Source organism: Oryctolagus cuniculus, chromosome 3 (genome assembly GCF_051225735.1).
Source record: "Oryctolagus cuniculus isolate XC-2025 breed Fujian yellow rabbit chromosome 3, ASM5122573v1, whole genome shotgun sequence".
NCBI lineage: Eukaryota > Metazoa > Chordata > Mammalia > Lagomorpha > Leporidae > Oryctolagus > Oryctolagus cuniculus.
This window is the reverse complement of record NC_142869.1, coordinates 165,783,334-165,996,749: the sequence shown is the minus strand read 5'-3', so window position 1 is coordinate 165,996,749 and position 213,416 is coordinate 165,783,334. Positions and strand designations below refer to the sequence as shown.

Below are 213,416 nucleotides of genomic sequence, written 5' to 3'. Positions count from 1 at the left end.
ACAAGGAAGATGACCCTTGTAATCCTTAGGTAGCTGTGTGAAAACTCGTTTGTGCTATATATGAAAATTTAACCATGACCATAACATGAAAATTTGAGAAAATGAAAAGGTAATATGTTAAAATGGGATATATCATTTTCTTTGGGTTTCTTTATACTGTCACACTGCTGTTTGGGCAATCAATTTTTAAAAGTGTCTCCTTAATCTTTATAATCCTAAAAACAGCAGTTTATGGCCTAGCAAAGATTTGTGATAACTTTATGCTCCCATCTTCCCCAGTGTCTAAGTGTGTATGTTTTCTTATTTCTCATTTTTTTTATTCCTTGAATACAAGGTATATGAGAAACGAGAAAAAAAGTAATAGCAATATATAATGATGTTAAGATGGAATCATAAGATTTTAGCTTGCAAGTTGCCAATAATCTGTTGCCTAGTTTTTTGTTTGTTTGTTTAAAGATTTGTTATTTATTTGAAAGGCAGAGTTAGAGGCAGAGAGAGAAAGATCTTCCATCTGCTGGTTCACTCCCTAAATGGTGGCCAGGGCTGGCCCAGGCCAAAGCCAAGAACCCTGGAACTCCATCCAGGTCTCCCACATGGGTGCAAGGGCCCAAGCCCTTGGGTCACCTTCCGCTGCTTTCCCAGGCACATGAGTAGGGAGCTGATTCAGAAGTGGAGCAGCCAGGATTTGAACCTGCGCTCACTCATGTTGAATGCCGGCCACAGACAGCTCTTATCCTGCTACACACACCACCAGCCCCACTGCCTACTCTTGGGAAACGCTCTATCTATGCACAGTTGAGCAGTATTCTTTGTTGCTAGCTAGCTCACGCTGGATGGCAGGTGTTTCCCACAGTTCACAGACCACGTGGGGAAGTTCCGGTTCCTCAACCGATACGAGAATCAGGGCTCTGCGCCCCTTCCTTCCAAGTCACCGTCGTCCACCTGTGCTCCAGAGTGGGACCCAGCCAGCCATTCTCTTCTTTTGTAAATTTTTTAAAATTTTCACACACTTGAAAGGCAGAAAGAGCAATCTTCGTCTGCTTTTTCTCTCCCCACATGGCTGCTAAAGCCAGGGTTTGCCAAGTGCCCCAAATCCCAGCCTGATCCCTCCCCTGTGGGTGGCAGGGGCCTGAGGAGTTGGGCCGCCATCTGCAGCCTCCCAGGACGCACTAGCAGGAAGCCTGCTGGGAAGTGGAGTAACCTTGGACCAGCACTCTGGTACGGGATGGGGGATCTCACGTGGTGCCCTGGCCCGCTGTGCCACAGTGCCCACCCCCAGTTAACCCGTTCTGCATTGAGTCTTCGCAGATGTCAAAAAAGAAACGGCAGCACGCCCATGTTCCTTGCGGCACACAGCGAAGATGTGGAGGCAGCCTGGGTGTCCAGGGCCGGATGGAGGAGCGTGTGGTTTGCACATAACAGTGGCAGAGTATTCGATCTTTAAATGAAGGGGTCCTGCCCCCACCCTGCAGTGGGGGGTGCACCTGGAGGATGTCAGCCAGTCCTGGAAGGTCTCTGATTCTTCCGTGAAGTGTCTAGTGGTCAGACTCCTAGAAACAGCAGGATGTGGTTCCCAGGGGCTGGGGCAGGGGGAGGGGGAGGGGCGATGAAAACGATCTGGACGCTGATGTGCAGTGAACGTGCGCGCAGCTAACGCAGCCGGCTGTGCACTTCCGAACAGCCACGCGACAGACTGGCATGTGGGTTTAAAAAAAAAAATTCGTTTATTTGAAAGAGTGACAGTGATTTTCCACCCACTGGTTCACTCCCCAAATGACCACAATGGCTGAGCCAGGCTGACGCCAGGAGCCAGGAACTTCACCCGGGTCTCCCACATGGGTGCAGGGGCCCTACTTGGGGGTCCTCTTCCGCTGCTTTGCCCGGCGCACGATCAGGGCGCTGGACCCAGAGCAGAGCAGCCCCAGGACATGAAGCGGCGCTCCAGCATGGAACCAGTCCCGCAAGTGGCGGCTTGAGCTGATGCACCCCCGCGTCGGCCCCTTGTTCACAGTTAAAGGAGACAAAGCCGCTTGTGCCACCAGTCTGTCGCAGAGGGGACAAAGCCCACCCTGGAGTTGCTCGAGGCTCGGCAGTGTCCTACATCCTTCATCTCCCTTCTGGGGCACTTAATGCCACTCGGAAAGCCTCCAGCCCAGTTACGGGCTTCCTGGTGTTGCTGGAGCTAAGTCGCTCCTTCTCTAACAGGCAGGGGAAATGAATGTGAAAGCAGAAGTGAGACTTTCTTCTGTATACCTAGATGTCAGGGGAGATGGGACTTCTCGGACAGTAAGGGACTAGAAAATCTGCACTCTTTAAGGATCGTGAGTCTGTCTCCCAGGTCTCCAAGAGCTGGGATAGCCTGCTTGACATGCAAGGGACAGTGTGGTCTCTCGGTGCCGAGCTGCAATGCCTGCAGTACCCAGCAGAGCCACAAGATGTCCCCAGCGTTCCATGAATCCCCTTAATAGCAGACTGGGCGGATCCACGCGGTGGGCTTTGGAGCGCTTTTTTTTTTTCTTTTCCTTTCAAATGGCCTGTTCTCACCAGTATCATTCTTTGTCCTTATTTGTTACATTTCTTCTCTCCTAACCCAACCTACAGCCGCCTGCTTCCCCTCAATCTAAGGCAGGGACAGAAATAGAGATGAGAAGCACTGACATGACCCTTAGGGAGCCCATGGATATGCCTTGAGGGGCTGGAGGCAAGAATTAATAAATGTCCCTGAATTTAAGGTCAGGGTTGGGAACAGAGACACAAGTAGCAAGGGGTATTTTCTGCAATGCCCACCCCAGCCATTGGCAGCAGCTGTCCTGGTGCACACGGAAAGCCCCGAGTGGCAGCCGGCTCACCCCACGGCCGGCCCACTAAGCTAAGCAAGCAGTGAAGCATCTTGGGGATTGGGGATGTGTTCACGGGGCCACGAGCCAGAGCCGTGCGTCATCCCAGCCGCGGCAGAGCCGGCAGATGGCCCTTTGCTGGTGAGGATTCCAGAGCCTGTGACTCATGCTAATTAACCCTGACTCGTGGTAGCACCGAGCATAAAGAGGTCACTGTCGCCACTGCATCGAGTGGGGAAACCAAGGCGTGGAGTGGGGAAGCAGCTTGGCTCCATTAGTCAGCGGCAGCCGGTCACGAGTTGGTCACTGCCCTCCTCCACGTGTGGCGGGCTGCCCTGGACCAAGACGGGGCCACACAACAGGGTGGCCCAGAGGAAGAGGGACAGTGGTGATGGCGGGGACAGCCAAAGGCCACATGGCATAAGTCCACCGCCCCCTGCAGTGCTACCGGGGGAGGTGACAGCCACAATCATGGTGGATGGAGGCTGAGCTATGCCTGGAACCCTGGAGCCCCACTAGGTCTCCTTCCTGCATTGTCATCCCATGGTGGAGCACAAGAGAGACAGTCCCCTCTGCAGGCTGAGAACACCGGCTCCGGGGTCAGCAGCTGGCAGGTGGAGGCAGCAAGGTGGGCCACATCCAGGGTCTGGGTTCACATCTCAACTCGCTGGTCCCTGGCTGTGTGCTTCTGAGCCAGCTCCTCCGAGCCTGCATCTGTCTGGTGAGGACAATACTAGTCGTGGGGCTGTTTTGAGAATTAAATGGGATGTGTGAGACGCTTAGAACAGTGCCCGTGGGACTGGCGGTGTGATGCTGGCATCCCAGACGGGCGCCGGTTTGATTCCCAACTGCTTCACTTCCAATCCAGCTTCCTGCTAATGCGCCTGGGAAAGCAGTGGAAGATGGCCCAAGTGCTTGGTCCCTTGCACCCATGTGGGAGACCCAGATGAAGTTCCTGGCTCCTGGCTTCTGCCTGGCCCAAACCAGGCCATTGTGGCTGCTTGAGGAGTGAACCAGCGGATGAAAGATTTCCTCTCTCTGCCTTTACCTCTCCCCCCTCAGTAGCTTTGCCTTTCAAATAAATACATATATATATATATATATATTTAATCTTAAACCAGTGCCTACACATTGTGAATGCTCAGTGTTAGCTAGTCATTTTTGTTTTATTTTAATTATTTATTTTCATTATATTTTAAAGCCAGAGAGAGAGAGAGCGCGCACACACTTTTATTCTCTAGTTCACTCCCCGGATGCCCACAACAGTTGGGGATGGGCCAGGCTGAAGTCAGAAGCAAGGAACTCCATCCAGGTCTCCCATAGGGGTGAGCCAAGCATTTGAGCCATCATCTGCCTCCTCCCAGGGTGCACAGTAGCAGGGAAGCTGATACAGAAGCAGAGTAGCAGCGACTCAAACCATACACTCAGCCATGGCATGAGAGTGGCCTACGTGGTGACTTAACCACTGTGCAGGACACCCGCCCCATCCTATGTGGGATAGCAGAGAGCTGGATCAGAAGTGGAGCAGCCGGGACTTGAACCGGCGCCCACATGGGGATGCTGGCACTGCAGGCAGTGGCTTTACCCGCTAGGCCGCAGCGCCGGCCCCTGGGGAGGGGGTCAGGAAAAAGAGGCAGCCGTGAATTTCCTCATCGGACTGTCTTTGCTCCAGGTAGAGCTCGTTCAACCCGGCGTCCTCACACCATCCTTAGACAGCGCGGGTGCTGGTGGTGCAGCCCCAAGGCCAGTGCAGCAGCATCAGGAAACCCCGGGGAGGCGGCGGTGCAGTGAGAGCTCACGGCAGGCCTCGCCCGCTGGGCTGAGAATCCGGGCTTGTTTGTCCAGCACAGCCTACCTGAGTCACCCTCCTGGAGCTGGTCCAGCAGGCTGCCGGGAGCCTGGAACGTCTGCCCGCCGAGCCAGGCCCGTGCCAGCACCTCCTGCCTGGCCTGCCCTCAGAAAGCGAGGTGGACACACTTTAGGTCTACAGTCAGGCCCTGAAATGGAGCAAGAGCCTGGCCAGGGCCTGACAAACAGCCCGGAGCCCAAATTCCATCCTGGGGTAAGAGCCCCAGAGCCCGGATAATGACCTCTGTGCATCCCATACGAAAGCAAGAGGCGGCCAGCAGCCAGGGCAGCAGCTGCCTCCTCCCCTGCCCCCCACCAGCCCCTCCCTGCACCCCCAGGTCTGCTGGGGCGGGGCTCAGCCCCGGGGGAGAGGGGTTCCAGAGTAAAAGGAGGAAGCAGACAGGTGCTGTATTTCACAATAAAGTGCCCTGAAGTCACGAGAGGGGCGGAGAACAGTTTTTCCGAAAGTGAGAAGCCCCTGTTGCTTCAGAGCGGAGATGTGGGGGCCTTGGGGGGCCTGCGGGGGGGGGAGAGCTTGTTCCCCTAGGAGACTGGGAGCTGGGACCACCTCCCAGGCCCACTGGCTGGCCAGTGTACTTGCGCTCGCATGGGGCCCGCTGTGAAGCCACCGGCGCAATGTTGGCCAGCAGTGAGCCTATGGCGTGGGGATGAGGCTCGCGCTGCTCCAAGAGAGAGAGCTGTAGGCCCCCAGGGAGCAGCTGAGGCCAGGGTGCCGACAGTGGGCTGCCTGGGGCCTCCCACTCCTCAGAGGCCTGCGCTGGCACCCGCAGGCCCTCAAGCGTCTTTGCAAGGGTCACAGGTGAGCCTGGGACAGACAGCGCCCTGAGGGCGGGAGGGGCGGGGCGGGTGGAGGACAGCCGTGTTAGGCCCTGCTGACTAAGACATGACCTCACATCCTCTGTGGTGAACCTGCCAACTCACTGGGCCGCCTGGGTCGGCCTGGAAAGGGCCCCAAACAGGGCCCCGGGGCCCCGCGCAGCCAGGGGCAGCCATGGTCGGTCAGGGGCTGTCCCCAGCCCTCCTCCTCCCGGAAGCCAGCAAGGCCCCCCGGACCTGAGTGCGCCTGGGGTGGACAGAACCTGGAGCCTGGGGCTGGAGGAAGCTTTGTCACTGCATATTCTTTTTCTTTTAAGATTTACTTAATGCATTTGAAAGACAGAGTTACAGAGAGAGAGGTAGTTACAGAGAGAGGTAGAGACAGAGAGAGAGGTCTTCCATCCACTGGTTCATTCCCTAATTGGCCGCAATGGCCAGAGGTGCGCCAATCCGAAGCCAGGAGCCAGGAGCTTCTTCTGGATCTCCCACGTGGGTGCAGGGGCCCCAGGACTTGGGCCATCTTCTACTGCTTTCCCAGGCCATAGCAGAGAGCTGGATTGGAAGTGGAGCAGCCGGGACTAGAACCGGCACCCATATGGAATGCCGACGCTTCAGGCCAGGGCTTTAACCTGCTGCACCACAGCGCCAGCCCCCTGTCACCGCATATTCTGAGAAGAGACTTGGGACACGGACTCTGACAACTAGGACTGGGTTCATGGAGACAATGTGGCAACTGAAACATGAGATGTCCTAGAAAACCTGCAAAACGCAATCCACCGGTCCCCAGGGCTCAGCACACAGCGGGTATCTGCAGGCGATGCCTTGTGACCTCGGACAAGTCCTTCTCCATGTGGCCTCTTTATCTGTCCAGAGTTGGGGAGTGGTTGGTACGAGTGAGTTAGTGACATTGACAGCAAGTCAGCAGATTGGGGGAAGCCCTGCCCTCCCCTCGCCCCCCCCCCCCCATACACCCAACCTGAGCTACGAGAAGTTACAGAGGACTTGATCTGGGGCAGTGCTACTGCAGGTGGGATTAGCGACTGGCACCTGAGTTCAAGAGTACAGCAAGAACAGCCCAGCGAGGGGCCGGCGCTGTGGCGGACGGGGTAAAGCCCCTGCCAGCATTCTGTATGGGTGCAGCTTGGAGTCCCGGATGCATCCTGACTTTGGCCTGGCCCAGCCCTGGCTGTTGCAACTATTTGGGAAGTGAACCAGCAGATGGAGAACACTCCCTCTTCTCTGTCACTCTGCTTTTTTTTTTTTTTTTTTTTTTTTTTTTTGACAGGCAGAGTGGACAGGGAGAGAGAGAGAGAGAGAGAGAGAGAGAGAGACAGAGAGAGAAAGGTCCTCCTTTGCCATTGGTTCACCCTCCAATGGCCGCTGCGGCCGGCGCACCATGCTGATCTGATGGCAGGAGCCAGGTACTTCTCCTGGTCTCCCATGGGGTGCAGGGCCCAAGCACTTGGGCCATCCTCCACTGCACTCCCGGGCCACAGCAGAGAGCTGGCCTGGAAGAGGGGCAACCGGGACAGAATCCGGCGCCCCGACCGGGACTAGAACCCGGTGTGCCGGTGCCGCAAGGTGGAGGATCAGCCTAGTGAGCCATGGCGCCGGCTATAACTAAATCTTTAATAACAATAAAAAGGGGATGGCTTGGTGGTCTTCCTTTGGTGACACTGCTGCAGGGCAGGGCTGCCAAGCGAGCTATGGGGCTGTGCCCACCTCTGAGCCACCGCCCACCGAGCCAGCAGCAGAGGCCCACAGACGGTCGGGGTGGAGGGCGCCTTAGCTCCTCGGAGCCAGCAGTCGCATCACTCATTTCTGAAAAAGAAGTCCCTTCGGGTTTGCTTATCTGCAAGATCAATTGCAATGCTTTTTCCTGAAACAAAGGAACTGCGCGTCCTGAAGGTGTGCGGAAGCTTTGTTCAGGGACAGGATTCCGCCAAGAAGCTGTTTTTGATTGTTCTCTTGGAGTCATTGAAAGTCTTCGGGCTGAGCTTCTGTGGAGCACAACATTACGTAAGGGTGCGAGGAATAAATAAGACAAACTGGGCACTGAAAGATGTGAATCACGCAAGGGAGGACCTTTGTGCTCTCAAGTTCACGGCCGCCTCACCTGGCCTCTGCTCCAAGTCACTTTCCTGTGGCTGTGTCCCCAGCGCCCAGCACAATGCCTGGCACACAGAAAGCGCTCAGGAAATGCTGGTCGCATAAATGAGCAGATGCCAAGAATGGGTTCATATGAGTGCAGAGTTTGGAGGCAGAGCTAACTTGGTCTTACCGCCCCGGCATGGGGACAAGGGTTCCATTCTTGCAAAGAACCTACTTTGCAAGGGGTTTGGAAGGCATGGTGGGGCAGCCTGTGGGTGAGCAGAGGGCAGAGCACAGTAGGAAGTGCAGGGGACATTCATGGGGGACCAGGAAGGGAAAATGAGGGGCCACATTCTGGCTGAGAAAGGGAGACTGCACCCCACAAGTATGTAGCCTGACCTTGATACCATCTGGGAAAACAGAATTGTAAAAGAATAATCCAGGGGGTGTTTTACTGGCTTGTAATTACTCATGTTCATCCTTTTGGAAAATTTTTATTTATTTATTTTGTATTTGAAAGACAGAGAGACAGACAGATCTTCCATCTGTTGGTTCCCTCCTTAAATGCCCACAACAGCCAGGGGCTGGGCCAGGCTGAAGCCAGGAGCCAGGAACTCAGTCCAGGTTTCCTGTGTGGGTGGCAGCGGCCCAAGTGCTTGAGCCACCATCAGCTGCCTCCCAGGGTGCATCAGCAGGAAGCGGGAGGAGTGGGTGGGGCCAGGACTTGGCCACACACTCACACACACACACTCTCCAAATAAGGGCTGTGGGCGTCCCAAGGGGCATGTTAATAGCTATGCTCACCCCGAAATGAGGAAATTCTTGTCACAATGTACCCTTATATTGCTCCTCTGCCTCTCATTTCATATTGTCAACCTGGTACAGGTAGAAAAAGATAATTCATGCAAATCTTTGGGTAAAAAAATTTTTTTATTATTAAAATAAGGGTGGGAATCTGGTGCCGTGGCTAAGACATCTTTTGGGACTCCCACATCCCACCTCGGAGAGCCTGGGTTCAAATGCCGGCTCTACAGTAAATCCCAGCTTCCTGGGGGGCTGCAGATGATGGCTCAAGTAATTAGGTCTCTGCCACCCGCATAGGACTGAGTTCCTGGCTCCTGGCTTCAGCCTGGCCCAGCCCCTGGCTGTTGTGGGCATTTAAGAAGTGAACCAACAGATGGAAGATCTGTCTGTCTCTCTCCGTCTGTCCCTGTGTGTCTGCCTTCAAATAAAATGCAAATAAATATAAAAAAAATCAGAAAAATATAAAATATAGGCAGCTAACCTTCTATGGAGTTTTGTGGTTTGGTTTTGTCTTTGTTTTTACACAATGGAGGGTCAGGGACCCCAATTCTCTAATTCCTTTTTGTTGTTGTTGTTTGTTTGTTTAATATTTATTTGTGAGAGAGAGAAAGCACACCCAATTGTTAGTTCACTCCCCAGGGGCCCACAGTGGCCAGGGAGGCCAAAGCTAGCGTTCAACCCAGGTCTCCCCCATGGGCAGCAGGAACCCAACTACTTGAGCCATCACCACTGCCCCCTCGGGCCTGCCTGCGTTGGCAGGAAGCTGACGTCAGGGGCTGGAGTCTGAAGCGCCCCAAAGCGAGACCTGGGCATCTGCACCGTGACTTAACCACCAGGCCAAGTGCCCACGTATTGTGTGGGACCGTATCGTAGCGTGTCAGGACTTTACTTAAAGAAAAGCTGTAAGAATGGAAAGAGAACATCCACACCCTTTACCCAGAGTAACCAACTTAGAACATTTTGCCACGCTTTATCACTCTTTTCACACACACACTCACACACACATCTTTTCTGTACATTTGCAGGTAGACTCTCAATCTTATACCCGTTAATTCTTCCTGCATTTCACCATGTGTTTTCCCTAAGTATAGGGGTATTCTTTTACATAGCCACAGTCGAATTATCAAATCCAGGAGACTTAATATTAATAAAACACTTTTATTTAACTTATAAACCATAGTCTATTTAACCCTCTCCTTCCCACCACCAAAAAAAGAAAAGAAAAGAAAAGAAAAGAAAGGAAAGGAAAGGAAAGGAAAGGAAAGGAAAGGAAAGAAAAGAAAAAAGAAAGTGCGTAGAACAGCACCCAGCACGCATATGGTGCTGTTGCCGGCTGTCTCTGATCATCTCTCACATCTCGGTCTCTGTGAAGCCTCGGTTTACAGTCTGGACTGTGCAGCCCGTGCAGCTGCAGCTGACCAGCCGCAGGGGAGCGGCCTCTTACACATCGAACGGCCCAGACACTCACCAGCCCCGCTTGCAAATGCACATTCCCGGAAAGCCTCATCGAGAAGCAGTGTGTAGGGGCTGGTGTGGTGGCAGAGCGGGTAAAGCCCCTGCCTGCGGTGCTGGCATCCCATATGGGCGCCAGTTCTTCTCCCGGCTGCTCCACTCCTGATCCAGCTCCCTGCTAATGCGCCTGGGAAGGCAGTGGAAATGACCCAAGTGCTTGGGTTCCTGCAACCCACATGGAAGCAGCTTTGGGCTCCTGGCTTCGGCCCTGCCCAGCCCTCGGCCATTGAGGCCATCTGGAGAGTGAGCCAGTGGGTGGAAAATCTCTCTTCCTCTCTCCCTTTCTTTCTCTCTCTCCTTCTCTCTCTGTTTTCTCCATCTCTCTCTGTAACTGTTTTTCAAATTAATAAATAAATCTTTAAAAAAAGGTAACAGCTGTCTAAAGTTTCTTAGTATCGGGGTCATATGTCAGGGAGCTTTTATTTAAAAAAAAAAGATTTATTTTATTTATTTGAAAGGCAGAGTGACAAAGACAGAGGGAAATCTTCCATCTGCTGGTTCACTCCCCACATGGCTGCAATGGCCAGGGCTGGGCCAGGCCGAAGCCAAGAGGCAGGAGCTAGGAACTCCATCTGAGTCTTCCACGTGGGTGGCATGGAGCCAAGCATTTGGGCCACCATCTGCTGCTTTCCCAGAAGCGTTGTCAGGGAGCTGGATCAGAAGCGGAACAGCCAGGACTAGTGCTGGCGCTGTGGTGTGGAACGCTGGCCTTGCAGATCGGGGCTCAACTCCCTGTGCCCCAAGGCCGGCCCCCGGCGGCAGGCAGAGTTGACGCTGGCGGCATCGGTGCCCGGGAGCTTCGGTTTCTCTACACTCTGCAGGTATGGCTCTCGCGCCTGGAGTTCCCAGGGTGCTCAGGGCACCCTCTCTTGGGATCTGCCCCTGCAAGTAGGACTGACTGGGTTTTGCTTCGGGTTCTTTTTTCAGAATTGAGGCTGGACTCCCCCATGCCCACAGTCTGGTAGGAAATGCCTCCTCCCGTCAAACGGTAAAACGATTAACTCACCCACAAGCCTTCTTGGTTCTACATCTGACTGCTCACTTTTGAGTGGCCTCCAGGGTGTCCCATGTCTTCGTCAGCAACACACTGACAATCCTGTGTCAAAGGGGAGTCCCCGGAGCCGGCACTATGGTGTAGCGGGTAAGTCCACCGCCTGCAGTGCCAGCATCCCATATGGGTGCCGGTTCAAATCCTGTCTGCTCGACTTTCAATCCAGCTCTCTGCCATGGCCTGGGAAAGCAGTGGAAGATGGCCCAAGTGCTTGCACCCATGTGGGAGACCCAGAAGAAGCTCCTGGCTCCTGGCTTTGGATCGGCTCAGCCAGGGAGTGAATTAGCAGAAGGAAGACCTTTCTCTCTATCTCTCCCTCTCACTGTCTATAACTCTACCTCTCAAATAAATAAATGAAATCTTTTAAAAAAAGATTAATTTATTTGAGGGCCGGCGCCGTGGCTCACTAGGCTAATCCTCCGCCTAGCGGCGCCGGCACACCGGGTTCTAGTCCTGGTCGGGGCGCCGGATTCTGTCCCGGTTGCCCCTCTTCCAGGCCAGCTCTCTGCTGTGGCCAGGGAGTGCAGTGGAGGATGGCCCAAGTGCTTGGGCCCTGCACCCCATGGGAGACCAGGAGAAGCACCTGGCTCCTGGCTCCTGCCATCGAATCAGCGCGGTGCGCCGGCCGCAGCGCGCCGGCCACGGCGGCCATTGGAGGGTGAACCAACGGCAAAGGAAGACCTTTCTCTCTGTCTCTCTCTCTGTCCACTCTGCCTGTCAAAAAAAAAAAAAAAAAAAAAAAGTAAAAAAAGATTAATTTATTTGAGAGGTAGAGTGACAGAGAGGGAAAGAGAGATTGGTCTTCCATTCGGTGGTTCAATCCTGCAACAGCCGGGGCTGGGCCAGGGCAAAGCCAGACGCTAGGAACTCCATTCAGATCTCCCGCATGCGTGGCTGGAATTCAAGCACTCGGGCCCTCTTCTGCTGCCTCCTAGGCTCATTAGCAAGGAGCTGGATCTAAATTGCTCAAACTAGGGATGTGGCTTAACCAAGTGATGGCTTAACCCACAGTGCCACAATGCCTACCCCTCACCAAGTGTTTCTTTCTTTCTTTTAAGATTTATTTATTTATTTGAAAGGCAGAATTACAGAGAGGCAGAGTCAGAGATGGAGAGAGAGAGAGAGGTGTCTTCCATCCACTAGTTCACTCCCCAAATGGCCACAATGGCTGGAGCTGGACCGAACCAAATCCGAGAGCCAGGAGCTTCTTCTGGGTCTCCCACATGGGTGCAGGAGCCCAAGCACTTGGGCCATCTTCTGCTGCTTTCCCAGGCCATAGCAGGGAGCTGGATCAGAAGTGGAGCATCCGGGACTCGAACCATTACCCATATGGGATCTGTCCCTGTGGTGGTAGCTTTACCTGCCATGCCACAGTGCTGGCCCCCCAAGCATTTCTTGAAGCCTATTGTGGGTTAGGCAGGTGGTGGGGATACAAAAGTGGCAAAGTGACATCTGCCCCAGAGTGAACAACCTAGTGTACGAGGTGACCGCAGGCAGCAAGGTTAATTTTTCTACCAAACCTGCAAAACTGAGATATCCAAAGAACTCTCTCCCTGAGTCCTGACAGGATGAGAGCCTCACCTCCCCCTTCTCACAAGGCTACCACAGCTCGGGCTTTATTTGTTTTGTAGTTTTTCTCATACGATGATTTCCAGAGCTTCTGGAACATTCTTTTGAATAACCTCCGTGGGGGCAAAGCCACGCGTGGTTAACGGCAGGTCTGACTTGAAGAAATAGCTAGCAGACATCCAGAGTTAAGTCTGGCAAATAACTCGTGTGATAAAGCCGGGTAATATAACTGAGACGAATTTCTGTCTGGCACAGAACCTGACCCCGGAAGTGACTCCAGCACTGGAGAGCGCTGAATGCTGGGAGGCACAAGAGCCCCACCCCCACCCCCACCCCCACCCCGGCTCAGCCTCGGAGAGGAAGGGGGCGGCGCTGCGGTGCTGACATGGCCTCGGAGCTGCAGAGCTTGGCAGGGTCCCTGCACGCCACAGCCTCTGACCTCCTGTAGTCTCAGCCTGAGGGTCCATTTCCACCTAAAACCCAGGCTCGCTCCTGTGTAGTTATGGCTGCCAGGCGGAGGGAGGGGCCTCAGGCAGCATCTCTCCAAGCCCCAGTCCGTGCCACCCACAGCAGAGGACGGTGGGGTCCCAGGTGATTGGCCCAGCCTGTCATTGTCCCGCTTAAGCCATGGCCTAAGGTGAATTTCTTAGCCTCACTATGCCTCAGTGCCCTCAGAATAGAAATAAGACTGTCACTGGGCTAGGACTAAGGCTGTTACTATGGGGCCAGTGTTGTGGCATAGTGGGTAAAGCCACTGCCTCCTGCAGCACTGGCATCCCATAGGGGTTCTGGTTCGAGTCCTGGGTGCTCCACTTCCAATCCAGCTCCCTGCTAATGCTCCTGGGAAAGCAGCGGAGAATGGCCCAAGTACTTGGGCCCCTGCACCCACTTGTGGGAGACCTGGAAGAGGCTCCTGGCACCTGTCTTTGACCTGGCCTAGCCCTATTCATTGTGACTATCTGGGGAGGGAACCAGTGGATGGAAGGAAGATCTGTCTCTACCCCTCTCTCTATAACTGTGGCTTTATTTGTATTTTTACTTTTTAAAAGATCTATTTATTTATTTATTTGAAAGGCAGAGTTACAGAGAAGAAAAGGCACAGAGAAAGAGAGAGAGGTCTTCCATCTGTGGTTCACTCCCTAAATGGCCGCCACGGCAGGAGCTGTGCCGATCCGAAGCCAGGAGCCAGGAGCTTCTTCTGGGGCTCCCACGCAGGTGCAGGGACCCAAGGACTTGGGCCATCTTCCACTGCTTTCCCAGGCCATAGCAGAGAGCTGGATCGGAAGTGGAGCAGCTGAGGCATGAACTGGAGCCCCTATGGGATACCAGCACTGCAGATGGTGGCTTTGCCGTCTACGCCACAACGCCAGTGCCTGTAATTCTGACTTTAAAAATAAATAAATAAATCTATTACCCAAAAATGAGACATATTTGTGACTAACTTTGAAACACTTCGTGAGCTAGTTGTGAAAGTTCTTTAAGGCACCAAGATCAGCGCCCAGCACACAGTGAGGCCCAGCGAGTGAAGGAGTAATTTTCCAACTATAGTTTTGGTTCTAAAAAAGCAGGGACCCTTGGGCCGGCGCTGCGGCTCACTAGGCTAATCCTCCGCCTTGTGGCGCCGGCACACCGGGTTCTAGCCCCAGTCGGGGCGCCGGATTCTGTCCTGGTTGCCCCTCTTCCAGGCCAGCTCTCTGCTGTGGCCAGGGAGTACAGTGGAGGATGGCCCAAGTGCTTGGGCCCTGCACCCCATGGGAGACCAGGATAAGTACCTGGCTCCTGCCATCGGATCAGCGTGGTGCGCCGGCCGCAGCGTGCCAGCCGCAGTGGCCACTGGAGGGTGAACCAACGGCAAAGGAAGACCTTTCTCTCTGTCTCTCTCTCTCTCTCACTGTCCACTCTGCCTGTCAAAAAAAAAAAAAAAAAAAAAAAAAAAAAAAAGCAGGGACCCTAGATGCACTTTTGTTTGTCACTGTACCTGGCATGGTGCTGTCAGCACGATACCTGCTCAGTAAAGATGTATTCCAGGGGCCGGCGCTGTCATGTCCTAGGTTAAGCTGCCGCCTGCGATGCCAGCATCCCATGTCCAAGTGCCAGCTCGCGTCCCAGCTGCTCCACTTCCAACCCAGCTCCCTGCTACTGCACCTGGGAAAGCAGCAGAGGATGGCCCAAGTGCTTAGCCACTGCCACCCACATGGGAGACCGGGATGGAGTTCTAGGCTCCTGGCTTTGGCCTGGCCATTGTAGCCATTTGTGGAGTGAATCAGCAGATAGAAGATCTCTTTCTCTGTATTCCCTCTCTCTCTGTCTCCCTCTCTCTGTCACTATTTTTCAAATAAATAAATCTTTTTTTTTAAAGATATATTCAAGGGGCTGGCTCTGTGGTGCAGTGGGTTAACGCTGTGGCCTGAAGCACCGGCATTCCATATGGGCGCCGGTTCAAGTCCCGGCTGCTCCACTTCCTATCCAGTTCTCTGCTATGTCCTGGGAAAGCAGTAGAAGATGGCCCAAGTGCTTGGGCCCCTGCACCCATGTGGGAGACCTGGAAGAAGCTGCTGGCTTTGGATGGGCACAGTTCCGGCTGTTTGGCCAATTGGGGAGTGAACCATCAGGTGGAAGACCTCTCTCTCTCTCTCTCTGTGTCTACCTCTCCTCTCTCCGTGTAACTCTGACTTTCAAATAAATAAATCTTTTAGTAAAGAAATATTCCAGAATAAAGCACAAACACCCACCCCTGCAAGGGCTCTCTGTCCCAACATGCACATCAGCATAAACAGACAGCAGCCCCTCGCTGCTGAGGTCTCTCCCTGGGACATCGTCCCTCCCACCGCGGTTCCCCTAGTCTGAGGTCTCCGGCGCCGTTCTGTGCTCCCAAGCAGGCAGACAGCAAGGGGGTGTGGGAAGCAGGGAGAGTAAGCGGTGGGGTGGACGCAGGCAACAGAGGGGCTTCTATTTTAAGCTCTTGCTTCAGCTGTTCCCTGGGGACCGTACTCTCGGGTTTTAAAATAGAGAGAGCCCTCCCGATGGCTGGAGCAAGGCCCACTGGCATTGGGGCAATGAGGCAGCGGGACTGAGCCATGCACCTGCCCGCCTACCTGTTCTGGGGCCCAGTGGCTGCTACCTGACACTACAGGAACTGTGAGGGCCGGGGGCTGGGGAGAGGGCTGTGGTTCCTGAGGGCAGGAGCCCTCTCCGTGGGAGGCCTCTGTGCCCCTAGGCAGCTGGTCGCTTCTATTTTCAGGCCCTGTGGTGGGTTGGGTTATCGCCAGTCCTGAGCACACGCCCAAGCCCCTGGCAGAGTTCTCAGCACCTCAGGCCACCTCTGTCTTCTCCCCAGAACTGATGGAAAAGCAAAACACAGGGGGGTCCCAGATGAGGGTGGAAGGTCGCCCCCAGCTGTCGGCAGTGGCTATGGGCTTCTTCGTGCCTGATCTGGTCCCAAGAGGTCCACGGCCCAGCAGCCTCCGCAGAGGGACAGTGGCAGTCCGGCCAAGGCTTCACCCCGGAGGACCCCTCTAGCCTGGGACACAGAGGATCCATCCCTCCCCCTGCCTTCCGCAGTGCCCACCCCTCCCCCAGCAGGCCTTAGTCATGTTCCCGAATGGCTTCAGGATCCCCTGGGCGGCTTGTTAACAACGCACGTGGCCCAGCCGCACTTGAAACCCGTTGACAGGGTAGAGCCAGGTATTGAATTTCAAAAATCAGGCTCCTAGTGATTCACCCCCAAGCTGCGAGTCATCCCCCACCGTGTTCTTTGTGATCCTCGGTTCTTTCTTTTTGTTGCTTAAGACTTGTTTATTTGAAAGGCAGAGTGACAGAGAGAGAAAGGGAGAGACAGAGATTTCTTCCATCTACTGGCTCACTCCCCAAATGCCCACAACAGCCAGAGCTGAGCCAGGCCAAAGCCAGGAGCCCAGAACTCCATGGATGACGGGAGTCATCACACTATCCCAAGCATTTGGGCCACTATCTGGTGCCTTCCGGGGTGCACATTAGCAGGGAGCTGGATCAGAAGCGGAGGTGCTGGGACTCAAACAGCCTCCTGATAAGGGATACAAGTGGCAACTTAACCTGTGGCACCACAGCGCCGGCCCCTTCTCCTATTGAAGCTGGAAAGCCCAGAGAGTCAAAGGGGAGCCTATGTAATTCCTGCCTCTAGAAAGTAGAGTCTCGGGACCCGGCGCTGCGGCTTACTTGGTTAATCCTTTGCCTGCAGCGCCGGCATCCCATATGGGCTCCAGTTCTAGTCCTGGCTGCTCCTCTTCTGGTCCAGCTCTCTGCTATGGCCTGGAAAGCAGTGGAAGATGGCCCAAGTGCTTGGGCTCCTACACCCACCTGGGAGACCTGGAGGAGGCTCCTGGCTCCTGGCTTCAGATCGGCACAACTCCAGCCATTGCGGCCATTTGGGGACTGAACCAGCGGACGGAAGACTTTTCTCTCTGTCTCTCCGTCTCTCTATCTGTAACTCTACATGTCCTATAAGTACCGCGCGCTACCGATTGCGCCACTGGAACGCCCTCTACACGTCAAACAAACAAATAAAAAGTCTTTTTTTTTTTTAAAGTAAAGTTTCTATGGAAATTCTGCAAACATGAGGTCTCCAAAATGAAAGACTAGCTTCCTACTTGCCCAGACACTGACATTTCTTGCATGTTGGATTCTGCTTTTTTGATCTAAAATCAAGAGGCATGGTGTGAACACCACCCGGGAGGCCCACATCCCATACCAGAGTGCTGTGTTCAAGTCCCGCCTCTGCTCTGATCCAACTTTCTGCTAACGTGCACTCTAGGAGGCAGCAGACGGCTCATGTAGCTGGGTCCCTGCTACCAGCACTGGAGACCCTGAGCTGAGTTCGGGGCTCCTGGCTTCAGCCTGGCCTTCTCCCAGCTATTCCAGGCATTTGGGGGAGTGAACTAGTGGATGGAAAACCTCTATGTGTCTCCGTCTGTCTGCCTTTCAAATAAATACAGATTAAAAACATAAAATGTGAGCAGTAATGGCAAGAGTAACAGGGTCGGAAGAGGTGGCTTGGCATATATCACTTATGCTCAAAGTGGCTTTCTCTTTTTTTTTTTAAGATTATTATTATTTTTTTTTTGAAAGGCAGAGTGCCAGGGCTGATGTTGTGGTGTAGCCAGTAAAGCCTCTGCCTCAATGCCAGCAACCCTTATGGGCTCCGGTTCAAGTCCCGGCTGCTCCACTTCCGATCCAGCTCCCTGCTAATGGCCTGGGCAAAGCAGCAGAAGTTGGCCCAAGTGCTTGGTCCCCTGCACCCACGTGGGATACCTGGATGTAGCTTCTGGCTTTGGCCCAGCCCAGTGCTGGCCATTTCAGCCATTTGGGAGTGAATCAGTTTCTCCTTCTCTCTAATAAATAAATAAATAGTGAGAAAAAAAAAAAAAAAGAAGAAGAAGAAGAAGAAGACAAAGAAAGAAAGGGTGACAGAGAGTCAAGGAGAGACAGAGAGAGGTCTTCCATCCTCAGGTTCACTTTCCAGAGGTCATCAATGGGTCATCAGTCATCATGTTCTCTTTGATCCTAAGTTCTTTCTTTTCCTGAAATGGCCAGGGCTTGTGTAGACTGAAGCCAAAAGATACAAAGTCACCATCCAGGTATCTCATGTAGATGGCAGAGGCCCAAGGACCTGGGCCGTCTTCCACTGCCTTCTCAGGTGCATTAGTAGGGAACTGGATCAGAAGCGGAGCAGCCAGGACTCAAACCGGTGCTCCTGGTTGAGCAGGCTGTGGCTCAACCCGCTGTGCCACAAACCTGGCTCCTCGAAGTGTCTTCTGAGCCTGTGTGCTAAACCACCAACGAACAAGCCAGGCTGGCCCTCTATCCTCCTGGAGCTAAGATGTTGCTGAAGCAGCCGTCAATAGATAAACAAATCAGTAAATAAGATGATTGCAGACGGTAGTTAAACCAGCATGTCTCAACAACAAGTAACAATATCCCAGCTGAACTGGCCTAAATTAGAAGGATGGCTTCTTCCCCACTGGGAGCCTGAATGGTATTCCCCGACACTTCCTGTGTTCACATCCTAACCCTGACTATATTTGGAAACAGAGCCTTTGAAGAGGTAATTAAGTTAAAATGAGGTCATAGGGGTGGGCCCTAATCCAGTCTGACGGGTGTCCTTCCAGGAGGAGGTGGCTAGGGCCGAGGCAGGTGCACAGGGACAGGGCACGAGGACACAGAGGGAAGGCAGCCTCTACAAGCCAGGGGAGGGGCCACACAGAAGTTAACAGGTGGAGCTCAGACCCCAACTGTGAGAAGGTGTTGTGGATTCAGCATCCGGTCTGCGTGCTCTGTGTCAGCAGCAACACGCTACCCCCACCCAGCGAGCTCTCCGGAGCCCACTGCCCTGGGCTTGACGAGTCCCGGAGGACCCCCGCTCCCTTGCACCTGTCTGCCTGGTCCTTAGCACCTTCCATGTCTGTCAGCTGTTGCTTGTCCTCATGACAACAACGGCTTGAAGGCGAAGCAACAGGAAACGCTGCCCTGTGTCTCCCCAGAAGGTCCCGCCCCCCCCAGTCCCCACCCGTTTCATTGGCCATCGTGTGGTCACATGACCAATCCCAAGCACACACCCATGGAGGGGAGGTAGCTGGCTTAGTCCAACTGTGAGGACTTCCGGGGTGAGTGCTCCCAGGAATAATTGCGGAACCCAGAGGTGGGAGCAAGCCGCTCTGATTCCAGCATCACAAAGTAGGGCAGGGCCTGCTCTGTGGCGCAGCGAGTTAAGCCGCCATCTGCGACACCGGCATCCCATATGGGCACTGGTTCGAGACCCAGCTGCTCCACTCCCAATCCAGCTCCCTACTAATAGGCCTGAGAAAGCAGCAGAAGACAGCCCAAGTGCTTGGGCCCACACGTGAGACCCAGAAGAAGTTCCTGGCTCAGCTCTGGCTCTTGTGTCCATTTGGGGAGTGAACCAGCGGATAGAAGATCTGTCTCTCCTTCCCTCTCCATAACTCTGACTTTCAAATAAAATAAATAAATATTTTCTTTAAAAGAAAGGGAAGTAGAGCTGCACTGACTCTAACAGGACCTCCCCTCCCCTGCCCTGCCTTCGCAGCCTCTCCCTGCTCTGCCCCCACCTTCCTAGCTGAGAAGTGGGGCTTTATGAAGATTGCCTGTCACCTCCATGTGCCTGAGTCAGCAGCAGGGGTGGACCCCAGTCTGGCTGCTGCCAGGAGATGTCCACAAGGAGGAAACCCTGGAACCATCAGGTGGGCAGTGCCTTCGCCAAAAGGGGGCACTCCAATGACTGCCTGTCCACGGGTCCTGGTGATCAAGGACCACGGAGCCCCGGGCATTTTGATTGGCAAAGAGTGTCCAGGAGCAGACACTGTGGCACAGCAGGCTAAGCCACCACCTGGGATGCCTGCATCCCCATATCGGAGCACTGGCTGAAATCCTAGCTGCTTTGCTTCTGATCCAGCTCCCCGTTAATGGCCTGGGAAAGCAGCGGATGATGGTTCAAGTGCTTGGATCCCTGCCACCCACATGGGAGATCCGGATGAAGCTCCTGGCTCTTGGCTTCGGCCTGGCCTCATCCTGGCCATTGTGGCTGTTTGGGGAGTAAACCAGCAGATGAAAAATTGATCTCTCTATTTCTGTCTCTGCCTTTTGAATAAATAAGTACATAAATATTTTAAAAAGCTAGCCAGAAAATATAATATGATCTCAATTGCATGAAGTTCAAAATTAGTAGAATATTGCTTAGGGATACACGCATATGTGAGAAACTAGGTAGAATGGAAGGGAGAGATTCCCACTGAGTAAAGGAGGAACAACGGCTGGACCTGAGGAGGGGTGCCTGGGGTACACGGATGTTCCAGTCTATTTAATTTTTTTTTTTTATTTTTTTAATCTGAGAAGTAGAGAGATGGACGAGACACACACATACACAGAAAGAAAGAGAAAAATCCTGTCTACTCGTTCCCTCCCCACATTCCCACAACAGCTGGGACTGAGCCGGGACAGAGTTCAGAGCCAGGAACTCAATTTGGGTCTCCCTCATGGGTGGCAGGGACCCAACTACTTGGGTCATCACTGCCATTCCCAGAGTGAACATTAGCAGGAAATTGGAGGCAGAAACAGAGGAGGGACTCACACCCAGGCTCTCAGATATGGCATCCCAAAGAATGTCTTTTTTTTTTTTTTTTTTGAAGATTTATTTATTTGAAAGAGTTACAGAGAGGGCAAGGCAGAGAGAACGAGAGAGAGAATCTTCCATTTGCTGGTTCACTCCCCAAATGGCCACAATGGCCAAAGCTGGGCCAGGCTGAAACCAGGAGCCAGGAACTTCTTCCAGGTCTCCCACGTGGGTTCAGGGGCCCAAGCACTTGAGCTGTCTTCTGCCGCTTTCCCAGGCCCGTTAGCAGGGAGCTGGATCAGAAGTGGAGCAGCCAGGACTCAAACCGGCACCCATATGAGATACCAGTGCTGCAGGCAGTGACTTTACTTGCAATGCCATAGTGCCAGTCCAACAATGTCTTAAGTTCCTTTTTTTTTTTTTTTTTTTTTTGGACAGGCAGAGTTAGACAGTGAGAGAGAGAGAGACAGAGAGAAAGGTCTTCCTCCTATTGGTTCACCCCCCAAGTGGCTGCTACGGCCGGCGCGCTGCGCCAATCTGAAGCCAGGAGCCAGGTGCTTCCTCCTGGTCTCCCATGTGGGTGCAGGGCCCAAGCACCTGGGCCATCCTCCACTGCCTTCCTGGGCCACAGCAGAGAGCTGGACTGAAAGAGAAGCAACCGGGACAGAATCCAGCGCCCCAACCGGGACTAGAACCTGGTGTGCCGGTGCCACAGGTGGAGGATTAGCCTAGTGAGCCACAGCGCCGGCCTGTCTTAAGTTCTAAGCCAAATACCGGTCCCATAGTTTATTCTATATTGCTTCATATAACAGACTACCACAGATTGGGTAATTTATAAAGAATATAAATTTATTCTTGCAGTTGCGGAGGTAAGGATTTGGGGACGTCCATGATCAAGACGCCAGCAGTCAGTGTCTAATATGAGGGCCTTCTTGCCATAGCTCGCATGTGGCAGATGCAGAAGGGCACAGGAGAACAAGCCTTCCTGCAAACCCTTTTCAGACGAGATCGGGCGCGTTCAGGGTGGTAAGGCCGTAGATCTGCAAACCCTTTTCAAAGTGGCACAGCCTCATGACCTAAGCACCCTCCATTAGAGGTCACCTCCTGGTGATGTTGCTTTGGGAGTGCAAACTCAACATGAGGACTTTTTTTTTTTTTTTTTTTTTTTAAGATTTGTTTACTTGAAAGGCAGAGAAACAGCGGGGTGGGGGAGAGAGAGAACTTCCATCTGCTGATTCACTCCCCACATGGCCGCAATAGTCAGGGCTGGGTCAGCCCGAAACCACAACTCCAGTTCCATCTCGTCCCTTCTTCAAGTGGATTATCCACTTGTAAACTGCTGATTTCATAAAGCATCGATGACGGCACCATTTTTTCACCCAAGCTTCGCAGTACATTTGATGTTCGTTTCTGATTCAATTTGATCAGAATTCATGTTATTCGTACAAGGCTTCTTTTCAGACTGCTGTCTTACCCCTTAGTGCCTCCCATGTGGGTGCAAGGCCCAAGCACTTGGGCCATCCTCCACTGCCCTCCCGGGCCACAGCAGAGAGCTGGCCTGGAAGAGGAGCCAGGATTGAGACAGGTTACAACACGGAGTATGGGGGCTGGCGTTGTGGCGTGGCAGGTAAAGCCGCCACCTGAGACACTGTCATCCCTTATGGGTGCTGGTTCGAGTCCCAGCTACTCCACTTCTGATCCAGCTCCCTGCTAATGCACCTGGGAAAGCAGCAGAGGATGGGCCAAGTGCTTGGGGCCCTGCACCCATGTGGGAGACCAGGCCCAGCCCTGACTGATGCAGCCATTTGGGGAGGGAACCAGCAGATGCAAGACCTCTCTATCATTCTTTCTCCCCCTCTCTCTCTCTGTAACTCTGACTTTCAAATAAATAAAATAATTTCTTTTTTTTAAAAAAAGTGAATATGAGCTTACTTTGACGCAAAAGTTTTTGAAATCCATGCATAGTTTTTCCATAATATGTAATTTCCATGAACTTTTTGAAGACCCCTTGTATTAGCAGGAGGCACAGGGGAAAGTATGTCTACTCTTTAAACAATAGTTTGCACAGTGGCAGGCATTTGGCACAGTGGCTAAGCTGCCTCATGGAACACCCACAGCCCATATCGGAGTACCTGGTGAGCACTCACGAGCTTGTGTCCTTGCGCATCCATATGGGAGACCCAGATGGGGCTCTGGCTCCTGACTTTGTCCTCGTCTAGCGCCAGATGTTGCGTCTCTGTCCAAGGAACCAGCATCCCATATGGGCGCCGGTTCTAGTCCCGGCTGCTCCACTTCCAATCCAGCTCCCTGCTGCTGGCCTGGGAAAGCAGTAGAAAATGGTTCAAGTCCTTGGGCCCCTGCATCTACATGGGAGACCCAGAAGGAGCTCCTGGCTCCTGGCTTTGGATAGGCCCAGCTCCGGCTATTGTGGCCATTTGGGGAGTAAACCAGCGGGTAGAAGATCTCTCTCTGCCTCTCTCTCTCTCTCTGCAACTCTGCCTCTCAAATATATAATTTTTTTTTTATTTGACAGGTAGAGTTATAGACAGTGAGAGAGAGACAGAGAGAAAGGTCTTCCTTCCGTTGGTTCACCCCCCAAAATGTCTGCTACGGCCGGCACGCTGTGCTGATCCAAAGCCAGGAGCCAGGTGCTTCCTCCTGGTCTCCCATGCGGGTACAGGGGCCCAAGCACTTGGGCCATCCTCCACTGCCTTCCTGGACCACAGCAGAGAGCTGGACTGGAAGAGGAGCAACCGGGTCTAGAACCAGTGCCCATATGGGATGCCAGCACCGCAAGGCAGAGGATTAACCAAGTGAGCCATGGCACCGGCCCCTCAAATAAATAATTTTTTTAAAAAATATTTTAAAAAAAGTAAAATAAGGCCGGCGCCGTGGCTCACTAGGCTAATCCTCCGACTAGCGGCGCCGGCACACCGGGTTCTAGTCCCGGTTGGGGCGCCGGATTCTGTCCTGGTTGCCCCTCTTCCAGGCCAGCTCTCTGCTGTGGCCAGGGAGTGCAGTGGAGGATGGCCCAGGTGCTTGGGCCCTGCACCCCATGGGAGACCAGGAAAAGCACCTGACTCCTGGCTCCTGCCATCAGATCAGCGCGGTGCGCCGGCCGTGGCGGCCATTGGAGGGTGAACCAACAGCAAAAGGAAGACCTTTCTCTCTGTCTCTCTCTCTCACTGTCCACTCTGCCTGTCAAAAAAAAAAAAAAGTAAAATAATTCTTTTTTAAAAAAAATTTTTTTTTGCGAAGAGATAAATCTTGTTCATGCCCTAATTGAGGGGCTGCCTGGCTTGCACCAAAAACAGCAGCAACGCCCCAGACAGCTCCGTGGGTTCAGTTTACGCAATTCTGGATGAAAACTTACAGTGGAGCAAACTTTCCGCTCAGTGGGCCCCAAAGCTCCTGCACCCAGATCCACTGCAGACAAGAGCAGAGCTGTCAATGGAAATGTTCAACAAATGGGATCATGATCCAAGGCGTTTCTTAGAAGAACTGGAATAGGAGATGAAAGGTAGCTTTCCCTGAATAGCTCTGAAGACTAAGCACAGTTGAAGCAACGGATACCAAAAGGTGGGAGTGGCCCAGTCAAAGCCAAGGTCAAGAGCAGAAAGGTCATAGGACTGGTGTGGGGCCCAGCGGGTTAAGCCGCCTCCTGCAATGCTGGCATCCCATGTGGGTGTGGGTTCGAGTCCCAAGTCTCCACTTCCGATCTAGCTCCCTGGGAAAGCAGCTAAAGATGATCCAAGCACTTGGGCCCCTGCCACCCACGTGAGAGACCTGGATGGAGTTCCGGGCTCCTGGCCTCAGTCTTGCCCAGCCCTGGTTCCTGCAGCCATCTGGGGAGTGAACCAGCAGATGAAAGGTCTCTCTATGTGTCTCTCCCTCTCTCCCTGGGACTGCCTTTCCAATAAAAAGGGGGCGGGGCAACAATCACGCAACAGTTTTGGCATGCTCAAGGCGTTTTGCTTGCTGACTTTCTGGAGGGTCAAAGAACACTAACGTCTGCTTGTTAGGACAGCATTTTGAAAACGTTAGCCAAAGCTTAGGCAGAACCACGTCCAGGACTCCTCCACCAGAGTGTTCACCACCATCACAACAATGCACCTGCTCATTCTGCTCTTCAGACAAGGGTTATCTGGGGGCACAGAGGATTAAGCCATCACTCAGGGCGCCCTAATCCCATATGGAAGTGGACCTCTGCTTCTGATCCAGGTTCCTGCATTTCCTGGAAGGCAGCAGATGATGGCTCAAGTACTCGGGCCCCTGCCACCCGCCTGTGTGGGAAAGGCTGAGATTGGGTTCCTGGCTCCTGCCTTCAGCCTGGCCCAGCGCTCAGTACTGTGGGCATTTGAGGAATGAACCAACACATGGTCTCCCCATTACTCTTTCACTTAAAATAATAAACAAAATCTTAAAAATAGAACTTTTTAAAAACAAACAAAGGGACGACTATATGAGAACTTTGACGGGATATCATTAGGCATCCACCATATAGTCTTGATTTGGCTCTTTCTGACTTTTTCCCCTAATCTTAAAAATATCTTGGAGCCGGCGCCGTGGCTCACTAGGCTAATCCTCCACCCGCGGCACCAGCACACCGGGTTCTAGCCCTGGTCGGGGCGCCAGATTCTGTCCCGGTTGCCCCTCTTCCAGGCCAGCTCTCTGCTGTGGCCAGGGAGTGCAGTGGAGGATGGCTCAAGTGCTTGGGCCCTGCACCTGCATGGGAGACCAGGAGAAGCACCTGGCTCCTGGCTCCTGCCATCGGATCAGCGCGGTGCGCCGGCCGCGGCGGCCATTGGAGGGTGGACTGACGGCAAAAGGAAGACCTTTTTCTCTGTCTCTCTCTCACTGTCCACTCTGCCTGTTTAAAAAAAAAAAATCTTGGGATCTGCACTGTGGCTTAGTAGGTAAAGCCAACACTTGCAATGCCAACATCCCATATGGGCGCCGGTTTGAGTCCTGGCTGCTCCACTTCTGATCCAGCTCTCTGCTATGGCCTGGGAAAGCAGTGGAAGATGGGCAAAGTCCTTGGGGTCCTGCACCTGCATGGGAGACTTGGAGGAAGCTCCTGGTTCCTGGCTCCTGGCTTCGGATCAGCACAGCTCTGACCATTGCAGCCATCTGGGGAGTAAGCCAGTGGATAGAATACCTCGCTCCCTCTCACTCTCTATCCCTCTATAACTGCCTTTCAAATAATTAAATAAATATTTTTTAAAAAATCTTTAATGGTCATCAAATTTTCTTCAGTTCATAATGTAAAAACAGCTGCAGTGATACGTTTATACTCCCAGGAACTTCAGTTTTCTAGGGATAGACTAAATGACTAGCAGCCTCTCTTACAAGTGTCTTGAATCGGATGGAGCTTATGTTGAGAAATGTGAGGCTTTATTTTTTAGTTCCATCTTCCATGAAGTTCTTTCTAAGATTTATTTTTATTTATTTGAAAGGCAGAGAACCATCTGCTGATTCACTTCCCAAACGGCCACAGTGCCTAGGGCTGTGCCAGGCCCATGTCAGGAGCCAGGAACTCTATCCGGGTCTCCCACATGGGTGGCAGGGGCCCACGTGCTTGGACCATCTTCTGCTGCTTTCCCAGGTGCATTAGCAGGGAGCTGGATCAGAAGCAGAGCGACTGGGACTCCGACTGGTGTTCATATGAGATGCCAGCGTCACAGGCAGTGGCTAAACCTGCTGTGCCACAACACTGGCCCCTTCCATGAACTTTTTGAAGTCCCCGTGTACAATTAGATGCCCTGGATACCCACTGGTTCACTCCCCAGATGGCCACAACGGCTGGAGCTGAGCCAATCGAAACCAGGAGCCAGGAGCTTTCTCTGGGTCTCCCATGCAGATATAGGGGCCCAAAGACTTGGGCCATCTTCCACTGTTTTCCCAGGCCATAGCAGAGAGCTGGATTGGAAGAGGAACAGCTGAGACTCAAACTGGGCCCATATGGGATTCCAGCACCTCAGGCAGAGGCATAGCCCACTGCACCACAGCGCCGGCCCCTAAATAAATAAATATTAAAAAAAAAAAAAAAAGGCAGCAGCAGTCCTGGACATCATATCAGACAAATACAGACTTTGAAAGGTGGAGAGAAGAGAAGCCAGCTAGAGCTGCCAGGCCCCAGAGAAGGGCACAGCGGTGAGCTCCCTGGGTTTTCTTTCTTTCTTTCTTTCTTTCTTTCTTTCTTTCTTTCTTTCTTTCTTTCTTTCTTTCTTTCTTTCTTTCTTTCTTTCTTTCTTTCTTTCTTGACAGGCAGAGTGGACAGTGAGAGAGAGAGACAGAGAGAAAGGTCTTCCTTTCCGTTGGTTCACCCTCCAATGGCCGCCGCGGCCGGTGCACCGCGCTGATCCGATGGCAAGAGCCAGGTGCTTCTCCTGGTCTCCCATGGGGTGCAGGGCCCAAGCACTTGGGCCATCCTCCACTGCACTCCCTGGCCACAGCAGAGAGCTGGCCTGGAAGAGGGGCAACCGGGACAGAATCCGGCGCCCCGACCGGGACTAGAACCCGGTGTGCCAGCGCCACAAGGTGGAGGATTAGCCTAGTGAGCCGCGGCACCGGCCGCTCCCTGGGTTTTCTTTCTCCCCATCTCTCCATCCACTCCAGAGTGGGAGCAGTGGAAGCCATCAACCCAGACACACGAAGGGGCACAGACAACGTCGGACAAACGTCTGCTCTCTCGCTCTCGCTCTCTGCCAAAAGCCCAGGCAAGGGATGGCCTGGCGAGACAGATGCTACTTGCTGTTTCACAGTGAATCCGCAGACAGCCAGACTGCTTGTGGTCTGGGGAAGGCAGGTGTCTCAGGCAGAGATTCCGTCAAGGAAGGGGAGTGGGGCGCGACCCTGAAACAGGAGCCCAGGGAAATCAGCACAGGAGCTTCCAGAAGACCAGGAGCGAAGGGCTCCGTCTTCCTTTTGCCATCTCGTGTGCTCCGTCCTCCCCGCTGCTCCCAGCCCTGTGCCCAAAGGCACCTCCTCACCTCTGCATGGTCCCATCTTGCCCTTGACCTCAGGGGTCCACTTTACAACTGTTCTCCATAATAGAATTTTTTTTTTTATGTTTATCTATTTGAAAGTCAGAGTTACAGAGAGAGAGAGAAAGAGGTAGAGACTGAGAGAGAGAGATCTTCCATCCAGTGGTTCACCCTCCAAATGACTACAATGGCTAGTGCAGAGCCAGGCCAATGCCAGGAGTTTCTTCCAGGTTTCCCACATGGGTACAAGGGTTCAAGCACTTGGGCCATTCTCCACTGCTTTCCCAGGCACATTAGCAGGGAGCTGGATTGGAAGTGGAGCAGTCAGGACTCGAACCAGTGCCTATACGGGATGCCGGTGTCACAGGTACTGGCTTAACCCAGTGCACCACAATGTCAGCCCCAGCAATTCTTTTTTTAATTTTCAGACAGAGCTGCCAGCCACTGATTCACTCCCCAAATGCTGGCAACATCTAGGTTGAGCCAGGCCAAAGGCAGGAGCCAGGAGCCCAATCCAGGTCTCCCAGGTGTGTGTTGGGGACCCAACTATTCAAGCCATCACCACCGCCTCCTGGGATCTGCATGGCAGGAACTGGACTCAGCAAACAGAAGCAGAAATGGAAGCCAAGCACTCCAGTGGGGACCGAGTTAACCGGCATCTAAACCCCGAGACCAGAGTCTGTGCCAGCTTGTTTTTGAAGCAGCTCCCCGTCCCAGCTGTGTGGTCGTACTTGGTTCGGTATCCAACTCTGGCCCAGTTACCTGTGGGCAGGAGTCACGGGGTCCTATCTGGCTAATGGCCCCTTCAGCGCCTGTGAGGGCAGGCGTTGTCCCAGGAGGCTAAGTCAGCTGAAGGAGGGGCAGGTATCCACCAGCTAAAGGGGGCATGGCAGGAACAGTAGGGACAAACGCAAGCTCTCGGAGCAGGTCATGGCCAGCTCAGAGCAGCAGGGAGCCGTTCCGGGAGCCCCGAGCGAGAGCATATGGGGGGCCAGGAGGGAAAGCAGGTTTGGAGGATGAGACGACTGCACACTGAACTGGGGAGCTGGGATTTCAGCCCTCAGGCAGCAGGGAGCCCGCTTACGTTTGCTAAGCAGGGAGGCAACAAGATCTGAAGCTGCTCACAGACCACCGAGTCCTGGGTACAGCCCTTAAGAGACGGCTGCATCCCATATGGGAGTGTCTGGGGTTGAGGCCCAGTTCTGCTCCCAAGTCCAGCTTCCTTGCACCCTGGAAGGTGGCAAATGATGCTTCAAATAGTTGGGTCCCTACCATCCGTGTGGGAGACCCAGACTGACTTTCCAGCTCCTGGCTGTGGCTTGATTCAGCCCTGGCTGTTTGGGGACATTTAGGGAATGAACCTATTGATGAGAGATTTCTCTCTTCTCTCAACAAAAAAGAAGAGAAAGAAAAAGAAAGCCATGGTTGGACTCTGAGGCTGTATCAGGGCTGCAAGGGCCTTCTGTTCCCCCAGCCCATCAGAAAGACCTATGTGTGTCCCCCTGTCGTACATGGGATGCACGTAGATGCCAAGGGGAAGTGCGTCGCAGGCTCTTGGATTGGGGGAGCTTGGAAGAGGGCTCACCTTGGCGGCTGCTGTCTGGGAACCAGAGAGCAATAGGGTCATGGACCCGGCTAGCAGGAGAGAGGGCTGAGAGCCATTGTCAGGTGCAATCCATGATCTTGAGAACTGAGTGGACTGAGGTGAGGCAGAGGGGTGGGTGGGGGCACAGGCTGCTGGTAACCAACAGGCACTCAGCGGAGGAGCAGGCTCGGGAGGCGATGCAGCATGGGGTTCTAAGCCAACTGTTTCTAAGCGGTGGTTGGAAATGGAGACCTGGAGCTCCGGCAGGAGCAGTCTCCTTCACCGGTCTCCCTCCACTCTTTTCCACGCCCTCGGGGAGGCTGCCCTGGTGCACCTGGTCCTCGATGCCTTCTTGGGTCTGACTGCACGGCCAGATGCTCTATGAAGGCTGCTGTGTGGACCTGGAACGGTGACCTCCGCCTGGGGTGTGATAAAGCTCCCAAATCCATCCTGTCATGCACTCGGGTCATCCCAAACGGCCAGAGGACCTCTCCGTTCTATGACCTTCTCTTCCAGGGAGGTTCAGGCGGCCCGGGTGAGGAACGTGCGGTTTGATCAAGGAAAGAGCGCTCCGGAGAAAGGAGAGGAAGGAGAAGGTGGGGAGGGGAGGGGAGGGGCTGGGCTCTGATGTGCTCTTCCATCAGCTGGCCTCCAAGTCCATGGTGGAGATGTCTCTGGCACTGGGACTGAATCCCCACCCTAACACACTGTCTTCCACCACCTGCCCTGCCCCCTAGGAGCTCTTGCTCACACACACCAGGCACCCGGAAGAAGGTTCTAGCAGCTCCTAAATCAGGTTCTCTGGGCAAGTCTGGGAGATGGAAACGAGCAGGTTCACTCACCCACCTCCACGCATCTGCTGCTCACACCTTCGGTGCCTCCTGTTCCTCACACCTTCTGGAAGCTTCTTCCAGCCCCCGGAGCTCCGCCCTACACCACTGATTCTGAAACTCAGGCTCTTAGGGTGAGCAGAGGGGGAGAACAAGGTTGTGGAAGCTTGCAGCGAATGTTTGAACCCTGTCAAATCCTATTTCAGAGTTGGGTGTTACCTCTGCGTATGTTCCTAAAACAGTGTGTTGACCTGCTTTGGTTTATCCATGAAAACCCCTTGAGCATAGGTAATGTATTTAAATTAAACGCCTTTCAAGAGCCTGGTGCACACTCACCCCTCTGTGGGGATCTCAGTCTATGTGGAGAAGAGTGAGGTTCACTCACAGGCTCAGCCACACTGCATGCTGGGCACTCCTCTTGCTGTCCACATTTTAAAGCATTAGGACCAATAACACCTGTACTGCCCGTTTCCACAGGGTTCCTGTGAAATTGAATCCAGGAGCTTTTTTTTATATAAATATTTATTTTATTTATTTGAAATACAGAGTTACAGAGAAAGGTAGAGACCGCTGGTTCACTCCCCAGATGGCCACAATGGCTGGAGCTGTGCCGATCCGAAGCCAGGAGCCAGGAGCTTCTTTCAGGTCTTCCACGTGGATGCAGGGGCCCAAGGACTTGGGCCATCTTCCACTGCTTTCCCAGGCCATAGCAGAGAGCTGGATCAAAAGAGGAGCAGCCAGGACTAGAATCGGTGCCCATTTGGGATGCTGGCACTTCAGGCCAGGGCTTTAACCCGCTGCACCACAGTGCTGGCCCCAAATCTGGGAGCATTTGTAAAAAGCCCTCTGTAAAGTATGTAAAGTCCTGTGCAAATGGGAGATACGACAATTGTCATGGGGGCATCCGTATTGGGAGGTAAGGGTTCTTCTTTAAAGTTGTATTTATTCATTTGAAAGTCAGAGTTACCTAGAGAGAGGGAGAGACAGAAAGTCAGATTTTCCATCTAGTGGTTCACTCCCCAGATGGCTGCAACAGCCAGCACTGGGTCAGACCAAAGCCAGAGCCTCTTCCCAGTCTCCCACCTGGCTGCAAGGGTCCAAGGACTTGAGCCATCCTTTGCTGCTTTCCCAGGCACATTAGCAGACAGCTGGATTGGAAGTGGAGCAGCCAGGATTCGAACTGGCACCCATATGGGATGCCAGCACTGCAGGTGGCGGCTTAACCCGCTGCACCACAACACAACCTCAGCCCCAGTTGTCTTCCTTTTTAAGATAACAGATGTAATCACATGTCTTCATGCTAAGGGAAGTGATACAGTGGGCATGGAAAAACTGAGGATGGGGAGTGATGATGTAATGGAGGGCTTTGCTGTAAGAGCAACATGTTTGGTGGAGAAGAGCAAATGGTGTCAAGGACAGAGGTGCAGGGCTTGGCCTTAGGAACAAAGGCCTTTTCCCCGTGATTCAGGAGAGAGAACAAATACAGGGCTCAGTTGCCGGCGGCAGAATGCACTGTGGCATTTTCGGCGGAATGTGATTTAATACAAGTATAGAGAATTGAAGATTTGTAAACTCCGTGGCAAATTTCCAAATGGAGGGGCGAGTGTTTGATGCAGTGTTGAGATGCCCCTTGGGGCACTCGTTTTCTGTATTGGAGTGCCTGGGGCCTGGGTTCAAGTCCCGCTTCTGCTTCCAAGTCTGGGTCTCTGCGAATGTTCACCCTAAGAAGCAGCAAGTGACGGCTCAAGTAATTGGGTTCCTGCCACCTCCTGATTTAAAAGCTACTGAAGTCTCCTTCCAGGTGCCTGGTGTGTGTGTGTGTGTGTGTGTGTGTGTCAGAGAGAGAGAGAGAGAGAGAGAGAGAGAATCTCTTGGGGACAAGGGAGGTGGTGAAATAAAGCTTGTTGGACTGAGTTCTCAACTCCTGGCTCTGGCCTGGCCAACCCCTGGCTACACTGCAGACATTTGGGAATGGATTGGCAGATGGAAGATCTCTCCTTCTCTCTCTGTCACTCTACCTTCCAAATGAATTTTTTTTTTAAACTAAATTTTTAAATGGCTACCAGGTGGATATCAAAGAACTGACCTGCCAGGATGGCTACTGCCTCTGCTTTGGTCACAATAACAGGAAATATTTGAGTTCAAGACTATACCATGGGGCCCGGCGCTGTGATGTAGGGGGAAAAGCCACCGCCTGCAGTGCCAGCATCCCATATGGGCAGATGGTTCAAGTCCCGGCTACTCCACTTCCAATCCAGCTCTCTGCTATGGCCTGGGAAAGCAGTGGAAGATGGCCCAAGTCCTTGGGCTCCTGCACCCACATGGGAGACCTGGAAGAAGCTCCTGGCTCATGGCTTTGGATTGGTGCAGCTCTGGACATTGAGGCCATCTGGGGAGTGAACAAGCAGATGGAAGACTTCTGTGCCTCTGCCTCTCTGTAACTCTGCCTTTAAAATAAATATATAAATCCTTTTTTTTAAAAAAAAAAAAGACTATTCCATGTAGTTAGAAAAAGATGCCTTAAATATAACACCAAAAATCACACACACAAACACACACACACACACACGCAAAATTAGGGGTGGGCGATTTGCCTATCCATCAAGACAACTGCATCTCACGTTGGAGCGTCTGGGTTCAGTCCTCCACTCTGGCTCCCGACTCCAGCGTCTGCTGGTGCAGACCAGGGAAGGCAGCAGCGATGGCTCAAGTGGTTGGGTCCCTGCCGCCCATGTGGGAGGCCTGGATGGAATTCCCATGTCTCAGCCACAGGCCAGCCCTAGACTGCAAGCATTTGGGCTCCCCAAATCAGCAATCAAGAAATCAGCAAATAAGAGCAGATTCTCTCTCTCTCTCTCTCTGTGTGTGTGTGTGTGTGTGTGTTTCTCTCTGTACATCTCAAATAAATAATTTTTAAAATAATGAGGAAGCCACGCGGGGGCCCTTGGATGGGCAGTCCTACCTCTGAGTCATCCTAGGTGAGGCCCAGCCGTGCAAGAGGTGGTGGTTCCAGCCCCTCGCTGGTAACTCACCCTTGCCTCTGAGTCTGTCCAGCCAGACCCCCTGGCGTTGTGGAGCAGAGACAAGTCATCCCCACCCGGCTCTGTCTGCACTTCGACCTGTAGAATGTCCGCACACAATAAAATGTTGGAAGGAAGGAGAGTCGTTCAGTACACAAGTCTGAAGCCCCGGGAACAGGTGAGGTTAGGGATATAACTGGAAAGTTGTTTGGTGGTTTTCAACCACTGAGTACTGGGTTAATTCGTCATGCAGTACTGTGACCATGGTAGAGAGCCTGGCGAAGCTGTCGGGAGAGTGCGAGTAGATACACCACCTGGGCTGCTGTTCCACGGAAGTCTACAATCAGAAAAACGTACAGTGGATCTGACCGGCACGATCGTGTCTCACCTAGACAACATTTGAGCAGGTGCAGAGTCGCTTGGATTCCCAAGGGCCTCTCTACTAAATTACCACCAACGTGAGTGGCTTACAGCAAGACATTTATTCTCTCACAGTTCTAGAAGCTAGAAGTCTGAAGTCGAGGTGTTGGCAGGGCCATGCCTCTCTGAAGTCTCCACCCTTGCCAGGGGTTATTTCAACTTAAAGATGTTCATTCTAGCCTCTGCTTCTGTCACCAGGTGTTCTCCCCTGTGTGTGTGTGTGTGCAGATCTCCCCGCTGTAGGGGCTGCCATTGTGGTGCAGTGGGTTAAGCTGTTGCCTGTGAAGCCAACATCCCATATGGCTTCGAGCCCAAGCTGCATGACTTCTTATCCAGCTCCCTGTTAAAGCTAAGGTGAACCCTCCATGGGATGGAAGATATCCCTGTCTCTCTGTTTCTCCCCCTCTCTCTGTCTCGAAGAAAACCAACAAGTGGATGAAAGCTCTCTCTGTCACTCTTTTAAATAAATATATAAATAAATATTTAACAAATCACCTCTTTTTTATAAAAAAAAAATTGAAAGGCAATTATAGAGACAAAGAGGGAGATCTTCTGTCTGCTGGTTCATTCCTCAGACAGCTGCAATGATTTAATCAGGACAAGCCCAGGAGCTAGGAACTCACACTTGTAGTATGTGTAAAGGATTCAGTGATAACAAGGGGGCAAATTACATTACTTTTCTTCTTTTTTTTTTTTTTTAAGGTTCATTTTTTATTTGAAGGGCAGAGTTACAGAGAGGCAGAGGCAGAGAGAGAGAAAGGTCTTCTATCCACTGGTTCATTACTCAGATGCCCCCAACAGTCAGAGCTGTGCCAATCTGAAGTCAGGAGCCAGGAGCTTCTTCTGGGTCTCCCACGTGGGTGCAGGGGCCCAAGGATTTGGGCCATCTTCTACTGCTTTCCCAGGCCATAGCAGAGAGCTGGATCAGAAGAGGAGCAGCCAGGACTAGAACCAGCACCCATATGGGATGCCAGCACTGCAGACGGAGCCCTTAACCCTCTGCACCACAGCCCCAGCCCCCATTACTTTTCAAACAATGTTCCTGGCTACTGTGAGAACCACTTCAGGTCTGGCCACCTGCCATGGAGAGAAATCTAGTATCAGTGGCTGTAGGGAGAGGTTGCACCTGCTTGGATCTCCACTCAACCACGGGCTCCGAGGAGGAGTGCTCCAGACCCCCAGTCTGCCAGCAGGAAGAGGCTGTTGGACTGTGCTGCTTGGGCCCTGTCAGCCAGAGGCACTGCGGGGCGCACCGCTGTCCACCAAGCCTGCAGCCCTCCTGTCGCGGGCTGAGCCAGCTTCCTGCTCAGAGCCTGAGGAGCTCCTCCATGGAGGCTGGTGCCTTGGCCTCTGCATCCCTCCCCAGGGCCCAAGGCCTCCAAGAGCAGAGATCTTCCCAGTCCCGAGCCCCTCCAGGATCTGGCTGCTCGCCCCTTCGCAAGCCCCTGAACACCCCCCCACCCGTCTTACACACACACACACACACACACACACACAAAGTCCAGTCTCAATGACAGATTCCACAAGTGACCCTCGCCGCCTCCTCCTCCTCCTCTTCCTCCACCTCCTGGAGGTGAAGTTTCCCCAACCATCAGAAGAGAGACAGGCTCTCCAGGCTGGGAGGGGGAAATGCCTTTCATTCCTTCTGTGGCCTCAACAGCAGAAAAAACCAACACAGCGACTGTCCGCAGATAACACCGCGGAACGTACTGACACTCACATCTCACCCTGACCACAGACACAACAGACAACACAAACGGAGAAAGGCCTACTTGGGTTGTCATTATGGATGCCTCAGTCTCTCATGGCTCGGAAATATCTTAAGGACACGTATCCTCTGCTTATTATCTCCACATTCTCAATGTGGTTGCTTAATACTTGTTGGACTAATGAATGAATTGCCTGTGGAAATCACAGTTCTCAATACAATAATATAATTACTGGCCTTGCCACCAGGTTTAAATCCCAAGGCTTCTGGCATTCTCTTTTGCCAGCGAAAAGCTACTGATTTGCAGAGCGTGAGAGCCGAGTCATTTGCGGTCAAATCTGTGTCATTTGGGGCAGGCAGTTTGGTCTAGCCGTGAAGATGCTCACACCCCACATTGCAGGGCCTGGGTTCAATAGGCAGCTCCCGCTCCCGATTCTGGTTTCTGCTCCTGCAGGTCCTGGGAGGCAGCAGGCAATGGCTCAAGTCTCTGCCACCATGTGGGAGACCTGGATGGTGAGCCTGGCCCTCACTGGTTTTGGCCCAGACCTGGCCATTGTAGGCATTTGGGGAGTGAAGCAGAGGATGGGACTCTCCTTCAATCTCTCTCCCCCTCTCTCTCTTAAACAGCTGCTTCTTGCAAAAGGTTAAAAGAATCTTTGCCCTTTGTGAGACCAGTTCTACGACTGTCAGTGAACAGCCTTGGCCTGAGTGTTAATGACTTGGTAAATACAGACTTCATTGAAACATGCTTTTACCCAAGAAAAGCATGAGGTTGGACAGGGTTTTGTCTGCTTGCTTATTTGCTTGTTTTTGGTTTTGCTTTATTCTGTTTTGTGCTTGTTCCATCAAAACCCTGGTTTCAGAGTGCTGGTAAAACTGACCAAATAACAAGCAGTGGATCAGCGCCTGAAACCCAGGTACCCTGGAACGAAGGGTTCCCACTTCTCAAAGTGAGCCTCGCTGGTTGGAGCCCACGAGGGTCGTTTCCTTCCAGAAAAGCACACAGCCAAGGCAGGGCTCCTTGATACAACTGTGCAGCTCTTGTACTCAAGATCTCCCACTTGGGGCTGGTGCTGTGGCGTAATGGGTTAAAACCCCAGCCTGCAGTGCCAGCATCCCACATGGGTGCTGGTTCAAGTCCCGGCTGCTCAACTTCCAAATCCAGCTCCCTGCCATGGCCTGGGAAAGCAGTGGAAGATGGCCCAAGTTCTTGGGCCCCTGCACCCACGTGGGAGATCGGAGGAAGCTCCTGACTCCTTGATTCGGCTTGGCCTAGCCCTAGCTGTAGTGGCCATTTGGGGAGTGAACCAGTGGGTGGAAAATCTGCCTCTACTTCTCTCTGTCTGTAACTCTGCCTTTCAAATAAATAAATAAATCTTAAGAAAAAAAAATCTTCTTGTGTCCTGGAAACAGAGGAGGGCTTGGAACGCACTGAGTTACCTCGGGGGCAGGCAGAAGTGAGAGAAACTGAATTCCAGTGATCTGTGTGTGAGAGCGCAAGGATGCTAATGAGAACCCAGCAGGGCCAGAGAGAAAGGAACCTCATGCCCAGCACACACTCATTTCCACAAAACAAGTCACATCAGACACATTCATAGACCTTCCCCCCTCCTTGACTTAATTGCCAACCTGGTAGGTAGTCGGGCTGCAGTGAGAAGCATCCCCCCCGCCCCCGGCTGTCACTGGAACTCCTCCCTGCTCCGTGCTGAAGCAGTCTCACCGAGACACGGCTGCCCCATGGACTTGGGGCATCCCACCAGGATGACTGGCGGAGGACCAGAACCCAGCCCCACGATGTGACACAAGGGGACGCCGTCCATGGAGGGGACACAGAAAGAATACTCCAGTGAAAGAACTGAGCGGACGGCGACCAATACCCATGGGCTGGGTACCTCCTTGGGCGAGGGATGCTGGGGGGAAAGTCCTCCGCACGCGCCTGGCAAAGCCACAAGAGATGGAGCTCCAGGGAGAGGTGAGGGGAGCCCGGCCAGCGCTCATTAGCAAGTCTGCAACAGCGTCACTCAGTCCACCAGGGACCCTGCAGCTACTGTCACAGAGACCTGGCTCACCCTCGTGGAGCTCCTGTTACTGCGACGGAGGTGGGCAGGAATCACACGAGAAAAACACCAGCTTCAAGGTTACACACTTTAAAAAAGTTCTTTTTTAAAATTTATTTACTTTATCTGAAAGGCAGAGACACACACACACAGAGAAGAGAGAAAGAGAGAGAGAGAGAGAGAGAGAGAGAGAGAGAGGTCTACCATCTGTTGGTTCACTCCCCAAATGTCTGTGATGGTTGGGCCTGGGTCAGGCCAAAGGCAGGAGCCAGAAACTCCATCTGAGTCTCCCGTGTGGGTGGCAGGGGCCCAAGGACTTGAGCCATCATTTGCTGCCTTCCCATTACAGGAAGTTGGATCAGAAACCCAGTCACCTGGACTGGAACTCGGGCACTCCAATCCAGAATGTGGGCATCGCCACCGCTGTGCCCAGTGCCCGCCCCTTCCCACAGGTGCCTGCATCTCCCGTTAGCGCCAGGGCCCTGCCTGGGCCACCCCCACAGTGCTCTCCAGCAGCAAGACGGACAGAATCAGCTCTGCACAACATTCTGGGAGCCCCAGAGACGTAGCCTTTGCTCCCTTCACAGCCCAGAAAGGAATCTGGTATTGATGAATCAAATTAAGCTCTTGGGGAGGTGTATCTATAAAACATGCGTATTTGTTTTCAAGAGGCAGCAAGGGAAAGAGCAAACTCCTTTTTGCAGGAACCCAACCCTTGAGCCATTACCACTGCCTCCCAGGGCGTACATTAGCAGGAAACTGGAATGAGGAGCCTGAGCCAGGCGTTGAACCCAGACACCCCGATGTGGGCGGGACACAGACCTTTTTTTTTTTTTTTTTTTTTTTTTTGACAGGCAGAGTGGACAGAGAGAGAGACAGAGAGAAAGGTCTTCCTTTTGCTGTTGGTTCACCCTCCAATGGCCGCCGCGGCCGGCGCGCTGCGCTGATCCGATGGCAGGAGCCAGGTACTTATCCTGGTCTCCCATGGGGTGCAGAGCCCAAGTACTTGGGCCATCCTCCACTGCACTCCCTGGCCACAGCAGAGAGCTGGCCTGGAAAAGGGGCAACTGGGACAGAATCCGGCGCCCCGACCGGGACTAGAACCCGGTGTGCCGGCGCCGCAAGGCGGAGGATTAGCCTAGTGAGCCGCGGCACCGGCCGGGACACAGACTTTTTAAAAAATATTTATTTAATAATTTAAAAGGCAGGGTTACAGAGAGGGGACATCTTAACCAGTGTCTTAACTGCTAGCCAAATGCCTGCTCCTGGGTAATCAATTAAACATGTCCACAGGGATGGGCTTTTGGTGCAACATTTAGGTCCTTGTTTGGTCTTTATCCCGTATCCGAGAACTTGGCTAGAGTCTCAGGTACTCCACTTCCGCTCCAGCCTCCTGCTAATGCACAGCCTGGGGGGCAGCAGACGATGGCTCCATTTCACCTGGGTCCCTGCCACTCACGGGGGAGACCAGGATGGAGTTCCTGGCTGCTGGCTTTGGACGGACTCAGCCCTGCCTGTTGCAGGCATTTGGGGAGTAAACCATCTGTCTCTCTGTCTCTGTCTCTGCCTTGCAAATTGGGAAAAAAAAAAAAAGAAGAAGAAGGAAGAAAAAAGTAAAATGTTTTAAAATTAAAAAATGTCCTTAAGCTGGCGTTGTAAGGTATTGCTGGTGGCTGTAAACCTTTCTGGAAATCGACTGTCCTCTGACTTCCATCCACTTCGACCCAGGAGTTCCACTTTATTTGCAGTATAGCCCAGGACAATGCTTAAAAAAAAATGAGTGGTATGCACAAGCATGTGTTGTTAATTGTAACAACCAAAAAGTGAGGCAACAGGTCTACCAGTTGCTCCACAGTTACCCCCCCTCCCCCAGTAGCACATGCATAGGAAGGAATAGTTTGCAGGAACACAAAGCAATGATGGGGCAGGTGCTGATGGTACAGTCAGTGAACAAAGGTGACACAAATTCACACAGACAACCTACTTCAATTATGCAAAAATATGTGGCCATGAAAATGAAAATAAACAAAAAATATTATGGAACTTTTTTCTGGGAGGTGGGATTATGGATAGATGACTGTTATTTTCCTTACTTGTTCTAGACTTCCCACACTAGGAAGATATCACTTTTTTAAAAAAGATTAATTTATTTGAAAGTCAGAGTTACACACACACAGAGAGAGAGAGAGAGAGAGAGAGAGAGAGGGCTCTTCCATCTGATGGTTCACACCCCAATTAGCTGCAAGGGCCAGAGCTGCGCCGATTGCAAGCCAGGAGCCAGGAGCTTCTTCCGGATCCCCCACGTGGGTGCAGGGACCCAAGGACTTGAGTCATCTACTACTGCTTTCCCAGGCCATAGCAGAGCGCTGGATCGGAAGTGGAGCAGCCAGGACTAGAACCAGTGCCCATATGGGATGCCGGCACTGCAGGCAGCGGTTTTTACCCACTACGCCACAGCACTGGCCCCAAGACATCACTTTTAAAATCAGAAACATTATTTTAAAAATCCAAAAGAGTAACTTCAGCCCCATGTGCAGCTAGAGGTTTGCTTTGAATTCTAATTTTTTTCTCCGGGTTCCTGCCAGGCTGCCTCTTCTCTTTATTTCCGTATGTAAGAAGCTGGGTGAGCAGTGGGCTTTGTGGGCTTGGAGGAGCATCCTGGTGCCCCCTTCGCCCTCTCCCCACCCTGAAGCTGCTTCCTCTGAAACCACGTCACCACCCCTGGCCTTGGCTGCTCTCCCAGGAAGGGAGTGGCAAGCACAGGTGAACTTCACACACCGCAGGGCCCCAGGAAGAAGCAAACAGCTCTGAGATTGGGGAGAGGTGGGGGAGGGGGGCTGGGGAGCTAAGTGCCTGGGGTGGGGGGGGTAGCCAGCAGGGGCCTCTGGGGACTAGTGGCAACACCCACCCTGCACCAAAGTTAGGCGTTACCTGCATCCCTGAACCCTCCTTGCTCCCCTTCAAGGTGGGGGAGAAACAACTGACAATTTAGAATAACCTAGAAGCCCAGAGTTCAACACAGGAAGTATCGGGGGTGACAGGTCTGACTTGGCTGGGCGTGGGCTGGACAGGGAGCTCGGGGCCTAACTGGTCATCACTGCCAGTCTCGCTGCTAGGAACAGGCCCCCAGAATCCAGTGGCTCTCAGTCCCTGAGTGTGTTTCGGGGGCTCCCGGGGAAAGGATGGTGGCAGTGTCTCCTTTTGTGCGCCCGTCTGAAATCCGAGACTGGGAGGTGGCTCCGCTGCTGCAGCCTGCGCTGGGCTCTTGCGCTGCGGCACTGCCCCCTGTCTTTGCTTGCTTCTCTGGAGTTCCAAATTCAAGCAGCAGAAGAGGTGAGCAGGACTTGGAACAAAGGCCCGTGCTTTTGTGTGGCCCAAAGCCAACATCTGGAGAGTAGCCCAAGTGGGGCCTGCTTTGGGAAAACAAGGCCTACTCTTCAGGTGGCAGGGAGAAGCGGATGGCCTCAGGGGACCAGAAAGCCAACCTCTGTCTCCAGGAGAGCCAGGGCCTCTGTGTTACTCCCGAGGCCAGAGGTTCAAACAAAGGAGAGGAAGATCTTTTTTTTTTTTTAAGGCTTGTTTGTTTGTTTATTAAGAGGCAGATTACACATGACTCTCATCCACTGGTTTATTACCCAAATGTCCTTAACAACCCAGGCACTGTGGCATGGTGGGTCAAGCCTCCTCCACCTGCAGGGCTGGCATCCCATATGGCCGTGGGTCTGTGTCCCAACTGCTCCTCTTCTGATTCAGCTCTTTGCTTATGGCCTGGGGAAGCAGTAGAAGATGGCCCAAGTGCCTGGGCTCCTGGCTCCTGGCTTCGGATTGGCTCAGCTCTGGCCTCTGCGGCCATTTGGGTAGTGAACCAGTGGATGAAAGATTCTCTTTCTCTTTCTCTCTCTCTCTGTAACTGTGCCTCTCAAATAAATAAATAAATAATTTTTTTTGATAGGCAGAGCTAGACAGTGAGAGAGAGAGAGAGAAAGGTCTTCCTTCCGTTGGTTCATCCTCCAATGGCCACTGCAGCCGGCGCACCGCGCTGATCTGAAGCCAGGAGCCAGGTGCCTCTTCCTGGTCTCCCATTGGGTGCAGGGCCCAAGCACTTGGGTCATCCTCCACTGCACTCCCGGGCCACAGCAGAGAGCTGGCCTGGAAGAGGGGCAACCGGGACAGAATCCGGCGCTCCGACTGGGACTAGAACCCAGGGTGTCGGCGCCGCAGGCAGAGGATTAGCCTATAGAACTGCGGCGCCGGCCAGTAAATAAGTAAATCTTAAAAAACAAAAACAAAAAACCAGGCTGGGCTGGGGCCCAAGCCAGGAATCAGGAACTCTGTCGTGGTCTCCCGTGGGTGGAGCCATCTCTGCTGTCCCCAGGATCTGTTCTGGCAGGAAGCTGGAGCCAGGAGCTGGGGCCCAAGCCAGACACAAATGAAATGGGACAAAGGCATCTGAGCCCCCTGGAGTGCAAGGACCCTCGGGGAAGACCCCTGGGATGTTCTCTTGTCTTTCTCTTTCTCCCTTAGGGTCCTGCTCCCAGCCAGCTCTCTACTCAGATCCATCAGGTTTGTTTCCCACCTGCTCCCCCATAAGGTGCTAGAGGGAGACACAGCTTATCTTCACTGATTCATTCAACAGATATTCCTGGGACCCTCCTCTTTCCATCAAGAATCCTAAAATGCTGACAGTTAGCGGGCTGCTTCACAGAGGACAAAAGACTTCTTGTTAAAAGTATGATCTGGCCAGCGCCGCGGCTCACTAGGCTAATCCTCCGTCTGCGGCGCTGGCACACCGGGTTCTAGTCCCGGTCGGGGCGCCGGATTCTGTCCCGGTTGCCCCTCTTCCAGGCCAGCTCTCTGCTGTGGCCCGGGAGTGCAGCGGAGGATGGCCCAAGTGCTTGAGCCCTGCATCCGCATGGGAGACCAGGAGAAGCACCTGGCTCCTGGCTTCGGATCAGCACCGTGCGCTGGCTGGAGCAACCATTGGGAGGTGAACCAACGGCAAAGGAAGACCTTTCTTTCTGTCTCTCTCTCTCACTGTCCACTCTGCCTGTCAAAAAAATTAAAAATAAAATAAAAAATGTATGATCTGGAGCTGGCACCGTGATGTGGTGAATTAACCTACTGCCAGAGACACCTGCACCCCATATTGTAGTGCTAGCATCAAGTGCCAACTCCGCTTCCAACCCAGCTTCCTACTAAGTGTGCCAGGGAGGCAGCAGGTGATGGGCCTAGGACTTGAGTTCCTGCCACCCTCACAGGAGACCTGGATGGAGTTCCTGTTCCTGGCTTAGGCCTGGTCCAGCCCCAGCTGTTGTGAATATCAGAGAGTTAAACAGCTGATGGGGGCCGGCACTGTGGCGCAGCGGGTTAACGGCCTGGCCTGAAGCGCTGGCATCCCATATGGGCGCCAGTTCTAGTCCTGGCTGCTCCTCTTCCAATCCAGCTCTCTGCTCTGGCCTGGGAAAGCAGTAGAAGATGGCCCAAGTCCTTGGGCCCCTGCACCCACGTGGGAGACCTGGAAGAAGCTCCTGGCTCCTGGTTTTGGATCGGCGCAGCTCCGGCCGTTGCAGCCATCTGGAGAGTGAACCGTCGGACAGAAGACCTCTTTCTCTCTCTGCCTATCCTCTCTCTGTGTAACTCTGGCTTTCAAATAAATAAATAAATAAATAAATCTTAAAAAAACAGCCGAGGGAGGATTCTCTCTCTTGCTTCCCCACTCCCGCTTTGTCACTCTGCCTTTCTAATGAATAAATCTTTAAAAAGCAATTGAGATCTCTATCACTGCCTTCCAGACTTTCTAATATCGTGGCGCACGGCCAGTGGTGAGATTTGTGTGTCACCTGGGATGATCAGCTGGAAGCGGTTGCCAGGCATCAGGTGCGCTCATCTGCTCCTCCATCACTGCCACACGCACCTGCAACCTGCACCGTGACACAGCACTGGGGATCCCTGACCTCACGCTGGACAGAGGAGAAAATGAAAACACCAGCCGCCCATAGGAGTTGCAAATGCATGGTAAGCCTGTCGGTGACACAGTGAGATAAATTTTATGCCTTAAGGCCGGCGCCACGGCTCACTAGGCTAATCCTCCGCCTTGCGGCGCCAGGACACCGGGTTCTAGTCCCAGTCGGGGCTCCTGGATTCTGTCCCGGTTGCCCCTCTTCCAGGCCAGCTCTCTGCTGTGGCCCGGGAGTGCAGTGGAGGATGGCCCAAGTACTTGGGCCCTGCACCCCATGGGAGACCAGGAGAAGCACCTGGCTCCTGCCATCGGATCAGCACAGTGCGCCGGCCGCAGTGGCCATTGGAGGGTGAACCAACGGCAAAGGGAAGACCTTTCTCTCTGTCTCTCTCTCTCACTGTCCACTCTGCCTGTCAAAAAAAAAAAAATTATGCCTTAAGTATCGTGAACTCGTTTCAATGTATACCCAAAGCAAGACAGAGTCATTCTACTACGACACTCGCATCTCTTACTGGTTTTGTTTCTGTCTGCCAGGCAAGGATGACACCTGGAGAGCCAGCAACAGGAGGCAGCCTGCTCAGGGGCCATGGGAGGCCTGGTGGTCCCTTGAAGACTTCTGCAGCCTAGCGGGTATGCAGGCTCACCGTTGTTGTAACAGCAACAACGCATTCTGCACCACCACAGGGCTGAACCAAGGTCTAGGAATTGGGAAATTTTATATGAACATATAGCTTTGCTATTGACAAAGCTGAGATAGAGAAAATGTCGCTGGTACCTACCTCCTCCAGGTGGGCTTCCTGTCTTTGGCTCTAGAATTAAACTTAGCCCCATAGTTGTAGGCAAAGCCACTGGACACCTGCTGAGGATTGGCGGCTCAGGCTGTGGAGTACCGGAGGTTGGGAGATGGACTGCAGTAATTTTCCCAGTTCTGATCCCTCCCTGAGCATGGAAATTTGTATTTCAAGCACAAGGGTGCAGGGTGGTGAGGTCGTGAAAATCACACCCCTGGTCCCTGGGGGCTTATAAACCCCCTACCCTCAAATGAATGCAGTTTGCCTGTCCCAGCCTGGCTTCCTCCAAAGCAGAGCTTGAGGCAAGGCCACAAGCCCAGTGCAGGAGAGAGAGGGAGGAAAGGAAGTGAGGCAGGGAGGCAGGCAAGCAACCCAAGGGTTCGCGCTATCATGATCCGGTGTGCCGTGTGGTTGCTCACTCCCTTGGGAAGCTGCCTAAGGCTGGGACAATCAAGGAGAACACAGCAAGGCGGACAATGGCCAGCTCCTCCTAGTCCAGTCCGCCACTCGGGGTCAACGCCCCCTCTTGTTCCAGCTGTGTTCCTGGGCCCCTCTGAGTAACCGCTGGGAACCCGGAAGATCCTTGAGTCTGATCAGGTTGAGCTTGGGTGCTTGGAGCTGCTGCACCTGCCCTGTGGGAGGTGAGGAGATGAAGCAATGCTATGACCACAGCCATGACCACAGAGCCACTGAAGGCCACGAGCCAGGGCTACCACCTCTGGCTGGGATGCAGGGCAAGACCAAGGCAGGGCCGAGGCTTGGGAAGGAGTAGGGCTTAGACATCCAGGCAGGCGTCTAAGGTGGCAGGGGTCCGAGCACTTGGGCCATCTTCCGGTGCGGTCCCAGGCACATTAACAGGGAGCTGGATCCGAAGTGGAGCAGACACTGATTTTTGGGAAAAAATGGCCATCTAGATTCTAAGTTTGTTCAGGCCCCTGCATTGATCTGAAGCCAGGAACCAGGAGCTTCCTCCAGGTCTCCCACGCGGGTGCAGGGGCCCAAGGACTTGGGCCATCTTCTACTGCTTTCCCAGGCCATAGCAGAGAGCTGGATCAGAAGTGGGGCAGCCAGGACTCGAACCGTCACCCATATGGGATGCTGGCACTACAGGTGGCGGCTTTACCCACTACGCCACAGCACCGGCCCCAACCATTGTTGTTTTTTTGTTTTTTTTTTTTTTAAGATTTATTTATTTATTTGCAAGTCAGAGTTACACAGAGAGAGGAGAGGCAGAGAGAGAGAGGTATTCCATCCTCTGGTTCACTCCCCAGTTGGCTGCAACGGCCAGAGCTGTGCCGATCTGAAGCCAGGAGCCAGGAGCATCTTCCAGGTCTCCCAGGCATGTGCAGAGGCCCAAGGACTAGGGCCATCTTCTACTGCTTTCCTAGGCCATAGCAGAGAGCGGGATCCGAAGTGGAGCAGCTGGGTCTTGAACCAGCGCCCATATGGGATGCTGGCGCTTCAGGCCACGGCGTTAACCAACACTGTGCCACAGCGCCGGCCCCCCAACCATTGTTTTTTTTAAAAAAGATTAAGAACCTAGTTGGTTTCTTGTGCTCTCTCCTCGTGATGTAATGATGCAACTGCCTGCAAGGCCCCGAGGCTTTGCAAGTTGGAGCTGGACCTGCAAGTATGAGAGGGCCAGGGTCACCGGGCTCCCCGTGACCAGGCAGCCAAAAGCATGGCACTGGGCAGTAGGATTTTTAAAAGATTGTTAGTATTTATTTACTTAGTTTCATTTTATTTGAAAGGCAGGGACACAGAGACAGAGACAGAAATCTTCCATCTTCTGGCTCATCCCCCCCCCCCAGTATGCCCGCAACAGCCAGAGCTGAGCTAGGCTGAAGACAGGAGCCTGGGACTGAATCTGAGTCTCCCATGTGGGTGGCAGGGATACAAGTACTGGAGCCGTCATCTCTTGGCTCCCAGGTATGCCAGAAGCTGGAATGTGGAGCAGAGCTGGGACTTGAATCTAGGCGCTCTGATGTGGGATCCAGGCCCCCCAAGCAGCAGCTTAACAAAGCGCCAAATGCCCTTGCCAAGCAGCATGGCTTTTTCTTCTTTAAGACTCATTTGCTTGGGGCCAGCACTGTGGCCTAGTGGGTAAAACCTATGCCTGGCCGGCGCCACGGCTCACTAGGCTAATCTTCCGCCTGTGGCGCTGGCACACCAGGTTCTAGTCCCGGTCGGGGCGCCAGATTCTGTCCCGGTTGCCCCCCTTCCAGGTCAGCTCTCTGCTGTGGCCAGGGAGTGCAGTGGAGGATGGCCCAAGTGCTTGGGCCCTGCACCCCATGGGAGACCAGGAGAAGCACCTGGCTCCTGGCTTCGGATCAGCGCGGTGCGCCGGCCACAGCGCGCCGGCCGTGGCAGCCATTGGAGGGTGAACCAACGGCAAAGGAAGACCTTTCTCTCTGTCTCTCTCTCTCTTACTGTCCACTCTGCCTGTCAAAACAAACAAACAAACAAAAACAAAAAACAAAACAAAACAAAAAAACCTCTGCCTGCGGTGCCAGCATCCCATATGGGCGCTGGTTCTAGTCCCGGCTGCTCCTCTTCTGATCCAGCTCTCTGCTATGGCCTGGAACAGCAGTAGAAGATGGCCCAAGTCCTTGGGTCCCTGCACCAACGTAGGAGACCTAAACGTATCTGCTGGTTCCTGGCTTTGGATTAGAGTAGCTCCAACCATTGCGGCCTTTTGGGGAGTGAACCAGCGGATGGAAGACCTCTCTCTTCTCTCTCTGGCTCTCTCTCTGCCTCAGTTTTTCTGTAACTCTGCCTTTAAATAAATAAATAAATATTAAAAAAAGAAATACATAAAACTTGCATAACTTTAATTAAAAAAAAAACAAAGAAAATTGTGGGGAGCAAACCGGACTAGACTGAGTTACTGGAATTAAGACTTATTCTATGCATCTGCTCTCCCACAATATGGCGCTGGGAGAGAAGTAAACAGCTTCTACACAGCTGCCTCCAGTTCAACCAATAAACTGTAGGACTTGCTCCTGATTGGAGAGCAGCGTACTCGGCGTGTGGGCAGCCGAGTTGGGATTGGCGGAGGAGGACTATAAAGGAAGAGAGAGACGGCATGCACCAGGAACATCTAAGGGGAACATCTAAGGGAACACCTGTGCAGCCCCCCAGAGAGCCGGCCGGCGGTGTGCCGCTCCCCTGCGGAAGTGGGGAATGTGGCCAGGGGGAACTGCCCTTCCACGGAGGTGGAAGGGATAGTAGCCAACCCGGGAAGAACCAGCAGCAAACCCGGGGAGGGCCGAGCAGACAAAAGAACAGCGCAGGGTCCTGTGTTGCTCCTCCACGAAGAGGGGGAGCAACAGAAAATTGCAATGTATTTCTCTCACCAGCTTCTAATCATAATCTAATTTTATAAATAAAATATTGTTTTTAAAACATCAAATGAGCCCTGGAGGCAGAGAAAACCAGGATGAAAGAAATGCAGGAGGGAAAGGAGGCAACACTTCTGATCTCTTGCTTCCACCTGCTGTTTCTGCGGTCAGCTAAGCCAGCTCATCCTACCAGCACCTCCACTTTTCCTCCCGAAAAATCCACTGCTGAGTCCTGGCTGGCACTGAGAGGAATAAGCAAAACTGGATTGAGGCTTCTCAGACTTAACTTCATATTTGTATATATGATTTATTCTATTTATTTGAAAGGCAGAGTTACAGAGAAGGAGAGAGAGACGGAGAAAGAGAGAGAAAGAGATCTTCCATTCACTGATTCACTCCCCAGATAGTGGCAAAGGCTGGGTCTGGGCCGGGCTGATGCCAGGAGCCAGGAACCAGGAGCCAGGAGCTTCTTCTGGGTCTCCCACATGGGTGCAGGAACCCAAGGACTTGAGCCATCCTCCAGGTATGTTAGCAGGAAGCTGGATTGGAAGTGGAGCAGCCGGTCTGGAACTGGTACCTATATGGGATGCCGGCACCATAGGTGGCAGTTTAATCTGCTGTGCCACAGCAGGGGCCCCAAGCCACCCCCTGTGATGTCAGCATCCCATATGAGCGCTAGTTCATGTTCCGGTTGCCATGCTTCCCATCCAACTCCCTGCTAATGTGCTTGGGAAGGCAGTGAAAGATGGCTCAAGTGCTAGGGCCCCTGCACCCGGGTGAGAGACCTGGAGGAAGCTCCTGGCTCCTGACTTCCACCTGGCCAAGGCCTGGCTGGGGAGTGAACCAGCGGATGGAAGATCTGTCTGCTTCTCCCTCTCTGTCACTTTGCCTTTCAAACAATAAATTAATTTTAAAAATTACAAATGAATAATTAGTTAATAGCAGACTGTAAGACATTCCTCAAGACAACTGGCTTTTATGGGGCCATCACTGTGGTGTAGTGGGTAAAGCCGCCATCTGCAGTGCCGGCATCCCATAGGGGCGCCAGTTCGCGTCTTGGCTGCCCCACTTCCGATCCAGCTCTCTGCTATGGCCTGGGAAAGCAGTAGAAGATAGCCCAAGTCCTTGGGCCCCTGCACCAGCATGGGAGACCTGGAGGAAGCTCCTGGCTCCTGGCTTCAGATCTGCACAGCTCCAGCCATTGCGGCCAACTGGGAAGTGAACCAGCGGATGAAAGATGGCTCTCTGCCTCTCCTTCTCTCTCTGTGTAACTCTTTCAAGTAAATAAATACATCTTGGGAAAAAAAAAAAAAAAAGACAACTGGCGTTGCTACTTCAAAACATCAATGCCATAAGAAAGTAAAAAAAAAGGGGGGGGGGGCTGCTCTAGATTACCCTAGACTACTGAGCCATAAAATCAAAATATATTATGTGGGGGCAGGCATTGATTAAAGCACCCTACCCAATACTGGGGTATCTGGGCTTGGCCCGGCTCCAGGCCCTCTTTCCAGCTTCCTGTGAATACACACCCCTGGAGGCAGAAGTGCTGTCTCAGGTGGTTGGGTTCTTGCTGCCCACGTGGGAGACGCGGATTGAGTTCTGGCCTCCCAACTTCATCCTGGCCTGGGGCTGGTCGAGGCCATTTGGAGAGTGAGCAAGTGGATGGAAACTCTGTCTGTCTGTCTCCCAGATAACAGTAATTTTACAAAAAGTTCATAGAGTGACCAGCGTTGTGGCATAGCAGTTTAAGCTGCTGCCTGTGACACCGGCATTCCGTATGGGCACTGGTTCGAGTCCCAGCTGCTCTATCTCCAATCCAGCTCCCTGCTAACACACCTGGGAAAGCAGCAGAGAATGACCCAAGTACCTGGGTCTTGCTTGCACTCCAATGAGAGACGTGGATGGGACTCCTGGCTTCAGCCTGGCCTAGCCCAGGCCATTGCAGCCATTTGGGGAGTGAATCAGCAGATGGAAGATTTCTCTTTCTGTGTCGCTCCCTCTCTTTCTGTAACTCTGCCTTTCAAATAAATAAATAAATAAACATTTAAAGAAAAAGTTCATGGAAAGATGAAATTACATAAACTTATTGTGCTGCAAAAATTTTTTTTTGAAATCCATGCATACAAGAGATCACCAAAAAAGATAAAGGAAAATACACAATATGAAAAAGCTACGCCGGCCGGCGCCGCGGCTCACTAGGCTAATCCTCCGCCTAGCGGCGCCGGCACACCGGGTTCTAGTCCCGGTTGGGGCGCCGGATTCTGTCCCGGTTGCCCCTCTTCCAGGCCAGCTCTCTGCTGTGGCCCGGGAGTGCAGTGGAGGATGGCCCAGGTGCTTGGGCCCTGCACCCCATGGGAGACCAGGAAAAGCACCTGGCTCCTGGCTCCTGCCATCGGATCAGCGCGGTGCGCCGGCCACAGTGCGCTGGCCGCGGCGGCCATTGGAGGGTGAACCAACGGCAAAAAGGAAGACCTTTCTCTCTGTCTCTCTCTCTCACTGTCCACTCTGCCTGTCAAAAAAAAAAAAAAAAAAAAAAAAGAAAAAGCTACGCACAGATTCCAAAAAATGTTTTGTGCTAAAACTTATCTTAATGGAGAATGGGTTTGGGAATGGGAGAGGGAGGAGGAAATGGAGTAGGAGTGGGGATGGGAGGGCAGGTATGGTGGGAAGAATCACTATGTTCCTAAAGTTGTACTTAAGAAATTTGTACTCATTAAATAAAAGGTTTCTTTTGGGGGAAAATCTTATCTTTTAATTCCATTTTCCACAGTGTGAAGTACCTTTGTAGGTGAAGTGATAGATACGTTAATTAGCCTGACAACCATTTCACAATGTACACACATACCAAAGCATCATGTTGTACAACCTAAGTATATACAACCTGCTTGTCAACTATACCTTAATAAAAATAAATAGCTAACAGCAGAACCGTGTGTATAACTACTGTGAGTATATTGTGTATCTGCACAGTAACACATAAATATAGACATATAGATAATATGGTTCATTTGCATACTAAACAGAGCTACATTTCTACCTGGAAAAAGCTCTCAAAAACAATGCTTTGCTCTGGCTGCTGGGCGGAGAATGGACTTGTGGGGTCTCGGTGGGCAAGGGCGGGAGCAGAGGGTGGGGTCGAATTAGGTGACAGGCACAGGAGGAGGACTGAGGTCTGGCAAACAGGTTGAAGGGAGGTCTCTTGGGAGTTGCTGATGGCTGGGGTATAGGGATGGGGGAAAGAACAGTCAAGGAAGACAGGGAGGATTTAGTCTGAACAACTGCCCAGTTTAGAATGGACCAGAATGCACATCCCCTTTAGGGGCCCTCATGGTCATGAGGAGGTAGTATTCAGCCACAAATTAAGCTTTTCATTGGAGTTAACAAAACAGGGTGGCACAGTGGAACACAAGCGGCAAGGACTTTGAAGTTGAGGACCTGAGTTTGAATCCTGATGTTTCTTCCATTTGCTGTCTGTGTGACTTCTTTGAATCTCATTGTTTTTTTTTTTAAAGATTTGTTTTATTTATTTGAAAGACAAAGTTACAGAGAGAGGTAGCAAGAGAGAGAGAGAGAGAGAGAGAGAGAGAGAGGAAGAGGTTTTCCATATGCTGGTTCACTCCCCAAATGGTTGCAGTGGCCAGAGCTGGGCCCATCTAAAGCCAAGAGCCAGGAGCTTCCTCTGGGTCTCCCATGTGGGTGTGGGAGCCCAAGCACTTGGGCCATCCTCCGATGCTTTCTCAGGCGCACTAACAGGGAGCTGGATCAGAAGCAAAGCAGCTGAGACTCAAACCGGCACCCATATGGGATGCAGGCACTGTAGCTGGGGCTTTAACATGCTGCTCCACAGTGCTGGTCCCTTCCCTCTCCCTCCCCTCCCTCTCCCTACCCCCTTCTTTCTTCTTCTCTTTTTTAAAGATATATTTATTTATCTGAAAGGCAGAATTACATAGAGAGAGAGAGAGAGAGAGATCATCTATCCACTGGTTCATCCCCCGAATGACCTCAAGGACCAGGACTGGGCCAGGTGGAAGCCAGGAGTTCTTCTAGGTCTCCTATCTGGGTTCAGGAGCCAAAGCACTTGGGCCATCACCTGCTGCTTTCCAAGGAGCTCAGAAGAGTTGAAGACAGGAGGGCTGCCGGGGAAGAGGCTGCAATAATCCAGGTCAGAGGCGATGGCTTGGTGGAGGCGGTGGGGAAGAGCCTGGATGTATTTAGATGGTGCAGCCAGCAAGATTTCCTGATGCCCCCATCTCAGGGCTAGAAAAAGAAGGGTCAAAGAGCAGAGCCGAGGCTTTGGCCTAGCAGCCAATATTTCATGGTTCTGAACTCTGGAAGGCAATTTCCTGTATTTTGGCTTAACAGCTGCCACTTACTGAGATGGGGGAAAGCTATGTGAGGGGGTGGTTCCAGAGTTTATTTCTGGACGTGAGGGGATATCCCACAGGCAGCTGTGTGTATGTGTGTGTGTGTCTGAGCCTGCAGGGCAGGGGCGAGGGCCCCTATCAGGAATGTGCAGGAAGGCGTCCGTGTAGCTGGCGCTGGAAGCTGGGAGGCTGGGTGAAGTCACCCAGGGGTTACCTGGACACACAGAATAGCAGAGGCTCCCCCGGGACTGGGCATCACGGAGAGGAGAAGCAGGTGGCCTCCAATGACCGAGGAGATGCAGATGTGAGGGACCGATTCCTGTGCTCCCTCTTTGATGTCTGGCACTCTGTGTGTGTGTGTGTGTGTGGTGGGGCAGGGGAAGGGCAGGATAATACCACTTCAGAGGTTGCCATGCCTCCTGTCCGATCCAGGCAGGAGTGGTGCACGCACTATCATCCCATTTTCCAGATGAAGAAACAGAGGCACAAAGGTTCCGTGTCCAAGGCTACATCCACCAACAGGACTGGGCTAGCAAACGATGCGCACATTCCTGAGCTCCCTGGCTGCTTCACTGGGGACCTGCTGTGACTAGGTTACATGGCGATGGCTTGAAATGCGTTTTAAGCTGTATTTCCAAGGGAGCCAAGGAACTGCTGACCTGATTCTCGAGGGTCTGGGGCTGTGGGCCCACACACCGAGAGCACCAGAGCTTGGAAAGAAATGCCCTCCCCACGAGAAACCCCGGGCCACGGGATCAGGAGGCCGCGTGCAGCGGGGAGCGGGGGATTTTCACACCGGGGAGAAACAGCGATACATTCATTGCGGCTTCAGAGCCACCAAGGTTAGCGGGGGAACTGCAGAGGCACAGCAGTTTCTGGGATGGGCTCTTCCACCCCACCGACTCCCTCTTGGTAGTTTGCTCAAAGCGTTGCATTCTCTGCAAGCTTATTTCCTTGCCTGGGAGAAGCTGCTTCTGCCATCGGAGGCCCCATGGGTCAAGCGTGGCCCTGCCCTGGGCAGAGATAAACAGGCTCCTGTACACATTTCCCAGATTGCAACACTGGTGAGTCAGGCTGGCTCGCACAGCTGCGGGCTCACAGGCACCCCTGGGTTGCACCTGATAAGGAAGAACACGACTCATTCCAGCGCAGCGTCTTGTGAGTGCACACATATAAACAGACACTCCCTGGCCCCGTGTTGTCTTGGAGTGAATTAGTGACATTCCGAATGATTGAAACATCGGAAAAAGAGCTGACAGCAAACTTCTACTACAGCGGTGCTCCCGGTTGTTGGAATCCCAATTAAGTGGGACTAAGGCTGTCAGCTGGCTCTATGTTTTGTTTTGCTTTTAAGTTTTATTTGTTTGAGAGGCAGTGGTGGGGGAGGGGGAGAAAGAGAGACAGAGAGACAGAAGAGTGCGTCCATCTGATGGGTCATTCCCCTAATGGTTGCAACAGTGAGACTGGAACCAGGACAAGCACTTGAGGCATCTTCCACTGCCGCCCCTGGCACGTTAGCAGGGAGCTGGATCAGAAGCAGGCAGAGCAGCCGCCACTTTAACTGGAGCTCCAGTACAGGGTCCCAAGCGGCAGCTTAACCCACTGCGGCACAGTGCCAGCTCCCGGTAGCTCTAGCTCGGGGCTACCTCTTGAGCCTTCCTGGTCAAGGGCAAGTTCAGGCATCCTCTGCAGCTGTGGAAGGGAGAGGGGAGGAAGGCAGTGGAGGAGGCAGCACAGGGGAGGTGGATTTATGAAGGAACAAATGGTGAGAGCCCCAGAGAGAAAAGGAGCAAGCTGAGGCCACTACATCTTTGAAAGACCAAAAAGCACCGGGAAAAAAGCGGATGCCGCACAGTGTCCAGCGAGTGGGACAAACGGGAGGCTGACTTCAATAATCGCGCGATAATCCCACCACCAATAACATGTCGCACCTTGTAATCAACACTTGGCCTTCATTTCTAGTTTATAGTTCTCCCCATTCGCCCCACAAACCACTCAAGGGAGTAGTGCCGTAGAAGCCATGTTTTACATAGGAGAAGACTGAGTTACCCGAGGCATAATTAAGAGAGAGGTGGGGCAGGTTTGTCCCAAGGAACCCGGAGCTGAGATACCAAAGACACAGTCACTCTTGGCGTTGACTGCTGTTCAGTGACTGCCTGGAGGGCTCCATCTCCCATAGCATTTCTGGGTGCTTCAGCCCCACCTCCTCCAGTGCCCAGCACATTTCTAACACTAAATACTCCTCTACGTTTGACCCAGTATTTGGATCCCAGCAGCTACAGTGTTGGAGATTAGAGCACCGGGGAGGTTTCCCGGTCTCCTGCTCCGTGCCCTTGTTCCTCAAGCGTCCCTGCCGTAACCTGCTCTTTCAAGTCTGTTCTGTACTCCGCTCTGTGACTCCTCTAAGGTTCCCACTGTCCCTGACAGGCTGGGGAAAACCGGAGGGCACGCAGACCCTCCCTTACTTGAAGGACATCACAGGTGCACTTAACCCACCTGGAGCAGTCGGGCAGGTGTTGCCTCCTGGCATCCTCAACCTTTGGCCTGTATCAGAATCATATGGGGGGGAGGGGCTGGTTAAAGACCCGGATGTCCAGGTCCCATGCAGCCTTTCTCAATCAGAATTATCTCCCGGGGCTGGGGCCTGAACTCTCATGAGCTGTGCCAGCTGTGCAGGTGATTTTTGAAATACACCAAGCTTGAAAGCCACCAGGGGCATTGCAGGGAGCCCGGGTTAATTAGGTGACGGCGGCAGGGGTGTTTCGGGAGAGGAGACAGCTGCAGTAGGAGCTCAGAGAACCAAGCTGACACCGAATCAGGAGGACAAAACTCTGCTCTGGCTTTTCTCTCTCCTTAAGAGCGAGGTCAGATAGAGGGGGTCGGGACTCTCCATTCAGACATGTCCTCCTCCTAATAGATGTGCTGTGTGCCATAGGAGAGAGCCATGAACTCCCGTTGGAAGCAGTTAAAATAGCCCATGGTTCTCAGAACATAGAAGAGAGGTCACCCCCTGCAGAGCCGAGGGAATGGAGACTTATTATTTAATGGGTACACAGTTTCTGTTGGGGGTGATGAAAAAGTCCTGGAACTGGAGAGTAGCAATGGCTTCCAGCACGGTGAATCTATTTAATGCTTCCGAGTTACATACTGCAATGCTAAATTTTACGTTATATACATTTAGCAGTGAAAAAAAAAATAGCCAGGCCTTTTGAGGGATGGAACTGTAGGAGCAGACAATATTCAACTTCACCGATGGCTGCTGGCCCAGGTGCACGCGTTGTGTGTAGGCAGTTACGGAAGCGGACACAGCTCCCAGCACAGGGGCTGACAAAGTACAAGTGGATTCACAGGAGCAAGGGGACAGCTGGAAACTTCAGGAAAGCTGACATGGATATGGGCGATGCCTGGAACCCTGTCTCCTGCCCTCTTTGTCTCTCCAGCTTCACTGTGCACAGGGATCACCTGGGGAGCTTGTTAAGCTGCACCTCCTAATTTCATAGGTTTGAGGGGAAGCTCACGTCTGCATTTCTAACAAGTTCCCAGGTGACGTTCATGCCGTAGCTCACACAGACTGGGAGGGCTGTGCGCGTTTAGCCTTGTTTAGTTCCTCACAATAGCCTCGTGACCCCCAAAGTGAGAGCCCCCAGGAGGGGCTTAATTATTATTATTTATTGATACCGAGGCAGTGTATGAGGTGCGTGCAGGCGTTTGAAGGATGGGAGAATCTTTGCCGTGAACTCTAGCATATTCGAGCCGTCCCAGCTTCTAGGGGTCGCTCACCTTGTGATCTCAAATTCTGTAGAATAAGGGTGTTAGTTCTAAGTTGTTTCTGGCCTTACCACCTTGCTGCCTCCACTCTGATCCTTGAAATCGTGGCCTTGAACACATGAAAGGTAATGGCCCTGATTTGCAAACTGCGGGGAAGCCTCGCTCTCCTCTGCAATCCTGCAAATTCTCTTCACCTGAGGAGGGCAGGGGCTTTCCAGATCTGGGCGTCTGTCTGAATAATTGCCACTTTGGCCTCCCCCAAATCAAATAAACAGCCTTTGAAGCCGACTGTGTGCGAAGGCAGTTCATTCCCTAAAACACACGCGGGTGTCATAACGTTGCCATTATTTACTATGAACGTCTAGGACGACGGTAACACATTGGCGGTTGAGCGACAAAGTGTGTGGGGAAGGTTGGGGGGAGGGGACAGAGGGCGGAGAGGGCAGGAGAAAGAGGAACTACATCTCCCAGAAGTCCCCGGGAAAGCCCACGGCGCGGCGGCGCCCCACCCCTCTCGCCGCCCGGGCCCGCCCCTCGGATGACGTCACAGAGGTGACGTCACGGCGTCCAGAGCGAGGCTGGGGTAGAGAGGCCGACCGAGCAGGAGTCGTCCGCCTGTCGTGGAGGCTGCCAGGAGTCGGCGAGGGGTGCGCGGGCGAGCGGCGATCGGGCGAGCGAGCTAGAGCGGGCCGGAGGGAGCGTGGCGCGGCGGGGCGCCGGGGCGGCCCCACAGCCGGAGAGAGCGGCGGAGCCGGGCGCCGCGGGGTCCCCACCCCCACTCGGCCGAACCGGGCCGGTGTTCCCCCGTGCGGGGGGCGGCGGCGGCGGCTGACGGGACCCGACGGGACCCGACGGGATCGGGGGTGTTGCCACCTCCGCCGAGGAGCCGGCGCGGCCGCGGGCTCCTCAGAGCCGGGGCCGGGCCCTTGACAGACGGGGCCGAGGACCGGAGAGAGGCAGCGGCGGCGCAGGCGACGGGGAGGCGGCGGCGACACCATGTCATCCCCCAGTCCCGGCAAGAGGCGGATGGACACGGACGTGGTCAAGCTGTATCCTTCGAGGCGGGGGATCGTGGCTGTGGTGGGGGGGCCGGCGTGGGGACCCCTGAGGCTCGGCCGAGGGCCCCGGGGCACCCCAGGCCACTGCCCCCTCCTCCCGCGGCGCCCACGGCGGCTCCCGGCACCTCCCAGGAAGCGAGGGCCTGTTCAGCTCCCCTTTATCTGCAGCACCCCACAATATGCGTAGCTCCTGCTCTTCCTGCAACCCCCCCCCCCCAGCGCCCCTCCAGCGCCCGTGACTTTTCTTTGGGGCTCCCAATACGGCCTCTTTTTTTTTTTTTTTTTTCTTCCCCCAGGACCAGCCGCCTCACTCTGTCTACCGCTGGGCCCACCGTCAGGGTCTCTCTTTCCTGTTTGTTCGCTCTGTATTTCGGGACTCCAGGCAGACATTTCCCGAGAGGGAGGCCTTTCTCCCTGTAGATGCCCCCATTCCCTGCTCTCACAATGCCTCTTGAACTGGGGTAACTCCAGCGACCTTCTTTATCCCTAATTCCTTTCTATATTAGGAAGAGAGTAGTCGGCGCAGGGCCCCCTTTGCTAATAAAGAGCTCGGTGTGTTTTTTAAGTGAGGGACTCCTGGTGCGGTGGCTGGTCCTGGCAGGACCCTCCTGACAAAGCCTATCCCACCCGTGCTCGCGTGCGGTGAGGACCCCCGGGCCCTGCGGCCAGCCTCCCTCCATGTTGTGGCTGTGACAGCTGGGGGCAGGGAGAGCAGGCCTCCCTAGGAGACAGCCCCCCGAGAACCACCCACCCAAGCAGAACTCCCCGCGTGAGGCTAAGGTTCCTGGGGAGTACTCGCCCTGCCCCCGCCCCAACTTTATTCTCCCTGGAGGTTGCAGTGGGGGGGAGCCCCCCACCCCCCCAGCAGGCAAGGGTTCTGGTTGGAGTCCAGGCTGATTATTTCATGACCAGCTAGAGAAATTCGCGAAAGTTCCTGTGACAAATCAAGGAATCGCTTTGGAGGGGATGAGTTAGAGATTGAGGGGGGCCCTCGTGTGGGGAACAACTAAGCCCTGGGGAGGGGGGTTTAGGGGGTAGGGTGTAAAAGGCCGTTTAAGAAAAAAAAGTGTCTCCTGTTTGTCTTTGGCCCTCACCCCATCCCCCCCATTGCCCCCTGTTGCAGGGTTTTGTTTATATAACTCAGGTTGCCGGGCCAGATTCTTCAGGTGAATTCTTCCTGGCTTTTATTTGTTGCCATTTCCGATCGACTGTTTTACTTCTTTGTAGGGATAGATGATGGTCAAACACTCAGTGATGGGATCTGCAGAAGTTTTTAAAAGTAGTTTTTGCATATGGTTTGGAGGTGGGGGATGGGAGGGAAGTTGCCTGGGCAAGAGATTATTACTGTTTTTTTTTTTTTTTTTAATAATCTTTTTGTTAAGATGTTTTTCTCCTCACCCAGGGAAGACTTGGCTAGGAATTAGGAACAGTAGGTGAACTTCTGAGTTTAGGGTTTGGAGTTTTAAGATTTTGGGGGGTGGGCATAGGGATTAGACACAAGCAAGTGATAGAGTATAATGTGCAAATAACACATGGCTAGGCACAAGTGAAATCAACTGTGAGGTGTTTATGGCTGGGATTGTTTTGTCAATATGTGAATGATACCAGTAATATTGGAGTTTTATAAGGTTGTAACTATGACTGTGGGTGTATTTTAGACAAAGCAGTTTTGGGTTTTATTTTTGTTTAGAAACTAGGAAATGACATGGTGGTAGAAATGAGTTATTTTTACCTTGAATTGAGAGTTACTGTCACACCTAATGCAAATTTCTACTTAATGTGTGATTGGGATGGGGGGCAGAGAATTCCAGCTGTTTGTGATCGATGTCAGATTATGTACGTACATAAATTTTTAACAGATTGAGGAAAAGAGTGAGGCCTAACTTGACCTGATGCCTTTTCCATACGGTGCCTTTTGTTCATTGAGTAGTTGTGGCATCTAGAATGATTACGGCATTTAGGAGTGGGGCGGGGAGGGGGGACAGAGGGAGAAGAAAACAGACAAAGAACAGCAGGGTGTCTTTTTTTTTTCTTTTCCCCTAAGTGGCTTATTTCATAGCTTATTTTTAGTAGAAGATGAAGAAAGGCAAAGATGCTCTGGCTTTCTGTTCTTTCCCCACCTTCCTCCTTTCTGACAAAAGAAAGCAGGGGCGGCTTTAAAATCGCGGGTCTCGTAGATGGCAGATAGCGGGGAGGCCGGAGGTCAGCTTTGTGTGTGTGATTTTCTGATCTCGCATAGTTTGGAAGTTAAAATTTTCGGGTGTGTGTGTGTGTGTGTGGTAGGGGTGAGGGATTTTGTGGCCTCCTTTTCCCTGTTGAATTTGCCTCAGTAGGCCCAAAGGGAGCCAATAATTCTTTTTTTTTTTTTTTTTTTTTTTTGAGTACAAGGTATATTTAGCAAAAACGGTTCGGTTCAGGAGAATTCCCCAACCCACTACTAAAACGTGTGCAATTGTGTGAAAGGGCCGGGGGTTGAAAATGAAAGATGGTTGAGAGGAAGTAGAAAGAAAAGGTTTGCAGGAATGTGTAATGCCTGCTGCCCCTCATTGCTCCTGGATGGTTTCCTTGGTGTGGAGGCTGATAGCTGGCTTCATTGCAGTCTCCTCTTTCAGCCCATTTTTGGGTGTCTCCTGAGCGCAATTACACCACCAGGATTTACAGCCTGGCAAGGGAGCCTACAGAGTAGGGAAGAAGCCGTGTGGGGGTAGCGAGCGAAGAGGCTGTGTAACTAATTGGCCACTGCCTCCCACCACCTTGCCAGGTTCATGGGAGAGACTGGCTCTGGTTGTTTGGAGTCGACGATACTTCTTTTGTGATGGGTTGGTCGGAGGAGAGCTGACTCCCAAGTTATGCAGGGAGTGAGTGTTTTGCACCAATGCATTTAATCTGCTGGGCGATTATGTTCTGAAACTCTGACTCATTCATTGTTTCTCTCCTGATCCTCTGCTAAGGGTTGTGCAAACCTCCCCAGGAGCCTAGAAACTGATTTTCATGACTTTTGGGTGCTGTAAGAATCCCCCCCCCAAAAAAAAAAAAAAAAAAAAAAACACCAAAAGCAACAACTAAAAAACTTGCAGTTAGCCTGAATCTTGTGGAATGGTCTGGAATAGCGCTGCCATTTGTTTGCGAAGTCAGGTAGTGGGTGATCCCGTGCTGCTCTCAGCTTGGCAGCCTCTGAGGTTTCCATCTGCAACTGGCTGATTATTTAGATTGTCTGAGAACTGGGGCTCTAGTGACCTTAAAGCGTGATTTGCCCTAAAGGAATATCGGTTTAAGTTCTCCCTGGTGGAGGAACAAACAGCTCAGATTACACGGGTTTCCTTGTTGGTGGGGGTGACGCGTCTCACCCTGTTGCACCGAGCTGGTGATCCTTTTATCTGTGAACCAGTGGCCCCTGCTGAAGGCTAGAGCTGCTTGTTTTGGAAAAGCTATGCAGGCAAAAGGCCGCAGGCAGAGCTCCTCACTGCTCATTGGCCGCTCTGTTACTACCCGGAAAAGGAGGAGGGGTGGAGCTACGGAACAGCTGATGGAGTGTGTGACAAGAGAGTGTGTTTACATACAAAAGAGCTGGGGGCTGGGGAGACCTGGGCCGCGGCCTTAGGGGACCTAGTGTATTTTCAGGGGGTGAAAGGAGAGGAAACCCTGACCTGTTCAAGTAGAAGAAATGTGCAGAAAAATTAAATCAGCTCAGCAGAGTGGATCTCATAATAGTGGTGACTTGGCATACACCATGTTTGTTACTGAAGTTAAGAGTTGGGAACTCAGAATACAGAGAATTTTCACACAGCAGGGTCAGTCTCCTTCACTGGTTCTCATGCAGGAATTCAAAATTAGGGTAGAAATGTTAAGATTCCTTAAAAAGCTTCAAGAGTGATAGAGCTTTGAAGGTCGTTGTCTTACAACTACATTCATTACCATCAGGAGTGAGTGTTTAGGGTTTTGGAGAGCTTTCTATAGCAGGTTCAGACTGTCAGGTGTTTGAGTCACCCATTTTGTGTGCCAGGCGTGCTGGTGGCAGTTTAGGAGTGAGAAGTCCAGTGTGAGTGGTCATGGGGCTTTGGTAGTTAGAAAGAAGAAATGGTTTTTCAGGCTGAGAAGTGAGGCTGTGTTTCTGTCGGGTCAGCACTACGCCAGAATGTGTCACCTTGCTTTTTGAGTAACATGTATTTTCAGTTGAGTTCTTAAAGAATAGAAAGGTTAAAAAGTGAATTTCTGTGATGAGGTGTATAGAGGGATCTGTACTCTTGTATTTAAATGATATTTTTAAAACATTAAAATGTGTGGCCATTAGTCTTTGACTTCAGCTTTGGTATTTTGCTGTTAATCAGTAGTTGTTCTGTCCCTCATCTAGTAGTCTTTGTTACTCTTTAATTTGTGTGCACAGCGTAAATGATTCTAGGATCTTTTAACTTGCTCCAGTGTCAGTTGGGAACCTAGGATTTGCCTTTTATTTTCTGTGGCCTCTGTTTTAATGAGTTGATGAGAGGGAGGTTGGGACAGTTTCGTGGTCTTCAAGCTAAAAGTTAAAGATTTGGCAACTCCCAGTGTTCTGAATTTGCCTTCCCTGCCTAGATTTTGGTGACAAATATAGCATGCTGATACTTTGGTTAAGCAAGAACCTGTATGAGTTCACAGCTTTAGAACATCTGATTTCTTCAGTGCACTTCTAGTAAATTATACACAAGCCTAAAAATTCATCTTTTAGGGGGAAAAATTTTTGCAGATGTAACCCATAAAAGTTTCCTTCCCCTGTTGGTGTGCGTGTGTTGGAACAGCCTAGATTGTTTTGTTTTTGTAGTGTTGCTATCTTCCCAGCACTGTGTGTGTGTGTATGTGTGTGTGTGTGTTTTAAATTTGGAATCTTGTTCAGTCTTAGCAGATTGGATGGTCTTAAGAGTCACTGGAATTCTAGGCATGCAATTCAGACCTTAGATTACAGTGCTTACAAAAGCTTTATGCCTGTGGACTCCACAGAGTGTACATTTAATAAAATAATGAAAAAAAATTTTGTTGCATTCTAAAAGTAATAATTGAGGAAAATAGACATTACAAAAGAAAAAGAAAATAGTTACCTCCTAACTTAACCTTTAAACAGTGATGCAGAACTAGTTATAGGGTCCAGAAAGCCAGAACCCTGAGCTATTCCAAACCTCCCAGACCCCAGTGTGGTACTCATTTTCTGGAGGGCTTGGTGAACACGTTACAGTATCCCATATAGGAATGTCCCACCATGTACTTTTCCGACTCAGTTGGTTTAGGGTGAAGTCTGGGAATTTATATTTCTTTTTCTTTTTTTAGATTTATTTATTAGGCAGAGGCAGAGAGAGAGGTCTTCCATACGCTGGTTCACTCCCCAAGTGGCCGTAACTGCCAGAGCTGGACTTATCTGAAGCCAGGAGCTTCTTCCAGGTCTCCCACTCGAGTGTGGGGGGCCCAAGCACTTGGGCCATCTTCTACTGCTTTCCCAGGCCATAGCAGGGAACTGGATCGGAAGTGGAGCAGCCAGGTCTCCCATATGGAATGCCGGCACAGCAGGTGGCAGCTTTGCCTGCTATACTACAGCACCAGCCCCAAGAATTTGTAGTTCAAAGAGGTTTCCAGGTGATACTGATGCTGTGGTCCAGGTATTACAGTTTAAGAACCATTATTGTTGAATGCTAACCTCTTGGTGTTTTTCCCATCTATTGTTCTTCCCAGGATATGTTGTTTCAACCTGTTGAATCATATCTATGTACCTGTTTAATATTTTTGTAATTATTTCTATCAGATAAAAATAACAGGCATAGGGGCATGTGTTTGGTCTAGTGGGTAAGATCCCAGTTAGGGGTCTGGTCTTGTGACATAACAGATTAAGCTGTCACCTGCAATGCTGGCTTCCCATGTGGGTGCCAGTTTGTGTCCTGGCTGCTCCAATTCCGATCCAACTCCCTGCTAACGGGCCTGGGAAAGCCCAAGTGTTTGAACCCCTGCACCCACTTGGGAGACCAGAGGAAGCGCCTGGCTATTGTGGCCATTTGGGGAACGAACCAGCAGGTGGAAGCTCTGCCTCTCCCTTCTCCCTTATTCTTTCCCTTCTCCCCTTTCCTATAACTCTGCCTTTCAAATAAATCTTAAAAAAAAAAAAAAAAAAAAAAAAAAAAAATCCCAGTTGGGACGCCCGCATCGCATTTTGGAGCCTTTGAGTTCAAGTTCCAGCCTCACTTCCCATTCCAGCTTCCCGCTAATTAGCCCACACTCTGGGAGGCAGTGCTGGTGGCTCTATTAGTTGGGTCCCTGCCATTCATGTAGAAGACCTGGATTGAGTTCCTGCCTGCTCTAACACCTGTTGTTATAGGCACTTGGAGCGAACCAGCTGATGATAGCTTGCTCTCCCTGTCAGTCTCTGTTTCTCTAATAAGTTTTTTAAAAAATTAAAACAACGGGCACAGGGACCAGTATTGTGGCACAGTGGGTTAGGCTGCCACTTGTGATAGCAGCATCCTGTATTGGAATGTCAATTTGAGTGCTGGCTGTTCCACTTCTGATCCAGCTTCCCGCTAATACACCTGGGAAGGCAGTGGAAGGTGGCCCAAGTCGTTGGACCCCTGCACCTGTGTGAGGAAGGAAGCTCCTGGCTGTTGTCATTTGGAGAGTGAACCAGCAGGTGGAAGATCTCTCTCCCTCTCCCTGGCCCTCTTCTCTCTCTCACTCTGCCTTCAAGTGAAGAAATCTTAAAACCAGACATAGTAGTGCATGGAATATGCTGTCCCACAGCTGTGCCAGTGATTCTTTGATGTAATAAAGTTGAAATGAGCATCTTTACACCTAAGGTTTTTCTTTGAGTTATTTCTATCCTCTAGGAATGATTCTAGACCAAAGAAAGTAAACATCTGAATTAAAATACTGAAATAAAAATGAGGCCACATACTTAGTGGACCCTCATTCTTGGTTTTCTTGTGTTTTGCTTGGTGTCCTTTGGTGCTGAAATAGGCAGCCTGGTGTAGTGATTAAAGACGAGATTGTTCTCTCATTGTTTACACTCTGTTTTTTGTGATAGTGATTCTAAGATTAGGCATGCTTCTGCGCTTCTGAGTGCCTTCTGTGAGTTGATAGGTTAAATAAGTTGGATTCGTGGTCAGATTGGACTTGCAAAGGCTGTAGAATTAGTTTTGATATTTTTCTTGAGCTATAACTTGCATACAGAAAGCTATACATGTTTAAAATGATAACATTTGGCCGGCGCCGCGGCTCACTAGGCTAATCCTCCGCCTAGCGGCGCCGGCACACTGGGTTCTAGTCCCGGTCGGGGCGCCGGATTCTGTCCCGGTTGCCCCTCTTCCAGGCCAGCTCTCTGCTGTGGCCAGGGAGTGCAGTGGAGGATGGCCCAGGTGCTTGGGCCCTGCACCCCATGGGAGACCAGGAGAAGCACCTGGCTCCTGGCTCCTGCCATCGGATCAGCGCGGTGCGCCGGCCGCGGCGGCCATTGGAGGGTGAACCAACAGCAAAGGAAGACCTTTCTCTCTGTCTCTCTCTCTCACTGTCCACTCTGCCTGTCAAAAAAAAAAAAAAAAAAAAAATAACATTTGATGTTTTAATGTCATGCATCAATCATGAAGCCTTATCACTACAATCGTGATAGCGAACATACTCATCTTTCCTGAGAGTTTATTGGGGGTCTCCCATCCAAGTACTAACCAGGCCTGACCCTGCTTAGCTTCTGAGATGAGACGAGTTCAGGCGTGGGCGCGTTCAGGGTGGTGTGGCTGTAGACTGTTGGGTCTCTTAGTAGTCTTTTCTTCCCTCCCTCAGCCATTGATCTGATTTCTGTTGCTAAAGATCATCTTTTCTGAAAGATTGATTTACTTATTTATTTGAAAAGCAAAGGGGGAGAGACTGAGGGAAAGATTTTTCTATCCATTGGTCCACTCCCCAAATGGCCACAACAGTCAGGTCTGGGCCAGGCTGAAGCCAGGAGCCAGGAGTTCCCATCCTGATCTCCTGCGTGGGTGACTGATGCACAAGTACTTGGCCCATCTTCTGCTTTCCCAGGTGCATTAGCAGGAAGTTGGAACCTGCACTCCAGTCTGCTATGCTGCTGTCACAGCAGTGGCTTAGCATGCCAGTGGCCACGATACTGGCCCCCATGGGATGTTTTTTTATGTTTCTAGCATTGTACAAAGGGTCTTCCTAAAGGTCATGGGAGTAAACTCTGGAATAAACTATAAGTGAGTTTCAGAGCTTTCTGGTTAATTTTTTGTTAATTCCATTTCCACAAAGTATCTGAAGTAGCCTGGTAAGATTCCATGTAGATGTACAATGTGTACTCTGTGTGTAGATTCTTTGATTGGAATTTGCGATTCACCTGGTTGGTTCCTTTTTATGGCGGGGTTTGGTATTCCATGTTTATACTCTATTTGTATGCATTTACCTCTTGGTGTTGGTGGTATTTGGGTTATTTCCATTTTGAGGCTGCTCTGAACATTTGTATGGACATAGGCTTTTTTCCCCCTCTTGGCTAAGAGAAATAGCTGGAACATCTGGTAAGTGTATGTTTAGCATTTTTTTATTATTTGAAAAAGAGAGAGAGTGAGAGCTCTTGCAACCAATGGTTTACTCCCCAAATGCTCACAACAACTGTGTCTGGGCCAGGCTGAAGCCAGGAGACCCACATGTGTTACAGGACCAAAGTATTTGAGTGATCGCTTCTGACCTCCCAGGGTGCACATTAGCAGAAATAGAGAATTTTTAAGCAGAGCTGGGACTCTGATATGGGATGTGGGCCTCCTAAGTGGTATCTTTTTTGTTGTTGTTGTTCAAGATTTATTTACTTGAAAGGCAGATTATCAGAGAGAGGTAGAGGTCTCCCATTTCCTGGTTCACTTCCCAAATGGCTGCAACAACAGGTGTTGGGCCAGGCTGAAGCCAGGAGCCAGGACTTCATCTGGGTCTCCTACGTGGGTGCAGGGGCCCAAGCACTTGGACCATCCTCCACCACTTTCCTAGGCACATTGGCAGGGAGCAGATCGGAGTTGGAGCAGCCGGGACTCGAACCAGCACCCATATGGGATGCCGGTGCCACAGCACCAATCCCCCTAAGTGGTGTCTTAACCACCACACCAAATGTGCACCCTATATTTAACTTTTGAAAAATTAGTTTGAATTTAAGTTTTACTGATGAGTTTGTATTTCATACACAAAAATTGTGATGATGCATTAAATAACGTGTTCCTAGGGCCTGACTTTGTTGAAGCTGGTTTTGTAGCTGCTTTTCTTCCTCCTTCATCTGAAATAGTGAATTAAATTTTCCTTGTGAATTGTGTTTGTTTTGTGGCCTTTGGAATAGCACTTTAGGAATTATAGTCAAAAATAATTTGTTTTTGCATTTGCTAACAAGACTTCATTATACTTTAAAAAAAATTTATTATTTTTTTTTTACTTGACAGAGTTAGACAGTGAGAGAGAGAGACAGAGAGAAAAGTCTTCCTGCCGTTGGTTCACCTCCCAGATGGCCGCTACGGCTGAGCTACGCCGATTCGAGCCAGGAGCCAGATGCTTCTTCCTGGTCTCCCATGCGGGTGCAGGGCCCAAGCACTTGGGCCATCCTCTACTGCCTTCCCTGGCCACAGCAGAGAGCTGGACTGGAAGAGGAGCAGCCGGGACTAGAACCCGGCGCCCATATGGGATTCCTGCGTCGCAGGCGGAGGATAACCAAGTGAACCATGGCGCCGGCCCCCTCATACTTTTTTTAAAAGAATTATTTATTTTGTTTGAAAGGCAAAGTTAGAAGGAGAGACAGAGACATCTTCCATCTGCTGGTTCACTACCCAGGTGGCTGTAGCTCTCTGGCTAGGCTGGGCTGAAGCCAGGAGTTAGAGGAGTCAGGAGCTTATTCCAGGTCTCCCACATGGGTGCAGGAGCCCAAGTACTTGGGCCAACTTCCACCGCTTTCCTAGGCACATTGGCAAGGAACTTGAACCGGCATCCATATGGGATTCCGGCGTTACAGGTGGCAGCTTAACAGCTGTGCTACAGTGTTGATTCCTATATAATCTTTTTAAAAAGGTAAGGACAGGGACCAGAGTTGTGGCTCGGCAGTTCAGCAGCCACCTGCTGGTACCCCGTATGAGTGCTAGTTTGAGCCCTGGCTGCTCCATTTCCAATCCAGCTCCCTGATAATGTGCCTAGGAAAGCAGTAGAAGATGGCCCAAGTTGAGCTCTTGCGACTCAAGTGAGAGACCCAGACGGAGTGATCTGGCTGAGCCCCAGCTGTTGAGGCCATTTGGAGAGTGAACCAGGGAATGGAGGATTGATCACACAATTGATTGCCCTCTCTAATTCTGCCTTTCAAATAATTTTTTTTTTTTTTAAAAGGTAGGCACACTTTTTGATGGTAACCTTTTCCTTTTGTAAAGTATTGATAAATTTTTTTTTAACCTTTCCTTAGCACCTCCTGTGAGGTTACAAATAGTTGCATAGGACTCTGTATAGACAGTGTCTTCAATTTTCATAGAGATTAAATTCAGGTAAAAGAAACCAGCAATAGCTCAGTGACAGAACTGGAAACTGATTTTTTTTTTTTTTTTAAGATTTTATTTATTTATTGAAAGAGTGACAGGCAAAGGAAGAGGGAGGTATCTCCAATCTGCTGATTCATTCCCCAAATATCTGCAGCAGCCAGGGCTGGGCCAGGCTGAAGCCAGGAGCGTATAACTCCATCCAGATCTCCCACATGGGTGGCAGGGGCCCAAGCACTTGGAACATCTTTGGCTGCTTTCCCAGGGACGTTAGCACTGAGCTGGACTGGAAGCGGAGCAGACAGGACTTGAACTGGTGCTCATATGGGATGCTGGTGCCTCTGTGCCACAGTGCCAGCCCCTGGAAACAGATTCTGAGAGTACCCCTCAATATGCTTCTCAATTATTGAAGTTAACTTTTTTTAAAAGACTTTAAAAAAGATTTATTTATTTGAAAGAGTTACACAGAGAGAGGAGAGGCAGAGAGAGAGATGAGAAAGGTCTTCCATCCAGTGGTTCACTCGCTAATTGGCCACAACGACCGGAGCTGTGCTGATCCGAGGCCAGGAGCCAGGAGCTTCCTCCAGATCTCCCACTTAGGTGCAGGGGCCCAAGGACTTGGGCCATCTTCTTAATACTTTTTTTAAAATTTAATTAATTAATTTATTTATTTTGACAGGCAGAGTGGACAGTGAGAGAGAGAGAAAGGTCTTCCTTTGCCGTTGGTTCACCCTCCAATGGCTGCTGCGGCCGGCGCACTGTGCTGATCCGAAGGCAGGAGCCAGATGCTTCTCCTGGTCTCCCATGGGGTGCAGGGCCCAAGCACTTGGGCCATCCTCCACTGCACTCCCTGGCCACAGCAGAGAGCTGGTCTGGAAGAGGGGCAACCGGGACAGAATCCAGCTCCCCGACTAGGAATAGAACCCGGTGTGCAGGCGCCGCAAGGCGGAGGATTAGCCTATTGAGCCGTGGCGCTGGCCTTGGGCCATCTTCTACTGCTATCCCAGGCCACAGCAGAGAGCTGGATGGGAGGTGGAGCATCTGGGACTCGAACCGGTGCCCATATGGGATGCTGGCACTGCAGGTGGCGACTTTACCCGCTATGCCACAGCACCGGCCCCAAAGTTAACTTTTAATGAGATGAAGGTTAAATTTTTTTTTTTTTTTTGGGTATTCTCTACGAGCTGATAGGTTAATTTATAGACATTAATAGACATTGCCATAATGTTGGACATTGGGGTGGATGTTGTGGCACAGTGGGTTTATCTGTCACTTGGGACTCCTGCAACCCATGTTAGAGCACTTGATGTTGAGTTTCGTTTCTGCTTTTTTTTTTTAAACATTTATTTTATTTATTTGAAAGAGTTACAGAGAGAGGTAGGGACAGAGAGAGGTCTTCTACCACTGGTTCTCTCTCTATAGCTGCAGCGGCTGGGACTTGGCTGATCTGAAGCCGGGAGTCCAGAGCTGCTTCTGGTTCCTCCTAAGTGGGTGCAGGGGTCCAAGATCTTGGGCTTGGGCTATCCTCTGTTGCTTTACCAGGCACATTAGCAGGGAGCTGGATCGGAAGTAGAACAGCCGGGACTTGAACCAGTGCCCATGTGGGAAGCAGATGCTGCAGACTGGGTCTTTAACCTGCTTTGCCACAGTGCCCACCCCTTCATTTCTGCTTCTGGTCCAATTTCTTGCTGATGTTCCTTGGAAGTAGTGGACGATGGCCCAAATAATTGTGTTCTTGCCATCCTTATGGGAAATGTGGATGGAGTTACTGGTTCTGGCTTTGGCTTTGCAGGCATGTAGGGAGTGAGCCAGCAGATTCAAGCTCTCTCGTCCCCTTCTCTGTGTCATTCTGCCTTTCAAATAAATAAATGTTAAAAAAAAGACATTACTTTGTAATAGTTGTTGAAGTCATACCTTCTAATAAATTAGACATTTTAATTTATATTTGGGTGTTTATATGTGTGTTGCTTAAAAATTACTGACAGCTGGAGCTTTTAGTTTGGCTAACAAGAAAAAGACCATCTGGTTTATGCCTGTTTTAATTGAAGTTGACCACAGTGTGGAGTATATTGGGTGAGTAGACTTTGTCTCCATAGTCAGTACAGGGATGGTGCAGTGAGCATGTAACATAAAGTGTATTTCTAATTCCTAAGCGTAATTTAAGTGCAGTGTGGAAATATTGGAAAACACAGAGAAGTCATTTCATGCATTTGAGGGGCTGCTGTTGCATTAGTGGTTCTCAGCTGGGTATCAGATTTGAGAAGAATTACTGTGTTTTTAAGGACAGGTAGTTTATTCTATGTGTCTTAGCAGCCGCTTGAGGAGAGTCCTTGGTTTGCAGGCGGATGTGTGTGGTGTACAAGTATCCGCTCCTGCCCAGTAGAACCCAGATCCTCGCGAGCCAGGTGGAAAGCCCATAGGGCAGCTGTGTGCTCATGAAGGGTGAAGGATCCTTTTCACCTCCCCCTGCTGTGTAGGTATCTAGGGCGTTAGGTAGGCGGTTTGAATGGGTGCTACTGATCTGACCTGGCTCTGCAGAGACTTCAGGGAGGAGTAGCACACACACCCTTGTAAAGGTGAGAGGCTTGGCTGCACTCTGCCATTGTCTGGAAAACTGGCGTTGCTGGTGGGTCTGTCCCTGGGCTGTAGCATTGGAGGAGCCGTATTTTGAGTTAGAGTATTACTTCTTTGATTGGGAATGCAATCCATATCTTTTGTCCAGCCTCCTGGCTAACCTTTTTTTTTTTTTTTTTTAAGATTTATTTGTTTGAAAGGCAGAGTTATAGAGAGGCAGAGGCAGAGGCAGAGAGAGAGAGAGAGAGAGAGAGAGAGAGAGAGAGAGAAAGAAAGATCTCCCATCCGCTGATTCCCTCCCCAGACGGCCGCAATGGCCGAGCTGTGCTGATCCAAACGCAGGAGCCTCTTCTGGATCTCCCACATGGGTGCAGGGGCCCAAGCACTTGGGCCATCTTCTCCTGCTTTCCCAGGCCGTAGCAAAGAGCTGGATCAGAAGTGGGGCAGCTGGTACCCACATGGAATGCTGGCACCGCAGGCCGGGGCTTTAACCCACTGAGCCCCAGAGCAGGCCCCTAACTTTTTTTTTTTGAAGTTTATTTGAAAGGCAGAGCAACAGTGTTAGACCTTCTGTCTACTAGTTCACTCTCCAAATGCCTGCAACAGCTAGAACTGAGTCAGGCTGAAGCCAGGAGCCCACAATTCTCTGTGTGTGGGTGGGTGGGTGGGGTCTCTCAAGGGGAGGCAGGGACTAAAGGACTTTGATCATCTGCTGCCTCCCAGGGTGTGTGCTAGCAGGAGGCTGGATCAGAAGCAGAGGTGGTGCTTGTCCTCAGTCACTCACATGTGGGACAGGGACATGCCAGGGCACAGCTCCACCTGCCCCTGCACCCCCTCTTCAGGGAGACGTTATGCATGAGAGTAGGAGATACTCCTTAACACATGAAATTGTTATTTATGGTGTAAGTTACATATTTGTGTTTTGATATTAGGCAAGCATTTTTCCCCGTGTGTCTCTTTTTTAAATCATGTACACTGGTAAAGGTTTCTTGGTTTATAAAATCTTAGATGAAGTGATGTAAATAGGAGATTAGATACAGGGTGGGCCTGGTTCATTTTACCTCAGAAGCAATTGGGATGCCACTCAGTCTCGTAAAAAGGCCGAGTTGGTTTGTTCAAATGATAGCTGTACAGGTGAGGCTCTGGATTTTGCTTGTTAATAAGTTGACTTTATATTGTATAGGCAGTTCCTGAAAGGCTGATTCATTGAAAATTCAGGTGAACATTTCTTTTGCAGCATTTGTATCTGAGGAGTTGATTGGGTTAGAGTTGTGTCCATCAGATGACAAAGTGTAATGTAGTTGTATATATTGTTTTATGGTCTTACACTGAGAGCTAGATGTTTAGTACCTTTTTGCTAATCTTGAAAAATCTAAAGAAATTAGTAAGAAAGCTTAAAACTACATAACCCTTATTTCAAAGAAAAGAAACTGGGTTGGTTTTTCGTGTTTTTTTTTTTTTTTTTTTTCCTCCCCATTACCAGTCTTGGTCAGATTACTAGTCCAAACCAGGAGAATCTATAATGGAATCATCCCATGATGTGGATCTTGGACAGTTTGGATTTTTATTACAGATTATTTTTATATTCAAATGGATTAATGAAGGAAATGCATTTTAAATACCTTAACTTGGTAGCCAATATTAATGTTGTTTTTAAGTATACAAAAATATAGAAAGTAATACATGCTTGATAGAATCATTGGGTGAGGGGCCAGCGCTGTGGCGTAGCGGGTAAAGCTGACACCTGCAGTGCCGGCATCCCATATGGGTGCCAGTTCAAGTCCCGGCTGCTCCACTTCTGATCCAGTTCCCTGCTATGGACTGGGAAAGCAATGGAAAATGGCCCAAGTCCTTGGGCCCCTGCACCCATGTGAGAGACTGGAAGGAAGTTCCTGGATCCTGGCTTCAGATTAGTCCAGCTCTGGCTGTTGCAGCCATTTAGGAAGTGAAACAATGAATGGAAGATGTCTCTCTCTTTCTGCCCTTGCCTTGCTGTAACTCTGCCTTTCAAATAAATAAATCTTAAAAAAGGGGCCGGCACTGTGGTGCAGTGGGTTAAAGCCCTGTCCTGAAGCGCCGGCATCCCATATGGGCGCCGGTTCTAGTGCTGGCTGCTCCTCTTCAGATCCAGCTCTCTGCTGTGGCCTGGGAAAGCAGTAGAAGATGGCCCAAGTCCTTGGGCCCCTGCACCCATGTGGGAGACCTGGAAGAAGCTCCTGGCTCCTGGCTTCAGAAAGGCGCAGCTCTGGCCGTTGCGGCCATCTGGGGAGTGAACCAACGAATGGAAGACCTCTCTCTCTCTCTCTTCTCTGCCTCTCCTCTCTCTGTGTAACTCTGACTTTCAAATAAATGAAATAAATCTTTAAAAAAAATCTTAAAAAAAATTATTGGGTGAATAGAGGAAGAACAGTATTGATGATGATGTAATTTGGTGCTGAATGAACTTTCCACAGGCACCATCTCGATAATGAATAAAAGGGAAAACCCTGTATTTCGCCTCTCTTCCTGTCTATAGATTAAGAATACAAACCAAGATAGCTTTTAAGTCAGAAGGAGAGTAGGCAGGCTTGTGAGGATGTTGTTAGTCTGATTATCTGGATTGTCGCTCGTTTCTCCTGGCAGTAAAGGACAGCTCCTAAGTTGTGTGGTTGATGGTCAGATGACACATACTTGAATAGACCTGTGTTGTCAGCCATGCTGGTGTGAACTCTCTGCTTTGTTTTTTCCTTCTACAGACTCTTCAATTCGAATCATTAGTAACCAGATTCTGCCCTTGAGTAGTTAGTTAATGGGTTATTTCTGTTAGAGATTTAGCAAAGAGTTTAGTAAGGGGTTGACCATGATGTATGATTATCAGGAAGGCCGTATTGGAGGTTCCTAAAGACTATGGCTTCATTTTCATATATTGTGTGTTTTCAAGTCTCTGTGTCCATTTTCTGCTAGTGCTGTTTGATTTCTAGGAATCAAACAAGGCAGTTAAACTCACTGGTATGAAAGTACCTGTATGTATGTATGTATGTATTTATTATTGACTTGAAAGGCAGAGTTGGAGACGAGGAGGGACAGAGATTTCCATCTGCTGGTTCACTCCCCAGATGGCTGCTGCTGCGCCAGGCGGAAACCAGGAGCTTCTTTCGGGTCTCCCATGTGGTTGCAGGGGCCTAAACCCTTGGGCCATCTTCCTCTGCTTTCCCAGGCACTTTAGCAGGGAGTAGGATTGGAAGTGGAGTAGCCAGGACGCGAACTGGTACCCATATGGGATGCTGGCGCTGCAGGTGGTTTAACCCATTGTGTCACAGCACTGGTCCTAGAAAATCCCTTTAGATAACCCCCCCATACACATATACGTTTACCCCCTTTGGAGAGAAGGTATTTCCAGATCTTTTATAATATCTAAAATACAAGCTTATTTAAAAGTAGTAGTAAAGCCATGTTTTTTGTTCTAGAAATTTGAAAATCAAAGTACACTTGGTTTATTTTTATTTTGTGCTTTTTGGCAATTATATATCAAACTTGAACTTAGGCTAAACAGTATGTATCCCCTGAATGTAAAAATAGCAGGCAACACCTTCAGTTTGCCTACTTAAGTGAGACACCATGGAACTTGGGATCCAAATTGTGTGTTCCTATTCTTCTCAAGAATTTGTCCATTCTGAGCTAGATAGTTTTGTCACTGTGAGATTCAGGAGCTGCAAAGTATTTTCTCTAATCCTCAGGACGGCTAGAAATCTGTGTCACTCAACATCCTCCTGTCCCATTCAGGCAAGGTAAATGGGAGTGGTCCCCTGCCCCGCGGGAGTTTATCCCAGGATTAAGTTTGGCCCCTTTGCATCTTGTAACTGAAAGAATGGTCACTAAGATACCTTGTCTACCTGTGTTTATTTTGCGTTTCTTTTCTTTTTTGGGGGAAGGGTTGGTTACCTGGTGTATGTACTCAAGCCTTTGAACTGGATTAATTTGACAGACAGACATGTCTTATCTTTCTCTTTGCTTAATGGGAAATAGAATTAGAAATTCTATTTTTTATAAATCAAGAATTACTGTATGACTTGTGTGCTTTTAAATTGGAGCTTATTACTCATTTGAATGAACTGGATAAAATATAATGGTTTTAGTCTGCCAGTTCTGGCTGTTTTATTTCTTAACTGTCATTCTTAGAGTGTTTTGTCAGCTGTGATGAAGCTCTGATGACATCTTATTATTTAAAGTTAAATTTCAGTAGATATTACACTCACATAGGTTTTAGCATGCTTTTATACTTAGAGAAAACCTGGACTGCAAATAATAGTATTAAAAGGCAGCAGTTGCTTTCTGAATATGAGGGCTCTTTGAATGAAAGTTAATACTTACATTTTTCTAGGCAATATCATTTTGGCCTTCAATAACAGTTTAAGAAGTACTGATACTTGCACTGCTACAGATTAGGGCCGTAAACTCTGGAAACTTTGTTTTTATTGTTGATAGAAAAATAGAGGCCAACATTGAAATAAAGAGCCTGCTTTTCATCTGTGAGTTGTAAACTCAGTCTTACTAGTCAGTAGTCACATCTGTGTGAAAAAGAATTAAAGCATAACCCAAGAATGTCCTAGCTAATCCTGTTTATGAATATAATACTCATAAATAAAAAGTAAACATGACAGTGTTGTTTTTTTTTTTTAAGATTTATTTACTTATTTGAAAGTCAAAATTACAGTGAGAGAGTGAGAGACAGGGTTGGGGGTGGCTTCTATCCGCTGGTTCATCAGCTAAGTGCAGGGGCCCAAGCACTTAGACCAACATATGTTGCTCTTCCAGATGCATTAGTCGGGAGTTAGATCAGAAGCAGAGAAGCTGGGCCTAGAACCGGCACTCTGATATGGGATGCTGGAAGGGATATGTGACGTTCTAACCCACTGTGCCATGCCAGCCCTGCTTAGTAGGTTTTTTTCTTCTTTTAAAAATGATTTACTTACTTTGAATTTCAGAGTTAGAAGGAGAAACAGAGATCACCCATCTGCTAGTTTGCATTAGTCAGCACTGGGCCAGCTGAAACTAGGAGCCAGGAGTTTAATCTGTATCTCCCAAATGATGGCAGGGCCCCAGACACTTGGGCCACCTCCTGCTGCTTTTCTCAGGCCGTTAGCAGGTAGCTGGATTGGAGTGGAGCAGCTGGGACATGGACTGGTGCCTGTATGGGATGCTGGCTTTGCAGGCGGCATTATCTGCTATGTCACAACACCAGCCCTGTTTTTTTTTTTGTTTGTTTGTTTGTTTGTTTTTCTTTCTTTAAAAGATTGATTTACTTATCGGAAAGGCAGAGTTAGAGGGTGAGACAGAGATCTTCCATCTGCTGGCTCATTTCCCAGATGGCTGTAGTGGCCAGGGCTTGGCCAGACGAAAGCCAGATCATGGATCTTCATCCTGGACTCTCACATGGGTGTCGGGGGCCTGAATTTGAGTTCTGGCTCTGATCTGATTTCAGCTGCCTATTGGTGTACACCCCAGGAAGCAGCATTGATGGCTTAAATACTTGGGTCCTGCCACCCACATGTGAGACCTGGATGGAGTTCTGGGCTCCTGGCTTTGGCCTGGCCTTGCCTGGACTATTTCAGGGATCTGGGGAGTGGACCAGCAGCTGGGAGATCCCCTTCAACCCTCTGTCTGTGTTGCTTTCAAGTAGGTGAAAAATAAGTAAATAAACATTTTGAGAGTATATTATTCATATATTTATTATAAAACGCATTTGTGTGATTTTTGAGTTGTGAGTTGAATGAGCTGCTTTTGTATTTGAAAATATAACTGACACTGGTTATTTGAACTTGGGTGTTTGGTCAGCATTTTTTCAAAAATGAGTTAAATGAGTCTGTCACTTCAAGAAAAACTGGTAGCATGTGTTGCCAGCAATAAAATGTGAACCTTAAGACTCAGAATTTTGAAAAACTGCTACCATGTGTTTGACAGCTTTCTAATACTACGTCTCTGCCATGACGTTCTGAGTTATATGACGGCATGTGCCAGCTTTTGGAAGATCTGTGTCAAGTTAGTGTACCAGTTATTTTTCTAATGGCCAGTGTATGACAGGAGACCATGCTTGAGTGAAAGATCCATTCAAAATGCAGGGCAGACCATGGATTTTAATGTAGGAGTATGAAAAGTCCTTGATAATGATTTCAGGTTCCACATTGTAGTTGGAAAACTACCAGTTGTCAAGTTGTGGGGTAATATCCTTGAGGAATGTACGGAATTACCTGAAAAGTCTGTTACAGTACTCTTCTCTGATTTCATTCAAAACATATTTGACTAGGTTGGATGCAGGAGCAGATAGGAGAATCTAGGTTTCTTTTATTAAGCCAGACATTAAAAAGATTCATAAAATCACTTTAAAAAAATGCCATTCTTGGGGCCACCATTGTGGAGCCATGGATTAAATTGCCACTTGTGACTCCAGCATCCCCTAATTGGAGTGCCTGTTCTAGTCCCGCTGTCTCACTTCTGATCCAGCTTCCTGTTAATGTGCCTGGGAAGGCAGTGGAAGATGCCCAAGTACTTGGGACCCTGCCAACCGTGTGGGAGACCAGGATGGATTTTGGGCTCCTTGCTTCAGCCTGGCCCAGATCTGGCTGTTGAACCATCTTTCACTGTTTTCCCAGGCGCATTAACAGGGAGCTGGACTGGAAGTGGAGCTGCTGGGATTTGAACTGGCACTCAGATAGGATGCCAGTGTCACAGGTAGTGGCTTGACCCACTGTGACCTGACAATGGCCCCTATAGTTATTTTTCATAAAAATAATTTGTGTTAGCATGCATAATATTTAAATGAACTAATATTTTAAGTTTCAGAAATGGTAATATTTTTAGATAAAATTCACATTACAAAAGGTTGTTGTGGTCCTTAGTCTTTGAGAGTATAAAAGGGTACTGAGATGAGAAAGTTTGAAAGCTACTCCAGTGAATGTATGTCAGAAGAGAAGTTGTTATACTACCATCCAGTATTTTAACTGCACCTAGCCTGGTGTCTGGTGTATTAGTAGGTTCTTTAATAAAATAATCAAATCAATAGAAGTATACAATAAAACCATATAAATACATTTCGCCATGAAGGAAAATGGGTGTTGTGTGAAGATGACAAGTGTTGTTATGTTAGTAAACAATGTCAGATTTACATCAGGTTTTATAGATGCTAAGGCTTTTCCCTCCACATCTTAACATCTTGCGATGTCTGAAAATTGGTGTTGAGTCACAGACTGATTGGCGGCTGTTTGCTTTCTCGGTTTATCATTACACGGCGTGTTGTAGAGTTGATGAAATGTGGTAGTCTTTGTGTGTGGAGAAGGGGAGGAAACATTTTGGGGAAACAGTTCAGTTCTTGATACAGGATATGCTGCATTAAATGTTATTTTTTATTAGGCACTGAATTGACTCTGGGCAGTTGACAGTGTGCCTATTGTTGGAATATTCCATTCATAAAGCAATTATCTCTATTCCAAGCCAGAAAACTAAACTTCAGTGCTGCAGTTTAGTCTTTTAAAATAAAATGAAAAAACCTATAAATCTTGTTTTTAAATATTCAGAGCTTTTTAAAAATCATATTGTTGGGGCCGGCGCCGTGGCTCAATAGGCTAATCCTCTGCCTTGCGGCGCCGGCACACCGGGTCCTAGGCCCGGTTGGGGCACCGGATTCTGTCCCAGTTGCCCCTCTTCCAGGCCAGCTCTCTGCTGTGGCCCAGGAGTGCAGTGGAGGATGGCCCAGCCCAAGTGCTTGGGCCCTGCACCCCATGGGAGACCAGGAGAAGCACCTGGCTCCTGCCTTTGGATCAGCGCAGTGCGCCGGCCGCAGCGGCCATTGGAGGGTGAACCAACGGCAAAAGGAAGACCTTTCTCTCTGTCTCTCTCACTGTCCACTCTGCCTGTAAAAAACAAAACAAAACAAAACAAAACAACATATTGTTGGTTTCCATCTTTTTTTTTAGTCTTTCAATAGTACTACTTAAAAGTTACTATTTATTACTTTGTACCTTTTCTTTATTTTGTGTAAAAAAGAATAGGAGCCTAACATGGCATTATAAAGATACTGTACAAAGATAGGCACCCTAAATGTAAGTTTCAAAAGGGGATGGGGTCTTGGAAAAGTACAGAGTTGAGTCTGTCAGGCTTCTTGGAGGAAGTTGAATGTCGTGGAGGCAAGAGGGCACCCAGGGGTTGGCGAGGTGGCGGGTGGCTTAGCTTGATTAAAGGATAAGAGGTTGTGAATTAGTCATGGGAGGTAGGCGTGTGTGTGTGTGTGTGTGTGTATACACTAGAGTGCAACACGTGTAACGAAGATCATGTGGGTTTCCCTAAATGAGCTTTTTGCTTTTTATGATGTAAGGGATATTTTGGAACCAGTATGGCCACACCTGTTAATTTTCTGAAGGTGTGAACTCCGATCATCAGTCAGCCGAAGGAGGATTTTAGGTAGAGAATTTGCCTTCAGAGTTGTTGAAATCTGAACATGGGTTTTCACGGTTTTAATGGATAGACGATTGCATGGATTTATGACACATTATATGACAATGATTAAGATAATATTTTGAAATGTGTATTCTTTTTCAGATATGTGCTACATTTGGTGAAGTAAAATATAGCAAAACACGTATAGGCTTTAGTCATAAATTTGGATTTGCATCTGCCTTTGTTTTATTTCTTCATCCAAAAAGTGCAGAAAATACCTATAATTTGTTTTTGAGGGTTATATGAAATATGTATGTGAATGCATTTAGTGTGTGATTGTTTAGCAAATAACTCAGGAATCGTAACTGGCTGCCAGTTCCAGTTTTTAAACAGTATAACTATAATGAGAGGTTAGCTGGTAGACAAATGCAGGCAGGCTTGGTGTCAGTGGGAACCAGACTCCTTGTTGTGTACCCAGCCCCAAACTCTCTTTACTATGGAGTTTGCATCCTAACGGGCTCGCTCCTGCCATCACCTTAATATTTGGTACAGAGGCTAAGAAAGCAGGAAGGCGAGGGGATAAGAACTCACTCACTCTGCCCCCTACTCCCAACCTGTGGGGCCCTCCCTATGAATTTCACTGATAAGTCAGGGTAAGAAATGTCAGGTGATCAACCCTTGCTGCAAATAAGACTAGAAAACATGGCTTTTTAATTGCACTGAATAAAATCAGGATTTTATTACTAAGAAAGAAGGGGAGAGGAACCAGCATTGTGTGGCATAACAGGTAGAGCCACTGCCTATGATGCCGGCATCCTGTTTGGGCACTGGTTCCACTTCTGATCCAGCTCCCTGCTAATGGCCTGGGAAAAGCAGTTGGAAGGTGGCTCAAGTGCTTGGGCTTCTGCCACCCACGTGGAAGACCCAGATAAAGCTCTTGGCCCAGCCCTGGCCATTATGGCCCTCTGGGGAATGAACCAATGGATAGAAGATATCTCTATATCTGTCTCTCCCTCCCTCTTTGTAACTGTGCCTTTCAAATAAATAAATCTTTAAAAATAGATTTTAGGTTGAATAACCAGCAGTGTCATGAATTAATGTCAGGTTTAATTCATTCTCTTATTTCCATATTGACAAAAAGGAGGTATCTTATAAAATCTGATAAAGGGGATTATCCTGTAGGCCTACCCTCCCATTAAGTGTCCTGTTTTGTTCCTGAAATTTATTATCCATGTCTTTTAGTTTCTGTTTTGCTGGGAAACTGGACTTATGTAATAAAATTATTTTCTCTTGGGCAATAAGGGAGAAAGAAAGCAGTTGAGCTGCCTGTGCGTGTAGTTTAGCTGACGTCTTCACCCTTCAGCCCAGCGGACCTAGTCTGGGAGTTTTGTCTCTGCCGGAGGTCGGTAGTGGGGATGTGGCGTGTGGGTTGTGGGAAAGAACACGCGCTTGGCAGACTGTCCAGGGTTCTGGCCCTAGGTTCTGGGCTCAGTGGCCAGGAAGACTCTGGGGCTTTCGATGCTTTCTTGGGTGTCTGTGGCCTTATCTATCAAATAAGGAGTTGGCTTAGATGGTTTTAAGTCTTTCCAACTTGAATATTTTGATACTATCTGAACATATTTTGCATATAATATTTTCTTTAAGAATTTGATTCATGCATATTACATTCAGTCTGGGGACACAGAGTTCCACAGTACTGTTGCTGGAGCCCTTTTCCATGTGTTTTTTTTTTTTTTTTTTTTTAATTTAAAACTCAGAGCTACAGAGAGAGAGAGAGAGAGAGATCTTCTATCTGCTGCCTAACTCCTCACATGGCTGGGACAACCAGGCTGAAGCCAGGAGCTTCTTCCAGGTGTGGCAGGAGCCCAAGCACTTAGGCCATCTTCCACTACTTCTCCCAGGCCCTTAGCAGGGAGCTGGATCAGAAGCAGAACAGCTGGGACACAAACCGACACCACATGGGATGCCGGCATTGCAGGCGGTGGCTTTACCCGCTATGCCACAGTGCTTCCTACCCTGTCCCATAACTCTTAAGTGTGCATATGAATGTACAGTCATATCTGGGGATACTTCAAAAAGTTTGTGGAAAATGGAATTTAAGTGTCTTTTTTTTTTTTGGTAACTTAAATCCAGAAATAATTTTTTCATTATACATTTTCCATGAACTTTTTGAAATATCTTAGTATTGTCTTCCAGGGAATAGAGATTTGAACTTAGAGTTATAAAGCACAAACTTACAATCTTACCACCTGCAAATTCCCACATTCCACATGCGCTTTGGTTTGGGTCCCAGCTGCTCCACTTCCGATCCAGCGCTCTGCTGTTGCTCCTGGAAAAACAGCAGAAGATGGCCCAAGTGCTTAGGCCCTTGCATCCACATGGGAGACCTGGATGGAGTTCCAGGCTCCTGGCTTTGGCCTGGTCCAACCCCAGCCATTGCAGCCATTTGGGCAGTGAACCAGCAGATGGAATTTCTCTGTCTCTCCCTCCACTCCTGCCATCATTCTGCCTTTCAAATAAATAAACCTTTATAAAAATTTTTTAAAGTCTTAAATTTTAGACCTTAATATCTTTGCACATAAATACAGGCAGTAAACATAAATTTTTGTTTTACTTTCTTGGCATGACTTTTTACTGGGATCTTTTGAAGTCTGAAGTAGAAAGTCCTTGATATCTTCATTTATGTGATTTTAAAATATGGTTGTAAAATGTTTCTTCATATTTAGAAACCTGTGTTAATGTTGAATTTGACTAGAAAAAGCCTCTGTCTTAGGCCAGTAATGAAGGGTTATTACGCTTTTGCGTCTAGGAATGTATCACTGGAATTAGTTGACGTATTGTGGATGTGTAATCATTAAAATGCTATCCAGTTTTAACTCATCACCTGCCTAGTTAAGAATTCAAGTGCTCTGTTTACCATGTGTAGGTCACATTCTGACCAACTTTGTGGATGAGTCAGTTGTTGCCATTATTACAGGTGGTGGAAGAGAGGCAAGATGCTGATGATCCTTGCTTGGAATGGGAATCAGCCAACGGAGGAATGTCTTCTGATTCCATCTTGTGGGGCTGGATAGCGTCTCTTCACTTTATGTTCTAAGACAGGGGAACGTGCAGTTCTTTTGTGTCTTGTTTTGGTTTTCTTTTCTTTTTTTTAAGATTTATTTATTTATTTGAAAGAGTTACACAGAGGAGAGGCAGAGATAGAGGCCTGCTTTTTTTTTTTTTTTTTTTTTTTTTGACAGAGTTATAGACAGAGACAGAGAAAGGTCTTCCCTCTGTTGGTTCACTCCCCAAATGGCTGCTATGGCCAGCGCTGCGCCGATCCGAAGCCAGGAGCCAGGTGCTTCCTCCTGGTCTCCCATGCAGGTGCAGGGCCCAAGCACTTGGGCCATCCTCCACTGCCCTCCCGGGCCATAGCAGAGAGCTGGACTGGAAGAGGAGCAACTAGGACTAGAACGCGGCGCCCATAGGGGATTCCTGCGCTGCAAGCGGAGGATTAACTAAGTGAGCTATGGCATTGGCCCAAGAAAGGTCTTCCATCCGATGGTTCGCTCCCCAATTGGCCCCAACGGCTGGAGCTGCACCAGTCCGGAGCCAGGAGCTTCTTCAGGGTGTCCCATGCACGTGCAGAGGCCCTTGGGCCATCTTTTACTGCTTTCCTAGGCCATAGCAGAGAGCTGGATTGAAAGTAGAGCAGCTGGGTCTCGAACTGACACCCATATGGGATGCCGGTGCTGCAGGCCAGGTGTTAACCCGCTGTGCCACAGCACTGGCCCCTGGTTTTGTTTTTCATGAAGAACACATATAGAGAGACAGTATGGCGGAACAAATGAAGCAAGGCCCTTGATTTGAATTCTTTCACATAATTGCGTCATTAGGACAAGTGAACTGCATCTTCACTCCCTGATCCCTGGTGTTATGAATAGTAGGTTTCAGAAAGCTTCCATATTTTAGAACTACTTCTATAAATTACCTTAGATCTTGTAATTGGTAATTGGGATATTTTAATTAATAAGGTAAGAGTAAAACTTTAGGCCGGTGCCACGGCTCACTAGGCTAATCCTCCGCCTTGCGGCGCCGGCACACTGGGTTCTAGTCCTGGTTGGGGTGCCGGATTCTGTCCTGGTTGCCCCTCTTCCAGGCCAGCTCTCTGCTGTGGCCAGGGAGTGCAGTGGAGGATGGCCCAGGTGCTTGGGCCCTGCACCCCATGGGAGACCAGGAAAAGCACCTGGCTCCTGGCTCCTGTCATCGGATCAGCGCGGTGCGCAGGCCGCAGCGCGCCGGCCGCGGCGGCCATTGGAGGGTGAACCAACGGCAAAGGAAGACCTTTCTCTCTGTCTCTCTCTCTCACTGTCCACTCTACCTGTCAAAAAAAAAAACAAAAAACAAAACAAAAAAACTTTATAGATCTTTTAAGCTAAAATTGGCTTGTTACAGGTATAGTATCCCTTCTCTAAAATGCTTGGAGCTAGAAATATTTTGTTTTATTTTTAAATTTTGGAATATTTGCATATATATAATAAGCTATCTTGGGAGCTGGTCCCAAGAGTAAATGTGAAATTTGTTTTTTTACATGCCTTATACAGTTGCCTAAAGATAATTTTATGCAGTATTTTAAATAATTTTGTGCATAAGGGATGGGTATTGCGGTGCAGCAGAATAAGCCAGCACGTGGGGCCCGGCTGCTCCACTTCCCACCCAACTCTCTGCTGTTGCTCCTGGGAAAGCAGCGGAAGGAGACCTGGATGGAGTCCCAGGCACCTGGCTTCAACCTGGCCTCGCCCCAGCCACTGTGGCCACTGGGGAATGAACCAGCCAGTGGAAGATCTCTCTCTCTGCCTCTCTCACTGTCTCCCTCTTTCTCTGTATAACTTTACCTTTCAAATAGATAAATCTTTAAAAAACAAAAACAAAAAACCCTGTGCTGTGCTAGTGGAGAAAATAGTTTTTATGCATCCTAGTAATTTATGAAGTCTGCTTTCATATTAGGCTTTACGTTTACTGTTGCAGCTGCCTATTTTTAAAAGTTCAGTGGTTGGTGCAGGGTGTACTTGAAAGGGGACCCATATTGAATTTTTTCATTTTTATTTATTTGAGAAGTAGAGAGATTAAGTTCCTACCTGCTGGCTCACATCTAAATAACTATAACAGGCAGGGCTAGGCTAGGCTAAATTCAGGAGCCAGGAATTCAGTCTAGGTTTCACATGTGAGTGGTGGGAACCCAATTACTTGAACTGTCACCGCTGCATTAGCAGGAAGCTGGGGTCAGGAGTTAGAGCTGGGAGTTGAATGCAGGGACTCTGATAAGGGATGCTGCTGCCATAACTGCCGGTCAAATGCCTAACCCAGGATTCCTTTTATTAAAAACGATGTATTTGTTTATTTGAAAGGCACAGTGACATTGATCTTCCGTCTTGCTGGTTCACCCCTGCAAATGCCTGTGAACAGCCAGGGCTAGGCCAGGAGCCGCAACCCAGTGACTGCATCCAGGTTCCCCATGTGGGTGCAGGAACCCAGGCATCTGCCTCCCTGGTGCATTAGCAGGAAGCTGAATTGGAAGTAGTGTAGCTGGGGCTCAAACCAGGTGCTCTGATACTGGATGTAGGAGTCCCATATAGCTCCTGAACCTGCTGCACCACACCCAGTCCAAGAATTCCTTCATTTTCAAAGCCAAGTGGCCTAGATTGGTGTTTATTGTGTATACGATTATTTTATACAATTTCAGTAGGTAGAATACTTTTTGGTGAAATTACAGTTGTATATAATTCTTGAAGTAGTTGCTTTGGATTCACTGAGGAAACCCTTTGGATTTGAGACCATTTAAAAATTTCCCTGAAATCCAGGGATCCATTTTTCTACCCATATTAAATGTAGAATGGTGAGAGTACAGCTAGACCCTCAAGAATCAAAGATCAGAGACAGGGATGCAGTCAGGTAGAAAAATAAGAGTTGCTACCGTGAAGGGCCATGATACTAAGGAAGTGAAAGTGTTTCTGCTGGTTAGCACAGGGGCTGACATCTAAGCACGCGACGTCAGCTTCTAAAAGTCACCACACAGATGAAGTTCGCCCTGATTCGGAACTGTGGACACCAGGGCCTTTTCAGGATTGCTTTTTTCCCCCAGTGTCCTGGCTGTTACTCATTAAAATGTTTTTCACATGGTAAAGTAAACATTTTAAGTGCCACAACAAAGAGGAATAAAATCATGATCATTGAAGGAGCATATGTTGCCCAATTTATTTTTTAAAGATCTATTTATTTATTTATGTATTTGAAAGGCATAGTTACAGAGAGGCAGAGGCAGAGATCTTCCATCTCCTTGATCACTCCCCAAATGGCCGCAACAGCCAGAACTGAACCAACCTGAAGCCAGGAGCTTCCTCCAGGTCTCCCATGTGGGTGCAGGGGCCTAAGGACTTGGACGTCTTCTTCTGCTTTCCCAGGCCACAGCAGAGAGCTGGATTGGAAGTGGAGCAGCCAGATCTTGAACCGGCACCATTCCATTACTCAATTTTGTCTGAGTCTAACATTTTGCCTTTTTGCTTCAGAAAGTTTTTTTTTTTTTAAGAACTGAAGTTACGTTGAGGCTTCCTGCGACTTCTTCCCTATTTCCACTCTCTCCATGAATTAACTTTACAGTCATACTTTTTAATTTTCTTATGTATATCCATAAATAGCATGTAGTAGTATCCTGCATATTTAAATAAATAGCATTATGTATACTCATACTCTTTTTTTTTTTGCTTCTTTAAGTTAAAAAAATGTCTTTTCCACTTGAACGACAGAGACAGAGAAAGAAATATCCTCTGATTCACTGCCCTAATGCCTGTGATAGTAGCATGGGTTGGGCCATGCTAAAGCCAGGAACCTGGAACTCAGTCCTGCTCTCCCACATATGTGGTGAGGACCCGAGTACTTGAGTCACTGACTGCTTCCTGCCAAGGTGTATGGTGGTGGGAGGCTGGAATCCAGCCTGGAGCCGGAACTTGAACCTAGGCCCTGCTCTGGGTTGCAGGTGTCCCAAACGCTGTCCTAACCACTCAACCAGATGCCCACCTCAGCTTTGTTTTTAAAAGTCTAGAAGTGAATTCTAATATTTAAAACAAACAAACTTGGTCAGTCAAGTGTTTAGTTCCCATTTCAAGCTCATTCCTGTGGCTGTTGTTTTTGTTTTTTTGAAACAGGTAGGTAATAGAAATTATTTTACCTTTGAACTGGAGTTGCTCATTCGCTGTCTATCCCAGCAGGAAAATGGGATCTAGCTTTAGTACATTGATACATTTGGTCTCCTCTGTGCTTCCTGGGTTTAAGTAAGATAACTTTCATCCTGGTAGATGTTTTTTGTCACCAGATACAGCTTTGTATAGGATTGGTAATAAGTATTATGTATGTATTTGAGAAAAAAAAATAGAGACATCCCATCCACTGGTTCACTCTCAAAATGGTCAGCAATGGCTGGGGCTGAGTGTGAAGCTGAGCCTGGACCAGGGCCAGGACCTGGGACATCAATCCAGATCTCCCACACTGGTGGCAGGAACCCATCTCTTTGGAGTCAGCACCTGCTGCCTTCCAGGGTGCACATTGGCAGGAAGCTGGAGTCGGAAGCCAGAGACTAGCATCAAACCCAGGCTCTCTGATGTGGGCCAGGGAAGTCTTAACTGCCAGGCCAAATATCTGGCCCTGTCATTCATTTTTATTCAGAGCATTTGTCTTGTAAGGCTGAGTCCTTGAGGTCTGCCAGCGCCTGATTTAGCAGAGGCCGTTTCAGGAGACAAAATTGGAGTGGTAATAGTAAACACAGGGCACCGCATGAAAAGTGAGCACGTGTTGTGTGGGCATATTTGGTGGTGATTGTTGGTAAGACATCTCCAGCTTGTATTAGTGTATTATTCAAAGGTGTGCTCGTTGAGGAGCTGGGGCAACCCTGAGCGTTGCATACATTCTGTTTTTACGAGAGTCCTGGACAGGGACATTAACTTTTCTAAACCCTACAGTTAAGTTTTGTCTTTTCCAGCTGCTTGATATTTAAAAATTATATACTTCCTTCACTTCTGAAATAAAAGCTTTTTATTTGTTTAGAATTTGAGGTTTTCAGTGAGAGAACCATGCTTGGAATGAAAAGAAAATGTAGAAGCATGTGTTGCCCAGTAACCCTGCCTGTGTCCGTCCTTATTAAAAGAAAAAGAAAAATTCAAGCAAAAAAACCCCTGGGGAATTCAGCCCCAGGGTTTCCTGTCGGCCACCCCGACTCCAGCACGCACTCACACTTGTGCACACAACAGTGTAACAGGAGGCAAGACAGGGGTGGGAGAGCTTACTCTCAGTAGGAGCTGGAGCTGTTTTTATTTACTTCCTGCCTTTAGCAATCGTAATACATGTTAACACCTTGGCAACAAAAGTGGGCTGGATCAACTGGATACAAGGTGACTGTTCTAAAATAAACAAAATGAAACAGCATAATCTTGAGTTTGCAGGCAGCATGTGAGACTGAACAAATGGCACTTTTGCAGGTGGTTTGGCCATTAGCTATGAGCATGCTCAGAACGTATTTAGGCAAGTGGACAGGATGTTCTCTGTGTGTACTGTATAACCTTGAAGCCTTCTATTTCCATTTCCAGAAATGAAATCTAAAACAGAAAAGCCACTTTCCTTCTCCTTAGCTTTCAAAACAAGTTGAGGCTGCTAAGTCTGAACTAGACTGTTTTAAAAGTGCTGAAGAGGATGGTGTGGTCTTAGATTTGATTTTTTTGGCTGAGTTAAAAAAAAAACTGTTGAAATTTGAGAATAAATACATGCTATTTAAAACATGAGAAGAAAATACAAGATCGTTAACCATATATGCATATTGTGTTTCAAAGGCTGCGAAGTTTAAAGCAAATTTGTTCAGGTCTGTGGAAGCTGAGGGTGTTGATTTCTGCAGTGGGTAAACGCTCATGCTGTGCCTGGAAAACAGTTGCCTGTTTTTCTCAGACACCCCTTGAGCTGGATCTGTTTCATGGCGGAGAACTTCTGTGTTAAGCCAGTTATAATGCCCATTAAAACTTAGTGTTTAAGATATTAGGGCCCTGAAGTGAATGTAATTATCTGCCTATAAAAAAGCTGAAGTCATTTGAAGAGAAATTAACAGGTGCAGGAATATGAGCCATTTGAAAATTTAAAATGCATCTGAAAAAGCCTTCTGAGGGTCAGAGAGGTCTATGGATTTCTTCTGTCTTGTGTTTGATAATTGAACTTGATGTGAAAAACACATTTTAGCCAGATGGACGTTCGAGGCTGGTCAAGGTCAAGGAATTGTTTTGTTGTTGTTAATTATAGATAGTCTTTGCATTACCTTTGGTCTGTTTCTATTTCGTGAGCTAATTGAAAGAAAGATCTGTGCAACTCAGCATCTTGGTGGCTTTTGAGAAGTGAGTGGAGCGCAAAGGTAGCCGCCGTGCCGAGTGGTGGGAGTTCCTTTGAAAGACAGATTTAGTCTTGCAGCTTTGCCAAGCCTGTTTGCTTCTGCTTTGGCCACAGGTGCAGGCAGGCTGTTTTCTGAAGAGTTAATGTTCTGCCTGTGAACAGATGCCTTTCTGTTTCAGGGTTTCTTCTTGGTGAAAACCATATGTGGGGGAAATAGTCTGACTTTTTTAGAGATTAAGGGTGTGGCCTGCCTGAAAGCCCCAAGTAGTGTATTTAGTGTGTATTTTAAGGTCTGAAGTAACAGATAAAGGTATCTTCTCACCATCTGACAAAAGAGAGCCAGACCGGCAGCTCCTGTCTTGGGAAATGGGCTTCTGCCACACCTTCAGAGCTTTCAGAGTTTCTGCAGCCTCACATCTCACTTTCCCAGAAGATCGTCTATAACTTACACTGTCACTTGGTCTATACCTTACACTGATAAGAAGCTTCTTTGAGTGCTTACCCAGTGCCAGATGCCTTAAAAAATAGCCCTAACAGCTGACACGGGAGCTTTTGTGATCTCCCTCCATCCTCAGAATGACCCTGAGAGGTGGGTACTCTTCATTTGTCCTGTTTCACAGATGAGAAACCTGAGGCTTAGGCCCCAGGCTCATGCCAAGTGAGTTGCAGAGCTGGGCCATAAACTGCACTGTGGGACTGGGGATCTTTGTGACCTGCTAAGCTGCGATTTACAGATAATACCCTGGACTATGTGGCAAGGAACGGGGGTGGGCTCAGAGAAGATTAGCGATTTATTGTCAGAAGGTTCATGTTGGACCCAGAATTCAACCCTGGGTCAGTTTGAAGTGAAAGCTTGTATTTCTACCCGGTGGATCGTGTGACTTCTTAGAGTACATTACTGTAGTGTCTGATTTACAAAGACTGTTTTATTGCTTGTGTGGGCTGTCCCCTGTTGATGGAGGTGGCTGTTTAAAAGTCGATTTGTGAAGTGGTTATTTGCAGCTCCGAGGCGTTGTCTCCTGTGGTGGTTCTGAGGCTGTGGCCAGAGCCTGTTGGTCCAGTTGCTATGCTTTGCCTCTTTAAGCTGGTAACACCAGCCTGCCTTCTGAGACCTACACTGGGTGCCGAGGGAGGAAGAGAAGCCAGTGTACGTCCCTCGCCACCTCCAGATGTCACTTGTTCCTTTTCAGGGACAGCTCATCCCCCTTGGTGTGGCTAAGCACAGAGTCACTGAGGTTAGACTTGCCTCTCCCACCCATGCCCTACACGGTGTTGAGGGAAGGCTCTTAACTGTTCTAGGGCACAGTGTCCTTATCAGTAGGATGGATGGCTTGAATGAGACACGTGGGTGCTAGATGCTCAGAATGGTGTCTGTAGGTGTCCAGGAAATTATGGTAGCGGTGGAAGAGATGGTGGTGATAGACTCCACTGTGATAGACTCCGCTGCTTCTGTTTCTGGAGAGTTCTGTGGAGGTGAATGTGGTCTGGAGTCGGTGGGGGATAGAGGGAACATTTGGATCCCCTTTACTTTGTGGTCACATGTAAGTCAGTAGATTGCCTTATAATGTAAATACTACTGGTTTATACTCATTCTAGTTTCTAAGTTTTTATATAATTTCAAGCTTTGACTTTAATTGGAAACACACTTGGTTGTGTTAAAATTGTTTAAAGGTTGAGCAGAAATTTTGATAAATGGCTTTGAAATGAACAACTTTCATGAGTCTTAAGTTCTTGTTGAGTCTAAACATAAAGTACCTTTTCCTCTCATCTTACAGGTAGAGAACCTGAGATAAGAAGTGGGACTAGGCTTTGCCCAGGGACTTGGACTACAGTGGGAGTGGTGGGGAGGGCAGACTTTCTCTGTCAGGGGCCCAGTTGTACATACCGTATGTGGGCCGCGAGGTCCCTCTTGCAGCTGTTGAGCTTGTCTGTTGCAGCACAGGGACAGCCACCGACAGTATGTAAGTGGGGGGCAGGGCGGATTCCAGTGAAAGTCTCTGTGGGGACACGGGTGGTCTAAAGGAGCAGTCTCAACTCTGAGCACCTTGGTCTTAGCTATCTCGGTGTCCATTTGCTCAAAGTTGGCTTCCCCATGGGCTTCATTTTCAGTCCTTATTTGCTGCAAAGAATTCTCATACCTGCATCTTCAGGTGAGTTGTTTCCCAAACCCCAGATTAATGTGGCTTCCACCTCCCAAACATCTCTCCAAGAATATCCCAGCAGGTCCCTAAAACTTTTTTTTTTAAGATTGATTTATTTATTTGAAAGAGTTACAGGGAGAAAGAGAGGAGAGACAGATCTTCCTTCCACTGGTTCACTCTCCAGATGGCCGCAACAGCCAGGGTAAAGCCAGGAACTTCTGGGTTTCCCACATAGGTGCAGGAGCCCAAGGGCCTGAGCCATCTTCCACTGCTTTCCCAGGCATGTTAGCAAGGAGCTGGATCGGAAGTGGAGCAGCTGGGACGTGAACCAGCCCCCATATGGGGTGCTGGCGCTGCAGCTGGCTGCTTAGCCTGCTGCACGACAGCACTGGCCTCTCTCTGGTCTCTAAAACTTTACATGTCGGTCCTGACTTGCAAACTCAGTCTGCCATTTGGTGTGTGTATTTTCAGTCATGTGTTACCACACGTGGGAAACCTGTGTGTCTTGACGTCTCCCTCATCCTGTGGATTGGGCCTTCATCCTTCTTTCCGCTTTGCTCCGTCCCTACCACCAAGGATGTTTGATTGCAGGCCCCACGATCTTCCCTGGACTATTGAAAATCATCTCAACTTCAGGGCTCCTTCTGCCTCCTTCCACTCTGCCTTTGATTTTGCTGCCTCAGTGATCCTGTTTTTAGTACCTCTGATGAGGCTGCTTCCTGCTCAGAACTCCTCAGTTGCTCTGTACCAAGGTTAGGTTTAAAGCCTAACCTAAAGCCTAACCTTGGTCTAAAAGTCAGTTTGATGGAAAGGCTAATAGAGAGGTCAGCATTGGTATGAAAGTGAATTGGTAGGAAGGCCACTCTTTCCTACCTTGTATGCCCAAGACACAGTGGTTTCCTCCCTGCTGCGCACCTCCATACAGTCACCTGTCAAAGAACAGTCTGTTTTATATAGTCCCTTTCACTTCTGGCTAACTTCTGTACTTTTTGCTTTTTGAAGATTTTCGTATATATTTGAAAGGTAGAGTGACAGACAAAGAGATCTTCTAGCCACTGCTTCACTCCCTAAATAGCTTCAACAGCCAGGGCTGGGCCAGGCTAAAGCCAGGAGCCAGGAACTGAGTCCAGGTCTCCATGTGGGTGGCAGGGACCCAACCACTTGAGCCATCATCCATTGCTTCCCAGGCACATTAGCAAGGAGCTGCATTGGAAGCAGGGTAGAAGGGCCTTGAATTGGTATTCCCATATGGTATCTGGGGTCCCAAGCAGCAGCCTAACCTGCTGCACCACGATACCTACCTGTTTGTTCTTCAGTGTCCCTTAGCCTCATTCCTTCCTCAGAAACCTTCCTTGAAACATGTGGGCCACTCCCCATCATCAAATGATGAAGATGTTAATGTCTCAATTTAGAACTGAGTGTATTTTAGAAATATTGGTATAGATGAGGGTTAATGTTAGCAAAGTAAAACAGTGTAATACAAATGCAAGTGGGTTAAATTGGCTTTTATTCCTGAGGAATTACATTCTAAGTAATGACCTTCAGAACTTTTGAAACAAAATTCAGTTCTGTTAGTTGAGGGCTCAAGGAATCGTTAATATCATTCTGTACTTCTTGCTATACGCCTTCCTGCTACCCTTGTCTCTTACCATTGCAGATAGAACCCAGGAGCTCTATAAAAGCAGCCTTTCTTGGGAGAAATAGTTGATTGGCCCCCTGGAAAGTGAGTTGGAAAATAGGGAAGGAGGCACTTGTCTGTGTTTCTCTGCAGCTACATCAGAAGAACACAAAAATAATTCTTTGCTGTCATATTGAGAAGTGTGCTTTGCAGGGTGTGAGATGGAGCCTCTGCACTTCGTTAGCTGGAGCCTGTAAAGAAGTGAATTCTTTATTGTTAAGTGACTGCTTAGTGATCTGCATAACAAATGAACTGGTGTGCTTCAGAGATGGGAAACAGGCATCTATAAATGAATAGTTTTTGAAACTAAAGTTGTTAAGACAAAGTTCATCTTTTCACAGTAGGGTTTCTCAAAAAGAACGCTCTACTCTATTGAGATGCAGCTAGTTTGATCTAGGAAAGCATATTCCAATAATAGGCCCTTCCAATTAGCCTTTACTATAATGGAATGAATGCTGGAATTTTTTGTACGTTATCATCAATTGCTATTAGGCCCAGGCAAACCATATAAAAGGTAGAAACCTTAATTGAGAGACTAAACAAAGGTTTCTGGCTTATTCAAAGGCATGCTTTAGTTCTTGAAACTAATAACAACTTTAGGCTCTTAAGTCTTAAACTTCTCTTTGATAATCATTTACGGATAAGATTAAGAAATGATTCTTCAGAACTGTATCACAGTTCTGAGTTAGAAAATGTTGAAGACCCTTCATTTAGTCCCATGTTCAAGCTGGACCTGTATAGAAATGACACAGTAATGTGCTGGTGAATATTGAGCAACCACCTTTGTAAGGAGAATGTCCTGATCTGTAGTGTTTGCAGATTTCTGAGGTACAGTTAATTACTCTGCCATGGCTGGTTTCAGGCTACCAATATGGCGTCACTGAACTTGGAGTTGGGAAGAGATGCCTATAGTCAGCTGGTTTGAATTAACCTCAGCTATCAAATGTTGAGGATTTATAGCCTGGTTTTTTTTTTTTTAAGTCTGCATTTTAAAATAACATTCCTTTTTTTTTTACCTTTGTCAGATTTTAATTATTTTTCAAGATTTATTGAGGCAAAGTTAGGGAGAGACAGATCCGCCATCCACTGGGCCAACCACTCTATTCACACCCCAAATGGCTGCAACAGCCAGGGCGGGGCCAGTCTGAAGCCAGGAACCAGGAGCTTCTTCCAGGTCTCCTACAAACATGCAGGAACCTCAGCACTTGATCACCCTCTGCTGCTTTCCCAGGCACATGAGTAGGGAGCTGGATTGGAAGTGGAACAGTAAGGACACGAACTGGCCTGTATGGGATGCAATGCCAGTGTCACGGGTGACAACTTAACCCACTATGCCACAACACTGACTCCTGTCATTAGTTTTTAAAAATTGGTGGTACTGGAGCCCGTGCTGTGGCATAATAGGCTGAGCCTCCACCTATGGCACTGGTTCATGTCTTGGCTGCTCTTCTTCTGATCCAGCTCTCTGCCTGTGGCCTGGGAAAGCAGTAGAAGATGGCTCAAGTGCTTGGGCCCCTGCACCCACGTCAGGGACCTGGAGGAAGCTCCTGGCTCCTGGCTCCTGGCTTCAGATCAGCCCAGCTCCAGCCTTTGTGACCATTTGGGGAATGAACCGGCAGGTAAAAGAGCTTTCTCTCTGTCTCTCCATCTGTAATGCTGCCTCTCAAATAAATAAAAGTCTTTAAAAATTGTTGATACTGAAGTACCATTTTTATATAGTAAAATTCGGCTGTTTTAAGTGCACGTATTGAGGTGTTTTTTTTTGGACAGGCAGAGTGGACAGTGAGAGAGACAGAGAGAAAGGTCTTCCTTTGCCGTTGGTTCACCCTCCAATGGCTGCCGCGGCTGGCGCACTGCTGCCAGCACACCACGCCGATCCAAAAGCAGGAGCCAGGTGCTTTTCCTGGTCTCCCATGGGGTGCAGGGCCCAAGCACTTGGGCCATCCTCCACTGCACTCCCGGGCCACAGCAGAGAGCTGACCTGGAAGAGGGACAACCAGGACAGAATCCGGCGCCCCGACCGGGACTAGAACCCGGTGTGCTGGCGCCGTAAGGCGGAGGATTAGCCTAGTGAGCCGTGGCGCCGGCCATGTATTGAGTTTTGACAGAGGTTCACTACCCCACAATTGTGAGAATCCATGACCCCTGCTATATACAGTTGCCAGATTAATTTTTTAAAAAACTTGTTTTGTATCTCTTATCTACTTGTCATAAAAACTTCACTAGCTGTGTACTGTCCATATATAAAAATATAAAGCTCTGTGGCCTAGCCCTCTGCCTTCTTACCTCTGGTCTGCTTTTCTGGCCTTATCTACAACGCCTGCGTGGTCTTGTGAACTTCTCATTCTAGTAGAACTGATCAGCTGGTTCCAGGCATTGTTCCTGCAAGGGGGCTTTGTTCATGCCTGTACCCTGCCTACAATATTCTTATCACCTCACATTCCTTCTTGTCTTGGCTGTGGTGCTTTTCCTGAAGTCTGGGTCAACCCACATTTTTTTACTACAAGACAGTCTTTAGTGACTACTCCATCATACCACTTATTTCACACTTAAAATTTTTTAAAAAATTTATTTGAAAGATTTTCCATCTGCTAATGTACTACCCAAATGCTGGCAACATCTGGGGCTGGATCAGACTGAAGCCAGGAGCTTCAGGGTGGCAGGGACCCAAGTCCTTGAGTCATCATTGCTTCTCTCTTGGCGCACATTAACGGGAAACTGGAATCAGGAGTGGAGCCAGGACTTGCACCCAGACACACTGATACGGGGTGCAGGCATCTCAAGTGGTGTCTTAACCACCATGCCAAACGCCCACTGCTTGGCACAAAACTCTTGCAACTTGCATTGAAATCCCGGATTTTTTATGGAATTGTCTGGTTTTTCCCCAACAAAGTTGTAAACTGTGATGTTAAGAAATGTTAGACAACTCAATTTAGCTTTGCTAAATAAAAATTAATAAGTGTTTCTTGATGACAACAAACCTTGAAGCAGTTGTTCCTACACAGTGAGTCACCAGTTCGGTGGCACTGCTGGGGAGAACAGCACCATGATCTACCGTAGGCCTCTTCGAGACTGAAAAATCTCTTAAGTGCTTTCTTTCAAAGCAAGTGTTAATCATTAGAATTCACATTGGAGGTTATATCTGTGCCTTGAAAATTCATCCACAAGTGGTTAGCCTCATGGACTTTAGACTTCTGGCAAGGATTAAAATTTAAAGTCTGTCCTCAAAGAGAGTTCTTTGTTCCCTTCAACCAATGTTACTACAGTTTTAGAAACTGGTGAGAAGTCAGGAGGGTGTATCTCACTGGTTTCCTTCCTGTCCCAGGGAACCACATTAGGGCATTCTCAAAGAACTTTTCTTTCTCAGTAACTTAGACTGTAAGCAAATCGTGTTGTTGTTTTTTTTTGTTTTTTTTTTTGTTTTTTAATTTAAAAAAATTGGCATTTTCTCTGTGAAAAATTACAGATGTGAGGGGCAGGCCATTGGTGCAGTAGTTACGATGACACTTTGGATGCCCTCGTTCCATATTCGAGTGCCTAGGTTTGAGTCCTGGCTGCCCTCCCGATTCCGCCTTTCTGATTTGTACATCTGGGGAGGCAGCAGACTGTAGTTCAGACAGTTGGGGCTTTGACACTTACATGAGATACCCACCTTGAGTTCCCACTTCCTGGCTTTTGGCCTGGCCTAGCCCTGGCTGTTAAGAACATTTTTTTTTTTTATAAAGATTTATTTATTTGAAGGGCAAAGTTAGATGAATCTTCCATCTGCTGGTTCACTCTCCACATGTCTGCAGTGGCCAGGGCTGGATCAGAAGTGGAATGGCTGGGACTCAGATTGGCACCCGTATGGGATGCTGGTGTTGCAGGTGGTGGTTTAACCCTCTGTGTGCCACAGTGCCAGCTCCTGTTACAGGTAAGTGCTTGTTGATAGCTGACATATCAATGGCTAAATGATAACCTAACAGATACTTAAAATAATTGTAGATCTGCCTGTTTCTCAATCTGCCTTGCAGGTTCTCCCTCACTCGTCCTTCAAATGCTAATTTCACTCAGGGTCCCATGTAGATCCTTATCTCTTTCCTGAATGATTTCATTTGTTTTTGTCTAAGTACATGTTTCCAGAATAGAATTAAAACTCCAAATCTCTTGATCTCTAGTCTTAGATGGCCAAATGCCTACACAGCACCTCTTCACTTAGTTGCTCTTCAGAGCTCAGAGTCAGCATGTCCTCCATGGGACCTGCCCCCACTCATTCCCCACTTGCTCAACAGTGCTTATCGTCCCCAAATAACTCAGGCCAGAGACCTTGCGGTCATTCTTGGCCTGTCAGGTCCACGTCTAAACATTTTCTCGCATCCTTATTTTCTCTTTGAGTTGGGGCTAACCTTATCCTTTGTCGGGAGGGGGACTTCGCTGCACTCCCAAGTATTTCATTTGTGAACTAAGAGCAGGTTCACTTCCCTGGCCTCTGGTTAGCCAAGCTCCTACATCTCAAAGGTGAAAATGGAAAGCCAGTATCTAATTTTCACTGGGTTCTCCCCCGACAGGGGGCGTAGCTGGGAACCTACACCATAACTAGGTTATTGGAGAAGGACTTGGAACAAGAGCAGTGAGATGAATCGAACGTAAAGTGGCCTGACGCCATCTGATGCTGCTGCTGTCTCATTGCGGAGGGAGCTGTTCTGGCGAGAAGACCGTGTGTGTGAGCAGGAGTTCCTTTGCCCCCCTCCTCAGTCGCTTCAAGGGCCCCTCCCAGCCTTTGTTTTTTTAGTTTTTCCAGTGTTTGCAGAGTTGATGTTTGTGTCAGGGATGCATTGTTTCTTCGCTTGTGAGTACATTCAGTCTGGTCCTACTTGAGTCCTGCTCCATGGAAACTTCAAGCTGTGTCTTTGAGGTGGCTCGCACCCCCTCCTCTCTCAGTGCTCCTGTGCTGCCCTTGAGTTGTACCGTGTTACTTCCTGTGTCAGAGGAAGCGTCACCGTAGGTTCCACGGAAGGATGGAATGCTAATCTTTGAGGGTTAGCCAGCATCACCACCTCCGGAGGCCTCTTACCACCACTTACCACGGTCTCTGGTCTCTTGGGTACATGCTTGCTTGCCTATTTCCCCTTTGAACTTTGAACTGCCTCAGGGCAGGCGCTCTGCTGTTTCCAGATTGACCATGTAGTATTACCTGGCGCCCATTCTCAGTATTTGTTTAACCAGTTTTTTTTGCACAGCTGGAATAGGCCAGACTCTCAGCTAAATGTCAGGAATAAAATAGCAAAATCAGAAAAGATTCTTGTCCTCTTGGAACTTGAATTTTTTTGGAAGTGAGGGAGTATAGTATTCATAGTAAGACATGCAGGTAGGCAGACAGTTCATTGAGGTAGGATATAAATGAAGGACTACAAATATTTTGCTACAATAAACATACTGGAATGTAAGTATTTGGGTGGGGAAGGTCTGTTGGAGTATGTACTTCAGGTGATCAGAAAGGTCTCTGAGGAAGTGTGGCATTTAAAGCAGAAAGGGCAAGAAGCAGCAAACCATTTGTACAAAGAGGGAAGTCAGGGCTGGGCAAAAGAAGCGGCCATTGCAAAGGCCCTGAGGGGGAGGAGAGCTTGGGTGCTTGGGTTTCAGGAAATGAAAGAAGACTGTAGGGCTAGAAAGGCAGAGGGGAGGAAGGTGGCGCGGAGTCAGCCTTGCGGCCTTGGAGGAGTGAAGTTAGACAACTATTGATGTAGTAATTCGTGAGGGTTAAAATGTGTTTGGCATTGGCACTGTTAGAACTTGTGATTTCTGACAGAAACACATCTTCACCTGCTGGTGCGCTTCCCAAATGCCTACAACAGCCAGGTCTAAAGCCAGAGTCTGGAACTCAGTCTGTGTCGCCCACATGGGTGACAGGGATCCAGGTGCCAGAGCCATCATCTGCTGCCTCTTGGAGTGTGCATTAGCAGGAAGCTGGATTGGAAGCAGAGGAGCTGAAATTTGAACCAGGCACCCTGATGGGCCCAAGCAGTGTTTTAACTGTGGCCTGAAACACCTGTCCCCTAAAACTTGTGATTCTGAATGTTTTTGTATATTTTTCCTGGAATGTTAATATTCACAAATAATGATAGAAAATCTAGAATTGAGTCTTAATGTGAAATGTATCCTACAATTGCAGATGCCCTCTGCCTTGCCTGAATTTCTTTCCCTGGTGAGCTGGAATGTAGTCAAATTGAGATATTTCGGTGTCATACTGAGAATTTTCATGCAGTCTTAATTGGCCATCATTGTTTTCTGTTGCTTCTGTTTTCTGTTGTTGTACTACTTTAGCACAACTAATGAGATAAATACTATTACTTTGATGTCACAGCCTTATCTGAAAACCGACTTAAAGCACAGACAAGTTGTTTAAACTTGTGTGAGTAGAGTTTTTGCATTTGTTGACTGATGTTTTAAAACTCTTGCATAGTCTCTGTAAGCACAAAGCTTCGCTCCTTTCCTGCACTCACACCGTTCAGTGCCTTTACTGCACTAGGTTGCAGCTGCATTGTTGGGGATGATGGGAAACATAGAGACAGTGAGTAGTGGCTCCACTGTTCACCAAGAGTCTGGCTTTGGACACTGTTGCAAGCCGGCAACTTCTTCTTTTTTGAAAGTGAACAAGTGAGAGAGAGAGGGAAAGAAAGAGAATTTATCTTTCATCTCCTTGTTCACTACCCAAATGCCCACAACAGCCAGGGCTGGATCAGACTGAAGCCAGAAGCCTGGAACTTCGTTCAGGTGCCCCACGTGGATGGCAGGGACCCAAGCACTTGAACCATCATGTGCTGCCTCCCAGAGTGTGCATTAGCAGGGAGCTGGATCAGAAGCAGAGGCAAGACTGGAGCCCAGGCATTCTGATACAGGATGTGAGTACCCCAGGTGGTAGCTTAACCCACTGTGCCACAACACTCGCCCCAGCTTCTTCATTTTTCTAGTGGAAATGATTCTTGCATGATGGGGTTGTCGGAGGATTAATGAAGCCACACTGTAAGACACTAATGTTCGTTGGAAGGCGCTTGGTGAATATTTGACAATTGTTAATCCTCGACTGTGCTACGGGGTCAGTTCTCACTTTCATAAGGTGGGGGAGAAGCAAGTGCTCCTCATGCAGGTAACTAATTAAAATGCACATTTGGATTCAGTGCCTTTTTAAAATGATTTTTATTTTTTTGAAAGATAGAGTTACAGAGAGAGAGAGACATGTCTTCCATCTGCTGGTTCACTCCCCAGATGGCTGCAACAGAGAGGGCTAGGCCAGGCCAAAGCCAGGAGCCAGGAGCTTCTTCCTGGTCTCCCACATGGGTGCAGGTGCCAAAGCACTTGGACCATCCTCTGCTGCTTTCCCAGGCACATGAGCAGGGAGCTGGATCGGAAGTGGAGCAGCTGGGATTCATGGGATGCCAGCATTGTAGGTGGCAGCTTAACTTACTATGCTACCACACCAGCCCCTGGTTTCTGCATTTTTAAAAAAATGATAGGTTTTCTGTTTTGTTTTGTTTTTCAAAGACTTATTTATTTATTTGAAAGGCAGAATGACAGAGAGGGAGATCTTCCATCTACTGGTTCACTCACCGAATGGCTGTAACAGCCAGGTTTGGGCCAGGTGGAAGCCAGGAGCCTGGAACTCCATCTGGGTCTCCCACATGGGTATCCCACAAATACCTGGGCCATATTCTGCTGTCTTCCAAGGCGCATTAGCAGGGAGATGTATCAGAAGGGGAGCAGTTGGGACCTGAACCAGTGCTCAAAATGGGATTCCCTGCATCGCGAGCAGCACCTTAACCCGCTGCACCACAATGCAAACCCCAGGTTTCTGCATTTGCAGCAATGCTCTCCACCCCTTGAGTAGGTAGGCCCTGGGTGCTACCTAGGAAATGGAGGAGCTGAGCTGCACACCCAAGCCTGCTCGATTCTGAAGCTTTTCCCCATTCCAGAGGACCTCCCTGACTTACCAGCAGAACAAGAGACGTGCAAGTTATTTAATAATTCCTTGGGCTAATAAGCATCTGAAGTTAGTTTATTTGTTCAGGATTTGTTTAGAATCTTTTTTGTGCTTAGTTCCCTTTCTAAGGAAGTAGGGCTAGGTACAGTTTGGTGACTTCCTGTTGTCTATCAGACAGTTGTCTGGTGTCATCACGTTACACCTACATGCTTCATATTGCTTTTTTTTTTTTTAAGATTGATTTATTTCCTTGAAAGAGTTACACAGAGAGAGAAGGAGAGGTAGAGGTAGAGAGAGAGAGAGAGAGAGAGAGAGGTCTTTCTTCCGTTGGTTCACTCCCCAATTGGCCATACGGCCGGAGCTGCACTAATCAGGAGCCAGGAGATTCTAATGGGTCTCCCATGTGGGTATAGGGGCCCAAAGAGTTGGGCCATCTTGTACTGCTTTTCCAGGCCATAGCAGAGAGCTGGATCAGAAGTGGTGCAGCCAGGTCTTGAACCGGCGCCCCTATGGGATGCCTGCACTGCAGGCGGCGGCTTTACTTACTACATTGCTTTATCACTCCTCCACCCGAAACATGCTCCTCCTCCTGCCTTCTCTTTGACTTTTGTTAGGAGAGTGTCTTCATCTTCATCTACCACGTTAAAAATATCCAGTACGCTTGAATCTTTCCTCTCTCACATAGGATTAGTCATCGAGTTGTTTCAGGTCACAGAAAGCTGTCAAAATGTCATTTCCTCACCAGCCCTTCTGTCACCTCTCAGCTCTTACCTGTCCCCAGAGTCTCCCACCAGCCTCCCCTCACTGCTGTCTCCCTTTGTGCTCTGCAGTCTCCTTGGAGTTCATTCTCCTAACCAGAACGAGTCTGAGTATGGTACACTCCTCTCCAGGAGCTCGGTGGTCTTGAGAGAGAGACAGTATAGGAGGCGGAAGAGTGCAGAGTTGAAGGAGACTGCCTTGTTCCCATGTAAGCGCTACAGCTCAAGGCGCTGTGAACCTTTGCAGGCCACTTAACCTCTGTTTAAAAGAGTAACCCACATAGTGTGGAGATTGTGAGGCACATTGTAAGTTTGTTTAGAAGACTGAAAACAGCATTCAGCATACTGTAAGTGCTGAAAAGGCTAGCTGTCGTTAGTAGTTGGAACTAAAAAGGCAGTAGTAAGTTAAAAAATCAGGAAGGGGCTGTCCCAGCAAGGAGGTTGGACCAAGTGCCCAACTTGGAACAAGGTATGGATTCCTTGTTCCTTCATTAGCAGAAGCTAACATGAATAGGATAAGGAGCCAAGCATACTAAACGTAAAAAGTTACTTAATTCTTCTCAAGATTAAAGCGATGTAATTTCAGCTTTGTAGGTTAGTAACTAAGGTAGATTAAACCATAGATAGATGTACCCTGTTAAATCTGAGGATACGGTTTTGGCATAGTGATACTAGTGACCGCTGAGCCTTGCCTTAATCTCATGTTATAGTTACTGCTACTCCCTTTTCACATCGAGGAAACCCAGGCGCAGAGTTTAAGTGACTTGCCTGGGACCACATGGCAAGGAAATAATCAAGCTGATACTAGAGGGCTCTTCCTCTGGGAGGGGGGAGCTCTGGAACTTCCAGTTTTATAAAACTTGATGGCAGGAGACAGTTGAGTGTTGGGAGCATGCTGTCCTCTGTCAGTCCCTAAAAGGTGACCTGTGAATCCTGGATTTTACATGGTAGAATATAATGCTGTTGTTGAATAATTCCTATTTTTCCTAAGATTTATTATTTGAAAGGCAGAGTTACAGAGAGGCAGAGGCAGAGGCAGGGAGGGAGGGAGAGGTTTTCCATCCACTGGTTTCACTCCCCAGATGGCTGCAACGGCCGGAGCTATGCCAATCCGAAGCCAGGAGCCAGGAACTTCTGGGTCTCCCACGTGGGTGCAGGGGCCCAAGGACTTGGGCCATCTCCTGCTTTCCCAGACCATAATAGAGAGCTGGATCAGAAGTGGAGCAGCGGGACCTTAAACTGGTGCCCATATGGAATGCCAGCACTGCAGGCGGCAGCTTCACCTGCTACGCCACAGCACCCACCCCTCTTATTTTTTCAATTAATTTGAAAGACAGTGATCAAGAAAGAGAGCTGCCATTCACTGGTTCACTTCCCAAATGCCCACTATGGCCAGGAGTAGGGCGAGGAACTTAATCCAGGTTTCCTATGCTGTGGGAGCAGAAACCTAGTTGCATGAGCCATTGCTGCTACTTTCCAAGGTCTTCATTAGCAGTAAGCTGGAATCAGTAACTCAAACTCAGATCCTCTGATACGGGATGCAGGCATCTTAACTTGTAGGTGAAATGCCCATCCCTAAAGTGAATTTGTAATTATTTTTGGCCGGATTGCTGTCAGATATTGATCCCTATCTGGCTTCCTTCTGTTAGCTAGCCTATTCGTGGGTCACCTTCCTTGGACATCAGCATATGCGTAGGGAATGCATGCTACCCCATCAAGCTGAAGGTGAGAAAGGTAGATTCTCTCTGGAAATCAGTCAAGTATAGATGTTCATCTTGATGGGTTTAAAATGTTGAGACAGTTCTGTCAGAGTTGAGGGACAATGTAAGTATGGATACATTGGTTTCTTACAGCTTAGTTTTTTTAAAAAAATTTTTTTAAGATTTTTAAATTTATTTGAAAGGCAGAGTTACAGAGAGGCAGAGGCAGAGAGAGGAGAAGTCTTCTGTCCGATGTTTCACTCCCCAGATGGCTACAATGGCCAGAGCTGGGCCGATCCAAAGCCAGAACTCCATCCTCAAATCCCACATGGGTGCAGGAGTCTAAGGACTTGGGCCATCTTCCACTGCTTTCCCAGGCCATAGCAGAGAGCTGGATCGGAAGTGGAGCAGCTGGGACTTGAACTGGCATCCATATGAGTTGCCGGCACTGCAGACAGTGGCTTTCCCTGCTGTGCCACAGCACCAGCCCCAGCCCCAGCTTAGTTTTTTTTAAGGTAGTGATTATTTCCTCATAAAACAACACTGAAAAAATTTAATCATGCAATGTTATATGGCTAAAAAGTTGGTAACATTTACGTGGTCCCAGTGTAATCACTGAATATGAATTTGATTAGCAGTGATTATAAAACTGTGTTCCAGAGGTAAGGACAGGTAGTATGGGCTTAGGTCAATATTGATAATCATTGGTGAGAAAGTCACTTGATAATATTTGAAACTGGAAAATCAAATAATATATTTCTTTTTAGGATTTATTTATTTATTTGAAAGGAGAGATCTTCCATCTGCTGATTCATTCCCCAGTATATTTCAAATAGTATATGAGAATGTAATTTAGATATAGATATTTTGAATTGTCTTCCAAATGCTTGTTATTGTCTGTTATAATCGTGGTTAAATCGTCAAGAGAAAACTGTGGCTTTTGGTAAATTGAACAGTCACATTGCATATTTTTTAAAATGTTGAATATCTGTTTTTGCAGGACTTAAATTCATGTAATTCTTTCATGATGAGTCATTATTTTATATATGCAGTAATAGCAAAAATAGTTTGAAATAAGGAACTAATTAAAATGCCAAGTCCAATTAAACAGATAACTCACCTGAAATCCTACTTAGGCCATGATGTTAGTTTGTTTCGCATTACCGGTTAGGAAGGAAAGACATGGATTTTGGCTCAGAGTTCTGGCCCAAGGGTGAATGTGTGCATCCTATGACGGGGGACTTCCTGCTGGCAGAGTCCAGAGTCCAGGGCTTCCCCTGGCAGGAGACAGGGAGCACGCGTATCTCTGTGCGAGTCTCCCTTTCTCTCTCTCCTCTAAGACTGATTGATTTATTTGAAAGACTTAGGTCTTCTAGCCACTGGTTCATTTCCCAAGTGGCTGCAACAGTGAGGGCTGAGCCAGGCCGGAGCCGGAGACAAGAGCTTCATTGGAGTCTCCCATGTCGGGGCAGGGACCCACGCACTTGGGCCGTCCTCTGCTGTTCTTTCCCGGGCATTAGCAGGGAGCTGGATTGGAAGTGAGGCAGCTGGGTCACAAATCAGCATCCATATGGCCTGCCAGCATTGGAGGCCACGGCTTTACCCACTGTGCTCCTCGTACGGAGCCGCCAGGGTTCAGTCATGGGAGCTCTGTCCCATGCTCTTATCCAACCCTAATCACCTTGCAAGGGCCCAGGTCTATACACATTGTCAGTTAAGGTTCCTCCATCTTAGCATTTCACTGTGGGGTATGAATTTCAACATAAGAACTCTTTTTTTTTTTTTTTTTTTTTTTTTTTTTTTTTTTTTGACAGGTAGAGTTATAGACAGTGAGAGAGAGAGAGAGAGAAAGGTCCTCCCTCTACTGGTTCACTCCCCAAATGGCCGCCACAGGCCGGCGCTGCACCGATCCGAAGCCAGGAGCCAGGTGCCTTCCCCCCACCCCCCAGTCTCCCATGTGGGTGCAAGGAACCAAGCACTTGGGCCACCTTCCACTGCTTTCCCAGGTCAGAGCAGAGAGCTGGATTGGAAGTGGAGCAGCTGGGACTTGAACCAGCAGCCATATGGGATGCCAGCACTGCAGGCGGTGGCTTTATCTGCTATGCCAGTGTTCTGTTTTTTAAAAAATATTTGTATTATTTGAAAGGCAGAGAAGAGAGGGAGAGACCTTTCATCTGCTTGGTTGACTCCGCAAATGCCCACAACAGCTGAGGCTGGTCCATGTTGAAGTCAGGAACCTGGAACTTCATCCAAGACTCTCGTCTGGGTAGCAGGGGCCCAAGTACTTGAATCATCTTTTACTTTCCCAGGCACATTATCAGGGAGCTGCATTGGGAGCAGAGCACCTGAACTTGAACTGCTGCTCCAGCGTGAGATTCTGGTGCCTGCAGTGGCTTAACCCGCTGCACCAAAGTTAACTCCTTTATAAGCGTTTCTGTGCAACAGACTTTAGCAATGGCAGTATGTCTGCCGTAGAACTAGAGGGTTAGGAGGATGGAAAGACTCGTATATTTTCAAAGATTTGGGTTTTGTTTGAAAAATAGAGCGACAGAAAGAGGGAGAGACAGAGAGATCTTCTATTTGCTGGTTCAGTTCTCCAAATGGCTGCAAAAAGTGGGACAGGGACAGGCCAAAGCCAGGAGCCGGGAACTCCATCCTCATCTCCCACATGGGTGGCAGGGCTCAAGTACTTGGACCATCCTTGCCTGCCTCCTCAGACATATTAACAGGAAGCTGGATTGGGGCAGAGCAGCCTTGGCTTGAACCAGCACTCTGATATGGGATGCCAGTGTCACAAGTGGTAGTTTAACCCACTTCACCACAACACTAGCCCCCTCCTCATTTAAAAGATGACCAAAAGGGGCTGGCACTGTGACATGGTAGGCTAAGCCTCCACTTGTGGCACCGCGGGCATCTCATATGGGCACCGGTTTGTGTCCCAGCTGTTCCTCTTCTGATCCAGCTCTCTGCTCATGGCCTGGGAAAGCAGTGGAAGATGACCCAAGTGCCTGGGCCTCTGTACCCGTGTTGGAGACCCGGAAGAAACTCCTAGATCCTGGTTTCACATCGTTGCAGCCACTTGGGGAGTGAACTAGGGGATGGCAGTCTCTCCTTCTTTCTATCTGTAATTCTCTCAAATAAATGAATAATATTAAACAAAATAAATTACAAAAAAAAATTTAAAAAGATTCCAGTCTCAACACATGATCTGACAAGGTTATTTAGTTATGTTGGGAGGTGCTGTCCTCATGGCTTCCGAAGGGGACCCTTAGCTGCACTTTGACCTCTGATTGCAGCTCCTGTTTGTCCCACTCAGTGGCACCTGGCCCTATCTATTCTGCTTTTCTTCATGGTACACACATCAGAGAGGGAAACCCAATAGGTTTATCACCTTTTTAATGCCAAACTTTCTTACTATATATATACCCGCTGTTGCATATGTGTCTGGGTTTCTCTTGTTTGGTAAATAACTTCTTTTTTGTGTTGTCTGGTTATTCAGTGAGTAACTGGATTTCTGTTTTCCTTCCCATACCTCCTAACGATACAGCCTTTATTGTCTTGCAGATACTATTTATGCATATTTAAATCTCACATTGCTTTTCACTTTAAAGTATCAGTGTCCTTTATCATTTCTGTATCTCTTGCTTGTACCTGATAGCTCACTTCTTGCTCTCAGTTGGATGTTGCTGTTGATCTTGACCTAGGAGTCTTACCAGGAACGCAGGCCAGCTCCTCTCTGAGCTGTCACCTGTTACTTGTATGATGCTGAAAATAGCTCTGACTGCTCTTGTTGTCGTGTCACATTGCACACCTAGTCACAATCGACTTTCACTTCACATTCTTGACTTTCCAGGGTTTGTTGCCTATCTGTTCATGTCGGGGTGATTTTTTTTTTATGGTAGGATACTTCTTTAATCCATTAAGTCCCATGTTTTCAGTTCTATAAATATTGCAGCGACATAATACTTCTTTGAGAGTTAAGTAAGTGGTATATTTATTGTTGAGTTTAGGCTTTTATAGGCGTCCTATATAGAGGACAATGGGACATTATGGGTTAAAATCTTTTTCTCCCCCATTTAAAAAAATTTTATTTTACTTTGCACGCTGTACTATTTTATAAAAAGCAACATTACAGGTTTGTGGGGTTTTTAAAGATTATTTGAAAGGCAGAGTGACAGGGAGGGAGACATAGAGGCAGAGAGTGAGAGAGCTACCATCTGCTGGTTCACTCCCCAAATGGCTACAACAGCGGGGGCTGATTCAGGTTGAAGCAAGGAGTTCAGAACTCTATCTAGGTCTCCCATGTGAGTGGCAGGGCCCACAGACCTGGGCCATCTTGTGCTGCTTTCCCAGATGCAGCGACACAGAGCTAGGTCAGGAAGTGAAGCAGCCAGGACTTAAACCACCACTCCGCTATGGGATGCTGGCATGGCAAATGGTGGCTTTAACCCACTTCACCACAACGCCACCACAGCATTTGCAATTTTTGTTGACAGTTTTTGTCCTAGTTCTTTTGTCCTAATTATTCATGAAAATAATAAATTTAGGCAGCTTGTAAGAGGTGTTTGAACATATACTGAACATGACATTTTCCTATTAACGACCCTTTACTATAGTTTTTAAGCAGAATTTCAATTTTAAAAAGGCTGCTTTATGCATTACTTTAGGTTACTTTGATTTTAAACACTGTCTATCCGGACTTTCATTAAAGTTCCATAGGTGATTGCTACTGTGTCTCATAAGTTCCAGGTAGGCAGTAGGAACTGGACCCAGTTGAATTCTTGAACCTGCAGCTTTTTGTGCATGTATTGCTTTAAAAAAGGCCTCCAAGTATGTGCTTCTGTTCCCCCTTTCAATTTTGTGAAATCAAAGTTGAGTTATTAATGCCACTTAGTATTTGACACCTGCTATGCCTGATGAACATGGAGTAGTAAAAGGAACAGCAGGTGTCAGCTAGTCATGTTCTAGAAAAGAACTAGGGGCTGCATGGCCCTGCGATCTGAGCTGCAGCACAATGGTTCTAACCTATTAGTAAAGGTGAACTGCTCACTTTTCAAGTGTGTGTGTGTTATCTTTCCCATTTTCCTCCGATTTACAGGCATTTATGTTTGAATTTTAAAGAGCTTGCCTTAAGGCATTTTCCTTCAGATTATTAAAGTCTTGAAATTAGAATTTGGGAATGCTGGGTAATGAGCAGTGTAGGGAAGGAAAGGAAGGCGAGCGTGGTCTGGCTTGTGAGTAGCTCCTTGTCTTTGGAGTGCATTGGACGTACTGTACAAGGATGGGGAGGACGTCGTATCTGACATCTCTTCTTGCTCACTTTCTGTGACCCACTGGTGTTCACGTTTCGATCATCTTCACCTGCCGAGTGGGCACCACTGCTTGGAATTTATTAATTTTTACCCACCAGTTTGCAGTTTAAAGAACTCTATGCCACTATGAAGAATGCCGCATGGAATACTTCCTAGTAAAATGCCACTGCTTACTGGGAGTGATCGTTTGCCTTGACTGCAACACCTGTTAGTTGGGATTTTTAAACACTTGGCTTAATTCAGCACTGAGTGACATTGTGATCTACTTGACGGCAGTTAGGATAAAATGAGTTCTATAGTAGTTAAAACAGTAGAAAGTAATGTTCTTAAAGCTTTTTTAAAGGAGAGAAGAACATTGCAAGCATAAGCACCAAATACCTGCATAGACACTTCATCAAGCCATATTAAATTTAACTCAGTTAATATTGGGAAGCTGCTTCCAGATGAGATTTATCCTAAGCTCTGTGGGCAGCACAGCAAACAAGTATGCAGCTCAGTGTTTTAAAATAGATGTTTCCATTAGGATTTTGCACAGGGCCGTGCACTTATCTGCATGTTTCTGTGTGATTTATGGGGAAATTATACGTTTCTCAGGAGTTGAGTGTTTTCAAGGTCAGGTGCAGTAGTCATTCTTAATGTAGTTTCCCGTTTATTTTTCTCCTCTTCTGTCTCACAGCCTCCTGTGACTAAGTTGAGTCACATCCTTGGACTGACAGGGTTCTTTCTGCCCCTCCCAGGAGGATCTGCAGGTCCAGGTCTCCCACCCGTGCCGCTCTACTGTGTAGCTCCCATCTGACGTGTGCTAGGGGCTGCATGCCCCCTGGGGTTTGGGGCGTAACGTGCCAGATGCAGAACTCATTATTTGTGCCTCCAGCCCTGCGTTTCCTGAGGACAGCTTTTTGTTGTCCAAGAAAGTAATTTTATAATTCCCCAAGAGAAAGAAGACTGAAAGTGTTGACTAAGTACCAGATCTCTCTCTTTTTTAAAAATATTTATTTATTTGAAAGTCAGAGTTACACAGAGGAGAGGCAGAGAGAGAGAGAGATCTTATAATCCGCTGGTTCACTCCCAATTGGCCGCAACGGCTGGAGCTGGGCCTATCCAAAGCCAGGAGCTTCTTTCGCGTCTCCCACGCGGGCCCAAGGAATTGGGCCATCTGCTGCTGCTTTCCCAGGCCATAGCAGAGAGCTGGATTGGAAGTGGGGAAGCTGGGACTTGAACCCACACCCATATGGGATGCCAGCACTGCAGGGGGGCAGCTTTACCCACTATGCCATAAGGCCGGCCTCAGTACCAGATACCTCTTAAAAATTTTTTTTTAAGATTTGTTTTATTTATTTGAAAATCAGAGTTACAGAGAAAGAGGGAGAAACAGAGATAGAGATCTTCCATCCGCAGGTCATTCCCCAAGTGGCTAGACCAAACTCAGGAGCCAGGAGTTTCTTCCCAGTCTCTTACGTGGGTGCAGGGGCCCTCGCACTTGGGCCTCCATCTGCTGCTTTCCCAGGCTCATCAACAGGGAGCTGGACTGGAAGTGAAGCAGCCGGGACTCAAACCGGTGCCCACCAGGGATGCTGGCACCACGGGTTGTGCTTTACCTCCTATGCCACAACACTGGCCCCTAAAGACTTTTTTTAAATTAATATTTATTTACTTGAAAGACAAAGTTACAGAGAGAGGGAGAGGGAGATCTTCCATTGGCTGGTTCACTCCCCAAACAGCTGCAATGCAACGACCAGAGCTGGGCCAATCTAAAGCCAGGGTGCTGGCATCACAGGCAGAGCTTTACCTGCTACACCACAGTGCCAGCCCCTGGCATTTTCTTTCTTTTTTTTTTTTTTTTTTAAGATTCATTTATTTTACCTGAAAGCCAGAGTTACACAGAGAGAGAAGGAGAGGCAGCCAGGGATGGTAGGGGGAGTCTTCATTCTCTGCTTCACTCCTCAAATGGCCACAATGGTCAGAGCTGTGCCAATCTGAAGCCAGGAGCCAAGAGCCTCTTCCGGGTCTCCCATGTGGGTGCAGGGGCCCAAAGACTTGGGCCATCTTCTGCTTTCCCAGGCCATAGCAGAGCGCTGGATTGGAAGTGGAGCAGCTGGGTCTTGAACCGACACCCACATGGGATGCCGGCACTGCAGGGGTTGGCTTCATCCGCTACGCCACAATGCTGGCCCCGACCCCTGGCATTTTCTTAACCAAAATGCCATTATGATAGTTAAGAAAATAAATGATTCTTTGGGAATATGCTGTAGTTGAAATATGCCATTGATTTTTGCCTTTTTTTTTTTTTTTGCTTTTTGCTGCTGTTTTGAGTGCAGAGGCATAAAGCGCCACTGATTTACCCCCACGTACACACAACTGCTCAGATTTTACCAGTAGCAGAGAATGTTGTCTAGGTCTCCAACACTGGGTGGAGGGAACCTAATTACCTGAGCCATCACCACTGATTCTTAGCGTCTGCGTTGGCAAGAAGCTGGAATCAGGAGCCAGAGCTGGGGATCCAACCCAGCTCTCTGATTTGGGTCGCAGACATCCTTACCAGGAGGCCAAATGCCCACCCAAGGTTTTCACTTTCAAATTAAGCTCTAACAAGGGAATCAGACGTGAAAAGAAAGCTTTTGGTGAACGTTCTATGAGTTATTTAAGAGTAATGTGCTATTTAGCTAGCATACTGCTAACTTATATACATGTGTTATGTAAGTTTGTAATTTTTAGCTGCAAGTAAAAATGTACTCTTACCATCAAATGGCAAAGCAATGAAGTTTGGTTTCTTAGGAGCTATTAACATTTTATTGATAACCTTCTGACTGCTGAATATTTTGAGGTGCTTAATTGGAATTGAGTTTTGAAAAGTATAAGCCTTGTTTTTGTTTGAAAGGTTTATTTGAAAGGCAGATCGATGGGGTGATGGGGGCGGGGGGGGGGCATGACGGATTTTCCATCTGTTGGTTCACTCCCCGAATGGCCTTAACATCCAGGGCTGGGCCAGGCTTAAGCCAAGATCCAGAACCTCCATCCTGGTCTCCCCCATGGGTGGCAGAGGCCCAAGCACTTGGGTCATTTTCTGCTGCCTTCTGAGGCACTTTAGCAGGGCGCTGGATCAGAAGTGGAGCAGCTAGGACTTGAACCGGTGCTCTGATACTGGATACCGTGTTGCAGGCTGCTGCTCAACCCTCTGCAGCACTGTGCCAGCCCCCTTACCTTTCTTTGACTAGATTTCCTTGATCTCAATATGGCATCATTCTTTTGTACCATTTCCTTTGACTTTTCTCTGTCACTTTTCTGCAACTGGATTCTCTTTGACAGCTCAGCTTTGTAAATCTGCTTTTAAAAATGTGTTGGGTGGGGTGAGCGTTTGGCCTGGAGGTTAACACCATGTCCCACATTGAAGTGCCTGGATTTGACCGCAGGCTCAGGGTCCTGGTTCCAGCTTTCTGTTAATGCCGGCCTTGGGAGGCAGCAGACGATGGCTCAAGTAGTTGGGTTCCTGCCACCCGTGTGGGAAGCCTGGACTGAGGTCCTGGCCCCTGCTTTGGTTTTGGCCCACACCTGGCCATTATAGGCGTTTGATGAGTGAATGCAGTGGATGGAAGCTCCCTGTCTCTGCCTCTCAAATAAAAAAAGAATTTTTTCTTGTTGTGGATGGGGTGTGTGATGTACTTCTAGAACTTGTTTTAAAATTCTTGTCCGTAACTTACGACTGTTTTTCTTTTGAATTTTTAACTTTATTATTTGGGAATCTGGTAGTGAGTAATAGATCCAGGAAAAGTCTAAGTTAGTGATGATTTTTCCCACTTTTTAAAGTAACATTTACTCGGATCTTGCCAATGTTTACTTTGGTTTCTGACATGGAAGCTCTAAATGGAGCGTAGCACTTGAGAAGGAAAATCTCTCCTAAGGGCTAGCATGATTTGTGGTTTGGTGGGTAGTAATGAATATTCTTGATATTTAACCTTACTTCTTGTTTGAATTGATTTCATGACAATTTTAAAGTATAAAATACTGCTCTTTATTCCTTAGATAATGAGTCCTTACATATTCAGGATCCAATAGGAAGTTGACAAAGATTTGTCAGCTTTATTTGCTTCTGGATGATACGTATTTATTTTGAAATGGCTATTTCTTTTATTTAAGGTGTGTTATATTTATTTGAAAGACAGAGTCAGAGAGAGAGAGAGAAGTCTTCCATCTGCTGATTCACTCCCCAAATGACTGCAGCGCCAGAGCTGAGCTGATCCGGAGCCTCTTCAGGGTCTCCCACGCAGGGGCAGGGGCCCAAGCATTTGGGCCATCTTCTGTTGCTTTCCTAGGCCATAGCAGAGAGCTGGATCGGAGTGGAGCAGCTGGGACACAAACCAGCGCCCATCTGGGATGCTGGCACTTCAGGTCAGGGCATTAACCCACTGCACCACAGCACTGGCCCCTGAAATGGCTATTCCTAAATACTTGATGCTTTCCTTGTTCAGAAGTTGTTTGGTAACCTCAGCCAACTAACTTAGTTGCAAGGTTGCTAAAAGTTATGTATTTTAATCATTGGACAGGATCTTTCTTGGACTACTAGTGTATTTCAAAAAATCAATGGAAAATAGAATTAAAAGATGGTTGTGTCTTGGTGCAAAGTCTTTTGAAATCCATGTAGATGAGGGACCTTCAGTAAGTTCATGGAAATACGAATGGATTTCAAGATTTTTGCACCAAAATAAACTCGCCTCTTTTTCTTAGTTTTCTCGCGCGCGCGCGCGTGCACGTTCTTTCTCTTTTAAATTTTACTTATTTGAAAGGTAGAGTTAGAAGAAGGGAGATGGAGGTAGAGAGAGAGAGAGATTCCATCCTCTGGTTCACTCCCTGAATGGCCAAGCCAAAGCTAGGAGCCAGGAGCTGTTTCTGGGTCTCCCACGTGGGTGCAGGTGACCCAGCACTTGGGCCATCTTCTGCTTTCCCAGGTGCTTTAGCAGGGAGCTGGAGCGAAGGTGGAACAGCCAAGGCTTGAACCCATGCCCATATGGGATGTCGATGATGCAGGCCATTGCTTAACCTGCTGTGCCACTGCACCGGCTGCATAAACTTGTCTTTTAATTCTGTTTTCCATAAGCTTTCTGAAGTACCCTTGTATATTTATGTTTAATTTTTACATGTAATTTGATGAACTGTGGTTATTTGGCTTTTGTAGGCCAAGGTATAATTTAAGGGATAGTAACCTGTTGGCAGCTCCCATGCCAAATTAAGAACAAAGAGAAACTAGCAGAAGGAACCATGAGTATGAGAAATTTTTCTGTAGCAGAAAATAATTTACCTTATTAGTTCCTAAGGCCATCATTGATTTTATAGTACAGTATAGCAGCTGTTACTCATGTTGACCCAGCATTAAGAAAGGGCATTTGTTCCTTTTCAGTATGCTGCTTCAGAATATGGAAGCCAAAGGAGTTTTTACATATTTTTTTAAAAGATTTATTTATTTATTTGAAAGAGTTGGCCGGCGCCACGGCTCAATAGGCTAATCCTCCACCTAGTGGCGCCGGCACACCAGGTTCTAGTCCCGGTCGGGGTGCCAGATTCTTTCCCGGTTGTCCCTCTTCCAGGCCAGCTCTCTGCTGTGGCCCGGGAAGGCAGTGGAGGATGGTCCAAGTGCTTGGGCCCGATCAGCGCGGTGCGCCGGCTGCAGCGCGCCAGCCTTGGCGGCCATTGGAGGGTGAACCAACAGCAAAAGGAAGACCTTTCTCTGTCTCTCTCTCTCACTGTCCACTCTGCCTGTCCAAAAAAAAAAAAAAAAAAAAGTTACACAGAGAGGCAGAGAGAGAGAGAGAAAGAAGTCTTCCATCCACTGATTCACTCCCCAATTGGCTGCAATGGCCAGAGCTGAGCCAATCCAAAGCCAGGAACTTCTTCCGGATGTCTCACGCAGGTGCAGGGGCCCAAGGACTTGGGCCATCTTCTACTGCTTTCCCAGGCCACAGCAGAGAGCTGGATCAGAAGTGGAGCAGCTTGGACTCGAACTGGCGCCGATATGGGATGCCGGCACTGCAGGGAGGGGCTTTACCTACTACGCCACAGCGCCGCCCCTAGATATTTCTATAAAAATGCTTTTTGAGTGTTGTGTAAGTAAATTTTAATCATATGACAGAGTTCTGTGTATTCACATTAGAAAAATGTAGTTACTCTTGTGTCAGCTGGGCTAGATGTCTTTTAGATTCCACTTCATCTTCAATAAGCCGGTGAGTGGGGTAACATCCCACCCTCTTTTTATACAGATTGAGAAACAGACTTGGAGTTAAGTGATTGATAACGAGACTGAAGTCATGAGTTTCTCACTGTTTTACACTTTGTGTGGTTACAGGTTTGGTTTAACCACTAATACTCCAGATTCATGTGTGTAGAACTGAACCTCGCGTCTTCCATTTTAGAAAACATTCTTGGGAGAGGTGTTTAGCCTAGCCATTAAGATGCCCACCTCCCATTTTGGAGAGCAGAGGTCAGTCCCTGCTCCAGCTCCTGAGTCCAGCTTCTCGCTAGTGCAGGTTCTGGGAGGCGACAGTGCTGCCTCAGGTAGTTAGAGTCCTGCCACCCATATGAGGGGCCTGGTGTTTACATCAGTGACTCCTGACTCCCGCTTGGCCCATTCCTGGTTACTGCTAGCACTTGGAGAGTGAACCAGCAGATGGGAGCTCTCTCTTTTTCTTTCTCTGTCTCTTGGCCACCCCCAGAAATTAAAAATATTAAACCAAAAATGTGTTCCTTCTTTCCCGTGTTTTCCTTTGTCATCTGTAGTGTCACCTCAGCTGTTTGACCAGACTGAAACTGTACCGAGATCTCAGACTACAGGGCTGCAGCCCATGGCTACCTTGAACTTTTACTCGTGTGTTCATTGTATGACTCTTGAGTGTGTGCCTTCTTACGTGCTGGGTACTGTTGTAGACTCCAGCTATGCGTCAGTGAACATAACAGACAATCCCTGTACTTTCAGAGTTGTCATTCCAGTAGAGAGAGGTGACAGAGTGAATAGAAGTAAAATAAATTCTGTGATCGGATTGGAGGAGAGTGTGTGGTTACAGGAGGGGTAAGTCCTGGAACTTCCATGCTTTGTTCATGTTCAGAAGTTAGGAGATGGATGTGTGAGGTTAGTGTTTTGGTTCCTCAGGAAAATGAAGCATTCTACCAGCCGTGGCACGTCTAGTCCACTGCAGACGCCTGTGACGTTTCCTTTTCATCTTCTCCCATCACTCCTGCAGCTATTAAAGTAGTTGAGATCTTGAATATTTCTGGTCTGCCCTTGTGCTTTAGCACTGTTTATTCCCACCTTTTGCCAGTCTTAGGCACCACAGCTGGGTTATTTTTGTAAAGCAGTTACATATACTGTATATGGAAGTATTGACTATCTCCCGGATCACCAGACAAAACCCATGTCTCAGGGCCCCCGTGATCTGGTCTTGCCCTGTGTTCTAGTGTTCCCTGAGATCCAGTCATCAAAGTAAAATGCACTATTCTCTCTCTCTGAACCTATCCTGTGCTAAGTTTTTGTTTGCTTTTATAATTTTTTTCTGTTTTCATTTTATTAAATAAATATCTCCATTTGCTAGTTTATTCTCCAAATGCCTCCGGTAACTAGAAGTGGAGCAGACCAAAGCCAGGAGACTTAAACTCTGTCCAGGTCTCCCACATGAATGGCAGGGTCCCCAGGTACTTGAGCCATCATCACCACTTGCCTGGTGTGCATTAGCAGGAGACTGGATCCAAAGTGAAGGCAGGATTGAACCTAGGCCCTCTGATAGGGGACATGGGTGTCAAGTGTTATAAGTGGTGTGCTGGTGGTTGCCTGTTCAGTAAGTTTTGTTTTCAATACCTTCTCCTATCTCATCACGTCCAAATCACACTGTTCTTAAGGCATTATGTAAGTCCTTGCCTTCCATGGTAAACAACTGCTCTCCCTTCCCCAGGCCAGAAGAAAGCTCTTCCTACTCTGAACTCCAGTAGCGCTTTGTGCACATTCTTCTTGCATTTACTTCTTTGTGTATAACTTAAAAAGTCTTGTTTTTCACCTTACTTGAAAAGCAGAGACACGGAGATCTTCCACCCACTAATTCATTCCCTAAATGCGTGCAACAGCCAGGGCTGGACCCGGCCAAAGTCGAGAGCCCAGATCTCAGTCCGAGGCTCCCACGTGAGTGTTAGGAACTCGGCTCCAGTACGGAGCTGTCTCCTGCCTTCCAAGATGCGCATTACCAGGGAACTCGGTGGGAAACAAAGGATCTGAAACTCTAACCAGGCGCTCTAATGCAGCATGTGGTATCCCAGGCAGTGTCCTAACTGCTGCCTCAAATACCTACTCCTGCATTTACTTTTTTTTTTTTTTTAATGTATTTGTTTATTTGAGAGGCAGAGAGACAGAGTAAGCAAGCTAACTCCCATCCACTGATTCACTCCCCAAGTATCCGGAGTAGCCAGAGCTGGACTGGGGCCAAAGACAGAAGCTGGGAATACAACCCAGGTCTCCAAGTGGGTGGCAGGGGCCCAGTTAGATCAGCCATCACCCCTGCCTCCCAGAGTCTGCATTGGCGGGATGCTGGATTCAGGAGCCAGAGACAGGAATCGAACCCAGTTACTTCAGTGTGGGACCGCTGGACATCTTTAAGAGCCTGCCCCTGCGTTTACTTTTTAATGAACAAATCTCATGTTCTTTTACTAGACTTTAAGCTTATGAAAGCAGGCTCATGGCACTTACGTAAGGTCTGTAGAACATTTAGTAAACCATTTCAGATTAGAAGTAAGGCCTCCTTGGCGTCAGGCTTTTAGCCTAGTTAATTCCTAAGCCGTCTGCATCCCACATTGGAGTATCTGGGTTTGATTCCTGGCCCTAGATCCCACCTCCCTATTAATGTGCACCCTTAGAGGCAGCAGTGATGGCTCCAGTAGTTGATTCTCTGCCACCCACATGGGAGACCCAGATTCACTGCCGGCCATGGCCTCGCTGTTGAAGGGATTTAGGGAGTGAACCAGTAGATGGGAGCTCTCTGTGTCTCTCTGCCTTTCAAATAATTTTTTTTTAAATAAAGATTTATTTATTTGAAAGAGAAATCTGCCATCTGTTGGTTCACTGTCCAGATGACTGGAACAGCCAGGGCTGAGCCAGGCTGAAGCCAGGATCCAGGAGCTTCATCTGGATCTCCCACATGAGTGCAGGGGCCCAAACACTTGGCCATCTTCTGCTGCTTTTCCTGGGTCATTAGCAGAGAGCTGGATCAGAAGTGGAGCAGCCGGGACTTGAACCTGGCTTAACCTGCTGCAGCATAACACTGGCCCTGAACACAAACTTTTTAAAACCTTTCATTTAATTTAAGCTCCTCACGTCAGCCAGAAGCCTTGGTATGACCATTTTTCTTTACCTACAATTAGACAAAGGTGTTTTAGTTAGTATTTTTCCCGGAGCTTGTCTGTCAGTAGCACACAGAGCTGTACTCGTAGTCTTCTGCGTGATTGGGTTCTCCCAGACACCCCTGTGAGGCCACTTAGATTTGATTCCTCGGGACTGTTAGCTGTTGGTTTTCTATCTCGGCTGGGGATTCTTCTCTTTGAATGTGAAGTCTTCGTTTTCTTCAACGTAGGGTTCCTGGTGACTTTTTTCCACCTGACACTGAGTGTTGGATCGTTTCACAGAACTCTTCAGAGAGCTGTGGTAGCTGAGCTCTTCTGAACTGGTAACTGGCTACCTCATTTCTTTAGAACTTTTATTATGGAAAATTTGAAACATGTGGAAGTAGAACAGTATTGTGAACCTCTGTCTACCCATCGCTCATATTGAGTCAGGGTCAGCTCAGGGCCATGCTGGGTTTTGTATATTCCCTGACCTCCACTGGGTTATTTTGATGCAAATCCTCCTATTTTAGTTAGTAAATATTTCAATGCTTCTGTATAACAACCCAAAAATATTTTTGGGATAGTTTACATATTAATAGGTTTTAAAATTTTTTGTTGTTGTTGTTTATTTAAAAGATGGAGACAGCTCTTCCAGCTGCTGCCTTACTGCCCAAATAGCTGCAGTAGCCAGGGCTGGGCCAGGCTGAAGTCGGGAACCCCATCCAGGTCTCCCTTGCGGGTAGCAGGGACTCAGGTACTTGGCGCCATCGTCTACTGCTTCCTTGGCACATGAGCGAGAAGATGGATCGGAAGGAATGGCAGGGACTTGAACCAGCACTACCAAATGGGATGCGGGCTGATGGTTTAACCCACCACACCATAGTACCCTCCCAGCACACCATTTTCTAGCCAAGAAGAGTAGGTAGTGAAAGCTACTGTATTTCTTCAGTTTCCCTGGTGTGCTTAATTTCAAGGCGAATTGGAAAGGACTAGAGGGAGGACAGCAGACAACTTCATTCTGCCTTCTGAGTGCACGCACGGTCCTCGTCCCAGTCCCCACTCTCTTAGACACAGCTCAAGGAGGTCACCCTCTTATTTGATAAACTCGTTATCAGGAAACTGAGGACTCAAGGGTGTCTGAGTCCTAGGTCCTTGACCTGTTCATGTCCTGTTTCACGGACGTAACCTGGGCTCCTTTATGGTTTTGAAAATTTCACAGCCATAGAAAGATCACTTCTAAAATCCGACAGACACATTTACCAAGAGTGTCAATTATCCCTTGACAGTTTGGCATTTCTCTTTAAATATTAGATTGTGTAATTGTGATGCCATTCAGGGAAAATAAAGTGGTGGGTGGCTGGCATTTTAAAAGTGGAATGGACGTGGGTTCCTAGGGATGTTAATCATTATTTTCCCAAAAATAGTGGTACTCCTTACTGGTAAAGTGCTAAGTATATTTAAAAAAAAAAAAACACAGTATTTTGTGAATAACTTGGAGGAAGATGTGATGACATATGGAATTCTTTAACAAAACTTCAGGAGAACAGTTTATAAAAGATGTTTTATGTTTTTAAGCTTTGAAACAGACAGTAAAGGACCCTGTGAGTGAGTTCCCACCAGTCTACCAGCCTGGCCAGTGCTTCGCAGAGTTCTGTCATTTTAACCTGCCTTGCCCTTGGCTTTGCAGCAGGGAGGGGAAGAAACTCGTGGCCTCCACCATAAATACCCGTGGTCGTAGCAGTCAAGTAATTTTATATGTTCTTGTGGCAAGTCATTCATTCAGTGGTGATGGAATGGCTTATTTTTAATGCAGTGTTTTTCTTTTGACTAAACCTAAATGCTTTTTTCCCATCTGACTTTGTGTCTCTACCATGCCAAGGCAGCATAAATTTAGCACAGCTTCTCATCTTACCAACTTGGTGGAAGTTTTAAAAGTTTCATTCAGTTTGCTTTTAGCTTTTCATATGAAATGGACTATCTGAACCCTTTAATTTGTGGTGTGTTGTGTAATTAAAGACACACCCTTTGTATCTGGCCAGTGGGTTGTACCAGGGATCATGGCGAAAGAGGAACATTGATTTCTGATCTCATTGCTAATAGGATTTAGGAAAGGAGAACCTTCTCTTCTTTTTAAACATTTATTTGAAAGGCAGAGTGACAGAGAGGGAGAGACAGAGGAGAGATTTTCCATCCTCTGGTTCACTCCCCAAAGGCCCACGTTAGCCAGGGCTGGGCCAGACCAACCCAGGAGCCAAAGACCACAGTACTTGGGTCATCATCCACTAATTCCCAGGTACATTGGCAGGAAGCTGGGTCAAAAGTCCAGTAGCTGGAACTAGAACCAGGCATTCCTATCTGGGAAGCAGGTGTCACAAGTGGGGCATTCCTGCTGTACCACAACACAAGCCCCAAGAATCTTCTTGGTAAAGTAGACCTAAGTGTAGACTAAATCCCAGAAGAAACTTAGTTTATCACATCAAGTAAAGGGTAAAACAGACATCTATAGGAGTCAGCACTGTGGCATGGCTGGTTAGGCTGCCACCTGTGATGCCAGCATCCCTTATGGGCACTGGTTCTGATCCCAGCAGCTCCACTTCCAATACAGATCCCTGCTAATGCGCCTGAGTGCTTGGCCCCTCCACCTACATGGGAAACCCAGATGGCTTTGTCCTGGCCTTTGCAGCTATTTGGGGAGTGAACCAGCAGATCTGATGGAAGACCTGTCTCTTTCTTTTTCTGTAACTCTGCCTTTATTATTTAATTTTGTCTATTTCAATTGTCTTTTTTAAAAAAATATTTTATTTTATTTGAGAGTTAGAGTTACAGACAGTGAGAGACAGAGACAGAGGAAAGTCTTTTGTTTTTTAAGATCAGAGAGATTGAAATAGTGTGTGTCAGTCTTCTTGGCTGGTTAGACTTTGTTGGGCTGTTTGTATTATTTTCCTAATTGCTTTGTAATAACTCCTTAAAATTCACATTTTTTGACATTTACTGTAGTTTTTGCCTAATTTTGCCCTTTATGTTTTACAAGATGGATGTGTTAAATGTGTGTGTACCTACACTTGCTAGTCTTTTCCTTCATGGTTTCTGGCTTGCAGTCATTCTAAGGAAAGCCTCCTCTACAGAAAAGTCTGCTTTCAACAGTTTTATTGTTTGTATTTAATTTTGTTTATTACAACTGGATTTGACCTTCCCCCCCCCCCCCACTCACATAAGAAGGCTTTTTTAAAAAGTTAAGCATGGCATAGTTTTTTTTAAGTTACATTAGCATTAACTTGGGAACATTTTGCAGGAGGTGGGAGGGTCGCTGTTGGATGGATCAGGGAGAGTTTAGTAAGTGTGTGTGTGTGTGTGTGTGTGAGAGAGAGAGAGAGAGATTTGACCAAGTAAAAAATTTCCTATGTGAATACTACTTGGGTCCTTTTATTGCACTTGTTATTAAAGTAGATAATTAAAGTAGATAATTTTCATTTAGAAAAGAATGCGCTCAAATTAGCCTGCACTAAATTATCTTATTTGTGGATACCACTCAAGGCTATTGAGCAAGGACTTTGCCAAAAATGTATCTAGCCTCATGTAGTGTTTTTTGTGGCCTGCAGGGAACAGATTTAGAGAGAATAAAATGTCCAGTTTCAAAGCTTTAAGAATGATTTTTTTCCTCTATTTAAAAGACATTTTTTAAAAGATTATTTTTTGGAAAGGCAGAATTAGAGAGTAAGAGTAATTTTCTGTCCGTTGGTTCACTCCCCAAATGGCCGCAATGGTCAGGGCTGGGTCAGACTGAAACAAGGAGCTGCTTCGCAGTCTCCCACATGGGTGCAGGGCCTTGGGCCATCCCCTGCTGCTTTCCCAGGCACATTAGCAGGGAGCTGGATGGAAAGTGGAACAGTTGGGACATGCCCATATGGGATGCCAGCGTTGCAGGTGGTAGCTTTACCCGCCACACCACAGCATGGGCCCAAGAGATCATTTTAAAATTTCTTAAATGGTGCCGGCATTGTGGTGGGGCAGGTAGAGCCTCCGCCTGCGACACTGAGATCCCATACAGGCACCAGTTCGTGTTCTGGCTGCTCCACTTCTGATCCTGATAAAAGCAACAGCAGATGGCCCGAGTATTTGGGCCCTTGCCACCCATGTGGAAGTCCCATCTCCTGGCTCCTGCCTGGCTCAGCCCTGATCCTTGTGGCCATGTGGGGAGTGAACTAGTAGTTCAAAGAAGATAACTCTCTCTCTCCCTTTGTCTCTGCAACTCTGACTTCTAAATAAAGAAATCTTTAAAAAATTTTTTTTAAATTTGTTTTTCTGTTCTATATAAAAGTACATGCAATTAAAATGTAATTTGCATTCCTGATTGAAAAAGATGTGCTTTTTGTTTCTAATGTTTGAGTTTTAAGACCTCCAAAGCCCCTACCATCTAAAACTCCTTTCGGTAGGAGCTGTGTGTAGCTCAGTGATTAGGACACCTGCTCCCTCATCCAAGTGCTTAGATTCGATGCCCTTGCTCTGGCTCCTGATTGCAGCTGGCTGCCAGTGCAGACCCTGGGGGACAGCAGTAGTGACTTTAAGTCCTTGAGTTGCTGCCATCCACGAGGAAGACCTGGGATGTGTTTCTGGCTCCCACTTCTGCGCCCTTCATTGTGGGCCACTTGGGGAATGAGCCAATAGATTGGCGGCTCTCTGTCTCTCACTGCATCTCAAATTAAAAATCCTGTCAATAGTTATTATTTGGTGGTACCATAAGCAGAAATATAGAACAGATCTTAGGCCGGTAACCCTCTCTTCTGAAAAGGATAGATTTGGTTTCTGTAATTGAATCTTAGTGCTTTCTAAGGTACTAGTACTTGTGAATCTTAGTACTTTCTAAGGGAAGGGAGTCTTGAGGGCAGGCGGGCTTTTGAGGAAGACCACACAGAAGTAGTACCCCTCTTTGCTTAGAGCTCTGGAGTGTAGCACAGCCTAGAGGCACATGGGAAGTGCCACAAAAGAGCATTAGGTTTTTTCAGAAGAACTTGGGGTGGTCGTTTGCATTTGGCAGTACTGCTTACAGCACAGGTGCATCACTAACTAGTCTGAATAGTACAGCAGAGGAGAGCGTTGTGAGGGCCTGGCAGGTTCATCATGTGGGAGCGCAGCACTCCAGTTGAAGCGAATCAGTGTCTGGTGAGGTATTTGAGCTTAGATACAGGGAACACTGGATTGGATTTATGTTAAAGGCTCAGTTGGGGGTAGGTTGGGAAGGAGAGTATGGAGGAGAGCAGCTACAAGTAAGTTCCCGCTTTTCATGTCCCTGTAGGTAAAATGTAGTCTTACAGATTTTACATAGTTAGCCCATTTATTTCTCGGAATTCTAGGAAGTGGTGGTCCCCAGTTTGCAGAGAAAGCACGAAGACTTGGGGAATGAATGTATGTTATTTCTTCTAGACTCTCAAACCCAGTATGTGGCAGTCCTTGAATTTGAGCCCTAGCCCCTCTGAATCCAAAGTTTACTCACTCTTAAGAGTACTTGTCGTATCTTAAACTATGGAATTACTATATATTTTATGTTTGATAACTGTCAATTTTGGCTACCTTTTAAATGGTGTATCTTGGGGGATGGGATGTCATCAGTTTTCTTCCAGGTGTTGTAAAGCCTGTGTAATTTCCTTCACTGTTCACCTTAGCATTGAGAGTAAACACGAGGTTACGATCCTGGGAGGACTCAATGAGTTTGTAGTGAAGTTTTATGGACCACAAGGAAGTAAGTACACGTATTGGTATGTGTTCCTCTGCTACAGTTGTCTCTAAACATTGACTTTTTACAGTCGACTTTTAAACATCTTTATGTGATACTATTAGACATGAATTGTGGATTCTGGTTTGGTTTATGGGTGGTTTCTGGGAAATGTTTTTTATTTTCATTTGGAAATGAAAATGAAGGTTTGTTTCTTTCTTTCTTTCTTTTTTTTTTTTTAGATAGAAGAGAAAGGGACAATAGTGTTTAACACTAAACAAGTAAATTTGGGAGAGAGAATGAACCTTGGCTTATCTTCTAACTCCATGCCTTTTAAGCAAAAATATCTTAATCTGAATGTAGGGTACTTTTGGGTTGTAATAGGTCCCTGGCTCTTGAAGGAGCCAATTTGAAAGGTTATCTGAGGAGGTGAGGGTTAATGTTTAACTTACACTGAGGTTTATTTTCTGATTTGGACTCAGTTCTGGTGTTTAACATGTTGGCTTTTATTTCAGCACCGTATGAAGGCGGAGTGTGGAAAGTTAGAGTGGATCTTCCTGATAAATACCCTTTCAAGTCTCCATCTATAGGTACGTGGCTGGTTTTATCTATGAGAAGAAACCCAGCATCTCGTGGGTAATTAACTCCAGAAACAGTGACTTAGCTATGTTCTGTGACTTTGGGGGGCACTTCCTTGGTGTCATGGAAGACATTCACATTTTCCTTTTCACATAATCACAGTGACAATCTCTAGATTTCTTTTAGTGTCAAATTAAACCAACGTTAAGGCCCACGGCCCTTTCTGGTTGTGAGCAGTAAAATAATGAACAGTCTTAAATCTGGGTTTGTTGGCACGAATCTATGTAGAATCTATTTTAGTTTTGTCATTTAAAAATCCTCTGTAGATTTTAATTTGTGTTTGTTCTGGGTACAGCTCTGGGTATGTAGCAACGAAATGGTCCTTTTCCTTCGTCTCCACCCGGAATCTTTATATAAAGCCTCTAAACCGCAGAGCCTCAGTGGGGCTGTACGAAGTGGTACTTCTTCCACGCCTTCATCTTCCTTCTGCCTTACCTGGTGATCTTGTTACCTGTTGTCCCTGTTAAGGTACTCTGTGAGAATGGGGGGATTTTAATGTCCCGTGCTACAAAGGTAACATCCAATTGAAAATTGATACTTTCAAATGTATTAATTATAGAATGGTGATGATTTAATTAATCCAACCTTTTCACTTCAGTCTATACATAGCTTTAAAATATTACAAACTTGTGACCGACTTTAAGTGAGAATAGTAAAATAATATTGGCGTACACTGTGTGTTCAGACGGTCTGAGCAAGCCTCATTTTCAGGGTTGCCAAAGTTAAAAAAACATCTTGCCACTGCCTTAGGCTGCCTTCAGAGCTGGAGTTAGGCCACCCCTTATACCCCCTACTCCCAGCAAAGGGTTATTGTTTGTTTCATTTTAAAGGAAACATTCTGAGCTCTAGGCCTTGATCCCACGCCCCCACATTGCTGTGTGGAGTCAGTGTGCAGAAAAGTTGGAATAGTCACCAAGTTCCAACTAAAAGCAGCAACATCTTCCCCAACATCTAGCTACTTTCTGTGCTGTAGAGTTTTATGCTATAAAAACCCTACAATGCATCTGTAATGGCTGGGGAGCTCTTAGTGCTCATTTGGAAGAATAAACTGGTAATTTCCTTGAGGTTTTCTAAACCTGGTACTTGAGAAAATATTTTGTGGATAATTGAATCAGAAATTTCATCATTGCCACAGGGGCCCCGAGTTTAGAGTTAGGGATGGTGAAACAGACTGGGGGTGTGGGTGGAGCCTTTTGCAGAGAGCCCTGAATAAGTCTGCCTCAAACACCTGCGTGGTGGGGCAGCCGCCCTTTTCCTAGCTCCTCCCCTGGCAACAGAATCTAAGTTTCATGCATTTGGAGGGCTGTTGGCAGATTTTATGGTTCCCCAGCCCCAGCTGATCTGTTTCTTAAGGCCACGTCTTCCTCCTATCCAGCTATTTTGAACTTTTATGTGTTGAGTGGTATTACAGAATGATAAAACCAAATATATTCATTCAGGTATATTTGATTACTATCTATTTACCCAAAGCCCAGGAGCTGCCCTGCTAGCGGTAGTTTTCGTCCCCACATTCCTAGCCTAGGAAAACAATAGACTTGTTACAGTGAACAGTGACTCTAGAGACGTGCACGTGCTCATCGCGCAGAAAGGCAGCTGTTTCTTGAACCTTGTCTTGACCTCTTTCCCCAGTGATGCGATGGCTTCATCCTGTCTTTGTAAGGAACAATATCTAAATGTAGGCATTCCTTCTGTAATGACACAAAGTAGCGCGAAATGGGTTGAGACAATGATAATTTAGCTTTGCCTTTCTGTGTGTGGTCAGAACCGGTGATGTCCACACGTGACCATCAGCTCTTGGGGAAGTAGATCTAGTTGAAATATCTGCATACGCTTTCCTTGTTTCCTCCAAAGGAAGACTGCATACGAGAGCTTTGATCAGTTGTGTGGGGTGACCCGTTCTCAGGTCAGCAACAATGTCATTACTGGTGAGATGGTTTTTAGCATTTTGAGAGGTAGAGGCCTGCTTAGAAGGGTCAAAGTTTCCTCTTTGAGGTGTATGGATGTAAAATTCCACAGAAGGACCAGGGAAATAAACTAAACCTGACCTGATAGTTTTAAACTTTGCCCCTGTTGAATCTGGGCAGGTATACTGTTATTCCTGAGCCATATTAAAGTAAGCACATTCAGACAAATGTCTTTGATGCTTAGATCTTGGAATTGTAAACACTTTATGTATATACAGTTTTTGTTTGGTCTCGTCTGTATATATGTATGTGTGTTTTTTAGTTCTAAATGATCCATATCACTGGAGGATTATAAGAGTCCAAGTGAGCCAAAATAAAGAAAAACTAAAGTGTGTTATAATACTATCTCTTCATGGGCATCATTGTTTATATTCTGGATGTTCTTTAAGATATTTTTCCAAACGCTCAATCCAATTTGACACGCTTGTCTGTGAGATACTTTCCAAATGTAGTTTTAGGGGGTTTTCCAAGTTAGATGATTATCCTTTAAAAACAACTAACAACTGTGAATAAGTGAGATTTTTGTTTTTGTTTTTCAAAATAATGACATAGCTATCTGAAATCCTCTTTGGAAAGAAGAAAATATAGTACCTTGGGAAGTTATGGACCTACTCTTTCACTGTCATTACTGCTTCGGACACTTGGGACTTATCTTTTGGAATTTTATGTTTGGCTTAAATATCCTAAGTGATGGTGAAATCTTTTTTTTTTTTTTTTTTAAAGGCTTATTTATTTGAAAGGCAGAATGACAGGGAGGGAGAGACAGCTAGAGATTTTCCATCTGTCAGTTCACTCCCCAGATGGCCACAGTGACTAAGGATGGGCCAGGCCGAAGCCAGGAGCCTGAGACTCCAACTGGGTCTCCATAGGGGTATCAGGGACCCAGGTTCTTGGACCATCTTCTTTTTTGCTTTCCCAAGCACATTGGCAGGGAGCTGGATCAGAAGCAAAGCAGTGAGGACTCGAATTGCTTCTGATGTGGGGGCTGATATAAGCTGTGGCCCCACCCCCTTTGCTACATCAGCCCCTGTGGTGGCACATCTTGATGCTTTGAAGTTAGCTATGAATTCTTGAAATGGCTAAAGGTCATTTGTGCCCGGAGATAAGATGAATGGGAAAATTCATTAATACAAATGGATGTATAAAACTGCTGTGGATGCTTCCAAAGTGAAAGTATAAAATTTAATCAACTGTCATATAAAAATATTTGCATGATTTTTTTCAGAGAGTGTTATGGAAAGAATAGTAACTGAATCTTAATGTTTCAGTTTATTTAAAAATGTTCAGACGTTAATCATTTTCATTCAGAAAAAGAAACATTTCCTAGATGCATAGCAGTGTTGCTGGGTGTGTGTAGAACAGGGAGTATGTCACTGGTCAGTGGACTGGTAACCAGGAAACCACATTCTGGTCCTCTTTCTCTTTGGCCATGGGAGTGACATTTAGTTTATCCGAATCAGTGTTTCTTCTACTAGAAAACGAAATCGGGATTAAGTGAGCTCTACATATTTGTTATGATCAGTATTTTTAAACCCTCAGGACATGTGCCGTCCTGCTGGACGTTAGGAAGGTTTTATGACATCTTTGCTAGTTAGGAGAGAAGAGGCGCATACATAAAACACTACCCAGGCGTGAGTGGCTCCGTTTCACTGTTGTTTAGTGAGGCGTGAGTCAGCACCTTAGTTTGGAAGAGAGTGTATAAAGAGCAGATTTTACAAGAAGGAGTGTTTGTATGTTGAAAGCAGCCTTTACAAAGCTCAGAGATGTGAAGAAGGTGCACATAAGGCCCTTGGAAATCCTCGTCCAGAACCCCGAATAATCCCAGCCCGTGAGGATTTTGTTTTATGCCAAGAAGTGTCTGAAAGACTGCTTTCTGTTTTTAGCCATTACACCTGTGCTCAGCTATTCTGAGACCAGTCATTGAGAACACAGACTTTCTACTAGGGTAAAATAAAGATGAGTGATCTTTAAAAACAGGAGAACATAAAAAGAATAATATAGAGTCATTTTTAATTAAAAGACAAAAAAGGGCCAGTAAGTATAGGATGCAAAAAATTTTATATCTAACCCCAAAAAATGCACGTTTAAGCAGTGAGATAATATGATTTTTCAAATTAGCATATTAAACAGTATTGGCAAAGGTATTGTGATATAGCCAGGCTAGCAGTATTTTTGATCAATAAAGATTCTATGTCCTTTGAAAAATGTTGTTTAAATAAAAAATTACCTAAGAAGTGTGCATTAAAATTAGTGTATAAGAATGTGAATTTCAATATTATTTATAGTACTCAGAAATTGGAAGCAACTTAAATGACTCAGTTGATAATGAAATATTTAAAGTACAGTGCATCTTACTGGGAAAAGGTTTTGTATCCATTACTCTTGGTTTAAAACCATCTTTGAAGCAACACCCAGGAAAATGCTTAACTTCGTGTAGTGTAACTCTGATTTTGTCCACGTGAATTTCAAGTATGAATGCTAAAATAATAGACTATAGTTATCTATGGGTATTGGGCTCAAGGGCATTAAAAGCATACTTCTCTGTCAGATGTTTGCTTTTATTATAGAAGTATGTCTAAAGCTACTGTAAGTGCATATCTATTAAATATGTTGTCTATGTCGTGGAGTCTACGCCTTTCCTGTCTTCTATTTTTTTTTTTTCGGTTTATTATTTATTTGTAAGTCAGACTTAGAGAACCATAGAGAGATCAGCCCTCCACTTCCTGGTGCACTCCCAGATGGCCGTAATGGCAAGGGCTGGGCCAGGCTGAAGCCAGAAGCCATGAGCTTCTGCTGGATCTCCTACACAAGTAGAAGAGGCCCAAGTGCTTGGCCATCTTTGTCTGCTTTTCCAGACCACTAGTAGGAAACCGGATTGGAAGTGGAGTAGCCAGGACATGAACCCGGCGCTCATATAGGATGTTGGCATCAAAGGTCCCACAAATCCAGCCTAATGTCGGTCATTCTAGAAAGTCAGCAAGCTATCATTGGCCAGAATTTCCACCTGGGAGCTTGCTGAAGACCTGCCTGACTCAATGTTTCCTAACAGCTTCCTTCTTCTTTCCCTTTGATTGTGTGTACGTGTGAGTGTAAGTCTTAGTCTTTTTCTGTCTCCTGTTTTTCTACTTCGTTTAGTTTACACCATCTCGAGTGCTGTCTTTGCACCTTTACACTGAGCTGTCCTTTACTCCTCTCCTGTCTCCCCCGTCCCTTCTCTTAGGCAGTCGCTCTCAGCAGTTCTTGCCTCCTTTCCTTTGCTGTCTTACGTCTACTTCTCCCTGGCTCATTTCACTTTTCCCTTTATGAGAAAGGCCTCAGTTCAAAGCTAATAATAGTAGTAATACATTTGTGTCTTCTAATAAAGTAAAGGTATGAAGTGTAGATTCAGGGCGTTCAGTTCCTGTGAAAGTGCCATGAAGTGCCCTTCAGGGTCTGTAGTGCTCTCCCTCAGATCATACCTATTTTACTTAAATAATAGCATTTATCTTACATTTAAATGATTATTGGCTAGTACATTAATAGGATTGCTGTCTATTAATTTAAGTTAGAATTAGAGAGTATTTTATAATCTTTCATAAATGCTGTTAAGACCAACCTAGGAATCTTGTCACCATTTATACATTTTTTTTTTAAGATTTATTTATTTGAAAGAGAGAAGGAGAGGCAGAGAGAGAGAGAGAGATCTTCCATCTGCTGGTTCACTCCTCAGTTGACTGCAACGGCCAGAGATACACTGGTCCGAAGCCAGGAGTTCTTCCAGGTCTCCCATGTGGGTGCAGGGGCCCAAGCACTTGGGCCATCCTCCATTGCTTTCCCAGGCCACAGCAGAGAGCTGGATCGGAAGTGGGGCAGCTGGGACTAGAACGGTGCCCATATTGGGATGCCGCAACAGTCGGAGCTGTGCCAATCCAAAGCCAGGAGCCAGGAGCTTCTTCCAGGTCTCCCATGTGGGTGCAAGGGCCCAAGCACTTGAGCCATCTTGTACTGCTTTCCCAGGCCATAGCAGAGAGCTGGATTGGAAGAGGAGCATCCAGGACACAAACCGCCCATATGGGATGCTGGCACTGCTGACACAGTGCTGACCCCTGTGTTTTTTTTTAGGTAGAAACTTTCTTTAATTTCCCCCACAGAAACTCATGTGAGTGACTTCAGTGAGCCATGCTTAGTGAGAGGCAGACCACTATTTAAATGAAGGAGAAGTGTACCGTTCATGAGAAATTTTGGTTTAGTCATTTGATGGAGGCCTAGTTAGGCCACTGCATTTCTGCAGGTAAAATGAATTTTGGGTCCAAGGAAGCAAAATGCTATTAAGATAACCTTGTGCTTCTCTACTTTCATGACCTTGGGTTTGAGTTTAGTTCCTGGTTCAAACAGTTACATTATTGCTACTCTGTAGTGCTCTGAATCTCTTTAATTCCAGTATAGAAACTATTATAAGTTATAGAGAAATCTTTTGTGATAATGCTATAAAAATATAAGCCAATTTGAAAGCTCTTTGTAACTGATGGTCTGAACATGAAAATTTTCAGGATACATTTAAGAAAATTATGTCTGGCAGGTAAGGCTTCAGTGTATCTTGCATCAATTCTTCTAATAAATCCCACAGATAGGACAGCATTTGGTTCAGCAGTTGGAACGCTCACATCCCCTACTCAAGTGCCCGGGTGTGAGCCCTGGCTCCACTTCAAATTCAAGACTCCTGCTAATGCACACCCTTAAAGGCAATAGGTGATAATTCAAATACTGGGGTTCCTGCCACCCAGGCGGGAACCCAGATTGAGTTCCCAGCTCCTGGCTTTGGCACAGGAGTGAACCAGCAGGTGTGTGTGGTGTGTGTGTGGTGTGTGTGTGTGTGTCTGGCTTCCAAACAGAGTGAAAACAAATGATTAAAAACAAATGCAGGGGCCACCGCAGTGGCGCACTAGGTTAATCCTCCGGCTGTGGTGCTGACATCCCATATGGGCATCAGTTCCAGTCCTGGTTGCTCCTCTTCCAGTCCAGCTCTCTGCTGTGGCCTGGGATAGCAGTAGAAGATGGCCCAAGTGCTTGGGCCCCTGCATCCACATGGGAGACCAGTAAGAAGCACCTGGCTCCTGGCTTCAGATTGGCACAGCTCCAGCTATTGTGGCCATTTGGAGAGTGAACCAATGGAAGGAAGACCTCTCTTTATGTCTGTCTGTCTCTCTCTCTCTCTCTCTCTCTCACTGTCTGTAACTCTACCTGTCAAATAAATAAATAAAAATCTTTATTAAAAAAGTGGGAGGGTGGCAGACAGCAGAGTGGGCTGCTGGAGAGAGGGGAGAGAACAGTGGCAGGTGCTGCTGAGCCTGAGAGAAGTTCCTGAGCTTATTTTGACAGGTTGATGTGTATTTCACTTAGGTGTTTCCTCCTGTCAGCTTGGTAGTCACAAACTCCATGCAAGCAGTTCCTAGGTCTGTTTTACCAACAACCGCACCAAACTTGGCACCTAACTAATATGTTGCCTGTTTACTAGAAGAATGTTTGAATGAACACCTACCTAGGGGCATCCTCAGGTCCAGATATGGCACACGTGAACGATGGGCCCCTCGACTGTAGGTTTGCAGAGGGTTGACAGAGTAGTGACAGTGACGGTTCTTAGATTTTGAATGAGGAGACTGAGGGGTCTAGCATTGTGTGTAGCATGTTAAGCCACCACTTGAGACTCTGGCATCCCAAACTTGAGTGCTGGCTGAAGTCCCTAGTGCTCCGCTTGCTCCACTTCTGATCCGGCTTCCTGCTAATGCATTTGGTCTGAGACTAGAGCCTCTGCCACCCATGTAAGAGACCAGGATGGAGTTCCTGACTCCTGACTTCGTCCTGGCCCAGATCTGGCTGTGTGGCTTCTGAGGGGAACGAACCAGTGGCTGGAAGATTGATTCATTCATTCATTCTCTCTCGCTCTCGCTCTCTCTCTGCCTTTCAAATAAATAAATCTTAAACAGAAAAATAAAGAGGATGAGGATAAGAGGGCTGACAGGGGAAGAAATAGGATCATTGGATCAGAGTTGACAGAATTGTTAGGTTGAGAGCTCTGTGGCAAAATTAGGAGTCTCTGATAAGAGCAAGGATGTCTGAATGGATGAGTTAGGAGGTGAGGATGTCTGCAGCTGTGACAGAGTTCAGGGTGTGTTCTAGGGACTATGAAGGGGCATGAAGCAGAGGAAGAGTCACTGAGGGGAAGCGTAAGGAACTCGGGGACAAGGGTGTCAGCACTGTGGTCTGTGAGTAACAGCACTGGGAATCAGAGAGTAAAGTCAGAGTGGAGTCTTGGTGTCCAGAGTTGAAGTGCTCAGTGAGGGAAGAAACTGTGTCAAATTGCTTCTATCTATTAGAAAACCCGCTATTAGTGTCTGTGGTACCTAAATACCTTCAGCTTCCTCGTCTTATTTGCCTGGGTAGAAATCAGTGCCTTAGTGTTCACTCCCCTCCCCAGGCCACCACCGCTGTGGATAAGCTGCCATCACGGGACTTGTCTACTTCCTTCTTCTTTGTAGTCGTCCTTGTTGTCTTTTTCTGTTGTGTAAGATTTATTGCTATGTATTTGACAGGCAGAGTGGCACAGAGAAACAGGTCTTCCATCCACTGCTTCACTCCCCAAATATCTGCGATGGCCAGGGCTGGGCCAGGCTGAAGCCAGGAGCTCCGCTGGCTCTGATGTGGAAATCAGCGGAACCTGCTGACCACAATGCTGGCCCCACTCCATTTCCTTCTCTTTTTTTTGTTAAAGATTTATTTATGTGAACAGCAGTTACAGAGAAAGAGATCTATCTTCCATCTTAGATGGCTGCAATAGCCGGGGCTGGGCCAAGCTGAAGCCAAGACCTGGAACTCCTTCCGGGCCTTCTGCACTGGTGCAGGGGCTCAGGCACTGGGGTCATCTTCCGCTGCCGTCCCAGGCGCAGTGGTAGGGAGGTAGATTGGAAGTGGAGCTGGGACTTAGCTAGCATGCATATGGGATCCCCTGGTCACAGGTGGTAGCTTAACCCACTGTGCCACAACACCGGGACTTCATGTCCTTCTTGAAGTTGGCTTGTGCCAGTTTTAATTTTCCCTTTGACAGTTCATTATAATATCGTTCTATTTGTTGTGTAAAAATTCCATCTAACTTGCAGCCCAAGTTCCTGCTTCGTAATGGGTGACCTCTAGCTTTTGGGCCAGTTACTGTGATTAATGTTTTGGCGTTGACTTCATTTCTTTTGCTTTAGAACTTGGTATCATAATGAAAATGTGTTCTTGGCTTCAGTTTTCTTTAAACTGAAATTCTTTTGAAAACACTAAGAGTAAAGTCTTAGTTTCCTTTGAAAAACTTGACTCAATTTAAGATTTTCTTGCTTTACTGGTATTGGTGAAACCATATTGTTAGCAGGTTTAGAAACTGTCATTTATTTTGCCTCATTTTAAGGATGGAAGAAATTAGCGTGAGCTATATTACTGCTAAATAGCTTCCACATCTGTCTTCTAGGTTCTGTTCTGGTATTTTTGTTTTGCTTTCACTATACCAAAATGCAGTCTGAATGGTTTAATAAGTATTTGAGTAACTGTCTTTTCCTTTTCCAGTGAGATAGGGTTATAGGAAATATAATATCTCTGTATCAGAGTATTCTCTCATGTTCTTGACAAATCCCAAAGGACTTAGAGATGGATGTATAGAACAGATCTTGTCATTTTTAGTGTGAGGAAGGTGAAAAGAAACCACAAATCTCAAGTCGACTTAGGCCACTTGCCTTGGCTGCAGAGTCCCCACCGCCCTGGCCAGTGGTGGGGGATCCAGTGGCCGGTGCAGGACGTAGAAAAGGTGTCAGCCTGCAGCAGAAAGACCCAGAGGCTGAGGCAGGCTGGGGAGGCAGCTCAGGCTGAGGTTGAGCCGCGCCGTCTGCAGAGGGAGGAGGAGTTCAAGGCTGAGGGAGCTGCGGCCCAGGGATCGCACGGCAGTTGTGGCAGTGCCGCGGAGAAGGGGGTCGGGAGAGGACGGCTCCTACATCTGGCAGGGCAGGATGGTGTCTCATAACCTCTTGGCCTTTGGGTGTAACCTGCAGCCAGAAATCCGTGAAACGTCACGTAAGTGGATGGAAGGTAGTTCAGGTGTGTGTTTGGTTGTTTAAGATTTGTTCATTTACTTGAGAGGCAGAGCCACAGACAGAGGGAGAGATAGGTCCCCCATCTGCTGGACCATTCCCCAAATGGCCCCGATGATCAGGAGCTGGGAGCTCCCCTTGGGCCCCCAATATGGGGGCAGGAGCCCAACACCAGGGCCACCATCTGGTGCCCACACAGGACGCCGTGCCGCAGGCAGAGGCCCACCCCCCGTGCCGCAGTGCCAGGCCCAGAGGCAGCTCTTGTTCCGTGGTTGGGCACTTAGTTGCCCATGTGGAACAGGAAGCTCCAGCAAGGCTCATGTTCTGCTCTGTGACAAGTCATCAAGTTACTTCTGCGTGTCACATAGGAGGGCCTTCCCTTGTTCGCTTTGTACAGACCTGGAGCTTACCCAGAGTTCATCTCTTTACTTTGTTTTCTTAGAAGAGTATATGTTGTCTGTTTTCCTGTGCCTTTGAGTCAAAACAAACAACATACATATCAAAGTTGACTTTCTTTCTTAGACCTAGAAGGGAAAAAGCACAATAAAGAAAGAAAGGGATTAAACAGCTTTTCCCCCCTATGCTGTTTTGAAGGTCAGAGGGTTTATCTGTGACAAAGCAGTAAATAGTTACTTGGGACTCTGTGAAACAGCACCCTTAAGGAGCAAAACAAAGAATTACTTGAGTTGTTTGGGCTGCTTTTAATTTCCTAATCAAAATTCCTACATGATAGCATTTAAGAACTTGTTAATGGTTTTACTTGGTGTACTGATTGTCACTTAAAAGTAAGGACTTTGTCACATGTTCTCCCCACATCCCACCAAGAAATGACTTAACCATGCTCGTGAAGCTAAAATTAACATTGAGTGCTTACTGTCCAGATGCTTTTTTCATGTTTGACTTTGTTGAATCTCCATAGCAATTCTGTGATGTGTAGGTACCATGATTTCATCTAGTTTTGGGAATAAGAGAACAGAAAGGCAAAGAGTTTAAGAAGTTTGCTGGAGGCTCACCCAGTAGGACCGAGGCAGTCTGACTAGCACCCGAACTTCTCACCACAGCTTTGTTTAATGAGGGGTGGAGACTTGAGGTCGGGTCTTGTGATCGCGAGTCCAGTGCGTTCTATACCATATTGCCCCGACCACAGAAACAAACACTGCCTGATTCCAGCAGCGTGCTTCTAGGAATGGCCTGGACATGGGAAGATGTTGAATGCTGGAGACAGGAAAAGAGGTTGCAGTCTTCCGGAAATGGAGTCAGCTGGGGGGAGGCTGGAGGTTTTCCTGCTGTGTTAGGTAGGAAGAAGGCTTGTGCTGTTGAAGGCGGGCACTGCAGTCACAGATGAACTTGCCCTATCCGTCCAGCCATCCCCCGGACAGAAGAGAGGACCGCCTTGCTGAGTTTAGACCCTCGGAGCACACACGGGATCAGTGAGAAGTTCCCATGCACAGGGAGTTGAGAGTGAGCTCCTTGCTTGTTGATTCCGGAGACCCACACAGGTCCCTCTCTCCTGAACAGAGAGGCTCAGCTCTGTGAAGGGACTATGCAGGCTGCCACAGTCCTGGCCTGTAGCCGAGGGAAGACGCAATCTGTCAGATTGTGCCCTGATGCACGCAGCTGGCATGCAGCTGTCCCTGGTGAAGCTGCTTCCCCGCCACCCCCCATTGTGGTCACCTCCTCCCTGCAAGCCAAGAAGGTGCAACCAAGTTACTGTCCTTGAAATATTTATATTCTGAGGCCCAGTCTTAAATACATTTTGAACATATCCCCACTTTTTAAAATAGAATTAATCAGTTTTATTATAGCTAGACTATGTGGGCATTTGTCTTGAAGACAGAGTATCAGAATGATAACGTTTTTCACTCACTGTTTTCTTAAAGGAATTCATGACCTTGTAATTCAGTTGCATCAGCTCCAGCTGCCTCAGCCATTTCGATCCAGGCTTGTTCTGTCCCTGAGATAGCACTGTCATTTGTGCCTGTGCACTTCTCACCTGCTTGCCTTAGAGTGGGCTGTTTTGGCTCATTCATTAGTCATTTGTCTGGCCTCTCATTTCATCAAGATCATTTTGAGAGAAATTTCTGGATAGATGACTGGACCTGGCTAACTCATCCACCCACAGATCTGATTATTAATATCTTCTCAAATAAAATGCACAAAGGTGTTTTTTTTTATTAATAAGGTTAATTTATTTATTTGAAAGGCAGAGTTAGGTCTTCTACCTGCTAGTTCACTCCCCAAATGGCCACACAGCTGGGGTCAGGCCAGTCTGAAACCAAGAGCCAGGAGCTTCATCCAGGTCTTCCACATGGGTGGCAGAGGCTCGAGTGCTTGGGCCATCATCTGCTGCTTTCCCCAAGCCATTTGGAGAGAACTGGATCAGAAGTCAAACAGCTGGGACTCGAACCGGCACCCAAATGGGTTGCTAGCATTGCTGGCAGCAGCTTTACCCACTGTGCCACAACAAGAGATCTGGTGACTTTACATGCTGGCCCTGACAGGAGGTCTTTTTTGCCTCATATAGACCTATTAACCCAATATCAGCTGTTACAGGGGTGTACAGACCCCGTGCCCAGCAGCACTGGACAGAAAAACAGGCTGAAATGGAAACCAGTTTTCAGTATGGCTTGGCATAGTGCTTTTTACCTTCTCTGCTTGTTAGCCAATGTTTCAAGAGATGTGTTATGACCAGAGCAGTGGAGTACTGGAATGGCACAAGCCTTGTGTATTTATCTGTTGGAATAAAATGTGCTTTGAAAATGATACAGCATTATTTGTATTCCTCCTCCATAATTATAAACCACCTGATTTCTTTCTGCTGGATGATAAGGGACAGAAGTAACAACCTTTTAGCAAGACATTTATTCCTATTGTCTCCTCTCCTTTTTTTTTTTTTTTTTTTTAATACAGATTCTGGAGCTGTGCCAGAATAATTATCCAAAACAGTGAAGAATTTTTATTTGATCAAATCACTTAAATTTATCATTAGGAAATGTCTAATAGTGAATAAAATCTTAAATCATGTGGATTAAAGATGACTTGCCCTTTCTACTTGTTGCCATAATAGCAATTTTCAAAATATGTTCTCTTCAAATGCCTTCAAAATAGTTCCTGGTTGAGTGGAAGCAAGTGTTGGGAAAATTCTCTCACTGCAGCCACATTCATTAGCAGGGTGACAGCACTGCCAAAAGGAAGGGGAGAGTGCCAGGGCAAACACCCAGTCCTGAGAACGCTCTTTCTCTGAAACCCTGGCCTGTTCTTTCCCAGCCGCCTCCCCTCGTCATCCACAATTCCACTGTTGGCATCCTCGTCCAGCGTGGAATGGCTTTGCCAGAAACACTGTCCATCGCTCGTCCAGGAACAAATGCCAGGGAAATATGTTCCTTTCCATTGGTTTGCTTTGAATATTTTTCTAACAATTAAAGAAGCCTGCTATTGGAAGAGATCCTTTCAGTGAAAGTTGTTTTTTGGTAGAGTTGGTCTACTGTGCTTGTTCTTGAAAGGCAAGGTTATAAACTCTGTTTCTGCCTACTTGGGAATAGCGGATTTTGTGGTTCTTCGTGGTATTTTAGCACGTTGGTAGTTTTATATTTTCCAGAATATTTCTGTACCTAAAAATGCTTCCTTACAGAATTAATTTCCTTTGAGAGCTTAGTTCCCAGAGTTTTGGCTGTTACTAAACCCTAGATTTTTAGAGCCGATAGACCCTCAGGAGTAAAGAGGAGGGAACCCGCATTGTAGCACAGCAGGTTAAGCTGTTGCTGGTGATGCCAGCATCCCCTATTGGAGTGCTGGTCCAAGCCAATGTACCTGGGGAGGCAGTGGAAAGTGGCCCAAGTATTTGGATCCCTGGCACGGCCCTGACCTTTGGGGGAATGCGGGGGAGTGAGCCAGCAGGCAGAAAATCTGTCCCCCACCCCCACCCCGCTCTTTCGGCCTTTCCAGTACATACATACATGTTTTTAAAACAGAGAGGTTTTGCGGGTCATGCTGTTGTCTTCATGGGTGAAGGAACAGACCTCCGGAAGTAAAGAGATTTTCCAGCGCCTGCAGCTGATGGCAAAGTCAGCGTTGGAACCCACAGCCCTCTTTAGCACCTGGTATTCTGCTGCTGCCCTCGGTCCGAGAGCTCAATGATATTTTATTCTTAGCAGAGGCTCTGGAAACTGGGCTCAACCCATTTAATTACTAAAGCATATGTTTACTATGTCCTCTCTATTATATACTCCTGGCCAAATCTAGATCTAAGGGAAAACAGTGTGTGGAAACCGTATTGATTTCAAATGTACTCTCCACGCATGGATGGTGGGGGAGGCCGTTGATCGTTCAGATACAGTTTTGGTAAACATTTAAAGCTCTTTTCGCCACAGCTCTTGTCTTACACTTTGCAGGTGCTCTCGGCATCAGGTAGTTGAAGCTGAACTCCTCTGTAGGCTTTCCATTCCATTTGCTTGAGATTGGCTTTCTCCATCCTTTCCCGAGCCCTGAGGTGCTGTGCGCCATTGCTCTGCTCCTTTGAGAGGACAAGCCATTGATTCTGAAACCTGAGAACGTGAGCGCAGGATCCGGGTTTGGGCACTGATGGGAGTGGCTTCCCCTCTTCCACACGAGCGCCCGGTCCTTCAAAGGACTCCAGATGCTGATCACCCCTCTGACCCCACTGTAGTCTGCCACCCCTCGCTCACGTCACTTTGATTTCACTAGTGTCTTTGCTATTCTTCAAATACAGAAGTAAACTGCTGTGCTCTGCACTGGGCTGTCCCTGCTGCGGAGACGGGGCTCCTCCCTTGCCTCCTGCAAAGTAAACCTCCTTCCCCAGAAGTGCAGCCCCTCACCCTGGCCTTGCCACTTTTTTTTCCTCCTTAACATTCACCGCTTTCTAACATAGCGTGACCTGTGCCTTCTGAAGAGCTTGCAAGGGGAATTCTCATCTGTAGCCGGCATTGGGAATTTGCTTTTTCTTTTTTAAGATTTCTTTATTTATTTGAGAGGCGGAGGAAGAGAAAGATCATCCATCCACTGGTTCACTCCCCAAATGTCCGCAATGGCCAGGCCGGAGCCAGGAGCCAGGAACTCCATCCGGGTCTCCCATGTAGGTGTCAGGGATCCAAGTCTTTAGGCCATCATCTGCTGCCTCCCTGGCACATTTTCAGGGCAGGGGGAATAGCAGGATGCTGGTATGGCAAGCAGCAGCTTAATCTGCTGCATCACAACCCAGTCCCAGCGTTGAGAACTTTTAACATAGACACTGCTTTACTGGGTTTTCGGAAGCCCCCTTCCTTAGATAGTTGCCCTCTGCTGGTTCATCCCCAGCTGCTCACAATGGCCAAAGCTAAGGAGCCAGGGACTCAAGCCAGATCTCCCACATGAGTGACAGGGACCCACATACTTCAGCCATCACTGCTGCCTCTCAGGAGCCACATCAGCAGGAAGCAAGAGCTAGAAACTGAACCCGGGCACTCAGATGTGGGATGCCAGCGTAACGCCTGCTCGCAAGGGGTAGTTTTGAAACGTTAGCAAAGGCAAGGTTTTAAGTATCAAGAACGCATCTTGAATTAAGTCACGTGGGTGGTTCATTACTCCCACTCAGCTCATTGCTCCCTTGCAGCCCGTAGCAGTATGTCCCCATATCTACTGCAAGGATCGAGGATCGGCCCTGGCACCTGAGGGTGGTCTTACCTGAAAGAGTTGTTTAAAAAAAAAAAAAACTATTAGAATGGCACATTGTAGACATTTAGGGGGTTCAAAGTAGAAATAATGGGAAAGTTTCTCACACACATTACCACTGACACCTGCGTGTCGTCTTAGCCACTTCCATTACTGGGATTCGGTACCTGGATGGTTGGGAGGGGCAATGGAATTTGCAAAGTACTGTGGAGAAAACACTCCCACCATTAGTAATTCAGCACTTCTTAACAGTTGTCCACATCTACCTGTGCACACTCTAAAAATAACAACAGATAATATACAAGCACTTGGCCTCTTTCTCAAAGGAATATAATGTTATAGCCATTTTTAACCATGTCCTGTTTTGTTCCCTATTCCCATTGTGAGCACGGCCCTGGACCCAAACTGAAGTGATTTCTTTTGCAAGTTTGGGATGTGTTGGCTCAGTACAGTTTTCCTGTACATACTGGTTACCACTTAGCGTAGAGAGTACTGCTTTGTTTTAATGTGTTGGAATGACGTCGTGCTGCAAGTATATCATTCTACAACTTCTGTTTCTTAACCGAGTTTTAGTTCTGAGTTGATACACACTGATCTAGTCATTACCAGGATACTGCAGTCTGGTCCTGTTGATACAGTTGGATATGGTTCTTGGCTTTTGTCAACAGTGCTGCTACAGATGTCCTCACTGGCCCTTTTGGACATGTGTGTTGGGGTTGAGTAGAATTTTTTTTTTTTACCTTTTTCTCCTCTGTGTAACATTTATTTTGAGAGACACACAGAGCGAGCTCATCTGCTGGTGCGCCCCACAAGCCCCTGCACTAACTGAGACTTGGCTGGGGATTCAGTCCAAGTCTCCCCTGAGGGTAGAGGGGACTGACTACCTGAGCCTTATCCAGCCGCCTCCCCTGGTACCCATTAGCAGGAAGCCGGAGTCGAGAGCCAGAGCCAGGACTCAAACCCAGGCACCCAGATACGGGATACAAGGGCCTCAACTGTCAAGTGGAACACCTGCCACTCTCCTCTTGGCTTTGAGGCAGGGATGTTTCCATCAGCTATCACAGCCACGTCCCTCTTAAATCTAGACTTTGAAGCATCCTGTTTCCTGAATGAAGAGTTAATGTTGTACACCAGCCTTTTCTTTTTTGCAGGAGGATAATTTGAACAACTCACAGCCTCTCTTGTTGGTAGTGGATAAAACGTTAAATTAGTTCAACACAAAGCCTTCAGAAACAAAAACCGGAAGTGATTAGTATTTGAGCAATCAGAGGTTGGAGTACCTGAGATTTTGTATTCTTGTCCCCTGTTCTCTAAGTGGAGGGAAGTTTCTTAGATTTTTGGAGACAGAGGCTGTAGCAGCTCATTTGGGGTTCCTCCTCCAGTCACTCCTGTGTGTTTCCTCTCTTCTCTTCCCACACGTGTGTACCCCTCCCGTGTCACGATTTTGTACACAGTACAGTTTCTTCACTCTTGTCCCACTGCTGCGGGGACCCCCTGGAGAAGAATGCGCTGTCTTATTTTTGTGTCCTAAACAAGCCCAGTGTCTGGCCATTGTGCTGATCAGGATGTTTTGAACAGGTGAATAAGAGAACCTGTGGGGAGAGCAGGGGAAGGTGGGCCAGGACCTAGTGGTGCGAATTGTCTTCCTAAAGACAATTAACAGTGGGAGGTGAAATATGGGAGTCCTCAAAGGAAATGCATAGCTAAGATGACAAAGTGGCAGCTTTGACAGTGGGTCTCCCCTGGGAGAGCTTGTCCTTCCCATGCATAGGGTACTGATTTAATCACCATGAGATGAGGGGTGCATTGATTTCTCTTTGAAATTTAAATAGCAACAAGTTTGTCAAATCCTGTACTTGTTTGAGGAATAAAAAAAAAAAAAAGTCAGTGCCTGACAGTCATGGTAAAAAATTTAAAAAAAAACTCTGCCTCATTTCCTGGTGGCCTCAATTTTAGTCAAAACTGGGTTTCTTTGAATGAGTAGGCTAAAGTTAAAGGAAATATTTTGGCCACTGTTGTTAACAAATCCTTTGTGGTTTGGAAACTGTGTTCCTTTAGCATTTCAACAGCTTCATTCATGTTCCGCACAAGGTGTAGCCTGGTGGTACCAGTAAATGAGCTACAGAAGGAGAAGTTCAAAGGAAGAGCCTCCGGGTGCAGAGCTTGGACAGTTCACCTCCAGAGCTCGGAGTCGGACAGGAGCCCGGTGGCCTGATCCTGACACTAGTCATAAGCCCTTTAGTGTTACACATTCTGTTTTGGGAGTCCTGCATCGCTTAGAAAACAGTTGCTTTAATAATGATTTTGTGTAAGAAGCTGCATTGTCCCCAAAGTTCACTTGTCTGTTAATAGAATAGACAAGTATTTTATTTTATTTTATTTTATTTTATTTTATTTTATTTTATTTTATTTTATTTTATTTTATTAAGTGTATTTTAATTACTTGAAGCTGTTAGGGGAGGATAGTCTTACCAGGCATCAGGGATCGGAGATGGCAGGTGAGGCCATAGGAGTGAAATCCTCCTCTTCCACAATGAAGTCGTTTTCAGAGCTGAACTACTTTAAAGCTAATTGTTCACTGCGTCCTTTTTGCTGCTAATTAACATCTCTTTTTACAGGATTCATGAATAAAATTTTCCACCCCAACATTGATGAAGCGTAAGTAACTGTTTTAAAATGTTTAAATTTTAGCAGCAACTGTTCTTGATTCAAGTTCATCTCTCACTCCCTCTCTCCCTCTCTCTCCCTGCTGTTTAAAAACAAAAACCCAAAAATCCCAATGATCTTTTTGGATTTTCTCAGGAATTTATATTGTATGAATGGTCCCTTGAACTACAGATTCGTAGGGATACGGTCTTCAAACCACTGAGTTCAACCCTGTGGCGCTGTTGCTCCTTTTCCCTGGGTTTCCGGTCAACGTGGGTAATACTCCACGTGTCACTTCTCTCTGCACAGATGAATTCAGACATCTGTTTCAACACACAAGTGTACTGTTTTCAGCCCTTGAAATGTTTCTCACTTTTTGAGAGTAAGGCAACTAAGACTGGCCTTTCATTTGTTAATGAATCCTAATCATCCCTTTCTTTCCTGATATTGTATTAGTGATGTTTTAAAGTAGGATCCCAGTGTGTCCTGTTTTGTACTCCCAGTACTGTTCAGAGTACATGGCTATTTGGACTGTAGTTTTTACTTGTTAAGGCACTAAATGTTGCTGTTTCTCTCGCATGGGAGGTTTTCCTGAACCCCTGGGAGTAGGTTGTGCACATGCATACTCCCCTCTGTCCTGTAATCCTGAGTTAGTGTGTCAGCCATCGTTCTAGCAAGGGCGATCTCTCGGGTACCCACATTGTAGCCGTCAGATTCGGGGAGTTAACACTGACTCAGGGCTTTTGCATCTAATCCCCTGCCACATGCCAACCGTGTACCTTTCTGCGCCTTTTTTTCTTCCAGCAAAGGTCCACACCACAATCATGCATTCCACTTGGTTGTCACGTTTCTTTAATTCTTTGGCCTGCCTTCCTCTTTTATGAAATCTTCATTTTTAAAGACTAGAGACAGTTAGTTATTTTACAGATTGTCTCTCAATTTAGGTTTGTCTGAGGTTTCTTTGTTAGACGCAGGGCCTGCCTAAGGCCAGAAAACCACAAAGTGGTAAGATCGAGTCCTTCTCCAGTCACATCCAGAGGCCTCCATGGTCTTGGCGCCCCGGCTCCCAGTGTTATTTCTGATCACCTGGCTCAGGTGCCGTCCGGTTTCTCCACGGTGTAGCTGCCATCTTTCCCTTTCGGTTTTAAGGAGATACTTCAGACGTTGTAAATACTCATGCTGTTCCCCTACAGGGATTTTTTTAAGGATCTATTAAAATTATTTATCTTGATAAAAAGTTGCCAAACACATGCAACTGACTTTCTAAGTTTTTAAAAAATGCCATTCTTTCCATCTGTTTCAGGTCAGGAACTGTGTGTCTAGATGTAATTAATCAAACTTGGACAGCTCTTTATGGTGAGTTTGGCCATGGAATATTTTTTGGAGATGTTGAGACACTGCCTTAAGAAATGTTTGTCTTTTCTTCTCTGGCTTAAGATGTTTTGCTGGGAATGAGAAGGGATTTTGAGGGACTGGGTGGGAAACTTTGGGAAACTTATCAGGAAAAAAGATATTTTAAATACGGACATCAGCAGTAGAAGTTTAAAATGAATCTTGAGAGATTCTGAACTTAGGCATAAAACATTTTATGTGCGTTATGTATGTATATTTATTAGATTTTAGGAAGGGTCTTAGGCGTGTTCCTCTGAAGTGATATGAAAGATGCATTAAAAGGCTGGGGATCATCAGTTACCTGTTTCAAAGTCCAAAGCCTCACCAAATCGAGAATAATTCAGCTTTGCCTTCAGTGCTAAAATTGACCACGCCAAAAAAAAAGGAAAAAAAGTCTGGCTCTCTCTCCCTGGACAAGGTAGCCACATTTGTTTCAAAACAAAAGCTTTGTTGGGCTTCATCAGGTGCAGGAGAAAAGGAATACGTAGGGGCCTGGTTAAATCACCAGTGAGCAGATAGTGAGGTATGCCTCAAGTGAGCCTTTAAAACTTTAACAATGAAACTGTAACATACTTGTGCAGTAATATTTTTTTCCAGTGCTACTAATGAAAAAAAAAATTAAAGCCTGCACTGGAAATTTACAATGTGGCAGAATTTTGTTTCTACCTTTTGACCCTAATGAACCAATTTTATGACAGGGTCTGTGTCAAGAATTTAAATATGTCCACAAGATTTTAAACATCACTGGGAAGCTGAGTTGAGAGGAAACCACATCAGATAAAGTACAGTGCCAGTGACAGATGGCGTGAGGCTTTTGAGAAGGCTCAAGTTAAAAAGATAGACACGAAGGCCTTTTAAGATGACCCTCGGCGTTGTGTGCTGGTCTGAGCACGAGGGCAGCAGGTGCTGGCAAGGGGTCTTCTGCAGAAAGGCATTCTGTTTACTCGAGTGACTTAAAGGCACATTGTCCATTAAAAATTATTTTATTTATTTGAGGTGTAGAGTTAGAGAGAGGGAAAGACAAAGTTCTTCCATCCACTGATTCACTCCCCAGTTGGCCACAATGGCCAGAGCTGAGCCGATCTGAAGCCAGGAGCTTCTTCCAGGTCCTCCACGTGAGTGCAGGAGCCCAAGCACTTGGCCCATCTTCTGCTGCCTTCCCAGGCCATAGCAGGGAGCTGGATCAGAAGAAGGTCAGCTGGGACTCGAACTGGAGCCTGTGTGGGATGCCGACACCGCAGCACCGGCCCCAAGAATTGTCCACTTTTTCAAAACTCTGCCTTTGAGTCCTCCACCGTTACGTAATCCACTGAATTGCCCGTATCAAAGGCTGTGCTTTGTTAGTTCCCATTTGACTCTCCAATGAATTTACATGATTTCTTCATCTTCTGTGGCCCTGGCTCTCTCGAAAAGCCTCCCAGCAAAAGTGATAGGAGGGAAGGTTTCTGACCTGCAGTGAAACACAAAAGCCCACGGCCCTCCCCTGCCCCGTCCCTGTGGGACAGCGCCTCCTATCTTTTTTTTTTTTTTTTTTTTTTTTTTACAGGCAGAGTGGACAGTGAGAGAGAGAGACAGAGAGAAAGGTCTTCCTTTTGCCGTTGGTTCACCCTCCAATGGCCGCCGCGGCCAGCGCGCTGCGGCCGGCGCAACTCGCTGATCCGATGGCAGGAGCCAGGAGCCAGGTGCTTTTCCTGGTCTCCCATGGGGTGCAGGGCCCAAGCACCTGGGCCATCCTCCACTGCACTCCGTGGCCACAGCAGAGGGCTGGCCTGGAAGAGGGGCAACCGGGACAGAATCCGGCGCCCCGACCGGGACTAGAACCTGGTGTGCCGGCGCCGCTAGGCGGAGGATTAGCCTAGTGAGCCGCGGCGCCGGCAACGCCTTCTATCTTGACCACTCATCTCCTAACAGTGAGTCAACAAGTGAACTGCCCGACTCTGCAAAATACGGGAGCGCTTCAAAAAGTTAATGGAAGTGCACATTGTGAAAAAATGATGGGTTTCAACATTTTTCACCTAAATGTGCTTTTAATTCCACTTTTCATGAACTTTTTGAAGTACCTTCATACTGTGCCGAATACCACAGAGCATCGGGCCTCCTCTCCTTGAGCTTATAACCTGGCCAGGCTTATTGAAATAATTTCGAAGTTAGTGAGAGGTCTAGCAGATCTGTTGCCCACCTTGTCCGCGTCCTCGGGTTTCAGAGCTACTGCCTGAGGCTTCCTCTGCTGCAGCAGGCTCTGGGTGTTCTTGGAGTTTGTAGCTGTCTTCATGGCCCACTCTGACTTCCTGCCTCCTATCTCTTGTTTATGCCTGCATATTTTGTGCTTCTAGGTTATTTTCTACCTTAAGGACTATGGGTTCCATATCTGGTTTGTCTGTGAGTGGTAGGGTGGGGGGGGAAGAGAAGTGGTATATATGACAGTTGGCTGAGAGGCACGAGCCAGGGTGGAAAGATCACTTTGGGCTTGGCTGAACCAGGGAGGGCTTCCTCCTGCTGAGAGTTGGAAGCCCCTCCAGTGGTCCGAGGCAGGGGAGCCGTCTCAGTCCAGCCACAGCCTGCAGGTCACCATGCCTGGCATCCTTGTGTGAGGCTGGGGAGTAGGACTCCCAGGAAGCCTGGGCTTCCTCATGGTGCCATTCCAGTACTCCCTGACCAGTGTGTCTGGCAACTTTTCACTTCCTCAGGAAGGCCGCCTTTCCTAGCTACTCCATATAAAGTGGTGCCCTTCCTTAGCTCAGAACCCTGTTTTTAAAAACTGGCACACACTTAGTGTTTATGCTGTCCTAGTATTAGATTGTAAGCCCAGTGAGGGCAGGACCGATGTCTTGTTCCTGTCCACACACACACGCCTAGAACCTTGCCCCATGCACATAAGGCTTCCGCTGTCTGTTGACTTAATGAGTGAAGTAACCATACCTTACAGGGAGATGAGACAGGAGGAGGAGATCCTACACTCTGAGGCTGACTAAATAGATTCCTGTTAAGTTTTTTTGTGTGTGAGTGAAAATGTCTCATGGCACTCTGCCTGGAACATCTGATGTAATAATGTGTTGTCTTAAACTGCATTCACATTTTAGAAATGTACATATCAAAATACAGCAAGCTGCTTCCAATTACAACAAAGTAAATTGGACTTTAGCTCCACTAAAGCTTTTACCACTGACCAGAAGGGCTTTGTACGAGAGGTTTGCTGGTTCCCAAGTCCTCATGTCTCAGAACAGATTTTTTTTTTTAATGGCAGCATTAGAGTTATAATTCACAACCATACAAGTAATTCCATAGCTTTTAGCATGTTCACAGTTACATGCAACCAAAACCCTCATCAACCACAAAGGAACTTGTACCCTCTGGTTATTCCCTGGTCCCACCCCGCCAGCCTGAGGCAAGCTCTAGGCTGCTCTCTGTCTCTCTAGTTGTCTCTGTTCTGGAGGGTGCTTATCAGTGGAATCACACACCATGGGTGGTGTGACAGCCTCTTTTTCACCTTGTGTACTGTTTTGAAGGTCAGTGCATGTTTCAGAATTTTCTCCCTCAGATTATTGGCTGGTGTTCCGTTACATGACTGTGCCGCATTTTGTTTATCCTTTTGTCAGATGATGGACATTTGGGTTGTTTCCACCTGTGAGCTATTAAATAATCCCTCTGTAAATATTTGTGTGCAACTCTTTATGCGGACATATGTTTATGTTTCTCTTGGGTATATATCTAGGAATGGAATTGCTGGGTGGTACAGTAAATGTTTAAGCATACGAAGGCTATCTCCCAAAGTTCCTGTACCATGTTACATTTCCATCAGCAGGTATATGAGGTTCCAAACAGGGTTATTTTTTTTCCTCTCTACTCTTCAACTAATAGTGGCTGCTTTGCCTAGCTAGGTTTATCAACAAGTTTCATCTTGGCATTGACAAGCAGAGCTGTTTCTTTTTCTTTTCTTTTTTTTTTTTTTTAACATTTTATGTATTTACTTGAAAGGCAGAATTACAGAGCGGGAGAGGGAGACAGAGATCTTGCATCTGCTGGCTCACTCATCAAATAGCCACGATGGCCAGGGCTGGGCCAGGCTAAAGCCAGGAATTAGGAGCTTCTTCTGCGTCTCCTACTCACGTGGCAGGGGCCCAAGTACTTGGGCCATCTTCCGCTGCTTTCCCAGGGGCGTTAGCAGGGAGCCCAGTTGCAAATGGAGCAGCTGGGACTTGAACCAGCGCCCATATGGATGCCAACCTTGCAGGCCAAGATGGCTTACCCTACTGAGCCACAACACTGGCCCCCGAAACATTTTTTTTTTTAAAGGAAATTTTGTTTGCTTACACTGAGATATGGAGACCTCAGCATTTAGTCTTTTTGTTTTTATTTAATTTTTTTTTATTTGAAAGAGTTACAGGGAGAGGCAGAGAGAGAGTTATTCCATCAGCTGGTTCATTCCCCCAAAGGTTGCAATGGCTAGGGCTGACTCAGGCCAAAGCCAGGAGCCGGGAGTTTCATCCAGATCTCCCATGTGGGTGGCAGTGGCCCAACCACTTGGGCCATCTTCCACTGCTTTCCTAGGTGCATTAGCAGGGAGCTGGATCGGAAGTGGAGCATCCAGGACTCGAACCAGTGCCCGAATGGGATGCTGGCAGTGCAGATGTCAGCTTTACCTGCTAAGCCACAGCATCGCCCCCCTCCCCAATAGATTTAAAAGCAGAAGGCTAACATGACTCAGGTTGCATCACATATATAAAACATTAGTGTGTTGTTGTATTGGCTTGCAAAGCAATTTAATGAAGAAGAATTAGACCAGGGCCTGGCGCTGTGGCACAGAAGCCTAAGCCTCTGCCTGCAGTGCTAGTATCCCCTATGGGCACCATGTGAGCTCTGGCTGCTCCACTTCCAATCTGGCTTCCTGCTAATGTGCCTGGGAAAGCAGCGGAAGATGGCGCAAGTCCTTGGGCTCCTGCACCATGTGGGAGATGCGGAAGAAGCTCCTGGCTTCTGGCTTTAGCCTGGCTCTGGCTGTTTTGGCTATCTGGGGAGTAAACCAGCTGATGGAAGAACTCTTCCCTCCCCCCCCCCCCCGCCCCCTTCTCTAGCTCTGCTTTCAAATAAATAAATAAACCTTAAAAGAAGAAGAGCTAACCCCGCAGTGGTCAGAATGAGCTGAAGGCAGACTTCCATCATACGTGTGTGTGTGTGTCTGCGCGTGCGTGTGTGTTACTTGAGTGCATAATAAAGCATGCGCACACTGCGTCACGGGCAGGTGCAGGAAAGCAGGAAGCAATGCTGTCAGTGGCGTCAAAAGTGTACTGAGCAGGGCACACTCTTGGTTTTGACTTTTCAAAATGCAAAGTGTTTCTCAAGAAAATTCAGCACTTCATGGAAAGCTTGAGGGAAAAGTAAATAAAATGTGTATGGAAGTCCTGGCAGGAAGGGTTGGATCAGGTGACCTTAAAGGGTTTTTGTTAGACTTAAGATCTGAACTGCATTTTTATTACGAACTGCTGAAGCCTCTGGCATCGATCATGACCGGTGAGGTCTGACTCACTCCATTTTCCTCAGTGCTGCTTGAGACGCTTGGTCTGTTAAAGGACAAAAAAGAAAAATCGATTTAATACTAAATAACTAGTAGAAAGTTGGCATGTTAACATAAATATTCAGCTGTACAGCAGAAGGCTTAGCCTGGCACCTAAAACTTGTTGCAACACCTACTTCTGCTGCACGATGTGGTGAAATTTCCTGTAATTCACTTGGCCCCAGGCATGTGCTGTGCAGTGGGCGTGCATGTTCGTAGTGCACCAGCAGCCCCCAGTTACCATTTCAGGTTTCTGCTCACCATAGCCTGGTATTAAACAGTGTTCATGTGAGCGGTAAATCTCGTCCTCCATCCCATCACCCTCCCACAGAAGAAAATTACTTCCCGTCACCCATTTGACCCCTTGCCTTTCTGTTCTCATCCTGCTTTCCCTTTGCCAACTACACATGCAATTTGTTTGTTCAGAAGTTCAATTGTAATTTGATCAGTAATTTAAAATTTTTTATTATTTAACTTTCCAAGGGGGCTAATTACGCTGAGTAACATGGTTACTTTTGTATAAAGTTACTTATCAAGGATGAAGTCATCTATTGTTACTCCTGTGGCATCAAAAGGAAAGTAACTGATTACAAAATTGACTCATTTTGGCTTCCTGCACGATAGCATCTTTTTTACATCCCTTCCTGCTCTTCTAGACAGGGGCGATAAACGCTCTGGAAAACTCAAAATGCAGCCAAAGGGATCTGCATTGCATTTCCAAAAACAAATGTAATTTTAAGAACTGATGGAGGCAGAGGTTGCTAGAGTGTGCCACAGGTAGCTAACGCGTCTCTTGTCCAGTTTTCCTTTTTTAGCACAGATTTTTGTTGCTTCCACTGCAACCCAGTCCTGATTGCCCTCCTCCCCCGTGGCCAGGCCCGCATGTTCTCCCTCCAGCGGGCTTTGTACTCCTGCCTCAGCTGACTGGGTAAAGGACTTACCTTGTGGATTAAGTTGTAAACAAGTGAAGTGGAGCACAGCCTTTTTTAAAGATTTATTTGTTTATTTGAAAGAATCACTGGGGTGGGGAGCTGGGGAAAGACCGACCTTCCATCTGCTGTGCTGGTTCACCCCCCAAATAGCTGCAATGGCCAGGGTTGGGCCAGGCAGAAGCCATACGGGTACAGGGTCCCAAGCACTTGGCCATCTTCTGCTGCTTTCCCAGGCACAGTAGCCAGGAGCTGGATCAGAAGAGGAGCAGCTGGGACTCAAGATGGCGCTGCAGACGGCAGCTTAACTTATATCAAAGAGTTAGAGGGAGAGACAGAGAGAGAGGTCTTTATCCTCCTCTTCACTCCTCAGATAGCTGCAGTGGCCAATGCTGAGCCAGGTCTAAGCCAGGAGCCTCTTCCAGGTCCCCAGCGTGGGTGCAGGGGCCCAAGCACTTGGCCATCTTCTGCTTTTTCCAGACCACTAGCAGGGAACTGGATCGAAAGTGGAGCAGTTGGCCATTGGGGCCATCTGGGGAGTGAACCAGTGAATGAAAAACCTCTCTCTCTGCCTCTCTGCCACTCTGCCTTTCAAATAAATAAATAAATAAATAAATCTTTTTTTTTTTTTTTTGACAGCCAGAGTTCTAGTGAGAGAGAGAGAGAAAGACAAACAAAGGTCTTCACCCCCTAAATGGCCGCCATGGCCGGCACACTGCGCCGATCCAAAGCCAGGAGCCAGGTGCTTCTCCTGGTCTCCCATGCGTGTGCAGGGCCCAAGCACTTGGGCCATCCTCCACTGCCTTCCCGTGCCACAGCAGAGAGCTGGCCTGGAAGAGGAGCAACCGGGAGTAGAACCCGGTGTGCCGGCGCCGCAGCCGGAGGATTAGCCTATTGAGCCACAGCGCCAGCCAATAAATCTTTAAAAAGAAAAAAAGAAAAGCAGCCAGGACTTGAACTGGTACTCATATGGGTTGCTGAGTTATGACTGCAACCGCTGCACTGTCATGACAGCCCCTTGACTACTGCACCTTAATTTGTGCCAGTTCTGTCTTCAGTTTGTTTGAGAGGAGGAAGGTGCCTGCAGGACTGTCTTCAGTGAGACTGTTCACTAGTTTTAAAAGATCCCCGCCGACTACCCTGAAAACAGCGTGAATCCGATGTGCTCAGGCCTTTTGTATACTTCTGTGCACATAAGACCCTGGGAGGTGAAGTAACTGCGTTCTTGAGTTTTCCTTTGAGCTGACTGGTGGCAGAGCATGTGGTTCCCATGCAGCTTGCTGGAGTGCCCTGAACTCAACAGCACGTGGAGGGCTGGTGTCGGCCCAGCCTGTTCCAAGGCTCCCCCCAGGGCAGGGAGGGGGCTGCCACATTTTGGCCCTCGCGTGCCCTGTGCCCTCAGCACGGCAAAACAGATGGGCTTTTTGTCGTTGAAATTGGGCTCAAACTACTGACTTTAGAGAAAGCTGCTTTCAAGCTCAAAACCACTTCTTCCTTGAAGTCCTCCTGCCTGCCTGAGGGGTTCCTTGCTGGCTTTATTGAAATTTTCTTGGGTGGGAGGTGGGGTGCACCATATTTTAGGGCCCTCTGTTTACTGAGTGTTTTCTTGTCACAGCCGCTTGGTTGTGTGCAGTGCAGGACTTTCACGTTCATGGAGATGTGTAGTTTGGTTTTTTTTTTTCTACCTTTTTTGTAGAATTTTACTGGTGGCTTTTTTTTTTTTTAATTGTTTTTGTTGTTTTAATGGCAGGTCAAATATTCTGAAACATACATATAATTGATAGTCTTCTAATCCCAGTTGAGTTCAAATATTAAAGTAACACACACAAGCTAAGAGACTTCAATATTGTTCCAAGGCACTTACTGAATCTCCATGACTAGTTGAAAACAAGGACAATTAAGATGAACAATTAGACAGTATATAATATAAAAATAACTTTTTGCTTACAATTTTCAAAATGTATTATTACAATCTTTGATCTCTGATAACCTGCAATGCTGGCTGCATGAATCCAGCAATTTTAAAATTCAGAAACTATTTTCTAAAACTTCAGGGCAAATAATTTACAAATAAAGTACACAAAGATTTAGACCATGCAGAAATTTCTTACATCTTCTGTTAATAATATTTTATGACTGCAACTTTATCAAGTTATATACCTACTTGCCCTGTACATATACAAAATAATGCATACATGATAAAACAGCAAAAGAGTAGTCCTTAAAGTCAATTTATCATAAAAGTATTACTATATTAACATGTCTACAAGCAGCGTTGTAACAGGGTTAAAAGACATTAAGGCAATAATACTTGAAGTTACAAAATAAAACCATATGTAATACTTTTTCCTAAGTGTAGTATAAGGCTTTTTTTTTTTTCATGTTCTTAGGCTACCAGCAGGAAAAAAAGTAAAAAAAAAAAAAAAAAAAAAAAAGCCTCATCCATTATTAATACTACAAGTTCCTAGGAGCTGTTAAAAGGGTAGAAGGTAAATTATTCAATAACCAAAGGAAGTCTGGAAATCTTACTATTTCCCTATTTCAATCTAACCAAAAAATACGTGGCTGCTGGGTTTTGACTCAGATAGTGGATAACTCTACCACCGACTCACGCAACAGTATGTCTGGTGAATGAGATGACATTCTGTGGTCAGCTTTATCTTGAACACATACTATAAGTTTATGACTTGTGCATTAGGATGAGTTTAATGCAGTTCCTTATAAGATAAGCAAAAGTCAGCCAGTGGGATTATGAAAAACCAGTGGCTGATTTTCCCTAGCAATCAAGGATATGAATGGCATGACTGAAATTCATGGTGGCTCCAACTTTACTTGGCCATTAGTTGCAAGGCAGAGCCCTGTTTAAGTTACAGAGGAAACACTGGTTCTGGATCCTGAGAATTCAACTCATGATTTTGTCCATCTCTTTACCTCTAGTTACGAGCAGGAGAGGAAAAAGGAGAAGGGGAGCAAGAGTCGCAGGGGAGGGGGAAGAGAGAGCAAAAGCTAGAGAACAGGAGAGGGGGAAAGAGGTCTTCCACCCACTGATTTACCTCCCCCATGTCTGTGATTTACTTCCCAAATGTCTGCAACAACCAGAGCTAGGCCAGACTGAAGCCAGGGCCTGGAATTCAATCTGGGACCCACATGGGTGTCAGAGACCCACTACTTAAGCTATCACCTGCTGCCTCCCAGGGTGTGCATTGGCAGGAAGCTAGAATTGGGAAGTAGAGCCAGGACTCAAACCCAGGCATTCTGTATGGGATGCAGGGGTCCCAAGTAGGCATCTTTAAAAATAAATAAAGATTTATTTTATCTATTTCATAGAGGAAGAGATAGATCTTCCATTTGCTGGTTCACTGCCCAGATGGCTGCAACAGCCGGGCCAGGCTGAAGCCAGGAGGCAGGAGCTTCTTCCAGGTCTCCCATGCAGGTACAAGGGCCCAAGCAATTGGGCTGTCTTCTGTTGCCCTCCCAGGCACATTAGCAGGGAGCTGGATTGGAGTGGAGCAGCTGGGACTTGAATTGGTGCCCATAAGGGATGTCACATCAAAGGCAGTGGCTTTACCCGCTTTCCCACAGTGCTGGCCCCCAATGTAGTATCTGAACCCCCGTGCCAGTGCCCACCCTTTTGGGAAGCTTTCCCTGGTCGCAGAGGCACGAGTTGGAAGCCTCGACAGCCTTCCAGGAGCTGGCTACTGGAAAGCCGCGGAACTGGAATTGTTTTCTTAGGGCAGGTGGTAAGTCTGGAAACCCGACTGAGTCCATGGAATTAAGGGGGTGGGCCTTACCCAGTTCCTTCCAAAGGCATAGCAGCTGGGAGCAAGGGTTTTGGAGAAGCCTACACTGCCTGTTTGGAGAGGGGAACAGGTTTTCCAGCAAGTAATTTATGCAGGTCAAATTTACCAAGATTGGAAACAAAAGGACCCATTAAAGATTTCATAGGTATCAGCACAGACTTTTTTTTTTTTTTTTTAAAGAATTAGGGTAAAGGGGAGTTTTATGTTTTAAGATTTTATTTATTTGAGACTTAGAGTTACAGAAGGAGACACAGAGAGAAAGGTCTTCCTTCTATCCATCTGTTTGTTCACTCCCCCCAAAGGCCACAAGAACCAGAGCTGGGCCAATCTGAGGCCAGGAGCCAGAAGCTTTCTCTGGGTCCCCCACGCTAGTACAAGAGCCCAAGCAACCTGAGCCATCTTCCACTGCCTTCCCAAGCCACCAGCAGAGAGCTGGATCAGAAGAGGAGCAGCTGGGACACAAACTGGTGTCCATAAGGGATGCTGGCGCCTCGGGCAGAGGCTTAGCCTGCTACACCACGGCACCGGCCCCAACAGACTGACTTCTTTAAAATTGTGAGGTGACGGGCTTCCCAGAGTAGGAATGTGCAAGGCTAATTTTTGAAATACAAATACGTTAGAATTCACACCACTGAGCATGAGGCTGCTGTAACCCCAAGGAATTTTCTTATTTGTTATCTGGTTGTTTTTAAAAAGAAGGAACCCAATGCACTGGGTTCCTGGGAACAGGGAGGGGCCAGCATTTTGGCACAGAGGTTAAGCTGCTGCGTGGATGCCAGCATCCCTCACCCCCTGTCAGAGCACCTGTTTGCATCCCAGCTGCTGAGTTTCCTGCCCAGCTTCCTTCCTGCTGATGGGCCTGGGAAGGCAACAGAAGATGGCTCAAGTTCTGAGACCCCTGCCCCACCATGTGGGGGGCCTGGACAGGGCTCCTGGCTCCTGGCTCCAGTTTGACCCAGCCCTGGCTGTTGAAGCTGTTTGAGGAGTGAAGCAGTGGATGGAAGATCTCTCTTCCCCGATCCTGTTGTCTCTCTCTCTCCCCACCTCGCCTGCCTTCCCTCCCTCTCTCTTCCCTTCTTTGTCCCTCTGCCCTCCCTCCTTCTCTTTCTGCAATGCTCTGCCTTTCAGATAAATATTATAAAAAAGAAGTAGGAAATGGAACAGGCAAAATGGCTTTTGGGAAGGGAGAGATGGCTTTGATGGTTTTCGGTGCTTGGCTGTGACTATATGATGGTGGTGTTTTCTGAGTTAGAGCTTTTGTTTTTCAGTGTTAAATCCGAAAAGTGAATGAGGATTCTGCAAGTAAAATTCTCCTAGATAGCTGGCTGCTTACTATAGTAGGCACTTGTGGGGCAAGCCACGTGAGGCTTTGGACAGCCGCAGGATTTTAACCTGAGGAAAGCAACCTTACAAAATTTTCCATTCCAATGTTCAAAGGAAATAGAGGAGGAAGAAATAACCATGGTCACTGGTTCATAAACAGCCAGGAATAAACCATGAGATCCATGATTCACCTCCCTCTCCGGCCTTCTCTCCTTTAAGCCAGGTACCGTTTTGCTGTGAGTCACCTGGAATAGGGTGGCCTTGCTCTAAGAATTGGTGCATTTTTTCCACCGTGACTCATTTTTATTAACTCTCCTTAAGGGATAGAAGCGGCAGGAATTTCTCTTAGAAGATGGTCACGTTTGTATTTATTCCAGACCAGTCCTTTGGTGCAGTCTGAAGCCTATCTTAGAGCTGTGTGTGTGATGCTTCCTTCTAAGGGACAGCAGTGTCATACTTCTCTTTTTTGCAGATGAAGAAATGTGAGTTTCCGAGCAGGAGACCTGCCCAAGGTCACGGCCAGTCAGTGGGAAGCCCGAGATTAGACTTGTGGGCTTTTCGGGTTTTCGTCTGTTGCTCACCAGGGAGGAGTCAGCTTCCCTTTCGCTGGGGACAGCTGGGCCTACTGGGATTTTCCCTGCCAAACGCCCAAGTGTGGTAGGTGACAGCCGCCACTGCCCGCTCACCTCTGCTGCAGCCCTTTCGCGCCCCTCTAGAGTGGAGCCACTGTCTCCTGACTCTGGCGTGGCTCGCTTCCTCCTGGAGAAGCGATGGCGACGGCGGTGTGCAGGAGACAAGGATGAAAGCTGCAGCGGGGCGGCTGCACGACAGGCAGGGCCCTCCCTTCCCACGGAGCTGCTGGGCCGAGCTTCCTGGCTGTGCAGATCACACAGACAGGCCAGCCGGGCCTGGAGCAGAGGCCGTGGGGACGCTGTGAAGCACCGGCGTGTGTGTCCTCATAAAAAGGGCACGGTCATTCTGACAGACAAGCAGCCAGCGCTGCTCTGGCTCATGGGCCCGGTACGCTGAGGGCTGTGTGCTCACGTGAACACCGCCGTGCGCCTGGAGAGCGAGCCTGGCGGACCGCATTCTGGGAACTGCCGATTGAGTCTGGGGTCAGTGAAGAGCCATTTGCTGAGCTTACGCTGGAAGACAGCAGGAATGGAGCCGGCACGCCGTAATCTTCAGTGGTGTGTAGCTGGCTCTCTCCCTTTCAAAAATTTGAAGATAGATGTTTGTTCTGTAGTTTAAAAAAGTGTTGAGGCCAGCATTGTGGTGTGGTGGGTCAAGCTGCCACCTGTGATGCTGGCATCCCATACAGGCGCTGGTTTGTGTCCCAGCTGTTCACTTCCAATCCAGCTCCCTGCTAATGCCTTGGAAAGCAGTGGAAAATGGCCCAAGTGCTTGGGCCTCTGCCACTCATGTGGGAGACCTGGATAAAGCTCCTGCCTTTGGCCTGGCCCTGCCCTGGCTGTTGTAACCATTCTGGGGAGTGAACCAGTGGATGGAAGATCTCTGTCTACCTCTCCCTCCCTCTCTAACTCTTTCAAGTAAATAAGTAGATCTTTAAAAAAATTTTTTTTGAGTGGTCAGGAGACAAACAGTAGTAGTTCCCATGTCCTGATGCACTGCCCAATGCCAGCGACATCTGGGGTTGGACAGAGGCTAAGAGCCTAGAACTCAGTCCAAGTCACTCAAAGTGGGTGGCAGAAACCCAACTCCTTGAGCCGTAACCCCTGCCTCCTGGGGTCCACATTGGCATGAGGCTGGAGTTTGGGGCCAGAACCCAGAATGAAACCCAAGCACTCTAGGATGAGATACAGGTATCTTAACCACTAGGCTTAAATGCCCACTGCCAAGATTCATGCTTTCAAAATGAAGCTCTTTGAACTAATACATGTTTTTATTAATAATTCTAGAGAGATATGCTCATTGTGATGTTTTTCCTGAGATGAATCTCTGTTTCAGACTTGGCTTGTGGTTGGACTTCCGGCCAGCGTCTTCCATCTTGAAAGCTTTTCTGCACGTCCCCACGTGTGAGCAGGGCCCCTAACAGGAGGCCCCTGCCTCGAAGTCACTCTGGCAGCCACGTGCAGGAATGCTTTACCGCCCTAAGGTGGCCATGGCCATAACGTGCTGGCCTCAGACACTGACATCTTCACCCGAAACTGCAGGCTCAGGGGTGACTCAGCCCATCTGTACATGTGGATCCGAAATGTGTGAGCACAGGAAGGAAAACCAGTAATTAAGGGTTCTTTTATTTGTTTGAAACATATGTGTAGGCAAAGCAACTTACTGTAGCTTGAGGAAACTTAAAGATAGTAGGAGAGGGTATAAAAGTCTCTTCCTGGGACCATGAGACCCCTAGTGATACAGTGGTGGTCTGCAGTATTTCTTGAGCCCTGGAGCCCTTCTGAACGTTACTTAAAGATGACGAAGCCTCTCCTTTGTCCTGGGAGGTTTCGTTGCTGTTGGGGGGGGAGGGGGGCAGTCCACAGCACATCCTCCTGCACGTCTCCTGTAATCGCAGTGTGCAGGAGTCTGTGTGGCCTGGGTCCTGCCTCCGGTGAGCTACTCAGAGACATCACACGGCCTCTGTGAAGCAGGCCCTGGAATGCCTGCACGTTCTCTACGTAGGGCTCTGCCTTCTGGCTTGCACTTGGGAGATGTGCAGTATGGGTGCATGGTGTTGGTGCAGGGCTGTGAGCAGTGCCATCATGACAGTTGAGACCATGTTGTCCATTAATAGAGGCAGCATAGTAGGTAAGCCCAGCCTTTAAAAAAAAAAACTTTATATATTTGAAAGGCAGAATTATAGACAGAGGAGAGACAGAGCGTTCTTCCGTGCACTGATTCACTCCCCAGATGGCCAGGGCTGGGCCAGGCCGAAGCCAGGAGCCTGGAGCTTCTTCCAGGTCTCCCACGTGGGTGCAGGGGCTCAAGCACTTGGACCATCCCTCTACTGCTTTTCCAAGCGCATTAGCAGGGAACTGGATCAGAAGTGGAACAGCCAGGATTTAAACTGGCACCCATTTGGGATGCTGGCACTGCAGACGGAAGCTTAACCTGCTACGCCACAGCACCAGCCCCGTAAGCCCAGCTTTGAAATCCTGCCTCTTGGCCGGCACCGCGGCTCACTAGGCTAATCCTCCACCTTGCGGCACCGGCACACCGGGTTCTAGTCCCGGTCGGGGTACCGGATTCTTTCCCGGTTGCCCCTCTTCCAGGCCAGCTCTCTGCTGTGGCCAGGGAGTGCAGTGGAGGGTGGCCCAAGTCCTTGGGCCCTGCACCCCATGGGAGACCAGGAGAAGCACCTGGCTCCTGCCATCGGATCAGCGCAGTGCGCCGGCCGCAGCGTGCCAGCCTTGGCGGCCATTGGAGGGTAAACCAACGGCAAAGGAAGACCTTTCTCTCTGTCTCTCTCTCACTGTCCACTCTGCCTGTAAAAAAAAAAAAAAAAAAAATCCTGCCTCTCAGGCGAGTTAACTAACCTCTGTGTGCCTTGGTTTCTCTGTATGTAAAATGGACATAATGATAACTACCTTAATGACTGTATGGAAGCTAGGAGTGTGCGTGCAGAGTGCACAGGAGTACCCAGTGCACAGGAAGTGCTGCACACGGTTGACCTGCTGCCCACTGTGCCTGATGTTCCTGCTGAGGGAACTCTGAGTAACTCTGCCCTGGGGTCACGTTCAGTCGGTAGAACTCTTCTTGATTTGCTTACAACTGTGGGTTTTTTTTTTTTTTTTTTAAAGATTTATTCATTTGAAAGTTGGAGTTACACAGAGAGAGGAGGAGAGGCAGAGAGAGAGGTCTTCCATGCACTGGTTCACCCCACAAATGGCCACAACAGCCAGGCTGCACCAATCTGAAGCCAGGAGCCTCTTCCGGGTCTCCCACATGGGTGCAGGTGCCCAAAGACTTGGGCCATCTTCTACTGCTGTCCCAGGCCATAGCAGAGAGCTGGATTGGAAGTGGAGCAGCCGGGACTTGAACCAGCACCCATATGGGATGCAGGCACTGTAGGTGGCGGCTTTACCCGCTATGCCACAGCGCTGGCCCCAGCTTGTGTGTTTTCTACCACTGCCTTAATAACTCACCTACTTAAAGAGAAGGAAAGAAACATCCTTCAGACTTTTCATGTTTTATTAGATATTTAGATATTTAACATACATGAAAGTGGAAAGAAGGGGCCGGTGTTGTGGTGCAGCATTGAGCCACTGCCAGCATCCCATGTGGGAGCACAGGTTGTTTGTCTTTTTTTTCTTTTTAATATTTTTTTTATTTGAGAGGTAGAGTTAGAGAGAGACAGAGAGAAAGGTCTTTTAGCCTCTGGTTCACTCTCCGAATGGCCACAGTGGCTGGAGTTGGGCTGATCCGAAGCCAGGAGCCAGGAGCTTCTTCCAGGTCTCCCACGCAGGTGCAGGAGCCCAAGGACTTGGGTCATCGTCTGCTGGTTTCCCAGACCATAGCAGAGAGCTGGATTGGAAGTGGAACAGCCAGGGCTAGCACAGGTGCCCATATGGGATACCAGCACCACATGTGGAGGCTTAGCCCAGTATGCCACAGTGCTGGCTTCTGGAGCACTGGTTTGAGTCCCAGCTGCTCTGCTTTGGATTCAGCTCCCTGCTAATGCACCTGGGAAGGCAGCAGAAAATGGTTCAAGTGCTTGTGTCCCGCACCCACGTGGGAGATCCAGAGTCCCTGACTCCTGACTGCAGCAAGTAGAACATCTATAGGAAAATGTTATCTTTAAGTGTAAAATGAGCAGAGCATCAATTGAAGTGTAAAAAGTAGAAATTACAAGGTTTTGCCTTGAGATAACTTTTAAAAACAGTCACCTTGGGATAGATGTTTGGTGCATGGTTAAAGATGCCGCTTGAGACGCCTGCACCCCACATTGGAGTTCCTGATCCAGATCCCAGCTCTGCTTCCAACCCAGCTCCCTGCTAATGTGCACCCTAGGAGGCAGCAGATGGTGCATCAACTTCTTGGGCCCCTGCTGCTCCTGTGTGGGAGACTTACATTGAATTCCAGGCTCCCGGCTTTGGCTTGGCCCAGTGCTACCTGTTGCAGGCATCTGGAGTGAATGGAAGAGTTCTATGTATCTTTGTGTCTCTACCTTTCAGATAAATAAAAATAAATTTAAAAATTTTAAACACTCTTCTTTTGCATGCATACTATACCTAGTAGTAATTTAGAGAATGTATGTAGATACCATTGTAGGGCCTTTCTCCACCCAGCGTTGAAGCCCTTAAGCGTGCTTCCTCTATTCCTTAGCCCTTAAAAAACACTTTCTAATGGTTTTGTGCTGCAAATAATTGTTGATTTGTTGAACATGTTGCTTACTTTTTTAAAGCAATTATAAAATAAATGGCAGGAAAAATCTTACGGCATATGGTTTGGGTTTTATCTCAGAAGGTTGTTTCTGTTTTTGCTTTTCTGATTTGGATTTTCAACATTTGTGTCCTGGTACGTGGGAAGCTTCCTCTAATGTGTGTCTTTGGGCTTGGCCTTGTGAAGGTGAGATAGCCCTGGGTGGACGGCCACAGGTCTGTAATTTCCAGTCAGAGGTCAGGGTCGACATCTGGTGCATGAGAATAGGGCTGAGCCAGCTGCTGTGGGACCATCACGCCATTCCCCAGATGTAGGGGCTCCTACCCCCGTGTGGCTCTTTACATTGGGTAGTAGTTCTCCTCAGCTTCCAGTCTAGCTTTCTGCTAATGCCCACCCTGGGCGGTAGCAGGTACGTGGTCCCTGCCACCCAGAGGGGAGACTGAGATGGAGTTTTGGGGCTGCTGACTTTGGCCTGGCCTCGCCTCAACTATTGTACACATCTGCGAAATGAACCAGTCTCTCCATCTGTCTCTCTGATCTGCCCTTCAAATAAAATTAGGAGAAAAAAACCACTTTTTAATGAAAAGTTCGTTTCCTGAATCCCGGCAGCCATGTTTCTGCAGGCTGTGGCTGTGGCTGGTGCAGCCATTCCACCACTGCAGAAGGTTCTGCGGAGCTGTGCTTTCTGGATTGTTCTCTGTTCCATTGCTTAACCTTACAGTATAAGCAAGGCCTCTCACGTGTGGGGTCTTCTAGGCAAAGTTAGGCTAACTGTGGCTGTTTTTACATATAAAGGTCTGTTGGAACACAGCTACACCAACTTATGTACCTCTTGTCTTTGCCTATTTTTGTGCTACAGGGGCATAGCTGAGTGTTGAGTAGTTTTAACGAAGACTGTAATGTGGTCCACAAAGCCTGAAGTATTTCATTTGACCCCTTTACAAAAAGGTTTTCTCTAGAGTAGCATTTCTGAAGCTCAGCATTACTAACATTTTAGTCCAGATAATCATGGGGGGTGGGCACTGCTCAGCCCCCGTGGCCCCTACCCACTGGTGCCAATGGTAGCCCTGTTTGTGACAGCACGGTCTCCAGACAGTGCCACTTGGAAAAGTCACACCTGGCTGAGAATGGAATTAAGAAATGCAGTAGATTGGTGCTTAATCTGATTTGATGTAGTTTTTGGCAGGTCCATATAGGTTCCTGTCATCACTACTCAGGATGATTGAAAAACTGCTTAATTGACCTCTGTTAGGAGAATTGAATTAAATGTCAAGCCTGTAAAATTGTTCAATTCTTTTAAGAGCTGGCAGCTGAATGCTTTTTCAATAGGGAGCTTTGGGAGTTATAGAAGATGACCCGTTCAGTTATTCATTTTATAAGAATGTAAGGTGCTACAGAGTATTAGAGTACCTGTTGTAGTAAATATGTAGTATTTCCAAATCTTTTTGGTTTGGTAAATGGAGTGAATTAAATTGTGACAAATATCAGGTACGTCTATCTGGTTCTTCTAATTAAGATTAAATGTTCCGTTAGCATTCAACTGACTGTATAACACAGGTCCTAGGCAGTGGAAATATGCCTGTGGAAATAAGTGGTCGCCAGGTAGTTAAGCACCCACAAAGGTAAGTAGTTTTGACCACTGAATGCAAGTGAGTTGTAGGTGAACTTGAATGCTCCTAGGCTTGACGTGTCTGTCTGTCTCTTCAGATCTTACCAATATATTTGAGTCCTTCCTGCCCCAGTTGCTGGCCTACCCCAACCCCATCGATCCTCTGAACGGCGATGCTGCAGCAATGTACCTCCACCGGCCAGAAGAATACAAGCAGAAAATTAAAGGTGAGAGGCAGATGGGCTAACTGGAGTCAGAAGAACTTAATTCGGGGAGGCTTTAAAAGCCTTCCTAAGTTATTTAACTCCAAATAACTTTCCTCTAGCTTAAAATAAGATAGTAGTGGACCCCAGCGTCAGTGGGAGTGGTGGTGGCACTGGTTTGCTCCTCCTTTTAGGATTTGGAACCCTGTTTTCCTGTGCTTAATACAATTTACAGGCTAACAGGAAGTGAACTTCATTAAAATAAGACTGCAGAAGTTCTGAGGGCCCATGTGGGCTGACCAGTGTCCGCTGGCATGTCCTTGAGATCGTCATGTGGGAGAACTTTTCACAGTGAAAATTTAGCTGCATAAACCTTCCCCAACAAGGAGAGACATTAACAGTCTTCAAAATGCACCTGCTCTTCTGCCAGTGCACCTGCTGGATCTGTGATCTCGGCAGTTCCTGATCCCTTGGCCCTCCCTCGAGTCCCATGGCATGGGCATCTCTGCAGCGTAGCTGTTTTATGCCCTACCTCTCTGAAAACTTGGGATTCCATCGTGTAAACCTGAGTGTTCTTCTAAGAGCTGCTCCTGGGGTTCCCTTTCCTGTCCTCCGCCCCTCGGGGAGTTCGTTCACCTCTCACAGCTTCCGTGGTAGGTGATTTCCAGGTGGGTGTAGCGTTTCCATCTGTGTGGCCACCCCCCCCACCCTGACAGCTCACGGCAGGACTCGGTGTGTGTGCCTTGTCCTCATACTTAGTTGCTGCTGTCTTGTGCGTTTTTGGAAACCTGTTTAAATAGTGGACAGCCTGCAGAACTGAAGCTGTCACTGCCTTGCTCAGAGCAGGGCTCTCTGGTACTGCATTAATCATCTTTCCTCTTCTAAACACATCAGCCTGTGACAAATCAAGCTAGAACTCTGTGTGCTTCCTTTATTGGCCATGGAAAGTTTCAAACATGCAGAAAAACCATGACCATCCACTTATAGCAAAACCTTTACATTCTGCCTTATTTCTTTAGTCTTTTTTCTTTTAAGAAGGAAGACACAGAGTTCTGAGTGTTGTGTTTTAACATCTCAACCTCTTAGCTTTTGTGAGCTAAGCCTGGCAAGGCTTGGGACTCACTGTGGCTGTGGCTGCCTTCCTGGGCCCTCAGCCAGGGCCCTTCTGCGACTGCCTCCCCCTGCTGGCCCTCTGCGGCTCCTGCCTTTTAGCTTCGTCCGCTGACTCTTCATTAGTGACCTTGCTTTTCATTTCTCTCTCCCTGAAAGCCTTGTCTTAGTAAGTGCTTACTAAGCATTTGTTCCCTGGGATATACTAAAGAAGGTGATATTATCAAATTACAGCACCAAAACATTTCTCGCTGAAAGGTAACTTCCTACCTGGCCATGGCTGGTTGAATGTCTTTATCTCAGTATAAAGTTGTTCTAATGAATTTGAAGGGAATCTAAGTTACCTGTCACACATTCTTTTCAGGAACCCTTTAGAACAGTTTTAAGAATGTTCTTAGCCAGAGCCCTTGGCCTGGTTACTCGGTCCGGGCAGGCCCGCTGGGTCCATTCCCTTACTTGGCCAGCACATGAGGACATGAGGGCGTGTGCGCGTCCTCCTCGTGCGCCAGACAGGATTCTGAGCTGCCACACACAGGCGCTGTTGACTGGGGAACGGTGTCTGCTGCATAAACACAGTTGTTCCTAAGAGCAGAGTCGGGGGAACGGTGCACGGTCCCAGCACTCGGGCCAGCCTGTCTCCGCAGGGCGGCTCGTCCCAGGCCGGCTGCGGTACTGCTCTTGCCAGCTGCTCCAGAGCTGACGGGCAGGCTCTGCTGAGACTCAGCTCTGTTTCGAAAATAGCAGAGCTGAGCTGATGTAATTATATAACTGCAAATCTGAAAAGGATGGGAGATTTCCTAATAAATGACTAGTCCCAGCCTGGGTGGTGAATTATGTATTTACACAGTAAAAAAGAGGAGCCGACACTGTGGCACGGTGGATTAAGCCCCTATCTGCACCACAGGCATCCCCTATGGGCGCTGGTTCGAGTCCTGGCTCCTCCACTTCCCATCCCGCTCCCTGCTAATGTGCCTGGGAAAGCAGCAGAGGATGGCCCAAGTGCTTGGACCCCTGTATCCACATGGGGGATCAAGAGGATGCTCTTGGCTTCTGCCTGGCCCAGCCCATTGCAGCCATTTAGAGAGTGAACCTGCAGGTGGAAGACTTCTGTCTCCCTTCCTGCCTTTCAAATAATCAGTCTTAAAAAGTAGCAACACCGTGGGTGGGCGCCGTGTTTATTATTATTCCCCTGCAAGTCGGAAGTTCCGCGTGGCCCCTCCTGACCGTCCCTCCTCCTCGGGGGCAAGATGCGTGGACTCCGCTCCGGAGATGGCTCCCCCTCGCGCTGAAGGTAAGTGGGAGCCAGTCCACGCGTGCCCGGCCACTCACTGCCCACGTGTTCTCCTCCCCGCCCTGTGCAGAGTACATCCAGAAGTACGCCACGGAGGAGGCGCTGAAAGAGCAGGAAGAGGGCACCGGGGACAGCTCGTCGGAGAGTTCAATGTCAGACTTTTCGGAAGACGAGGCCCAGGACATGGAGTTGTAGTAGAAAAAGCACCTGCTTTTCAGAAAGACTATTATTTCCTAACCATGAGAAGCAGACTATAATATTCATATTTAAACAAAGCAATTTTTTTTATTACTAAACAAGGTTTTTATGAATAATAGCATTGATATATATATATTATATATCACCCTTTAGATCTTGATTTCTTGGTCATTTCTCACCTGGAGGTGCATAGCATATTCCCACATTCCATTTTGGTAGCAATATGCGGTCCGAATGCATGCATTCATGAGTCCGTTTGGCCAAGTCAGCTTGTGTGCTACTGAACTGTCAGAAGAACTAGCCGCTCTGATAGGTAGACGTAAGAATGACAGGAAGAAGTTGCTTCTTTTATTGATGGTTCCAAAGAAACAAACCAAACCAGCCGGCACTTGGACATGCAGACAGAATAGTGTTTTCTCGAAGTGGTCAGGAAGAACTGGGGGAGAAAGAGGTCTGCCTTGGGAACACTGAGAGCCAGCCACGTAGGAATCCGAGCTGTTCCTCCCAGTGGGCCCACGCTGGCCCCCGGCCTGTGCAGTCATGGTAGGAAACGAAGCTAACTGGGGGGTCGAGACTTCATGAAGTACATTCTTACGTGTCGATTCCTGCCCTTCACGCAGCCGGGCCCTGCTGCCACAGCGTTCTGCCTGGGAGAACCTTCTGGAAGTGTTTTCAAAACCTGATTGTTTTTCTTGAGGTCAAGCTGGTAAGCCAGACCCAAAAGGGACCGGGAAGAGGTTTGGTCACATGCTGCCCCTCGGCCGGCGGCGTGGAGAGCTTTGCGTTAAAGGGTGGTGGTTTCTGTGTGGGTCGGGGGGTTGTGTGTGAATTGTGCTTAGACAGGTGACAGATTTAGCCATGCCCTGCCTGTGAGGCTGGGGCATGCTCCTTGGCGTTTTGGTTTGGTTTTCTTCTTCTGCTGCCGTTCCTGGCTGCAGCCTGGTCCTTATCTGGGAATGGGTATTGTAGACGCGACGTGCATTCTAAATGTAACACAGATAAATAATTGGAATAAATAAAGCTTCTTGTACCCAAAGTGGCCAAAGTGGAAAAAGCTTTTCTTAAGGGATGGCTGACTAGGAAGGAGGGGCTCAGGGTGCAGGGAGACAGGTCCTGAAAGCAGAGACAGAGGAAGGGAGTTGGAATGTTTGCTTGGCCAACCCTGACGGCCAGATCCCAGATCCCAGATCCCGGGCTGCCTCTTGGAGGAGGGGTGGGAGGAGTTTCAGGCTGCAGCCCTGTGTGGTTGTGTTGTTGGTGTTGTTCCAGCCAATGGGACAAGAGCAGAATCAGCCAATCCTAAAGACAATTTCTGAATGTCCCGCTGGGCTCACCTTCCCTTTCTCTGGGTTTTAGTTTAGAAGTGCTGTGCTCCGGAAGTCGGAAGTCGATGAGGGTGGAAGCCGCCCTGTCTTTATTTAAAAAGCACAATCAATCAATCTTTTCTTTGAGAATCTATATAAAGGACAACCTGCTTTTAGCATGATTATTTTCCTAAATAAAAAAATACAAAGAATTTACTTATTTTATGTTAATTACGGGCATGAAGGAAAAGGTTTTTCTTTAAAATTGGGAAGTGCGGTTGTGTAGGGCTGTGGTTAGTTAACTGTACTGATCGCCCTCTAGCGTTTGTGGCTTGTTGGAAGGTAGAACTAACTTGAACACGTGATGGTGTGCTTTAACTCGTCCCTTGCTCGCGGGAGGGAGGGTCCCCGCCAGCACCGTCCGGCTCGCTTTCCTGCTGACCTTAGCAGTGTGCTTGTGCTGTAACTTTTACCGTAGGTGCTATTTAGGGTAGACTTAAAGTGCTGGGTGCTGATTTGAGTTCAAACAATAAAAAAAATGTATTTTTTCAATATTGTATAAACAATAGTGCTCTAATTACCTTTCAAAAAAATAATGTCCAGATAAGAATTGCTTTTGATCTTGTCCAAAAACAGCTAGTTAGAACCAAGTTTCAGGACAGCCTGCCCCTCACCTGAATCCACTTTTCTCGAATGCAAAGATATCATTCGCCTCCGGTCAGGAGCTCCAACAGCAGAGCGGATGGGGCGGCCGCCCCGTGCTGGGTTGCTGTGGGTAGGTGGGGGAGCTGAGTGACGAAGGCACAGCACTGCACGCTCTGTCCCGTGCAAGTCTCTCTGTGGGCCAGGCCTGGCCTGTGTGAGCTCAGTGGGGCTTTTCCCCTCTACACTGCAGAATGGACTTGAGAGGTTGAACAGGAGCCTTCCCCACACCTGGGAGAGGGGAGTACAGAACAACTTAGAGGGGCAGAAGGCCTGGCTGTGAGCCTGGGCCCCCAGGAGGAGGTGGGAGAGGAAGGGGTTACTGACACCATGGCCCCTCCCCGCTGCCCACGGTCACCCCCTACCAGCACGAGCCTTGAAGTAAATGAGCTCAGGCTCCGGCCAGGCACCCAACGAGCAAGGCGGCGGCATCTACTCCCCAGTACCAGGGCCACCAACCTGGGCGTTGGCATCCTGGCTGCGTGCAGTGTCGCCGCCCACTGGAGGGCGCTGTTCCAACTCGGCCAGCGTTTTATCTTACAGAAGTGAGATGGTTCTCTTACGGTGCCATAAAAGCTCTCTGGGACCCAGCACTTTTCGGCCACTTCCCAAGCTGCTGTAGCAGCCAGCTGGTGGTGGAAGCCCCCTGCTGCGCCCCGCTGGCCTTGGCCTGAGCCTGGCCTCTCACCAGGCTTTCTGTTGGGACAGCTGAGAGGCACGGCAGAGCCTGAGCCTGCCCCCGGGGTCCGGATGCTGTAACCTCGTGTTTGACTTTAAGAGGCAGTGGCCCTTCGGCGGCTCAGTGACGCAGTCACGAGCGGAAGCTCACCAGTGTCATTTCATCCCCTCCCTCGAGGGAGATCAGATTGTTTCTGATTGGGCAAAGAACTGCATTTCTTTGGACTTCTGAATCCATGTTCGTACTTTCTGTGGCTACTGAACACCGCGGCAGTTCCATTGGAGGGGGGGTGCCCCTTGGGAAGCGATAGTCAGTCCTCAGGTGAGCCCCGTTTCCACTCACCCGAGCGAGGGCCAGTCCTGTTAATTTAGCAAATACGTGTCTTGGCTGTGGGCTTGGGAAGAAATGGCCATTATATACTGATTGTATTTGGTACATATTGTGTGATACTTGAAGAGATAAAAGGGACATACCAGCCCTTAATTGAGATCTAAGCTTTTTTTCTGCTTATTTTTTCTCACCCAATCTCCTCCCTTCCACCTTTTCCCTCGCATTGTGATGATCTCGTGGGCATGCCTGTCCCCAGGACAAACGCAGCCTCTGACTATAACCTCTTAATAGTTGTGTATAATGAAAATGTAAACTTTTTTAAATAAAATGTGTACATACCTTGGCGAACGGCTGGGCCTCCATCACTAAGCTAACAGGCCCCGCGGAACGCGCCCTCTCGGCAGCCAGCGGGGCTGGCTCCTGATGATTTTGACCTGCAGAGCAGATGCTGGATCAGTTTTGGAGAGACCCTGCCTAGAGTCCGGTCCCTGTCCCAGGAGCGCTGACGACTCCTGACTGCAAATGCAGGCTGAGGCCGCTCCTCCACAGCCTCGCAAAGCCGCCTCCCGTGAAGTCCACCCCACGCCTGAAGCTTCCAGCCCTGGCCAACTCTTGCTGAGTGGGGGACACCCACTGGGCCTGGGGCTCACAGGGAGTGCTGCTCTCTGTCAGAGCCCGTCTACCCGGCAGCCCCTGGGGTGAATTTTGCAGACGAAGCCAATGCTCAGTGGGTTCAGCCAGCGCTGCCAGTCCTTTCTGAAGCGTTGGCCTTCGGTGGCCACCAGAGGGCGCTGTTGCCGTTTGTCTAAGCAGGTCCTTCAGACAAAGGGAACAGTTTCGCTTGGTCTCTGCCCAGACTCTTCCCCCACCCCACCTCCGAAACCTGATGGATTCTCCTTCAGCAGGCCAGCATCCTATGGACCTGCCAGCACGCTATCGGTGATGCCGCCCAGGGCTGATACGGGAGCCCCTACTCCCTCCCCCCGGATGTAGACCCTCAATCTGCCTAGCTGCCCGCAGGGCTCAGAAGGCAGACCTCACAGGTTCTCTGCCAGAGGTCCTCAAAGAGCCGAACTCCAGTCTCCGCACTCCCGCTGCCGGGCCTGCAAACCGTGCGGTGCCTGGGTGAGCGCCTCGTGGGCTCAAGGAGAGGCCGCTGTGTAGTAAGCCTGAGACTCCGGGGTTCCCGGATGGAGACCGACCGCGCTTAGAGCCCTGGAGCTTAGAGCCCTGCATTGTGCGTTTTCAGCTCAGCGGGGGATGCGCGGGTCGTGAAGTCGGGGCAGCTGCTTGTAAACTGCCCCAGGACTCACCTCGGCGCCCTCAGTGGGGTGTGGGAGGGGATCCCCCAGAATCCTCCCCAGCCTCCCTCTCTGCCACTGCCTTCCTGACGCCTTGCCCCTCTCCTGGGAGGGGGGACCTGGGACACACATCATCCTGAAAACGGAGTGGGGGCCTGGAGCCCCAACAGCTGTACTCACCAGCACCCCCTGGCAGGCTCTGCAGGCTGCCGTGACACCGGGCCCGGGGTCCCGCTCCCCACCTAGAACCAGGAGAGAGGATTTTAAGGACCCTGTAGTTCCCGGCCCCGGCCGAGGCCCTAGAACCGGCCTCAGCTGTCGGGAGCCGTGGGCGGCTCTCCAGTGCGACATCAGAGAGCTGCGGCAGCCTCGGCTGCTTGTAGGAGGCAGGAGCGCTGAGTGGGCTGCAGGTGTGTCTGGGACGAAGGACGCATGTGTCCACTTGACTCCCACACGTGTGCCACACAGACCTGGCAGGCACAGACCCCGACTCCCGAAGACAAGCACTCGGCCCGCACGGCTGCCCCGCCACTGCCACTGCCACTGCCACTGGCCTCACGTCCCTCCCACCTGCGCCAGTGCGAAGCAAACAGCCCTCTGTGAGAAGTTCAGCCTCGCTTCTCTAAGGTGTCTGCCGGCCTGCATTTGAAGGTATGCAGGGGCCGGCGCTGTGGTGCAGCAGGTAGTGCTGCCATCCCATACGGGCGCCGGTTCGAAACCTGGCTGCTCCACTTCCAATCCAGCTCTCTGCTGTAGCCTGGGAAAGCAGTGGAAGATGGCCCCGGTCCTTGGGCTCCTGCACCTGCATAGGAGATCCAGAAGAAGCTCCTGGCTTTGGATCAGCGCAGCTCCAGCTGTTGCAGCCAATTGGAGAGCAAACCAGTGGATGGAAAACCTCTCTCTGCCTCCCCCCCCTTTCTCTTTCAAATAAATCTTAAAAAAAAAAAAAAAAGAAAACTTGAGTGTGTATCTCTCATCTGTTTAACTCAATACATCTGAATGTTGCAGCCTGTAATATTACATGAATGGGATATTTAACTGACTTCACATAGCACATCTTGACTGGGACGCTAAGGTTTCAACATTTAAGTGACATGTAGTCCAACCAGAGTAATTTTGAAGAAAAACTTCTTGTTTTAAATGTTCAGTTGAGGGGCTGGCACTGTGGCACTGCAGGTTAAGCCTCCACCTGTGATGCTGGCATCCCATATGGGCGCCGGTTCAAGTCCTGGCTGCTCCACTTCCGATCCCCAGGAAAGCAGAAGATGGCCCAAATGATTGGGCCCCTGCACCACGTAGGCGACCTGGAAGAAGCTCCTGGCTCCTGGCTTTGGCCTAGCCTGTTGCAGTCATTTGGGGAGTGAACCAGTGGATGGGAGATTTCTCTTAGCCTTTTGACAGGCAGAGTGGACAGTGAGAGAGAGAGACAGAGAGAAAGGTCTTCCTTTTGCCGTTGGTTCACCCTCCAATGGCCGCCATGGCCGGCGCACTGCACTGATCCGATGGCAGGAGCCAGGTGCTTCTCCTGGTCTCCCATGGGGTGCAGGGCCCAAGCACTTGGGCCATCCTCCACTGCACTCCCGGGCCACAGCAGAGAGCTGGCCTGGAAGAGGGGCAACCGGGACCGGGACTAGAACCCGGTGTGCCGGCGCTGCAAGGCGGAGGATTAGCCTAGTGAGCCGCGGCGCGCCGGCCCCTCTCTCCCTCTCTTAAACTCTGCCTTTCAAATAAAGAATAAATCTTAAGGGCTCAATTAAAATTACATACTTTGGGTGTGGGTGTTACGGCCGGTGGCGCTGCCATTTGACGCTGTGAAAGTCCTCAAGTCCCAGCTGCCTCCCTTCAGTCCAACTTCCTGCTAATACCTGGGAGGCAGCAGGGGAGTCCTTGGGTCCTGGCCATCCCCAGGGAGACCTGGGTGGAGTTCTAGCTTCCTGGCTTCATTGAGCCTGTGGGGCCATTTGGGGAGCGAACCAGCCGATGAAGATGTCTGCCTCTCTTGTCTCCTGGCAGTCTGCCTTTCAAATAAATAGAAGTTTTAAAAAGTTATATGCCGTGAATAGCATTATATCCTTAGAACTGTATCTACAAATCACAACGAATCTGAAGAACACTGGAGCCCGCTGTGGCTCCAGTACACCTGCTGGAGAGGTGGCAGCCCTGCGCTGCAGGAACGCTCAGGAGGGCGGGGGGCGGGGCCCGGAAGCCGGCACCTCTCCCCGTGTAGGGGATTTGGGGGTGGGACGGGGTCTGGGAGGGAGGGAGGTGCATGCAGTCCGTGTCCCAGAGCGCCCTGCCCGCTGTAAGGCTTCCTGCGGGCCGAGCCAGCCGTCCTGGCACTGCGGCGCACGCTCAGCCCCGCCTAGGCCACCAGGGGGCGCTCGGGGCAGGCGTTGGCGCAGGGCATGGACGCGCCGCAGGGGCAGGGCCCCAGCAGGCGGGGACGTGCGTGGAGAACCCTGCACAGCCACGCCGCCCACCCACCCACCTCCCTGGCAGGTGCGGAGGGGGCGCCAGCCCCCGTCAGAGGGGAGAGACGGACAGGCACTAACGGCGTCCTCCGGGGCTCAGAGCTGAGCGAAGGGGCGGCGGGGTGGGAGCTCCAAGCTTTGGCTCCGGAGAGACCCCCGGGGACCAGGGAGCGAGCGGGCCTGGGGAGGTGGGGCTGGGTCGGCCGGGGCTGCTGGGGGGTGGGGGTGGGGGGCGCCGCCCTGGATGGGAATCCGCGATCCCGCACGTGCTTAGCTTGGTATCTGGGGAGTCACTAGGCACGTAGGTAGCCGACGCTCCCTGGAGCTGCTGTGCTAATTCCAGACCGAGCCTCAGACTTACTGCCTGCCATGTTTAAGCTGCCACCTTAAGAGGTGTTCGGTGCAGCCTGAAGCCACTGCCTGGGAGGCCCGTGTCCCGTCTCACGGTACCTGGGTTCGAGTCTCCTGTCCGCTCCCCATCGCAGCTTCCCGCTGGCGCACATCCCGGGGACCGCAGGTGGTGGCCCTGGGTCTCTGCCACTCTCGTGGGACAGACTCCTAGCTTCAGCCTAGTCCCGGCCCCGACTGTTGCGGGCATTTGAGGAGTGAACAGGGCAGAAGGGAGATCTGTCGGGCTCTGTGGCTTTCAAACAAATCACAAGATTAAAAAAAAAAAGGAAACCAAGATTTGTGTTAAGAACCTACTCTTAAGCGATTTTAGACTGCAGACGGCAATGGGCTGGGAAGTTTGTCCGTCTGCCATCCCAGCTTTGCTCCCACATGCAACATCACTCCGTGGTCCAGAATAGCTGCTGGAGCACCTGAAACCACGTCCCAGGAAGAGAGTAACAGGTGCTCGGCTTGCTCCTGGGGGGGCGCCCTCTTGGGAGCCCCCCCATCTCCCTGGTCGCGCTGAGCCCCACGGCGCCCCCAGCCCCAAGTGCGCTAGGAAATGTGCTCTTCAGCACAGCTCGCTGTCCCCCTAAGTACCAGTGGGGCTCCTCCGACCTGAGGTGGGGATCTTGTGTTTCTGGAAACTGCTGGAACAAGTTAGCTCCTTAAGAAAATAAACTGCCTGCAATGCCAGTTCGAGTCCCGGCTGCTTCAGTTCCTGTTGAACACCCTGCTAATGTGCCTGGGGAACGCCGTAAAAGATGGCCCAAGTGCTTGGGCACCTGCCACTCACCTGAGACCCGGATGGAGTTCCTGGCTCCTGACCTCAGCCTGGCACAGCCCTGGCCGTTGCAGCCTTTTGGGGAGTAGACCAGTGGATACAAGATTCTCTCCCTCTCCCTCTGCCTTTCAAATAAAATAGACGTCTTAAAAAACAAAAAACACGAAACCACATTGAGGCAACTGGGGAACTATGAGAATGTTAAATTGTTGGCCGGCGCCGCGGCTCACTAGGCTAATCCTCTGCCTGTGGCGCCGGCACACCAGGTTCTAGTCCCGGTCGGGGCGCCGGATTCTGTCCCGGTTGCCCCTCTTCCAGGCCAGCTCTCTGCTGTGGCCAGGGAGTGCAGTGGAGGATGGCCCAAGTCCTTGGGCCCTGCACCCCATGGGAGACCAGGAGAAGCACCTGGCTCCTGGCTTTGGATCAGTGTGGTGCGCCGGCCGCAGCGGCCATTGGAGGGTGAACCAACAGTAAAGGAAGACCTTTCTCTGTCTCTCTCTCTCTCTCTCTCTCTCTCTCACTGTAACTCTGCCTGTCAAAAGAAAAAAAAAAAAAAGAAATTGTCACTGGGGATGGGTGTTGTGGCATAGCGGGTAAAGCCACCTGCCTGCAGTGCCAGCATCCCTTATGGGCACCAGTTCTAGTCCCGGCTGCTCCACTTCTGATCCAGCTCTCTGCTATGGCCTGGGAAAGCAGGGGAAGATGGCCTGAGCCCTTGGGCCACTATACCCACGTGGGAGACCCGGATAAAGCTCCTGGCTTCTGGTTTTGGATAGGCCCAGCTCTGGCTGTTGTAGCCAATCGGGGAGTAAACTAGCAGATGGAGGGCCTCCCTCCCTCCTTCTCTGTAACTCTGCCTTTCAAATAAATGTTTTTTAAAAGTTGTTATTGTTTGGGGTCAGTGCTGTGGCATAATGGGTAAAGCCGCTGCCTGCAGTGCTGGCATCCCATATGGGTGCCGGTTCGAGACCCGGATGCTCCACTTCTGACCCAGCTCTGTGCTATGGCCTGGGAAAGCAGTAGAAGATGACCCAAGTCCTTGGACCCCTGCACACATGTAGGAGACCTGGAAGAAGCTCCTGGCTCCTGGCTCCTGGCTTTGGATCGGTGCAGCTCTGACCATTGCGGCCATCTGGGGAGTGAATCAGCAAATGGAGGATCTCCCTCCCTCCTCCAACACTGCCTTTCAAATGAATAAATCTTTTAAAAACATTGTCATTGTTTTCATAAGTATTATTTTATATTGTACTGTGCACACATATAAACATGTGTGCCTATATTTTTATATATATTTTCTAGAACTACCTGTGTAGATATATATATTATTTTTCCAGAATGACCTGTAAGAAATCTGTATTGAGTTTACTCATGGGGGACACAATGCCTGGATTTGTTTCCAAATACGGCAGAGTACGCGGCAGCTATGCTAGACGAAGAGGGACCAGCTCAGAGCAGCTGGCGGCTGGAGCTGTGTGAGGGCGTGGGGCGCTTCACATCATCCCAGCTCATTTTGAGGGGGTTATATATAAATCGTCCATAATAGACCTTTTTTATTTTTTTATTTTTTGACAGGCAGAGTGGACAGTGAGAGAGAGAGAGACAGAGAGAAAGGTCTTCCTTTGCCGTTGGTTCACCTTCCAATGGCCGCCACAGCTGGCGCGCCGCGGCCGGCACATCACGCTGATCCAAAGGCAGGAGCCAGGTGCTTCTCCTGGTCTCCCATGGGGTGCAGGGCCCAAGCACCTGGGCCATCCTCCACTGCACTCCCTGGCCACAGCAGAGAGCTGGCCTGGAAGAGGGGCAACCGGGACAGAATCCGGCGCCCCAACCGGGACTAGAACCCGGTGTGCCGGCGCCGCAAGGCGGAGGATTAGCCTAGTGAGCCGCGGCGCCGGCTCCCATAATAGACCTTTAAAGAAACACGTTAAGAATCAGGATCTGTTGGAAAACGTGCAGTCCTACGACCAGGGAAGGGAGAGGGAGCTGTCTCGGGCCAGACAAAGCCGCCTCTGTCTGCTGAGCTGGGTTCCTAACGGGCAGCCAGGAGCTGAATGGCCCGGGATCTGATGTCCTCCATTCAGCCCGGGCCCTGCCGCCTGCAGACTCCTGTGTGTGCCCAGGCAGGCAGCCGCAGGCGGATGAGACCCCAGCCCTGGTCCCAAGCAGGTTGCGATGTATCAGGCAGGGAGGCACCCTGAGACATGGCTAAGCAAGTGCCGGCTGCTCCATGTACGTTCTTTCAATGAGAAAGGTGGAGGCCAATGTGTGCTGCCTGGAGGAGGCGACAGGGCTGCCCCGGGCCTGGCTTTGCCTTGAGGAGGACCCTAGGGCCGCCTGCAAGAGGCGCCGGAGGTCAGGAGTCTGCCCAGCGCCCCCTGCAGGGCTCAGGGGCATGGGATGCTGCTGCCCTGTCCGGCAACAGGGCACCTGGTTTGGGGTGGAAAGGGCAGGCGGAAGAGTGCCCTGTTAATGCTGACAACAGGAACCCAGCTAAGGGCTTAGCTTACATTGCGGGATGAGGCTGGTGCAGCCGCCCTGCAGTGGACACCTGTTGTGCGGCCCGCCCGGCATCTGTTCCCTCTTCCGGTGGCAGCACCACAAGGCACCTGGGGGCCGGCTCAGTTCAGAGAGGAGCTTTTCCCTTCTTGGGGTGCAAAGCTGCTGGGAGGGGAGCCTGGGGCCCTGGGAACTTGCATGAGCTACATTGCCTTTCTGTCTCACGCCATCAGGAATCATGACCTGGGCAGAGTGGGTAAAGCTGCCGCCTGTGATGCTGGCATCCCATAAGGGCACCTGTCGGAGTCCCAGCTGCCCCACTTCCTATCCAGCTCCCTGCTAATGCGCTTGGGAAATCAGCAGAAGTTGGCCCAACTGCTTGGGCCCCTGCGCCCACATGGGAGCCCTGGAAGAAGCTGCTGGCTCATGGCTTCAGTCTGGACAAGCCCTGGTGTTGTCTTCATTTGAGGAGTGAACCAGTGGATAGAAGAGTCTCTTTCTTTTTCTGTCTCTCCCCTTCTCCCACTGTAACTCTGTATTTCAAATGAATAAATAGTTTTAAGATATTTATTTATTTGAAAGGCAGAGTTATAGAGAAGCAAAGAGAAAGAGAGAAGTCTTCTATCCGCTGGTTCATTCCCCAGATGACCACAACAGCAGAAGCTGCACTGATCCGAAGCCAGGAGCCAGGTGCTTCTTCCAGGTCTCCCATGTGGGTGCAGGGGCCCAAGGACTTGGGCCATCTTCTACTGCTTTCCCAGGCCATAGCAGAGAGCTGGATCGTAAGAGGAACAGCCAGGACTCAAACCGGCATCCATATAGGACGCCGGCATTACAGGTGGTGGCTTTACCCACTAAGCCATGGTGCTGGCCCCAGTATTTTAAAAATTAATTTATTTGGAAGGCAGAGTGATAGAGAGGGAGAGACAGATCTTCCATCCACTGGTTCACTCCCCAAAAGGCCAAAGCACCAGTCCTGAGCCAGGGTGAAGCCAGGAGCTAGGAACTCTACCCAGGTCTCCCACGGGGCCCAAGGACTTGTGGCACCGTTTGTTGCTATCTCAGGTGCACTAGGAGGAAGCTCTATTGGAAGCGGAGCAGCCGGGACTCAGGGGGCACGCCCATGTGGGGTGCAGGTGCTGCACGTGGTGGCCTGACCACTGTGCCACAGCGCCAGCCCCTCCTTTGGATACTCATGGAGCAAGGTCCGACTACGTGCCATCCACAAGTGATACCCTTCACACTCAAAGATGCAAATAGGTTGAAAATAAAAGAATGGACAAAGCTATTTCATGCGAACAGCAGTCACTGCAGTGACTCTACCAATGCCAGACAAAACAGGCTTTAAACCAAAACGTTCTTGAAGACAACGGGAGAAGCCGTAAAGGGTCATTCTGTTGGGAAAATGGAGCATTCGGAACATATTTGCACCTAACAGGAGACCCAGACAGAACTTACCAGAGAAAGAGACAATTCAACATTAAGAGATGAGGATTTCCAGTAATAGAACTACTAGACAGAAGAGCAACAAGGAAAAGGAAGACTAAACACTGCAAGCCAACTAGACCTCACAGAAATCTATATAACATTCCACCCAACAACAGAACACACATTCTTCCCAAAGGCACATGGACCATTCTCTAGGACAGACCGTATGCCGGGCCCTAAGACCAGCCTCGATACATATTTTAAAAACTCAAGTTGTACAGATTATATTATCACAATGTAGAATTAGAGATTAATGGCAGAAAAAATCACAGATCTGTAGACATTAGGCATTAAACTCCCCCAAATAATCAACGGATCAAAGAAGTCACAGGAGAAATCAGGAAATGCGGAGATGAATTAATGTAACGACAACATTCCCCATCTTCTGAGATACGGCAAACGCAGTATTCAGAGAGAAAACAATGGGGGCCACGACTACGTTAAGAAGGAAGGGGCAGGCATTCGGGCCTTGTGTTTAGGCAGTTAGGATGCCTGTGTCCCATACACAAGGCCCGGGTTCTGCACGAGAGTGAGCTCTTGATGCCACCTGCGTGCTACCTGGGTGGCAGTGGTGATGGCTCTAGTGACGGGGTTCCAGCCACTACATGGGAAATGTGGGTTGAGTTTCTGACTCTTGGCTTTGGCCCCCAGCTTAAAACCATTGCAGGCATTTGGAGAGTAAGCCAACAGATGGATTGTGTGTGTGTGTGTGTGTGTGTGTGTGTCTTTCTGTGTTTCTCAAATAAAAACGCAAAACAAAAACAAGAGGATCATAAATCCATTACCTAAGCTTCCACATTAAACAGAACAGAAAAACACAGCAGAGTTCCAAGCACGCAGGAGGAGGGGAATAGGACTAGGACAGAAATGATCAGAATAGAGTAGAACGAGAGAGAAAAATCGACCACACTCGGCTCTGTGAAAAGATCAACACACCCAACTAGCTAGACCGACTGAGCCAAAAAGAACAGACCCTCAAGTTACTGAAATTAGGATTAGAAGGGGAGACCTTTCTGTTGACTTTGCAGAAACAAAAATTAAGGGTAAGACCACGAACAGCTGCATGCCAACAAATTAGATGACATCCAAGAAAATGACACATTCCCAGAAAGACGAACCATGGACTCGAGAGAGTAAAACCATGATACACCTATGAGAAAGACCTTGAATTTGTAATTTCTTAAAGATTTATTTATTTGGAAGGCAGAGTCACACATAGAAGATCTGTCTCACTCTGTCTCTCCCTCTATCTGCTGGTTCACTCCCCAAATGGCCACAACAGCTGGGACTGGACCAGGCTGAAGCCAGGAGCCTGGAACTCCACTGGCGTCTCCCACATAGTTGGCAGGGGCCCAAGCACTTGGGCCATCCTCCACTGCTTTCCCAGGCACATTAGCCACAATGCTGGATCAGAGGTAGAGCAGCTGGGACTCGAACCGGCACTCAAATGGAGTGCTGGTGTCGCAGTCAACAGCTTAACCTGCTGCACCATAACGCTGGCCCCTTGAGTTTGTAATTTTAACATTACCCACAAGGGTGGGCACTTGGCTTAACTATCCACCAGGGGTTCAAGAACTCCTGGGTCAGAGCCACAGACCCCGTGGGCTCCAAACTGAAAAAGCCCTTTACTCCGCCCAGCTTCCAAAGTAACCACTGTTGTCGAGGGGACAGACTAGGGTCAGGAGTAGCATTGCAGGCAGAACTGTCAGTTTCCTTCTAGAGATGCCTCCTGCCTTCCATTCAGGCCAGCTCGCCTCCCAGGCCAGCTGGGTAATGGAAGTCAACAGGGTGCCTTCCCTAAGGAAATGCACACCTCCCTTACGCTGCCTCTTCCAGTACCCCGTGGGAAGAGAGAGGTCTGGACCTCAGGTACACCTGGCCAGGCTCAGCCCACCCGATTGTTATCAGGCTCCTCTGTCAGCTTCTGTTGTCCTCTGATAAGGACTCTGTCCTTCTTTTAGAACCTGTAAGTTCAATCTGCTTGCTAGATTCGTTTTGTCCAGGTTTGAATCAGTGAATTTCTAGACGGCCACGCGCATGAAACCTCGGGTGGGAGCAGTTTCTGCAAGCTGGCACTGCGTCTCCCTCGAGAGGCCACGTCCTGCTGGAAGCCTGTCTCCACGGCCGGTCCCTGCACTGCCCCTACTCAGCATGAAGCAGCCAGAGTTCCCCTAACAGAAGTTAGGGTCCACTCTTCCGGGGGAGGGAATGGGAGGAGTCAGAGGGGTTAATAGGCAGTCAGGGTGGGCCCAGTGGAAATTTAGGGTGCAAAATGCTTGCTTTCCAAAAGTTATCTTTAGCAAGATCAACAGTGCCTGCCCCGCTTCCTCAGGAATCTCCAGTCTTATCGTGAGAACAGCCAGGGAGGGGGCTCCACCCTCTGAACACCCAGTTTACTGCAAAACAAGTTAGGTATCCCACCCCTCCCACCCATGGCTCCTTTCTTTTATCCTGAGCAAGATAGGATAAAAGGATTACAAATCAGATCCTGTGAAGGGATTTGTCCCCACCTTATAACTGAATGTCAAGCTGGTAAGTTTTTTTCTTCCCCAAAATTGTGCTTAGAAGTCCCACTACCACCAGCCCCTTTGGGTTTTCCCTCTCTTGGAGCCTCCTCCATGCTGCTCTGGCTAGAGGTCTCGGACTATAATAAATCTTGCTTTTAAATCTTAGGGGAAAAAATCATTGTGATATGCCCTATTAATTGAACAATAGGACACAAGTGAAATTAACAAACACCACATGATTATCTCAACAGGAGCAAAAATCATCATTTGACAAAATGCTTTACCCCTTCCCGATCAAAGTTCTCTAGAAACTAGGAGCAGCACAGACGTTGCTCAGCCTGGTCAAGGGCGTCTGGGCAAACATCACACTTCCCGGTGAGAGAAGGAAAGCTTGCCCCAAGACGAGGAATGATGGCTGCTAACACTGTCCTAGAGTCCAGCGCGTCCAGCCAGGGAGGCTGGGCAAGACAAGAAAGGAAATCTAAGTTGGAGAGGAAAAGGTAGAATTTTCTCTATTTGCTACTAAGGAATCTATTTTTAAAAAAACTATTAGAGGGGCCGGCGCTATGGCATAGCAGGTAAAGCAGCCACCTGAAGCGCCGGCATCCCATATGGGCGCCAGTTCAAGACCCAGCTGCTCCACCTCTGATCCAGCTCTCTGCTGTGGCCTGGGACAGCAGCGGAAGATGGTCGAAGTGCTTGGGCCCCTGCACCCATGTGGGAGACCCAGAAGAAGCTCCTGGCTTTGGCTCAGCGCAGTTCTGACCATTGCCAGCCATCTGGGGAGTGAACCAGCGGATGGAAGACCTCTCTCCTTCCCTCTCTGCCTCTGTAACTCTTGATAGCAAAATGGCACAGTCTTAATGTATGGCACCATCTATGCCTCGCTCACCATCTTGGGCCCTGGCCCCCATCTCCACACTGCACAGTAGGTGTTGGTCCTAAGCCCCATGGCCCAACCACCAGTGCCAGCTCTACCCCAACCCTACTGGGATTCGCTGCTCCTACCTCCCTGCCTGTCCCCCGGCAAAGGTTTAACAGCACCTGCTCCAGACACCTGCTCTCTCTCCATCTCTCTCTTACCCTCTCGCCCTCTCCCCCGGCTTCCCCCCCAACAATAAACCTCTCTTCTAACTCCAGTGTTTGGTGTGATTTGTGGCAGCCTTACAATTCTGCCTTTCAAATAAAGAAACAAATAAATCTTTTTAAAAAAAATCTATTAGAAGAGTTAAAAAAGTTTAGCTAAGTTGCCAGATACAAGATCAATGTGGAAAAAAGAAAAACCGTATCTCTTCATAGCAGAAATAAAACAAAAAATGAAATCAGCAGCTTCCAAGGGACACCATTCAGTGAACAAGTATCTGAAGTCTGGGAATTCTTGGAGAAGAAAGGAGTAAAGGCATAGAAAACGGATTCGGTGGAGCCAGTGTTATGGCGTAGCAGGTAAAGCCAGTCCATGGTGCCGGCACCCCATATGGGCACCAGTTCGAGTCCTGGCTGCTCCCCTTCTGATCCAGCTCCCTGCTAATGGCCAGGGCAAAGCACAGAAGATGGCACAAATGTTTGGGCCCCTGCACCCACCTGGGAGACTTGGATAAGGCTCTCGGCTCCTGGCTCCTGCCTGGCCCAGCACTGGCCATTGCGGCCATCTGGGGAGCAAGCCATCAGATCGAAGATCGATCAATCGATCTCTCTCTCTCTCTCTCGGCCTTTCAAATAAAATGAAAATAAATAAAACAAAAAGATCCTCACAATGACATTTTAGAGCGAAACTCTCAAAGGGAAAACACAGAATTCCGAAAGCTGCGAGTGAACGGTGCCAAGTCACACACGCGGGCGCCCCCTAAAGGGACAGCAGCCGTTTCAACAGGAATGTTCCATGCCCAAGGACGGCACCGACACCCTCTGAGCTCTGGACGGAGAGCCTGGCAGCCAGCAACGCCGCGCAGAGCGGAGCTCCCCTCCAGGCAGGAAGGGCAAGCAGAGACTTTCCGAGACAAGCAGCACTGGGGGGGCGCCGCCCTGCCAAAGACGCTTGCGGGAGCCCCCACGCTGACGCCAGAGGGCTAACGGCCCTCACCAGGTGTGTGCAAGCAGGATCCCCGCTGGGAGGGCAGCCCCGAGGGGCAGAGAGAAAAGGCGGCAAGCCTTAGCAAGACCACCAGACCGCCAAGACGACCAGCGGAAGAGCAAGAAGGAAACAAGAGGGCATTTCAAATAAACAGAAAAGAATTTTAACTGGCAGAACTAAATAATGGGTCGGGGCCTGCGCTGCCTGCGACATTGGCATCCTGTGTGAGCGCCAGGCCGCGGCCCAGCTGCTCCACTTCCGACCCAGCTTCCCACTAACAGCCTGGGAAAGCTTGGTTGGTCTCAGTCCTTGGGCCACTCATGTGGGAGACCCACAGAGGTTTCCAGGATCCCGACTTTGGCCTGGCCCAGCCCTGTCTGTTGTGGTCACTTGAGATGGCAGATGGATGATTCTCTGTCTCTCTCTGATATCTCTTTCTCTCTCTCTCACTCTTTCAAATAAATAAATAAAAAGTCTTTTTAAAAGGGACATAAGGGGATAGAATCGTGGCACAGATTAAACCACTGCGTGAAGTGCCAGCAACCCATATGGACGCCGGTTTGAGTCCTGGCTACACTTCTGATCCAGCTTCCTGCCAATGCGCCTGGGGAAGCAGCAGAGGATGGCCCAAATCCTTGGGCCCTGCGGCCCTACACCCACGTGGGAGACCTGGAAAAATCTCCTGCCTCCTGGCGTTGGCCTGGCCCAGCCCTGGCTGAAGCAAACATTTGGGGAGTAACCAGCAGATGGAAGATCTCTCTCTCTCTCTCTGTCTCTCCCTCCAACTCTGCCTTTTGAATAAAACAAATCTTAAAAAAAAAAAAAAGACACAAACTTGCTGAGTGGATTTTTTTTTTTTATTGTTTTAGAAAACAAGACCCAGTGATATTCCGCCCACAGAAAGGCCCTTCACCAGTGAAGACACAGGCAAGGGGAAAGGCTGGGGAAATTCTCAATAAAATTGAATCTGACAACACATCAAAAAGAGCACTCATCAAGATCATGTGGGATTAAGCCAGTGATAAATACACATCAATAAATGGAATCTATCACATATCACATCAACACAATAAAACCATATGATCATCTCAACAGACAAAGAAATGCAGTCAATAAAATTCAACATCCAATCACAATAGAAACCCTGAATGGATCAGGCACAGAAGGAATAGGACAGAGCAAGCATTTGACCCGGTGGATCAGGTCCCACTTGGGCTGCCCCCATCCCGAATCGCAGTACCTGGTTTGAGCTTTGGCTCTGCTTCCAATCCAGCTTCCTGCAAATGCACACCCTGGATGGGGGCAGCAGATGAGGGCTTTGGCACTTGGTCTCTCCACCTTGCAAGGAAAAGAAAACAAACTTCTTTTTACAAGAGGAGGAACACACCTCACCGTAATAAATGATGTATACGACAAACCCACAGCCAACCTCATACTGAATGAGGAAACGGGAAGCAGTTCCTCCAAGATCTGGAGCCAGATACGGGCGTCCACTCTCATTGCTTTTATTCAGTATAGCACTGCAGCTTCAGCCACAGCCGTTAATCAAGAAAAAGAAGCAAAAGCCTGTGGCTGGCACTGTGGCATAGTAGGGTAAGCCTCTGCCTATGGTGCCAGCATCCCATATGGGCACCAGTTCAAGTCCTCTTCAAATCCAGTTCTCTGCTTATGACCTAGGAAAACAGTAGAAGATGGCCCAAGTCCTTGAGCCCTTGCACCCACATGGGAGACCTGGAAGAAGCTCCTGGCTTCTAATTGGCCCAGCTCCAGCTGTTGCGGCCATTTGGGGAGTGAACCAACAGATGGAAGACCTTTCTCTCTGTCTCTCCCTCTGTCTACCTCTGAATTAAATAAAAATTTTAAAAAGAAGCAAAAGACATACACACAGAAAAGGAAGAAGTCGAATCATTCCTATTTGCAGATGATGTGATTCTATATATAGAAAAACGTACAGATTCCAACAGGAGACTATCAGAACAGATACACAGGGATGGGTGTAATGGCACAGCAGGTTAAGCTGCTGTGTGAGATGTCTTGCATCCCATGTCACAGCTCTTGGGATCAAGTCCTGCACCTGATTCCAATCCAGTTTCCCACCAGTACACCTGGGAGGTAGTGGAAAATGTCTCATGTACACGGGCCCCTGCCATTCACGTGGGAGACCTGAAATGAGTTCCTGGCTCCTGGCTTTAGCCTGGCCCAGCCCTGGCCATTTGGGGAGTGAACTAATGGATGGGAGATCTCTCCCCCCGCCCAACCTCGTCACTGCCTCTCAAAAAATTTTAATTATTGAATTTTTTAGATTATTGAATTTTGAGATTATTGAATTGACACTTAAATTAAAAAGAGCTGATAAACAAATTCAATAAGTTGCAAGATACAAAATCCACACACATTGTGCCCAGCAACCAACAGAGTGGAGACTCCTGACTCTGGTGGGGAGAACTAACAGGCAGCTAGGAGCTTGTGACTACGTAATGCTCCTGTACTGGGACTGTGAAAAAACTGAGGGTGTGTCGGAAGACTCACAGTGTGGCTGGGACTTTGGGCAGTCACTGTGGGAGACTCCACATGCTCAGGGCATCCCAGTTACCTGGTGAGGGACATTGCTAGGGAAACTGAACTTACAGTGGGGACTGCACAGATCCTTTCTGTGGTCCTTGGGACAGAGTGGATGAATATTATACACACTGGGGCTAGCGTTCAGGCATTGGTCTCATTTGAGGAGAGGAGCTCAGCTGAGCAGAATAAATTTACCTTCTGATTAAAAGAGAGAGAAGATTAACCACGCCAAACCTGGGTGTGTCACTTTAGGCATGCCCTTAACCTTGGAGAACTGAAGAGCTCTCTGACGACACCCACTACAAGCCTCTAGATATTCACTGAAAGCTGACATTACTCTTATCTACAGAGTCATAGCACAAAGATAAAGGCTGGCACAGGAAAAAAAGAAGAAACCAATGAGTATCTCCACAAATGCCTAACAACAAACCCATTCAAGAAACAAGAATAAGGAAGACAACATGACACTCCCAAAAGAACACAACACTTCAAAACTAGATTGTGAAGATGACGAGATGGAAGAAATGCAGGAAATGGAATTCAAAAAATTGATCATAAGATTACATAGAAGTAATCAAAAGCAAATGCACAACTACTGAAATCTGTACAGGACATGAAAGAAAACTTCTCCCATGAAATTGAGATCTTAAAGGAAAATCAAAATGTAATGAAGAATTCAATAGAATAAGTAAAAAATGCAGTGGAGAGCCTTACCAATAGAATCAGTGAAGCAGAAGAAAGAATATTGGGCTTAGAAGACAAAGCACAGCAAAGTATACAGTCAAACCAAAGACAAGAAGAGGAAATTAGAAAACTAAAAAACACTGCTGGAAATCTATAGGAGAATATAAAAAGACCCAATATATGGGCTCTAGGAATTCCTGAAGGCATGGAAAGAGAGAAAGGATTAGAAGGCCTTTTTAGTGAAGTAACAGAAAACTTCCCAGGTTTAGAGAAAGAAAGGGACACCCAAGTACAGGAAACACTCAGAACTCCCAATAGACATGATCAGAAAAAATCCTCACCATGACACATTGTAATCAAACTCACCACAGTAACACATAAAGAGAAGATTCTAAAATGTGCACAAGAGAAACGCCAGATTAACTTCAGAGGATCTCCAATTAGAGTCACAGCAGACTTCTCTTCAGAAACCCCATGGGCTAGGAGAGAATGGAGAGATATAGACCAAGACCTAAGAGAAAAACACTGTCATCTCAGAATATTATACTCTGCAAAGCTCTCGTTTATGAATGAAAGTAAAATAAAGACCTTCCATAACCGAAATTGAAAAATTTGCCACTACCCATCCAGCCCTACAAAAGATGCTTAAGGATGTGTTGCACACAGAAACACAGAAACGTGGTTATCGCTATGAAAGAGGGTAATGGAAGGAAATCTCAGTAAAAGTTCAAAGGGGGGCAGTGCTGTGGCATAGAAGGTAAAGCTGCTGCCTGCAGTGCCGGGATCCCATATGGGTGCTGGTTTGAGCCCCAGCTGCTCCACTTCTGATCCAGCTCTCTGCTATGGCCTGGGAAAGCAGTACAAGATGGCCCAGGTCCTTGGCCCCTGCACCCACATGGGAGACCCAGAAGAAGCTCCTGGCTTCCAGTTGGCGCAGCTTCAGCCATTACAGCCAATTGGGGAGTGAACCAGTAGATGGAAGACCTCTTTCTCTCTGCCTCTCCTTCTCTCTCTGTGCAATTCTGACTTTCAAGTAAATATATAAATCTTAAAAAATTTTTCAAAGGAAATTCAAAGTAAAAAAATAGAAATACTTTTGGAAAAATGGCAGGGCAAAATCATTACTTATCAATAGTCACCTTGAATGTAAATGGCCTCAACTCCCCAGTTAAAAGACACAGAATGGCTGAATGGATTTAAAACAAAATCCATCTAGTTTCTGCCTACAAGAAACACATCTCACCAACAAAGATGCATGCATACTGAAAGTGAAAGGATTTAAAAAGATATTCCATGCCAATAGAAACCAAAAAAGAGTTGGTGTGGCCACCTTAGTATCAGGCAAAATAGACTTTAACACAAAAACTGTTCAAAGAGACAAAGAAGGGCACTATATAATGATTAAGGGATCAATTCAACAGACCCATAACCAAGTCGGAAATTGAATCAGTAATAAAGGTCCTCCCAACAAAGAAAAGCCCAGGACCACATGGCTTCACTGCTGAATTCTACCAGACATTTATTTATTTATGGACAGGCAGAGTTAGACAGTGAGAGAGAGAGACAGAGAGAAAGGTCTTCCTTCCGTTGGTTCACCCCCAAAATGGCCGCCTTGGCCAGCGCTGCACCGATCCAAAGCCAGGAGCTAGGTGCTTCTCCCTGGTCTCCCATGTGTGTGCAGGGCCCTAGCACTTGGGCCATCCTCCACTGCCTTCCCAGGCCACAGCAGAGAGCTGGACTGGAAGAGGAGCAACCGAGACTAGAACTGGCGCCCATATGGGATGCCGGCGCTGCAGGCGGAGGATTAACCTAGTGAGCCAGCTGAATCTTAACCCATGCCCCCCAACCTCTCACTCTGCAAAGATCAACTCAAAACAGACCAAAGACCTACATATGCTACCTGAAACTAGGAACGAGCTAGAAGACGACATGGGAAATCACTCCAAGACTCTGACAGAGACAACAATTTTTTGGATATGACACCAAAGGCACAGGCAACAAAAGAAACATTAAACAGTGGGATTTGTGCTGGCACCTGTGCTGGCCAGTTGCTCTGTTTCTGATCCAGCACCCTGCTACAGGCCTGGGAAAAGCAACAGAGGACAGCCCAAGCACTTGGGCCCTCCCACCCACGTGGGAGACCCAGATGAAGCTCCTGGCTTTGGCCTGGCCCAGTGCTGGCCATTGCAGTCATCTGGGGAGTGAACCTGGGAAATCTGTCTGTCATGTGGAATGCCAGCATGGCAGGTGGTATATTAACCTGCTGTGCCACAATACTGGCCCCACCCAAGTATTTTCCTTTTTTAAAGATTTATTTATTTTTAAAGATTTATTTTATTTATTTGAAAAGCAGAGTTACACAGAGAGAAGGAGAGAGAGAGAGTGGTCTTCCATCCACTGGTTCACTCCCCAATTGGCTGCAGTGACTGGAGCTGCACTGATCCGAAGCCAGGAGCTTCTTCTGGGTCTCCCATGTGGGTGCAGGGGCCCAAGGACTTGGGCCATGTTCTACTGCTTTCCCAGGCCATAGCAGAGAGCTGGATTGGAAGTGGAGCAGTCAGGACTTGAACTAGCGGCCTTATGGGATGCCGGCAATGTAGGTTATGGCTTTACCTGCTGCGCCACAGCACCAGCCCCAAAGATTTATTTATTTATTTGAAAGGCATAGTTACAGAGATAGGGGTGGGAGAGAGATCTTCCATTCACTGGTTCACTACTCAAATAGCTACAATGGCCACAGCTAGGCAGATCTGAAGCCAGGAGCTTCATCTGTGTCTCCCACATAGGTGCAGGGCCCCAAGCACTTGGGCCACCCTCCACTGCTTTCCCAGGCACATTAGCAGGGAGCAGGATCAGAAGTGGAGCAGCTGGGACTCGAACCGGCACCCTTATGGGATGCCGGTGTCTCAGGCGGCAGCTTTATCAGCTATGCTATAACACCAGCCCTCTAAGTATTTTCAAACTATGCATCTGACAAAAGATCAATATCTGCATTATAAAGGCCAGAACCTAAGAGATCCAGATGGAATTTCAAGCTTCTGGCTTTGGCCTGCCCCAGCCTTGGCTGTTCTAGCTATTTGGAGAATGAACCAGCAGGTGGAAGATCTGTTTGTCTGTCTGTCTGTCTCTCTGTCTTTCCCCCCTCCCTCCCTCTGCGATTATGCCTTTCAAATAGATAAATTTTTAAAAATTTAGAATATTTAAGAAACTCAAACTAAGCAACAAAAAACAATCCAATTAAGAAATGGCCAAAGGAAATGCAAGTGGTTGACAAATATATGAAAAAAAAATGCTCAAAATCAATAATCATTAGGGAAGCACAAATCCAAACCATAGAGATCGGATCTCAGTTCAGTCAGAATAGCTATTATCAAAAAGATAAAAATACACCAGCAAGGGTGTGGAGAAAAGGAACCCTTATACATTGTTGGTGGGAGCAGAAATCTACACAGCCATTACGGAGAACAGCATGGAGACCCGGCCAAAAGCGAAGAACAGACCTACCCCACGACCCCTCTAGCCCCCTCCTGGGCACACATTCAAAGGAAAGGAAAGTAGCACAGGAAAAGACGTACTGTGCTCCCACGTCCTCCGCAGTGCTGTTCACAACAGCCAAGCTGTCCATGGGTGCATGAACGGATAAAGAAACACGGCACAGACTCGCCATGGAACAGTATTCGGCCATAAAGAAGGGGAATCCTGGGGCAGGCATTTCCCTGGAGGCTGGGATACCCGGGTCCCATGCGGGAGGACCTGGGTTCAATGCCCGCCCCTGCTCCTGGCTCCAGCTTCCTGCTCATGCAAACCCTCAAAGGCAGCAGTGCTGCTCCAAATAACCGGGTCCCTCCCCTGTCCTACAAGCGGGAGGCCTGCATTGAGTTCTCAGCTCCGGGCTTTGGCGCAGCTCAGCCCTGGCCATTGCAGGTATTTGGGGAGTGAACCACTGGGTGGGAGGCTCTGGCTCAGAGAAGATCCCGACATTCGCAGCCATCTAGTCGATAAAACCAGAGACTCTGTAAAATACAGTAAGCCCGACACGGGAAGTCCAGTTCCGAATGTTCTCCTTGGAGTGTGAAGTTCAAAACAAAGCTGATCTGAACTCAGAGTGATGACTGCCAAGGCCTGGGAAGGGCTCTAGGGGAAACTGGGACCAAAACACAGTCAGAGGCAGGAGTGCTAGTGGTCCACTCACAGCTCACGGAACTGGCCCACGCGCTGTGTGAAGAATTGCAAGAGGGCCTGGTGGCTTCCTAACCAAGACAAGGAAGTGGAAATACTCATCGTGGGATTCGGTCAGTTTACGTTGTAACTCATAACAACGTACAATCATGGGGGCCCACGCTGTGGCGTAGCGGGTAAAGCCGTCGCCTGAGACGCCAGTATACACTATGGCTTCCGGTTCAAGTCCCAGCTGCTCCACTTCCGATCCAGCTTTCTGCTATGGCCTGGGAAAGCAGTGGCAGATGGCCCCAAGTGCTTGGGCCCCTGCACCCATGTGGGAGACCTGGAAGAAGCTCCTGGCTCCTGGCTCCGGACTGACCCAGTCCTGGTTGTTGTGGCCAATCTCTCTCTCTCTCTCACTCTGCCTTTCAAATAAATCATTTTTCAAAAGAAACCCAGAGGCCGGCGCCATGGTGCACTAGGTTAATCCTCCGCCTGTGGCACCGACATCCCATATGGGCGCCGGTTCTAGTCTCGGTTGCTCCTCTTCCAGTCCAGCTCTCTGCTGTGGCCCGGGAAGGCAGCGGAGGATGGCCCAAGTGCTTGGGTCCCTGCACCTGCATGGGAGACCAGGAGGAGGCACCTGGCTCCTGGCTTCGGGTCGGTGTAGTTTCAGCCTTTGCGGCCATTTGGGGAGTGAACCAATGGAAGGAAGACCTTTCTCTCTTTCTCTCTCACTGTCTGTAACTCTACCTGTCCAAAAAAAAAAAAAAAAAAAACCACTAGTCAACATCCCGGTTGGACTTTTTTCTTTCTTTCAGAAATTCACAAGCATTTCATGAAAAAATTCAAGGCCCAAGAACAGCTAAAACCACCTTTAGAAAGAACACTGTTGGGGCTGGTGTTATGGTGCAGTGGGTTCAGCTGCCGCCTTCAATGCTGCCATCCCACGTGAGTACTGGGTCAAGTCCCGGCTGCTCCACTTCTGATACAGCTCCCTGATAATGCCCCTGGGAAAGCAGTGGAGGATGGCCCAAGCACTTCTGCCCCTGCCACCCACGTGGGAGACCAGAATGGAGTTCCGGGCTTCTGGCTTCATCCTGCCTTAGCCTCAGCCCCAGCCATTTGGGGAATGAGCCGGCAGATGGAAGACATCTCTCCATCTGTAACTTCCCATCTTTTGGATAAATAAATGACTCTTAAAAAAAAAAAAAAGGGAATAAAAGAAAGAACACTACTGGAAGATTCAAACACCCCAATTTCATAACTTACTAAGAATCTACAATGATCTTGAGTCTGTGGTACTGGCACAAGGATAAACATTTAAATCAATGAACAGGGGCTGGTGCTGTGGCATAGCAGGTAAAGCTGCTACCTGCAGTGCCAACATCCCACATGGGCGCTGGTTTGAGTCCCAGCTGCTCCACTTCCAATCCAGCTCTCTGCTATGGCCTGGGAAAGCAGTAGAAGATGACCCAAGTCCTTGGGCCCCTGCACCCACATGGGAGACCCGGAGGAAGCTCATGGCTCCTGGCTTCAGATCAGTGCAGCTCCAGCCATTGCAGCCATTTGGGGAATGAACCAGCAGAGGGAAGACTTCCCTCTATCTGCCTCTGCTTCTGAAATAAATCTTTTTTAAAAATTAAAATTAAATTTAAAAATATATATATATAAATCAATAAAACAGGGGGCCAGCACTGTGGCGTAGCAGGTAAAGCCATTGCCTGTGGCACCAGCATCCCACATGGACACCAGTTGGAGTCCCGGCTGCTCCACTTCCGATTCAGCACCCTGCTAATGCACCCAGGAAAGCAGCAGCAGATGACCCAAGAGTCTGGACCCCTATACCCACGTAGGGGACTCAGAAGAAGCTCCTGGCTCCTGGCTTCAGCCTGGCTCAGCCTCTGCCATTGTAGCCATTTGGGGAGTGAAACAGTAGATGGACGATCTGTCTCTAACTCTGCCATTCAAATAAATAATTTTTTAAAAAAAATAAATCAACGGAACAGAATTGGAATCAAAAAAAAAAAAAAAAAAACATTTCTTAACTGATTTTTCCACAAGGTTTGCCAAGAAAGAGACTCAGTGGAAAGAAGAGTTTTCTATAGAAGGTGCTGGGTTAATTGGCTACTCCCATACCAATGAATGACTGGATCCCTGCCTCACACTGTATAAAACATTAGCTCAGAGTCAATCAAAGACCTAAACATAAAAGCTAAAACTATAGAGATTTTAGAAGAAAATATAGGTGTAAGACTTTATTGAATCAGGTAGTAGGTTCATTAGACATGATATCAAAAGCATAAGCAACCAGAGAAAAAATAGGCAATTGGAACTTTACCAAAATTAAAAACTTTTGGGCTTCAAATGACACTATCAAAAAAATGAAAAAATGGGGCTGGCAATGTGGTGTAGTGGGTAAAGTTGCCACCTGCAGTGCTGGCATCCCATATAGGTGCTGGTTCGAGTCCCGGCTGCTCCACTTTTTTTTTTTTTTTTTTGACAGGCAGAGTGGATAGTGAGAGAGAGAGAGAGAGAGAAAGGTCTTACCTTTGCCGTTCTTTCACCCTCCAATGGCCGCCGCCACAAGGTGGAGGATTAGCCTAGTGAGCCACGGCGCCAGCCCTGCTCCACTTCTGATCCAGCTCTGTGCTGTGGCCTGGGAAAGCAGCAGAAGATGGCCCAGGTCCTTGGGCCCCTGCACCCATGTGGGAGACCTGGAAGAAGCTCCTGACTCCTGGCTTTGGATCGGCACAGCTCTGGCCATTGCGGCCATCTGGGGAGTGAACCAGCAGATAGAAGACCTCTCTGTCTACCTCTTTGTAACTCTGCCTTTCAAATAGATAAGTAAATCTTTAAAAATATATGTGAAAAGATGCAGTGGCTGTCATGGGCCATAGGTTAAACCAACTCCTCAGGCACCTGCATCCCATACTGGACATCGTCTGAGTCCCAGCTGCTCTGCCCCCAATGCAGCTGCCTGCTAACGCTGTGAGGGCTCAAGTGCCTGGGCGCCTGCTGCCCCTGTGGGAGACTCAGAGCTCCTGGCTCCAGCCTGGCCCAGCCCTGGTTGTCGTGAACATTGGAGGTGTAAACCATTGGACATGGCCGGCGCTGCAGCTCACTGGGCTAATCCTCCGCCGGCAGTGCTGACACCCCAGGTTCTATTCCCAGTTGGGCGCCAGATTCTGTCCCGGTTGCTCCTCTTCCAGTCCAGCTCTCTGCTGTGGCCCGGGAAGGCAGTGGAGGATGGCCCAAGTGCTTGGGCCCTGCACCCCATGGGAGACCAGGAAAAGCACCTGGCTCCTGCCTTCAGATCAGCTCAGTGCGCCGGCCTCAGCGCGCTGGCCTTGGCGGCCATTGGAGGGTGAACCAACGGCAAAGGAAGACCTTGCTCTCTGTCTCTCTCTCTCACTGTCCACTCTGTTTAAAAAAAAAGAAAAAGTGGAGCTGGGACTTGAGTGCAGGCTCTTGGATGTGGGGTGCAGATGTCCCCAGTGGCATCCTAACCACTATGCCAAATGCCTGCTCTGTGTAGCTTAAGTTATTTCTCTCTCACTATGAGGAAGATTGGATACCAGGAGATGTTTCCAATTCCTTTCCTAGAAATTGTTGATTTGCCCATTTTCTTATATATTGTCAGCAGCTCTTAACACATGGAGGAAAGCAAACCTTTGCTATAATGACCTTTAATTATTTGTCCTATTCATTTGAGGTTTGTGTTTTCTTAAAGATTTATTTATTTGAGAGGCAGAGTTACAGAAAGAGAGAGGGAAAGACAGAGAGGTTTTCTGTCCTCTGGTTCACTCCCCAAATGGCTGCAATGGCCAGAGCTGGGTAGATCCAAGGTCAGGAGCTTCTTCTGGGTCTCCCACGTGGGTGCAGGGGCCCAAGGACTTGGGCCACCTTCTACTGCTTTCCTAGGCCATGGCAGGGAGCTGGATAGGAAATGGAGTGGCAGGGACCTGAATCAGTGGCACCCATATGGGATGCCAGCACTGCAGGTGAGGCTTACCCCACCACGCCACAGCACCAGCCCCCTGGACTTACATTTTTATATACTTAATTATTTTTCCTGCTACGAGACCTGGGTTTTGTTCCCTTCTTATCAAAGCTTTTGCTCTCTGAAATTGTTAAAAGGCAAAGCATCAAACTTCCTCTACACCTTCTCCTATTAAGACTGTGGGCCCAGTTTTCACGTTTAAGTTGCCGAGGTGGGTGCGGGGGTCGGAACACCCACACCACGCCGCAATCTGGCACTCTAAGCTCATCGCCTAGGTGATGGTAACCGGAGACCCGCCTCTGCAAGGTGAGGGGGTCACGAGAGCGCCACCTTGTGCCTGGGATGGAGAGTGCGCCCAGGTGAGCCGCCAGCAACAGGTACCACCTAGGAAGCAGATGCCAGGACTGTCCTGCCTTGGCCTGGCACTTCTCAGCCTCCAAAACAGTAAGAGATAAATTTCCATCATTTGTGAATTTGTTACAGCAGCAGGAGTGAGTTAGGACAACGGAATGGGGCCGGCGTTGTGGTTTAATTCCAGTAACAGTCTAGTCTGAGTTGCTCCCCACAGATAACCATGGACCTGAGAAGACAGGGAGACAGAAGTGAGACCCGCAGAAACAAATACGTAAACAGCAGTGCAGAACCAGTCCCAGACTTCAGATACGGGAATTATCAGATGCCATGTGTACAACAACCACACTGCATCTGGTACAGAACTGAGAGACGAGCTGGAAAATGCCTGCATGGGACATTTTTTCCCTAAGATTTTTTATATTTGAGAGATACAGTTATAGACAGAAAGAGGAAGACAGAGAGAGAGGTCTCCATCCACTGGTTCACTCCCCAAATGATGGCATTGGTCAGAGCTGAGCTGATCAGGAGCCAGGAGCTTCTTCTGGGTCTCCCACGTGGGTGCAGGGCCCCAAGGACTTAGGCCATCTTCCACTGCTTTCCCAGGCTATAGCAGAGAGCTGGATTGGAAGAGGAGCAGCTGGGACTCGAACCGGCACCCATATGGGATGCCAGCGCCATAGGTAGAAGCTTAGCCCACTATGCTACAGCACCAGTCCCCAGACATTATATTTTTTTTAAGTACATAGTAGCTACGAGGAAGAACTGAAAACACAATAACCAAATTAAGAACTCAAGGGGTAGGTGTACTGGCAGATTAGATACAGCTAGAGAGAGAATTAGTGAACCAGTGGACCAGAGGGCAGCAGAGAGAGACAAAGAGAAAGCATGGAGAATGAGGCTAGAGAAAACCCCATTGCGAGAGGCGAGGGAAAATGGAGCCAAGTCATGGCAGAAGCAATGCTGGCTGAAGGGGTTTCCAGGGTCTGGCGCTGTGGCAAGCGGGTTAAGCCACCACCTGTGATGCCAGCACCCGCCAATTCAAGTCTTGGCTGCACCACTTCTGATCCACTCCCTGCTAATGCACCAGAGAAAGCAGTGGAAAGTGACCCAAGTGCTTAGATCCCCGCCACCCACGTGGGAGACCCGGATGGAGCTCCAGGCTCCTGGCTTTTGGCCTGGTCCCACTCTGGCTGTTGTGGACATTTGGGGAATGAAACAGCAGATGGGTGATCTTTGTCTCTTTGTGTGCCTTTCTATGTCTCTCTAATCCTGCCTTTCAAAAAAAAATCTTTAAAAAAAAGCTAAAATAATTTTCCATGGGCTGGCGCTGTGGCACAGCGGTTAACACCCTGGCCTGAAGCGCTGGCATCCCATATGGGTGCTGGTTCGAGACCTGGCTGCTCCACTTCTGACCCAGCTCTCTGCTATGGACTGGGAAAGCAGTAGAAGATGACCCAAGTCCTTGGACCTCTGCACCCACGTGGGAGACCCAGAAGAAGCTCCTGGCTCCTGGCTTCGGATCGGCACAGCTCCAGCTGTTGCGACCCTCTGGGGAGTGAACCAGCATCAGAGTACCCAGGTTCAAGTCCCGATTCCACTTCTGATTACTGCTAATGTGTTCCCAAGAGGCAGCAGGTGGTGGCCCACGTACTTGGGGTCTCTGTCCTCCATGTGGGGCCTGGCCCAAACCTGGCTGTTGCAGCCATTTGGGGACTGAACCAGCAATGGAAGATTTCTTCATCTCTCTGCCTTTCAAATAAATAAATATTTAAAATTTTTAAAAAGCGATGAAATTCTGATAGATGAACCCTGAAATTATGTTACGTGAAAAAGCCAGGCACAAAAGGACAAATGAGATTATCCCTATATGAGGTACCTAAAATAGGCAAGTTTATAGGGACAGGAAGTAGAATGAAGATTGTCAGAGGTGGGGCTAGGGAGGAGGGCTTAATGGGCACAGAGCTTCTCTTTGGGGTAGAAAAAAATCTCAGCTGCTGCCTACAGTGCTGGCCCCCAAGTGGATGCCAGTTCCAGTCCAGCTGCTCCACTTCTGATCCAGCTCCATGTTAATGTGCCTGGGAAAGCAGCAGAAGATGGCCCCAATCCTTGGGTCCCTGTACCCATGTGGGAGACTGGGAGGAAGCTCCTGGCTCTTGGCTTCAGATTGGCCCAGCTCCGGCTGTTGTGGCCATTTAGGAAGTGAACCAACAGATGGAAGACCTCGCTCTGCCTCTGCCTCATTGTAACTATGCCTTTAAAAAAAAATTTTTTTTTTTTTTTTAAGATAATTGTGGGCCGGCGCCGCGGCTCACTAGGCTAATCTTATGCCTGCGGCGCTGGCACACTGGGTTCTAGTCCTGGTCAGGGCGCCAGATTCTGTCCCGGTGGCCCCTCTTCCAGGCCAGCTCTCTGCTGTGGCCAGGGAGTGCAGTGGAGGATGGCCCAAGTGCTTGGGCCCTGCACCCCATGGGAGACCAGGAGAAGCACCTGGCTCCTGCCTTCGGATCAACATGGTGCACCTGCCGCGGCAGCCATTGGAGGGTGAACCAACGGCAAAGGAAGACCTTTCTCTCTGTCTCTCTCTCACTGTCCACTCTGCCTGTCAAAAAAAAAAAAAAAAAAAAAAGATAATGGTGATAGAAAAACATTGTGGTTGCACTGACTGCTCCTAAATTGTACACTTAAACAGTTAAAATGATAATTTAATGTTTTCTGTATTTTACCTCCAAAAAAAGTAAAAAAAAAATTGATAAACCCATAATGAAAGAATAAATTGGAAAGTAAAAAAAAGAAATAGAAGTTGGCGCATATGCTGGTTGGTAAGACAGACTCAGCACGGGCTGCTTATGGAGAGCGTGGAGGGGCTGGGGGGCACCAGGGTCTGGAGGTCCCTTGGACACCCCAGGCTGAGCACGAGACCTCAATGGAAGCAGAGACCGGAACAGCACGGGCAGAGGGAACCACACACGGTGGTTGTGGCTCCCGCAGCCCGAGGCTGTGAAAAGCAGGTGGTGGTAGGGACGGGCAGAGCAAGGACAGGAAACCGGGACTTGGTCCTGAGGTGTGGGAGCCACCCAGGGGCCTGCGGCAGGGAGTGAGGTGGCCGGGCCGGGTCCCGAGTGCCCGTGTGCAGAGCGAATGGGGGGCTCTTACGCAGGCCGAGGGCTGTGGCACCGTATGGGATGGAGTGCCGTTGGCTTGCACCGGGCAAGAGGCCAAGCAGACGGAGCGGCCCCATGGCTCAAAGGGCTTGCAGGTGGAATGGGAAAGGCCTGCCTGGTGATGGGAGAAGGCGGAGAGGCACAGCTGCAGGGAGCTTGGGGCCAGGCGGAGCAGGTGTGGGCCTGGAGAGGGAGGAGCCGGAGAGACGCCGCCGCGGGAAGCCTGGGGATCTATTTCACCGCCCAGGTGCAGGGCTCTGGGGCCAGCACTGGCCTCCCACGAGGAGGCAAGACACCCAGCCCTGCTCAATTATTCAACTGTGACTGCTGTAGCGTGGCCAGCAGCAATGGAAATGCAGGCCGCTCTGGCCGACAGCCCTGGGGGTCACCCACGCCTGCCACTGGGCCAGAGCTGGTGCACGTTCCCCCCAACACCCTGCCCTCCTGCCCACTTCCAGGAGGCCCTGGCTGGGCTGAGTGGGAAGCTCCCAGGGCAGGTGGCATCCTCACAGTGGCCCAGGGTCTCAGCGTTCACCACCCATCTGCTTGTCACTCTGAAACCCACTTCTGACTCCGGGGTCCCAAGTCAGGGAGGAGGTGCTGGCAAGGCCTAAGGATCGGGTGAGGCCTGCGGGTGCCACAGGCGTCCGGCCTGAGTTGAGTCGGCCCTGTCCCCAAGGCCCTCATGAGACCTCACCCAGGTCACCCGGCCCCAAAGGCCCTGTCCCTACCCGGAGGCGGGCGGCCGTTTCTTAGTCCGTTCTCTGTGGCTGTAAGTGCACAGTGCAGACTGGGTGGCCTAGAAGAGTCCACTTTAGCTCACGGTTCTGAAGGTTGGCCATCACCAAGATTGAGCAGCTGCGTCTGGTACGGGCCTCTGTTTCGTGGCCGCTCGGTGGGGAAGGGGATGAGAGGATGGGTGTGGGCCTCGCTTTGTACCCAGGTGCTCCAGGGGCCGGCCGGAGCCAGGGAGAAGGGCTTTACCCCTTAAAGGCCCCGCATGCAACACTGCTGCCAGCACCCTATAGTTTAAGATTGATTGATTGACTTGAAAGGCACAGACAGAGAGATCTTCTGTCTGCTGGTTCACTCCCCAAATGGGCCAGGCTGAAGCCAGGAGCCAGGAGCTTCATCCGGGTCTCCTAGGTGGGTAGCAGGGGACAAGCACTAGGAGCCATCTTCTGCTTCCTTCCCAGGTGCATCAACAGGGAATTGGATCGTAAGTGGAGCAGCTGGGACTGGAACTACTTCAGAAGTAGGATGCTGGTGCTGCAAGTCGCGGCTTAACCTGCTGGGCCACGGCGCCCGCCCTGCCGACCCCGTGTTCAACGACAGCTGCTCCTCCTGGGTGTGAGCACGGACGCCAGCCCCCACAGGTGGGCAGCGCTGGTCACAGCAATGTTGGGGCACACACAGGACCGCGGGCAGGTGCGTAGGGGACTGCTGAGCGGCCTCCCTGGCTGATGGTCGTGGTGGCCACGTGACCACATGCACAGCAGAGCCCAGGAGGGTCCTGCCTACCCCTTCCACCTTAGTGCCCGCCCCTTCTCAGTGCCCTCGGGGTCCCTGTTTGTTGATGTCCCCAGGCCAACAGGTGTTCCTGCGAGACCTCACACCAGAGAGAATTCCAGGGCTCTTAGGAGAAGGGCGTGGGGACAGCCAAACCTCCCCCATGTGCTGAGACAGGTCGTGGCCGGGACAGAGCCTGTGTCCCCAGGGCTGCTGTGGGAGTGAAGGGACTCCCAGGCAGGTCCAGGGAATGGAGGCCCAGCCAGGATGGCCTCACACCCGAGCAGGTGCAGGCTGTTTGTGGAGGCCGCGTATCAGGAAGTCCCTGTTCCAGGTGACGGTGGGAAGCCCTGTGCAGAGGCGCATGACTTGTGTGCATTTCTCTTTCAATGCCAAGACTGAGGGCAAGGACCCGGGGTAGTCCGATGGCCCCACCGTGCAGGGTGGAGTCTGGGGGGGGACAGAGGGGCTCGGGTTACTGCCCCACTCTGGAAAGAGGGCGCATGGCCAGCAGGATCAGTGGTCATTACTAATGCATGGGCTGGCTGTGGCCAAGGGACCATCTCAAGCTCCCCAGCTGGGCCTCACCCCAGCCCTGGCCCCAGCAGGGGCTCTGAGAAATGTCAAGACCAACCTGGGGCCAACAGCCAGGTAGCCCCAGGGCCTGGGCAGCAAAAAGGAGGCTCTCGGGACACATCTGAGCCTGCCCGTGCCCCGCTGCCAGCTTGTATTTGAATTTGGTTTTTGCAAGGGAAATGGCCTGCCTCCCAGCCCGGGCCTCCACTCTGGTTGTGCCCCTGTCATCCCTGGAGGTCCAGGAGCAGCTGAGGGCCCCCGGGCTCCAGTCCGCCCCTGGGCAGCAGCTCGGGCTCCCTGGGGTCAGGGTGGAGCTGCTCCCGCATCTTTGGGCACAGGGCTCCTACGAGCTGAGCCGGTTTCCGCACTGATACCTTTGGTTGTGCCGGTCTCCCTGGTACCCTGCCTCGGGGCAGACAGCATCTCAGGAACTGCGGGCGCCCCTAAGCACCCAGTAGGTGCTGTGCGGGCTACCTGTGCACTCACGTGTGCACAGACAGCGAGCGCCTTGCTCAAGGCCGAGCAGAACACACCAAGGTCACGTGCCTACCTCCTTATCACCAGCCCGGGGTTCTTTCCAAGGGACAAGTATACCTCCCCATGAATAATTCGCACCTGGCCAGCAGGGCCCACACGCACCACACCCCTCTTCTCATCTTTCTGGAACATCAATACCCATCTCTCTGCCCTCCCCCGGCCGCCTGTGAGCCGGAGGACCACGTGCTCGAAACTCCCAGTCCGCAGCCCCCCTCTCCAGGAGAGAAGACCGCCGACTAAGGCCCCGAGGCTGAGCCGACTAAGGGTCCTGCGGGCACTGCCCCTCAAGCTGCCTTTGGTCCTGCTGATGAGAGTCTCATTCCTCAGATCGCTCACCCAGGTCAGGCCCGGGGCAAATATGAGACACACACACTCACCTACATTCACATGGCAATAAAACATTTTTAAAGAAAGGATTTCGGCCAGCGCCGCGGCTCACTAGGCTAATCCTCTGCCTGCGGCGCTGGTACCCCGGGTTCTAGTCCTGGTCGGGGCACCAGATTCTGTCCCGGTTGCTCCTCTTCCTGTCCAGCTCTCTGCTCACTCCCCAAAATGGTCCCAACACCCAGATCTGGGCCAGGCTGATACCAGGAGCAGGAGCTTCATCCTGGTCTCCCCAATGGATGGGAGGGGCCCAAGCAATTGGGCCACCTTCTGCTGCCTTCCCAGGAGCATTAGCAGGGAGCTGGATCGGAAGTCTCTCTGATACGGGATACTGGTGTCCCAACAGCAGCTTAGCTCACTGCACCCCCAAGGCCTGGCCCCAAAGCTTTTTTTTTTTTTTTTTAATATTTATTTATTTGAGAGGTAGAGTTACAGAGAGAGACAGACAGAAAGGTCTTCCATCCTCTGGTTCACTCCCCAAATAGCCACAATAGCTGAAGCTGAGCCAATCCAAAGCCAGAAGCCAGGAGCTTCTTCCAGGTCTCCCACACAGGTGTAAGGGCCCAAGCGGTCAGGCCATTGTCCACTGTTTTCCCAGGTGCATTAGCAGGGAGCTGGATCAGAAGAGGAGCAGCTGGGACAGGAACCAGTGCCCATCAGGGATGCTGTACCCACAGACAGAGGCTTAACCTACTACGTCACAGTGCCAACCCATTGTTTTGTTTTGTTTTGCTTTTTTGATTTGAGGACAAAGAGAAAGAGGCAGATAAAGAGAGAGAGAGAGAGCTCTCATCTCCTGGTTTACTTCCCACATGCCTGCAACAGCCAGGACCAGGGAAAGGCAACCGAGGTCTCCCAGGCAGGTGGCAGGAACCCAACACCTAAGCCGTCACTGCGGCTCCCTGAATGCAAGCCTGGGCGGGGACTGAACCCAGCACGGCGTCCGACGTGAGATGTGGGCATCGTGACCTCTAGGCCAAACGTCTGCCCCACAATCAAACAGCTTCAATCACAACTTGACACTTGTGATAAGAGGGGCGGGAGGAGATGTACCTCTGCACCTGTGGGGTGGGGGATGTGGGATTCGTAAGTAGGATGAGGGAGAAGATAAGCCTCATTTCATCTCTTTCAGGACTGATCTCCAGGTTGCCTTCCAGAATAGGGCGGGGGTGGCCAAGAGCAGGAAGCTGTGGCCTCAGCTGAACCCGGGCTCCTGAGACCTCTTAGGCACAGAGCTCAGCACTTGGGATGCAGCCAGAGCATGCGTGGCCGTCCTCTGCACACACTGGAGGGAGCCAGACGTCCGGGGCAGGGACTCTGAGTGGACTCTGTCGCTGTCCAATACATGTGTCTGCTCATGGAATGGATTATTCTCAGCATAAATCTAAAAAGGAAGCTGGGGTTAGAATGTGTACATTTGGGGGCCAGCATTGTAGTGCAGCAGGCTAAGCCCCTGCTCTGACACTGGCATTCCACGCCGGATCATCAGTTCGAGTCCCTGCTGCTCCACATCTCATCCAGCTCCCTGCTGATGCACCTGGGAAAGCAGTAGAAGATGGCCCAAGTGCTTGGGCACCTGCACCATGTGGGAAACCTAGAGGAAGCTTGTTGCTCCTGGCTTTAGATTGGTGCAGCTCCAGCCATTGCAGCCATTTGGGGAGTGAAGTAGCAGATGGAAGACATTTCTCTCTCTCTCTCCCTCTCTTTGTCTGTAACTCTACCTCTCAAATAAATAAATAAAATCTTTTAAAAAATGGTTCATTTTTGGTACAACTTCTACCAGCTGCCAATCTGCCCTCCATACTAACTCCACCCGTCTACAGAAGCCAGTACCACAGGTTGTACGTCTTTTTCATGTTTTCTATTGTAAGCCATACAAGATGACTCACTGTTGTGATTCACACATCTTTAAAATGTTGTATGTTAGGGGCCAGCAGTGTGGTGTGAGGAGTAAAGCCACCGCCTGTGACGCCAGCCTCCCATAGGCACAGTCCCAGCTGCTCCACTTCTAATCCAGCTCCCTGCTGATGCGCCTGGGAGGGCAGCAGAGGATGGCCCAGGAAGCTCCTGGAAGCTGGCTTCAGCCTGGCCCAGCCCTGGCTGTTGGGGCCATGTGGGGAGTGAACCAACAGATGGAAGATGGATCTCTCTCTCTCTCTCCCCTCTCTCTCTTTCAAATACATAAATAAATCTTAAAAAGAAGACCATGGGGCTGGCGCCGTGGCTCACTTGGTTAATCCTCCACCTGCGGCACCAGCATCCCATATGGGTGCTGGGTTCTAGTCCCGGTTGCTCCTCTTCCAGTCCAGCTCTCTGCTATGGCCTGGGAAGGCAGTGGAGGACAGCCCAAGTGCTTGGGCTCCTGCACCCCATGGGAGACCAGGAGAAGCACCTGGCTCCTGGCTTCAGATCAGCGCGGTGCCAGCCGTAGTGGCCATTTGGGGGGTGAAGACCTTTCTCTCTGTCTCTCTCTCACTGTCTAACTCTGTCAAAAAAAAAAATGGATATCATAGCTGGACATATTACAGCAGCCTCCATGAGGCAGCCAGGGGCAGAGATGCGGACATCAGAGTTGAGGCTGCATGGACAGACTCTGTCTATAAGGCCAGTGGTGGCAGTGGAAGCTGGCACATGAGTGGGGTGCATCCTGCCTGGGCTGCTGTGGCCAGTGACCACGCTTTGTGGCCTCAGGCGGTCCTCAAACCTGAGGTCAGGACTCCAGGTTCCTGCTCAGCTGCGGTGCTGAGGCGGGCAGAGGCCTCCAGGGCCTGTCCTTGCCCACAGTAGTTGTAGCCCACCTTGTGACACGGGGGGGGGGGGGGGGTACATGAGCTGGCATTCCTGCCAGCCCTACTTGGCAACGCTACCCCTCACCTGCAGTTTGATAAGCCCTCCTTCCTACAATGCACCTGTGTCACATCCAGGACCAGGATGGCCACGTGGAGGCTAAACCACATTGGGGTGCTATGAAAATCCTGAAAGACCTCTCGCAGGCTGAACTCGACCCAGACCTGGTGCCATCTGCCTACACCACTGCCTACATCACAAAAGACGCTGCTTACATGGGAGGGGCCCCTTTTCTGCTCTTGGCCGCGCTCTGGGTCCTGCTCTGGCCTCCTCCCCCTGTCCCCTCTTGGGCAGCTCTCCAGCCCACTCAGGACGGGTATCCCTCCACGTGGGGCGGCCCACACCCACATGTGATTATACGTTCACTCTCTCTGAAATAAATCCTGGTCTCTCACTTGTGCACCGCGTTTCTGCCTCAGCTTTCAATTCTTATCTCTGTGGGGCAAGAACTTGGAATAAACATTAAGATGCTGGGGCCGGCACTGTGGCACAGCAGGTAAAGCCACTGCCTGCAGCGCCTGCATCCCATATGGGCGCTGGTTGGAGTCCCAGCTACTCTACTCCCAATGCAGCTCCCTGCTAATGCACCTGGGAAAGCAGTGGAAGATGGCTCAAATCCTTTGGCCCCTGCACCCATGGGGGAGACCCAGAAGAAGGTCCTGGCTCCTGGCTTTGGATCAGCTCAGTTCCGGCCATTGCAGCCATTTGGGAAATGAACCAGAGGATGGAAAATCTCTCTCCCCCTCCCTCTCTCTCTGTAGCTCTATCAAATAAATAAATCTTTTTTTTTTTTAAAGAAAAAGATTAAGATATCTGGGCCCCATACACTTGGATCGCCCCAACCTCTGCCTCTGCCATCACAGTGCCCCCTGCCCTGCTGTGTCCATCTCCTGTGAGTCTCTTATAAAGATGCTTGTCATTGGACTTGGAACCCACCCAGATAATCCAGGATGATCTCCTCCCAATCCTTAACTTGATTACATCTGCAAAGACCCTTGTTCAAGATAAGGTCACATTCGCAGCCTCTGGGGACTAGGCCAGACCTTGGCGGCCATCTTTCAACCCGCTATACCAGCCATTAAAAGCAGAAAGCCATCAAGGATGCTGGAACATCCCCAAGGCCACAGGACTGCAGGGGGATGCAACGGTGGGACAAGAGAGGTGGCAGGAAAAGCCACTTCCTACAAGGCTGACATCCCTTAGGGTCGCCACTTGAGTCCCAGCTACTCCACTTCCCATCCAGTTCCCTGCAAATGCACCTGGGAGAGCAGCAGAAGATGGCCTCAACGCTTGGCCCCATCCAACCCACGTGGGAGACCTGGACAAAGCTGACTCCTGGCTCCTGGCTTTGGCCTGGCCATTTGGGGAGTGAACCAGCAGATGGAAGATCTCTCTCATTCTGTAACTCTGTGTTTCAAGTTAATAAAATAAGAGAGGTAGGAACAGTCATTTTTGTTTGTTTTGATGGTGACGTGGGTGAGGCGGGACGCACAGAGAGCCGAAGTCTAGACCCTGCAAGTTCAACGATTCTAGAAAGCGTGGACCAAGGCAGAGCGCCTTCCAGAATGGTTCTCAGAGTCTCCGCTGGCTCCCTCTGCCAGGAGACAGGGTCAGCGCCTGGAGGCGGGGGCAGGTGCGATGCAGCCTCTGGGGTGCGGTCACCATGGCAGGGAGCAGACAGGCACCGCTTGGGCCGTGGGCGTAGATGGATGTGGCCAGCGGGGAAAGCTGGGACCTCCGGGGTGACAGGAGCAAGAACAGGCACCCAGGGGTACATGAGCTGGCACTGCTGGGAAAGCAGGCAGTGTGCGGGGTCTGCTAGGGGAGCTCCCTGCTCACCCCACGCCAGGTCCTGCAGATCAGTGCACGCCAAGGCCCCCGACGGCTCTGCCTCCCCGGGGCCTGACTGCTTTCCCAAAGCACCTTGGGAAGAGGCCTCACGCCCGGTGCTGGGAGACACAGGTAGAGGGTCTTTTGGAAAAACAAAACAAAAATCACACCTCAGGATTGGAGACCCCAGCCCAGGCCCTGGGGACAGCTCCGTGCCCTGTGCTTTGGGGGACAGGTGGGTGGGGAGACAGGCAGCTACACCTAAAGGAGACGGGGAGCTGCCTCGGCTCTCCATTCCCAGCCTCGATCAACGTCAAAAGCAATTTCCTTTATTGCTGGCACCTGTGGCTGGAACGCAGGCTGCGCAAAATCAGGTTGGGAGCAGGTGGGCACAGTTAATGCCCGCGTACGGCACTATGTTCAGTCACCGGTAAACAAAGATAACCAGAACTCTAAACACGCAGCTCCCGGCTGCCCACACGCCCTGCCCTGGGCAGACCAGGCCCTCAGGGCCATGGCAAGCCGGGGACCCCAGGCAGCCTCCCCTTGCCGTCATCCCACTGCCCCCTACCCCAGCCCCGGAAGTCCCGGTCACTACCTGGTGACTCCTGGGGCCTGCAGGTGGCTGGTGAGGGGGGCAGTAGCACCGGACACCGCAGTTGTTTGGCTGCTCCACAACCCCTGGGCCGGGGCTGCTCCTGCTTCCCGCGGTGCCCAAGACTGGAAGGCAGGCACCACTACCCTCGCTCGCCTCCACTCAGAGACGGATGGCGTGGTCCCGCACTGTCCTCTTGTTGCCTCCCCTGGCCCCTTGCCAGTCGTTGAGGCTGGCGCTCTCGGCGTGACCCCTGCCGAGGTTAGGAAATGGTGACCTTGCAGCGATGCCGGCTGCCCAGGCTGGGGGCTCACGGCCCTCACGGAACGGCGGCTGTGGACCCGATGTGTTGGCCTGGGCCTCAGGCTGTGGGAGTACTGAGTGCTCGCTCAGCCCTGACCTGCAGTCAGCCCAGCAGAAGGTTCTGGAAGCTTGCTGCAGGCCCCGCCCCCACGCACACAGCCAGCACCCTGCCGGCTCGCTCCCCAGTGCCGCCCCTCCTTCCCCAGCCTCTACTCCGGGCCCCTGACACACAGGGCTGCTGCCAGGCCCCAGGCCCCAGGCCCCAGGGAGGAGGCGCCCCCATTCTCTGGCGAGGGGTGGGCATCTTCCAAGGCGGGCTCTGAAGGATGGGCCCCTGCACCCGCCGGGGAGACCTGGAGGCAGTTCTAGGCTCTTGGCTTCAGCCTGTGAAGCCAGAAGCCAGGAGCTTCTTCCGGGTCTCCCCCAAGCACTTGGGCCATCTTTCACTGCTTTCCCAGGCACATTAGCAGGGAGCTGGATGGGAAGTGGAGCAGCTGGGACTCAAGCCGGTCTCTATATGGTATGCCAACACTGCAGATGGCATCTTACTGCCACACCACGATGCTGGCCCCAGTCATCTTTCAAGAATTATTTTATCTGGGTCAGCACTGTGGTGTGGTAGGTAAAAGCCGCCTCTTGCAGTGCCATCATCCCATATGGGCACCAGTTCAAGTCTCAGCTGCTCCGCTTCTGATCCGGCTCTCTGCTGTGGCCTGGGAAAGCAGTAGAGGATGGCCCAAGTCCTTGGGCCTCTGCACCTGCGTGGGAGACCCGAAAGAAGCTCCTGGCTTCAGATTGGCCCAGCTCTGGCAGTTGTGACCATTTGTGGAATGGACCAGTAGATGGAAGCCTCTCTCTCTGCCTCTGCCTCTCTGTAACTCTGCCTTTCAAATAAATAAATAAATCTTTATAAAAATAATTGTTTTATCATCACAATCAGGAAGGCTTCTCTTAAATGACATCTTTCTTGGACGACTTAAAAGCAATGGATAAAAGTGGATTAAATGCCGTCTTTCTTGGAACTACAGAAATTGATGGGGCTGGGGGCACCCAGGGGAGGACTGGCTGCCAGCCTCCTCTCACAGGTGCCCAGGGAGGCAGAGTTGAAGCCATGGATTTAGTGATGGCCATGACAGCCAACTCTGCAGTCCGACTGCTCCACCACAGACCCCGGCCCCACGCCGGCCCCTCCGTGGCTGCTTCAGAAGACGGACAAAGAGCCGCTTTCCTAGAGCAGAAAGAGGGGCTGGACATCCAGGTCCTTGGGCATCAGTGTTGAAGCGTCCACATTTCTGCCGTCCCTGGGCTCCTGTGAGCAGCGGGAACCCACGGGCCAGCGGCATGGACGCCAGCTCTGCTCCCATGGGAAACCCTCCAGGCTCCCTCAGCCCTGGATCAGCCCAGCTGCCTCACTTCCTGGGAAAGCAAGGGCCTCCACATTCAGGTCCCTGTACCAGCTGGCCTGGAACTCCACCCAGGGCCAGGACTGAGCGCCTACTGTATACACACACACCGTGTTTACTGGAATGTAGGACAACATGCAGCTTGTGAAATAAGAACCAACAGTGTTTTCAATTTGCACATTCTGACCTGAAGATGCCACTCAGAGGAATGTACCCTAAAGATATTTGCATTTGGTCACAGCAGGAAATTGGAAACTGCCCACCTGTCCTCAAGGTAGGCATGAGAAGTGTAGGGATGGCCCCAGGCTGGTACGCAGGCAGCCGGCCACCGTGGGGAGGACAAGGTCTACACGAAGCGCTTACAGCTTTGGTTGAAACAGCACACACACCGGAAAGCAGAGACTGAAGGGGCAGGTGTCGCTGGGTCACCTGCATCCCAGGAACCTGGAATTTGGTCCCAACACCGCTTCTGGTCCAGCTCCCTGTAACAGGCCTCAGGGGCACTGGAAGCAGGCCCAAGTCCTTGGGTCCCTGACACCCATGGGAGACCCAGATGGAGTTCCTGGCTCCTGGCTTTGGCCTGGCCCAGCCCTGGCTGTTACGGCCATCTGGGGAGTGAGCCAGCCAATGGAAGATCTCTCTCTCTCTCTCTCTCTCTCTCTCTCTGTCACTTGCCTTTCAATCAAACAAATACCACTTTGAAAAGGCTGGAAGCACGTGCAGCTCCTCTGGGGCACTCCTTCTGCAGTGGGGGCCAAGTGTTCCTTTCAGTGGGAATTAGAGAAAAAGCAAAAATCAAACCCCAAGGCCCCCAAGCAAATCCCGCCGGCTTGCCTCCCTCCTCTTCTTTCCACAGCTGCTGTCTCACCCAGGAGATGTGATGGCCCCCAGGCCAGCTATGTTTCCTGGGTTTGGGTCCAGCAGGGAGAGGCCTACAGCAAGCCCTCTTGGTCCTATTGCCACACACAGCGCTTCCCAAGGCCCCTCTGAGATTGGGTGGGTGGTCCTCTCCGCCACGGGCTTCCTCGCCTTGGGGTGCAGCGGTGGAATGAGATCCTGGAGCTGGCTCCTGGCCTGCAGAGGCAAGAGAAGAAAGGAGCATCAAGAACCTCCTGGGCCTGAGCACCCTGCACACAGCCTCGCATGGATGACGAAATCCAAGCTGAGGCCCATGAGCTCGGGAAATTTGTTTAAGGTAAACCGTGGCCAGGGAGCCAGCAGGGGCCCAGTCTCCTGGACCTGTTCAGGAGGCCCCCTCTGCTGCCCTGCAGGGGTCCTGAGTGGGCCAGACTGGGCAGGGCCTTCTCCTCGCAGCCCAGCCAGCCCTGCCACAGGCAGGCGGGGCTGGGGCACAGCCGTGTGCAGGCTGTCCCTCCCGCCTTCCCCTCACCCAGGACACAAGGGACAGTGTTCACTCCATCAGAGCACAGGCCCTCCATGGGACTCCAACCTCCCAGAGGGGAGGAGGGTCTCCTGAGACGCTCAGAGCTCTCACTTGGAGGGAAGCCAGGCCTGCTGCCCCCAACCCCCGTCCCGATCCCTCCCTCTCATGGCTATGCAGCCGGCTCCCTGGGGTGGGTCTGAGTCCTTGGTGGTCTGAGTACCAGGGGACGTGGGAAGAGGGCTGAGGTGGAACCGGCCCAGACAGACAGCAGAACAGCTGGAGCTGGAAGTAAGAGAGAGAAACAGAGCGAGAGCAGGAGTGGGGCAGGCGTGGGGGCACGGTGAGTTCAGGGACACCCACACCCATGTTGGAATGCTGGTTCCAGTCCTGGCTGCTCCACTGCCGATCCAGCTCCCTGCTGATGCACCCTGGGAGGCAGCAGGTGATGGCTCAAGTGCTTGGGCTCCTGCTACCCACGTGGGAGACCTAGATGGATCTGGTGCACTGCTGCTGTGGGCATTTGGGGAGTGAACCAGCAGGTGGAAGATTCTCTCTCTCTCTCTCTCTCTCTCTCTCTCTCTCTCTCTTTCTGTCATTCTGCCTTTCAAACAAATAAACAAATTTTTAAAAAAGCAGTAATAAAGAAATTCACGGGTCCGGCGCTGTGGTGTAGCAGGTAAAGCTGCCGCCTGCAGAGCCAGCATCCCATATGGGTGCCAGTTAGAGTCCCAGATGCCCCTCTTCCAATCCAGCTCTCTGCTATGGCCTGGGAAAGCAGTAGAAGATGGCCCAAGTGCTTGGGCCCCTGCACCTTCATGGTAGATTTGGAAGAAGCTCCTGGCTTCAGATTGGCATAACTCCGGCCATTGCGGCCAACTGGGGAGTGAACCAACAGATGAAGACCTCTCTCCTTCTCTCTCTGCCTCTACTTCTCTCTGTGTGTAACTTTGAGTTTCAAATAAATAAATAAATCTTTAAAAAAAATTTCACGCAGAGGGGCTGGGATTGTGGCGTAGCAGGTAAAACCACTGCCCGCAGTGCTGGCCTCTCATGTGGGCGCCGGTTCAAGTCTCAGCTGCTCCACTTCTGATCCAGCTCCCTGCTAATGGGCCTGGGAGAGCAGCGGTTGCGGGGTAAGGGCACAGCACCAGGCAGCATCTCCAAACTTAGAAATAAAAATAAAAGATTCCCAGTCAGTCAAATCTGAATTTCAGATGGACAGCGCACTTTTTATTTTTTTTTTACTGTAAGTACATCCTGTGCAACATTGGGACACGCAGTAAAAAACTATTCACTGTTAATCTGAATTTCAACCTGACAGGCATCCTGTATTGTACCTGGTTCCATGCCTTCCCTGGCCTCAGATGGCACCAAGTTGCCCCCTCTGGGGGCTGACCCCGTGGTGCAGCAGATTAAGCCAGCACCTGCGATGCCGGCCTCCCCTACCGGCCCCAGTTCGAGTCCCAGCTGCTCTACTTCCAATCCGGCTCCCTGCTACTACTGTGCCTAGGAAAGCAGCAGGGAATGGCCCAAGTGCTTGGGCCCCTGCTCATGGGGCAGCCCCCAGCACGCTCCAGTGACGAAGCTGAATTTTTGAGTATTTGCGTACAAAGAGAGGTCTTGTTAGCTCCCGATTCTTGCTAGATGGAGTTCTGGGAGAGAACAGGGGCACCCCCAGGGAAGCCCCCACCTCGCCTCTGCAAGGGGAGTAGGGAGCCAGCGGTGGAGCCCCCTCCCCCCATTTCCCACTGCCTTCCCCGCCCCTCGCCCCAGTGGCCCCGTCCCCCCACCCCTACCCAAGAGGGTGAGCCAGCCATCATCCCGGGCTTGCATGGGCCCCGGGAGATGCCCCTTTTGATTCCAAAGTGGATCAGAAGTCCCGGTGTACATGATCCGAGTAACTCTACCCAGCACCAGACAGCTCTGTTGGAAAGCAGCCGAGGACGGGCTCTCTGCCCCTCCCGTGTGGCCCCCACGCATCGGGCTGGGAGGCAAGAGAGCAAGGTTCCTTCTGGTGCTCCCAGGAACACCCAGCTGGGTAACGGCCCCAGGGCTGCTCTATGCCCAAAGGGTCACGATGGCGCAGACAACCCGGGCCAGACGGCCAGGGTTCCTGTGGCACACGCGGAGATCCCCGGATGCCAAACCACCTGCCACAGCGACCAGCGCCTCCCCCACCCCCACTCACACTGTGCGTCTTCAGTGGGTCCGGCTAGGGTGTGCGGGCTCTGTTTCCGGGGGCAGCTCCAGTGCAGGTGGCCTTGCATTGTCTGGAAGCAGGCCTCAGCTCACAGGCTGGCCTGAGCCAGCCGCGGCTGGAACAGCGGCAGCCGCGCTGTCTGGCTTCAGGGCGGGAGGGTGAGCCGCCCCCTGCCTTCTTGCTTTGGAGCAGGGAGAGGTTGTTGGAGCGGAGGCCGAGCTGCAGACACAGCTTTAGGGATTTTAGAGACAAGCTCGAAAATCAGCTTTGCCAGCAGCTAGCTGGGGCCGCGGTGTGTCCAGAGCCCGGGATCTGCGGCTGCCTCCCTGCCCCCGCTGTGGAAGCCACAGGGCCCGTGCGGGCATTCCCACACTCTCTCTCCATGAACCACGTGCAGAAAGTCAGCCTGGCACTGAGACAGGCTCTGTTTGAATTCCTCCCCCTTACCCTAGCTAAGTGAGCAGATCACTGAACCTCTGAAGCCTCGATGTCTTCATCCATAAAGTGGGCACACGAACACTAAGGTCACCCCGCCGTGGTGAGAAGTGCAAGGCACCCACTCATAACCGTGGTTTCTGCCTCGTGAGTTTTTACATCACTGGGAGTCCAGAACGAGAAACCGTATTCTGGGGCAGGTGTGGCACGGCGGGGGGAGCCGTCCCTTGTAACACCAGCGGCTCACGTGGAAGCGCCGACTAGGATCCTGGCTACTCTGCTTCCGGTCCAGTTTCCTGCCCACGGGCCTGGGAAGGCAGCAGATGATGGGTCAGGTACTTGGGCTCCTGCGTCTACAGGGGGGACTCACATGGAGCTCCTGGCTCCTGGCTTTGGGCTGGTCTGGGCCTGGCTGTTGCAGCCATTTGGGGAATGAACCAGCAGATGGAAGATCTCTCTCTGTCACTCTGCCTTTCAAATAAATAAATAAATACATAAATATATATATATATTTAAAGAAACTATGATCATCAACAAATGTCATCATTCACTCATTCAACAAACATGTAGCGAGTGCCCAGGTCGGTGCTGTGCACACCTGGCTCTCAGACTCTCAGAGGTCAGGACTGAGTTCAAAGGGAGAAAATGCACTTTGGGCAAGGTAGTAAGACTTTCACGTCTGGATTTGCTTTTTATTTGAAATATTTACTTATTTATTTGAAAAGCAGAATGAGAGAGAGAGATCTTCCATCTGCTGGCTCACTCCATTGGCTGCAATGGTCAAGGCTGGGCCAGGCCAGAAGCAGAGCAGCCGGGATTTGAACTGGCGCTGACATGGGACGCCTGCCTGTGTTGCAGATGGCAGCTTAACCCGCCGCGCCACAGTGCTGGCTCCTACGTCTGGATTTTCATGATGAAAACACAACGTCCACAAACGAGAGAAGGGTCTTTGAAGGAATACCTTGGGTTTTCTTGTCTCGAGACTGAGAGCAGCCAGAGGTCGGGCAAGGTCAATGGCACCAGGCAAACAGCTCTGGAAAAGCGGCTTGGTGGGGGCCTGGCCCAGGGCCTAGGACAAACACCCCAGGGAAGCTCCTGTTGAGGTGGAGCCCAGCGGGAGAGATGGAGGTCAGGGGAGCAGCCCCACAGCCCACCTGTGGGGTCAGAGCCAGGACACTTGGCTTTGGGGCTGGAGCTGTGGCATGGTGAGCTGAGGTGTGGCGGTGCCAGCTTCCCACATCAGAGCCCCAGTACAGACCTCGGCTGCTCCCCTTCCCATCCGGCTCCCGGCTAATGCTCCTGGGACAGCAGCGGAAGATGGAGCCCCAGGCTCCTGGCCGTGGCCCGGCCCAGCTCTGGCCATTGCGGCTGCTCTGGGAGTGAGCCAGCAGATGGAAGATCTCTCTGTGTGTTTATCTGTGTGTGTGTGTGTGTGTGTGCCTATCTCTTGCTTTGTCACTCTCCCCTCCAAATACATGAACACATCTTCTTTACAAAATTGAAACTGGGCCTCATTTCTGCACTCGGCCACGCACTGGTGTGTGACTTGAGGTCACTTACCTGGCCTCGGCTGTCCTGAGGCCTGATGAGGGGCTCTAAGGTTGAGCAGGGCAGCATGATCAGGGCCAGGGGCTAAGAAACCCAGGGGCCAGCCCGGGGCCTTCCCGACCTGAGGACAACGGGAAAGGTCTTTGTTCCGCTGCAACAGGACTTGGCTGAGGTTTGAAGGCTTGTGTTAAAGGCTGATGGGTTTTTTATGATTCTGGTATCTGGGAGGGGGATCTGGTGGGAGGCCTTTAGGACACAGGACAGGCCCTCAGTAGTTCTCAGGAGAGGGGTTGGTGATTTTTTTTTTTTTTTGGTAAGATTTATTTTGGACCAGCACTGTGGCACAGTGCGTAAAGCCGGCATCCTATGTGGGCGCCGGTTCAAGTCCTGGCTGCTCCACTTCCGATCCAGCTCCTAGCTAATGGCCTGGGAAAGCTGTGGAAGATGGCCCAAGAGCATAAATCTTTTTTAAAAATTATTTTTTATTTGCTATTTGAAGGGCAGAGCGACAGGGAGAAGGAAACAGGGAAACAGAGAGAGAGAGAGGGAGAGAGAGAGAGAGAGAATATTTCCTCTGCTGGTTTGCTCCCACAGTGGCCATGACAGTTGGGGCTGGGCCAAGCCGAAGCCAGGAGTCTGGAATTTCATCTGGGTCTCCCATGTGGGCAGCAGGGACCCACGCACTTGGGCCATCCCCTGCTGCCTTCCCGGGCATGTCAGAGGGAGCTGGGCTGGAAGTGGAGGGGGGGCTTGGCCCAGCACCCTGACATGACCTGCAGGGGTCCACCCTGAGAACTGGTTCCTTAAGCCAAGTTCGGCCTAGCTTCCTTGTTCCCCCACACCCGCTCTGCCACGGCCACGCCTCCATCAGTGCCAGGCTAACGGAGCCACCACGCCAGGAGCCACAGTCAACCTTTTCCTGCCCAAGGAGCCCTCCCCCCGGCCATTGTACCTAAAGGGCCGAAAAGCTGACTCACACAGGGGGCAAGGAAGAATTCTGCACACCACGGTGCCTCGGGCCTCCGTCCAGGCCATGTGCTTCCCCGGCCCGCCCTGCCCCACCCTCATCTCCACGATGGCACTGAGTGCCGGGAGCCCTGAAGGGCAGCGCCTCATTCTTTCCTCTTCACGCTCCGGAGCCGGGCCCTCCTTCCCACCCCCTCAAACTCATTCATCCAGGCACACAAGCACATGGAAAGAAGTTCAGCACCACCAGTCACCAGGGAAATGCAAATGAAGCCGAAATGAGACCCCAGCACACAGTCACTGCGTGCTGACGTGAGCGGGTGAGCGGGTGTGGGGGCGTACCCAGTCTCGGCGGGGGTGCAGAACAACCAGGACGCTCATGCCCTCGTGAGCCACGGGAAGTGACAACCATGTGTCACCTGAGAGCCTCCAGTGGCCATGGTGGGGATCGGAGACCCCACACACCACAAATCTGGGCTCCCATCTCCCACCCCGAGGGTTAGCTGTTAAACAGTCACCGGATGTCCATACGTGGACGCTCATGGTAACTTTAGTCACATTAGCTCCAAGCTAGAAGCTATGAAAACGTTAACCACCTGAAGACAGGCTAAACAAATAGTGGTGCAGCCACACGATGGAATACTATGCAGCAGTGAAAAGGAACCAACCACTGATGCACGCAACAACTTGGATGAATTTCAAAAGCAGTATGCCGAGTGAAAGAGCCAGACTCAGCGTGATGATGTCATGTAGACAGTTACGCTGCCACTCAGGCTCCCCAGCATCGAGTCCCGCCTCTGCATCCCATCCAGCTTCTTGTTTATGCACATCCTGAGAAGCCACAGGTGATGGCTCAGGTACGTAGGCGCCTGCCTCCTCCATCCACTGGGGAGCGAGCCAGTGGATGGAAGCTCTCTCTCTCTCTCCATCATTCTGCCTTTCAAATAAACAAATAAGTAAGAAACTATTTTTTAATGTTTATTTTCATGTGCTTGAAAGACAAAACAAGCAAGGGAGTGAGTGCTGGTTCATAGTCCAAGTGCTCCTAACAGCTAGGTCTGGGCAAGGTCAAGGCCAGGAGCCAGGAACTCCTGCTGGTCTTCTACATGGGTGGCAGGGGCCCAAGCACTTGAGCCATCACCTGCTGCCTCCCAGGATGCATTAGTAGGAAGCTGGATCAGCGGCGGAGCAGCTGAGACTCGAACCAGCACCTCCATATGGGATGTGGGCAGCCACATCCCGTGTCCACCAGCTGCCTGCAATGCATGCCCCAGATACACTCCGATGTCCACACCGTGGACTGCGTGTGCACGACATTCCAGAAAAGGCCAAGAAAGCCACGTCGTGCTGGAAAGCAGGCCAGCTGCTGCCGGCGGCTGGGGCGGGGGTGAGGCTGGGAGGGCAGGGGAAGGAAGAGGCTGGAGGGAACTGTCCAGTATCTTGGTTGTGGTGGTGGCCACGTGGGTGTGAATATGGTCACAGCTCATCCAAGGGATGCTTAAACCGGCTGACTTCATTGTATGGAAATCGCATCTCAATAAAGCTGTGGGACAGAGGACAAGCAGACCCTGCCCCGTCCTGCGCCCCAGTCCTCTCGGCCCCTCCCTCGGCTAATACGCGTCGGATCCTGGTGCATTCTTGTGTTGCACACGCAGGGACAGTCCTAGACAAAACTCC

At 49.4% G+C, this 213,416-nt stretch overlaps 1 protein-coding gene and 2 long non-coding RNA genes across 6 annotated transcripts; 2 read left to right on the top strand and 1 right to left on the bottom strand.

Moving 5' to 3' along the window:
* Positions 1-56,388: 56,388 nt before the first annotated feature.
* On the top strand, positions 56,389-167,132 carry UBE2H (ubiquitin conjugating enzyme E2 H). Of its 3 annotated transcripts, none has more exons than XM_008258200.5 (7): positions 56,389-56,528; positions 121,970-122,046; positions 122,535-122,609; positions 141,004-141,043; positions 142,335-142,387; positions 161,071-161,199; positions 163,647-167,132. In XM_008258200.5, the coding sequence occupies exons 1-7, from the start codon at positions 56,476-56,478 to the stop codon at positions 163,769-163,771; spliced, it is 552 nt and encodes a 183-aa protein (XP_008256422.1). In that variant the 5' UTR covers positions 56,389-56,475; the 3' UTR covers positions 163,772-167,132. The 3 variants fall into 3 exon arrangements, with proteins under 3 accessions (XP_008256422.1, XP_008256424.1, XP_089184708.1); XM_089328582.1 differs by lacking the exon at positions 56,389-56,528 and adding an exon at positions 56,812-57,179; XM_008258202.5 differs by lacking the exons at positions 141,004-141,043; positions 142,335-142,387.
* Positions 164,498-196,081, bottom strand: LOC138849066 (uncharacterized). The gene is made up of 3 exons (XR_016231035.1): positions 195,954-196,081; positions 181,538-181,635; positions 164,498-168,332 (listed from the first exon to the last, which is right to left on the bottom strand). It is a non-coding gene; the product is annotated as an uncharacterized LOC138849066 (long non-coding RNA).
* LOC149127587 (uncharacterized) lies at positions 195,079-202,511 on the top strand. Of its 2 annotated transcripts, none has more exons than XR_016231034.1 (3): positions 195,079-195,397; positions 196,419-196,650; positions 199,361-202,511. It is a non-coding gene; the product is annotated as an uncharacterized LOC149127587 (long non-coding RNA). The 2 variants fall into 2 exon arrangements; XR_016231033.1 differs by lacking the exon at positions 195,079-195,397 and adding an exon at positions 195,963-196,089.
* Positions 202,512-213,416: the final 10,905 nt, after the last annotated feature.

Excerpts from the sequence above, each read along its gene's own strand:
- UBE2H (XM_008258200.5), top strand. The coding sequence starts at position 56,476 with ATGTCATCCCCCAGTCCCGGCAAGAGGCGGATGGACACGGACGTGGTC. Across the intron at positions 56,529-121,969 it reads GACACGGACGTGGTCAAGCT|CATTGAGAGTAAACACGAGG; the intron begins GTATCCTTCGAG and ends TGTTCACCTTAG. Across the intron at positions 142,388-161,070 it reads AACTTGGACAGCTCTTTATG|ATCTTACCAATATATTTGAG; the intron begins GTGAGTTTGGCC and ends CTGTCTCTTCAG.